The sequence below is a fragment of the Pseudopodoces humilis genome, chromosome 7 (genome assembly GCF_049639895.1).
Source record: "Pseudopodoces humilis isolate 2021_Gansu_Grassland_sample_001 chromosome 7, ASM4963989v1, whole genome shotgun sequence".
Lineage (NCBI taxonomy): Eukaryota > Metazoa > Chordata > Aves > Passeriformes > Paridae > Pseudopodoces > Pseudopodoces humilis.
Genome location: NC_142206.1, coordinates 55847852 through 56127738, shown reverse-complemented (window position 1 = coordinate 56127738; position 279887 = coordinate 55847852). Strand labels below are relative to the sequence as shown.

General features: G+C 42.6%; 5 protein-coding genes across 16 annotated transcripts; 3 read left to right on the top strand and 2 right to left on the bottom strand.

The window, feature by feature from the left end:
* Positions 1–1038: 1038 nt before the first annotated feature.
* Positions 1039–6073, bottom strand: ZBTB25 (zinc finger and BTB domain containing 25). 6 transcript variants are annotated; one of them, XM_014250076.2, is made up of 4 exons: positions 5582–6073; positions 5125–5502; positions 3791–3970; positions 1039–2643 (listed from the first exon to the last, which is right to left on the bottom strand). In XM_014250076.2, the coding sequence occupies exons 2-4, from the start codon at positions 5421–5423 to the stop codon at positions 1506–1508; spliced, it is 1617 nt and encodes a 538-aa protein (XP_014105551.2). In that variant the 5' UTR covers positions 5424–5502; positions 5582–6073; the 3' UTR covers positions 1039–1505. The 6 variants fall into 6 exon arrangements, with proteins under 6 accessions (XP_014105551.2, XP_014105550.2, XP_014105552.2 ...); XM_014250075.2 differs by having other exon boundaries at positions 5125–6073; XM_014250077.2 differs by lacking the exon at positions 5125–5502.
* A 1680-nt stretch (positions 6074–7753) lies between these two features.
* Positions 7754–31847, top strand: ZBTB1 (zinc finger and BTB domain containing 1). Of its 6 annotated transcripts, XM_088057446.1 has the most exons (4): positions 8242–8342; positions 17649–19560; positions 26363–29105; positions 30037–31847. In XM_088057446.1, the coding sequence occupies exons 2-3, from the start codon at positions 17669–17671 to the stop codon at positions 26364–26366; spliced, it is 1896 nt and encodes a 631-aa protein (XP_087913572.1). In that variant the 5' UTR covers positions 8242–8342; positions 17649–17668; the 3' UTR covers positions 26367–29105; positions 30037–31847. The 6 variants fall into 6 exon arrangements, with proteins under 6 accessions (XP_087913571.1, XP_087913572.1, XP_014105347.1 ...); XM_014249872.2 differs by lacking the exon at positions 26363–29105; XM_088057445.1 differs by lacking the exons at positions 8242–8342; positions 26363–29105; positions 30037–31847 and adding an exon at positions 7754–7868 and having other exon boundaries at positions 17649–26334.
* A 5807-nt stretch (positions 31848–37654) lies between these two features.
* HSPA2 (heat shock protein family A (Hsp70) member 2) lies at positions 37655–40015 on the top strand. Its single transcript, XM_005520065.2, has one exon. It carries the CDS (start codon positions 37730–37732, stop codon positions 39632–39634), a length of 1905 nt encoding a protein of 634 aa, XP_005520122.1. The 5' UTR covers positions 37655–37729; the 3' UTR covers positions 39635–40015.
* Positions 40016–83058: 43043 nt separating this feature from the next.
* BRF1 (BRF1 general transcription factor IIIB subunit) lies at positions 83059–255288 on the top strand. The gene is made up of 18 exons (XM_005520067.3): positions 83059–83274; positions 97138–97218; positions 126264–126437; positions 152085–152116; positions 160817–160889; positions 169951–170100; positions 171682–171775; positions 181244–181370; positions 182317–182356; positions 182446–182538; positions 183219–183497; positions 207321–207382; positions 209486–209567; positions 209666–209721; positions 211549–211805; positions 246221–246272; positions 249284–249452; positions 251617–255288. The coding sequence occupies exons 1-18, from the start codon at positions 83088–83090 to the stop codon at positions 251652–251654; spliced, it is 2046 nt and encodes a 681-aa protein (XP_005520124.1). The 5' UTR covers positions 83059–83087; the 3' UTR covers positions 251655–255288.
* On the bottom strand, positions 161838–166194 carry BTBD6 (BTB domain containing 6). 2 transcript variants are annotated; one of them, XM_014249882.2, is made up of 5 exons: positions 165651–166184; positions 165099–165396; positions 164802–164892; positions 164409–164527; positions 161840–164174 (listed from the first exon to the last, which is right to left on the bottom strand). In XM_014249882.2, the coding sequence occupies exons 2-5, from the start codon at positions 165305–165307 to the stop codon at positions 163142–163144; spliced, it is 1452 nt and encodes a 483-aa protein (XP_014105357.1). In that variant the 5' UTR covers positions 165308–165396; positions 165651–166184; the 3' UTR covers positions 161840–163141. The 2 variants fall into 2 exon arrangements, with proteins under 2 accessions (XP_005520123.1, XP_014105357.1); XM_005520066.3 differs by having other exon boundaries at positions 161838–164174; positions 165099–166194.
* Positions 255289–279887: the final 24599 nt, after the last annotated feature.

The window sequence follows — 279887 nt, the reverse complement described above, 5'->3', positions numbered from 1 at the left end:
AGCAGGCGTTCTGACAGCAAACTGTTCTCACCATTGTTCAGGCTCCCCCTTTCCAAAGGCAATGATTCAGCTCCACCAGGACGGGCAGGAAGCCTCCAGTTTCTCAAAAACTGGGTAATGAGATTAGGGGAGCGGCTCAGGAGGCTTTTGCTCTGCTCTGTGGAAGAGACCTCTGCTCTCTAAGAACCTCGTGTGCCTCCTCGGGGCCTTCTGATTAACATCTCTGAGGGGAGGGCTGCAGCCCATCTGGTGGGAAGCCTGGAATATTTCAGTTGAAAAACTAGAGAGGGACAAACTATGAATTCAAGAGGCATACACATAATTTTAACCCTTCCTTGGGTATTACCCTTTGGATAACAGGTAATGATAAATGAAAAGCTGGATGGGGCTTTGAGCAACCTGGTCTAGTGGAAGGCGTCCCTGTCCATGGTAGGGGGGCTGCAACTAGATCACCTTTTAATGTCCCTTCCAGCCCAAACCATTCTATGATTATATGAAAGGCAAAAAACTTGCATGCTACCATTTCACAGTGGCTCTGCAAACAAGAGAAAAAAATAACACTCTGCGTATTTGCTCTGAGCAAATATACAGATTGTAATATTTAATAATGTGTTTACTCCAAGCTGTTTATAAAGTCAGAAATAATTTTTGCGCAGAAAATACGTGTGGCATTTAGTCCTGTAAAGACTTAAGCTAGGGTATGTCTCCTCTCAAAGAAGAGAGGACACTCCTTTGCAGCTTTCCTTCCTCCCTGCAGAGAAGACAGTCCAATAATGGAACATAGTCCTAGAGGGGCATCAAAATCTGTCCTTGCTTATGCAGTAGCAGTGAACGAGGGAGGAGTAGGAAGGAGGAAAAACACATGCAAATCCCTAGAGTTTAAAAGTAAATTTAGAAGACAGATGAGGACTCCAGGGCTTGTCAAAATGAAGGTTGCCACCCCTACATCAACACTGCCAATTCCCTTGAAAAGAGCAGCCTTATGGCTCCTGCAAATATTTATGCAGAGATTTATTAACTGCAGTTACATGAACAACATGAACTTCAGGATTCATCTCCTTGAGATATTTATTTTCATAAAAACAAACTGTTTGGGAAACACAATACGTATTTCCCTCTACACTTCCATCCATCTGGTTTCAGAGGAGCAATTCTATGGAATACAAACAGTCCTAGGCACCACACAAAGTACTAGACAATGTTTAAACCTCACACCCAGCAATACAGCCTTTACTCCAGTAAAGCAGAGTAGGAGCAAGTTCACATTCAGGAAAAACATAACTGAGATGCACAGAGGCTTCCAAGAAGGACTTAGATGGGAATTAGCTCAGGTTTAAAAGTTAGAGAAGTAAAAAAAAGCAAGTACACAAATCGAAGTACACAGTCCTTCACAGTTATCTCAGCGGTGAGGGGAATGGTGGTTCAAGAAAATCAGCTGCACAGAACAGCCGCTCCCTAGGTGGAGAGTGCCAAAACATGCAGTTTCAGCATCTGAAGGGGGAGAATTACTCTACCAGGATCGTATCAACGCTTTCTTGGATGAGATCTGGCTCCAGTATACATTCATCTAAGTGGCCTTGGGACAAGCTGGAGCTCTTGCCCACACTCTCGCTGTCACAGTAAGGGTGAAACCTGGGGGTGGCTGGGCTCTCCAGCCGCTGGCAGCGGCTGTACTTGTGCTGCTTCCCTCTGTGCGTGTACATGTGCTCCAGCAGCTGGCTCTTCCGGAAAAACGTGCGGCCGCAGACGGTGCAGCTGATCTTTCTCTTTCTTGAGAAAGAAAAGTTACAGTTCAACTCCACCGGTTCGTGGTCCTTGGAGATGAGGGAGAGCTGCCCGATCTGCAGAGGCTCCAGGTCGCTGCAACTCGGATGCTCCAGCTGATGCTCGTCCTCCTTGAGGAGGAAGGCCCCGAGGCGATGGCCATCCCCAGGCTCCCTGTCCTCAGCCAGAGGCTGCACTTCACCCAGGTCGCTGCTCTCCAGGATGGAGGCCGGGACGCCGAAGGGCAGCGAGCCCGAGACGTGGCCATGCAGGTGGTGCCGCAGCCCCTCCCGCGAGTCAAAGCGCTCCCCGCAGTAGTGGCACAAGTGCACCTTGAGGCTGCCCTTGGCAAAGATGGGGCTCGTTACCTCCGGAGAAGGAGGGGTGCAGCTCTGGGACACCACGGGCTCCGAGTCGCACCTCTCCTGCTTTATGGAAACCGAGAGCTTCGGGCGCTCCTCTGCCGGCTTGGCGAGAGCCGCGGGCTGGGCCGAGGGGCGAGCGACCTGCTGCTCCAGGGGGCCGTCGTCCAGGCCGATGGCCAGGGACAGCTGCAGCTGGGGGTGATCGCCCTGGGCCGCGGACCTGACGCCCGCCTTGGGCAGGCTTTCCTTCGCTCCCAGGCGCTCCTTCGCCAGCTTGTGTGCTGTAGAGATCTGGATCCCGTACAGGTTGGAGGACTGGACCGGCTCTGGGGAGAAGGCCTGGTTCATCTCGATGGCGATGTGGGAGAGGTGGTCTGCGTGCAGAAAGCGGATGCCCTCCTCCAGTCGGCTCTGGCTGACAGTCTGCTTTGGCCCTTTCCCAGTGTACATGATGTGTAACAAGTAACTAAATATGTCAGGCTGGATGTCTGTAGGCTGAATTTTTATGCACTCGCTGAAACAAAACAGATGATTAAGTACATACAGGAATCCAAATCCCGATCCATTACCTGCCCATTTGCTGTGAGAGCGCTTTTACAAGCAGCACTCCCTGCCAAGCCCTGCAGAAGTGCAGAAGCTCTGTTTGCAAAGCCAAGTGCCCGAGTCTGCATTTATCCCTGTGATTCTGAAGACCATGTGCACAACTGCAGCTAAGGCTGGTGCAGGTGACCAGCCCTGGCCACCCCATCCCTCCCATGCAGAGCCAGCTGCAGCTGCAGGCACCGCACCGATGCCATGCAAGCTGTGCATCACCAGTGTGTGCCATTCCATTTATTTGAGTAGGGAGTTCAGCTGCCAGTACTATGTAATCTTTATGAGTATTGCACTTAAGTGTCAGCAAACAACATCCACAGGGAAGGGCAGTTATCTCACTTCCAGACAAGGGGCGATGCAGTTGATCCTAAAGATTATCTCGCAGAGATGCTGGAGGCCACGACCATCAGGAAGGAAGGGGAATGAAGAACAGTTTAATACATTACAAGCAGCCAGCCCCAGGTCAGAGGCCAGACCTTGGCACTGCTGTTGTTATACCTGCAGAACCACTCCTGACCTGGCCAGGTGAAGCATGTGAACAACAGCTTGAAATTAATTGATGATCTCAGTCTCGGCTCTTATCTCCAAGAGTCTGAAGCACAGAACTGTGATAAGGCCACAGCTTCTGGATTGTTTCAAGCCTGTGGATCCTGCCAGAAAGGACAGTCTCACCCAGCAAGCTTGACTACAACCTAAAGCAAAGTACTGGACATATTGCACATGGGCAAGGAGGTACCAGGATATCCCTGGATTCCAAGTCTGCATGGTTCTTACTGCAGGAAGATGGTGGTACTTACATGCTTTGTTTATCTGGTCACGCAAATGTCTCATCTCCAAAACGCAGGGTCTGATTTTGCCATATGCTGACTAAGAAAGTGGTTTAAAAGGGCAATGTGTTCTGGACTGGGATTGTTTAGAGAGCCAAGGCCTATGCTGGGTTAGGAAAATAATCTCAGGTCACCTAATATCCCCATTTATACTCATTTAGACTTTTATACCTTTAGAACCAAGAAAAAGCAGAACACTGAGAGTGGTAAAAGGATAGGAAGAGAGCTGTGTGTTCTTACCTCGTCTGGTGAATAAATATCATCTTAAAATAGTTTGAAAAAGCAGCGAGCACCGCTCTGTGGGCTTTGAAGTAAACATCTCCAATGGCAACTGTGCAGTCACACAGAAAGCCAAACTCCCGCTGCATGTTCAGCTGCTGGAGGAGGAGGACGCTGTGGCCGGTGGTATCCATGGTGTGCCTGGGAGCAAGGGAACAAGATGTTCATCTCATTAAGAAATCAGAGAGCTCCCAAAGGCTCAAATGTTGACTTCTCAGCACCAAAACGAGATGGACGCCTGGCATGGAATCTCTTCCCCTCCTCCAGATGGTCCCTGCACCCCAATGTAACAGTTTCTCCTTCCGATACCACCGCTGGTGCTCAAAGCCACGACCAACGAGCTCAAAACCTCTCGGGGACTTTTCCATCTGCCAGCTACACTCAGAGATGCTTCTCCCGCTGATTAACTAAGCTCCGTGGGGTGTCAGCACTAACTTTAAACCTGGCTCGCGTTTTCTCTCTGATCTGATGGTGCTTTCTCCTGCTCCGGAGCCGCAGCGGGGGCACGGGGGAGCGGGGCTGAGCCCGGCGGCTCCGGCACAGAGGAGCCCTGTGCGCCCAACAAAGCCCCCATTGTGCGGGCTGAGCCGCCCTCGCCCCGCCCCGCCAGCGGCCCCTGCGCAAATAAACGCCGATATTTGCTATTGTCTGGGCAGAATATTGTTGGGGGGGAGGCACGACCCGCAGCGGGAGGCGGCGAGCGCAGCCTCCCCGTGGCGCGGGACCAGCACCCTCCCTCCCTCCCTCAGCGCCGGCCCCGCTCCCCGCGCAGCCGCTTACCCGCACGGAAGCGCCGCCACCGCCCGCCCCCGCTGCCCGCCCGGGGGATGGGGTGGGCGCTGCCCCCCCGCGCTTCCTGCCGGGCGGGCTGGGCCTCGCCGGGCCGGCCAGGGATGGCCAGGGATGGGCTTCTCCCGGGAAAGGCGAGCGCGGCCCTCAGCGCGGCCCTCAGCGCGGCCCCCGCGGGCGGCACTGCCCGCGCTGCTCCCGTGCGAGGGAGGGAAAGAGCCTGTGTACCCCCGCGGGGGATTTTTTTGGGAGGGTGCGCGTTTTGCCGTGCCGAAGGCATCACCCTGGGCTGGGGACCTTGCCTTCTTACCACCCGGTGGCGGAGTGTCGTCTGCTCTCGGCATGAAGTGGGTGGGGGGGTGGGGGGGGGTGTTTGTTGGTTTGGGATCCTTGTTTTACAGAAAAAAAAAAAAAAAAAAAAAAAAGAAAAAAAAAATGGTAAAAGGAGTTTCCCCGGTCTGGCCGCTCGTGAGAATGGATGAGAAGATACGATCTGGCTTCCTCACCAATGTCTGCGGCCTCTGTGCTGCTTTAACCACCACGAATCCTGAAGACGCACCATTTCTCTGTCAGGCCTCCTCCAATCGCTCGCTGATGTTAAACCAGGGGTTATTTTGAGAGAGCAGCTCTGGCGGCTGAGAGAGGAGCCAGGCAGAGGAGGAGGCACAGGCGGCGCTCCCACCCTCACCGCGGTTGCCCGGCCACCAGCAGCCCCTCCCGAGGGTCCCCCTGAGCGCCACCCCTCCGCTCCGGCACTCGGTACAACCTCTGAGCTGCCTCTCCGATTAATGCTACCAAACTGCATCCTGAACCTGTTCAAACGTCCAGTCCGTGCAGTCCTGCTGCCACCAGGTTAATTTCAAGTTCACACCTTGTTTTTCCAGCTGGAAAATGCAGTGAAAAATCACCGTTTGTGCGCTTTTTCATTATTTTGGTGCAGTTTCCAAGATCTATCACACCCACCTCCTCCATGTCATCCCTGCTGACTCAGGGCCTCTGCAGGAGACACTCAGTGCCTCGGATCATCCCTCTTGGTTTCCTCTCGGCATTTGATAGTTTGTAGTCCATTTTCTTATTGCATCCCCATAACTGCAACTCTTGAATATTTAAGGCAAATAATGCCCCTGGTCACCAGAATACATCAGCTTATGGGGCTGTTTCCAGGCAGCCTGAGCCTGGGTGGATGATGAAGATGGGCTGAGAGATGACAGAGCATAGTCTCCAAAGCATTTTCATCCATGTATTTCCTGCTTATCCCACTGACCAGCACAGCTTTATCTTTTCCATTGCCTTATGTTCTATTTCTTCAGTTTTAAATATAAAGCTCACAGGACTCAGGGACCATCTTTCCCTCTTGTGTCTGCACAGCAGCAGAATTGAGAGATCATGGAGCTATAATCCTGCTGCTCCTATAAATATCAGTTGCCACTTTTCTTCCCCAAAGAGGGTTGGCAGTAGGTGGCTCAAGGTTTTGTACTCTGTTTTGGGTTATTTAACATATTTATTAACCTATGTACAGAGCGAGTCGCTATTTGCAGATGGCATGTTATTTATTTAAATGATTAATTATTTACATGTTATTTAGGTTGACTCTGGTCCAAAGAGGACTTTGAAGAGCTTCAGAGAAACCAGAGCCAAGCTGATGAAAGCAGTGGTGGGGAATGAAATTTGGTGTTATGCTGTAAAACACAGGCGATGATATCACTGACCTCAGCTAATACAAAGTGACACAGCCTATGCTGGTGGGACAGAAAGACATCAGGACATAATCACAACTCACTCCATGTGTGTTTCTGCTCCCTCCTCCGCTGTGGCCAGAAAAGAATAATTTGAAAAAAGTAAATTGGAAAGGAAAGTGTGGTGGGAGGGCAGTGAGGGAACGGGGGTGGTGAGAAAGGGCGACTGCCTTGTGCCCCACCTTACCAGAGGTGGCAGAAGCTCCTGCTGTGACACACATGGGACAGAGCAAGACGCTGCACAAGCCCCTCACGGGCGCTCTTGGCTTGTGCTGCCCTGAGGTGTGTAAAGAGAAGGGAAGAAAAAGACTCTTGAACCGTAAGAGCTGCAACTTTTCAGTGCGATTTGAAAACCACGACTCTGTTGGCTTAAGGAGGCCGTTTATTTAACTTCCTATAAAACAGGAAAACCTACAAAGTAGCTGTAATGTGGGGGTCCCTCCATCTTCTGTGGGAGCTGGTGTTTTAACAGCCACAGAAGTTTTTTTTCTCCTTTGACACTGCTACACGCCCCTGGGGCAAGGCTGAAGCAGAGTGAGAGGGGAAATGGGGATTTTTTAGACACATTCTGAAAGACATATTTATTTTGAAAGCTCCACTTTTATTCTGTAGTAGTTGGAAAATCCCCAGAGAGACTCAGAAGGAAGAGCTGATCTTCCATTTGGAAACTAGGATTGTGTTAATTTGGTTTGTCCTGTTTGCTTACACGGAGGAGGGACGCTTCAGGAAAACCTCTGGTGTCACTGAATCCATGCCAGGGATGGATACTGGGACATTTTAACATTCTGGCATTTTATTTTGTTGCCTTTTTTGTTACTTTTGCCATTTTCAAATTTGAAAATAAATCTCTTAGTTTTGCTATGATTAAGTTTGCCCTTTTGGCTTGTCAGATTCTTAGAGGGATCTCAGTGGCAGCAACACAAAAACAATGGTATCTCCAGAAATTGAATGATGGAGCTGTGCGGATTAAACACTTACAATGCTTGTGCTGAATGACAAATGCCACTTTAGGGATGGAAAAGTCAAGTGGCAAGACCTGGAGGAAAGCCTGACCTGGCTTATGTTTTCTCTCAGATTTGCGGCAGATAGTAGGGGGGCCGGAAATCCCACTTACTCACATGGGATAGTTCCGGAGGAGCTGGATGTTGTCAGACAGGAGAGGTCCAGACACTGGTGGGAAGAGGGTCTGGGACAGCTCCTGGAAGGATGAAAAAAAGCGCTGTCCTCGGGATCTGTGACAGAGCGTGGCGGTGGCTGCCAGCCCTGTGCTCCTGCATCACCGCGAAGCTCCAGGAGGGAGGGCGGAGGTATTAACGTGTGAAATTGCAGCGAGAAGGAAACACTTTCTCACGCAGCTTGCAGTGGTTTTCTCGCAGTTGAACCGTCCCACGCGGGGGCCGTGGGGCACTCCATCGCCGGACACCCACACGGGTGACCGGAGCCTCCCCGTTAGCACCGGCCACGGCTGGTTCGGGCGGAAAGCAGAGACTCCCCGTTCCCTGCGGCGAGCCCGGGTGCGCGGGGAAGGGGCGGACTGCGGGGGCCGGGAGAGAGCAGCGAGGCGGGACAGCCCGGCCGCGGGGTCCCGGTGGGCGCCCGCCGGCGGACGCTGCCCCGCCGCGGGTCCGGGGGGCTCCGCCGGAGGACGGGGAGGGGCCGGGCTGAGGGGGCTCCGGCAGCGCCAGCCCGCGCCGCGCCGCGTCCCCGGCGGCATGGGAGGAGAGCGGAGCGCGGCAGGGAGCCGCCCGCCGGGCCCCGGCATTGGCGGCGGCGCAGCAGCGCTGGCAGCGGCGGCGCCGGGAGCCGCGGCCGCCGAGGGGAGGGGTCCGGCTCCGTGCGGTCGCGGCGGAGCCGGCGCTGCGGCAGCGGCAGCGCGGCGGGGCGGAAGTCCTTTGTTGCAGCCGCGGCGGCAGCGGCAGCAGCAGCAGCGGCGGGAGCGGCGCGGACACAGCTCCCCGTCGGCGGCCGCCGCCTCTCCCCGCGCCGCGGTAGGGGGGCCCCGGGGGCCGCCGCCGGGACCCGGGGAGGAGGAGGGGGGAGGCGGCCGCAGCTCCGCCGGCGGCGGGAGGTGGGAAGTGCCGAGCGGCGGCGTGGCCCGGCGCGGCCCGCCATAGTGGCGGCGGCGCTGCCAGGTAGGGGCTTTCCAGCCGCGGCCGGTCCGTGGCGGGCGCGGTGACCTTGCGCCCGGCGGCCGGGCAGGGCACGGCGCGGAGCGGAGCGGCGCCGCTGGGGCCGAGCGGGGGGGCCGCGGTGGCGGCTCCGGCTCGCTCTTTCCCTCCCTCCTGCCCTCCCTCCTTCTCTCCGGGGGTCGCGGTGTGCGCGCTCCACCTGCGGGGCGGGGGTCGGGGGATGCCGCGCCGGGGAGCGAGAAGCGGCCTAGGGAGGTGCAGGGGCGAGAGGCGGGGAAGGGAAGGGCACCGCGCCGCCCGCGTGGCTCCGGGGCTCGAAGTCGCGGTAAACATCTCGAGTGCCGCTATCGCGCCTGGCCCCGGCCCCCGCGGTGGGTCCCGCCGCTTCTCTTCCTTTTGTCGTCTCAAAATAAACGCCCTAAAACTTTGAGCGAGTTGCGGTAGTTTAGCGAAAACCGGAGCGGAGCTGCAGCCCGGAGGGAATGCTCCACCCTGCCAGGCGGGAGACTTGGGTTTCACTCGGGGCTGGCAGTGCGCTGGATCGCCGTGGAGGCGACTGGAAAGGAAGGGGAATACTTTTGTCACATAAAAAACAAGCCCTGTGCCGCTCTGGGAGGGGTGTCGAAAGTCTCGGTCTTCAAAGGACTCCTCTTTTCTGCTCGGATAGAGAGGTAGTTGAAGAGAGTAGAGGAAATGGGACTGAAAACGCTGTGAGTTTGAGGCTGGGGTTTTATTCCTCTCTATTTTCCAGGATTTTTTTGCAACTCAGTTTCTCAAGTTTACCCTGTTTCAGCTGATACAGGAGTGCCGGTTCCCCTTGACACGTAGGCGTTGGTAAACGGGTGGCATGGCTTGGATGCTGCTTAATATTTGGGTGTTTACTGCTAGGTTGTCATTTGCTTGCATTATTTCCCTCACGCTTGAGTATCGCAAGGTACAGCACGCACTGCAAAACTAGCCGGGGTTGCAACAGTGCGGTATTCCTTAGGCATTTAATTACACTAAACAAACATTCCTTTAATTAAAGGTGTTTGTTTAACATTCCTCATTACAGCTCTTGGAAAAACCCACAGAGCAGCCGTGAGCAGGGGGATGCGGGCTTCTCGTTTATGCCGAATTACAAGTTAAGCTTTCATGGCGAGCGGGGGAGAGGCGTTGGGACCATATGGCCGTGGGGAAAACCGGCCAAACGCGAGCGGTTGCAGAGATTTTCCTCGGCAGCAGCAGCACAACGAGTTGACAAGATTGTGGAGAGATTTTTGGATGACTGGCCAGAAAACCTGAGGGGCAACAAGTAGTATTAGTTGCACTCTGCTGATGTTTGAGGTTGCAGGGAACCAGCAGGCACCCACTGTTGGGGGGTGGATGCAGGTAATGAAGATGTGGGTTGGTGCTGCGTGGGAAGCTCAGAGAAGTAATAGAAGCCACTTCTTCCTAGTAGCCAGAAAGTTTTGTGTGGAATAAGATCACAGACTTAACAGATGCTTCAGCTCTGCTTGCACAAGTCTTTCCCTTCATCAGACTCAACCACTGTTGTCACTGGCACAGGAATTAGCAGTGATTACATTGAGAGTGCTCATGCCAACCAGGGATTTGGGTTTTTAGATGCTTTCTTACTAGAATGTGAGCGGCTGTTTCTTTCACAGATTTCTGTTCTCGCTGACAGTGGAAAGCCCTGAAAATCCAGGATGGAAAAGCCGCAATAGCTATTTACCTGCTGGATAGAAATAGAATAGCTGCTCAGAACTGAGATAGCGAAAGTTTCCTGATAAAAGCCCGGTGTCCTTTCTCTTATTTGTTACAGCTGGGCCTCTTACTAGAGTTGTTCTGGACCTTACACACATGTAGAGTGAGAAGCCATGTGTTCATTTTTCAGTTTGGGCAGTGGCTCTCCAGCAGTTGGGTTATTCAGCCCTGCCTTTGATTGGGAATGGTAAACACCCTCACCCAAGAGTTCTGCTGCGGACACAGTGTGTGGGCACAACAGCTGACATAATTTGCATGAGGACCGTTTATATCCTCAAGTTGGTCTGGTAAGTTACTGCAGAACTTCAGAATTCACTGGCTGTTGCATTTTCTCCCCCATATTAGACCTATTTAATTGGATGGAGACCTTAGTATCTTTATAATTATTTTTAGTATGCTGAAAGTAAAATGCAAAACATGTAAGACCAAGAAGAGTCAAGAAAACCCATAGCTTGATCTGTGTGTCACAAGTTACTGTGCTTCATGCATGTGCATCCAGCAACTTGTTACACCAAAATGCAACCTGTACTTAGCCAAGGATCTTTTCCTGGCAGGCACCTGGGACTTCATCTGAGGGTCTCAAGATGTAATTTAACCACCAAGATGCCTCCAGAAGTTGAAAGGTGGTGTAACTCGGAGAGCTGAGATGAAAAAGCTCATCTTTCTGCTGTAAAATAAATTGGGTGTCATAGTTTTTTTCCCCACTAATTGTTTCTTTTAAACATATCATTACCGTGTTGCCTGACAACTGCCAGATAAAAGATAACTGTGACTTTCTAGAGTCAACCTTTGTGGCTAGCAAGTTACTTTAAAGAACTGTATAAAGTCTCTCTAGGACTTCTACTCTCTAGATCTCATCTAAAGTTGTTTGAAGTTGAGAAGGGGCTTTAGCACAAACTCAGTTTTCTTATTTTTTTTCCTGTCAAGCTGTATTCCTTGTCTTTCAAAGAGTGTTCTTGACCTAAGACCACGTAATATATCTTAACTAATTTTCAGTTAGCAGTTGAGAAGCATAACTTGCTAAAATTTGACGTCTGTTTCTCATTTGTGGGCTTGGATGCTGAATCAGCAGAGATCTGCTGGCTGAGCAGTGGAGAACAGAGCATCCAGGAGCTCTGACAGCTCATACTGGAGGCTTTGGAGCATCTTCCCTTCCCCTGGTTCAAATCTAGCCCAAGTGCCATGAAACTTATTCCTGTGCATTGTCCAGGAGTCTGTTTAAAATGAGTTGATTCAGCCATCGGGATGTGTCTGAAGATTAGTATCTGCATCATTGGAATCATCTTCCCAACTGGCGTGCCTGAAAGGCAGGCAATCGGAAGGACTGTGAGAGGAGGATAAATTATACCTTTAGTCCTTCATAGCCTGAATAATGGAGCTTAATTACATTTTCCCTGGCAGTACATGGAATTCCCATAGCTGTTTTAATTTATGATCAAGGCTATGCTTGCAATGCAGACTGATCCATACTTGCTGTTGAGGTGGACAATTGTCACCAAGTTCTTTGCTGCTTTTTCAGTGTTTGTGTAAACTGAGGCACCAGAGCAATCTGTGGCTTCCTATTGAGTATATCTAGGTAAAAGATGTAGCCTGTCAACAGCTCTGCGGTCAGTGCAGTAGCCAAACACATAAACTTCTTGGCCATTGTGTGAAGAATTTATACATGTTCTGTAGGATTTTCTGCAGCATGTCTATGCTGTCATTTAGGAATCCAGGCTTTTTGGTAGATCTGACCCACAATGGCAAAATTAGGGGGAAGAGTTCTTGGGAACCCACACCAGGGTGGGGTTTGGAGACAGATGGCGATGGGGGATTTGCTTTCTGATCCTCGTGTTCTTGTTCTTTGGATAACTGGGCGTTGTTTGCTTGAGGTTTTCCAGTCTCATTTTCTATTAGCACCAAATTCTCCACTCATTTATTACACTTTTGTCCAGCGTGTTCTTGGTTTCCAAAGAAAAGCAGCCAGTAACTAAGCATGTAAGCGCTATGTTTTTGCCTGCTCAGCAGTGGAAATGCTGGGTTTTGAAAACCACCTACTAATTTTAGGAGCCGAAAGGCTCCTGAATTCTGAACCTTGTGGTATGTTTGTTTTAAAGACAGAGAAGTTAGCAAAAGAACTTCACTACTTCTTTGCTTGAGGACTTTTTTTATTTCTTTTGTTTTAAAATATCTCAGAAAACTTTGAGTGTGAGGAAATGAAGGTATGGAGCTGTAGTAAATACCTGTTTTTTCTTGTTAGCAGACTTAAAAACAACATCATTAGTTAGTGTAGTAGTACAGCTTAACCTTGTTCATGGTCACATCTTAACAGTATCTAAGTGGTACCTCAAAAGAAAAGTCTGGTGGCAGACAAGCAGCTTGAATCAAAGCATGGCTGTGTAAAAGTAAATATTTACTAGGAGAATAAAATGCATATGGAGACTTGGAGTTTGAAAATCAGAGTGAAAATAGCCAAGTCAAATAGTTTCAATTTTCATTTTCATATCAGATGCTTTTCTAGCACATTTTTCCAGAACACCTCTGCATCATTTAGTATTACTTATAATGTCACCTGTGGTGCCTTTACCACACAAATCAGTCACTGCTGGAGTGACTTGGGTTCTTTGTGGACTTGTGAGGTTGGTGCCTCCAGGATTTGGATGCTTCACAATATACTAGTCCACTGGGTAAGTGGCTGGTGCTTCTCTGTTTGAAAAAGAGGATCAGAAACAATTAAGAGCTTTGGAATGACAAACTCACCTCCACGGAGCTTTAATTTTCCAAGATACTCGGTTTTTAATAGAGGATAGCTCCCACTGGCCTCAGTTGCCACCAGTGATGTTTACCTGTGTGAATAAATTTGACATCCAAAAAATGCAAGCCAGGCTTATTGAAAAAAAACAAAACAGAAAGGTTGAAGTTGCTTGTCCTGGCATTGACAGCAATGGGATGATGTTCTCCAAGCAGTGTTCATTGCTGTGAGACCCTCCTTGTCCTCCACCTCTCATTCACTTCACATCCTCCAAATGCTTGGCCACATGAGCAGGGATCATGTCCTGTACTACTCAGATCTAGAGGATGTGCTGAGTAAGAGAAATTTTGGTAAGAGGGGTGGAAGAATATACAATGATACATACATAATATATGTATATACCTTGAATTTTCTGTAAAAAAAATGTTTTCATTCTAATACCTGCTCTTTTTTCTAAAGCAACTTCAAAAATAGTTTGCAGTACTGATCCACCCACATGAGTGATAAATGCAGACTGCTGCCATTTTAGCAATTAAAGTAACAAAATAATGACAAATTATCATTTTCTGAGAGCTTGCTCTTGTTGGGAAGGAGTTTGTCAGCAAGCCTGTCACGCTTGTTGATAGCAAAGGGATGGCAGGATTGGGAATTTGGGGTGCAGTTCCTGCTCTGAAGGCATGAATGCTGTAATTGTTTTCCACCCATCCCCCAGAAAGAGCTTGTCTGTGTTTTTTACCCCTTCTGCCCTAGGCCATGCAGCCTGGCTCTTCCCAGCCCCTTGTCCAAATGGCTTCTTCCCTCCACCATTTAGACCCTCATTGCACCCATTTTTAATTCCCACTGCTGCTTCCTAATCCCAGTGCCCTTCTCTTGGCTCAGCACTGTGCTCCCAGCCAGCCCTTTTCTTCTCTCCAGATTTCCAGAGGGTTTCCATCACATCCTTTTTACATTTCCCAGTCTCCCTGTGTTTTCCCTCCATCTCCTCTTGGCTCTGGCTCTCCCTCAGCCAGAACTGGGCATCTTCTCCATCAGCTACCACAGGGGAAGCCGAGACCCCCGTGGTGACTCATGCTGTGGAGCAGTCTCCAGGAGGCTTTGCTGTCAGCTGTGACATTGTGGAGGTGGCACATAGAATCATGGAATGGTTTGGGTTGGAAAGGATCTTTAAATGCCATCTAGTCCAACCCCCCTGCAAAGAGCAGGGATATCAACAAAGGCTGCTCAGAGCCCAATCCAGCCTGGCCTTGAATTTTCCAGGGATGGGGGCATCCACCACCTCTCTGGGCAACCTCTGCCAGTGTCTCAACACCCTCATAATAAAAAAAAATTCTTCCCTCTATCTGAATCAACCCTTTTGTAGTTTAAAACCATGGCAGAATTCTTTGCAAAAGGGGATTTCACTGTGGATGGCTCAGGCAGACCACTGTGTACTAAGCAGCTGCAAGAGGATGAAATGTTCTCAGCAAGGCTGTAATCTGAAGTTTTAATAACTAACAAAAGTCTTAAGTGTGAATAAACTGATAATTTGTATCTTCTCCCCCTGGAGCATATAGCCTGGCCAAATTCAGGCAGATTTTTATATTGTGACAACATATCTAAGACATAAGGCTTTCTCCCACATGTGTCTCCTCAAAGATTTTGGAAGAGAAACTTTTATATGAAAAAATAATAATCTGCATACATGAAAGCTTTTTCTTAGCCTCATTTTTGGAACCGTTTTGGCTGAGCTTTTCTGTGGAAGAGGTTAAAAAAGTAATCAGTCCAAGGTTTCAGAAGAAAGTTTTGCCATTGCTGGTTGAAATGTGTCAAAGTTTGAAATAGCCTGACACACTCTCATGGTGGGAAGTTACATCCAGCAGGTTAATACAGCATCCGGAGGGAGGATGCCAAGGCTTTCATTAACATGAATAACCTTATACACTCTGTTTTAATACCAGCATGTAGGACTACTGTGGTAGAGACCACGGACATGTCAAATCCAAAACCTTGCCACCCTGCTCAAGCAGCCTCATGCTCCACCCTTTTTTCCTTGGGTGGTGGCATTGCCAGTAGGTCCTTGTTGCATGTCAGGATCCACGTGCTGAAAGCTTTGCAGTTCATCTGTCACGAGGAATACCTTTTACCATTTTCAAAGAAGAAGACTTGAAAAAGACGAGTTTGTGTGCTGTCACTCATTGTTCCCACCATCTGTAAATGACCCCATCTGCAGGTGCCTGCAGATAGTTTGTGATCACCTGTTTTGTACAGGCTTGCTGCTTGTATTGCTGTTTTTCTGTAGGAGGATACAATGGAGTATATATCTAGTGTAAAAAAACCACAGTTAAATAAAACATTTATAACTTGCCACTTTATGAGGATGGGGAAGTTAACATGAGCTGTCCTGAGCCTTTTCTTGTCATGTTGGCAGCTCATACCAAGAGACCAGTGGTGCCTTAGATGGCATCATCTCATTTTCTCGTTGGTTTTCACTCTTAGAATGTGGAAGTTGAAGTTAATTCTTTATCATTATGCAGCTGCCATTCTTAATACAATAGATTGAGTTACATTTAAGCACCTAATGAATTGCCTCAAATCCAAAACACGTTACCACTTGGAAGAATATGAAGTGCACTTTCATTATTACTTGATGTCAAGAGCTTTGCTGTTTTTCACAGAAACATCTGAAATCACCCAGTGACACAGACAATAATCAGTTTCTGTAAAAAGATGTGGAGTTGTTTCAGAGGTTCTCTACTTTCAAAGCCAGTGCCTTGCAAGTTAGTAAAAAGAGAGATGAATTCCGTGCAATGAGTTGCATTTCTGCAGTGGACATCACTGGGCCAAACCAATCTGAGAATTATTATGGCAGGGTGCTAGCCTGGAGTTCTGGGTGTGGAGGGTTGGGTTGAGAGGAGAGGAGCAGCTGCTGTTCAGATGCTCGTCATCAGTGTAGTTCAACCCAAATCTCAAGGTTCCTGTTGCCAGACAAGATCTGGTGCTGTTGGTGATCCATAGGAACTGTGTGAGTTGGCAGTAGGGAATATTGCTGGGTGGGGTGAGCATGTTCTTTTCTTGAGAGCTTGGGAGCTTTTCCACCGTGGCAGTCCTTTGTGGAATGAAGAACGGGGACTTAATGCTAGGTTTGCTGCTTAACAAGCCAGGCAATGCCTATGACTTGCGAATTCAACACTAATTGTGGAATTTAATTTCTCTACCCATTTTTCCCCCTAGGAGATGTAAGCTGTTAGGAAAATAAGAAGAAAAATGGAGCATTTGTGTGTGTATTGTGTTTAAATTTTGGACATTTGAAAGAGTGGTTGCAAATCAATCCATGCATTTCATGGAGTCATAAAATGCCCTTTAGTGTATATTATTTGCTAGCCTGTACTTTTTTTGTACAAACCTCTTACAGTTATTTGCATTGTTTGCAATAACCTTTCAAAATGTTAAGAATCCTCATTACTCCTTTATGTTTTTCATTTCAATTAGGGTGTTCTCTATACCCTCTTCTGGTTCCTCACCCCCTCAGCCTGTGCAGTTAGAACAGATTATGTGTATCAGTAAAGGTTTTCCAAAGTGAGTCGTGACTCGGTGTTGGCCACACTTGGTGAAGTTTGTCTTTAATCAAACGCACACCTCCTGTATGCACTGCATTTCTTCTGGATATTTTTTGTTAACATAAACCATGATGTTTTCTTTCTCTTTTCTCTTGAGGACGAGTTAGTCCTTTCACATAGAGCACCCCTCAGCATGGCAGACCTTTCTCTCCAGTCTTTTCCAAGGCTTCATTTCACCGTGGCTCCACCTCTGGCTTGCTGGCTCTCTCAGTTCTCCATTGCTGAGTTTTTCTTTGTCCGGTTTCCCATCTACGTGTTTTGGTTACATTTCAGTGCTCTGAACGAGTGGTTTTGAGAGCAGTTGGAGGCACGGCGTGCACCACTTCCTGCCTCTGCAGTCCCTGTGGCTGTCACGCAGCTCGCCTGGTCACCATCTGCAGCAGGCTCGAACGTGGGACGTGCCACCACAGCCGGGCTGTCCTCTGCTTCTGAGAAGGCGTTTGAGTTTGCAGTTCCTGGTTTGCAGGACCCCTTGCAGAGAAGGTTGAGATGGTCCCTCAGCTGCCACAAAGAGCAAAATGTATGGAGTAGCTTTGTGTGGGTGCTCTGTTGTCTCTTTATTTCCTTTAATGGGGAGGGAAAGACCAGTTTGAGCCTGGCCTGGTTTCCAGTGTGCGTTGCATCATGTGCCCGTTGGACTGACAGGTAAAAAGGCAAGTTGAGACTGAAGAGTGGTTTCTGACAGACAGTTTACCTTGTATAGATGTTGACCTGGGGCCATTGTACAGAAGTCTACCCTGTGAAGTTTTTGAAGTTCTGCATTCAGAATTCATATCTGAAAACCTTGGCTGTAGGACTTTGAGATACATGTGCTAATTTATATTCTAGCAGCTCTGATTGACATGTGTGCTGGTTATGTTTATTAGTTTACTAGTCTTGTAAGTCTAGTGGTGAGCACATGGAATTATGGATGTTTTCACTGTTTCAATATTCATAAGTAGTTACCAGCAGAGATCCCCAGACAGGAAGCTGTACCGCAGACTGGCAGAATAGGAAGATCTAGAGAGAAAAGAGATGGCAGTTCCTCCCTACATTTAAGTAGGCTTTGGGTTTTGTGCTCATGATTTAACAGATACCTTTTTCTTTATGCAGGGCTGTAATCGAAGTACAAGATGGCAAAAACCAGCCATAGCAACTATGTCCTTCAGCAGCTAAACAAGCAAAGAGAGTGGGGCTTTCTGTGCGACTGCTGCATCGCTATCGATGATATTTATTTTCAAGCACATAAAGCAGTCCTTGCTGCCTGCAGTGCCTATTTTAGGATGTTTTTTATGAACCATCAAAACACTACAGCCCAGCTGAATCTAAGCAACATGAAGATTAGCGCTGAATGCTTTGATCTTATTTTACAGTTCATGTATTTAGGAAAAATTATGACAGCCCCTGCCAATTTTGAGCAATTCAAAGTGGCCATGAACTATTTACAGCTGTATAACGTACCTGAGTGTCTAGAAGATATACAGGATACAGACTCATCTAGTTTAAAATGTTCATCTCCTGCTTCTAGCACCCAGACTAGTAAAATGATATTTGGTGTGAGAATGTATGAAGACGCACTTGCTAGAAATGGCAGCGAAGCAAACAGGTGGGGCATGGAGCCGCCAAGTTCAACGGTAAATACATCCCATAACAAAGAGCCTGAGGAAGAAACCTTGCAGCTCAACAGCTTCCCCGAGCAACTGTTTGATGTCTGCAAAAAAAGCACCACGTCCAAATTCTCTCACACGAAAGAGCGCGTGTCACACTCGCGCCGGTTTGGAAGGAGCTTCACCTGCGACAGCTGCGGGTTTAGTTTTAGCTGTGAAAAGCTACTGGATGAGCACGTGTTAACGTGCACTAACAGGCATTCCTACCAAAGTGCCAGGTACTACAGTGCTGAGAAAATAGACTTTAGTGAAAAGAACTCTACTGCTAAAATGATCTCCACACAAACAGAAAAATACAAGGGGGACTCGAATCATGCTGCGGACGATTCATCATCTCCCGTGTCAAACATCACAAGCAGAAAAAGCAGCATGGTTGCCTCTGAGACATCAGGTGAAGAAGGAAGTAGAGCCTCTGAGAGGAAGAGGATTATCATCAAGGTGGAGCCAGAGGACAATCCTACAGATGAGCTGAAGGATTTTAATATTATCAAGGTGGCAGATAAAGACTGCAATGAGTCTTCTGACAATGACGACCTAGATGATGAACAGGAAGAGCCGCTTTACAGATACTACGTTGAGGAAGAGATGAGAGAGAAGAGGAATGCTCGGAAGACTCTAAAGCCTCGTTTGTCCATGGATGAGGATGAAAGAAAGTGTTTGAAAAGTCCACGGCACCTTAACAGCAAGGCTCCTTCAGTGCAGGAAGATGCGGAGAATGCTCCCTGTGAACTTTGTGGGCTAACAATCACTGAGGAAGATTTGTCCTCTCATTATTTATCCAAACACATAGAAAATATATGTGCTTGTGGCAAGTGTGGTCAAATACTGGTCAAAGGCAAGCAGCTACAGGATCATGCACAGACCTGTGGAGAACCCCAGGATCTGACCATGAACGGGATCAGAAATTCTGAGGAGAAAATGGACTTGGAAGAAAACCCCGAGGAGCAGTCAGAAATAAGGGACATGATGTTTGCAGAGATGCTAGAGGACTTCAGGGACAGTCACTTCCCAATTAACAGCCTTCAAAAAAACCAGTTATACAAGCATTCTTCCTGTCCTTTCCGATGCCCTAATTGTGGCCAGCGTTTTGATACTGAAAACCTAGTGGTTGAACATATGTCAAACTGCCTGGAGCAAGATCTGTTCAAGAACTCCATGTTGGAAGAGAACGAGAGGGATCACAGACGTAAGCATTTCTGCAACCTTTGCGGGAAAGGATTTTATCAGCGTTGCCACTTGCGGGAACACTATACCGTTCATACCAAGGAAAAACAGTTTGTTTGTCAGACATGTGGGAAGCAGTTCTTAAGAGAGCGCCAGTTGCGGCTCCACAATGATATGCACAAAGGCATGGCCAGGTATGTCTGTTCCATTTGTGATCAAGGAAACTTCCGAAAACATGACCATGTACGGCATATGATATCTCACTTATCAGCTGGAGAGACTATATGCCAGGTCTGCTTTCAGATATTCCCAAATAATGAGCAACTGGAGCAGCACAGGGATGTTCATCTGTATACATGTGGAGTATGTGGAGCAAAATTTAATTTGAGGAAGGATATGAGATCTCACTATAATGCCAAGCATTTGAAAAGAACATAAGCATAAACATACTGTAAAGCATTAAGTTGGCAGCAGAGAGAACACCAAAGCAAAGCATAAGTATAGTAAAAAAATTTGAAAAGGAAAAAAAATTTGAAAATAAGTCTCTTTTTTATTATTTTTTTAAGACCCTCCTAACCATAGGTGTCTATTTAGGCTCATTAAGTATAAAGCTTTGAAAAGCATCATGTGTTTAATTATTACATTTTCACTGTTTCCTAATACCAGTTTCTGTTCTTAATTTTATTGTTTTACTACGTAGATATACAAATCATTATTTTTAAACTGTAGATTAAAAGCACAATGTTACCCCTTCACTGACTGCTATTAAACAGTTCTCGGATCCATGTCCGTAAGATGAGTGCTTTAATATTTCCATGTGTTGTTTCTTCATGTGAAAATTTTAGATCCCAGCGATTAATGTGCAAAGGCATAATTGTTCATAATCCCCAAATTAATTTTCAAAATGAAAAAAACCCAAACAAACCCAAACCAACAATGCCAAGAAATAATCCTTTCCGCTCTGACTCTGCTGTAGGGGCAGAGCTGTCTGTCCTGGTCCCCTGCTTCTTGGCTTTGTTGGGAGGTGCTTCCCAGGGGTGAGAGCACATAGGCTCAGTTAACCCTCGCAGGCTCGGGCTGCTGTGCACAAGGGGGAAGGGAGTTAATGACTGGCGGGATAACCGAGGGGTTCCAGCACAGTGGTTGTTTTCCAGACGAGAAGTCCTAGCAGAACTGTTCAACAGATGTTGGCCTTTCTTTCACTGTCTGTACCTCTGTGGATATATTTAACCTGCTTATCCTAACACACAAGGGAGGAGTGGCTGTGGTGGGTTGCTAGGAATGCGGTATGGCCATGTGCACTGAAGACTGCATTTTCAGCCTAGCTGTGAACTGTGCCTTGCTGCTTGCGTTGGAAAGTTAAAAGTGGGGTGGGTGTGGAGATAGTCCCATTGCTTGGGACCTTAAAGTTTTTTTGCATCTTGTTTTCATGATACTTTCTGAATGTTCTGTTTTTCAACAAGAATATAACAAGAAAAGACTGCAGAGTTTGCTTAATAAATGTATAGATATTTTATGCCTTTTAAGATTCCTTTCTGATTCTAGCAGAGCCCTAATCTATGCAGCTTGTCTCTTAATTTAATTGAATTTTAAAAAACTACTAAGTACCAGCTGACACCAATTCAGTGAGGCACTTTGGCCTTTGAGAGAGCAACTGGCTTTGACTCTTAGGCACTAATTGTCTAAATGTTTGTTAAGTGTGTGATTTGCGATGGGGTGGAGGAAAGGATCCCAATACGTAATTGTGGAGAAAACAGTTAAAACCTAGTTGTACTTTCTCCCAGCAGATCTCACTTTATCAGAGAGGGTGGTTATGCTATTTCCTGCTGAGCTATGGAGGGAGAAAATTTAGATCAGCAGTTAAGGCAGTTGGATTAGATGATCATTGCAGGTCCCTTCCAACTGAAATGTTCTATCACCTCATGTGCCAGTGGTGGGGTTGAGAATAGGAGCCAGGAGCTGACGGTCTAGTCCAGGGTTTTCATATGCTTGTTTCTGTCAGAGTTGAGTTTCATTCCTAATTTCTTGGGGATTATGAGGTGTATTGAGTTTTAATTTCAGACTATTCAGAGGAGTGAATAAATTTCAGAATCTCCACTTTAACTGTTAAAAGCAGTGTGAGTTGCCTTGCATTTATTCAGTTTTAAATGTGCATTAGGATTTCTCTTGGTTGGCAGACATGTGCAGTTCTGCAGTGATGGAGAAAGCTCCCCCACTGGCCCTTGGTCCTGAGAGCAGCTGTTCAGAGGCACCAGCTGCTTTGGGTGCAGTTTAGTGGGCTTTTAGTGTTTTGCTTTAACTGATCAGTCCTTTGTTTTCTTATATGATGCTGAAGTCAACTGAGTCCTCGATAGCACTGGGGCCAAAAGAGCACAGGCATGAATACACTCCAGCACCCCATAGCTGGGGGATTCACACACTGCACAGTGATTCTCTGACATGCAGGTTATCCCTCACAGCATCAGCTGGATTGGGAAAAGCAGTCAAGGGAAGTGAAAGAGAACTGGAGAGCACTGGGGGAGCTGGCAGGAGGGTCTCCTGGCACCAGAGGAGTGGGAAGAGTGAGTGGGAGAAGAGATCCTGAGTGGGAGGGAGTGGCAAAGGCGGGCAGGCAGGATTAGAACTGTGCAGTGGGAAGCAAATCCCAAAGGTGGCATGGAGGGGGTGGCTGGAGGAGTGGATAAAATGTCCCGGCTGTGAGACCGGAGTGAGGATGACTCAGCTTGGCTGGGGAGCTGTGGGCCTGAGCCATGAGCTCACGGACGCGGGTTGCGTACCAAGCACGGCCAGCCCCGCTGCCCACAGCGCTGTGGGGACACAGCACAGCCCAGATTAATGACCTTGTTGAAAAGCAGGAGGTGACCTTTGCCATGTAAGGGATCAGTCCTGAATTCGGTGAAGGGCTAAGGGTGATTTATAGAGCTTCCTGCTCAGGATCAGGAGCCCTTGTTTACAGCCTATTGGTATGAACTTGACCCAAAAATGTTTCTTAAAAAATGTGACTTCCTAGTGTAAGTAGACCTGCCAACTACAGAAGTTAAATGGAGAAGCTGGGAATGATGGTATTTACGTGTACTATCTAACTTTATAAACACCCTGAGTACCTCTGTTTTTCACTTACAAGCTGTGTTGTAGTAGGCTTTCAAAGTAAAGTTTGTTAAACCTTTCCAACTGAACTTGAATTGATGTTTTTTCCTGTTCTAGTGAAACAAAACCCAGTGCCTTGGAGTTCACATGTATGAAAGTCTGTGCTAAGGCTCACAAAGAGCATGAATTGCACTGCAGGGGAGCTTAAAAGTGGATCTACTTACATGTAGGCAGAAAAAATCAGAATGACTGAAGTAGTCTGAGAAGTGATCAAGGGGAGTATAGGAGAACATAAACAAGTCAGCCTGGCTTGCAAGTAGATGGGTATTTAAATAGATGAGTATTTAAGATGACATGTAAAAGCCTGCAGGGTAACAGCATGGGACTGTTAGAGAAAAGGTCTGGAGTGACAGGAGAAATTTGGCTGCTATGAAAGAGGAGAAGGTCTGGGTGCTGAGGCAGCCTGGGGCTGGCCACTCCTGAATGTTCTCCCCAGAATGGGACAACATCTGCAGGAGAATGAAATGATGGTGTTTCAGTGCTCCTACCATGACAAAAATGATTTAATGATTTAGTGGAGACAGAACAAAAGCAGACATGCAAAAAAATCAACAGCAGTTATCCTAGAAGTTTTGCTGTTACTTGAAAGATTGTGAAGGGGAAGCGAAAATACTGTATTTGTGAGTTATTTTCCTCTAATTTGTACTTTTCTGTTGCCATAACATTGTTCTTTTGCATCTCCTTAGTGAATGTTAGCATGTAAAAGCACTTAAGGATCTTTAAAACTGGAGGGGTAAGCATTGTGCAAGGCGTAGCCAGAAAGAAAAAGGTTTTCTGGATGCCATAAGTTATATTTTTAAGTGATTTGCTATTATTATTTTTGGAGGACCTCTCTGTGTTCTGTTGTTTTTCTCATTTTGGCAGTGCTATGGGCTGCAATCCTGAGAATTTATAAGTGGCCAGCCTAGCTCTTAGCTTCCAAGATTTACTGAAAGTTAAAAAGAGGGAATTCATGAAGACCTGGTATGAGCTTTAAAATATCACAAAAGCTGTTGAGCTTCTTTTTCAGTTTCAGAGGAGATGTTTGTTTCAGAGGAGATGTTTAAAATGTTAATATATATACTTGTAAATGCTTCCTGCTGACTTGTTAGTTCAAAGAGTATTTACATTTGTGTATAATGATATTTGTAGCAAACAGGTCTGTGGAGAAATCTTGATTTCAATAAATAGAGTATCATGGTATTCTAAGAATTTATGCTTTAATTAGGGGACTTCTCAATGTAATATTTTCGGCTGATGTAAAACATATAATTCAGCATATTTTTAATTCAAAGCTGAAGACAGAAAATATATTGCCCTGGAGGATGTATTAAAAATACATTGTCATAAAAGAGAATAGTTTGACTACACGATTGTATTTGAATACTCTAGTGCCAAACCATCAAGAGTCTCAGAGCTGTTGGTGAGGACACAAATTTGCTCCTGGAGGCTGTGCCACCTTGAGCCCTGGCAGCCCTTTACTTCTCCCTGTTAGATTCAGCCCTCCTCTCCCCTGTGTGCCACCCTCTCCATTGTCAAAAAGCATGGATCTATGTAGCTTCACAATGAACTGAACCAAACAACGAGCTTTTTCTATTCCCTGTGGGGCTGGCTTTTGGCTGGATCAGTTCCCCACTGTGCTTCCCTCTCCATCTCTGTGTCAGACCTTGTGCAAGCACAATAGAAGGGGTGGCATGAGAGGAGGAATGAGTGGCTGGGAGGGGGCTCGTTTGCTTAAATGAGCTGTACCAGAACTCAGAGCATGTCCCAAATTTAACTCGGTCTCTGTCTCCCCCAAGCATCCTCATGGAAGCTGAACTCTTACATTCATCTCCTATTTCCTGATAAGGAAAAAGGCAGCCCAACCTCTTACAAATGAAACACATCTCTGCTATCTGCCCTCTTTGTGAGAACTGGAAACCTTCCTGCATTCAGCTCATCCCACAAAAATGCTCTGGAGCTTTCTTAGTGTTTCTTGAAGCAGACTGGGTAGTGCTCCGTGCCACTGGGTTTGTGTGGTTGGCCTGGCTGGAGGCCAGGAATGAGCTGGGCCCCTTGTCTGGCCAAACACCAGGAATGGCTCCCACCTTCCTCTGGCCTTCCTGCCCTCCAGCTGTGGACCCAGATGCAGCTGTGGATCTCCTCTGCTGCCCTGTGCCCCTCACTTTTCACAGTCAGGGGAGACAGTTGTCTCGTTTTTGGTCTAATGCTGAAAGTTTGGGGTAATTCCATGTGTAAGTTAAGCTGATGCTGGCAGTATCTATTACTATCCCTGTGTGCTTCTACCTTTTAAGTGTTCATCAGTCTCAGAGGGTTAAAAATCAAATCTTCTGACTTCCCTAATTCTCAGCTGGTTTGATGCTACAAGATGAAGCATGACTAATTTGACTTTATAAAGTCTGCTGAAGGCTAGAAATTAGGAACATGTTTTCAAAAGCTGACATTTCTGTAGTTCTCAGCTATAAACCAGTTTTGTGTATTTTCTTCCAACTTCCAAAAAACTCCTAAAATATTGCTGTGCAGTGTATTCTTGCAGTGTGAGTAGGCTGAGATTTTGTAGGGGAAAGATGCCAAAAATCAGGACACATTTTATAAATTGTCTTTTGCTACTTTTACAGTCACTTCCACAATTCAGGAATTAATTGTGATCTTATTTTCTTAATGCAGAAAGACAAATCTTACAAATCTCAATTTGTAACAGGGCAGTAGAGCTCATGACTCAGGAATCACTTCATCATGACTATAAATATTCAGCCCTGAAACAAATAGCCCATGTTCCTTTTCATGTACTTGAATGGCCAGTGTCAGCTTCACAGGAGAAATGCTGTCAGATCTTTATTTGGGTTATTTTTGCCCTCAAATATCTTGTAGGGTGGGGATTTTTTTATTAATTTAAGACATAAGAAAACTATGTTGTGTGTCATGCTTTTAGAAAAATGGTTTTCAATAACTCATGCAGATTCCCTGTGTAATAGTGGTTAGAAATAGATTTTAAAGTTCCATATTGATATATTAAAGGAAACATAACAGAACTGTGAAATGAGAAATCCTCAGATGGCCAGGCTTTGACCCTCTCTTTTGTGTAGCCAGCATGGCACACCTCACCCCAGCAACCTTGAGGTTCAGACATGGTCAGGATCTTTGATTCTCCTGCAAGAAAATGAAAAGGTTTAATCCTTTCCTGTGCCTTCTGGCATACTGAAAACCATAGTAAATCTTCCTGCAGCTACAACCACAAAAGCAATGCTGCATCTAGAATTTCCGGTGGGAGGAAAAAAAAAAGAAATGGTTCAAGAACTTCTCCCTCTGACCAAGTTCTGCTGCATTTATTGCTTTCACTCAAACTCATGTGTGATTTGCATCAGTGAGATTTTGGGGTGTACTTCTTTTTGTCTGCAAGTAAGACATGACTTCAGATAAATATCTTGTAGTTCTGTAGACATCCCAAGACTCCTGACAGGAAATGAGAGCATCTCTTATAGGCCTCAAAATCCTGGAAGCTTTGTAGATTGTAGGAAATCCACTGGAAATCAGGACAGTTGTAAATCCTTAGTTTCTCAACTTGTCTGTCAGGCAAAGTGCCACCAGTGTCAGCAATTGCCAAGATCTCTGCAGCAGCCGTGTTGCCAACACAAAAGATGCAAAAATCAGTCTTTCCCCTTCTCTTTTCCCTCTCCCCTGATGACAAGGTTGCTATTTTAAAAACACATCCTTTTGGCTCTTTTATTTGCCTTCTGTTTTGTGAAAGGAAGATTTGCTTTCTTTCTGTTTTAAAGCAATGACTAGGGCTAAGAAGTTGCCTTTTTTAATAGTTCTCACATGTTCAGTTGAACCTACACAACTCAGTAATACCTGTTCTCTCCTTTTTAGGTAACCATCCCACTACATTGCGGGTGGTCACCAGAGGGACTTCTGCTTCTGACTCCCCAGAAAATGAAAGGGAAAAATAACATACTGTCCTTCTCTCCATGGCAAAAGCCCCAAAGACCATGAAAGTTTGTGGAAATGCAGATAAGCTGACTAAAAATAGAGTTTGCTGAATACCATAAATTGCTTCTGGTTTTGGCAGCAGATACACCAGACTTCTGGTATTGGTTACGCTCCTCTTACACAAGTTGTTGTTAGGGCTTTTATTTAGGATGCTAAAGATGGTGCCCTGGTTTCTTCCCTGCCTGTGGGTTTTCTACTGGTACCTACTGGTACAGAGTCACAGCTTCCAAACTACTGAGATTCTGGTTTCTAGCCATTGGTTATTGAATTACTTATACAAATCAGAAACATTTTAAGAGACAAAATCTAAAGTATCCCTCCTTTGGGAAAAGGATAGATACAGTAATATTGTAGGAAGAGGAAATACAGGGTGGGATCCTTTGGAACTGATGAAGAAATTGTCTTAGTATGTCCCACAGCCCAGGAGAGAGCTCAGATGTCTGAGCTACATTGTTATCAGGTGAATTAAATAGAAGTTGTGTACACTTACATATGCTGTAAAATATGACACTTAATGCTCTGCATGCCTGGAACTCTGAGGGTTAGCCCCACCTAGTCAGCTTTCAGATGGATTGTGTTTCACTTAGATTTTACTGACACAGTCAGTTCTGCCAGAAAACAGAGGTCCTGATGTACAGTAACTTAAAAACTGGAAAATAACTCAGTCAAGACACAAGAGATTTTACAGTAATTGTTACAGTTCTTTCAGCTTTAGTTTGTTGTTCAAAGAGTTAAGTAGTTCAAAGGCAGTTTCCTTTGGAGAATGTTTATTTGATCAAGTTCAGTGTGGCTTAGACCCCAAATAGAAATACCAACTTCAAACAGAGCACTACTATGAGAGAAGGAATAGTCTGTGGCCTTCCAGACCTCACAAGCTATGTTGGTTTGTTACACAGAGTAAAAAAATGTCCTTTAGAACAGATATACATTAACTCAGTGTATTTCACACACCACATCTTTTATCTCCCATCTGCTTCTCTCCCTGGTCCTTTGAGCCATTACAAAGTGACTGAGATCCTGAATGAACTACAGACTCCTCAGTGAGAAGCATATACAGTGTGGTTGGACCATCCAAGCTATTTAGGTTATTAGAGAATGTTCGAGGAGCTGCTGCTCCTGTTTACTAAGTCTGAAATAACTACCTCCTTTGGATTTTGGAACAGTGCTTATCTTTGCTTCTTGGTTCCCTTTACATTTCAGGAAGCAGGGTGGGGAAGAGCCCAGTGGGTGCTTCTCTTAGATGGAGCCTGGAAAATCTTGACTGAGGCGCATTGTTTTGTTTCTTCAGGTCCTTAGCTGGCTGAATCTTCAGATTTCTAATAAATGTACTAAGCCTTAAAAAAGCATTATTAATGCATGATGAGGTACACCAAGTTCAGCCACTGAACATGAGAGTGGAACCCATGCAAATGCTGTTAGTGCAGGAGCCTGATATCGGGCCAAATCTGGAAAGTCATCTTTGATCTGTCTCCAGATCCTCCTTTTATTTGTAAACATCCAGCTAATCACAGACTTCCTCTGACTTTGATGAAGTGGAAGGAGCCGCATCCTCTGCGAACTCTGGGCAGGGCTGGAATTCTGCAGAGGCTCAGGATGCGGGGATGGGGGTTCCAGCGCCATCTCGTGGCTCGCTGGGAACGCGCCTGTCCCTATTCCCGGGGCTGGAATGCTCCAGTGTGCTGGGAGGAGGGTGAAGCAGATCCTCCCGCAGCTGTGCATCCCCAAACAGCTTCTGTGCTTAGGGCAGCTGGGCGATTTTAGAGTCTGCGAGGAGGGCACAACGTTTTATCTCTGATCTCCCTTCCTGTGGGCTGCAGGCGCTCGGCAGTGCCGGCAGCTCTGTGTGTGCTACACCCCACCACAGTTGGCACTGATTAGCAGTGTTTCTGCTGTCTCATCGGAAAAATGTGATTTAATATTCACAGGCAGCCCACCTTCCCGCACTCAGAGGTGGTCCCACGCAGCACAGCCGATGTATTTGAGGGGGGTGGTGGAATGAAGCTCAGTCGTGTGTGTGAGTTGTCTATGATTTGCAAATGACAGAGATTTTGGATTGCAAAGTGCAGGCCGGCATGGTAATGAACAGCCATGGTAAACATCGATGTTGCTTGGGGAAAAGCAGTGCTCACATGCATACTGTAGTTGGAACACTCTTTTTTGTTAGTTTACCAAAAAAAAAAAAAAAAAAGAAAGAAAGAAAGAAAAAAAAATGATACGTCCTGACTTCTGAGCTTCTAGCATGTAAGAGTTACTTTGCAATAACAGCACCAGTATAGTGAATTCCCCTCCAGGATTTTAAGAATGTGGTAGGCAGACACATGGCCTGTCAGAACCAGCAGCACTTTGAAGGTAGCAGTTTGCCCAAGACCTGTTTCCCCTGTTCACATCACCCTCATGGCACAAAACAAAAATCTTTTGTCCCAGCTGGCCTTTTTGTCCACCTTAAGTATGTGACATGGCATAGAGGGCAGATGAGGTACCAGACAAGCCTGAACCTGGCACATGCAGTGAGTGAGGGCCTGGCCACGGTGCACACCGAGGTGTGGAGCATCACTTGAGGCTTTCCTCTCAAAGGTGTGCCAGGAAATTCAGCCCTGAGCTGGCCTTGAGGATGCTTTGGCAGGTAAGTAATACAAAGAGCTGCTAAACCTGGCTTCATGTGCCGCCTCTGCAGTGTAGACACAACCACTTGGGCCAGGGCTGTCACAGCCTCATAGAAACACCAAGTTTACCCAGAAGTGGCTATACTTTGTACAATGTGATTCACATATCCAGAGAAAGAAGTCATTGTGCAAAAAAAATTCCCAACAACCCTGAGGATTGTCCTCCAAACTTACATCCATGCATTTCCAGTTTCTTGATTGTTGCTGTCGGACACAAAGGTGCTCATATTTGTCATGAACTAGTGTGGTTGAAAGAGACTTAAAGAAATTGTAAATAAATATAATTTATCTGCATTTAACCTAAAATAAGAATTTGGGGTGTGTGTGGAGGTGTGTGTGTTGAGTAAATGCATAACAGTTACCTCTGAGTTGGGCAAGATAAAAAAGCCCACAACCAAAAGTACAGTCAAATATGAAGCAGTGAGAAGTATTCCAGGGTGGGGGTGTTCCAAGCTATGAGTGGCTGAAGGGAAATAATACTTGTGCGATTTTTTGAGCATCCAGTAAGCCAAGTCATAAACCACTGCTGGAAAGTAACACATACAGTATGAAAAATATTTCTGGGAGGCTTGGGAAGTGAAGTTTTTCTTCAGCAAATCTGTAGCTGTTTTGAAAAAGAAGGCAAAGGAAAAAGAAGCAAAAGTTTCTGAAACAAGATGACAACATTGTTTAAGGTCCTGTTCTGGTGGGGTAAGGGTTCAAGGAAATGTATGGCTTTTTAAAAGAGTTCCTGACTCTGGTGGGTGCTCTGAATATAACTGAAGGATGGGTATTTAGAGCAAAACCACACATGGTGAGGTGGGAGGGACCACATCGTGCTAGCAAATACAGTACTGCAGTGCGGGCTTCTGACTTTTAATATTTTTCTTGCATTTCTTTTCTGCATGGCAGTAGTGAAATAGGGACTTCTAAGCTTCTGAACAACTGAGAGAACCAGATTTGGAGAAGACATGAGGAAGAACTGGTCGACAAAAGATTTCATAAAAACTCAGAACCTCGTGTGCCAGATCTGAATTGGCACCACCTTTGCTTTTTTGACATACTGCAGCAGTCGCAAAAGGCACCAAAGCAGTCAAATTAGAGCATGCAGTAAAAGTTGTTTTGGACTCTTCTATGTATTATAAATCCTACTTCCTTGTGACTATTACTTACAGCTGTAAAAAACAAATTCCAAGTCTTTCATGGAGCAGACAGCCAAAAGAGGCAGATGCCAGGTGTTAAGGGCTGCACTGAGATGAATTTGCAAAATTTCTATTCACATGCTGGAGTGCTCCTTTCTTGAAATGAGGCTTCTTAGAGTTGCTGTCAAAAACTCTGTAGATTTTTTAGTTCAAACATTACAAGTGTATACTCACGCACAATGCTAAACTATCAATTGTTTAAAAAATAAATAAAAAAAAAGAGTAAGAGGTGAAAACAAAAAAAATCTTAAAAACTGAGGACTGAGGGTCCCTGAGGAAGGACAGGATGGTGAGAGATCCAGCTGACTTGATTTCCCCTGCTGCCATGATCATCATTTGCAAGCTGAAGAGGACCTTCCACGGAGCACTGTGCTTGTATGTGGAGAGTAAAGAAATGGTGCTCTGGTCTTTTAAAAAGAATGGTGAAAATTTTTTACCAACAAGGAGATGAGTAAATGTGAAATAATCTTCACAGGGCACAGGGTGCACCTTGTTCTGGAGCTAAGCCTTGCAAAAGCTGGCTTGAAGAAGAGAATCAGGCATTCATGTTCAGATTTGAGCATTTTAGGAATGCTAATGTTTCCAGCTAAATTAATGGAGGGGAGGCGGAAAACCTTAACCAAAAAAGCAATAAGGCAGTAAATTTTCCAAATTAGGGCAAGCATGAATTATAAAAATATCAATTTCTTCTGCTTCCCCTCAGACAACAGTGGATCAAATTAAGACATGTAAACAGACTAAACATGCTGATTATATTCTGCTGTAGTTACTAATTCTACTCATGATTATAAAAGGATGTTTCATTGTTCACTATAACTGTTATCTCAAGAAGAGTCTGTCTATAATTTTATTTATAATTGGCATCATTTTCATTACTGTTGTTACAAAGTGTGTACAATATTGTCTGTATTGCAGCTTGTATAGGGCATGTGTCTGTGCTTGCTTTACTCTTTTTGAGTTTATAAAGTTACTATACAAATGCAAGAAAAGATGTTCAGATATCTTTGAATGTGGTTGCTCAATCTAATTAAGTAGCCCCCAGTGTTTCAGCATATAGATGTTGAAGGTGTCAGCCCTATTAACACATAACACCTTAAACATAAATGTAGGTATTTGAAAAGCCTCCAGTGCAGCACTGGAATGCTGACACTTCAGTCCCAGTGGCTGTATGGAGCGAAGGGGAGGATGGTGAATATCAAAGCTGGATACCACTGGGGACTCTTCAGGGAGAAGGCACAAGATATCTGAGAGCAAATGAGATGTCCTTTCTATAGAAAACATGAAGGACCTTAAGAGTAGGACCACCACAAAGCAGAGGAGAGAAGGGAATACATTTATAGCATCGCCTTCAACAGTATACAAAGCGTAGGACATCTAGAACAGGCTGCAACTGTTCTGTAACTTAGCTATTCCAGTCTATGCAGAGTATCAGTAAAGACATTCCAGGTTAGTTATCATCATCTTTAAAGCTTATTCTGTGCTTTGCAACAGTATCTTTAATAAAATACTCTTACAAATCTGCTTATTATTCTCATTTAATTCCATTTTATACCTGAGTTGTTAACAGTCCTGGCAACAGGGTGAAGTTACCACCTGCTTCATCAGCTCCTGTGTTTTTCCCATTCACCTGCTAATGACGAGGGAAAACAGAGATGAATAATTATCAAATATTCATAGAAATGAGAAAACAAGGAATAATAGCATGCTACCATTCAGTTATTATAAAAATTGTTCACACTAAGCACATCAGTAAATCTGAGACATTAATCACATACTGATCTCAGAGTAAGAAGTATTGGTCTTTGGCTGTGTTTACAGTACACCATTTATCTTGTTTAAGACTTAGCATAATTTTCCAGCTTTACAGTTACTGCCAATAATTGCAGTATGTTGTTTAACCCCATCACAGCAGTTCTAGATAAAATTCTGTTTTCATTTATTTACTCCCTGAACCATATAGAGTATCCTTTTAATATCTTCAAACAAGACCAAGCAGAATTCAGGTACATTAACAGATAAGATTAGAATTCAGAATAATTCTGGCAAGGTGCAGATGGAATCTGAAAACATATTTAATAGGAAAAAGTGCAAGCTGGAACCATTAGCTGTGCAAGTAAAGGAACAGCTGCTTAATTTCATAGAATCCTAGAATGGTTTGGGTTGGAAAGGACCTTAAAGATCATCTCATTCCAGCACCCCTGCTATGGGCAGGGACACCTTTCACTATCCCAGGTTGCTCAGAGCCCCATCCAGCCTGCCCTTGAACACTCTCTACCACAGCTGCTCTGGGAAACCTAAGCCAGGGCCTCAGTAGCATCACAGTCAAGGATTTCTTCCTAATATCTAAACTAAATCTACCCTTTCAATTTCAATTGAAAATAATCAATGCATTATTTTGGATCATACTCTAAAAATTAATCTGCAACATCATGATGTTGCAAATAAAGGTAAAAACTGAAATGTAGATTCTGGAGTATCATCTGCTCCTTCAGAACCACTAAGGCAAGAGCTGGTAATGTCTCCAGTTTTCAGCATAGCACTTGAAAGCTAAGATACAAGGTGCATGCACAGAATGCAGGAGAAAGCAGTGAATGTCTGGAAACCAAGAAGATTTTGCTTCTAAGCACAGGTTGAGTGATTTTAAGTCATTTTACAGAAGAGATGATGGAGGGAAAACAGTGATTTTCATATACAAAATCTGTTTGCAAAGAAAAATGGCACAACTGTTTCTCATATCCACAGTCAATATGAATAAAAATAATTGCCTTAAATTGAAAGAAAGGAATCTTGGTTAAACACGAAATGGGACAAAATGACCTGTTGAGGTCCTTTTTTGATCTGATTCTGTGATTACTGGAAAACATTTTGCTTTAAAGTCACTTTCTTAGGACTGTCAGTAGAGCTGGTACTGGCTGCAAGAAAAGGAGGCTGCAGTTAAAGGATTAAAGAACTCATTGCCTAAAATGTGCAGCACACCAGTTTATCTAGTCAGCACTAGTGATACTGACTTCAGCTTTTAATCATGCCTCAGCAAACTGTCATAAGTCTATGTAAATAAATGTGCTTAAAAACCACTTAATTATAAAATAATTATTCCTTGAAGCATCACACATTAGTTTAATCAGTGTTGACAACTTCCATGATTTTATTGAGTCTAATCAATCTGAGGCAGCCTGGTTTCAATTGCATGATAATGTAATGAGCTATTTTATTTATTAAAAAAAAAATTAGACCTGTGAATTACATGGAAAATCCTAAAAGTGTAATCTGAAAATATAGTAAAGATGAAAAAGTCAGAAGGTGAATAAAGCCACTAGGTTTATAATTTTAGGAGATCTTACTCACGAGTTTTGAACTTCTGATTTGGCAGTATGGAATTACAGTGCCCTATATTCTGCTGTTCTGAATATTTTCAGAGTACTGATCACGCATTTGTTTAATTTGCCCAAAAACATGTTATACAGATTTGCAGAAACTTTGTTTGTTATTCACAAACACAAAGGAACACTTATTTAAGTAAGATGATGTCTTGTGGCTGCCCTTTAAATTAACAAGGAGCAGCTGTGCACAAAACCTGGAGGTATATAAATACAAAATAAGTTACATAGTTTCCCCCACATACACTATGATTTTTAATGCAACACCTTGTTAGAAGAATCTTGGCATTTTATACACTGGTAGTTCTTGTTTGAATTCCAAGTACCAGACATCTGTTCACAAATATAAACAAGATGAAGAATTTCAGTAATGAAAAGGTATTGTGACAGAGTATTACTTGATCTTAGAATGGCAGTGGCTTAGACTTTTCTGAACTGATTGCTGTATTATAAAATAATCCATTCTCACCAGTACAATCTGATTATGCAATTTTTGGGATAGTTTTACAAGGGAAATGGGTATTAGGGAAATGAATATGAGGGAAATTGATACCAGAATTGAAGGTCTAAGGTCTTATGACTGCCAAACCTGAAAAAATTATTCATTGCATTTCAACTTTATGATCCAAGTGGCTTATTGAACTGTAACTTGGGTTCAGTCCTATTTTTATACTACATTGCCTTATGAAACCTGTGGGAGGAAAAAAAAATCTTCCTTTTATCAAGATAAAGATAAGGGTTGAGTTCTTAGTTCTGCTCCAGATACTGAGCTCTTGCTTCACTGAAGAAATCTAAATATCATCTTCATTTCTGGTTGGGTGGTGTAATGGAGAATAGCCTACAGCATTTTACATAATGCTGCCAAACAGGAGACATGGGTGCATAATCGATCCTAAACACAAATAAATGGATCAGAAAGAGGCCTGGCACTGCCAGAGGTGCTGAATTGCTTCTCTGGAAGTTGCTGTGAAAATATGGCTTACAGATTCAAGATGAGGGAATAACAGAATGTTTTGTTAAAAGGAAAATCAGACTTGTGCTGAAAGTCCTCCCCATAAAGCTCACTCTTTAATTTCTGAACCAGTTGGTTTGGCTCACCTATACCATGATTGCATATGAAGCAACATTAAAGGGAATCATGTGGCTCTTCCCGTATGAGAGGATGACTGCATGGATGAGTTGGTTCACAAACTGCTGACAAAAAGCAGGCTGGTAATAGCTCTGCTGAGAAGAGAGAATACGTCTAATGAGGTTTTAGAGGTTACTCCCTCTCGTTAGACTGGACTTTCTCTAAAGACATCAGTAAGAGGTGATGGCAAGAACATCACGTGAACTTCTGACTGAGTAGGAATGAAAGCTTAAAAAGCAGCTGGGACCTAGACATATCATTGTACAGAAGAAAACAGCACCTGTGTGCCCAGCTGGAAAAGAAATATTTCTGCAACAGGCTAAACAGCCTCAGTCCAGAGACCTTTGGATTTTTCCTTAGGATGTCTCTTTACACCAGTAACATTAAAATGGTGTGCTCATGTTTTCCTCCAAGATCTTTTCCCCAGGTTTACTACAGCAAAACAACTCAAATGATGAAATAAATAAGACTGAGGGAATATTCTCAGGGTGAGCAGTAATCCAGCCAATGCAAACACCTCTTTAGCAGGTTGCCAGCACATGTGGGTATCAGCACAAGCGTATCAGGGCCACACTGTTTATTGGGCCAAGGAAAACCCAAACAAGTTTTGTCTGGAGCTGTAGTATATATTTTTTGCCTGGGCTGATAAAATATATTTAAAAGCTTTGGGCCAAATAAACGAAATGTCACTTCTAAATTGGATAAACCTTATTCAGTTACAGCTATAGTTAAATGAGACATCAGATTAATTTTGCTGCAAAGTCTGTTTATTGTGTTAATCTATACTGTGTTATTTCCCTCTCGTTCTCTCCATCTATTGTTTCTATACATATGTTTTTGAGGCAGGAGTCTTCTTTTTACTCTGGAATAACAGGGTCTGAGTTTGTACCGCAGCTATTAAAACAGGGTTCTTGTGCATTATTAGTGTTCCTAAGGGACAGTTCTCACAAGGATACAAATAATAAACAACATCAACTTTTCTGCTGAAACAGAATTTATTATCCACCTCTCTTTGTATTGCTCTGGCATTTCTCCCTGTTCCACATAATACAATCAACTGAATGAAGTGGCAGTGAATTACAGGAAGAGATGGTTCAGTGATGAATCAGTCACTGGTCTAACTACAAGAGGAACCGACACCCTTCCCATCAAAGAAATATGCTCACAGGATATACAGAACAGCTCCTGTAGGCAGGGACAGCTGATGGTTCCCATTTTCCAGTGACTTCTTTTGGAATGCTCCAAGGTCAGAACCTGTGTGAAAAAAAAAAAAAAAAAAAAAAAAAAAAGACCAGGATCTGTGGAAGAATAATATTTAAGCATGTACAATATGTATGGTCAGAAATCTAGGCTCTTCCATCTTAAAATGACACACATAATGCAGAGAAGAGGTGGAACTCTCTCAAGTCTCATAAAAAAGGCTTTGAAAAAGACACTAATGGAAACAAGGATGTTTTGAACACTGCCTAATAACTGTGTGAATACAAATCACTCTGGGAAAAGCTGTAACACGTTTTCTATGAGGCCAGGTGTGAAGGATGAGGACAAAACTAATGAAAGAGAATTTAAGTATACAGCGACATTAATCCTTCTCTCGCCTAACTCCTTAAGTCTATGGATAGCAAACTTTCAGCAACACTTTTAAAGGAGCTGAAAAGGAGCTACTCACTAAAACTCCTTGTATAAAAAAAAAATAAATCTCAGGACGGTGTTTTGCCCTCCTTACTAGAACTGGAATATTTTGAAGTGTTTGTCTCAGAGTAAGGAGGCATAATTTGGAGGAACCACAGCGGATTTTCATGTTTAATATATTTTCATCAAAGCACTTTCCTAACTCCGAGTTAATAGCTCCATAGCTTTTGCTAAACGTAGGCGTGACGGCATCTCACATTAGCACAACAGACAAGAATTTGGAGGCGGTTCAAGAATGGTCACCACGCAGGAACACGCCGCAACAGGGCCCCCAGAGCCCCGCCGGTGCCATTCCCCGAGTTCTGGTGGAGGGGAGAACCCGGTGTCACTCTGAGTTTGGGTACCGGGACAGACACGGGGCGGGGGTGCTGTCAGCCCGCCAAGTTCGGGGAAAATAAGGCTAAACACGGACTCGGCGGGACTTTCCCTCAGGCACTTTCCCTCAGCGGGAGGCGCGGAGCTCTGAGGAGAGGCGTTCCGCCATGACAGTTCGGGGGTCGCCTCGGCGGAGGAGGGATGGCGGCCGTTCCGTCCCGACAGTCGTGGGGGAGGTTGAAGGGAGGTGTGTGTCTGTATCAGGGAGGGAGGGCGAAATTTCTGCCGCTCTGCGACCAAATAAGGGCAAATTCCCCAGTGCCGGGCTGAGCGCTCAGGAATTACAAACACCGCTCGGCGCGAGCGGCCCCGAACCCACAACCCCCCACACCCAGCGGGTCCGAGCGGGCGGAGCGCGGGGGCGTCCCGTAGCGACCGCGCAGCCCCACCCCGCCGGCCCGCCGCCGCCTGCTATTGGACAACGCTGCTGTCAATCCCCGACATAACGTCATCTCAGCTGGAACTTTCTAGCTGAAGTTCGTGGCGGGGGCGGGGCGAGGGGACAGAAGGAGCGCGGATTGGCTGAGCGCGATGGCGCACGAGAAAAACCCGGAAGAATCGCGGCCCCCGGGAGGGGCGGGTAGGCGCTCGCGGTTTTGATTGGCCAGAGTGTTGAGGGCGGGCACTCCCCGGCGGCTCGCGGGGGCGATTGGCCGAACGACTGCTCGCGGTGCGTCGGGATTGGCCGTCAGGGTTCTGGCAGGTTCCAGAAGCGGCGGCGGCGGGTATAAAACGGGCAGCGGCGGCGCGAGCAAGGCATATCGCGCCGCGGCGGCAGCGAGAACGGGCGGGGTGGACACGGGCGAACAGCAGCACAGATAGCCGACACCATGTCTGCCAAAGGGCCGGCGATCGGCATCGACCTGGGCACCACGTACTCCTGCGTGGGTGTTTTCCAGCACGGCAAAGTGGAGATCATCGCCAACGACCAGGGTAACCGCACCACACCCAGCTATGTGGCGTTCACCGATACAGAGCGCCTCATCGGGGATGCTGCTAAGAACCAGGTAGCAATGAACCCCACCAACACCATCTTTGATGCCAAGCGCCTCATCGGCCGCAAGTATGATGACCCCACGGTGCAGTCAGACATGAAGCATTGGCCTTTCCGTGTGGTGAACGAGAGCGGCAAGCCCAAGGTGCAGGTGGAGTACAAGGGGGAGATGAAGACCTTCTTCCCAGAGGAGATCAGCTCCATGGTGCTCACCAAGATGAAGGAGATTGCTGAGGCCTATCTAGGGTGCAAGGTGCAGAACGCTGTCATCACAGTGCCGGCGTACTTCAATGATTCCCAGCGCCAGGCCACCAAGGATGCCGGCACCATCACTGGCCTCAATGTGATGCGTATCATCAATGAGCCCACTGCAGCTGCTATTGCTTACGGCCTGGACAAGAAAGGAACCCGGGCTGGAGAGAAGAATGTGCTCATCTTTGACCTGGGAGGGGGCACTTTCGATGTCTCAATCCTTACCATTGAGGATGGGATTTTTGAGGTAAAGTCCACGGCCGGTGACACCCATTTGGGTGGAGAGGACTTTGACAACCGCATGGTGAACCACTTTGTGGAAGAATTCAAGCGCAAGCACAAGCGCGACATCGCTGGCAACAAGCGAGCGGTGAGGCGGCTGCGCACGGCTTGTGAGAGAGCGAAGCGGACCCTCAGCTCCTCCACACAGGCCAGCATTGAGATTGACTCTCTCTTTGAGGGTATTGACTTCTACACCTCTATTACTCGTGCCCGTTTTGAGGAGCTCAATGCTGACCTCTTCCGTGGCACCCTGGAGCCGGTGGAGAAGGCTCTGCGTGATGCCAAGCTCGACAAGGGCCAGATCCAGGAGATCGTGCTGGTGGGTGGCTCTACCCGGATCCCCAAGATCCAGAAGCTGCTACAGGATTTCTTCAATGGTAAGGAGCTCAACAAGAGCATCAACCCTGATGAGGCTGTGGCTTATGGTGCTGCTGTACAAGCAGCTATCCTCATGGGAGACAAGTCTGAGAATGTGCAGGATCTGCTGCTGTTGGATGTCACCCCTCTGTCCCTGGGCATCGAGACGGCTGGAGGAGTGATGACCGCTCTCATCAAGCGCAACACCACCATCCCCACCAAACAAACTCAGACCTTCACCACCTACTCAGACAACCAGAGCAGCGTCCTGGTCCAGGTGTATGAGGGTGAGAGGGCTATGACAAGGGATAACAATTTGCTGGGCAAGTTTGACCTAACAGGCATCCCCCCAGCACCCAGGGGAGTCCCCCAGATCGAGGTCACTTTTGACATCGATGCCAATGGTATCCTGAACGTCAGTGCCGTGGACAAGAGCACAGGTAAGGAGAACAAGATCACCATCACCAACGACAAGGGTCGCCTCAGCAAGGATGACATTGACCGTATGGTGCAAGAAGCAGAGAAGTACAAAGCAGAGGATGAAGCTAACCGGGATCGGGTGGCAGCCAAGAACTCCCTCGAGTCCTACACTTACAACATGAAGCAGACAGTGGAGGATGATAAACTGAAGGGAAAGATCAGTGACCAGGACAAGCAGAGAGTGCTCGACAAGTGCAAGGAGGTGGTTTCTTGGCTTGACCGCAACCAGATGGCTGAGAAGGAAGAGTATGAGCACAAGCAGAAAGAGCTGGAGAAACTCTGCAACCCGATCGTCACAAAATTGTACCGGGGAGATGGAGGGGCCGGGGCGGGTGGCTCTGGCGGCCCCACCATCGAAGAAGTAGATTAAAGAGGACTGAAGTATAGACTGGTTTATGGACAGTCACTCCATTCTTTGCTTTGTTTTTTTTCTAACGTTTAAGGAAAACGTCCTTGCCGATAACAGAGTTTATTCTGTTGGGTGTGTATAAAGGCAGATCTGTCAGCTTGGTTTTGATAAGAGGGAAGGCACGTCCTGCTTTATAAGGTTAGTAATAGACAAATGTTGTTAATTCAGATACAGCTGTTTGTATTCTGGATGTTTGTCTCTGTCTCTTTCAAAGTTACCACTTTATTGTTGCAGTTGACAAGTTTCAAGTTATGCATGAAAACCTTTACAGAAGATGAAAAAAAATTAGCCAAATTTGGCTTCTGGAAATTTTGTTAATAAATAAAATGTATTAAAAGCATACATCTATCCTCTTTCTCATCTCTGTGAAGGGGCAGTAGTGGGGTGGGGTGGGGGTGGGGTGAGGAAGACCTTTCTGGTGGTGTCTGTGGCTCTGGGTGGTGACAGCAGTGGGGCAGGGCTGTGTTGGGCTCCGGAGGGGTGGCTGATGCCCCTGGAATGGCAGGGGGAGAGAGCACGGGGACTTCCTGAGGGGAGCCCAGTTTGGGATGGACACTGGGGAGGAGATATCCTGGTGTTGCAGCCCCCCAGCCTCGTGGCAGGGGCAGCATGGCTCCCGGGATTTTCACAGCAGGGAAAAATTCCCTGGAGTTGTGTGCAGGTGCTGTTTTGGGGCAGGACCCGCTCTTATCCACAACCGGTGTCCAGAGCTGCAGTTCCCAGTGTGGGAATGCATCCTGTGCGTCTGGCTGGGAGAGAACAGCGGGGAAACGAGGACGACAGAAATAGTCCTGCTTGGCAGGTGGTGGGGCTTGATAAAATAGGGACCGGTCTGTGGGCAGCTGTAAAGTGCTGAGTTATTCTTGGGTTGCTTGTGTGCGTGCTGAGCTTCCAATACTTTACTGTTTTTTCTCCTCTTCAGACAATCAAAAGTAGAGCTGTCAAGGACACCCCCAGAGCTGGGAGTGCTGAGTAAGGAGCTGGTATGTTGAAGTTAATAGAATAGGCAAAATCTAGTAGTTAAACTTGTTTGGCTTTGCTGCAAACTGTCTGCAGAGCTCCTCATTTGTATAAGAGCAAAAAACCTGGCAGGCAGCGTTGGGAGTCCGAGGCGCTGCGAGTTAATGAGCTCTCCTGCAGCAGCCTGATGGCACGTACATTTCGGACTGGCTTGTCCTTTAAGGGAAAAAACTGCAGAGCAGTGGGCAGCTGAAGGCAATCGGCTGCTGTGTTCTGCTTTGTTGCTTCTTGGTGTCCTGGGAACCGTGGTGGGTGCTGCCCTGCCAGCTCTGCCCGCTGCAAACAACTTTTAGGACTCTGCTTCCTTAAGCTTGTAGGTGATGTGTATTTAAAAAAAAAAAAAATCTACAAAAAGTTTTTTGTGTCAAGAAGGAAGACAGCAATAAGGCTGTTCAGTATTTAATAACCAGCAGAGATGTAACACTCTGGTTTACTATAAGGATTTCTCTCAGCTTTCCAGGGCACTCGCTCACTGTGGGTTTTTCTCTTCACTGGCTACAGAAAAGGGTTAACAGTCATCACGGGGGGAATGTGAGGCTTGTAAAAAGCTTATTTGATAGCTGTTGTTGCAAATGACTCTAAACCACTTCAGGTTTATTGAGTGGTTTGCAGGTAAATGTCAGTGCCATCACAGTGAGATTGGAGAAGTCGATTGCAGCAACTTCAGCACCTGCTGAGGGCTTCAGTGAGATCTCCAAATGCAGCAATCAGGCTCTTGCTGTTCAGGTACACGGCACTTTCCTGGCTGTTTCCAGGTACACTGCCTCTTGATTTCCAGGCTGTAACATAGAGAGGGCCCCTGGGAATGAGAAGATACTGTGACTTTTCATTTTCCCTTAGGAACTAATGGATAGATATGTTTATAAATGGCACTAGATTATCTGTAAGTGAAAAGCTGTTGCTGCAAACTGTAATAGTTTGCCAGATAAACTCTTCCTAACCAAAATCTCACTACTATGGGATTACAATAAGGATGACCCATTTTCACTGTAAATGCAGGTTGAACTATTTTTTTTTTCTATTAACCAAGTGGTAATTGCCCTTGCCACATAGTTTCCTTTACTTTTCAGCCCTTGGTTTGCATTCCTCAGCGTCGCTTCCCAGTTATTAAACACAATTTTTTGTTATTTAAGTGTCTTGCAGAGCTAATGTAGCTAAATGCACACAGCAGACAGTTTGTCACACTGTGCTGTTGTCTGTCCTTCCCCTCACCTCGGCCACTGTTGCTCTGTGCCTGTTCCAGCATGGGCAGTCAGGGAAAAGAGACCAGAGATGTGGAGTCCCCATCTAGATGGTGAAAGTGGCTGAGGACAACAACAGGTTAACACTGGGAGAGTTGTATTTTTTTTTTTTTTTCTACAAAAGAGGTGTTTTTTGTTGTGACACACCTAAGGCTGTGTGTGGGGTATGTAAAGGATTGGAAACTTGTGCCAGCTTACACGCTTGGGAAAAGATTTGTAGTGTGAACAAGCCCCCAGAACGCAAGAGGCAGAAAACTTGTAGAGCTCAGAGCTAGATTCCTTGCATTCATTCACTTAGTTTACAAAGTCAGTTTTCAGTATGTTGTACTAAGTGCAGAGTGAACTCTGATCCTGTTAGTGGAAGCTTCCCACTGATTCCAGTGGGTCTGTATTCCCCCCCTCCCCATACCACCTTCTTAAAGAAATAAAGCCAGTTTCCCAAATGCTGCTCCTCATTTGCAAACAGGTTCATTTGGTGTGTACATGTCCTTCTGGGGACCAGTTGTGCATTTCAAATTAATTTGGCAAAGCCAGGCAAGAAATCTTCCCTAAAATCTGCAGTTTCATTGTGCTCAGCGTCTCTCACGCTGTACACTGTCCTGACTCGCAGGAATACCAGCTGCTCCTGTCAAAATCCTGGGCCTGGGTCTCTGAACTTTGCCATGCTGCAACAAGGCTGTGCAAGAAAAACAAAGCCCATAAGGGAGAATGTAAAGTGCCTGTAAGTTCCTAGCACTCGTGCAACTCCTGTATTAACTTCTGATGGCTCTGTGTATTTTCTGATTGAGTTTGGATGGTATTATTTCAAAGAGAGGAACACCCGCAACACTAATACTGGAGAATTTAATCACCCAAATGAAACCCCTAAAGCACAGCTATGCCGCCCTGCAATTCCCCACCATCTTTACAGGGGAGAGAGAAGGGCCAAAAAAAGACAAAGCCGAAAGCATTACTATAAAATCCCGTGCCGTGTGAGAGCCCTCGGAGGGAGCTGAGGACAAGAGAGGTGTCTGAGGGCAAGGCAGTGGTGAGGAGAGGTGCTGGGACCGGCTGTGTCCGGCCAGCCGGGCGGGTGAGTCAGCCCGGCCCCGCCGCCTCCGGAGCGTCTGTTTGAAGTTGTGCGCACAGGACTTGCAGACAGGCTGCAGCCCTGCTCAGCCCTTGTGATACCATCTTAAAGGCAGGAATGAATACATCCCAGCAGCCTGCCTTTTAACTCTCGGGAGGCACTGCCTGGAGCCCTGCAGTCTGGGTAGCATTTTTCTTGGGAGCTGCCTGTCATTTAGGTTCTCCTTGAAGGTTTGGGGCTCTGTGGGGTGCAGCCAAGGTAGGAGATGAAGGACCTCAGGACTGCGCCATAAATTTGTCTTTCCTATTGTGAGCCACTCCTGCAGACACATATGAGGAACAGGAAGAAAGAGAAAAACTGTTCAGGAAATTCATATTTCCAGTCTTGGCACTCACATTAAATGCAAGGCATCACATTAAAAAACATGGGCTTACACCCAGCACCCATACTTAAAGTTTCTTTTTTTCAGTCTTGTCAGTGCAATGCAAGGTAATAGCATTTCAAACTCGACTTATCTCAAAGCTGTTCCTTGTTTCTCTTCCTTGGCCCTGTGCCTGGCATGAATTTCCCTGACTGTGTCCCTTCAGAAGGCACGCGGTGGTCTAATCTCTGCTACGTCAGGTACGCCGCACCTTGGCACACCAGAGTCCTGGGATGTTAAACCAGCAAAGCATGTGGATGCTCTTACAGCAGCAAAATTACCTTCTGTAGTTGTTCATCACAGGAAAGTTATCACCCCTCCCTACCCCACAGTGAAACAAGTTATGCTAGTAAAGCTTCTTTAGCACACCTATGTGGGTCAGGTATCACATCTCTCCGCTGCTCTCTTTCATATATTTATGCAGGCAGAAGCCTATAGCACAGACCTGCCTCTAGAGCAGATTTTGCTTGCAGCAGCATGGTGATTATAGAGTTGGGCAGGCCAGCATTTCCAGATGCAACAACATATTTCACTTCCACATATGAAACAGCAGTATTAAAACCCCCTGATCCACCCTTGCATGACCCATTTGCCTTTACTCTCTCCTGCATCAAGAGGGTGGAGACAGAGACAAGCTGGTTCCCTTTGTCATCCCAATAACAGCACCAGCCAGGAATTTCAGAGAGAGGAGAAATTTCCCTCTAAGAGCCAACACATTTTTTTTTTATAGTCTTAAAGAAAATCAAGAGTACAGGAATTTTTTGCCCCTTTTCCACTGCTGAAGATATTCTCTCCCACCATTCAGGAATTGTTTTTATGTGTTGGTCTCTGCGAAAGCTGACAGATTTCTGTTGCATCCTGGACCAAGCAGTGTGAGGTTGTTCTTGCCCATGCTTAGGTAGAAGTTAGCAGCACCTGTACCTTACCTGCTGGAGCAGTTAAAAATGTCACTGCTCCAAATCATTTGCAGGTCAGCAGTTAAAAATCTATTTTGAATGGGATTCAGGAGACAAAGCCACTTCCAGCAGTGACAATGCTAGTACTTTGGCAGCACTCTGTAGAAACCTCTATGGGTTTAGGAGGTCTTGGTTGCCTTTCTATATTCACTGCCAAGCATCATGAAATACTTTCTGTCAATCCTTGTAAGAGCTGCTGCACAGTTGCACTGACAGTCTAGCAATCACATGTCATGGATAAAAGCAGAATTTGTTTTTGCCAGGCTGTATCTAAAAATGTACACGTATTTCTTTCAAAACCACATTTATTTATCTATTGGAAGACTCCTTATTTCCCTGCTGAAGACTTCATTCATTTGCATTTGTGTTTGCAAATGTTCCATCACAGTTTGGTTAAAGACATTTGATGGTAGCTAGTTCTTAGTCCTATCCCCAGCACTACAGGTAGGAGATAACTAATTTAAAAATTCTGATTATGTAAAAACTCTTTGTAATGCACTAAAAACTAGAGGCCGGGTTCTCTGCTGTAATTTCCTTCAAATTTCCTTCAAAGCTCATAGAATTGAATAGAGAAGATCTTGTCTATAGCACTTCTATATTAAATTTTCACCTTTCCCCCCCTATTTCTGTAGCAGGGCGATGATTATTACATCCTGAGAAGAACTAGAAATTAGGCCATGAAATTTTTTTGTGAAGTTCATATATTTCTGAGCACCTCAGAGTGCAGAAACAAAATCAAAATTTCGAAAATACCTCTTGAGTGTGAGGTACCTTTTAATATGTCTTCTTTTCTGTCAGAGGCGCTTTAATAACAAAAGGTTGATTGTTGGGGGCACAAGGCTGTGTGAAAAGGGCTGACAACTGCTCCTGTTCAGTAACCTCATCTGATAAAACCATGCAGAGGGAGTAATGGCACGAGGAGTTCAGTAAAAGAACGTGTAGCTGGTTTTTGTGGCTTTCCAAAATCCGACTGTGTGCCCCTAACTGGTGCCAGGCAGTCACTGCCTCCTGAGTTCCCTTAGACCTTTGGTGTGGACTCAGGACCTGATTCTGCCTTTGCTTGTCAACACTTTCAGCCAGTCTGGAGCTGAGGATGAGGCAGTGAGGCCACAGGGCTCTGGTTCTGGGGCAGGGCTGTGCTGGATGTGAGCTGGACACGGAATCTCTCCAGAAGTTACAGTGCAGCTACCAAACTGCCCTTTGCTTTGGATTACCCAAGGAATGCACTGTTCAAATTGCTGAAAAAAGGGAATTAGGAGCTTCCAGCACAAAACTGAAGGGAACACCTGCACCAATGTTCATAGTATTTTGCCCAAGGACAGTAGTTATTCCATTCACACAGCATGATCCTGTTCTTAATGAGCAGGCAGAGCACTTGGCAGGTAAATGGCATAGTCATGGGCAGTATTAGCTACTGTGGAATTGAAATCTGTGCTTGTGTGTCCAACACAAACAGTAACACACACACAGAGTCTAATATTCCCAGAGAAACCAGGGCTGACATTTAACAGCCCCTGGGAAAAGAGGAGGAAATTAATACGGTGGGGATGGGAGACAGAGGCTTGACACAGCAAGAAGAAACAAGAGGCAGAGAAGAGGTGGATGACTGGATGGTGAGTCAGTGATATTTTTGTTGAGTTTATGCATTTGTTTACTTTCTGGGTGTGATATCCAAATTAAACATTAGATATACCTAAAGAATGAGTACATATACATATTGTTGAATGCTCTCAGCTGCTGGGATGCTCATGGACACACAAACACCACAAGAAACAACACTAAAAGAAGCCTATTAAGGGTTCAAGGTCAGTTGTTCAGAATTATGACAATTGGAGCAAGCCTATTTCTTGCTTTCTTTGTGCTTATGCCTCATAACCCAGTTTTTAATTATGCACTAACAGGTTTTTTAATTCTTTTTTTCTTCTGCAGAACACCTGCCTCAGTCAGTGCACACAATGGGCAGTGTAAGCTCTAAGAAGGTAATAGTTTCTGATTCAACATACACCATATTTACTGTGTGTTGTTCAGCCCCAGCTCTGAAGAAGAATTATTGCTTAGGATGCTACCTGTGGAACTTGTCACCATCACATCCTGATTGCTTCAGATTATCTGTTTACTTTTTACCCCTCAGATGTATGTAATTCTCACAAGAAAGAAGTTGGTAAATCAGCAAAAGCCAAATGCCATGTGTCTATTATGGCATCTTCCACTGGAAATGCCAAAGAGCTGTTTTTTCAGAGAACTTAGTGTTACACTTTTCTTGGACTGTTCAAAGCAGATTTCCCTTACAGAGGAAGGTTTGTCTCCCCTGCCTCCTGCACCCCAAACACTAACACAGGTAGCCCTGGGTATCTGCAACACATCCCTTACTTTTGACAATACTTTTAGCACAACTTTTACTGGAGTCAGGATGGGCCAGTGGTCTCCTGAGGCTGATGACAGCTCTGCTCTCTAAAAATGAGCCAATGAGCCATCAGTTCCATACATTCTCTTCTCCCCTGAGCCTGTTTCTAAAGTGCTGCCTGGCTGCCACAGATGAGATCTGAGGTTGTTCCCAAACCTGCTCCTCTCATCCTCTTAAATATGTAACTTGGCTGCCAAGTCATAGATACCGACTTGGCAGCCGAGAATAGCAACTGGAAACACAACATACACAATGCAATTGTATAAAAAAAAGGAAAGAGATGGCTGCAGAGAGCAGAGCTAGAGAGGAATTTTCAGGCTGTTTTGAGATCCTTGCTTACTATTCATGGACTGATTCTGTTTGCATGGATACGCCTCTAAATAGTACCCACAAGAGAAAAGAAGCAGTGTTTGGAAGGCTTTGGAAATAAGGGAAGTTAGGGACAGGTTGCTCTATGGAAATTTTCTTTCCCCACATTGTGTTGTCCATTTGTTCTTTCATGTGGTCATGAACACCTGTGTTACTTTCAGGACTATTTTCCTTAGTTAGCAGCCATTGCAAAAATGATTGATACCATTTTTAAGAGGTGGAAACACAGGAAATGCTCCTTCTGTCTTACTGACCTGATCTGTCTAAAAGTCTTAGATCAGGTATTTTCATCCTTAGAAAGTATACAATAGTGCAGCAACATTTTCTTAGGTTGTAGTGGGCCTGGTCTGTTGCAAGGTGTGGTCCTTCCCTTGTCCCCTTATATTTATCTGTATCTCCACTGGCCCTTGTCTGACTCCACCATGAACTGATACAAAATGCTAACTAAACAGAAAACCTCTCATTTATTTTTGCTGGATGACTACTTCTGACAGTTTAAGGAGCTGCCTTGCTTAGGGGTCAGAGATAAAGAATCATCACACAGGTAAATGATGGGAAAATTTTGATGGGGTCAAAAATGCTTCTTCCATTAACAACTGGCTCTTAGGCTGGTTTAGCTGTAATGTGAAACCTCACCCTTGATGGAGACTTGACTTCTATTGGCAAAAAGTGCTTTTGTTAGCATAACTTGAAACAATTTTGGGTGTGAACTAAGCAATAGCAGTTATACACAACACTGACCTGCTGTGAATGATGTGTGAGAGATTCTCTGCTTGAAAACCCAAATGTTTCACAATATCCCAAAGATTCTAAACCTCAAAATCATGCCCTGAAGTGACCTGCCGTAGTATATGGGAATTATTTCCAGGTGAAGCTTCCAAATCTTGATCTGACTGCTCATGTAAGGACCTAGGTCACGTGCTTGTGACCTGATAGGTATACTTTGAAATCTTGTAAAGCCCAAAGCTAAAAGTTTGTTTAACATTTAGAGTGTTGTCACTGCCCATAACAGAAGGACTGAGACCAGTTGCCCTCACTGCTGCCAGTCCTGGGAAAACCAGGAAAATCTCTGCAGCTTCTGACCAACAATGCCACAATAAGCATAAATAAGTGGCTGTGGAGATGTTGGCACATGTAAAAAAATGATTTCCCTGTTTGGACCAAAATGTCACCCAGGGAAGCTGCTTAGCAGAGCTGGGAGGAGCAGAGCACATTGGCCATGAGTCCCAGCACCCAGAGCAGGCTGCAGTGGAGGGCACGTGCTGGGATCTGCACATCCTAGGGGACAGCAGATGGTCACCGCTGCAAGCAGTGTCACCCTAGCCCCTTCCTTCCTGACAGTGTCCTGGCAGCACTGTGCCATCTGTGAGCCTCCCCACCTTTCCCAGCTCCATCCTGGTGCTCCTGTTCATGTTTGCCTCTGCAGCAGATCCCAGGAGGCCCCACGGGTGGGCAGGGACCTGCCCTGCTGCCCCAGCACAGTGGCTGGGACGGCCACTCAGCCATTTGCATTAGTGAGAAGCAGCTAGGATGTATTTTTAAGATACAGGGGTGGAATTTTCTCCTTCCTGTGGTGTGCTGGTTGGTCTTGCTATGCTGGATTACCACCTTTCCTATTTGTCTTTCATGGCTCATAATCCCTTGTGTGTAACATAAAGGTACAGCATTTGCGTGGGCCTTTTCATCCCAGAGTGGCAAAACACTATTAGAAAGCTGGAACTGAAGAGTAGAACGGGCAAGCTGAAATAACCACTTTTTGTCAAAGGATTAGAGCCATGATTTCCTCATACTCATCTCTGCGGTCTAACCACCGCATGAGCTGCGGGCTGCTGACTTGAAATTATTCTGTTGTCCCATATCCAGCCTCTACTACCAAACTAGATTGAGTAAGAATCTGTGAGAGCCTTGTGGCTGCCTGGCTGAATAGTACCTGGCAAAAAGTCACAGGAAAACTTAAAGTTTCACCTGGTTTAAATTTGTAGGCAGAAGGATTTCAGCAATAAGAGTAATTTTGCTTTAAAGGTGACCTGCAAATAATAGTTAAAGGTTTGCAAGTCTCTCTTGATAATTAAGAAAGGAGTAATAGACCACAGTTATATCCAGGGGATATTTTTGTTTGGAATTCTTAAAAATTTATAGATGATGTAAAATGCTGTTACTAGTATTTTTTTCCAGTGTCCCCTGAACAGTCTATCTGGCATTTATTTAAAGTTCTCAGAATATCAGGAACATGCATAATATATTCCATCTTTTAGCAAAGGTTTATTTTCTCCTGATACTTAGATTCTACAATTACATAAATATTATTAAAAAACAAAAAGCAATGTATTGTTTAATGCCTGGTTATTACATTCGATTCCTCAGTCTTTTCAGATTCACTGGCAATCAAAGAACTGTTTCCTTTAGCAAATTTCCCATTAGTTATTCATAACCTGAAAGACAAAAAGGAACAAATACACATTTTTCTTTCTTATACTGGCAACCTTTGAGAACTTCTGTTGAAATAACTCACACACAAGCAATATCTGGGGGAAAAGCAGGGTTAAGAGTGATGGAAAGTACCCAAAATGCACAGAATTTGCATTATAAATACTTTGTTGGCCTGAGAACTTGAGCATAGATTTATGACATGCACTCTATACACTGCCTCCTTGCAGAGGGTAAAACTTACTTGAGGCGTGTGGTGCTGGAAAGCTGATACTAACACCTTTGAATCTGCAAGGTAAATTAATGATGTTCGGTTTCAAATTACGCAGCTTTAGGCCTTGATAAATACAGCAGTTCCAAGTAAATTCAGTTTAGTATTTTTTTTACACAAGCATCAACTGCAGGACAAATTCTTACATCATGATGGTGGAGTAAAGGAGAAATACACATTTACTCCATACTTCTCTCAAGCTGAACTACAGAAGGACAGCTAAAATTGTGTGTCATGTATCAGAAATGTGCCCCACACCCTGGGGCAGCTGTGCTGAATGCCAGGGCCAAATGCCACCCCAGGTGTCCACAGGTGGAGGTCCATGGAGTGATGTTCCCTGGTGATGTGTGTGTGTGCCTCTCAATGGTGGGCAGTGGGGGATGGCAGACCTCTAGGGAAACCACAACTCCGCAGGGGAAAAAGTGCACCTAACTCTGCTTTGAATGTCTGTGGCAGGTGTGGATTAGGACATTATCAGGCCTTTTAAACCATTCTGGGAAAAAAATCCCCCAAAACCTAAAAACACCCCACCTATCCCCCCTGCTCTTTGCTCAGGGGCTGGGAGCCAGAGGAGTCACTCACGCTGCTGTCTCCTGCCCTGCTGGGCATTTTCCAAGCTTTTGTCCGGCTGGAGCCAGGCTGCTCACCCCTGTCCTGGTCACACAGCTACAGCAGACACGTTTCATGGTCTGTGTCTCAGCAGCTTCAGCCACCTTCTCCACTGGGCTTGGGAACGCTGCTGACTCTGCCCGGCAGCTCTCCAGGGAGAGGTGTGCGCTCTGTGGTGACCTCTGCCTGATCTTCCCTCAGTGATCCCAAAGAAGAGCTCTGGAATGGGACAGTTTGCATCTGAAATCTTCCTAAAGCCACCTGAGACACTGCTGGAAGGGTTTACATGTCACAGGGCATATGAGGCAAGAGGCAGAGCAAGAGGACCCTCAGAAGCCACTTTGTTCTTTGCTTCTGTATTCTTGAAATCAACATCTCACAATGGCCTCACCACAACCCAAATATTTTCTTAGAGTCAGCTAGAGGTCAAAATGGATATATCTTCATGTTCTGGGATGTTGATCTCTTTCTACTGCTGCTAGTAATTTAAAATCATACTGCTGCATGCTCATACTCTGTATTTCAGCTCCAATCCAGCAGCTGAGGAAAACCTCAGGGAAAGAAAAAATGCTTTCTTTCAGGAAGTGTGTGTTAAGACATTAAAGAGGTATTTCAATTTGACTAGCCTAGCTCAAAAAGAAACAAAATCATTTGGGTGGGAATATTTTCACCCATTGTCTGAGGATCATGTCTGAACAAAGCACATGAAGCAGGAAGCCAGCTGTCATTTCAACAGGGTGGATGAGTGGTCTGAACACAGAAACAGAGCCAGACATGCCTGCTGTTGAATGCTAGCTCAGACTCAGCCTGGTCTGACTTTGGTAAAGTCATTCAACATCTTTGTTGCTGTTTCCAGATCGCTCACAAGGAGGTAATAATTCTCATCTACTCCAAAGAGTATTGTGAGGTAATTAATTCATCTGTGTAAGGCACTTCAAAGATTAAATTATTATTATTATTATTAATTTTATAAATTCACAACATGGTATAGCTGACTTTCATCCATTACTTAAAACCTCTTTGATCTAAATAATACAGTTGCAATTTATTATATTAGCAACTAAAAGAGCAACTTCAGACACAAGCTTAGAGGTGAAATGTCCTGTTTCTCTCAACATCCCCAGCCTGGTTTGTAGTTCTAACAGTTGAAAGTTAGTTCAGGATACCTGCCAAGCACATTTCACTGCCTGTCCCTTTGAAACTGAATGCAATGAGAGCATGTACCAGGCAGACAATATTCTCAGACTGGAATGAGCACTGTGTCCTTGAATATTATATATTGGTCAACCAGCAGTGTCTTCCAAGAGGATTGCAGTGCCATGCTCCCTGGCTGACAAAGGAGGAAAATTGCATAGGCTGTCCAAGTGGGTACAACATGATTATGTGATGTTGGATGATGTAAAATGTGAGTAACTGCTGGCATTTCACATCAGCAAGGCATTGTCTCTACAATTTAGAAAGCTAACAAGTCTTCTGCTGACACTAGCAATTTTTTTAAGAAATACTGTTTTTCTCCTCTGGATGCTTTCAGATGCTGCTTACTCACATCACATTACCTTTTGTATCTGGTATGAGGTATGTCATGTAGTTTGTTTTGGGAATTTTATGTGTAGCTGGATGTGGAGGGACCTCTCTTCTCATGGACAATGGGAAATATTAGAGGTTTAAAATCTCTCAGCTATGAGGTTCAGTGGGAAACCATACTGAATTCATGTTGTCTTGAGCACATTTAAAGAAAAAATTCTATCACCTGTTTGAAAGCTTTCTATGCTGTTACCTAAAGGAAAGTGAAGTGCAGAAAATATAGAAATACCTCTGGTAATGCCCAGTTCAATCCATTCTTCAGTATGTTTATTGGACTGTCAGTAATTCTCTAAAAACCTTCAAAGTCTTAGTGTGGGGTGGAGTGCTTGCTACAAGTAGGTCTCAGCCATTTTGCTAATATTTGGTATAATGCAGCCCTTGAGCAGAGACTTTGTTCTTTCTCATAATGGTCTGGTGGTGTCTCTATCTGCAAATCTGGGAACTTCATAGTGACCATTCCACCTTCTACTTAGAAATGAGAATCTAGATGAGTTCCACATAGCCCTGCTCTTCTACCTACCTTTTCACCTGGGAAAAAATGCCCTGGAACTACCCAGGAAAGGAATGCAGATCCTTGATTTTATGAGTACATTAGGGGTATAAGAGAAGCAGTTTTTCTGGCAGGTGTTGAACCCTGCTTTGCCCCAGCCCTTTCCTGAGTGGTGAATGCTGTTGTCCATGTGCCACGGCATCACCACAGTCTCCTGTTCAGGATGGTGGCAGGGCCCAGTCCTACTGCAATGGGGCCACCAAATAATCTGGGTCCACAAGGTGATTTGAATAAATAATTTCTACTTCCACTGATGTTAAATCTGTGTGAGTCCCCTGGACCAAATGACCATACTGCCCTTTCTCAGGACTGACATTAGCATCCAGCTATTTCTGCCTGCAAAACAGAGCAGCAAATAGTCACAACTGAGTCTCTGAGTGTGAATTTGTGCTGTGGGTGACATTGCTTTAAGACTTCATTTCTAAATACTTTGCAAAGCAGGTTCTGATGACTCTTAGGTGCTAGAAACATGTTACAGCATGAGAAATAAGTGCTAGGAAAGCAGTTCCCAAGTCAGGGTGTGTGACCACATTTGCTGCCTTGCAGAGTGGAAGTGGGGATGCCAGGGGAACAGATCAGGAGCTGCTGTGTTAGAGGGTTATGTGCCTTGGGAGAAAGCACTGCAGAATTACAAGCTGTGATTGAAACAAACTTCTGTGATTTTTTGGAGTCTGTAATAGTTTCTGGAAATGGTTCACCATTTCTTAAAACACTTAATGATTACTTGCTTCACAATTCATGAAGACTTGATATAAAGGCTTTACTTATCTTAAAGGGCAGATTTATCTGAAGAATAGAGTGTTGGAGGATTGGTGCCCCTAAGGATATGATTTACTCTACATCCATAGATTTACAGGTGTTTCTTTCATTGCTCAAGGAAGAATTTATAAATAAAGAAAACCATCAGCATAGCTCAGTACACAAAGGTGGTAGACTGAGCTGAGGTGCTCTGGGATGCATTTTACAAAATGATTCCCTTGCTCTTGGCTGGTAAAGGACTAGGAGGCCACACCATGGGTCAGGACACCTCACTCTGTCATTGACTGGTGTGGCAAACACAGCAACAGACTGAAACAAAGGGGAGCTCAGACCTGTTGCAATATAGGGTTATGTTTCCTGGATCAAGGGACCTCTGGTTAGTAGGGATCAGCTATAAACTACTGGATAAACCCTGCCAGCTGAGACTTTTCAGTGCATTGTGCCATGCAGTGCTCTCAAAGTGAGTCCTGCCTATTGGTGGGAAACATATACTGAGTACTGCTCTTTTCTACAATAGGGCTTTATTTAGATTCATTGCCATCCCTGAAGGGAAGTGCTTGCTTGTCAGGATTATCTGAGTGGAGTGTTAGAAGACTAAAGAATAGGCATTTACCACGAAGCAGGAATTCAGGATATTGGTTTACTGAGGTATAAATACAAGTAAGGAAAATAAAATTACAAAAGGCAGTTTAAGGTCCTATTTAATGTTGAAGTTCAACCTTAATTGTTTTAGTTTCTTAGGTGAATTGGAGAGGCAGGGGATGTTAGTCATGTTGTGAAGAGCTTTCTGGTATTGAATCTTCTTTCCCTATTCAAGATCTCCCACTTCTTGTTGTCCACATGGTCTAATTATAAACTAATATAATACTTATATGTGCTATATTTCAAATCAATGGTCTTTCACTAGGAAGTAGTGGGGGTAGGCAAGAAAAGTACTGTGTTTCTGAAGGTGGAGTTCTGAGAGCTTGTGAAAGGGATTTCGTAACTACAGAAGAGAATCAGAACAACGTAAAATTACATTTGTGATAAGGATCCTTGGGTTTGTGATATGCTGATGTATTTGGGCAAATGTGAAAGAAGATTGCGTAGTCATTTGTTTTCCTGTATCTATCCCACATATATCCCATGCTCAGGGTTGTTGCTAGTGCCCTGTTTAGGAAGAAAACTCCTCCCCCTTCCTCCAAGATATAATTTAATTTCAGAGGCTCTTTTGCTTCCCTGCGTAGCGCTGGCAATGTGCCACAAGGAGAGACAGACTGGAGGCAGGGCATGCCAGTACCACTTCAAGTTCCTTGTTAGTGGTGCCTGTAATTTGCTCCCAGTTAAACTGACAGACAGATTACTTGGAGACAGGGCTTGGTGACCCACCTAGTCCTTTATCAGACCCATGCTCACATATGACAGGCACATCCAACGCTGTGCAGTCCTCCAGCAGCTCTTCTTACAGGCCCAGTGTGATAACCTAACAACACAGAAAACCAAGCTGGTTATTCCTGCTCCTTGTTGCTGTGTTTGGGGGTTCCTGCCATTTGGGCTGCCTATTTGATAGGCTTAACTCATCTGTTGGGTCCAATTTGGTCCATAATGAGCCAGACCTGATGGTCTGAACAGCTCATCAGCTGTCTTGAACCGAAACCACTGATACTTGTAGAAGTATCAGAGTCCACGGTCCCTCAAGGGAATATCTAAGACCATACAGATTGCAGAATTCATTGCTTCTGTGCATTAAACTGTCTTTGGAAAATAAAGTATTGAAAGAAGGTCCTGTCAGAGAAAGTCAGGGTGAATCTGGACATCTTTTGCTTCTTGTGACTTTGTCCTTTGTTGATGCCCTGCTGATTCTTTGGAAATCCAAGCCTGAGGCTTCCATAATTTTTTCTAGATTCAGGAAGATCTTATAAAATAACCTTAAAAACAACTAACCAGTTTTCCAAAGCAGTGAGCATGAGGCATTTCCCCACTGGAGACAGCATGGGAGGATTCATGTCTGAAATATGTGACTCTAAGAACAAAAACTCACCAGCGGTGGATAAGACATGAATGGAACAAAGGCTATTATTTCTGTCCTGCATTTTCTTTCTCCTTTAGTTTCTGGTTCTGCTTCCAACCCTTTCATGTGTTTTGGGGGAAATCTGCTGAATTTTATTAGCAATTATCCTTGAGAAGCCCAGAGTAATTGTTCCAATTCATTAAGGAAGGGTTGGGCAGCTTTAGAGCTGGAGCCCATCAGGGAAGGGCAGATAAAACCAACTCTCCTGTGTGAGAAGAGGCTGGGAGCTTTTAGGCCAGCAGCACTCCCAGGAACCTGCAGACAGCCGGGTGGATTAGAGGGGAAGCAGAGGAAATAGAAAGCTCTTTGGTTTGGAATTTCCTTAGTGTTTGATCTGAATTGGTTTAAAATACAGGCTTGCAGTGTCAGCCAGTCCTGTTTAGAGGCGGTCCCAAAAGCGCTTCCTGGGCCTTTTTGAAGAGCAGTAAGTGGTGACTCTGGGAGAGCCAGACCCACAGCTCCAGGCTGCCGGTGACAAAGGCAGCCCTGGGGATCCCTACCCCCAGGACTTTCATGCCGGCTTCAGGAAGGGCTCATAAACTATGCAGGATCAAAGACAGCAGCCTGACAGGCTGTGGGCATGAAGCTTATACATTGTGTGGGGCAAGAAAGACTGTCTGGGCCCAAGCCTCAGCCCCTGTGGCCCCACCAGCACTGCCCAGCTGCTCTGGAAGCATCTGAATCCAGCCATGCTCCAGAGGGATTCCTTCATGGTGGTGTCAGCCAGCATGTTGGTTTGGGTCCCTGAAATCCACATTAACTCCTCAGGGGCAGTCACTCTTTCTGCATCCCTACTGTCCAAAGCCTCTTTCCTGAAAACACTGTTGCCTTTTTGTTTTAAAAATAACTTAAAAAAGATATTTTTGTTGGGGAAGTTAGGGGTGCCTACCTTGCCAAGGCATATTGTGTCCTCATCCTCAGACAAGGCATGGCAAAGCAGCACCACATGGCCAGTGCAAACCAAGCCAGTCCCTTCTGGGGACTCTGTCAGGGGCCTCAGTAGCCCTGGGTCAAGGTCTCTGTTGCACGACACAAGTGAATACCCAGGACAATAAATGTCTTGTGAGCCAAGGAGTCACAGAGACCTATGGGACCATGAGCTAGAGAAGTGTTCTGATCTTCCTGCAGCTCTGTCTCATCTCATAACCAATTCCAAAAGTGTTTCTGGTGAGCTGCTGACAACTGATCTGGCCACAATGGATTGCAGCAGAGCTCTGGATACCAGAATGGAAAGCTGTAGCCCTGGTATAGAGAATTGTTGCTGAGTACATGGAGCAGAAAACTTTAATGAGCTCGACATGAAAGTCAGCAGGGCAAAAATCAGTGCAGCCCTCAATCTTACCCCTGCCACCTCCACTTAACTCAAACTTGAAAGTGAAACACTGTGTGCCTGCTGGTTGCCATTTATGCCTGCATAAATCTCCCCTTATGCCAAGTCTGAGATAACATAAAGACAAGTCTAGCAAGGGAGGGAGACAATGTACCTGAAGGGCAGCAAGTGCAGGGAGCAGAGGTAAGAAGGGGCTGTTCTTGGGCATTAGAAGTGCAGAATCCCACCTCTGAGTGGGGAAGGTGGTGCATGGCTATTTCAGAGTGGTGGAGACTAGCCAGGCTTCAGCAGTGATGGTCCCAGCCATGGGCTGAAATGGAAGACAAACTGATTCAAAAAAGAACCTGAAGAAGTGTGGTGGATGAGGAGAGGAAGAGAGGGCGTTTAAAAAGGGAGAGAAACTAAGGGAATGATGAGGACAAGAAAAAGGGGATTTTTAACAGGTGATGAGGATGATGTGGTTTAACCCTGGCCAGCAACTAAGCACCACCAAAAATGGTTAATGGAAGGAAAATGTAATGACAGAGAAATCATACACTGTGTTAGTGTTAGGGACTCTTTCCTCAGCCATGCATGTTCTCACACAATGTTTCCTTCCCCTGGCAGTACAAAGGAGCAGTCCCCACATGGCACTCCAGCCCCTTGGCATCCTCTCAGAGCAGTGTCATGAGAACTTTCAGTCAGTTGGTGTGAAACTGCTGCTGGTCCCCCAGAGGAGTCACAAACATGCACCTGCCTTCCTGCAATGCTGCTCCAGGCAGCCTTGCTCCTGGCTGGGGTAGGGGAACCTGGGTTTCTTGGTAATCAAGAGGAGAAGGTAACCCAGGAAACGATGGAGGCTGAAACTGCTGTCCCAACAGGACTTCCATTATAGTGTGTCCCACACCACCAAGTGCTGGACACAGAATGTTTCCCCTGGATCCTGACACATCAGCTCTTCACCAGGCATTGTGGGAGCAGCCTTCTCTGCCAAATTCTTGCTCCCAAATCCTGATGGGCAGAGTCAGCCTTCTCTCTGGTTGGACAGGGAGGGTCATGACAGCATTGCATTACCTATTGGGTGGTCCTAATGTCTGTGCTTATCAGAATTTGTTGGAGGAGTTTACTGCAATAACTTGGATTCAAGAGCTGGATGCAGCTGGGTTAACAGCTGGGTTAACTGTGTTAAAACATCCAGTTAGCTCTGCTGCCTCCTCAGCCACTCCTATTCCTGGTGAGAGGGAATGATTGAGACAAGCAAGAGTGGTGAAAAACCAGCAGCATGAAACAGTGTTCTTAAATATTTCCATCACAGTGGGGGTTGGAGGCTGGGCTGTTGGTGTCCAGGCTGTGGAAAGACACAGGCTGTAAAAGAGCTGTGTTTTTAAAGTCCTCATGGTGTGAGGAGAGGGCTCACTGAGTTACTCATAGCAGGGTGGCTGACTACAGCTGCCTTCAGAGTTAGGCTAATGCTGAGCCTGTTATAATATAGGGCACTTCCCATACCATGCTGCAATTATATAAACATAATCTTTTCCAGGCTGACTCATTCCAGCCTTAAATGTTATCTGGATCCTCCCAGACCATTATGAACAGCCAAGTACAAGAGCTAAAGGACAGAACTGGTTAACACTCTTAATTATAAGATGGTTAGGAATTTTTTGGACACACATGGATTTGGATGAAATGGAAACTGTGGGGAAGGTTACTTTTGATGAGTTATTTTTTAACATAAAAATGTTTAGGTTAAAAAGACTCTTGACAGTGTATCACCCCCAGTTTTGCTGTATTTCTTTATAACCCAGCTGTGGGTTCATGGTGGTGTTGAAGCTGCTACTTTTAATTCCAATTTACCATAGCAACATTTCACTGAAATCTTATACTATGTTGGTCAAGTGCTTTCCCTGCCAGATCTGCCAAATGTCTATGTGTTCACGTGAAATTATTGATATTTCACTGAAGTGTTTTCCCTGAAATTGTAAAAAGGGATGCTTAGGTGGAGATCATCTTCAGCTTAAACACTTAGATTGTTTGTAAAATGCAGCATTAAAATCCTATCATGACACTATTCCAGACTGGAATTTGAGAGTTCCTGCAGACCTGTTATTTGTATGTGTTAGCATTAGTCCTTTTGTGCCTCCAATGCTAAGGAAGGAATAGGTGTGTCTGGCTTTCTCCTTTTAAGTTATGAGGATTGTGCAACCTTTCTGTAATGCCAGTTTCCTTATGGGTATTTGTCACGATGGGAAGAATACAGAGTGTTCCCACAGCTGCATCAATGGGGCAAACAGGGTTGTGCTGGCCTCCTTTCTTTTATGCATGTACTCACCCCAGCCCCTTCTCAGCTCTGAGAAATCAATATTTCTATGTCAATTCTAGAATAAATATTGTTATGTTACTAGAAGCCATGATGCTTTTTGCTCACTCTTTCAAACTTCTTAAAAGTCCTGTCCTGAAGCTTGTTGCTCCAGGATGTTTTCCTGACCCTTTTCTGTATTTTCCTAATTAGCAACTGTGCCCTAGACATGGGAGGTGCCTTCTAGTTCAATACTTATTTTAGGAAACTTTACTTCACTCAGGTCTTTTGGCTTAGTGCCTCACCTCAGGGAAGAAAGCACTGGGAGAAAGAAGGGTGAAGACCCCTGGCCTTCTTTGTCTCTAATTATTAGTGTTGTTTTCTGTTCTTGGCTTCTACATAGGTTTCTCTGCTAAACTAGGACCTTAGTTCCCAGACACCACATGAGCTGTATAATGTTACAAGAAGAATCTGAGTTTCAGATTTAGGTTTAAGAACCTGGGGTCACTTTGGGTTTCTCTTCTCCAGTACTCTGAAGACAGAGTGTTGTGCTTTACCAGAATCCATAAGGAACCCAAGTCACTGGAGTTGTTTTGGGAGTTTTCTTTGGCAAAAGGCCATGCTGTGCGTGCAGAGTCAGGCCTCTTTTCCCTTGTATATATGTGAAGTATCAGCAGGATTGTGGCTGGTGGGAGCCAGGTATGGAGATACGTGATTTTTTTGATCAAAAAATCAGTAGATTGATGTCCAGGGATGCTAAACAGAGCTAAAGGGCTGAAAGGTATTGTCTTCATGGACAGCTCTGCATTGATATTTCTGGCAGCTGGGGACCAAGGTCTGGACCACTTGAAGCTATCAGGAAGGTAAGGGACACACCAGGAGCTGGTGAGCTGATGTGGAGACAGCTCCTGTGCATCTGGCAGGACCAAGCCAGAGCTCTGGGGATCTGTAGGTTAGCAGGGAAAACGTGCTTGCATTCCCAAGAGGGTGAGTTGTGCCATCTCCAGGAGAACTGAATGGGATGTGTGCATCACCCTCTGCTTAATGGCCACCTCCACGATGGTCATTTGGCTTTGTGTGACCGTCTGGGGCTCAAGTGGGTGGCGACAGCATCTCTTTGGCTTCCACTGGGCAAATTGCTGCTTCTTTAACAAAGGCCCTTTGTTGTTCTTGGGCATGTTTTGTATTTCTTCTTGGAGATACATCAGGCACCTCCTTCGTGATTTTCAAGTTTATTGTCTCAGTATTGTCCTGGCTTTGTGCCCCCAATAACTCTGCTTGTTGCTCTTCCAGTGATGTTAGGAAGAGTTTTTTTTATTGACTTCAGTGGTAACTGGGTTAGATCAGCACTGACCACTTTTGAGGGGCCCATGCAGAGACCTCAGTCTAGATAGCATAGCAGGGGAGCCTTGCCTGCTCATCACAACCAGCTTTGTTCTCTGTCAGATTTAATTAACTCAGCCATACAATATTTTGCATTTTCTTCTTCTGAGGCAATGCAGAAGTCCCCTCTTTCTCTTGGACAGTGGGTCTCCGCGTGCTGTTAATGAGGATCTACCAGCAATGACTTTATTGCCCTGGTGGAATGCCAGCTTGGCATAGCCCCATGAGTCATATTCAATGCTCTGTTCAGAGAACTGAAAGGACGACTGCTGCTATTAATTTTGTGCTCTTGTTTGCTGCCTTAGGAGAAAAACATCATTGCACAAAGATCTGAGCTTCTTTGAGGTAAAAAAGTCACAAAGATAAACAGAGAGTGTGACTGAATGTCAGCCCAGAGCATGTCCCTCCCTTGCACATACACCTAAATGCTCCTTTGTTTTTGCTTCCCCCAGTAGTTTATTTGTAGGGCAGATTGCATAGAATAACATTTTACCTCCAGAGCCTAGATGTCTCTGTAAAATACCATCTCTTTGCCCTTCAGGTCAAATATTTTCCCCTTGGAGCCCTAAGCTAGGGAGTTTCAGTCCCTTGGTGGCTCTTGGACTCCAGACAGTTCCCACCACAGCCTGAGGTCCCTCTGGGAAGTCTGCTCTACACATTTCTTCTCATCGTTTCATCTCAGTAGGTAAAAAATTTTACAGTCTTTCATTTTCATTGCCTTTGGTGACATTTCTAGATGTCAATGAGCTCTTCTGGCCTGCCACATACAGCTCCATCAGCCATTTGTGAGACTCGCCATGTAGCAGGCTTCAGCAGAATCAATGCAGAATATCTGGGCCTAAATGATACCTTGTACTTCATAAACTTGGAAGCTTTTCCTTGAAAGAGTGGAACTGTAGATTCAATTCCAAGGATACCCAGTAGTCCCAGGGATGCCATCTTTTCAAGAACAGACTTGGTAGAGATCAGATATATAGGGAGTTAATTCAGTTTATACCAGGGATGACAAACATCACATAGGAGTGAAAAGCCAGATTTTGTTTTTTAAATTGGCAAGCAGACACTTGGAGGAGAGATGCAACGAGTTGGTGTTGGGGAGTGATATTTTCTGTGATAATAATGCTGTCATCCAGGGTGGGGATCATCTTGTCTGCCTGCAGCTGCCTAAACACTCTCTGTCTGTCCAGTCAGACCATGTCTTCAGCTGCCTCAACAGCCACTGTGGGATAAAGAAGCCAGAGGGTGAATTGTTGCCTCTTGAGATAGATGTGTGTGATAGGAACCCCCAGAGAGTCACTTGTCCCATCAGTCTCTTTCCATTGATTATTGAGGGAAACTGGGTGGTGATCTCAGGTTAGACTAGCCAAGATTAAGCCAAACTGTTCAGAGTTGAGCAAGATGGAATCCATCTGAGCTCACTCTGTTTCTAGCTTCATCTATCTGCATATCTTTAAAACAAACAGTGCTTTCAAATCTTCACTGGTCCATGCATGGATTTGGTAGTGCTATGAGGAAGGATAAAACCTAAACCTTTCTCACTGGGAGAGGGACCACTAGACTGAGAATTTGGTCTGCACATGAGGAACAGGAGTGTGGGTTCTGAGAGGCGTGAGAGAGCCTGAAGCTTGCAGGGACAGTTCTTTTGGCTTTCCAATGGCAAAACACCTACCACCAATTGTAGTGCTTGTTTAAAAATCATAAGTTTTCTGTGGAAAGGAAATATGCCTTAACATAAGCTTGAGAAGAAGTTAGTCAAAACTTCTGAGAGTCAAAATGGGGTTTGTTTCTTTGCTTATGATTCATTCCAACTTCTTCAGTCTTCCTGACTTTTAGTTTTTAATAATGTTCTGATCTGAAATTACTGATGTACTTTATTCCAAAAAAGTAATTTTGTTACTACATTGTACATTAAATATGCAGTTTTGATGGTAATAGAAATAGAATCTTTTCTCCTGATTAATGATAAACACAAAATGTTTCAAGCCTGTGTATGCCATAGGAGAGGAATCCCATTTCCCATGCAGCTGTGGTTAACAGCAGTATTGCTGCAGTACTTTTAAATGCAATAACTCAGGACTACTACAGTAAATCAGTTTTGCTCTGTTAAAGTGTATGGAAAGCTCCTTTTAAGATTTAAGTCTTCCTTTGAATGGAAATGAGAAATTCAGAATTGCCTTCGTGAACGCTACAGCACTGCACATGCAAAATCTCTGGATATTCTCCAGCACATGACCAGTGAGTCTGGTATTTCTTGAGAGCATGAAATTTGCTACAAACGCTCCTGTAATTGTTCTGTGCATGTTCTGGGATCATCGTGTGCATCCTGAGCATCTTGGCTTTATGCATTATGCACAGAGTCATGTAATTGGTATGCAAAGGAAGCAAACTCTCAGGGAGCTCCACTGGGATGTCTGCAATCTCTGCTGTGTGCATGCTCACTCCAGACACAAACACAATGGGTTTTCAAGGTGCTGAGAGCACAAGCACGTTTATTTGTTTTCCCCTGGGGCAGAGCAGGCATTCTCTGCTAAAGGAGGCAAGGTTCATTGTAGGTTTGCCCAGGAAACATTCCAAACCTGTACCCCTCTCTCCTGTTTTTTTTTTTTCCTTCGTTGTGTCAGGCAGATGAACATGATGTTTTCTAACAGGGTGGGCATCACTGGAGCTCATTGTAGTGAGTTAAAATCTTGGATGAGCACACCCCATGGACCAATGGAGGAGAAGAGGAAGAGGAAGAACAAGAACAAGGACGAGTGGTTCCTCTATCCTGATGGATGACTTCAGTTTGCCACCCTGAGAAGCCCTCAGAGGAAGGCAGAGCAGTGGCAGCACTGTGCTCCAAGGAGCAATGGAGAAGGTGACTGTAATCATCAGTGGCTCTGTGTGACAGCATGGTTTCACTTTGCTCAGTAAATCACTTTGAAATTGCAGCTTAACTCATTTGTCAAAGTTGGGGGACTTTGACACACAAGAGACTGGAGATCTAAGCTGTAGTTCCTGGTCCATCTTAATACCTTAATTGGGCTATTTCTGAGATTATTTTCCTGGCTGATTTTGAGAACTGCTTTGACACCTGCAGATTAATATGATTATTGATTTCAATGTCAACCCTGTTTTTCTAAAGAGTTTGAAAAACAACCAGGACACATGACTTAGTGGAGCCAAAAAATTGTTGACATTTTGCTTCTGAAGGAAGCTATTCCAAAATCTCAAATAAATTGTGTTCACTTTTTTTTTTCCTATTTTTTTTTTCTTGGATAGAATTAACCTTAATTGTGACTATTTTACCTGTAAAACTATCTGTACTTGCCAAATATTAAAGTGTTAGCATGGAAATTTTAGCAAGGAAAATTTAGGATGAAATCTAAATGGATGAAAACTAAAACTTGGTCATAGCTGATAAAAATAAATGGAAAAATAATGGATGATTAAACACTGGAAGAAAACCACAGGTATAATATTTCATCATTGCTAAAGAGAGAAATTTGACACATTAGTGCCAGGTTGGAAATTTTTCAGTAAAATATATGAATTCTGGATAAAAAGAATACTTTTACCCTTGCAATATGTGGTTTGGTTTTTAAAAGAACAAAAATCTGCAGCGTAATTATGATGAGAAATGTACTTCTTTTGGAGTAACCAATAGTCCAGGGACTGGATCACTTCTGTGGGATGGCCCTGCACTGCCTTATTGAGACAGACACCTGGAGTGCAGGTTCACAGCTAATACTTAGTCTTCTCACTTAGACTGGCACATGTGGTATTAAATGCCTAAGTGGCATTGTGGCTCAGGCTTATTTTCCATGTGTCAGGTAAGTCCTTTTACCATTGGATGAGGCTGTTGTGGCCTGCAGCTTCTCTTCAAGCTTTTCATTAGACATCCGTTCTGGTACACAGCAAAAATATTTAAAATAACCTCTTCGAAATTTTAGATGATGCAAACCTCCCAGAGGAGAATAAATATAAAAGATATATTTAGAACTGTGTGTGGCTTCTGTATCTTCCTCATATAAACGATGGTACACTCTTTATTCTCTGAGCAACCTGGTCTAGTGCAAGGTGTCCTTGCGCTTGGCAGGGGAGTTGGAACTAGATGATCTTTAAGGTCTGTTCCAACCCAAACCATTCTGTGATTCTATTCAAAATTAACATTTCTAGGTTATACCTTCATTTTGGGCAGACAGGTTAGATATAATATGGTCTGAAAAATGGTGGTGAGACCTTAAGATGGGGCTTTAGCTGCAGTTTTTCAAGGTCAAAGCACATGCAAGTGGCTTTCCCAGCTGCATGGGTGACTCCTGGACGGTGCACGCCTGGCGGAACATGCAGGAGGCAGCTGAGGTATCACTGCCCTGTGGCAGCATGGTTTCTCTACATGATGCAGCAAGATGTTGGCCAATACCTGGAGCTGAGGAAGGCTGTGGAACATCTTCCCCTCTTAGTCTTGGGAGAAACCAGTCAGTTCCTGCATTAGGAGTCCTCTGTGTGCTAAAGGACAGGTGTAGCTGTGTCCCTCTAGCTGCAGCACAGGGCCCTCCGGGACCTGTGGGTTTGACATCCCAGCATGCTCATCCTTGTGAAAGCACCTTGCTTTGTCACGGCTCGGCAACAGACAGTGCAAGGAGCCTTTGAAAGAGTACAAGGGCAAGGTGTCCTTTGCCACCTGTCTTCAGGGCAATGCAGACTGTGGTATGTGCTAATAACTGGGATTTGTTATTAGTGCCTGCGGCAGAGATTTCACAGAGTTACGCACTTGGCCGGTGGTGGGCCTGGGATGACAGGAGAAGACCAAAGGGTGGAGCACACACTCACGTAGGCAGCAAGGCTCCTGGGTGCAAACAAGCTTTTTTGTGCATGGCCACTGACCTGCAAGGTCCTTGTCACTGCAGAGAGGAGGGAGTGCTGAGCAGCTGCTGGTGCTGCTCAGGAACAGTCAACACTCACACTCAGAGATGATGTTCAACGTGATTTGTTTGTCCCTCTACAGATTTGAGGCAGGCTCCTCACAGGCTCCTTGAGGGAGCAGCCTCATGAAATAGTGAGCAACAGGGGATCACTTTTTTCATGCCATTTTCCTTGGACAAAAGGCAGCTCTAGACCAGGCAGGGTCTCGGTTACTTCTATCTGCACCTAGAACATGCTGGCTGGCTCACCCCATAGGAGTTACCTGGGTAAACCCTCATGTCCATAAGCCGTGGTTTAAAACACTGCACTCACCAGCCAAGTCCTCAACCATGGCTTTGCATCTAAGTTTTCTGTGGTAATCTGACAACAACCTTGAACTTTTCAGAAAGGGTTGAGAAATACCTTGAAGTTCAGGTCCTTTAGTCAGCAGAATCCTTTCTAGGGCTGTCTTCTCAGCAGCAAGCATCTGCTTTTTCTGAGGTTATATGTGTCTAATACAGAGAACCCATGCTTGTTTCAGCATGTAAGCAAGACCTGGCAGCCTTTCACAAATGACAGTGAGTCACCCTTGAGCAGGAGAGAGTGAGTCAGAAAGGGCAGTTGACAAGCTTTATTTATCACTCTCCTGTTATTTGGCCCAGGAGAATTTTACCCTGAAAAACTCACCCTTGCTAATGATAGGCAGAGCTCAGACATATCATATGACTACTGGCTTTTTTCCCCCATAGGTTTTACATGCAGTTTCATATCAGGAAATCACGACAGTTGGCTATTGCCGAGAATTTTTATTTTTCAAGGGGTTCTGAATGTACCAGCTATATTGGAATAACTTGCCTGAGCTAGGGTCACCGTAAAGAGAAGAAACTGAAATGCCTCTGAGTGATGAAAAGAGCCTGGGGGCGTTTACAAAGTTCCCATTTACTTTCTTCTCTTAGGGCTGCTTTGCTCAGAGCTTAATTGAATGCTGTTAGCACAGCCTAGTGCCTTGACTCTCTTTTGATTATGGTTCTGCCACTCACATGCTCCATATAGGGTGTGTCAGGCTTTCCAGTGTAAGTATCTATTTTCAGAAGTTATACGGCTCTGTTGTAGAAATTCATTCCAAGCAGAACATTGGCAGGAAACGTCGCAACTCAGAAATGGAAAAAGAGACAGAGAAAAGAAAAAAAAGTCTGCCTGATGATTAATTAAGGAAAGCCTGTCCTTGGGAGATTCAGGCATTGCAGCTTGAGAAAGGGGGCAGTGTAGCAAGGGGAGGCAGCTGGATATGGAGTGACCATGTGTAGCTGGGTGTCTTGAGGTATGGAAAAAAGTGAAGTGAGCTCAAGTCCATTTTACTTGTATTGCAGGTGTGTTTGGAGCAGCAGCCTATGAATCAGCAGGCTCTCTGTGAGCCAGCATGGCAGGACCTGGAGGGTCCTGCAGGTTCCCTGTCTCCAATCTGTCTGGTTCAGACTGTTCTTCTTGTCCTGTTAGGGGCCAGTACCTGATATACATTGAATACCAAAGCAGTCCAAACAGCGCATTTTTCTGTGCAGGCCAAAACCAGCATTTCATCAGCAAAATAACAGTATTTGTCTGTTTTTGTTTGGAATCATAGAGACATTTTAGTAGTGCTAAGCTCTAATGAGACCAGTGTTAGTTCACTGGTTAGTGCAGCAGTTAGAGATGCCATCGTGTTTCCTGATCCCACCAGTGTTTCCTCTCTGCCTGGGGAAAAACAATTTTTTAGCTCATCCATTTAATTCCCCTCGCAGATAGCCAAAGCACTCTCTGAAAGAACTCTAAAGATGCTTCTTATTGCTTCTGTTTATTCTATGGTTTGTCTCCCTTACCCTGTCAAAGCCAAACCAACCAACCGACCAACCATCCTCCACTCAAAGAGAACCATTAGCAGCTCCTTTGTACAGACACAGCTGCACCATCGACTCACTTGCTCCTCACCTGGGAATGGGTGTGTTGCTTGTATTGCTTTTTTACCTGCAGGTGTACTGCAGAAAACAGAGCAGCAGTCAAACTGGAAACTGGATCAGGCAGTGATTTGCTGCAGGAAGAGAGGTTGTCAGTCTGGATTTCCTTAAAATCTGGATTTCCTTTCTGGATTATCCTGCTTCCAAGTGTTGGTGATATGTGCTCCTGTGCTGGCTGGGACTAAGATCTTCATCCTTTAAAGAGGCTGCACTGGAAGGACCACAAACTAGTTACAGCTCCTGTTGCTTAAACTGAACTGTAAATATCTGCAGTGAGATTTTTACAGCTTGAAGGAAAGAAACGAAACTGCAGTTTGAGGAATTTCAAGATGTTCTTACCCTACTTCTTCTTCCATGTGAAAGAGATCATACTAAGGCTCAAGGAACAGGCTGTAAGTATGCTGTCACCTGTCACAGCCTTTCTATTTGGAAGAGACAAAGCTCATATAAATGTAATGTATTTTTCCCTGTGATCTTGTTTATTTACAGAAGAATAAACAGTTTTTTCCCCCCTTTCCTTGAATACAGCAGAAACAAACACAAACAAGTCACATCTGGACACAAATTCCCAAGTCTGCTGGTCCTGATGAGGTTTGACCTCAAATGGGCTCCCTTCTGTGTGGCTCCTCCCTTTTTTCTCTCCTATATGAAGCCAACAAAAGCACATGAACCGTGACCTTATGTGGACAAGCAGGGAAGTCCTTGACTTTCTGAATGAAAAGGAAGCCAGATCTCTGAGAGGACTTCCATTGTTCATCTGTCTTTACAACGTTGGAGAAGAATAGTTATTCTTCCTACTGAACCTGACAGAGTATGCATAACGTGTTTGTAACTATAATGGGATGTGTGGGGATTGTGGATTAAAGCCTTGCCCCAAGGCTATTATTATCATTTTTCAGAGTAATAATCAAGAGATGAAGCTGCACCATCTAATTTAGGTGTTTCAGCAAGTCATCTTGAGACGATGCCTGGATCTCCATATTGATTGGATTGGGAGACACAGTATTCACAGGATGTTGGAGCTGGATAGGCAGGGTACTGATCCACCCATTGCTCCTTCTTACTTATGCGCCGTAAGAGCTCTAACAGCTGTGATGAGTGGAAATGTGCATTTTAGAAGGAGGAGGGTGAGATGTGAAGGACAGTTATGCTCTGCACAGGCAGGAGCAGCCCAGATGCATGGAATTCTGATGGCCAGGTGCAGAGGGAAGGCCAACACAGGGTAAGCATTTGCTACAGCTCACCTGGCCAAAAATACAAAAAAGATGAAGCCTTATCTCACTCGTGGAAAAAGTGTCACTGCCTCAAGCTCTGATTTTGTTAAGATTTACTGCCTGATCTAAAATCTGCTGAGCAGGAAACAAAGTAGGGCAAGAAATGCAGATTTCTGGAGTCAGGGTCCAGGATGATTTCTCAACGCAGGTGCTGGCCATGCTGGGTAGGGGAGTGCTCTGATTGATTAGCTACTCACAAACAAGGGAGAAATGGTTGGGGTTGTGATGGTCAATGGAAGCCTTGGAGAGAACAAGAAGTGGTAGAATTTAAGACCATGAGAAAGCAGAGATAGGTGAGCAGCAGAAAAAGGATCCTGGGCTCAGAACACCAAACTTTGGCTTGCTGAGGAAACTAGCAAGTAGCTTGTCATGGGATATTGCTGTGAAGAGTGAAGGGACGTTTAGGGTGGATGATCTTCAAGGGCCGTCTCCTCAAAGCCCAGGCATGATCCAGGCATGATCCCTACTGTCATGCAGGAGGTTAAGAAGGCAGTTCATGAAGCCAGGGTGTACAGAGAACTACTGACTAACTCACACATAAAAAAACACATAACAGGGGGAAGCGGGGACAGGAAATCAAGGAGCAGTGCAGAGCTACACAGGATGGGATTAAGAAAGCCAAAACTGGGTGTGAGCTGATAGCTGGTGATGATGGGAAGATCAACAGGATGGGCTTCTACAGGTACATTAGTAGTGAAAGGAAGACCAAGAAAATTCCACTGCTTAATTCCCCAGAAATACGCCTTAAATTGTGCAACATTGAATGTAGCATATCCTAAATGCCACAGAGCCCCCAGAATCACCCATGTGACTGGAATCTAAATGAGAGGGTGGTAGTAGTAGTTGTCCAGGATCCAGAGCTGCCAGGAAGGTCTCTAACCTGTGGTTGTGAGGATTACAGGGTTTAAGCATCACTCTGCTGTTCCACTCTAATCTGCCACCCTTCAGGTGTGCTGTAGTTACCGCAGGACTTCCTGTCCTGAGTCAAGGTGTTGCTAAAGGACTTCATGAGTTCCTAACAGATCTAATAAGAGTCCCAGGTGGGCTGACACCTTTCTGAAATGGAATTTACATCAACATGATCAACCATGGCAGCTGATAGTGGATCTGTTATTGTCTCTCTGAGCTGGCAGAGGCTACAATGGCAGCAGAGTGCAGTGAAGGACTTGCCACTTAGGAGTTAGCAGCAGAAATGCTCTCTGAAACATGCCCAAGCAGACCTTGGATTTCTTGGTATGCTCTTACTTTGTCCCTGAATGGCTGCTGCTTCAGATATTGCACAGTTGCTGGTTCAGCAGAGTCATATGCACAGAAGGGCTGCCATAACTGCTTCAGGATTAATTTGGGTTTAATCAATTTTTTGGACATGTTAACATTTTTTATTTCAACGCTACTGCAGAAGAGTTTTGCTGGAGGCTACTTAAGGCTCTGGAGACTTCTGGCTAGAAGCACAAACAGATTTTCCAGACCTGAAGCAGCAGATGTGTATCTGGACAAGCAAGACACTGCATCCCCTGCTGACAGAGAACATGGAGCCATGAATGTCCTGGAGCAGAACTCACAGTATTTCTGAACCATCTCTCTGGATGATGAAATCTGGTGGAGCAAAACCCAATAAGAACTGAGCTTAACTTTGTAGTGAGGATGTAACTTTAAGCAGGACAAAACTGCATGTACCTATTAGAAATGAAACAGACAATTTAGATAATTTCTTTGAAGAGTAGTACTTCTTTTTAATGTTAAGTCTGAGCTACTGGTTGACGACAGTCCAAATGTCCCAGGTATAATCTTTCAGCAGAAGTTGTGTGACTACATAAAGTTGAGAAACCTTGCTGAGAGCATATCTGCATTAAAATAATTGCCTTCTGTGCTATTCTAATTTAATTTCCAAACAGGGCTTGATTGCTGTGTTACTATCCTCTTGGCATGAGCAGAACTATATTATTTTTTAGTTTTTGACCTTCCCTTCACAGTCTGAAATACCTGACTGTTATGACTAGAATATCACTCAAGAGGGGACATTCTCTTCAAAGGGAAAACTGATGTACTACACTGAGGAGAAGGCTGGTAGCAAAGCCAAGTCGCATAAAAATCCAGGAATATAGTTTTAATATCATGAGTAATTTACTGCTTAAAAGGGCTTACATGTAATACAATAACTAATACAGGATAAGAATTGTCTTTCTTTCATTATTTTATAATTGGAAAAGATCATTAAAAGATTCCTTTTGAAATAAACATCTCTGTACCCTGGAAAGCAAAACAGTGAATTGGCTTTGAGCTCTGGATTGCTCCATAATGTTCTACTTTAAAATAGAACAAAGAAAAAATGAATCAGTGGAATAGTAACTTGTAGAGTAAAATAACACAATTCAAGTGCTAAGAGGACATTTACAAATGCCATTATAAATGCCAAAACATTGTTTTAGCTTTCCAGTGAGTTCTAAATGTGAATCTTTGTCAGTTCCATTGAAGATCAGGAACTTGTTTATTTATTGTATTTTGACAACATACTTCTCTGTGGTTCTTATCTGAGGTATCATCCAAGCCAAGCTCATCCTTGATGAATTAATATCTATGGAGTCACATGCCAGGAGTGTGGCTCTTTCAACACCCATTTGTCTAGGTTCAAATTGGTATTTAATTGGTCCAGTTTGCAGAACGGACCCCTGACTCTCACTCAAGCTCCCCACTGCATCAAGACATGGACATTATGGACCTGTTGCATCCTTCTCTCCCCTCACAGTTCCAAACATCCACAGACCTGCTCACCCAAATTGGTGAGATGCATTGAGGGGACATAGACCAATTGACTTAGCCCAAATCTTTCTGTCGTGCTTCTGCCTCTCAACGAGATAATTTGTATGTTTTAGTTCCCTAGTGACACCCATAAGCTTCCTCTGGGGGTACAGAGCATGGGTGAAACCCCCAAACTGGTCCCTGTCACAGGGGGCTGCTGAAGAGACCCTGTGACTGCAAGAGAGGGAGTCCATACAGGTGCTGGTAATTTTACCTGGGATCTTCACAGCTCTGAAAATGCTGGCAGATGTTGGATACTGAGCACTGCTACTCACAGTGTACTTGTAAGTGGGTCCCAGCTTCTCAGTGTCACCATCTTGAGGGGACAGAGAGGAGCCCCATGGCTTCTGAAGCCACACATGCTTTTTGCCTTTCAGGAGAAGACAAGGGCCCTGGCTGGAAATAGCCAGTACATGACAGCCAGCAGAAGATACTGTCAGTGAACAGCATGGAGTTATTTTGGTCCCACACAATGCACTACCTTTGCTATTTATCCTTGAGTGCCTTTTCCTAGCACTGTGCTTATTTATACTCACACAGCTATAGCCCCCTCGGTGGCAATGTCAATAATTCTCAATGCAATGGCACTTGTAGTGGTGAGCAAAATGCAGGAGCTGGTCCATGTCAGTGGCAAAGTGTCCAGGGACGACACTTTTATTAATTGCACAGAACTCTGTAATTCTTGGCTTGCTCTTACCTGGAAAAGAAACAGAAGGAGGGAGATGGATCTCAAAAGGACAAGTCACAAAGGCATCCCCATAAAGGCTTAGTGGTTTTGCCAAGAGAATTAAAATGTTTTACAAGGAATCAAGTAAGTTTATAGGAAATTCTGAGATCTATGTATGTCTCATCCTTACAAGGCAAAACTTTTGATACTGCACTTTTTAAAGGTGCTTCCTGAGCTACCCCAGATCAATTCTCTTAATGCTCCAGTGATGGCATTCCAGTTTGGCAAAAGGGAAATTCATTGTGTCTGACAACATATCATTTTACTCTCATTGGGAAAGAAGTGATTCTGTGAGAGAGCAGATTCAACAGACTCAGACATCATTAGATCAGACTCATTACATCAAAGAAATGAGCCGTTCCTTTTACTGACCTCTGAAAAATGAAGCTGGATTTGTCTGAACAGGGCATTTTAAAGGTTTAAAAAAAATCTGGTTGATAATATTATGCAATAATCAAGGCACACACAGCATCTGGATCTGTATGCTCTGTTGGTAAGTATGTCTGCCTGTTTAGAGGGGCACAAATTTCCTGGCACCAATGAGAGTGATACCTCAGGGCTTTTTGAGGATTAAGCCTTGGTTCCCTGTGCCTACATTCTCCATAAAGGTCAGTTAGCTTTTCCCATGTTCCCTGTCAAACTCTCTGACACTGAACCCCTCTCCTTTGCTAAAGATGATCCAAGTCCTGGAACGTGCCCTTGACTAAGGAGCTATTTTGGTTTCAGAACCAGCTGTTTTTCTGGTGCAAATCATTGTAGCTCTGATTTAAGTCAAAGAAGATGAATTTGGCTTTGATAGTAAAACCTACACCCTCCTCCCAGGTGGGTCTGTTGTCCCTACAGTGCTAATTCTTCCAACAGCAATCCCTGTCCCCCGGCTCCAACTCCACACCACCTGCATGGATGAAGCCTCTCCTTCAGCCCCCAGGCTTGCTAGAGCTGTGCTTTGCTTGTTTCTTGGATCAAATCACATTCATCTCTGAAAGGATTCTCACACCCCATCCCTCCTTTCCTTCCTGGTCAAAGAAATCTCCCTCTTGGTCCATGTCTCTGCATAACAATATAGGAGAACCAACCAAAATAGAGTGGAGGGGCTTTAATTAAACACATCTTCTTTGTATAGCTGGATAACTTGGGGTTGGCAGTATCTGATGAATAGTCCAAGGTCATAAAGAAAGTCTGTCAGAGCCTTCAATTATATCCAGTTTTCCTGAATCTTAGACCCTTATCTTAGTCATCAGAGCACCTATAACAGCTCTTTTCTACACTTCTCCCTGTGTGTACTAATGAATAGTGCATATTTATCAGTTTCAGTCATGAACTCTTTATTTTGTACTCAGATGCTGCCAGAAAAATTCATATTTTCCCTTTACTAATGCAATGGAAGCATATACATCTGATGAAATTTGGCTTCTTCAGCCAATGGACCAGCAAAACTTTTTCTGTTGCTGCATTTTCCTTAGCTCTTGAAATCAGTGCTGAGACAATTCCATTTGTGTGACATGTGCTTATAAATTGGGATCATGAATATAAAATCCAGACTTCTTAGATCAGTCTGAACATACCAGACATTCTCTAGGTCAGTATTTGGAAAAAGCTGTCAGAGGCAGCTTATAGCACAGGAGTAGATTTCATACATATGACTTATAACCTAGTTTTAGCATAGGAATATCTGAAGCATGTATCAGTGACTCATTTGTTCAAATATTGAGACTTGGAGCAAGAAAGTGGTCTTGCTGATTGTGTTTCTGTGCTCTCTAGTACATGTCATGGAAAAAAAAAGACTGTCATGCCAAACTTTGCCTCCAAAAAGGTTGTATTCCTTTAGCACCTGTTGATTAACACAATACCTGAAACTCCCTTCCTTACTGTTGTTGTATTAGTAAGCATGATTGAAACCTATCTGTGTATTTCTAATAGTTGCTGGAATGCTGAGATAGTAGATATTTACTTGTTCCGGCCTGCTGGGCTGGAAGAATCCAGAAGTAGTCATTTGTTTACATTCAGATTCCCATTCTGATCAAGTTTTCCCAGAAGACTCAACAGTATTATATTGGTGAATGTCCTGATCAGCACAGACCTCCTCAGGGCTGGTTAGTTTTTGTCATTTCGGTCTCTCAGGACCTTTTCTAGTACAAAACCTCTAATATCCAGGAGGAAATGTCACCTAGGGGGGATTATGTGACAGTGACAGGCTGAAGTGGCAGCGTTGTGAATTGTGGACATGATTTTCTGAGCCTGAGAGAGTTTCAGGCTCTCAGTGGCTGATCTGTTTCCCAAGGGAAAGTCTTTTGAGAAGCTTTTCTCTCTCAAAGACTGTTGTGTAAATAAGATTTTAGTTCTCAAAACAATGACACAGATGTTCTGAGAGTTTTTTCTCTTGTCCCACCAATGGGATGAGAGAGGTGTTGTTCCTTGTACCAGTCAGGTTAACCTGTATAGGAACACCTTATAAAAAGGGTTAAAAACCCTGAAATAAAAGCTTTTCGCCTCCTGAGAAATAAAACCTCAGCTGCTGTAATATGAACCCTTGCTTCCTACTTTGTGTCCTCTAACAACAGTGGATGGTGAAAAACTCTGATGGGTTGTGACCCTCTGGCAAATCAGAGGTAGAAAACATTGCTCCATGACACCCTGGCTTTCCCTCCAAGACCCCAAATGCAGAGGTAGCTGTCCATGGATGGTGGTGCAGGAGGGCAGAGGTACAGATGGAAAGAGGCAATGGTACCACAGAATTTGTGCTGTGAGCTCTTCTGCAGAGGAGTCTGGCTGAAAAAGTCTCACCTTCAATCACAGAAACTGCTGCATTGGATTGGGTGGATGAAGACACGCAGGGGCCACAGGGCAAGCCGTTCCCTCATCGGTGCTGCATGCCAGCATCCCCCACGTCAGGACAGGAAAGCAAAGCTCTGATGACATGGAGGGTCTGTGTCTGGGTCCAGTTACATCGGCTTTCTCCAGGCTGCTAGGCTTGTTATGGCAGAAATGCAGGATTTCAGCAATGCTGTTCAAGGTTCATGGGCTTTTCAAAAGAATTGTCAATGCAGGCCAGTGTTGTTTTAACTAAGTGGAAAATGGTGTGGAAGGAACATAAATCAGCAGGTTAGGATGTTATTTCCAAACTGGAAAATGACCATTTGCCTTGCGATTTCCCAACTTAAACTTTATGTGCACATTGCTCAATTTTTTTTTTCATTATTGCCATAATTTAATTGTGGGATTTACTTTTACTCTTTGAAAAAAATCAAACCAAACCAAAAACAAAACACCACATCAACCTTTCAGTTCTATTATTCAAAAGAAAATTTGTTAGCAGGATATGTACACTTATTAAATTAGAATGTTTATTAGTTGCTCATTTGCTCCTTCAACTATGAGAGGAAGTTTTCTTTATCTCTTCTTTCTCAGTCTGGTTCTGTCTGGGAAAGCTGATAAAATCTCACTTTTAAACTGCAATTTCTCCTCCTGTTTTTAGCAGACTTGATGATTGCAAATGAAAGGTGACCACAGAGGGAGTGGCTGAAGTGTCATTGTTGTACAGGCTGATGATCATTAGTCATGGTATATATTGGGAAAGGCTCCTCATAATTTTATATGCCATAAAAATAGTTAGGTTTTGCTCTGAGTCCACTAAATTGCTGTTTCAGCTGGATATTTGTTGCAGGTTGCTGCATTACAAAATCTTTGGTCATCTGGATAGTATTTCTGTAGCATGGGTGAGAAGTCATGGTAGTAACTTTTAAGCTTTATTAGGAAGAAAGTTCTACAGTTACTGTTTAGAATGGGATAAACTAGGAAGGGAAGATAGTTTATTTGTTAGAAATGCCAACGCTGTAATTTTATTCTTTTTTTGGACATCCTTTCTACTAACATCATATATAAAGGCCCTTTCAGTAGGGGCTTTCTATATGTAAAATATCATAGGTAGAAAATGTATGGGAACATCCTTCTCTAGCTTTCTCTTCCAAAGGAAAGCATACAGTAGCTAAGCTTTACATTTTCTGAAATGTTTCTGAAATGTTGCATGCATGTGGATGTGGAATTGAACATGCTAAGAGCTGTCTGAACTACCTCTCATATAAATATACACACTTTACTAACAACTTGCATTATTGACAACATTGTTGCCAATTCAAAAATAATGGTTTTGTGTAATTCTCAGCAATATGTTACAAACATAACCCCTGTAATGAAAACCGGTTCAAAAAGGGACTGAAGACCTCATTGTTTGGTCGAATACATAATCTGCTGACTGCTCTGTTCAATTTGGGCTTCAGACTGTAAACTCCTGGGTCAGGTTTTTTATAATCTTGGTGTGAGCTGACTGATTGAAGCACAAACAATGGAAGGGCAAGCCAAAGGCTCCAGATCTTACTGGCATATTGTTATATCAGATTCCCACTTTTAATTTACAGAAAAAAATACATGTTTAACTCATGAGATGGGGAAGAAGAGCACAAAACTGTGATTTTAATGGGGACAGGTGGTAGTCTGAATCTGCAGCACCTGGAAACAGAGGCCAAGACATGTGATCCAACAGATCCTCCCAGGGAAGTGTTAATTTCCAGACCTGTCCCTCACTCACACCATCAGTTCTATGGCTCCCAATTCCCAACTAAGTAAGGTGAACTGTAAAATATAGATGAGAGAGGTTACATTTTTCTGAATAAAGCAGAGATTGGCACAGCTGTGGTGACAGCATTCCCCCTTTGTGCTACTGATGTGATCTTTTTTCTGAAGAAATGGCAAGATGGCCTCTTTGGGGATGGATCCTGTTTAAGAAACTTCCTACCTTGGGGTAAGAGTGGGGAAGAAAGCATGTGGCTTGCACAGCATTTTTCTCTTAAACTATTTTATAATTAAAACAAAAATGCACTCACTGAGACCTAGGCTGATGATAAATGTCTCATTTTGAAAACTGGCAGATTTTCCCTTTGATAACTCCACACTTAAAGAAAATATAAGTGATTTTTTCTTTTTTTTCTTTCTTTTTTTTTTTTTTTGGTAATTTAGGCTGACTCAAATTATTGGTATGAAACAGCTTGATTTACTCAAGGCATTTTTATGTCTGCCCTCTGAAAAATGTTACTTGTCTAATTTATTCAACTAATTCAAACTAGGAAATCTGCCAAATTCTTGAAAATTCTCCAGTGACAGCAAAATTATTATACTGTGACTTCTCTAAGTCTAATGGTGGTTTTATTTAGCCTGCTCATAGCTTTACACAGAAGACAGCAACTTGCAGTTTTGACCGATGGTTTCTTTGGCACTTGAGTAACTTTGGCATATTTGAGGCACTGGGACTCTCCTGTGAGAAAAGCAGGCAATGACACACGGCTCATTCAAAGGACAATTCTTTGATGTCTTCTATGACCCAAACCAGCAAGAAGTGGCCTCACCCACAGGCCTGCCTGTACTTACCAAAGCTGCTTGCTCTATCATAACTTTCCCTGGTCCTAATGGGCTGTGTGAAGGAGGACACTGTGTTCCTTACCCTGCTTCCAGCCTCAATTCCAGGCTGGCAAAAGCAGAGGCTTGAGTGTGGCTGCAGCAATGTTCTCTCTTATTGCTGCAGGTTTAAGTCTGAAGGGAGTCCCTGATGGCCAAATGGTTCATGACATTAAAAAACACACACGTTTGAGTCTATGTTGACACACAAGCATTTCATGATCCTAAATAACTTGACTGGCACACTCTTCTTTGATGGCAGCACACTCATTCTGGTTACGGCAGACTTCTGAAAGAAATGCCAATAGAGAGAGTTTATTTATCAATACTGTCTGGTGACATCAGGGTTTTTAATGTCCTGATCCAACGCTAGTGAACTTCTGTTTAAGTGGCTGTCTTTTCTCCTAATCCTATTTGAAACTTGCTGGGTATAATTTATAAATGGTCAGCATTATCTCAGGTACTTTTCAGAATTTATAGTATATATATTTTTTAACTGCACTGAATTTACTGCATTGAATTTACCTTGATGCTAAAGCAGATAATGAACCACTGCACAGCTACTTTTTAAAATTTATTCTTCAGAACTAAAGGAGGCTCATATTTACTTTTAGATGCTTCCAACTCATTTAGTCTTAATTTCTGGCTTTCTGTTCCAAATTTGGGAAAACAATTGGAACTCTCTGTGAGATCTGTGGTTTGCTTCTGTGTTTGAGTATGCAGAACCATTCAGTGTCAAGTCCCTGTTTTTTTACCCCTGCTCATAAGTATCAATATTTAGAGAAGGCCTCATTTTTAGACTATATAGAAGTTGTACTTGCATCAAAGTATCAAGTGTGCACACAAAAATGAGACCTGTAATCAGGAATTTCCTCATTTCAGTTCAATTTCCATATGCAGACAGTTGCTTAAACAGGCAGTTGGAATGGAGTTGGAAACAGGCAGGCTGATTGGAATGGTTCTCTGATGGTGAGTGAGGAACCCATTAATGTTTTAATAAATAAATTTCAGAATACAAGAGCTGCAGACAATCAGTATTGCAATTTTTACAGGAATATTTGCCTGTGCTTATATCCCCAAGTGATGGAGGTCTGCAGTTATTCAGTGCAGAACATAACCAATGTTTCACTAAAAAGGTATCCTATTAAATGACAGGAACAGATTATTTTGTGTTAGGATTGTCTGATCAGCATTGCACTACTTATCTGGAGAAAGAGATGCTCTTGTGAATTGATCATGGTTGAGGGAAGCTATAAAACAGGAGTAAAAAATCCCAACTGACATGAAAGAGGTGTGCTGAGAGTAGCTCTTCACCACTGACTATAGCACAAGAACTCAGGATTGCCAATTGAAATGTTTGGGCCATTTTAAACTTTTTAATTTGCTACCCAATTATACTGTGATCCACCTCAAAGTGCCAGATGTTGTAGTTACTGAAAGCATACACAGACAAAAAATTGATTAAAGAGATAAAAAGTTTGCTAGTGGATATGAGCTTTCAGCTGGTGAATCCTTAAGTTTCAGATTGCTAGAAACCAGGAGGACACATCTATTTTTAACTTGCTTACATCCTTCTTAAAAGCATCCACTGACAAATCATGCATCTTCAAGTGGTGTGTTGGCAGGGGCAAATATTCAGAGCAAAATAGCTCTGAGTTTATGAGAGACTTCCTCAGGTGATGGTAGCTTCTGGATCTTTGTGCTCAATATCTTTGGACTTTTCCTCTGCTAATTTCTCAGCAGATTTTCTAAGCGACAGAATTTGTGCTTTCTGCTGTCCTCACTTACTAAGAATTGTACCAGGCACAGATCCTGGGAAAGTAACTGGGAGAGCCACGGGGTCTCTGCCACATACTCAGGAATCAAGCTGAGCCATCAAGTTTTATCTCTGGACAGCAATGATGTGATTTAGCAGATGTCAAAATCTTTTCTTCTAAGAATGTTTCCCCCAAAGCTTTTTCAATTACCATTCATTGATGAGCGTCATGAAAACAACGTGAGGAAATAATTACAGAAGATGCAGACCCCCCAAAAAAAGGAAAACAGACGGAAAATTTGCCTGAACTTTGGGAGTACTGCAGCTCCTCGACGATTTCATTTCCTTGGGTGCCCCCTCGTGTCCATCACCAGTGTAGCCGAATGCTGCAGTTTGAATTGACACAGGCAAAAAAAAAAAGGAAGCATTCACTTACTATCACCTTATAAGGTTAATTCATTTCGAAATCCTTTTTTCCACTCCTCTGCCTTGTAACCCTATGACTTCATCTTCAAAGTGTAAATTTTCAGGTTGAGTGCGTAGTTTATGCCTTATCTTGGACTGTCCAAAACCAAAAAAGGCTTCCTCTGCTTGTCTTTTGCCTCAAGTTTTGTGCATTTTCAAACTTCTTGAGTGACTTCATCAATGCTCTTAGGCATGATTTTAAGAGGAAAAATTCCAGCTGAAATGCCAGAAATCTGGGGATGCTAACATAAAATGACCAAATTAAGGGATTAAGCTTTGTTCACCTCAAACATGAAAATATTTCCCATGCAGGCTGGTGTGTTGGGCAACTCAGTGCCCAGAAAGTTGAGTTATGATGAAAAAGCCAAAAAGGCTCAGTTTTTTTCTGCCATATGACACTGAAGTATCTGCTTCCAGTCTTTATGCTCACAGAGGAGGATCCATCTCTTGTGGAAATACAGTAACACGTCATCAGCTTGCCCTGGTATATTTCCTGTTGTGCTGCACATTTGCAGGAGCAGAGTAGGATTCCCTCAAACTCCAGGCTGGATTTGTACAGCCCTTTTGCATTCTTCCTGATGTTGTAAGAGCAGTAGGGAAAAAATATATAATTTTCAAGCAAATGAGAACAGTTCCTCTCTTTGAAACCTCAACAACTGAATGTCAAAACCATACACCCACAGGTGGATTGTATTTGATGTTTTTGGAGGCACAGCAGGAAGGAAATTGGTCGGTCTGGGCTAACAGACATCCTGATCAACACTTTTTTCACACTTAGAAGTGAAAATGAAAGATATTAAATATGAGTAGGTGAAATGGAAAACAGGTCCTTTCCTCCTCTTAACTAAAAGGGAAAAATAATGCAGGGAAAGGAGCTATGTCAATACAAGTTTTTAAATGACCAGCTCTGACTCTCAGGCTTAGGACAATTTACTAAAAGGTTATTTTTTTAGCCTAAATGAACTGACCTAGGTGTTATTCATTCAGCAGGCTCAATGCTATTGGTCAAAAGAAGTTTAGTTAATCCTCTAGCAAGCAGAAAGGGCAAAGAACATACAGAGGTGATAAATTACTTATATTTTGGCTTATATTATAATTACTTATATTTTGGGAATGTTTGAAATATTTAAGGGGTATTGTACATGAAAGCTTTCATGAATGGGAGGCAAAGACTGAAGTCTTCTGGACTGGAAACCCATTTTATTTCATCATCATTAACCTCACCTTATAAGAAGATAAAAATTAAAACAGACATCCTTCTTCAGTATGATGTTAAATGAGATTCTTTCTTTGGACAGCAGCGGTAACTTAGGCTTTCACAAGGGCCCTCAGCTGCTCACATTCAAAGTGAAACACTCTGAACTTGTTTGGGACTCACAGAAAAGTCTTGCCACACTTAATTGAAGCATCAGCAATTTTCAAAGGTAAAACCTAAGACCTCATGGGACAGGACTACATAAGTCTCTGCCTAAGTGAAGTAAGAAGAAACTTTTTAATGGAAAGGTATTTCAAAAGTGCTCACTGCAGGATTTCTTGTGTTCATGCTGGCCTTCGTCAGAGCCTACCAGGGATTGCTTATCAGGAATAAAATTTTCCCCTGATATTATCTACACAGTGTATAATTTTGTGAGATCATGCTTGGCTACTGTGGCACTCATTACCTCATCATCAGCAGGAGGAACTTCAGGAAGGAAATAACCTCCAGAAGCAGAAGGAATCTGGCGAGAGCCAATGTTCTTATTTTAACAAATACACCTCTGTGAATAGAATAAAAAGAAAGAAGACCAACTGTGTACATAGTGGTACAATCTCCATTATGATATTGCTATTTTTCTTTTCAAAAGCACAGAACCTTAATATTTTTTGGCAAATGATATAATTTGAGGCCTGTAAGACACTCAGCTTTCTGGATGGAAAGATATTGCTTTAGTGCATACCCCAGTGTGCCTCTAAATGAACAAGTCATTTTGTACCATGTACCTGGTCAGTTCATGGAGGTCTACACCTGATACCTGGAAGCATGAGACTTTTGGTGGAAGACAGACACTGACAGTATTGAGTTTTAAAACGTGAAAATATATGCTTCTGAATTAATTGTGCATTTCAAAAACCGACAGATGGAAGTCTATACAAACATCCAGCTACAGAATCTATTCTGCTCAGCTTCCTTCCCATCTGTGTTATGGTGCTGATTTGCTACATGTGGGTTGAGTGCTAAAGTGAGCAATGACTTGGATGAAAACTGAGTTCTTTGATTCAGTGATTCTATGAATCATTGAGGACATCGACCCCTTGGAGCAAGTCCAGAGCAGGCTACCAAGATGATCAGAGGCATGGAGTACCTCTCCTGTGTGGAAAGCCTGGGACAATGGGGATTGTTCTGCCTGGAAAAGAGAAGGCTTTGGGGTGACCTAATTGTAGCCTTACAGTACCTGAAAGGAACCTACAAGAAAGATGAAGAGAGACTATTTACAAGGGCATGTAGTGACAGGACAAGGAGGAATGGAATCAAAGTGAGACACAGCAAGTTTAGATTAAATACTAGCAAAAAATTCTTTCCTGTGGCCAAGCTAAGGCTCTGGCACAGTTTGCCCAGAGCATCTGTGGCTGCCCCATCCCTGGCAGTGTTCAAGGCCAGACTGGACAGGGCTTTGAGCAACCCGGGATACTGGAAAGTGTCCTTGTCCAAGACAGAGGGATTGGAACAAGATGATCTCTAAGGTACCTTCCAACCCAAACCATTCTGTAATTCTACAATAATAAACAAGAGCTTCAAAGCACTAGACTTCAACTTTATGCTGCCTTTGTCAGGCAGGGCTCAAAGTGGTGTAATGAAATAAATTCATTAGGCCTCAACAACTTTCATCTCAGCACTACAGAACGATTAAACAGATCTGAGTAATGAATTTGATTGATGAATTTGATTGATGCCCAGGGGGTGCTGAGGCCCTGGCACAGGTTGCCCGGAAAAGATGTGGATGCCGCATCCCTGGGAATGTTCAGGGCCAGGCTGGATGGGGCTCTGAGCAACCTGGCTTGCCGGAAAGCATCCGTGCCCGTGTCAGACGGCTGGAAGCAGGTGCGGGGAGCGAGCAGCAGCCGCAGAGGAGCCGATGGATGCCCCGGCAATGCGGGGCCGGGCGGGCGCTGAGGGAGGAGCGCTCCGGGCGGGCGGGAGCGGCGGGCGAAGCCTCGCGAGAGCGGGCGGGGCGCGGCGGCGGCGGCGGCCGCGCTCCTCCCCGTGCCGGTGCCGGAGAGCGAGCGAGGCCTGCGGCGGGCCCGGGCCGCGCTGTGCCGGGCAGTGCCGAGCGGCGGGGGCGGCGGCCGGGCCCGTCCCGGTGCAGCGGGCAGGATGCCGGGCGGGCGGGTGTGCGGCGCCTGCGGGTGCGCGGAGATCGAGGTGGACGCGGCTCGCGGGGACGCGGTGTGCACGGGCTGCGGGTCGGTGCTGGAGGACAACATCATCGTGTCCGAGGTGCAGTTCGTGGAGAACAGCGGCGGCGGCTCCTCCGCCGTGGGGCAGTTCGTGTCGCTGGACGGTGAGTGAGGCCGGGCCGGGGCAGGGCGGGGCAGGGGCGATGTGCGGAGAGGGGGCCCGGGGGCACGGGGAGCGAACGGGGTGTGGGGAATAGCGGGCGGTGTACCAAGAGAGGGTGTTGCGGGGATGGGGCACAGGGCAGAGGGGAAAGGATGCGGACACCTTTCCCCGAGAGAAAGGCATGGACATGGACAGGGTGAAGGGGCTGAGAGAGGCGTGGGATCAGAAACAGAGCACAGGGATGAGCGACCCAGCGGAAAAGGACCTGGGGGTGCTGATCGACAGCCGCGGAACATGAGCCCAAGGCGTGCCCAGGTGGGTAAGAAGACCAGCGGCATCCTGGCCTCCGTCAGGAATAGTGTGGCCAGCAGGGCCAGAGGACTGGTCTGCCCCCTGTACTGGGCACTGGTGAGACCACACTTGGAGTGCTGTGCCCAGCTTCCCTCAGTTCGGGAAGGACATTGAGGGGCTGGAGCACATCCAGAGAAGGGCAGCGGTGCTGGGGAAGGCTCTGGAGCGCAAGTGTGCTGTTGTTTAGCCTGGAGCAAAGGAGGCTCGGGGGGGACCTTACCACTCTACAACTCCCTGCCAGGAGGGTGGAGCCAGGTGGGGGTCGGGCTCTGCTCCCAGGGAACAGGTGACAGGAGGAGGGCACATAGGCTCCTGCTGCACCGGGGCAGGTTTAGTTGGACATTAGAAAGAATTTCCTCATGGAAAGGGTGATTAGACATTGGAATGGACAGGTCAGGGCTGTGGTAGAGTCCCTGTTCCTGGAGGTGTTCAAGGAAAGGCGGGCCATGGCACTCAGTGCCATGGGCTGGTTGACAGTGTTCAGTCACAGGTGGGATTCAGGGACCTTAGAGGTCTTTTCCAACCTAACTGTGTGATTCTGTGAATTTAGGGACAGGTCATGGGAGTGAGGGAGCAGTGGGCAGTGTGGGGAAAGGGGCGGGGAGATGCTGTGCCAGAGGGTGGGGTTATGGGGATGCTGCATGGGGGAGAGAGGACAGTGTATAGGGGAGATAAGGACACAGTGCTGGGAGATAAGGACAATGTATAGGGAAAAGGGTGCTGTGCAAAGGGGTGTGAGGGACAGACTGTGGGAAACCAGGCTGCGCAAGGAAGGGATATGGATGGTGCACGTGGGAGCTAGTGCTGCACAGAGTGGAAATGGGAGAGGCAGTGCATGGGGAGAAGGAGAGCTGTGCAAGGTGAGACAGAAGTGAAGGATGAATAAGAGCTGTGCAGGATGAGAGAAATGCTCTGAGTGTGATGGAGTAAATGTGTGAGGGACTGGGGCAGGTGTGTGAGAAGATTTGGGGCTCTGCTGAAGGGCTATGTGCACAGGAAGTGGGGAGGTAGATGAAATTATTTGGGATGGAGGACGGGAAAGGTTGGGTTGGGTGTTTAATGGATAGAGGGAACGTGTAGGGGCACAAGGAGGAGAAACAGGCTGGACGTAAAGGGTCAAGAGTCTCCTGTCAGTAGTTGGGTTGGGGTGATTGTGTGAATACTCTGGAGGGTAAAACATGGAAAAAGACGATGTCAAGAAGATACAGTGTTTAGAAGGGGTGAGAAGGAAAATGGGTGTGGGGAGGAAGTAGTGTTTGAAAGGGAAGAGATGGAAAATCTCTATGGGGAATGTATATAAGGAGAAAAAAACATAAGCAAAAGCATGGGAAAGAGCTTAGCGGTGAAACAAGCGGCTCTGAAGGATTGTATAGCTGTGGGGAAGAAAGAGGAATTCTTTCTGTGGTGGAGAATGCAGCACTGCAAATTGGAGTTTGGGAGTTTACTGTAGGCTAGGAGTTGTCTGATGCCATTCCTGTCTTCCAACTCAGGGTGCTGGCATTACTTTTTTTATAGCTTATGAGCAGCTCTTGTATCCTTCACTTTTTCCTGTTGTGATGTGGAGACTACATTTTTAAGGGCTTGTTCTGCTTTTTCCCTCCCACCCAAAATTATGCAGGACAGATGGCATGCAAGCTAAAGCGCATTTTGGGATGCCTTTATCTGTAAAAAAAATCAAAAGGAAAAGACAGAAATGCACCATACCGAGGCTTTTTTACCCTTCTGGGTACTGAATTGCACAGTACTTTACAAAATTTCTTTAAGGTATAGCCTTTTTTTTTTTTCTTTTTTTTCTTTTTTTTTTTTGTGTAAGTCCTGGGATGCTGCTCATGGCTAATCTTTTTTTCCTGGATAATACATTAATTCTTTGCTCTTGTATAGCTAATTAGCTACTTGTTATATGTTACCCTGAAAGAACAAAGCCTGGTACCCACAATGACAGATAGGCACCCTAAAGGTGGTAGCTGTGTAAAAATGAAAATGTGATTGCAGCACATTCTAACGTGCTTATGGTGGCTTTGTCTGGCTGGCACAAGGTGTGGTTGCAGGGGCTTCACTGTGTGTTCTTACTGTGGTCTTCTAGCAAGTCCCCATGTGCACTGATGTATGAACTTGGGGGAAGTGTTTGTGGAAATGACAGAAGAGAACTTTAAAAACAATGCTCTTTGTAGGTTTGTTAAGTTGCTGCAGAGATGAGTGAGGGTGAGGCCCTGGAATAAGTTGTTTGGAGAAGCTGCAGATGCCCCATCCCTGGAGGTGTTCAAGGCCAGGTTGGGTGGGGTTTAGAGCAACCTGGTCTGGTGGAAAGTGTCCCTGTCTGGGGTAGGGGGATTGGAACTAGATAATCTTTAAAGTCCCTTCCAATCCAAATCATTCTGTGATTCTGAGTGCAGGCCCTGTTTCACACCAGAAATATTTTAAGGAAAGTAGGATATGGGTGACTTATGTTGGTATGATTCTTTATGTTCCAAAAGAGGTGCTTCTGTTGTGAATAATTTTTTTTTTCCTCAGCATAAATTGAGTGATGCAAGCTAATCTGAAAAGATGTATTTGTGCTGCAATAACAGTGTCTTCATCATGTGGGCTTGTCTATTAATGTGTTTATGACTGATTAAAATCCTCTGGAATGGGGAGAAAAGTAATTTATTTTGTAAGAAGGACTTTGTATCTCTCCAAAGGGTGGATAATTTTCAAAGGAATGGATATTTATTTTGTATATGTCAGAAACCATGTAGTTGCTGAAAGCAATATTTTCTGCTAAGGTATGCCTTTCAGTGACTTCTGATTCTATTGGTAAATTTCCATCAAAACTGAATGAAGTGCCTTGGTCTGAGGCTCCTTGGACTGTAGTCTGATGAACTCCGAGAGTGTGGAACATTTGCAGTGTCAGAGGTGCCTGGGGTGCTGTTTTTGTGTCCCTGGCTCATGTTTAGTAGGGCTGGGTGTCTTGGAGAACGTTGTCTAAGGTTTGCAAAGGATGAGGGATGTCAGGTTCTTTAGTGCAGGGCTGGGAATTGAATGGGGCTTTTGGTGTTTGTGGAGTTCAGAGCTACTGGTTGTGCAACAATATTCCTCAAATCTTTTCAAGATCCACAGCAGCTTCTATTTGTGTGTTATTACATGTTGAATACAGATGCATTTATTAATAATGTATTTTCACCTTCATGATAAAAAAGCAAAAGGGAGTGGAAAGTATTTTCACCTTCATGATAAAAAAGCAAAAGGGAGTGGAAAGCACTGAGACACTGATTTTTCTTTTCTAAAAACCTTTTATTTTTCCAAGCTACAAGTTAAGATTTCAGAATTTTGCATCTGTTTACTGAAGAAGTGAATCCTGCACTTCTCTATATTAACACAAAGTGGCCAAGTCCTTGCTAAGTCATGTAGAATCCCTATAAAACATCAGAAATCCCTTCTTTTATTCTCTCGGTTGGAGGAAGGTGTGAGATCACAGTTAAGTTTTCTCTGGCAGTATTTACATTGAGCTACTTGTGTGCCTGGTGTAGGAAGCCTCAACACTGATGTCTTTTACAGAGAAATTTGGTGTAGCCGGTGTTCTCCAGTGCAGGTGTGTGAGTCTGTTCCTTTCCATTGTTTTGATGTTTTTGCAACTGAGCTTTTCGTGTGCTGAGGAAGCGTGGGCTTGTGCTTGGCCATGAATGAGGGGTTTTGCTTTGCTCTCCATGAAGTCTTGGGAAAATGCAGGCTAGTTAAGTGTGTTGGACAAAAGGGAAGAATCACAGAATCATTTATGTTGTAGGAGAACTTTTAAGATTATCAAGTTCAGCTGTTAACCCAGCACTGCCAAGTCCATTACTGAACCATGTTCCTGAGTGCCACATCTACATGCACAGGTTGAGCCAAGTAGTGAAGGATAAAATATGTGTTCTGAACAAGTAAATAAAGGGTAACAGTGCTTTTTGGCAAAGTGGCTTGCCTTGAAGATCCTTTGGAGCTTTCTAAGGAAGTTGGTAAGTGGGTGAAGCAGATGGTTGGATTTTCAAGGTAAGGTCAGCAAGGTCTTTCACCAGACGCTTTTTTGGTAAGTGGACAAAGCAGAAAGTTGGATTTTCAAAGGAAGGTCAGCAAGTTCCTTCATGAAAAACTTTTATAGAATCTGAGCTGTCATTGGTAAGGAAGTCTTTACTGAGCAGAGTAGCTCTTCAAATGATAACAAATATAGTCTGGAGAGTACAGAAGGAGGTGCCAGTGAAATTTCATAGAATCTGGACTGATGATATGGAAAACAGGTGACTGGTGAGTTAATGAGCTTTGTGGGCAATACTAAATTATTTGCAGTAGTAAAGACTGTAGAAGGACCTGTTGCTTTTAGTGGATGAGTGGTAGGATATCAGATGGGATCAAAAGTTGTGAGTTAGTAAACTGTTCCTTTCTTCCAAATGTGGGATGGTTTCTTCTACATCCAGACTAGCTAAGGTAATATTGGAAGGAGATCCCTAGGTCGTAATGGGTGGCTTTATAAAAAAAAAATTGCTCAATGTTCATTCATGGTACAAAAACACCTGAGTGGGGAGAGGAATGTTAGAAGTTAAAAGAGCATGTACAGCATTTCTGTACACTGTTATATATCCACAGTGTTACCTCCAACTGAAGTGCTGTGTGCAGTTCTGGTGGGTTTCTTTCCTTCCCCCTCTTCAGGAAAACCTCTAATAGAACTAGAAAAGCCACAGAGAGGATGATGGAGTGATTAAGAGGAGAGCTTCCTGAAGAGCTTCTCAGTTAGAATCACTGAATAGACTCAGCCTCTTCAGACTGGAAAGGAGATAATTGAATGGGGCCATAGTAGAGATCTGTAAATGCAGTAAAATAACACAGCAGTGGCTGCTGAGGGTCACGTAATGCAAAATCTAGGGAGTGCTAAGAAATCTTGCATCTAGCTGATTGCAAAGGTAGTGGGGAGGAGGTTCAGAAGCATTAGGAGGTTTTGTTTGGTTGGTTTTGCTTTTTACAGAAACCCCCTTGTGTGAATCTGAAGTTGTGGATGTTAAAAGATTACATGAGTTTAAAGTGATTGGGCAGACAGAATAAAAAGGTGTCATGGCCATTAAAGAAATTCATTGTTTCTGATTCAGGAAATCCTTGAGCCACAGATCTCTAGACATTGGGAGATTATATGAGAGAACTATCACAACAAGCTTTCCTCCTGTGTTTTGTGTTACCCTTGTAGGCATATATATTAATGGACTTTCTCATTCAGAGGTAGGATACTGGACTAGGCTTTCAGTCTGATTTGGCACAGCTGTTCTTTTGAGTTTTCACAGGAAGAGCATGTTCTTTGGGCTTTACAGAGCTAATCCCACCTTTCCTTTAAATGCTGTCTGAAAGACTGGCAGGTCAGCTCTTCCTGTAAGGTACCTGTCACTTCCTGGGTTGTGAGCTGGTAAGTTATTTCACTAGCAGGGGAATAACCCCTTCATGCTCTAGAAGGGGGCTGCTGTGTACTGTTTTGTATTCTTTTGAGAGGAAAGTCCTCTGAAAGCTTTGATATGCCCCTTACTGGTCTAGTTAGTTGTAATTCTTAATTCTGTTGTGAGTGGTCACAGTCGGGAAAGAATCCAGCCTCACCACTTCACTCTAGCTATATTACTGTCTTGAAGCTTGTGAAGACCCTGCCTTGATAATGGGTTCATGAACCTGACTAATTTGACCCTGTATAAGTCGGGTATTAGTGGAGAAGGGTTAACATGCCTACTTTAGCTCCAGGGAACTCTGCTGATTGCACAGAAAGTGTTTGAGGCATGTACTTTTCCTAGATGAGTCTAGTTTTGAACAATAACTATTCACTTTAGAGCTGATAACCAGTTCAGACTGGCCAAAGAGATTGTTTGCTCTGACATCTTAACAGATTTAGAGAGCTTTTGAATCCTGCTAATTGGAATGAATGTGTCTTGCTTTTTGTTTTTCTTCACACCCAAGTTCTTAACAGTTCTGCCTATAGGTTGCTACATGTGAACACACACTAGCAGGAAGTACAGCAGTACAGGGTCTAAGAGTGAGCTACATTTCTCCCTCTCCTTTATGCTATGATTGCATCCTGGAAGATGGAGTTACACTGAGCCCTTTGCCAGTTTGCACTGGTTGGATGTCTGCTGCTTTTGTAGAAAGGCAAGTTAAGAGTTGTGTGCCATGGCTGAAGGTTTGGAGTTCTCTGATTGCTCTGTCAGTGTGTCTGGGTGGGAGTTGTTGGGATGAACTGTTTTCACAAATATTTTTTTTGAAGCTGACAGGAGAAAAACTGAAGCTGAAGAGAGTAAGAGAAAGTTGTGCTTGGAGCAAACCTGACAGCTCAGATCCCTCTTCAGTTTTTGTTTAAAGAAGCTGAGGAGGGTGAAGTCTGGGACTTCTGGCACTAATCAAAGGAGAAGAAAAGTCCCACATGGGAAGGTTGATGTGCAGGCAGCACAGCAGCAAGCTGGACGATGTAACTGAGAAATACAGCACAAAGAAATGATGCTGCAAGGTGTACTGAGCTTGTGATCCTCAAGCAAACTGTCTGGGGAGACTCTGCTTCTTTTGTTTCAGAAATTCACTTTAAATGCTTGGTAGTACATTGAGAAAAATAGATCTGATAAGCTTCTTTGTCACAAGCCAGGTACTGCTGGTTCTTGTTGTCCCAGACCAGCTTTTCTCTGGGGTTCTCCCAAGGCTGTCCATGGCCCAGGACCCCATCCCAATCCTCAGGGATGTCAGCCCCTGCCCCAGGGACTGCACAGCAGGGCTGGTCTCCAGCTCCTCACTGCCTTGCCCTGCCCACGCATGGACCCTGTAGGCTCCTGTCCTGTCTGGCCTCAGCCCATCCCTGGACCCATGGAGGTGCCCAGTGCCCTCAGCTCTGCCTGTCCCTGCCCTGCTATAGAATTCAGGGTCACATCTCTAGTACAAATTTAAATGAGAATTATTAGTATTTTTACTTACTTTTACTTAGTGACTAAGCCTGGAGGTTTTAGGGCAGTGACAAATATACAGACACAGTCACAGAAACGGGATTCTGCAGTGGGCACTGACAGCATCATTTCTTCTTCAGCACTGAGTCAGAATCTCTGGCTCTGGTACAGCAAACATGCATTAAGACTCTGCATCTCCAAATGTACATGAGTTTGCAGTGCACTAATTTCAGGCTGGTGGGAGGTTATCTTCTTGCTTTTGCTCATAAGGGGAAAGGGAAGTTATGAACTAGTAATCCTTAACACACCAACAAGTGTTTGTTAAAGTTTTTGGTGTAGGAGGTTCCACAACATTTGTAAGTAGCCTGCTTCAAATTTTAGAACATCGAAGAAGAGTTTATTTCTACTATAACAGGTTTTTTTTGCAAGTAAATTATAATGAAGTTACTACAGAGACCCATTAGCACTGCCAGAAATGCTGAATGTGTACTCTCACTCTGCAGTGTCCCATGACAGATTTAATGAATCTTCAGCTCTTCAGTGAAGCTGTGGTATGCCCAGTGTTTTAGGGTATACCTGTGGAAGCTTCTTGAAGTATTTTCTATACTATTTTATCCATAAAATCTTTGTTTTTACATTGAGGCATGTGAGCTACATTGACCTCACATGCAGAACTTGACAAGAGTTTGCCTTGATCTAAGTACTTGTCTTTTGGGGATTGTGGAAATGAAAAGTTATGGTCAGAAAACTGGAAAGAAGAGAGGGATAGACTACATGGAGGAAAAACCTTAAAATTTAAGCTGAGCTTACTAGTCATTCATCTTCTGTACCTTTTTGTCCTCTTGAGTGTTTTAATATGGACAATTACTGTCACAGTGATTGGTACCGAGACAGTGCGAAAGGGGATGAACTCTTTTGTTGTATCAGATTCTTTGCTTTTGTCTAATTGGTTCCTATGTACAATAAAGGATTCTTGTGTATTTTTGAAAATTAAAGAGGTGGAAGGAGGAAGAGTTTTGTTTTTAATTCGTAGTTGTTAATCGGTTTCTATGTAAGGTATTGAAAGACCAAGTCCTGGCATTAAATGTTTCTTAGAGTGCAGTCTCAAATAGTCCTGAAGTGGGCTCTGCCAATAATACACATGCTAAACTTTAAATGAAAACACAGGGTACTGAAAAATTAAAATAATATTAATACCAGCAAGTTTCCTCATATTTGTGGCTCAGCTTTTTAGAGATGACTAAATGTTTAATAATAACCATAATAATAAATAACGTGGTTGATATTAAGTTATGCAAAGTGGTCATGATGTCAAATTGCAATACAGAGAAAGGAAGTATGTTGGGTTTGCAGACCCTTTGATGGAAATCCTGAAGAGTATTTACCTGTTTTACTCTGTGCCAGATTTTCTCATTACTAGTTCATAATCATGCTATGTTGGGAAGGAAGAGGGGGAACTTCCATCTAAAATAATCATCTGTTATGTGTTTTAGTGAGATGAATCAATTTTGCTTCTCTCCCCAAATCCTCCAGGTGGCAGTCGTGCACCAAAGTTAATATGAAGCTTTTTCTGGCATTGAGTCTTTTCCATACTGTCCTTTGGAGGGGACCAACAGAGGGTGCTGCTGTCAGCTGTGCAGAATAGTGCACGTAACTTGGATGCAGACTGATTTCAGACCTAAGCTGGGTTGTGGTGGATGCAACTATATTTATCTCTACAGCTTGTGGTTGGGAAAATAAGTTATGATGGAATAGATTTAAAGTTTGTCTATGGAAGTTTATGTGGCAGTACTGTTTCAGCAGACTGGTGCCTGCAGACCTGTTCATTTCCCTGGAAAAATGGGTGGGGAAAGATTTGTTTCAGTTGCAAACTTGAACTCCAATCACATAATTTTGCTATGGTATGAATTGTATAGTTTTGAATACAGTTTGTATCTATATTCTAAAGGTATGAATTGTAGTGGGAGGTTTACTTACCCTCCTTTTTACTTTTATGGTCTAACTTCAGTAGGAAGCTCTTTTTTTTTTTTTATGTTAGATTATCTTGTCTTCCCCTATTATGAAGCCATTGGTGTGATGCAGTCTGCATTCTTTACCAAACTTTACCAGATTTTATGCTGGCTCTGTAAATACATGTATTTGAAATAGAAAGTTTGCCTCTACCTTGTCCTGAAGAAAGGACTGGTGGCTTTTGGGTTTAATTTTACAGGGAAGGATTTTGCTAGGATTGGTCATATCAGATAGCAGGTGCACTTCAGTTCAGGCCACAGGCAGCCTCATTCCCTGTCTTCACTTGCTCATTTATATAGAGGAAGCAAAATCTGTAATGCTGGGGTTGAACCTGTTTCTCCTTCAGGTGTTGAGTCTGAAACTCATCATGTCACTATTTGACAGAAAAGTTGCCCTTTAAGCTGCAAATGCCCAAGTAGCTGCTCTTTGCTTCCACTGTGTGGAGTGATTTGATAAGTGCTGTTCCTGTTACCTGTTGTTTTTTGTTGTTGTTCAAGATTACCACAAACTTCAAGCTTTACTTGCACCTTTTACAGCTTGAGGAGCATTTTTATAGAGAAGCAGGGTGATGTGACTGTTTGTTAGGGAGTTGGTGGAGCAAAACAGAAACTGCTGAGTTGCTTGTGCTGTGAGCAGCAGACTGGGGATGGCAGCTTTTGGCTGATGGAGGGATAGTCACGGTAGAATCATATAATTGTTTAGTTGAAAAAGGCCTTTAAGACTGTAGAGTCAGATGTTAATGCATCTCTGACAAGAAGTTTAGCACTCAGATGATGAAGGGTTATAGTTTGGGTCTGGACCTGTGTGAGCTTTGACTGAGTATCATCAGGTTTCCAGACATGATCCCCTGTATCCTCAGTTCTGTTGTGTTAAAGCAGTGTAGCCTACTGTCACCCCAGGACCCCAGGTCCTACCAAGAGGACCACACAAAAACTGGAGTAGCTGTATTTCTGAGCTGCCTAACACATCTCTCCACACCTTCTGTTGTCCAAAATTTCATGTAAATGCCAAAGCAAACTTGAAGGGAAAAGGAAGATTCAGTTATGCAAAGCTGCAAATCTGGGTGAGTTTCTAAAAGTAATCATAGTCATAGAATATCCTGTGTTGGAAGAGGACCCACAAGGATCATGAAAGTCCCACTCCTGGCTCAGCACAGGACACAGCAAATGTCTGAGAACATTGTCCAAATGCCTCTTGAATTCTGCCAGTCTTGCTGCTGTGACCACTTCCCTAGGGAGCCTATTCCAGTTCCCAGCCATCGTCTGGGTGAAAAACTTTTTCCTAGATGCCAACTTAATGCTCTCCTGATACACCTTTATGGCATTCCCTCAGGTCCTGTGATGGATCACCAGAGAGAACAGCTGGGTGTGTGCCCCCCCTCTTCCCCCAGGAGGAAGTTGCAGCTGCAGTGGTCTCCCCTCAGTCTCCTCCAAGCTGAGCAGACCAAGTGCCCTCAGCTGCTGCTCATACGGCTTCACCTCTGGGCTCTTCACTCTCTTCATGGCCCTGCCTTGCACACTCTAATGGCTTTATGTCATCTTTTTAATATTGTGCCCAAAGCTGCCCCCAGGACTGGAGGTGAGGCTGCCTCAGTGCAGGGCAGAGCGGGACAGTCCCCTCCTCACCCGGCTGGCGATGCTGTGCCTGCTGCCCCTCAGGACACGGCTGGCCCTCCTCAGCAGATGGCATGAGTTGATGGCAGTGTACCTTCAGCACCTCATGGAGAAGTGCATTGGAGCTGCCTTAGGGAAATGGTAGTGTTAATGTGGAAGATTTGGCAGGCAGTACTTGAAGACACCAAATACTTCTCGGATATATTTTTGTATGTCTTGAAAGCTGAATGTGAAAAACCAAAAGCCTGCTTAATTCACTTTTGAAGTTGTGGGGGAAGAATGGAAAAGGTCAAGAAATGTAAAAATTGCAGTTACGCTGGGATGTTAATTTGGTTGTGCCTGGCAATTGCTGTTCCTTTCCTTTGTACTTTTTAAATTGCTAGCTTTGTAGGGATTTTTGTCTTTAAATGAATTTGATGATTTCAGTTTTCTTTTTTTAAGAGTTTATCTTTTTATTACCCAGCTGAACAGTTATGTTAATGAATTTGGTTTGCATTTTGCTTGTAAGATTAAAGCTGAGGGTGAGACTACATAGTCAATGGCAAGATTAGTTTGTAGTTCTGAGAGTGTAAGTGCTCAACAGACTAGTTTTCTATCAGTTTTCAAAGACAAATACTAAGTAGAGATGTTGAGCCTTTCCAGTTAACTTGCTGAAGAATGGGTACATCAATTCTGATAGCAGAATCTGTCATTTAGCTCTGCTGGTATCTGCTGCACTCTCTGTAGCTTGGAAACAAATTACTTTTATGTATGATGTTATAACTTGATGTCTAATGAAAAAGAGTCTTAAAGAACAAAATCACTAAAGTCTCAATTTAATTTAATTTTGTTTATATTATTCTGCTTTTTCACTCCTGAGTAAGTTTAATTATTTAGTTATTAGTACTGTTTATCACCAATGTAAGATTGTTTTGTGCAGGCTTTTTAGTAGTAACAGGGAAACATTTAAAAGTGCTGTTTTGCCAATGACAGTCCAAAGCAGTTCAGTATTTTGGTATGTTCAAGGATAGAGGAGACTGGGAAGTGGAGCCTTTGTGTTCAGGAGAGGGCAACCATGGCTTTGACAAAAGTGCTGGGGAGCCTCCTGTCTCCAGCCTGCTTGCTCCTGCCTTGTAGTTGGTGTCCTCCTCCCATGTACTGATGCTCCTATGTACTGATGGGCTCTCCTGCTGCAAATCAGACTAATGAGGAAGCCTGTGGTAAGGCAAACCTTAAAACAACCAAAAAAAAGGCAAATGGGAGGCAAAATTTCTGTTTTGATTTGTTTACTGAAGAAAAGGAATGCAAAACTATTGCCATCATTGATATGTTTTTTGCCAGGTAAACGATTCTTATAAATGTACACAAAAAATGTTATGTCTTCTTTTCTAGCTTGGTAACCTCTCTCCGGTTTGCTGCATTGGTTTGTTTTCAAGTGTTTGTGGAAATACAAGGCTGTACCTGTAAGAATGGCAAGGAGACATTGCTGTCTCTAGCAGTCAAACACGGAGCTGGGAGAGTTACCTCTGTATCCAGGGAGGAGATCATTATTGAATGTTTCTCACTTCCTATTAGGATGAAGTACTTAATCTGTGGGGGCATTTACATGAGACCTGGTTATTGTTTGTTAAAGGATCTGTTAATGAAATGGAGTTGGTTTCTGTTGTGGATAGCATTGGAAACCTAATTTAAAGGTTATATGGAAAAATAACCTTTGAAGGCTGATAGTAATTCTGCAGGGATATTAGCTTATTAGCTTCTCTGGCCCTCCAAAAACCAAAACCATGGGTTTTGGTTTTGTTGTTTTTTTTCTCAGTATAGATGTACATTAAGTGCAACTGAGAGGAGACTAGAGCTAAAAAGTCAGGTAAGATGAATAGTTTAGGTCACAGTTTCTCATCAGTTGTACCTGCCATGGAAGTGTCTCATTCAGATATGTACAGGAAATTCCCTGAACTGCTTTAAAGAGTCACTTCATTCCCCTCTCTGTGTCTATCCCAAAGCCTTTCTAGTTTGTTCTGAAGAGCTAGTCTAAGAGGAGAAAACAGCCACAAGAACTTAAGGAAAAGCTGTAGGCATCATAGACAACAAGATGGCTTTTTTCCCTATCCTGAAGACCAGACAACTTAAATTAAGTAGAAGTCCAATTACTAACAAATTGCTTTTTTTCAATCCTGTGAAATTTAGCTTTTTGGTCTCACTTGCTGTTAAGCTGATAGATTCAGATATCCTGCTTGAGGTACCCTGATTATTTTTTAAAAAACCTTCCTGCTTTAGTGGGAGACTGTTTTTGTCCTTGGTAGTTTAATTCCCTGTTCTGCAAGATTGGTTTGCATGCGTAGTTCCACTGACTCCCAGCGATCTCTGCATTGGCATGGATGCCCAAACCAGCCTCTAGTTCATGCTGATTTACAACTCAGACTTCTTTTAAGTCTCTAACCTTTCAGGGTGTAAAAGTAGGAGTTCCAGACTTGCAGTTTTTATAGCCTAAGTGTTGCTGTGTTTACCTAATGACAAACTGAAGTTATTTTAAAATAACTGTTACGCCTGTAGTAGCCAACATAGTCATTATTGAATTCTAAACATGTTTTATGTTCTATAATGCCAATAATTACGTATTAAAATTCTGCAGATTCTTCATTGAATATTCTTCAGACAAAAATACTAACTAAGCAATTTTTTCCTCCTTTATTTTGAGAAATATTTTACCATACTGATTTTCATGTTCTGCATGAAAGAGATATTGAGAGATATTTCTGTAGTTTCTTTGGAACTGAGATTGGGAGGGCTTATGGAGCCATGTAATTCTTATGGTACACCAAGAAAGAAGTAATTTGCAGTATTGGTACTTGATGTCTTAAGTACTTTAAGACCTTCTTAATGTAGTTTGGCATATTGTAGATTATACAGATACTGAATATATTGGCACGGTGAGTTTTATTTTAATATTTTAATTAATGTATTCTCTTTGACATGTCTGGTGTTTGTTTTTTTTTCCTCTAATAGGTGCAGGGAAAACACCGACTTTAGGAGGAGGATTCCATGCCAATCTGGGAAAGGAGTCACGAGCACAAACTCTGCAGAATGGTACTAGCAAATTTTAGTCTTGCTGATATGAATTCTTTTTATTAATATGGTTGATACAATTAATTTTTTGTTTTGAATGTGACCTCAAAACCTTGGCAGGCCCCTCATTATTCAATGGACAAGTCTGCCTAGTGCTGATTTTTCATTGTGCTCTCATTTGGCTGCTACACCTGATTTATGAGTTCATGTAGCTGACTGACAAAGGTTAATGGCACCTTACAGTATTACTGTGGTTTAAAAGGGCTTTTTCAAGGTTGACATACCCATTGCACCTTCTGATTATCTCTTAAACCTATGGTGGCTTTTTATTTAGTCCATTTTTGGGGTTCTTGAAATGCTTTATTCGTGTCTGTTTTTAAGTATAATTCTTCAAATATTGTTGGTCTTAAGCAATACAAGTGTGAGATAATGCATATAAGTAATCGTGCTTAATATGGGATCATTGAATAGAGAGAGGTAAAATGGAAAAAAAGGTTTTAGCGCACAGGTGACATTAAAATAAATATTCTCATTACATGCTTTACATTTTAATTGAGATCTCCATATTCTACACTCTTTAAAGAGGGTGAATAATACCAGCTTTTATTCCAGGAGTAGAATGGTCTTCCAGCTTGCTGTTGCTCATACCAAGGGACACGAGTTGTCATTTTTTGGCTAATTAATACTCCTGTCTCATGACTCTTGGAGATGACAGCTGATGGACTGTCATAGCAAAGTCTCAGAAGCTGACATGTAATTAACCAGAGATGTAAATGGGTTTTACTGATAAGATGCTCATTTGGGGGAGATATTTTAGAGAAAAGTATTTTCCTAAATTAGTCTTACATTTGCAACTCAACACAGAAAAATCTTGCCTATATTATGCCTCCATAGGTATATGAAGATTCATCTGATATTATATCTTCATAGATATAGACAGGTTAAGATTGATCTGTGCCATTGAAATACAGTCAGATTACTCTACCCAGCATTACTTAGCTGATGTATATACAGATTGTTTTATATGCAGAATCTTTTCTTCAGCTGTTTTTACTTAAGAGTATTAAGCCCTGTTTGTTTGGCAAAGTAAAGCTTGTTCTTTAGGTGAGCTAGTGTCAGTGTCAGGTCTGAAGTTACTATCTTAGGAAGTTTAAATTTCCTGTCTAACATGTAGCCTATATAAGCAGTGGGATAAAGCCACTAACCTTAATGAAGTCTGGTTTTGGATTAAGGCACTTTAATCAAAACTGTAATTTTGAACAGGCATTTTAAAAATAAATTGGCTTTTTGTGCATAAGAACTTCACAGTTGTCTGTAATTGTAGAAAAGTAAAGTGCTGATGGAAGGAAATCTGTCTTGTTGCTTCGTGGAGTGTTTGAATCCTTCAAAAGCCCTTTTGGTTCTGCCAAAAGGTAATCACAAGTAAAGACAGTGTAGGCGTTTTTCTAGAATCTAAACACAGCTTTTTTCTTGGATGAGTGTTTGTTGGGGAATATGTCTGAGCATCTTCCTTCCCCACAGCTTTTGTGTGGGGGGCCTCCCTGATCAAAAACAATGATTGTGACTTGGCTTAACTATATCAGCATTGTATACAAGAAATTTTAGTTGCTTTAAATGAACTTATCTCCCAAACAGTCTTGAAACAGGAAAATAATTTGTCTTTTCTAGTTACACCTCTCTGAAGCTCTTTGCAGGTTTTCTTCTATTTTTTTTCCTGTCTATCCTTTATATAAGGAACAAGTATTTGGTCTTTGATTTCTGTAGCCAAACTACATTTGTCATGCTGCCAATCTGTCTCTGGGAAAGTTCTTTTCAGTGAGCTAAGTGATGTTCTTGCTCAGTCCCAGGCATGACAACAGCAGCTGATATTTCAGGTAGAGCAATTGGTGTTTGAAAGGCTTTTCTTTTCTGCCTCTTTATAATGAGGCGGTTGTCTGCTGCTTTTAATCACACTTCTGGCTTTACATAGTTTTTAATTGCAAATTGAGCTATGGCAATGAGCTTACAAAATCTCACCCTGTCACTGTGGGCCCATGATCATGGCTTTTTTTTTTGGGGGTGAAATTATGTTAAATATCCATCATGGTTAGACTTGAAAGTGTAGCAATGTAAATGAACTTACCGTACGTATTTTAGAGGAGAGGGATGGAGTTGTTCATTGGGCGAAACTGAAGTGCACTGCTAGTTGGCTGTATGAAAAATGAACAGTTATAAAAAGTGTCGAGCTACTTATTTATTTGCTAGTGCCACTATGTTGGCATTTCCAAAGTTACCTGTTCTGCAGATGAAGTGCTGGAACTCGCTCCCGTGGGGATGCTGGTGCAGGACAGCCCATGAGGGAGGCCTGGGCTGCTGCTGCCCTCGGTGCTGTGAGAGCACGGATCTCTCCTGTACTGCTGGTGCTCCATGCAGGCTCTTGGTGGAGGGAAGAGCCAGGCCCTGAGAAGCAGGGATGGGCTGTGGATGGAAGTCCCCAGTGTGCTGGAGAGCAGCTGAGAGCCTGTGTGTGGTCTGAGAGCGCTGGCAGGTCTTGCTGTGTGCCTGCTCTGCTTGCCAGCAACCTGCGGGTCTGACGTGGTGCGGGGAAGAGTCCAGCCATGGAGCAGGGACTGGCTGGGTTTTAAAAAACAACCACCTCCCTCTGCTATCCCTCCATTCCCCCACTCCTTCCTCATGAAGTGTGGGCCAAATTCCTCCTTACTGTAAAGTCTGTTTTTCCAGGGGAGGTGGGAAGGAGGTCTGGACTCACTGTCTCTTAATTACCAGCAAAGCAGCTGGGCTTGGCTGAATGTATGATGCTGCTGGTTTTTGAGGCTTTTAATGAAAGGATATTTAGAATTAGATGAAAAACAGTTTTGCATTAGAATGCATAAGGTAATAAGTTTTTTTTTTTCATGCATTCTAAAGTGAAGAAATGCAAAAGTAAAATCTCTCAGCAGCTGCTCATCAGTTCTGGACTCTTCTACAAAATCATGATGTGCATTGGTGTTTTTATAAATATGTATATTTATGATCTTAACAAAAGCCACAGGCAAACCTTGAACATTTTGTCATTTTCAGGTTTGTGTAGGAATGTCCATTACACAGAACTAGTCTCCCTTACCACACCTGTACCTTTCCTCCCTATTTATAATGCAGTAGGGCATGGCCATTCAATTTCTCCCTTTCTTTGCTGAAGCAGCTGATGTTTGTGTGTGTTTGTTTGGGAATTGGCTGCTTACAGAAACTGGAGTCTTGTTTACACTTGCTAAAATATTTATGCAGGGAAGATTTAATACTGTTGTATTTGTTCATAATCACTTTGATTTTCAGAGTGCAGTACTGTGCTAATTGAGTGTACGAAGCTCCACAAGTTCAACAAGCTCAGACCCACAAAATACTTTGTATCTGTACATACAGACTTAATTTTTGTAGTAAAAACCTTCACACATGAGATGATGTGGTGTTTCAGCTTCAATTTTGTTTTAAGGGATATTGCAAAATATCTAAATACTGCTGATCTTCTGAAAAAGAAGAATTATGAATAAAATACCAGCTCAGAGTGGGGACTGTTTTACAAGATATCTTTCTCTGTTCCTGATCCTCTTCAAATTTCTACAGTACTGGTCAACACTTACTTCCAGGACTAAAATGCAGAGTGATGTCTCTTTAAATCCCATTTTACAGTTCCGTGTTGCATTACATAATCTCTCTAAATAGCCAGTTTATTCTTGTTTCCTTGCAGACAATCTGCTCTCATTATATCTGTGTCAGAGTCGTTGTTAAAAGGTAGTTGTTCTTGACTTGGAGCTCTGATACTTTCAATAGGCTTCAGTGACCAGAGAAAAAAAGGAAGAGGGAAAGGAGGGTCAATGGTATGATTATAACTTGAAAGCTTCAGTTGCAGGTATTCAAATTTGGTTTAAACTGAGTTTGAAGGTTGCAGCTGCATCTAGCTTAATCCAATTTCTGAACTGTTGTGCTGCGTTTTTAATTATTTCTTTAAATGAATATGTGTTTTCCCTCAGTCCTCTTAAATACCAAAACATGGCTAACAGTATTTTAATGTTAAATGGGAAAGTGTTTCTGAAGATGTTCTGTAATGCATTTTTTGCTGTTTACATTTACACTATTTGCTTAATTCTTTAATGTTTGTTGTCATCACTCATTTCATAGCTGGTTTGTTACAAGTGATTATGGAGGGTTCTGCTTCCTCCCAGAACTATTCATTGTGAATTAGACCAAGACATTATATTACACATTTGAAGAACAGAAGTATCCAAAGGAGAGGAACAGAGAACACTGTTTAACAAAACTAAAACAGCAAGGGAAGGGAGAGTAGTGGAATCCTAGAATAACTGAGATTGGAAGAGACCTCTGGAGTCTGAAAAAACAGTGGCTTTGAAGTTGTATTAAGCTGCTGAGGGCCTAGGGTAGCTGAGCTCCAGTTGTTACCAAGGAAAGATATGACAGAGTTTCCCTGCACACTCTGTTCTCCAATGGTTGGGTACCCCTCACTGTGAGGAATTTTTTCCTTGTGTTGAGTCAGAACTTATTTTGATGAAATAGAGGCTCTTGCCTCTTGCCCTTTTGCTGGACATCTCTGGTAATGCTGCTCTGGCTCCATCTTTATAACCTCCTACTGCAAAGCTGAAAGCACCAAAGAAAATTCTCCCTCATCTTTCTTAAGACTCAGCAAATTCATCTGTTGGCCTTACCCATGTGCTGCAGTCTCCAAATCATCATAGGGACTCTGCTGGACTTGCTCCAATATGCCAATGCCTCTTCTGCAGAGGAGTCCTGAGCTGGACAAAGTATTCTAAATATAGTCTCACAGGTGCTCAACAGGAGATGATAATCACTTCTCTGGATCTGCTGGCTGCCGTCTAAATAACGTGGCTCTGGGATGAAGTTAACCTTCACCACTGCGATTGGGTGCTGCTGAGCTATGTTCAGCTTTTTGTCCATGAGGAACCTAGACCCTTTTCTGCAAAAAAATCAAACAGTCCTCAGCCTGTGTTTTTGCCCTGCAGTTCTTCTGTCCCAGGTGCAGAAGATTGCATTTGGCTCATGAGGCTTCTGTCAGCTCATTTCTGCCGCATCTTAAGATTCCTCTGAATAGCGCTCTGCCCATCAGCATATTGGCCACTGTTCCAATCCATGGGATGTCATCTGTAGGCTGGCAAAGGAAACCTCCTGGCCTATTGTTCATGTTGTTAATGAAGGCATTAAACAGTATTGACCCCAGTATCAATCACAGTTGTAAGTCTATGGTGAAAGTGCTGAGCACTACTCTTTGAACCAGGCCAGCCTTTCACCCAAGTTGCTTTTCCCTGGCCTAGTCCAGATCTCTGCAGTTTGCCTGCCAGGGAGAATGATGAAATGGGATGAGGGAAGGGCTGTAGTTAGAATTTATTTGGCTGCATTCTGGCTGTTGCAGTTGGGCATGATCTACCCTCATTGAATCTGTGCTGGCAAATCCTGGTAACCTTCATGGGTTTTGTGTGTCTGGAAATGGTTTCCAGGTAGATTTGTAGCCTTCCAAGAGGCTGAGAGGACCCTGACTCATCTCTGGCGTCTTCTCCATCTGCAAGAGAAGCCTGATGCTTGCTGCCTTCTAGTCTAGAGAGAACCTTTTCAAATTCCTACAACCTTTTACAGATGGCAGAGAGTACTCTTTTTACTGTTTCCCTTTGCATCTTCAGATGTATCCCATCAAATCAAATTAACTTGTGTGTGCAGATTATGATTAAGGGAGCCCTCATGCAGTGTTTCTTTACCATGGATAGTTGCCTACGTCTTCTCTGAACCAACTGAAGCCCTCTGAAGTCCAGTGTTGTAATTATGCTACCCATTTTCCTCACACCCCTCAAGATCTGTATATCTTAGGTTGCTGTAACCAAGACTGCCATCAGACTTTACATCCTCCACCACTTCTTCCTTTCCAAATAGTAGTCAGTGTATCACAGCTTCTACTTGACCTGTTCCTGATGTGCTCTGGAATTCCACTGGATTACCTGTGAGCCACTGTGGTTCCTGTGCAGCTGTGGGGTAGATGCAGTTCACCATGAGAATCTGGAGGTCTTCCTGCTTTCTAAAGAAGGCTTCATCTTCAGGATCAGGTGGTTTATGGCATGTGCTCGTGGCTGTTTCCTTTGGTCTCACCTGTCATCCAGACCTGTTTATTCTTTATTAGCCTGTCAGTCATTTTTCAGCAGAGCTTCACACTTTCAGGTTGTTCCTTTGTATAGAATGAATCCCTGTCACCTTCCCAGTCTGTCCTTCTGTGGAGCCTGTAACCATCCATCTCATTACTCCAGGCACATGAGCTGTTCCACAATGTGTCTGTAACTCCCCAGTGAATTTGTAGTTTGCAGCATAGGCTTTGAAGTCTTCCAGACTCTTTCCTTTGTTAGATACAATCTTTTCTTTGACTCTTCCTCCTGTATCAATTCCTGTCCCTGGCTTTGATTTCAATAATGAAATTTATAGTCTAAGCTCTCTGCCGTTATCTTGCCCTTCTTTGCCGTCATTTCTGTTGCAATAGAAGGCTAATCCTAATCCTCTCATCTCTGTGTTTATTAGCACCACATCAAGTTTTCTCTTGTCTTTTAAACTAATCATTGCTTAAAGTCCTCCTGTTCTGGTTTTGCCTCATATCTTCCTAAATTTCTTTACTCACTAAGGCTTTGAAAGACTTCCTCTTCTAGCCAGACCATTGCTTCAGTTTTATCCTTTGATCTATATACTGCTTTGTCCCTTACGAGTCCTCTGTTATCATTTTATCATTAGCAATTTCTCTGTCATCCATTTCCTTCATCTTCACATTACATGTGTTAACTTCCCCCATCTCTCTTTGAAGGAGGAGAAGGGGGCATCTTCTCCTTTTCATTTGGGATGATATTACATGTTTTTTGTGTGGGGGTGTGTTTTGTTGGGTGGTGGATTTTTTGTTGTTTGGTGGTTTTGTTTTGTTTGGTGGATTTCTTTTGTTTTGTTTGGTGGTTAATGTTTCAAGTACAACATTTTTCCCTTGGTAAACGTCTTCAACCTGAACATAACTCTTACATCTCCACCACCCATGTCATGGCTGGACATGGGTGGCAAAATTTAGATGTCTGTATGAGCTCCTGTTTCTCTTCTCCTTTCAGAGGCTCTGCATAGAGGCAGGCAGATTTCGGGTGTGATTAATTTAATCCGAAAGGAAGTCAATGACTCATTCTCTGAAGCGTCTGTTTCTCTTCACTCACTGAAAGGAAGTCTATATTGACTAAGCCCAGTCACTCATCTCTGAAGATAAGGGTGATGAATTGTAGGCTTTGGTGTCTGCTGAATCTGTCTGTATTTGTGTATCTCCTTATTGACATAGAGTTAACATGGCCAAAACTGAACTACAAATTGCAGAACAGTCATCCAACTGTTCTGCCCTTCTGCATGTTAACAAGTTCAAACTTCTTCCCACTGAGGCCACTCACAGCTTGCTTTCCTCCTGTCTTGTAGATCCATCCTCTCCAGCATCTGCTAAACCGTGGATGTGTCCTAGCCATAACACTCACATATTTGTTTCTTGAATAAGTGTTTCTTGACTTTCATTACTCTTTCTCTCTCATCAGAACATGCTCCAGAGCCAGGAATGCAGAAAATTGTGACCTGGAATGCTAATTCTTTGGTTACTAACTTCTTCATCAAACGATTTTTAAAGGAATGTTGTTTTCCCCGATTGTTTGCCCTTTCACATTTGTGATTGCTGTTACTGATCACAACAATTCAGCAGGAATTTTCCTCGTGTTACTGGGCTGTTGTGTTTGACTTCAGCTTGCTGGACCTCTGTGCTTCTGAGGCTTGCTTGGATGTCAGTAAGTGTGGGCTTTCCTGGTCCTCTGCTTTGATGCAGGCTCTGGTAAGTTCTAGCAGCACAAACCAAAGCTTGATGCTGGACTTCCTGGTGGCTGAGTCTTCAGGGCATCTCAGTATCTTGCACACTTTTCTCAGAGCTTCATCTTCAGGGTTTGCAGGTAACTGTGTTTGCAGGTAATCAGCAAAGACTTGAAGAGATGGGAAAAAACTTAATTAAGGAAAACAAACAAAAAACCTCAGGGGCAGAAAACTTACTCTTTAGCCAGCATGAGTTACTCCAAGAATTTGGGTAAAAGCAGCAAACTGTATTTCCCTGCCTGTTTCCCTATTACTCTAGAGTTTGATTCAGAGACCTCTGAGGAAGCTGGGATCCTTCTGGTACTCTGACTTCTCCTTAAGCACGTGGAGAATCTCTTCAATCTCATTTTGCTAATGAGACCCTGTACTTCATCATCTCCAGTTACCTTTGTTAAAAGACCAGTTGAGTTAATCAGCTGATCTGGGACAACCTTTTGTACAACCTTTTATACATTGATTAATTAGTTTCTACTTGAGTTGAAGTTTGAAAATTTTTATTGTCATAAATCTTAGCCATTTTTGTGTTTCACTGGGGAATGAAGAATAAAGTACCTGTCTTGGAGATGCTTTTGATGTGCTCTTTATCCTTATAGGGACAGTTTAATAGAGAAGAATCCATATGTCCTTTAATGAGATTTGTTATGTTTCTAAGAAGATATGGGATCCTTTACAAGTAGAGGATCTGCTGGAGATAATGCCCAGAGGATGACTGACAACTTAAAACTTTGAGTACAGCATTCCACTGGGTTGAAATATGTGAGTCAAACTTTGCTGGTCTTCCCAACTCTGTTCCTGTGTTTGCTTAGCCAGAAAAGGGAAAAATTAGAAAAGGCATTTCTAAAATTCCTCAGAGGTGTTGGTTCAGTCTGTATGTGACTGAGTAAACAGAGAGATTGTCCTGTCACTGAGGACAGTCTATGTTACTTTTTCTTTTAAATTTCAAGGTTGTCTTTGAAGTTGAAAAAAAATAAAATTAGTCTTAATCAAATGAGTTAACATGACTTGTGTTGTCTTAACTAATAACTAGAAATATTTGCATGTTCAGCTGCTTTGAACTGGCCTGTTTGTGTCTCTGGAGTTAAAAGCATCTTTCATGATTCCTTTGCTCTGTCTCCTCTCCAGTCTCTGCTCTGTCTCTTGGTTTATTAGCTAGCTGTGGGCAAGAGAACTCTTGTGGCAGGGAAGCACAAAACTCTCCTTCATTTTATCAAACAAGAGAAGAAATGCCCTCTAAAGTTCTGCACACTTGTGAAACTTCTTGCTTGGATATTAAATTTTTGGCCTTCTGTATCTCCAAATTTCTCCCTGCTAAATTTGACAGTTTCTCTGTGGCACAGAGTAGTACGATACTGATCCCATTTGTGGAATTCACTGGTGGAGATTTATCTCCCTGCAGCCTTTTGTAGGTAATTGAAACCTGTCATTTCTCTTGAGAGCAATCCTGTACTTAAGGATAGTTTACTTAGTAGGCTAATGTTTTTTAAAACATTTGCTTTTTATAGGACTATTCACAAGGAAATGAACTTGGGTATTAATAGGTTTATCTTCCCTCTTGTACAGTGTGGCAGAAAATAGGCAACTGTCTCTCTCTTTCCTCCCCCTCTAGTAATATCTATAAATTTCAGTGCTAGTAATGTGTCTCTTCTAACAAGCATCTGAATTAAGCCATTTTGGCTTTGCAATGTTGTTAGACAAGCTTAAAATATACTCCAGGTAATATAGTTTTGCTTTAAGTTCCATGTAACTGCTGCTTTTTTTTTTTGATAATGAAGGAATGTGTATGTCACTTTTGTGGCATAAGACTGTTCTAAACATTGAAACGTGAGTTTTGAAGTGTTTGTGTCATTTTATAGGCACTGTGGCTCAAAACTTGAGAGGAGGAAGGTTGTTGTTGCTTTTTAATGCTGTGTTCTCTGATAGTGCTGAGTTCTTGTCATGTGTTGAAAGTGCTTCTTGTTTTGCTCTGTGGAATAAATTGGAGCGCTGGTGATGTGACAGTACAGGAAAGCATTCCTTAAGCCCGAGGGTCTGCAAGCGTGATTTGCTTTTGGAGCTAGTGCATTTTTTTTGAAGATCGTTTTTCTGAAATAATGGCCACAGCATTAAACTTCTGGACCTCTGTAGAAATAACAACAGAAAAAATTCAGAAACTACTGGGGTCTGTATCAGGTGTGAAATGTGTGTCAGCAGGAGCTTCCTGTGTCCAGTACAGCCAGACCAGCAAATTTATTAGCAGAATGACCTATGTCAGCCCCCTGCTCAAAAGAAGAAACCACTAAAAATGTCAAAACCAAAGTCTGGTCCTAGCCTGAACAACAACTCTGCACACACAGGCAAGTTATCTTTGGTCTGGGGTTTGCTGCCCTCCCTGCAGTTGTGTGCAGCGCAGAGGGCTGGGCTGGTGTGGTGTGTGGCTGGGAAGGAGCTGTTGTGTAAAGTGTTGGGAACTCCTCTGAGTGGCACTGCCATCACAGTCCTGCAGCTCTGGGGTCCAGGTCCACGATAGGCACCTTGTAACAGCAAAGCCAGTTCAATCCCAGCCTTTCCCATCCCTTGACTGCCCCTTCCCACCCCCTTCATCCAAATATGCTGGGCCTTAGCTTGGGCAATGCACCTCTTTATTGGGACAGTGAAAGCATCTGGGTTTCACAAGCAAAATAAAAACCAAAAAAGAACCAACACTTTTTTTTTTCCTTTTCTTGTTTTCCTTTTATCATTTCACTCTTCCACATGCCACCACAGACTGGAGGAGGGAATGGGTGACGTAGAGATGAGCAGGAGCCTCTTAAACCTGTTCTGCAGCCGGAGAGGCTAAACACAGAGCTGCGTAGTGAGCTCCTCTCTTTCTTTTTTCTCTTAGTGTTTTTTTAAACATTTATATATAACCCACTGTCATGTTACGTTCAGTCCTGCACAGTCAGAGTGAAGGAAGGTGTTTTTTGTTCTTTTGGCTTGACTTAATATGAGTGGGAAGGTTTTTAGAAATGTTCTGTTCATTGACTGCTGCTGGCAGATGGATGCTCTCTGCTTGAAGTGCCTCAGGCCTTGATATCTTCCGTTTTCTCCCCCTCCCTCCTCCCAGCACACACCCCAGAGTGTGCAGGCTGTGCTAATTTAGTCACATCTTAAAAAGGAGTGATGAAGAAGAAATGCTTAGCTCTAACAGAATTCTTGTCGCTCGTGACATCTTTGGGGAGTATATTTTCGTTTCAGGATCCCTAAGGATTTTTTCCAGCAATGTGTATTAGATGTTCTGCGATGCTTCAGTGGAGCAGCAGTAAAATTTGTAATGCCTTTTAGGACCCAAATGCTAATTCTGTTTATATATTAATCAGTTTAGAAAATACAGCATACATGACATCCAGTTTGATATTTTTCAAGTATTTTAGTAACCCAGACTTGACTGTTTCTGGTTCTGAGGTGGCTTTTCCATGTGTCTGAACTAAAAAGCAAACCATTAAAAAATCATTTGGTTAACCTAGTATGTTAAAACATTTGAACCAGTTACTGTATTTTACTAAACTGAATGTTCCTATGTCGAAAGTTTTCCTTACTTACTATCAGAAGTCAGCTGATACTAGGTCTGAGGAGTTTGAATAATTTTTTAAAAGAATCACAAAAGTTTACCATTTGCTGGTAAAAATTACATGTATTTTTAATGGGAAATAAATGCCAAATTATACACAACCAGACTTGCAAGCTCTTCTTCTGTGCTGATGACTATGCCTAAACTTAGTGGATGTGTTCAGAATCCTTTACAGCCTCAATCACCAGGTGGTGCTGTTACACACAGCTCAAAACATGCCTGGAAAATAAGTTTCAATTCTGCCTTTGCCATACTTATTCAAGTGTAATTACATGGGAGGAGTGGTGAGAAAGAGAACTTCATTCTTTAACCATGTCTTTAAAGTAGAGCCTTTTCTGAAAATCTTGGGTTTGCTCTTGTGAGAGCTGCTCAGAGAGGAATTTTCTCTCACACGGTTTATGACCATGTGAAAATGTTACGTGGGATAATTCAGGAGGTTGGATGCTGTGTGTGTGGGACCATGTCTGGGTTGTAGACAGTGTGATTCCTTTTTGGGTGCTGAGGTTATGAAGGCTTGCAATAAGGAATAAAGGAGCGTAATACGCAAGTATTGAATGTTTTAGCAAAGGTGAAAGGCTGAAGAGTGATGTCTCTTCATAAGCTGGGCATAACCTGTTTCATGAATGAGATGTAATTGAACCTGGTGAATTTGGAAGGGCAGGAACTCCAGTCTGCTCTGGAAAGACTCTCTTAAAAAAAAGAAATCCAGGCTCCTAATGCACAATTTCTTTTCAATATCTTCAGTAAATGTAATGCTTTTTCTCTTATTTAGAAAAAAATCTTGCAACATATATATAAAATGTAGCAATTTTTTTCTCCTCAGCCGTTGTGAAGTAATTAGAGGTGTAAAGAAAGTTGCTTTTTTCCTAAGGCTTTGCAGAACTGTTTTTTTATGGTTAAATGTGGAATGGGAAATCATGAGTTTAAAGTTGCAAACTATTCCTTTAGATGAAGATGTTTTCCCCTCTTTGTACTCAAATAATTAAATTGTTTTGGACAATAAAAACAGCTAAGTACTAGGCTGCTTAGACTAAACCTAAGTAGTGCTAAACGTAGATAGAAATGAAGGAAGTTTAAGTAATTGCAGGAGGGGGAGCAAAATTCTAAAATGCATACCCCTCCTGAAGGCATTATTACTGCTGTAATTTTAGATGTAATTTCCTACATTAAGAATGCAACACTTGAAAAATGAATGTTATTATTTCCTACACAGAGATTTTTCTTTTGACTTTGTTTTCTAATAGAAATTATAACCAAATGACACTTAAAGAGCAGAGAGAGAAATACAGCGTGGTCTCCTCAAACACAGGCTCCAGTGTGGCAAGCTGGGTTTAGCATACTTAAGCCTGGTTTTGATCCATGCTGTGTAGACCTACCCTGGATGTCAGCAGGAGCTGTATTTGCTTGGCATTTCTGTTTGGGACACCAAGTATGTACCTAGAAGATGGCTTTAATCACCAAGATTTAAAGCCTTCATGCTGTTACAACAAAGCTGTCCCAAACAAACACAGCGAAAATTAATTGGAAAGGCCATTGATTGCTTAGGTGTTTAAAGTCAGTTCAGAGGATTCCTGCGTTTTCTACCCAAAGAGGCTTCTCCTAAGTTTGAACAATAGAGAAATCAAACATGGATCTTTCTTCAAGGAAAGGTCATTAGCACTGAATGCTGCAAAACAAGTGGCTAATTATATTCAAATGTGTGACTCCCTAAGAAGTTATATTATGCAAATGAGCATATAAATGAATTTTTAATAAAATCAATTAGGAATGGGATTTTTAGAAGAAAGCTGTATATTCTGCCTTTATGTGCCCTAGTACCACTCAGTCGATGATTTGTACTTTTGGGTAGTATAATATGAAATGCATATTATTAAGAAAGCAGATTAGAATCAGTTCCAGTTTCTGAGGTAGACACAGAGCTGGGTTTGTGGAATCACTTAGGATGTACAGGAATTACACCCACACCTTCTCCTGTATGGTTGTCATTCCTTAGAAAGAATGTATTGATTAGTGTTTCCATTGTAGCTTAGATATGCTATTTGATGGCTCTTCTAAATCAGTATTCAGAAAAAGCACTCTGTACATTTTTACGGTAGGAATTTGCTACTTTGTTTTGTAGTCCATCCACTTAGGATGAACTTCTGAGAATAGGTTGCTCTGCAGACACTGATCATTAGGTCTGGTCTGAGGCTTAAGGGTTTCTTTGATAACAATATAGAGCTAAGGAACCTGAGGTTGCTTGTTTCTTGTCCTTACAAAATTGATATATAAGACAAAGCCGCCTTCTGTGTCCTTCTTTTTTAGAAAGCATCACATTATCTTGTCTAAAAGGGAGACATAAATATTGTGTTTTCCAGCCACACTCTCACAAGTTAACACAGGTGCTAAAGCATGGGTGATCATCCTTAAAAGTCATCTTGGTACTATTTCCAGAGTCTGTCAGAGCCAGGTGATGCATTTCTGGTTCCGTTGGACATGTGTGCATATGCGTGCAAGCTCAGATTCATAGAAATACTTCTATATGGGAAAAGACAATTTGTAAATTAGATTAGGAGGTGGATATCTTTTCTCATGGCATATACTGACAGGACAAGGGGGAATGGCTTTAAGCTGAAGGGGAGGGCAGGTTTAGTTTACATATTAGGAAGAAATTCTTCCCTTTAAGGGTGGTGAGACACTGGCTGATGCTGCTTGGAGAAGTTGTGGTTGCCCCATCCCTGGAAGTGTTCAAGGCCAGGTTGGAGGGTGCTTGGAGCAACCTGGTCTGGTGTCCCTGCCCATGGCAGGGGGGCTGGAGCTTGATGATTTTTAAGGTCCCTTCCAGCCCAAACCATTCTGTGATCTGATGATGTTCCTATAATCTTAGACAAAGCATAGAAGGTGTGTGTTACTGATGAGCTTCACTCAAGGCTTGTGGCTGCCGTTCTTGCCAAGGCTTGTGTCACCTCTCTTTCTTGCTCTGGCTGATGCCTGTAAAAAACTACTGTTTGTCTTTTTCCCTTGTGTCTCAGCACAAAGACTTAAGAGCACTGGGAGCTGGTGCAAGGGGTGGTGGTGGGATGGGTGGGGGGGGAATGCTGGATTTCCCCTTTCAACTGTCACTGGCAACTTCATCCTCTGCTATTTTACTGATTTATTATGAAAGAAAAAAGCAGATTTCTTGTAATCCAAGAAGGATAGGGAAAATACTCTTACAAAAAGTCAAAATGATGAAAAGTACAGACGCAGCTGGTCCAGTTGAATTAGTCTTCAGGCTGAGGTTTTTGTGTGTCCTCTCCTGCTTTTTACCCTACATTTGCTGTGAAGAGAGGAAACAGACTTTATATGAAAATGCAGTAAATCACTAATAGCTCTTAATTTATTATTCACTCCTCTCTAATTACCAGCCTCCATTTTAAATGTGAGATGAATCCTCACAATTTGCTAATCCAAATTCATATTAATTTTCAAAGGTGAGGATGAAGCTGTCCTCCTATTGCCAGCAAATCAGCATCTATAAATTAGGAGATTTTAGAGGGGTTGCCTTATTATCCTGAGCCCTCTGCAGCTTGCCAAATCCAAGCAGGTGTTATGTTTGCTTGTTCCCTCATTGTGAAGGCTCAGGGAGAATAGCTAGAAATAAAATTATTGAATGTCAGCAGAAATCTTGTAAGTGATTTCATAGCAGTGCTAATGTACGTGAATAGCTGTGCAAATACTGTTTCTTTTCACCTTAAAAAATATATTGCTGTATCTAAAGTTTCTTCTTTTTAGAAGGTAGGTGGGGAAGTAATCTGACATATTTAGCTACATGAAATCTTGTTTTTAAACTTAAATTCAAGGAAAATAATTTACAAGGTTGCTTAGTGATACTGTGGGAAAACGTGTATCTTGAGACTATTCAAAGGCATCTCAAAGTAGATTTAGAAACTATGGTTCCTAACAAGCACAAAAAAACCCACAAAAAACTGCTTCTGGTGCAAGCTGAATCAGTCCTTGAGCGTGTCAAGAAAGAATACCACTTTTCAAGTGATTTTTGGAACAAATCCAGGGTGCTTGTGAGGTGACGTTTGTTGTCTGAGTGGTCTGTGTTATTCCAGCTGGCCCTATACTAAAAGTTAACTCTTGCTTGCTGCCAGCTTCTTTCTTGAGAGCAAATGAGTATCTGTAGCTTTGGTCAAAATAAAGTTGTTAGACATCCTGTGGATCATAAACATACTTCTGTCTCTTTGTGTTCTCTGTCCATGGTGTGTCCACCATGCATTGATGGCAGATGGTCTCCTCAAGGGAAGTTTGCAGCCTATTATAGATCTGGGGGAACTAGGCATAGAAAAAATGTTCATTTTGCAGAATTACAGCGGTGCTCAGATGTTCTTTTTGCCATCAGCTACACAGTCTTCCTACTGCATGTGTGGGTAATTTGTTTCCCCCAGCATTGCTCTTTACTTTCTGATCTGACATGTATGATAAATTTCATTCTGAGATCATTGCAGTGTTTGATTCCACCTTTAAGAAGAAGAGGAAACTTGATGTTGATCAAGGTTTTTGACATAGAGGAAAAAAAAAGCTTTGAGATTGTTTTGGATTTCTGAGAAACACTGATTTGTCGTGCCAGCAAAGTCAAGTTGTGGGATTACGGTGACACTGAGTATTAAATACCAAATTCAATATCCTAGGAAAACAGAAGATAAAGGAGAGCATAAGGGAGTGTAAGCAGTTGCATGGAAATGAAAATTGAGTTCTTAAAAAGTAAATTTGGAATTTGGAATTGTCTCCTCTGGATTTTGCAGCAGAAGTCAAGGGCTGTCACCTGCCTCCATGGCTCAGCATAGAGAATTGTGTGTGGCTTTCCATCTCCTGAAGCACTCGCTCCCTGTTAAGCTAAGAAGGATTCTAGTGTCGGATATCCATTCCTGATTCAGTATGTAGAAAGCATAAAAGGGAAACGACATAATAACAACCACTTGCAACAAGATGTTAGAGTGCTGTGATTTCAAAACGGTAACAGTCACTGTTGCTAGAGGGTAAAACCACAGCTGATTTGAGGCCCTCAGAAATGTTTGGTTGTGCCAAGTTCAGCTTCCCATCCATAGGGGAACGGCTTTTAGTAGGAGTGGAGTGCTTAAGATAATAAAAGCTGGATTAAACAAAGCATCACCTATGCTTCTGGTTGTAGGACAGTGCAGTAGGATGGCATTTGACCACAGGGAAATGTGAACTTTGGTGTGTCCTGTTGCTGTGGTAGCTGCCAGGGACACGGATATGTGGATGTAAGGTTATCTTGCACAAAGCTAGGCAGAATTCCATCAGCCTCTCTGGTTTTCATAACACTTGAGTGAAATACAAAAGGTAGGAAGGGCCAGATTATAATTGTTTTGCAGAGGGGAAACATGGTCCTTGAGGCTGATGAATGTAGCAATAGAACTTCTGAGGCCTTCAGTGAGGAGCTGCTCAGGTCTGAGGCAGGCAGTTGATTGAAGTATCTGTTTATTTTTGTGGATCTTGAAATAGGTCAGTAAATAGAATTTACTCTGTGGACTGTATTGAAGCAATATGTTAGTTAGGTTCAAGATGATGCTGATGTTAGGTGATTCCTTAGGGCAGCTTCTTTGATTACAGCTCCACAAAGTCAAAGAAAAAGATCATTTTGGTGTTCACAGCACCTGCCTGATTGAAACTCTCAGGCAGGTTGTGTTTTATAGTCAGCTTATTTTAAAAAAAAAAATTCTAAACACTGTCACCAATCAGAAAAGTCTGTGAAATTTGGACCTGTCAGTTGTCAGACCCAAGCAATGTTAAATTCAGATAGATCATTCTCTGAGCTTGTCTCAGAACTATTTTGTGGGTTTGTTGCAATCAATACTCTTTCTTGTGTTGAGCATCCTGTAGGACCAGTGGCAGTATCAGGGGAGAAGAATCCACGTCTCATTTAATGAGATCTGTTAGGGTGCTGCATAGCAATCATCACATAAATCCACTGATTTCTGTTTAAGTCTTTAGTAGTCAGTATGTTCTCTGGTAGCTATTTTTCACTATGCCATATTACCTAGAGGAAAAGGAATTAATAATGCATCTAGTCTTGCATACGTATAGTCTTGCATATGTTTAATGGATGATCTCACATCCTATCTTGGAGTCAGGCTGCACAGAAAAAGCCCTGTTGTAATTGATCTTTGAGGTTCAGCACATAAAGAACAGAAAAATGTAATTGTGCTTACCTAAAATTTTCTTTAACTACTAAGGACTGGTACACAGGAGGTAAGTGGATCGTCGAGAAGACCAAAGGAAGTTGGTATCTGAAGATTTGGTTATGGAGAGAATTTCTCAGATGTTATTGCATGAACAATTGTTGAGATTTTTTTTTTTTTGCTTTTTTATGGGATGTGCTGTTAATACAATATTTAATAAATAATTAATGCAGTTTCATATTTAATAAATATTTAATTTAGGAAAACTAGAATGGAGTGGTGACTGGAAAAAAAAAATTTAAGAGGCAGAAACTTGAGTAGGTGGATCTTTGCTGTCCAGGTCAGGCTGTTCTGTGTGACTGACAGTGGGTCTGTGTTGTTCTGTGTCAAACTGAGCAGGCTGGAGGCTGTTGTACAAGTCAGCAGTGGTGGCTATTTGGGGAAATAGGGTGGAGGGATTTTTTTCCTTTGTTCTGTACACTCAGAATACAGAATGATTCTGTCATGCAAAGCAGCCTCTCTCTGAAGGTTATAGTTTTGCAAAAGCATAAGAACTTCCTTTAACCTAGTAAATCATCTTAGCCCATTTTTCTTTTATAGAATCATTCCATATCATGAATTTTTCTTGTGTTTTGCCCTTACTGGATTCATATGTTCCGAGCAGTGGGAGTTTCCACCAGTTCCCTTGGGAAACTATTATGAGGTCCAGTGAGTTTTGTTGTAAGGTCCTGTTAACATAGTGCTTACATTTCCCTTTAATTTCATGATACTAGCCCTTAGGCATGAACTCATGCTTATATCTATTTATGGCTTAAACTTCCCTCATCTCCCAGAAGTCTAGTGATCTCTTGCTTTTCTCTTAACAAATCATATCTGATAATTAGGTGAAGGCTCTAAGTTCAATTTCTTGGTCTATGAATATCCACCCCTTATTTCCCAGCCATGCTCTCAATCTTTTATTCTAGGGTGATCAGGGCTCCAGAGGAGAGGAACAAAGTCTAGAGAGAATTTCCTCATCCCGAACAGTTGTTGATGTAGGACATCCCATACATAAATAGTAGCCTCATATAAATGGAAGGCATCACAAACATATGGATAAATATTATTCAGATATGCCAAATACTTTCTAAGAGGGCCACACTGGCTCTCTAGAAATATGTAGATGGCATTATAGTTTTTATTCTTTACTGAAACAGTCTGTACGTCTGACTTGCATAAATGTTATTGTTTAAAGAAATACAAAGCTGTTCCTGAAATATGTGCATTCTCTCTTTGAACATAAATCTCTTTCCAACTCCAGGCTGAAGTAGATACCACTAGAGACTGACTTGATAAATGGCATCACTGATTCACTACATGGTTTAGCTGAGATTTGTGGCAACCTTCAGTTATGCTTAGTTTAAAAAGGAAGGAAATGCAAAGTTGAGGCTGAAGCTCTGTCCATAATGTCTTCTGTCATCTCTGGGCAGGACAGAGGTGCAATTACCAAGGGCAGCTGTAGCTTTGATCTAAATAGGCTGTTTATGGTGCTAAAGGAGAGCAGCCCCTGCAGAATCACACTGCTTGCATGAATGCTGTAGCTGATGGACTCAGCTGCCAGGGACAAGCTAAGGGCGGAATTTAATTCTTTAGCTGCAGCCTGGATAAAGATTGATGCTGTCTTACCTAACTGCCAGGTTTCTTATCCCTTCCATATAAAGGAATAAGTATTTGACCACTCGTCAGCTTCATATAAAAATACCTTAAATAAGTATTAACCTAGTACAGTCTTTTTTGCTTTTGTAACAGCTCTGTGCCTTTCCCTGCTTGATTTCAGTCCTCTCTGCTTCCATTTTTAGATCATGTTTTATCTCTTATCCCTTTGATATCTCTAATAACTCCCTCTTTTTCTTCACCTCCTCAACTACTTCTCTATCCATCCTTTTACCTTGATGCCTTCTCACTGTATTTTCAAGTTTTTTGATGATTTAAGAAGCTTGCCAATTAGTTGATATTTATGAATTTTTTTCTTTGGAAATGTCTGTGTCATCTTCTTTGACTACCAATTGGGTAGGGTCTGGATGTGAAGAGACTGCCCATTGTTAAGATTTGTATGTGGAATTATAGGGGTAGAGAAAGGAAAGAAAACCCCAAAGCCCAAAAAACAAACCCCCACAACAAGAGCCTGAAAGTAGCTTTGGGCTCACAGGCCTTTTTCAGTCCTGAGGAAGCAGCAGCAACCTTAAGTAGAGGCTGAGAGCAGAGTGGGTATTAGTGTCCGTCTCTATGGTCCTTCTTGCCTGCACAGTTGGATGATGGAGGGTGGGAATAACTTATCACTAACAGTTGTATTTTGACAGAACAACTGGTGTGCAGAGGAGCAGGGCTGAGCTCTAGGAGAGGAAAATTGTTCTGCACATGTCTGAGAACAAGTAAATTCTCAGACATGTTATAAAAGGTGAGTGTTAAAGGTGAACAAGGAAAGTAGGGAAGGTTTACAGGGATAAACAGGGGCCTCTTGGCAGGAAGAGGGAAAGGCTGGACTGGCTTTTACAGCAGGGAGTATGGATTAAACAGGAAGATTGTTTTGGGGGGCTTTTTTAAACAATCTTAGTATGTGTGACCTTATCTAATGGCTGCTGCAGTGCAGCTGGGAAGTGGTAATTGTTCAGCTGTGGTAACTCAATTACTTCTGCTCCTGTCCCTCGGTCTCAGTGGCAGTTCTGGCAGGGGTTACCATCAGCTCCTGCATCCTCCTCATCCATGAGCTGCACTGTGACTCCCGGGGCTCCTGTTGGCTTCCATGGTGTTTGCAAGGCTGAAAAATGGCTCCTGTCAGCTTTCACTCTTGTGTGCCTCGCGAAAGCCCCGATCTGCAGGGAAGGCAGGAGAGCTGGCTGTCAGCGAGCAGATAACACTGCGCTGATTTATATGCTGCTCGCATCTGCAAAGTTTTCCACTGCAGCAATGGATCCCTTTGTGTTTGGTCTTCATTTTTGTTTTGTTTTAAAGATACTGATAACTTTTACCGATAGGTAGTGGATTCTTTTTTCTATATTGTGCTGTATTAATGAATTTTTCTAGCTGTGTAGATTGATGATGGTTGCTTGTTAGTTAAATGCTTTCTACATTGTAAAATTATGAGATAGGTTCTATCATTCTCATAATGCTAGAATTCCAGGTTTTTAAAACTTTTAAAAAGTGATCGTTTCAAAACTACCAGATTATGCCATGAGCAAATATTTTTCTTTTTTTTTCCTTGCAGTGATGTAAGAATGATTTTGGGTGGTTGAAGGTAGTGCTTGGATCAGCAGTATTGCTGTGTGACAGTAGAAATGTTCCGTTTCTTGTTGTGACAAGAGTAACAACTGGTAATTGATAAGTGTAAGGGAAAAGGTTTGTATGTGTATAGACAGAGAAAAATCTCTAAGAATAACTGTCCTTTAAAATGTAATTTAAAAAAGAAATTGCTGTCCAAACAATACAGAGGAAGATTAAAGCAAGGCCTAACTGGTGGTGCTTTCAGAAGGAAATCTTGCATGATGAAAACCCACCACTATCTAAAAGCTTTTGGTATTTTAATTTTTTCTTTCCAATTCCCTTAATGTGAGACAGGTATGGGTTATGCTACATTAATCTTACGTGTGCTCAAAGTTCTTGCCAGTAGTGCAGCTTTCCAGCTGTTTCAACTTTGAAACAGCTGCAAATCTTCTGCAAGTAAAAAAATTCAGTTAGCTAAACTTTTGGATATAAAAAAACCCCGTATTTTCTTTCTTCCAAAATGAATCTGAAACTACCTGAATCATTCTAATAGACAAATAACTAATGAGCATGATAGCAATTGTTTAAACTGTGGTAAGCCAGACTTTAGTGTAAGCTTCCTTGTACAGCAGGAGCAGCGAGGGCTGGGAGCAGTAGCAGCAAAGCAGGAGGAAACGTAGGGATAGCGTGTACTTTTCTCTTTGACCCATTTAGGCTTCAGTCTCACATTTGCTTTAACTTGATCCACGTGTGTGTGGCTGCTGACAGCATTTCTCCTCGCCCCTGCCACATTCTGCCGCCGTTAGGGCATGGGTGGCTGCTTGTTGAGTTACGTGAGGGAACTGGTCCAAATGAAAATACAGCTTTTTTTGTTGTTTGGGTTGATTTTCAGCACAGCAAATTCCCTCATCTGTATCAGTGTGTGGCCATGTAAATGTCATGTTGGAGGTGGGAACGCTGTCTGCAGGAACAGCTTGGACTTTAGCTTCACTTGAAACAGTTGTGATCCAATTCCTTCAATGCTGGTGAATCAACAGATAAGGGTTTTGCTGGGGTGTTTTTGCTTTTGTTTTCTTTTAATGTCAGCATTGACATTGGTTTCCCAACCTGACACCATAAGTGAAGTTCAGTAAGGACTTCAGGAGCAAGTGGTTCTTTAACCGTGCTGAAAAGAATAATTAAGCAGGGTTAAGAAATGAGCAAGCTGCTGTCTTGAGGATGATGGGCAAGATTAGCAATAGGTTAAGTGCAGCCTCTGCGTCAACCGTATGGGTTGCTGAAGTGTGGGTAGCAGTTAGATGGTTAATGGGAATGAAATGGCAGTAGTAGAAATGCCACCTGTGATGGAAGCAGAATTCCAGAAACTGCATGCAGAAAATCAGAGGAACCAGATGCGATGCCAGATTTTTCAGAGTGGTTAAAACAAATTAATTGAAATGGTCAGTTGCTATGTATGCAAAGAAGCTCTCCATGTGGGAGTGGTATCATAGGATCAGGGAATGGAAAATGTGCTTCAGGAGGGGGGTGGGAGAAGTTATGTATGTGCTTTGCAGGCCTGTTTTGGCATTAATGGAATACAAGGGCCAATTTTGAGGGAATGAATACTTAAAGAGGTATGGGTAAATGCTGAGAGGAGCTGTTAACGGCAAATTTTCTAGGTGAAAAGAAAGCTAGCTTAGTATCAAATATTTAAAAAGTGGTTGCAGCAGTGACCACCATCTGAATTTTTAAGCCATTAATCTTAAAGATGCATGGTTGTTCTCTTTAGCTGAATGAGTGAATGAGCCTTTGAGGTGCTCTGGAAGGGCTTTACCAGAACAGGGGGGACCTGCACCTGGTAGACAGGGTGCTCTCATGGGAGGCAAAATGGATGGGTTGGATTGTTGTCAGCGGGCAGAGAAATTGAATACAGGTCTCTGCACTCAGATAGTCTGGGTCTGGCCCTACAGAGATAAAGAGGAAGCATCAATCCTTCAGTAAACAGGTCTGGATTAAGTCTTTTTTATTTCACAAGGTTATTTTTAACACAGGTCAGTTTACTGGTTTGGTTTTCTGTTCATTGCCACAAACAGTTTTGCTGGCACAGTTGGTGAAATACCGTAGTGAAAGGGCCAGGAACTGTTTTATTCTGCTGAGATAAGAGGAACAGAGTGTACCCTTGGACAGTCCCTGGAGCAGGTCTGCCAGGTGACACAAGCACTGGGGATGCATCAGTCGGAGCGGGGCCAAGTGTTCCCGGGCTCCAGGGTGCACAGCCTGGGGACTGACACATCCCATAGAGGAACTGGGAAGTTCTTGTGTGGAACAGCTTTGGGGATGTGGGGTGCACCCACAACCAGATGGCAAGATAGGGATTTGGAGCTAGGCTCGAGTCAGGCCGAGTGTGGGCATGAGGCCAGCATGGTCATCACTTTCCTCACGGGCAATTAGGTGTTACTGGGAATAACTCTTAGCTAACCTTGATAAAATTAAACTTGTTACTGTGCTGGGTCAGCACTGCTGCAATGTCCTGCTGTGCTGCTACTTTTACTGCTCATTGGCCTTTTTCCTTACAGGCTCACAGGGATAAATCTGTTCCTCACTCCCAGTATTGCGTCTGTGGCTGGAAGTGCTCGGTGTGAACGCTGCAGCCATCACCTCGCTTCCCTCCCTTTAAATGATTTCTTGTCTTTGATCACAGGCCTCCCCCCTTGATTAGGCTGCTGGGACCAGCCTTCATGAGTGTAGTAGCCTCACTGGACTGTCCCTGTTGTGCCTTTGTTTGTTTGTTTTACTGATTTGTAATACAAATAACATAGAAGCCTGGCATAGAGCAAAGAGCAGGAAATTCATTCAGGCTTTGAGCTGGGAATTGCTGAAATTGAAAGATGTGACAAAGCATGCAGGGATGCTCACACATAAAAACTGCTCTTTTTTCCCCTTTTTTTTTGGAGTTCTTTAGGGGAGCCTTTTCAAAGAAAGAGAAGGAATGAAAACCCAAATGCAGAACAAAATCTGCACATAAAATTCAGTCGGTAAAGGAGTTCAAATTCTGTAAATGAACACTGAAGCAAAAACCATCCAAAATGTTTCTTTTAATAGAATCTAGTGTTTGTTACCATAATAATCCTTTTTGCAAAAGAAGGATTAGTGCTGTTAACATGACGCTGTTCCCTGCTTCAGGTGGCACTAGTTTCCAGGGCCCCTTGAGCAAATTGCAGAAAGGGGGGAAATTCATATGCCTGGATTTTGATGATGCACTTTAGTATCGTAATAACAATTCATTTAGGTTCTGGCTTTGTACTGCCTGTTATTTCCCGAGGAACTTATGCTTTGTCCTGACAAGTACTATGAAATAGCAGTGTCACAGCCTCTGTCAGACTGAAGGAAAGGCTGCACATGAGCGGGCAGAAGCCAGATAAGGGTAATGTAGAGCTGTAGCTGCTTGACATTATTGACTTTTAAGGGGTCCAAAAAAAGGTATGATTCCTCTCGCATAGGGGAAGAGAACAAGATGTTTCTGTAGTAATGAGATCATAAAAGAAAGAAAATTGCTTGCAAAGAATATGTCTGATTTTCCCTCTTTTTCTACTTTGCTTCTATTATAACTTAAGCTGCAGTTTTGCTTTCAACTGCCTCTTGTGTAAGCATTTAATAGAACCAAGATATTCTGCAAATCTATTTTTTTTGACAGTGATTTCTAGCCTACACATTTTATTTTGTAATAACCACTGTTTCCTCTGTCAAAAGAATGGAAATTATCTGAAATAAAAGGATAGTAGTGTTCAGGGGTCTTATATGAACTTGTCCCTTCAGGTCTGTTGTGCCTGTTCAAAGCATTGAGGTTGGCATTGGATGAGAAGATGATGGTGTTTCTTTCAGCATGCTCAGAGTAGATGGGTAGAAACACTTTTTTTTTTAGTTGGCTTGGAACTAAAAGCTGAAAAGGGCCTTTTGTTTTTTGCTGCAGATTCAGGAGCGTGATAAACTTTACTACTTGGTAGCCTGGGAACTTGATTTTGTGTGTTGATTACAGAAGTGCAAACTTCTCTCTTTCTCTCACTTCTCCCCCTGCCTCCCCCTCCACCCCGATGGTATGATGAGCCTTTGGAAATAAATGGGAATTGCGTGGTGTGTGCTCTGTGGATTGCAGAATTTCTGTAGTTTCTAGACTTTTATTCTTTTGCTCTTTAAAATAAAATTTATTACTTTTTACTGGTGAGGAAAGGGGGAGGATTTTTGAAACCTTGCTCTTGGGCTTGTCCTGCCTTTTTAAAAAGACACTGTTCCCTGCCCTTCTCCCAAAGGTACTTAGATGCCAATTTTCTTGCCATCACTAAATTGCAAAGGCAGCATGAAGTGTAAGCTTTGACCTCAAAGGTGCTATTTCTTGGGGTTTAAAAAAAGAATCCCAGCATTTGTCAAAAACCTGTAAGGCCCAAAAGGGACAATGCTTATTGCAAGTTACTAATAAAAGATGTACCTACTTAAAGACTTGTTTTACCTCTGTATATTTTGTATTATAACTTGTGCTTCTACATAGCAATTTGAAAAAAAAAATGCAATACTTAATTCTGGCTCTTCCATGTGAATGTACTGAGATAGTAGCTGCAGCTTTTTGGAGCCAGGGTCACATTGAAACTTTTTAAAAAGCTGTTCTGCAGGATAAAATGGATTTGAAAGTCAGGAAGGTGTTGTAAGTGTTCTATAACCCAGAGCATGACAGGTGTATCAGTTCTTTTCCATCCAGTAGAGAATTCATTGGGGTTTGTAACACTGTGATGGAATGGGGTGAACACTGAGTGGAGCAGATTGCTAATAAACCGAGTTGTATTGTTGGATATTCCCACTGTTTTGGCTGAGATCCTCAATCCCCAGGCTTGTTGCGTCCTTGCAGCTGGCGGGAGCAGCTCGCTGGGACCGTATGGCGAGAGCAGTGCGAGGGCTGGCTGGAGCCACACTGGGAGTCACAGCAAAGATGGACACAGGAGGGAATCAGCAAATGCAAGGTTATAAATGCCACCCAGCTAGCGAGGAGCAGTGGGAGTGGGAGGATGTTCAAGGGCTGATGGCCATAATGCAGTGCTGTAGGTCTGCTGGAGGGAATTGCTCATCTTCCCAGCCCTGGAGCTTGCAGCTGCTCAGCAGCTCCTCCCTGCACTGACCCTGCTGCTGGGGGAGCAGTATCCCAGGGCTCAGAAAGGTTTGTGGCTGCCACTGCTCAGTTTTGAGGACTTCTCATGTTGAGGACTGGCAGTATGAATGAATGAATATTTGGACTCTTTTCTTGTTTGTCAGCAGTAACTGGAGCATTGGATAGAGGGTTTATTTTGAACAGTTGTTATCTTAAGTCAAATTTCTCTATGTATGAACATCTGCTCTTCAGATACCAACACATTAAATCACTGTATTTATAGTTAAATAAAATGTTGTGGAGACAAATTTTTCACTCTGGAAATACCAGATTGGCCAGCTATGAAGAAAAGGTTGGAAGTCACAAAATGATATACATTTGGTTGTCATCTGACTAGGGTGAGGGCACTCTACAGTGGCTTGGTTGTGTACTGCAGTACTGAGGTGACAGCATCTAGCTGATACCTGCCTTTTCTTGGACTCTCTGAAGTGCATTCTTGAATCTGGGAAGGAACCAGAAGGAGTAAAGGATATCTTCAAGTCTCCTGTGGAGAAATCTAGAAGCCTGATTACTAATGCAAACTTATCCAGCTATTTTTTTTTTAGTGTTACATAAGATACCAGAAAAATAGAATTTTGTTGTCATGTTAAATTCAAGGGGCGGAGGTGGTGATGGGGAAACAACAATGCTTTTGATCTTTCTTTAGTAAATAGGAGACTGGTTACAGAATGTAAATGTTTATCTTAGATGATGCTGTAAGCAGTACATTTCTTTCTCTCTTCTCACAAATAAGGACAAAACTAAATTAGTCATCAAGATACACATAATTTCTAGGATGATTCTTGTCCTGAATTAAGTTGTTCATTTTGGGGATAAGCAATAGTGTAACAGTTGTCTTGTTTTTCCACAAACTGTATGACTGATATAATACCACAGAGCAGCTTGAGGGAGTCCTAACACACAAAATTAAAGCCTTCTCTGGTCTGCAGAAGGCTGAGTAAAACATTCAGAGAAATAGCATTTCCTAAATAGACAAGTACCTTTCTTTTACATCTCTTTGGTATTTTTTCAGTAGACAATTCTCCCTAAAGTAATTCTTCTTTAAAATATTGATGGTGGATGAAGAGCTCAGCTGAAAATGCATATATTGCTCAAACAAACATACTGTTTTCTTAGGATGGATTATGATGAATTAATTATATTTCAACATTTGAAATCAAGAAAAGGTTAAATTCGCAGAATATTAATGGTAGCTTGGGGATGGGAGCAGCTCAGTGGTGAAAATAGCTTATGAAAGAAATTAATTTCAAGTATCTTCCTCTATGTTATTCTTTATTCCTCTTTTGGTATGTTCTTTGTTTTTGAAGGGAAGCTGCTTTGCTGCCACTGCAAAATAAGTTTTTAGTGCACTCAAGTGCATTTTTTTCTCCCCTAATGAGTATAAACTGATTCTTTCTTAGGGCCACAAGAAGTAGCATACAGACTATAGATTGTGAAATTCTGGAAAGACCAGGTGCTAGTTAGTACCGTAATTTTAGGAAGTTGTGGTATTTGTGTTTGAGGCTGGTGAGTGCCAGTCCAGGGCCTGCTGATGGCAGTGGAAAAACTGTTCACCTAATAGAGTTTAGGATTACCCTTGAGTAGCTTATCGTGCTCACACCTCCCATGGAGGGTGATGGATGCTCTGCTTTTACTTCTTTGTCCAAACATGTTACACCTGGTTGACCAATGTGCCTTAAAGGATATCTTTCTTGGTGGTGAGTGCAATAATTCCCACGTGTGCAGGAAGGAGAAGCTGCTGCTTTGTGGCAGCTCCTGTTTGGCCAGAATCCTGCTGACCCCAGCTGCCTGGCTGGAGTCACTTATTGTTAAAACCAGCATCTTTGGCAAAAGGTTGTTCACAGGTGAAACATTTTTACCATGTTATTAGTGATGATGGTGTAGGGATTTGTGTAAAATTCAGATGTGTGGTCTCTGCAAGAGCTAATGGTGTTCTGGGAAGCATCATGTAGTTGCCATTGCTTCCTGTGAGCAGTGGTGGGCAGGGCAGGCACCTTTGTGCCCCTTCCACAAGCTGCTCCTGACATCTCTGAAGGGAACAGATGAGAGTTTCCTGTAAATACGTGTGCTGGAAACATCTGCCCGGCACATTGAATTAAAGGATTTTTCTTGATGTGCTGCCTGACCCTGCCTGCTGAGGAACTTGAGTACTCTGCTTTCCTCGTGACTTCCCCATCTTTTTCTTAAGCTGTCTTTTCGGCACATTCTTCTGAAGCAGGAGCTGTGGGGACGGATTGGACCTTGCTTCCCGCATCTGTCCCAGCAGCTGCATCACTTCCTGCCATGAATCATCTGAAACACACTTTTTTCTTTTTATTGTTTTATTTAAGGGTGAAGGCACATTTGTTTCCTGAAGCCACAAGCTAACCTAAGTAATCAGGCAGACAAGCCTCAAATGAAGGCCAGGATGCAAACGTGTTAGGAGGAAGGAAATGTCTCCCATCATTGGGATCATGGGCAAGCCAGGAGCAGAGCTCTTTCCTTGTGGACTTCATTTGTGGTCAGAGGAACAGCAAACTCCATCACTTCTTGGAGAGCTGCTGCAAAATGTCTTCTCTGTTTGCACATCAGTGTCAAACACATCATGACCTCTGGTTTTTGGCTACACCTAATCAAGTGCTAATTAGCAAATGATGTTAAGGGAGAGGGGCATAATCTTTTGTCTGAGAAGTCTTGGCTATGGCTTGGGTCCTCTGTGGGACTGTCATTTTTTTTTGTGTTTGTGGCTTAGTTTTCCAGAGCTCATTGATTGCATGTGTTTCAATTTTAGCAGTCCAAAATAAGGCGCTTTTTTTTTGTCCTAAGAAGCTGAGGCTAAATAGTTCCTGAAACTTGAGAGATCATTGTATTTCAAAAACAGATGAAATCCAAAGTCTGCCTCCTCAATTTTGTCTTAAAAAACTCCCCCAACACTAAAAGACTCCAACCTAAAAGCACATTAACTGCATAGTTGTTAAGCTTTTCTTTTCTTTCTTAATTTTTCTAGGGAAGCGTCAGATTCACCACTTGGGAAACCAGCTTCAACTCAATCAACATTGTCTGGATACTGCCTTTAATTTTTTCAAGATGGCAGTGAGCAAACATCTAACTCGGGGCAGAAAGACAACCCACGTCATTGCTGCCTGTCTCTACCTGGTGTGTAGGACAGAAGGAACTCCTCGTATCCTTTCACAGTTATAAAATGTAAATAAATAGAAGACTCAATTTTAGCGAGTCAACTATCCCAATTAGACCTTGTTTCAAAATGTGAAAAGGTAGGTGTTTAAGAGCTAACTTGGTCATTGCTGGTTTTATACATTGAAGTGAACTGGGAGTGTTTCCTGTGGTTCAAGTAAATTTTTTCCCTTTCTAAATGTACAATACTTAGTGTTTAATGCTATAAATGTCACTCTGCCTCTATCACTAACTCTGAATTTCTTCTTTCCCAACATTTGCTTCAAGTATAAAATTGTACTTCTCCTGTGCTTTGCTAGGGTTTATTATTTGTGGAGTATTTTTTTGTTTATTTTGTTTTTCTCTTTTAAAGTAAATGACAGTTAACCCCAAAGCTCCTGCAGTGTCGGCATCAAAGAACAGATTAGAATTTCAGTGGGTTTTCCATCAACATATTTGGATATCCTTCTTCTGATACTTTCAGGAAGGACAGTATTACTCTTTTTTTTAGTTTTTGAAGAAAAAAAAAAAAAGATGCTTGATAAATTCTGAAATTTGCTCAAAAATCATACAGGAAATCAGTGGCTGGAGCTGCACACAGGACAGATTTCCAAGTGAGTACTCCCTGCTTTACCGTCCCTATTTTTGTCTCCAATCCACATAAGCTTTAAATACTGATGACCATCCAAATTAATTTGTTTTATATATTTTTATTTATTTTATGATGTGTTTTAGTTGCTGGAATTCAGAGTTTAGTATCAAACAATTGCTTCTGTTTCTCTGGCTCTGAGCAACCTGGTCTAGTGAAAGGTGGATTAGAACTGGATGTATTTTAAGACCCCTTCCAACCCCCAAACCATTCTATCATTTTATTATTCTACAATTCTGTGTTTAGATCGTTTCTACTTTAAAATAGTATATCCCTATCTTCAGTATTCTGATTTGATGCTTTTTCTAGATAGCTGCTCATTCTATATTTTTGCAGTTGAACAGTTTAGCTTTCCATTTAAGACTGAGATGACTTGTTTTGTAATTTCAGAAACTATATTCAGTATTCTAAATGTAGTACTTTCTGATCTTGTAGTAGTGTTGTGGTCATTGTATTTGCATGTTTAAAAAAATGTGGTTTTGCAGGAATAATGGTATTTGAAGGTAGGCTTGCCTGGTCATTTCTACAGTGAAGTCTCCATATGAACTTTGAACAGCAGCAGTCTATCATTGACATAAAGGCAGTGTTGATTTTAAGGTGTTATTGATATTTTGATAACATATCTTCCAGGTAACTATCTGAAAGAAGGTAGGATTAGATTAGCTATTAAAAAATTCTTTACAGTGAGGGAACTGAGGGTTTGGCACAGGTTACCCAGAGCAGCTGTGGCTGCCCCATTCCTGGGGGTGTTCAAGGACACGTTGGATTGGGCTCTAAACAACCTAGTCTGGTGGAGGGTGTCACTGCCCATGGCAGGGGTGTTGAAAGTAAATTATCTCTAAAATCCCTCTTATGATTCCGTGTTATATTTATGCTCGTGTCATATTTAAAGTAATTTATTTATGGTTGTTATTTGATACTTCTGAATGATAACCCAGCTGTAATATGCAAATCCATTTTTCCCCACTGATAGTGATAAAAAGCATTTGAAGAAATGTGGGCTGTAAGAGGCAGATAGGTGCCCTGCAATGTACAGCCATCTGTGCAGCAAGTGTAGCTAACATGTAGCAAACAAATAAAGCAAAAATAATTTACTTGTTTTTTAACCTTTTTTTCAGTATTACAGCATGTATCTCATTTATGTGCAAGGTGTACTGGTCTGGTTGACACTTACTAAATCCCTGAATGAATTTACCAGCTTTTTTTGTTAGATGGAGATAATGTCCTGTGTGATACTTCACATAAAATACTAGGATTAAATGAATAAAACTGCAAAGATGTGTTTTGTCTTTCTATATCAATAATACTCCCTCATTTGCATAGTTACTGTGCTACCTGGGAATGAAAAGGTTGTTGTGCATGCCCATACAGCTCAATATTTTTAGTGTTTATTTTTTTAAAAATCCATTAGATAAACTTAATTTTGTAGTTGATATTAAGAATTTAACCTTTGTCACTTTGGGAGAGGGAATTCATTCAGTTTCAGCCTGTGTTCCACTGTGGTTTTGTTTGTTTTGTTTTGTTTTCTTTTCTATTACTATTTAAAATCCAGTGTAGTTTAAAAAACAAACCCCAAATAAATTATGGACTCTCAACACTGAAATACAAAATCCTTATATGGTATCTTTTCCTTTCATGAGAAACTTGAAAACCCAAGGGCTATGGGTGCAAATTGCTGACCTTTGAAATTTGAATTCGTTCAAGACTCCGTACATTAATTATGATGATCATTATCAGCATGTTATACTTGTTCCCAGCTTAAATCTGGCAATACAGACCTGGGCCATGGGAGGCAGGGGTGTTCCCAGGGCCTTTGGAGCAAGGGGGCCAAGAGCAGGTGTAGAGAGGATGGCCATGTGACAGAGTGCTTTAACAAGAATTAAAATCCATATTCAGGGTAATAAACTTGCCATTGGTTTTGGTCTTCTGGAGAAGGTGCCTAGGAGGGCTTGGGAAGGGAAGCAGTACAGTGAATAATTCTTTACAAAGGACATGCAGTATTTTTAACACTTCAACATTTAAATGCACTGCTCAGCTGAGATCCTGAGTTTAAAGTGTTCACTGTCACTGTGTTCACTTTATAATTCTAACAAAGAAATGTGGAAGAAATTCAGGAAAGGAAATGAAAGGCTGGAGTTTATTGAAAGTATTTTAAAGGAAAGAGGTGATGTGGAAGAAGTAGCGAAGGGCAACAGCATCCTCAGAACTGAGAGACAGCTTGTTAATTTTGGGTGGCCCAGATGAGTTTTCCGAGTGACTTGGGAGTTGTGGAGGTAAGAGATGTCACCTGGTACCAGAATACTGTTAGCAGTAGAAGACATCACGTTTCTTAAAAAGCTGTGTGGTAGAAGGAGCAAAAATGCCTGGGGAGGTACAGGGAAATGTAGTAAGGGACTGAAGTGACAAGAAATGTTGTGTTCTTGTGGCAAAACCACAGGAGTGGGAAGCATTTGGAGAGGGAAAAGAGAATTTAATTGTGTCTGCAAGTTCAGTTTGAGGGAGTGGAATGTATTTATCTGACATGGTTATCTGCTTATTCTTCTTTTTTTCATAATGTACATGTCGCCAGCCAGCCTCTGTGAAAATGTGAAGCATACTGTAGCCAAGTTTACTAGTGCAGTCTGAATAATGCCTGAATAAACCTCAGCCTGAAATAGGAAAACATTATGTTCTCCTTGGTTCTTACGCGTTATTTAATTAATGCAAAAATGCAAAATATTCTGCTAACTGAATTTTTTTGATCTGAAAAAATAAGTTCCAGAACTTAAGGAGAAAATACAGATTTATTTATCTGAAGAGCAGCTTTTATTTGTTATCCTTTAGAAAGTTTTGTATATATTATTTGAGATGTGAATTGATTTTACATCATTTTATGGTTTTTATGAGGTTATGTGACAAACCCCCACAATGCAGCCACTTTGGCATAGCTTTTCATTTGCCTTCCTTTATTGCTTGTCAGTGTTAATATTTTCCAGGGAAAACAGCTTGCTAACTGTTAGCTGGATCTGGGAGGTGTTTCATCCTTCTGATGAGTTGCCTATAAAAACTTCAATTTATTTTTCTCTTTACAGAACATGTCAATGTGTCTGTGTATTATCAGTGTCAGAAGTAAAGATATAATGCAAAATTTACAGCTGAATGAGACAGTGGCTTTTAAACCCTCAGGTGATGGAACCTGTTGTCCCCCTCCCAGGGACTGTGCGATGCTGAGCGTTTCCAGTGACGTCTGACTTTGTCTGGCACTGTCAGCGCTCCGGGCAGTTCAGACTCTGCCTTTTAATTTGTTTCTTGGAATAGTAACAGCCCTCAGTTGTTTCTCTTTAATGTTTTGAACAGCTTTTCCACCCCTACACATGTTAGAATGGAAACAAAGGTTGTTTTAGCTGTTCCTGAGAGAGGGAACTTGGGAAGAGTCAGGCAGGGTGTTTGAGTGACGGATGGGCTCAGCTGTAACCTGTGCCTGCCCCAGGGTCACTCGGGAACAATGACAGCCTGGCCAGGATTTTCCAGGTGGGATATCAGCTTGTTTTAATCGAGGAACATTTCATTCTCTTTGTAATCCTGTTACTGTACACAACGGTTAGAACTGTACAACTGTCCATTCTTTTGTGTAATATTTTCCAGTGCTATCACCTGGGGTCTTTTATAGCAACATTTTACATGGTAAATGTCTTTTATCCCTCACACATGCACCTTTTGTATACTATTTATTTATTCTTTTCCTTTGAAGCTCTCTGAAAAATACACCATTATTTGTAAACCAAATCCTGTCTTGTCAGAGCATAGTAAATAAAACGTTTTCCACATGAGAAGAGTCCCTGCAAAGTTCCCTCACCAGCTATCTTGTGTAAATATCCCTCTGTTTGCCTCTGAAGGTAAATTCAGGGCAGGTTTTTCTCCCTTCAGTAAAGCTGATCAGTTTTGATGATGGGGGGCTCTGAGCTGGGAAGCCTCTGAGACTGGGGCTGAGTTATTCAGGGGGTCTTTGGTGGCTTTTTTTTGTCAGAGGACAGAGGTGGGATCCTCCTGGGGTCAGACCAAGGCAACCAAGTGAGGTCTCTCTCCCGAGCTGTTTGCAAAAGAACATTTCTGATAAATGTATAAGAAAAATAACCTCTTCAATTTGGGCGTTGGGAGCAGAAGGCTGTCAGGAGAATGTGTGGTGCCTTGAAGTCTTTCAGATGTAAACTTGAGCTGGGTGGGAAAGCATAAGGAGTTTTTCCTCCCAGGCTTCCTCTGCCCTGTGAACCTCCCTTTTGTTTGAGGGAGGATCACAAAGTCATTGCCGGATCCCAGCAGGCAAGAAGGGTTTGGGAAAAAGCTGGGCAGCTGAATGGGGCAGCACTTTGTTATTTCCTATGTCTGCAGTACTTGTACTTTATTGCCAAGCTATTTGAAAGTCTCTTGGTTTAATGTGTTTATTTTCATGTCACAGAGAGGGAAGTTGCGAGTATTTATCTTCATTTCCAGGTGCAGAACTAAGGCTAAGTGACACATTCAGAGTTACCCAGAAAATCTGTGATGGAATAAGGAACTGGTCTCTTCAATCCTTGGTTAGGCAGCAGCTACTGGGCTTTTCTGCCATGTTGGTGTTTGCACGAGGAGTTCAGCTAATTTCCTCCCAAGCATTAGCAGCTCTGTCAGCTCCATGCTGTCTTGGGAAGCCTTGTACAGCCTCGCCATGAGAGTCTTTGGTGGATACATTCGTTGTTTCTCTACTAACACTTCAAGGTCTGTCTTTGCAATGAAAAGGGCAAGACTTCCTTTTTTATTAGAAATGAAAAATTAGATCTCCAGCAATCTTTTGACCTCTACTAAAACTTCCTGGAGCCAGCAGGCCCTAGTGTTCCTGATTAAAAAGTTAACTTTTAAAATTAGGCTTTAATCAAGAAAATTTTAAAGCTGTGGTTAGGGAGGTTAATAAAACCAGTTTCTATTTCTCTCTGGTTAAGGACTTTCTTTTTAGTAACCGACCTTTTACTTTTTTTTAATTAACTGCTGTTGCATTGAAAATGTGTGTTGTTCAAGTGTGGAGTGTGACAAGGACATAAGAGAATAAAACTGGATTTTAAATTGCACAGTTAAAATACATATAATATTTACTGAGGCAAATTACTTCATTTCACTGTGTGGTAAAAGATGCCAAGATCTTACTTCATAGTAAGTTGAATTGGAACTGATCTACTGTGATTATCCACCTTGACCAATTCAGAGCTGACCAAAAGTTATACCATGATGTTAAGGGTATTTTCCAAATGCTTCTTAAGCACAGACAGGCCAAGGGCTTCGACCACCTCTCTAGGAAGATTGTTCCAGTGTTTGACCACATTGTTGGTAAAGAAATGTTTCCTAATGAAGCATTTGCTTGGACTTGAAGGCTTGCAAAAGCCTTGTTCACTTAATTTCAAAATGAAGTTCTAAAATTATTGTGTTTTTAAGTGGATGGACTTTAGCTGGAAGAGTTTCATCTATTAAGAAAAAATTGCTGCCTTAAATAGGGTGTAACTGTTGTTGCCCCATGTCATTTGCATAGATTTCCAAAGAGTTAGGTGTTTGGTAATGCTTGGCTTTTGTGATCATTCCTATTTAGTACCACACAAGAAAATGCTGGAGATGTAGGGAAGAGGGCAGCCAGGGACAGCAACAGAAGTTTAATTTCTGCACCTTAATTTCTCCCCATCACCCTCTCCTCCAGCCAGGGCTGGACCTGTTGAAATTCAACAGCAGGGCTCATGACCTGAAGCCTGCATATCCAGTCTGCTTTTCCATGGAATGAAGAAGACTCATATCTTTCACTTGCAGTGCTGCTTCACACATTTTTTCCCTATAAAGAGGTACGTATAAAGCAAGTGTGGTGCTGAGAGAATGACATGTTTTGTGTTTCCAGTTGGTGAGAAACTAAAATTTTCCTTTCCATGTGCTCATTGAGATTGTGTATTTCACTGTGTGGCTCTGTCCTCTTCCCTGCTGCATCCCCTTACTGCCAGGGCTGCTCATGGGGGGGGGCAGCAGTGGGACAGAGAGGCAGAAGGAGCCTCTCAGGTATCTCACCTGGCCTCCAGCTGTGTTGCAGGAGAGCCCGTGTTTCCTTAGGTCCTCTGGATGTCTTTGTACCATCTGAAGTGGTGCTGGGTACTTGAATTGCTCCACCTGTGTCTGGTGGTTTGCAGTGTTTTTTAAAGAGAATTCCTTCTTGAGAAAACAACCTGAAGCCTTTCAAACTGGTTGTGTGGCCCTTTACCCTGGGGGACAGGGCTGGGCACATCGTTAGTGGCCCTCAGGTTCTCCTCTTGTCCCTTGGAGGGGGAAGCCATAATCCTTACTTGTGCCTGACTCAGATGTGGCAGGAAAACAGTGAGTGTGATTGCTGACTGGAATTATCCTGCAGGGTGCCCTGTTCTGGAAGTCATCGAAGCTTTCTGCTGGGAGACTGCCATTTTAATGTGGAGATTCTGTACTTGGGTGATTTCCTTTGTTCCTTTAAGATTCTGAAAATATAAAAGGGGAAGGGAACTTTACATTGTGGTGTGTGTCAACTCAACATCTGACTGTTTAAATCCTTGTGCTCAGTGCCCATTACGGATGCTGCAGGGAGGGAGGGGAAAAGCTGCTGTAAGTGCAGTAGTGATAATTGACCCACTTAAGAGAGCTGCTCTAATTTTGCATGTTACAGCATCCTGGAAATTCAGATAAGAATGTTGATCTCTCCAGCTAATAGGATTTCTAAATATATCATCCAGAAGAAGCAGGAGGACTGCAATTTTGCATGCATATGTGTGTGCTCAGGCTAATGTTTTGTTTAAGAACTGCACACTCTGAAAATTTGCTTTTCTGTTCACTTGTTACTAACTCTGGATAAAATAGAGCTTGACCTTTGGTCCTGCCAAGGGGAGACCTGATCATGCCCCATTAAATTCACTGATGAAATTCTCACCAGCTTTTGTGTGGAGGGGTGACCATCTTTTTTCCTTTCAGGATGTTGGTACACAGCAGGTGGCTCAAATTGTCAGCTTTTCCATAATGCAGCATTAAACAAACCATCTGCAGAGGTGGAGAGGGGGACAGGGTCACAAGATGGCTTATCAAGATTATGTATTTTGGCTGGTGTTGATAGTTTTGTTTTCCTCATTTAAGGGAAATTTTGAATAGTAAAGGTCAAAATATTACTCTTTTGAAATTGTCTGCAGAAATACTTTTATTGCTTTACAGAGCAGAGTGTTTCAAGTCTCTCTCTGGGCAGTTTTTTCTCAAAGCACAGCACTGGGGTGGCCTCAGCTCCAAACCTGGGTGCAGTTTTGGTCACCACAATATAAAAAATACATTAAGTTGTTGAGTGTCCAAAGGAGGGCCACGAGGATGGTGAAGGGCTGTGAGGGGAAGCCATAAAAAGGGCAGCTGAGATCTTGTGGGTTGTTCGGTCTGGAAAAGAGGAGACTGAGGGGAGACCTCATTGCAGCCTATAACTTCCTTGTGGGGGAAGAGAAGGGGCAGACACTGATGTCTTTTCTGTGGTGACCAGTGCCAGGAGCCAAGGGAATGGCCTGAAGCTGTGCCAGGGGAGGTTTGGGTTGGGTATCAGGAAAAGGTTCTTCACCCAGAGAGTGACTCGGCACTGGAACAGCTCCCCAGAGGAGTGATCACAGCACAAAGCCTGACAGAGCTCATGAAATATTTGGACAATGCTCTTGGACATATGGTGTGATTCTTGAGGGGTCCTGTGCAGGATCAGGAGCTGGACTTTGATGATTCTTGTGGGTCCTTTTGAACTCAGGGTGTTCTACGACTGCTGAAAACCTTGGGGTTTACAGTCAGTAGAGCTGCTGCACCTACACTGTTTTAATTGTGGAGGTCCTTTGCCCTTGTCCATCATACCTTCCTGTGCTGGGACAATCAAGAATCACTGTTGCCTTTTGAAATGAAGGGACAGGCTTCTGGAGTAGGTTCACTGAAGCCTTTGTCACTGTGGGCTTGAATTACATGATGTGTGGGTAGGAGATGTGTTTGGCAACCCTGTGCCCCATCACCATGTCAGGCCTTGTGTAACCCAGAAATACTTACAGCAGAAGCATCTGAGCCAGATTTTTAATGTGTGCAATCCTGGTCTGTTACTGCATGCATAAAAACAATAATTAATGTAAAGGAATTGCATGATCTGTCCTCTTAGTAATTATTCTCCAGTTTGGGGTGTCTGAACTGACGAGATATTCTCATGGTAAAGGTGAAACAAGGAAAGAATCAGAAGCTGGGAGCAGGAGAGATAGAAAGGCATCAGTAATTCCATGGTAGAAATACAAGGGACAGCCCTCACTGGCAGCACTGAGAGGGAGTGAAGCTGAAAGGTGGTGGCAGAGGCATGGGAGATAACCACGGGAACAACATCAGGGTGGGTTCTGGGTGATGGATGAGGGGAGGGAAGTGTGATGGCAGGAGGCCTCCTTCCAGGGAAATAAATACAAAGGAGGGATGATAAGGAACGGATCACACCTCTGATGTCTTTGACCTTCAGCAATCCTTGCATGCTTGTGAAAATAAATATTTAACAATCTTCTTAAAGCTTGTTTAAAAGAGGAAATAATTAGATTGGCTTTCTGCTTAATACGGTTTATCTCTGCATCTGAATTTTGGGGCTTATGTCAGCAAAACCAGAATTATAAGTGGGTGGTGTTTTGACCTGATGGGAGCTAATATGTTGCTAACACCAGCTAAATAAAAACAGTGGGGTACAGCTGGTCATTGTGCAGCCTGTTCTTGCTTTTGTCAGAGGATGTGCTGGATATGGTGTGGCATGAGGAGGAGAGCTTCCCCTTCCTTCCCTTCATGGCCACGCCCCTCTTAATGAAAAAAAAAATTAAAAAAAGAAAAAAGAAAAAGTGTTACCTGATGCTTTGTTTAAACAAATCCTCATAGCAAACATGATCAATTATGATTGATATTTTTGATTCGGTCACTGAAAAATGTTTCTGGTTGTAGCCATCACTAATATTTTATGCATTTTAAGAGTTTAAAAGTCAATTAGAAAATTAAATGCTCTTTTTCATTAAAATAGAAGATTGTGTATTTGAATTTTAATGCACTAAGAATGCTGCCTCAGAACACAAATTCATTTTATTAGATTAATTAAGATCAGTAATGCAAAATAGAGTGAACAAAAGCCAGTGCATTGAGATATAAGCCCTTCTGTGCTTGCTATCTGCAAATATTTTAGCTTGAGGTTTTCTCAAACTCTGTCCACTTTCATCCTATTGTTTAGTCTTACGCAGATTTTTCAGTCTTGCAGTTTTTGATGTCTTAAGAATAAAGTGAAGATATATCAGAGAAACAATATTACCTGTCAAATTTGTTTTGTAAAAATAGGATTCATTCTCACACCTGACCTGGCCTTATATCTTGAAAGTGATCTTGATAATGATTGCTTACATCCTAGTAAAGTATAAGCCTTTTAAAAATGGGTAAAGGTCCTTCTCAAGAGCTATCTTCTTTCCTTCAGATGTTTGTCACTAGGATTTTGTGTGCATGATGTAGTTTTCATACGCAAATTCTCATACTGGAATTGCTTCTCAATGAAACATTTTTAGCATTTTGTAATTCATGCCAAGTACAATGGTGAGCTGAGCCTTTTCTAACTTTTCCCTGTGTTTATGGCAAGTCCATGTCCTTCCTTGAAGGCAAAAGAAAATGTCTTTTCAGTTCAACTGCCAGACTGGCTCAGTATTGTTGTAAGTATGAATGATGTAATACTCAATCACATGATGGTATGTCTGCTATTTTCCCCTCTTTGAGAGAGAATAATCTTTCCATCTTATGCAGTTTCGAGAGTCTGGGAAAATAACAGCCTTAAATGAGGCCCAAAAGAACCAAAATCTTGATTTCTTCCAGAGCTTTTCTTTTGAAGCCAGATGTTCCCCATGTCTTCTTTATTTTGACTTGCTAATTGGAAATAAGATGTTAAAGATAACGTGTGCTTTGAAGCTTGTGTATTGTGTATTTTATTTAGATTTAATGCTTTAAACATTTGACAATAAAACATAAATTGTGGAGCTCTCATCTTTAGATCAGCTGTAAGTGAATCATTTAAGTTTTCAACATCCTTCCAGTTTGGGAGAAATGCAGTAGTCTCAGTGATGTTTTGACTGCATGTGTTAGTAAAGTGCTATGAGAGTTGCTAATCAGTATTTTTTTAAATGGAGATATATTGCTGTTTCTTCAATGAAGGAGCAGTTTGGCTCCCAAAAATAAAGTCTCAGCTTATGCTTTGGCAGGGAGTAGAAATCTGAGTGCTCTTCAGATTCCTTTTGTGTTGATAAGCAAGGAGGAATAGTGAACAATATATTTTATGTTGTCATATGTCATAATGGAAAGCGAATTTTGAAAGAGGGGAGATATATAGACTGAAAAAAAAGAAGTCTGTTTCTGTGGACAAAAAATAGCATGTAACTTCTACTAGGCTATAATATTTTTAATATGGAGAGAAAACTATGCAGTGTAAATTCATATTCAGCAATGTGACATGTACTAACCAAAATGGAAAAGTCCTTATTATATAAAAAACAGAACTCCAAACATTGCCTCTGTCTTATTGTCAGGAGAATTTCTCACTTTATCCATTTTACAGTATTTTTCCTTATGCAATTGTTCTTTTAAACTTTTGATTGTGCCTGTAGTGGCCTTGCAGCTTTCAGGGAAAACAAAGTTGGATTTGTCATTTCAGGGCTGTAATGTGTGGCACAACTCTAGGGCAAGCAAGGAGCTGGTGTTTCAAGTTAGACTGCAGAAAATTTGAGAGGTTACTGAACCTGCTCATTTCTGAAAAAGCACCACCGTGCCCTTGCTATGCAAGGATTTTGCCCTGTTCTAGTTCACTTGCATTAAAAATACACTTTTTTCCTTTCCTTAATGAATCCATGGCTTCAAAGTAATGCAGTTCTGCCTATCCTGCTCTGAAGGCTTGGAGCTTAAAGAGCTGTAATATATATTATAGCTCTATAAGAGCTATATAGTTATGTGAGATTATAGATGCTTTTCTGTGACTCTTGCTTTTGGGCAAAAGAGCTGGGCTGTCTAAATTGAGACTATTTCTTTTGAAATTTGCCATTGAAATCACCAGCGGACCATCCTTTATCTCCGGGGAAAGGAGGAAAGAAATGCAAAATAATTTTTAGTCATTACTGAGGAAGTCTTATTTTAAAGAGACATCGGGAGGTTTCAGCTGCTGCCTCTCACTTGGTACCTGGGATCAGAGAACATTCAGTTCGTACTTATGTGGAGTTCAAAGTTTGGTTTTCCCACGTGAGTGCTTTTAAGTTCTGCAGAATCTAAGCTGAACTTTCTTTTCCATTTGGAAACTTCTGATCCTTAAAGGATCAGTGTTCTAGAGGATGCACCAGATGGACTGCATGTGTGCTGCTGTCCCTGAGGGACTCCAGATCACTGCATTCTTGTCACATCTGGAGGACCCAGTTCATTGCCAATAATTATTTCCAGTGCATATTCAGTTATAGTTTTTCAGCTGAAAAATATTTTTTGTCAATGTTCAGTTTAATATTTATTATCATTCACCTTGACTCTAAACTCTCCCTCTGGCAGAGGAAAGCAACTCAAGTATTGACTGCTGCTGTACTCATTCCTCTGACTTTGAATGGGTGGCTTCAGTGTCTCAGCTGTTTCTCAGAGTCATTCAATGGTGAAACAAGAGAATTATCCAGTCCTTGATTTCTGCTGATAATGTTGGCAGCCCTCCCAGCAGAGCTGTGAACTGGTCACTTTCCTTCTGCTCCAGCTGGAGAATTTGGAACACCATCAGGAGCTGAGAACATTGGCTGAGAGGTAGTATCCACAACATGAGGGCAGCATCAATAAAAGAAGCTTCAAAGTGTAGCTTGACAGAAGTGTTTCATTACAACAGTCCTTCCTACTGACAGGCTCTTGGATAGGATGAAAGACAATACAATGTATTTTCCACTGTTTCTTCAGCAGTCAGCAGTGTGATACAGGGAAATGTTTGTATAGGTAATGTATCTGAAGGTGATGAAATATGTAGAAAAGCCTGTGTCCTATGCAGAAATGTAGAATAATTTAGATTAGAAGGGGCCTGTATAAGTAATTTCTCCATTCCCTGCTTACATCCTCAGTTGATTCCTAAGGAATGTTGAACGTCTTTAGCAGTGGACACGTCATATTCTCTGTGGGCTTTGCTACTGTCACTCCAAATGTTTTTTTCCAAATGTGTAAACAGATTTTTTCTTGTTACAGTTTGCTTCTGAGAAGAATTTTGCTCCTTCTTCTCTGTACCCTCTCATTAGCCAGTGTTAGGTGTCTCCTAAAGCCAGGCTGACAAGCCTGGCTCTCTCAGCTTTTCCTTGTAAATCACATGTTCCAGCCCCTCAACCATATCAGCGTCACTCTGCTGTTGTACTTGAGAACCCAGATCTGACCAAGGCTCTCTAGGTGCAGCCTCACTGGTGGTCAGTAGAGCGGAATATCCACTTCCCTGGACTGCTGGCTGCACTTTGGCTAACACAGCTCAGTACCTGTTTGGCCTTTCTCAGTGCAAGAGCCCGCTGCTGGCTGCTGCTCAGCTTTTCTGTGAGGACATCCAGCTCTTTTGTGCCAGCTGTTTTCCCTGGTCAGCCCCAGCCCGTACTGTAGCAAAGGGTTACTCGGTCTTTGCGTGTGAGGCTTTTTAGGAAGCTGAAAGAGAGATGCAGCTCCTGTCAGCCGAGTTCTCCAGTTCTCTCCTCTGCTGTAGGACGGCTGGCCCAGCTTGGTGCCATCTGCATACCTGCCTGGGGTGCCTCTGCTTCCCTGTCTCCCTGCTAATGGAGACAGCATTGTCCCCGAGGGATGCCTGCAGCACCTGTCTGCTAATTGCACTTTGTACCATTAATCACAGCCCTTCAAACCTGGCAGTGCAGCCAATTTAATGCTTGCCTAGGCCAGCAAGCCAGGCCATGATGTCTCAACAACTTGGCTTTAAGAACACGTTGGCAGAACACGTGTTCAGCTTTGCTGAAGTCACAGTGAGCCACTTCCATTGCAGTGCCAGTGTCCCTGAGCTGGTGTTGGTTGGGGGCCATGTGAAACTGGTGGGTAGGTGACACTTTGCACAGGGGTGCAGCTGAGCTTTGTCTGTGCACAGAGCAGATTTTTTGGCTGGTGCTCTGCATGGAGAATTTCTCTTCGCTCGGGGTCTGGAGCTATCTGTCTTCTGATGAGCAGCATTGAAGCTAAAATCAAAGCTCATTGATTTAATTTCAGAGTGACTAAACCTGCTCCTGGCTTGCACCAGATTTACTTCTGTAAGGGGAGTTAAAAGCTGAGAGGGGTGTCAGGGTTGAACACTGCCCATTCTCCTTTTGAAGCTGTTGTTGCTGTGCAATCTGAAACACAAGAATTGTGAGGCCAGGAGAAAGGCAGACAAGTGGAATCTTTTGTAGGTGAATGGCCAAGCTTAGAGAGGGAGTATATGTAGTTCAGCTTCCTTCTGTAAGGTTACTCCTGTGTGTTTCTTTTCTTACAAATTTATTAATTATATATTATTCTCTTGACCTAATGCCTAAACAGTTGTGGCAGTAGGACTGTAATTCCAGTTTGCCTCCTTCTAGCTGAGGATCCTGTTGGTGGAGGTGTAGAATTTGTAGTGTTTTATGGAGAAGGTCAGTATTCTCATCTTCTGATTGGAGAAACTGAGGCACAGAAGGGAAGCAAAGTGGCTTGTTCATCAAGATGTAAATAATTTTGTGTCCTCTGTGCATCTATACCTCTTACTACTGCCTCCCGTAATGTAGGAACCCTGTTGTACGTATTGCTTTATATTTAATTTTTCTAAGACACTAGACTATACTTTTCCAAGTATATTGGCTAAATACATTGGAATTTTTAGCTAAAATTTCCAAGAGGAGCAAATTCTGCACTAGCTCTGGTGTTGCACTGAGCTTGTTAGTAAAATTCTAGGCTGAATTTATAAATCTCAGTGGTGAGAAAAAAGTGATCATTTTTCTTGAAAGCTTTGCAAATATGACACAATCAGTGAGCAGCTGTAAACATGAGGCTCACAATAGCATTCTCAGTTGTTGTTCAGAGCAGAGCTGTATTTTAGGAGTTTGCCGTCAGCGTGCTGGATAATGTTATTTGAAATCACACTGCTGGGTTACAATAAAACTACTGCAAGACGCTGTGAAAGGTGTCTAAGGAGATCTTTCCCAGCATATCACTGGCAGTTTTTATTTTCCCAGAGGCACATGATATGTACATCATTACTGACTTTTTTTTTTTGCTTTCTCTCATGAAGAATTCCAGCCGCTGAGATAAGTTTACAGCTTCTTAAAAACTGATAATGACAGAGCAGTCTCTGTGCTGTAAGCGAGACATGAGATAAGTGCTTGCCATTGCTACAGCATTCAAAAGAAGATAATAAAAGGATAAAAGTTTAAAATGACACTTCGGAAAATACCTTATTTTCCAGCTTGATTAAAGCTATTTAATGAAAGTTGTTAACTTTTAAGAATATGAGAAATACCATTTGCAAGTAAATTAACTTCAGTATGTTCACTAACTGATGCTATGCAACATTGTCGTGAGATGCTTTGAGAGTTCCTACCTAAGTGAAGGAAATATTGACAGTAATGCCAGCAGAATTCCAGTATCTTTGACAAGTGAATTGTACCAGATTGCTTACTGAATACCTGAGTTTTCAGTAGGATATCAGTGTGGGTGTTCTGTCTCCTTCCTACCCTCTGTTCTCCCTGCACACCTTGCCCCAATAAATGGTTTTCCTTCATCCTTAATCATCCCTTCATAAAGATGTGTAACCAATAACAAAGGAGTTTGCACTCACTTTTTTTTTCTTGACACTGAAAATTGATATCTGTGCTTACAAAGTGATTTTAGAGCAAATTGGTGCAAAATTGAATTAAATATTAAACTAAATAAAGTATTTTAAAGTTATTGTAGGAGGTGGTATGTGTGTTGGATAATAAAAGCATGAAAATTAGGACTGTCATACTTGAAAGGAGGGACTGAATCTGTGATTTCTCTTGCATCTCTTTATTGTAAGAAGTTCAGGATATCTCTTAGCTGTTAAACCCTTTTGCATGTTTTGCACAGGGAGACAAATTTCTTTCTTGATTTGTGTAGAAAGGATGTAGCTTGGGTCTTTCAAAGGCAGGGAGCTGGTCTGAAAAAGAATTGTTGCCCATAAAGTTAGTCTCCTGCCAGGGTATTATAGCTGCAATACATTTGAAAGCTTGTTTCTTTGGCCTTCTGGGGAAACTCGGGAACCCCAGAGCCAAAATGTGTATTATAGTAGTAAGATAATCAGAATATTTCAGAGCATTTTACCAATGAAGGGGAAACTGTTATCTTCATTATAAAAACATGATAAAGGATGGAATGTTTTTTGTTGGGCAGTGGCAAAAATGGAAACAGAAATCCAGAGTCCTGAGGCACAGCCAAGATTCCCTCTGGGTTATGCCTTTCAATTTCTTGGGAAAGATAGATTCCCAAAGGGAAGCATTTGTTTCCCATCCTTTTGTGTAGATAAAATACAAAGTGTATCAAATGCCTGTGACTGTATTTTCCCTGCTTAATAGAACACCTCAAAGATTTATTCTTGTAATTGAACTCCCTGAAAAGTTAGATGCCTTTAAAATCTCAGATATGCAAACTTGTCTCTCCACCTGCTCTATTATGCTTGTTCAAGGACCAAATTTAATCGTGTTCTAGAGACAACATTTTGAGACATAAATTTGTTTTAACGTTAAAATCCAGTATATTAGGTCCTTGAAGAGAATGTCATGTTGAGAATTGTATTCATTTCAAGTTATGATGCATCACTTGTACCTAGCCCTGAAAGGTATTTTAAATTGGTATTTGGTATTTTGAAAGTTAGAAAAGCTGTTGCAGTTCTTTTTTGGTTTTATTCAGTTCTTACTGAGCTCTGCTCAGTTGGGCTGAACAGAAAGTATCAGCGTATCTTCTTACCCTGCCAGTGACAGCTAAAGGCAATCTCTCACTTGTGAATTGCTGGGAAGTAGAAGTGAGGACATGTTTGCATATTGCATCTTGTCCACAGGTTGGTAAATTCAGACGTGCTAACTCAGTGCTTCTGTCTGTTATCATATCCCAAGATACCTGGGTAGCTGTCCAAGGAGGTAATTTGAGTTTTCTACTTTCCTATTGCCAAATAAACCTCCCATGAACACTCCTCCAGTCGTACTTTAAAGTGCAAGTTGCATTATTATATAATTCAGTAAAATGCTTTATTAGTAACTCATTTGGGATATGCTTCTATTTATGAACCATAAAGCAACTCTGTAATAAAAACCAAATTCATCATACCTCAGTGCTGTTATGACTTACGTAGTTTTCTGCTACAGTGAGCATGCAGGAATCTTTTTTTAGGTTTGGTGTAGGCATTTCTTAAGTAGAAAGCATAGGCTGAGATTTATTAACCCACCAATGCAGTGCATCAGTTTAGCTTCATGCATTTGTATTAATTTTATTGATAATACCTAAACCAGGCTGCTTTGAGGAGTTCAGTCTCTGTAAAAGTGGAGTGTTGTCCTGACTTCCAAGCAGCGCTGGTGAGCTGAGTTCAGGTTCTGTAAGAAACACAGGTGATTTGGGATGTTGCTGTGAGTTACTGTAATGCCTTTAATTGAACTTTGATTACTGCAAGAATAGTAATTAACAGTTTGGTAGCATCTGTGGAAGCATTGCTCCACCCATGCCCCAAGAGAGATCCAGCCATCCATAGAGCCATTACACCTGACATTTTCCCAGTGGAGTGCTGTGGGTATGAGGGAGGGTGAGAACCCAGAGAGCTCTTCCGCCTGCCCAGGTAAAGTTTTCTGATCAGCAGGAATCCAGCATTAGGAGGAAAGGTATTCCTGCAGTGCCCACTTGCAGAACACAAGGGCTCCCTTTGGTGCAGTTCAGGTAATGAAAGGTTTCTGCAGGTGTGTGCCTGTGGGCATCTGGTAGAAAAGGGTTTGTCATTGTGTTATGTGATGTATGCAGGGATGGTTCTCTTAAAGACCTTTGAGAGTGGGAAATGTAACACATCCCATTGTGTTCCCACCAAAGGCCATTAAGGAGCTGGCAGCCTTGGAAAGGCAAGGATACAATTCATTCCTTTTGGAGCCATATTTTCTCTTAAAACAAAGGCTCTAGTGTCAGAAATGTTTTTTGCTAAATGAGTGACAGTGTTTTATGTGTATGATATTAGATCATGCCTATGCCTGGATAAATCAAGTCCACTGATCCTGGCAGGAAAGCAGCATCTGAGTTTGTGTGCATGTCCCAGTGCAGGGACAGCAGCTGCCATGCTCCCATCCCAGCAAAGGTCTGCTGAGATAATTCACCCAGGAGCACTTAATACCAGAGCATTTGCCTCAGTATGGGTATGAAAGCTAAGATGTAACACTTGGCTTCTGGCATGGGAAATGTAAAACATTCTGTGTCCACAGAATTTGGTTTTACTCTGATCTAATTGAGCACTATAATGCTACTTTTTTTTAAAGAAGTATAGATGAGTGCTTACTGTGGGTAAAACCAGAGCAGTAATGTGACAACTCTGACACAGGAACTGTGTTTCTACTTAAAACAAGGGAGGTGTTACCAGTTTTATAACGTTTTGGGTTGCTATAAAGCAGTTACTCTGCAGTAACTGCTTACTTGTTTTTTCTCCATACTTTCTTTAAGGCTTCTCTTTCAGATAAGGCAGGTCTTTGTGTTTTGGAACAAGCTTGGGAAAACTGTGCAAGCTTTAAAGAGAAATTTGAGAAGGTGGGATGGGTGATGGACAGATTTTCTCAAGCTCTAGTTTTGGAGAATGCTTTAAGCCACTGTGAGCTGGTGCAGCTTCAGAAAGAAGTTATCTTGCTTTGGCCTTGCTTTCTCAGTCCTCCCTCAGTCCATCCCCTGCCTTCTATCAGGCCAGGTGTTTATGCAGTTACATGTGAAGTGGGGAGTTAATCCAGCTGAAAACAGTCAAAAAAAAAAAAAAAAAAAAAGAAAAGCAAAGAAAGAAACTGTTAATTTCAGACATTTCCTTTGGCTGGTTTGCCATGTTGCTGTACAGATAGCCATGGGGAGGGGGTGATAATGAACTGCAATCAAGCTAATTACTGCAGATTGTTTTTTTCTCTTTTTCATATTTTTACATATTTCCAAACTCCTGCATTTGGAATTTTCTGAAAAAGCAGTATCAGGCTAATGACTCTGCTGGTTTTCCTCTGCTACCTCTGGGCAGGCAGTGATTTTCCTTTGCTGCTTCTTTCAGCCAGCTGCTTCACATTTCCAAATGTGTGCATTGCTGCTGTGCTGAATACTTGAGAGGCATCTCAGAATAGTTCTTCTAAGTGTGCACCTCTGACTTCTTTGGAACTTTTCTTTCACTGTTGGTACAAGAGTCGTAACCTTTATAGACTTTGTACACACAGAAAAGAGAGAGAACTGAACTTTACATTTACTTAAATCTTTACTATCAATGTCCTCCTTCTCAGCTTCTTTGTAAAAGCCCACTTTATTATCAGATTGTCACTCTGTGCAGATATTTGGATGTACACTTTCATACCTGCTTGTGTTTTTTGCAGTGATTTTACAATTTATTCTGGTTTCTTTTTCCCCTTGCAGCTTGAGCTTTGCTCCTTTCCTGCTGCCTCTCTCCCATTCTCATCTGCCAGCCCTGCTCTTCTTTTAAGTTCTTCCTTAAACCTTGCTTCTCCTAGCAACCTCTCTTGTTTTCCCTCACCAGTGCTTGTTCAATTTACTGTTCAGGAGACGGGGTCTCTCTGTCTTGTTTGGAGACTTTTTGTTGTTTGAATATAGCCAACTGTTATTTATACATGGCCACATCATTCAAGTTGAAGATTAACCTCATGTCTCTCAGAACTTTTAAATTAATATTTACATTTTCATTCTATGCCTAAATTTTCTTTTCCCTAAGCAAATATACTAACTAGATTATCTTTCAGGGGCTTAGTATGGATATTCTTTGCATATTTTATCCCTTTGATACCCTGTATAATTGCGAGTTGACTGTGTACAAGCATTCTGAGACAGGAAATTTATTTTTTACTTTTTTTTTCTGTTGTGTTGCATTGTGTTGTAAATTTACATGTGACTGTTAGAAATTTACATGTGACTATATAAATACTTGGCACAACCCCACAAAGTAGGTTTTTTACTTGAAGTCAGTAACACTGGGAGCACAGCTTAGCCCCAGTTCTTTGAAGACCATGCTCTCCAAGGGCAGCATTTTCACAAGTGCTGAACACTCACTGCGTTTTCAGCCAGCCTGGGTGCTTTGGAAAATGTTCCTCTAAATGGCAGTGATTCTGAAGACAATTATTGAGAAAAGCTGGAGAAGTAATTTAGGAAAGAGTGAACTGTACGTGCGTTGGAGTCTGAAGGTTGATGTATCTCGCAGGCCTTGGATTGCTCCTGTCTGCAGCAGGCCACGTTTGTCTGCAGCTGCTGGAGATGCAGGTGGGGAGAACTGGTGTCAAAGGCTGTTCAGGTCTTAGGTGAACCAGAAAGCCCCACTTGTAACCCTTCCAGTTAATGCCAGGGAATCAGGCAGACTGAATGCAGCCCCAAACACTTGTATGCTCCTTGATCTGCCTGGTGCTTGCGCGATGCTGAATTACTGCTGCTGACTTTGCCTTAGCTATGGAGGTAGTGAGGCTGCACGTGCTGAAAGAGAACTGCTGCAGAAACATCCTGAAAGACCTGGGGAAGGAGTGGGGCACTGCTTCTTGTGTTCAAATTGGGGATTTTAGAATACAGAATTTAGAGCAATACACTTTTATGAAACAGTCATACAGCTGTGTGCAAAGAACGAAAAACCCCAGCAGACCAAAATGCAATTCTTTATTCATCATGCATTAATCTACACAGAAATAAGGATTGCTTTTTATAAAAATGGCATTTGTGCTTAGCAGTTTCATTTGTTAAGTGTTTTTATTTGTGTACTCAAGTGCAGCCTGTGCTACGTGGACTTCTTTGCAGAGGCAAAATTGGAGACTGAAGAAATTTTGGAAGCTGGGTCTGTGGGGATTTAGCCTCTAGGCAAAGCTTTCATTAGAGTTGTCAGAAATGAGTTTTCTACAAAAGAATTGAGTTTGGGTATTACTTTCTAATAGTTTCAGTTCAGTGTCATTGGAAAGAGAAATGTTTACTTAAAACAATTAGTGTTGTTAGTCAGTCTCAATGGCTAATTAAAATGGTGAAAGTTTGTAAAGCAGCAGAGGTACAACTTTGATAAGTCATAATCAGAAATCATATGGTGTAGGAAATGATGGAAGGAGAAGGTTGTGAATTGGGTGTTGATCTGAAAGGCTGGAAACTGGGTTCTGGGCTAGCCAAATGCTATCGCTAGTTTTGCGCCCTGGCATCACCCCACTTCTGTGCTCACCCTCCCTTTTGTCTTATCTCCATGTGTTTGTTAAAGAAAGTGCTTCTGGGAAGTTCCCATTTGTTATTTAGTTTATCCAGAACCCTGACACTGAAATTGCAAATATTTCTTTTCGTTAAGAACTTGAGGAAATTTTGTTTTAATATTCAGATTTTTTTTTACTTTGCTTTTCAGACATGTTTCTTATTAAGCTTTGCTATTTTATTTGCAACCAGCTGAATTGCTGCTGAGTACAGAAAGTGAGATTATGTTTAAATATTTTATATATTTAATGGATCTGGTTTTAGTTTTTGTAAGAATCAGAAAGCATTTTAGCTTAAGCTGAATAAAGGTGACACTTCATTATGGTCAGCAGGACTTTTATGGCTGTCAAATTTCTGCTGAGTGGCTTGCAGTCACAGTTCCTTGGCACCAGTCCTCCTTCCATGGTATGGCTGCTTTTGTAGTAAGCTTGTAAAAATAAGTAAAAAATTTTCCAAGGGTAACTTAAGAAAACTAACTAATTAAATAAAATAAATGCTAGACCCTTTGTATTCTCCCTGCTTCTTAATATGGGCCTGTGTCTCACAGATATGACACCCTACACAGTGGAAGAGTTTTGAAATGGTAGCATGAAATAATCTGAAGGTTTCATGATTATTGTAGATTTTCAGACACTAAAGATTTTAATTTTTTAAATATTTTTTAGGAGGGGTAACAACTTTATTGCAAATGATAGTTGTTATTTTAAGAGCATCTTGCACAATTTAGTCCTGCAAATGGCATGTTTGCCTCCTGCTAGATGATGTTGAAAATCAGGGGGATTTTGCTGCATAAGTACTTTAGGATTGCTGGAATATGTTAAATGTAGGTCTCTCTGAAGTACAAATGCCTGCTTGTTTTGGAATTTTGGGTTTTAGGTTTCCGGTACTATTCATTTCTTCATGAACTTTTGTTTCCTCTGGTGCTGAGAATGAGATCATTATTTCTGTGAATCATGGAGCTCTCATATTATCCACAGATTTTTGGATTATAAAGGCAGAAAAGGAACATTTTGGCCACTCGATCTGACCTTTTGCATCATGTTGGCCAAAGTATTCCCTTGAATTTAATTGTTTTGAAATAATGACTTTAGACTTATCTCATCTTGAGTTAGACATATAGACATTTCTAGTGATGAACAGTCAGTTGCATACCTTGGTGAAACTTGCTTAAAGAATTAACAGCAAAAGAAAAACAGTTAAAATTGTTAATGCTTTTTCTTCTCCTTTTTTTTTTTTTTTTAATTTGGGCACATTTATAACCTAAGTCCTCTTGTGCCCTGTTATTTGCATGGGTATATCTACAGTACTCAGTAGCTTTCCATCCCTTTAGGGGCTTTTCCATGTGGGCAGCAGTCTCCATATGTAAAACGATCATTGTTTTCTTCCAGCCTCAAAGAAAACATTTATCTTACGATTGTATAATTTTTGAATACATATTAAGTATTATCTGCTGTTTTCAGCTGTTGTTCTATGTTCCCCTGAACTGTTCCAGCTCTGAAAAGGAGTTTGAAAACAACAGCCTGTTTTTACAACCACTTCCTGCTGATAATCATGCCCACAATATTCATAGTAAAGGCCAACCCAGTGCTACTGCATGACTCAAGTTTCCCCTTTTGCTTTGCTGTAGTAGCTGCACATCTAATCAGGGAGAGGGATTGCTGGAGGCTACCTTAAATGAAATCCAGAAGCACCACAGTTTTACTGTGACCTTTGCTTACCATTTTGGTGGACATTTGAACTAACTTCTCTAAGGAGCAAGGGAACTGTATGTTAAAGCATCTGTGGTGTAGCTCTAAACTGATTCAAAGTTGTCTGAACCCTGCTAGCGAATTTCCCGGCTCCTTAGCTCTGATCCTGTGTCCCTATAAATGCATCCCACGCTCTCTGTTTCTTCTTGGACAAAAAGGTGGAGTTGTTTTCCTTCCAGTAATAAAGCCTAAGCATTTGCAATGTGTTAGTAAGTTTGGATTTTCCATCAAAGTGTATTTAACAGTTTGAGGAGCTTGAAGAATACTCTGGTGTACAGATTTCATGACTGAAAAAACTTAGAAAAGCACCTCTCTGGCTCACCTAAAATCTGAATTAGCATTTGGCACTGATACTCATTCTGATTTCTCCTGTCTCCAGGCACAGCAGCCAGGCTCTAGGACCTCTCAGTTACTCACTTTGGTGCCTCAATAACCGATGAGATGCTTTTCTTTTGGTGTTTCATGGGTTTTTTTCCTCCTAAATTGTGGTGGGATCTATCAGATACAAGTGATAATTTTACTTTGTCTCGTTGGGGATGGTGTCTTAGGGTGGGCATAGAATAATCAGGCACTTCAAATCAATAATGAGCTGGGAACGTTTTCAGGCTTAGAATATTTCTTGAGCACAAAATTGGCATAGTGATTTCTTGCTAGATCTGTTTGATGAGCTGACAATTATTATGGTTCCTTGGCAATTGCATTACTAAAGTCTTTCCATTTTCTCTTTTTTCATTTTTACAAAAAATTTGCACTGAATTCAGTATTACTCTGTGTAGATTTCTAAGCTGTGTATTTTACAGATGGTTTTTGTTAGCAGTTTCCTTACTGTGTTAAAATTTCAGATTACCGTAATGTCTTGCATAATACTACCTATTACGGATTTCTGATTTTTTTTCAGAGCCATACTGAATTTTCAGCTAATTAACTACCCAGCTATGCTGTGGTTTTTAATGTGGAAATTAATTTCCACCAAATAATATTAACATAATGTATTACATTTTGTAACAAATTTGGAGTATATTCATACAATTTCATATGCAAACTAAGAGTAGAAATGCTCAAGGATAAAAGTTCCTAACAAGGAAAATGTTTATGTATAAACTGATTGTGTTATCTGAATGACTCTCCTTCCACAGCTGATAATGTTATTAGAAATGTGCACTGTATTACTCTGACTTACATGAAGAACATTCACTAACACTTAACGTTACCACAGTATGCACCAAACTACACTGAAGTCTCTGCATTTTATTTAATGCTGGATTTCTTAACACATTGCTGCATACTAAAATTCACATACAGCCCTGCATACATGTTTTCTTCACCTGCCTCATTCTCTCACTCTCTCCCCCTCTCCCCCTTCTTTCACACTTTACCTTGACACTCCTTTTAATAATAAAACCAGAACCTTTTTACAGCATGTAAGCCACACCTGAGTAGCTGATAGGAGATCTGGCATGTGCTCATTAACAGCAGCAAAAGGGCTACCTTTGCACTTTGGGTTATGATGCCTTTTTCTTTTTTTTTCTTTTCTCTCTCTCTCTATTTTGGATGCTGTTTAGACAATGCATTCATAAGTGTGCTTGCTTTCAGTTAAATCTAATGGAAACTTGTAGTGGTTTGGCTTGTTTTTAACTATTATGTTTTCCAAGTGTGCCCATAATGAGTAGATGGTGACCTAATACTTTGCAGCAGCATAGGGTATCGTGAAGGGAGTGAAAACTGAAAGGTAACAGCTGATTTGCTTGGCTGGGGAAGGGAGTAGCCGAAGCAGCTTTCCCTTCCCAGATCTTTGATTGGTCCTCATAGAAGAGGAGGACTTACTTCAGTTTCATTAATTTGCTCTTCCATCTGTGTTTCTGGATTCCTAAGCTGGCATGGGAGACTGATGATGCTTTATATTCTCAAGTGTAATAAGAGTATTCTGTCTTGATGCTATTGCTGGTTTTAGTTACCACAGATAAGATAATAATAGAATGGCTGAGTTGGAAGGGACCTTGAAGATCATCACGTTCCACCCCCTGCCATGGGCAGGGACACCTTCCACTAGTCCAGGTTGCTCCAAGCCCCATCCAGCCTGGCCTTGAACACATCTAGGGATGGAGCATCCACAGCTTCTCTGGGCAACCTGTGCCAGGGCCTCACCACCCCCACACTAACAAATTTCTTCCCAATATCCAGTCTAACCCTATGCTGAGTTTGAAGCCATTCCCTCCTGTCCTGTCACTAGAAGCTCTTCTCCATCTTTCTTGCAGGCTCCCTTCAGGTACCAGAAGGCAATTAGGTCATCCCAAAGCCTTCTCTTTTCCAGGTTGAACAATCACAATTACTGCAGCCTTTTCTCATAGCAGAGCTGCTCCATCACTCTGATCATCTTGGTGGCCTCCTCTGGACTCTCTCCAACAGTTCAGTGTCCTTCCTGCGCTGGAATCTGCACTGATCCCAGTGCTGGATGCAGCATTGCAGGTGGAGTCTGAGCAGAGCAGAGGACCCCCTTACCACTGGGTCTTTCTTAGGCTGCAGGATATGGTGGGTATTGCAGGTCACACAAGTGGTTGGCTTGTTCTTTGAGACCATCATTTCACAGAGACAAGCTGAGCAGTAAATTCAGGAGGTGCTGGCAGGATGTTTTGGGCAGCTGACCAATTAACTGGATGTTGGCTGTTAGCATAAGTAGTGAATTGACCTAACCTATATTTGGTTTCTTTGACAGTTAACCTGGGTTTATTTCTTCCCTTTCTTTGGCTTGCTAATGAAATGAAATTAAGATATACTGTCACATGCAAGAAGCATGTATATTCCTTGACTTCTTTCACAGACATGCTACTTGACCTCAGCGACCTTCTTCAGGTATTGTACTCTTTTTTAATTTGACTTTTTTTTTTTTTTTTTTTTTTTTAATTGTTTAAGATGTTTTAGTTTTTCTCTAAAAATTTTGAGTGGAAAATCACTGGGTTTTGAAATCTGAATAATTTTTCAGTAAAATTAAATGTCAAAAAAAATTTTTGCTTTTAATGCTGCAGACAACATAGCAAGAGTTAGTATGATTCTTTCATCAGGATTCAGAGTCACTGCAGTGGCACAGGGTCAGATGCTGCATATTTTTAAAACAACAGTTGTTTAAGACAGAAATAACCTTTTTGGTAGGTAATGTTGTGTAAATGTATTCGTGCACTTCAGAACTGTGTTTTATAAAATGTATTTTGAGAGAAATACGAACTTGCTCTGTCTGTGGAAATAGAAAGCTCTACTGACATATGTTGTCTTACCCTCATTCTCTCTGTTACAACTGTTTTACATACAATGCGAGTAGGTTACTTGCATCTATTTTTGTCCTCCCAGCTGTCTTAGTAAATGGCATCCCTCTGAAGGCTATTTATTGCTTAAAGCAATCTGCTGGAATTGCAATAATCAAATTAATCTTTAATTCTTAAATTTAGTAACTTTTTTCTCTTTTCTAACTCTGAATTATTTTGATTGCTTACAACCAAACAGTACATGTGTAGAATGGGAGGTTTGTTTCCTTCTTAACACAGGTAATTTTTCATGGTGACAGTTTTGAATTAGAATGATCACAGTAATGTGAAGAATAGTCACAATGTGAACTAGAAGAAGAGGTATTGTATCTGTAAGAGGAAAAGGAAAAGATGTGTTGTCAGCAGAAACACACAAGGAAGATTGAATGATTTGTCTTTTCCCCTCTGTACATTCCATCCAGGAAAGATGCTGAGATGGGACTTACGAGGACCAAGAGGTTAAAGAGGGGTAACTGAGGAGATGGGAGGGACAGAAATACATTAGTGGTAGGGAAATAATCAGCCTCTGAAAGAGAAAAATCCAAGATTTCAGTATCTTGATCTGCATTTAACTGTGTCTTCTGATGAGCTCTATGGCTTCTTTAAGGTGAATCTGAGCAAATAGGAATGGTGAATGTTATTGTTAACTCTACCCATCCAGAAAGTCCTGTTTAAGAATACGTAAATGAGTTTTTCAGGTTCTGGCTTGATAGTTTTTTCCTCCCACCCCAAGTCTGTTAAAAAAAAAAATCAAACAAACCCCCACAAACAAAACCACAAACCAAACAGAAAACCACAACTACAAACCAAGCCAAAAAATTAAATAAATAAACCATACCACCTTGGAAGCAAAACATTTGTGGTCCAGCCATAACATTTCAGTACATTCCGCTTTAGGTCAGTCTTTGCTTACAAAACCTGCAAAAAAAGAACTAGTTTATTAAAAATAGTTCATTAGTTGGTACTATTTTACCTTGAAGTGCCTCTTTTTTTCAAGGACTGCTCTCCCATCCTGAAGTTGGGATATAAATGTCCTTAAGGACGAAGAGTTGAGAGCAGTACTAGTAGTGGCAGTGGTGTTATCTTTCCAAACTATTTAACTTGTTCATACTAATCTGTACAAGATTACCATAGTGGTCCAGATAACCAATTTTCTTGGCAAAATGAAAAGATGTTGATTTTATAACCAAAAAAAATTGCATCTGAAGTCTGAAAAACAAGCTACTGCTAACCTGCACCAATTCCTGCTTAGAAACTAATAGTGAATGTTGAGATTACTCTTCAGAATCTTCTTGATGCAGCTCAGTTGCAGTGGGAAGTGAGGTACCTGCAGGGCTCTTTGCCATCTGGCTGCAGGAATTTTCTAAGAAAGTTACCACATGAAACATCCTTTACAGCTTGTCTTCATGGAGGCTACTGGCTGAATTACTGAACACCCTGAAATAAGTTTCAGTGCATTTAAGGGTGGAAAAGACCCCCAAGATTACTAAATCCAGCTAGGAACCATCACCATGTTCACCACTAAACCATGTCCTGAATCTTCTATTACCTGCAACTCAGTGTTTGTTTAAAGACCTGTCTTATATTCTTTCACTCTTGATGATCTGTTGAGTCTTTAATTTATTTTTTAAAGGGATAGAGGAAGCCGAAGCATGACCTCTTAGCTCTGGTTTGTACTTTTACAACCTCTCTTCCTGTTTTTCTTGAGTTACTTTGGGACTTAAAAATATTAAAAAAATGAAAAGCTGTCCCCTACAGTGTAATGTGCTTTTAGGATAGTATTGTGCTGCTAAAACTTAGCAATAGAGGAGACTAATTTTCACTGTTAATGGCAGTCTGTGTAAAAAGTCATATCAGTTTTCCTCTTATGCTGATGACTGAGATGTGGGAGTTTGTCTTGTTCCACTGGGGAACTGCTGCATTTTCATAATAACTTTTGGAGCTTCAAAATTGCTGCCATCTTGGGAAAAGACAAAAAGTCTTTTTTTTTTTTTTTAATTTGAAAGGCAGTTTCCTTGGTTTTTTATCTTCATGTGAAATACATCTAATGTCTTAAAAATCTCCTGTTGAAAGTGTTGTTGGATCCAGAATGCCTCTGATACATTTGGACTTCAAAGCATGATCTGTAATGAACTGAAAATGTCCAGAGCACTGGTACAAATCAGGCGCCTTCCTTGTGCCGAGCAGTTGTGCTGCTTGTTGATTGAGTTAGAAGGACGACCAATCATCAGTCTCTGACAGTGAAAGTGCTTGCTTATATTTTCAGATCCTGCATTTTACTTGCAAATATAGTCCTTAGAGAGGTCTGCAATCAAGCCTTTTGTTTGCTTTTTTGTTAGTCCAATCTAAGCGACAGGCCCAGCTTGTTTAGGAGAGCTGCAAAGCCTGTCTAGCCTTGGCCAAGTTTTGAACAGTTTAGGTTTTCTCCCATCTTTCCAAGCATCCCATTCCTTGCACCTGAGGAACTATTTGGCTGAAGTTTCATCTTGGTGTGGTGAAAGGCTGCCTTTCTCATCCTCAGGAATGGCTGGGGTTTTTTTTAGTCTCTTATCATCTCTAATGACATGGCCTTTGCAATGGGGTCATAAAAGACTTTGGAGAGAGGGATCGGCAGTGCTCTGATCCCCAGTTTAAGACTAGTAGAATATAATTTTTATAGTGCCTTGTGATGTGTCCTGCTGTTAAACAAGGCTGATGTTCACTGAAGAGATCTTAGGCATCTGAAGAGCCAGGCTCTTTATAAGAGAGTGCAGCAGGAAAATTAACAGCAATGGATGTAATTAATTAAAATGGGATGTCTCTACTTGATATCAAGAAAAGGTTTTTCACTATGAGGACAGCCAAGTGTGGAAACAGGTTGCTTAGGGCAGTTCTGAAGTTTTTATCCATCAAGGCTCTCAAGATCCAGAGCAACCTGGTCTATTCTTGTGGCTGAGCCTGCTTGGAGCAGGAGATTGGGCTGGAGACTGATGAGATCCATTCCAACCTGAACTACACTGTGGTCCTAGGTAAGGGAAGAGGATGCACAAGTGAAAATCAGTAACTAGTACTTGACTGGTCTCTCTTCCACTTCAAAACACAGCTCTCACTCCTATTTCTTCATCTGCAGTTTGTCTAGTCAAGTAACAGTACTTGCATGTCTAGAAGGATTTTTATTGTGAGTTACTTTTGAACACTTGTTTTCATTTATTTAATCTAAAGGCAGCATTGGGTTCCCTGACTCCTCTATGATTGTTGTAAATTATTATTCTTTAACTTTCTTGCATAGATGGTTTGATAATGGCTTATTGTGCTGCTGTGGTATTGGAGGAAGAACTCCAGGGCTGCCATGGATGTGATAAGCAGGAGAGTCTCCTTTGGAGTCCCCAGACTGAAGCAGTGCTTTAAAGCCCAGTATGAGAGGGAAGCTGCTCAATTTTGATTTGTGTCTCTTTTGAATGACAGCCTGACAAGCTGAGTTTGTACTTGTTTGTATTTTTGTGTTACCTTTTGACTGCTCTAAATGCAGTATGGATAAAAAAAAATAAAAATACGAAGTTTCATTTTATTGCATTGAGAAAGGTAAAATTGAGTATTCTTTTAAAGACTGTACTGGTTTGTTTCAGTTTTTAATACCCTTTGTTCATTTAAAGTTATTAACATGTTGACTGTATTTGCCTTTATTGCCCCTATGCAAATTGCTGTTGATTGAGTTAATTTAAACAACCTGGTTGGGACCTTCAGGCATTACTACACTAGAAATGTTAATAATGAATCAAATAACCACAGGTGCCTCTTTCCCCAGCAACAGACACTCTCCTTAAAAACTCATTTGCTTTTCATGCTTGCTTAATTATTTAGGCAAGCAGCCATGGATGTTTCACAGTGTGAATTCCCATCGTGTTCCAACTGCCCAGTCTTTGTCTTTCTAGAGGAATATCTTAACCACTGTCTCACCATTTGTGGTACTTTGCCAGAATGCCACACTATGCTCTTGAAAAGCCTTTTTGGAAATTGCTTGTGGAAGGGTTATTGATTTAAAACTTTATGGAGCCTACGGTCAAACAAAACCTTCCATTCAATGGTGGCAGCTTTATTCTTTTGCTACTGTCCAGAAGTTAGCGTAACCTGGTAACTGTATGAATGGGAGATACCCTGTTTCCCAAGAGAGTTTAAAATTCTGGAAGGTCTTAGGCTGATAAATTCCTGTGTTACTGGAAATGAGGTGTTTGTTGTTATTTCTGAAAGTGGAAGTATATTGGTATTTGTGAACAGATCAGGCATGATGTGAAAGCAAGAGGAAATTATGAAAGGATAAGAGTCTCTCTGGAAGTGTCCCTTTTAAATCAGTGTCTGATGACTGACAGATGTGAAATGAAAAGACTGTCTCCAAAAAATACTGTGAAGGGCAAAGAGCATAACAAGTAGAAGGATCCTGTTGTGAAGATGTAACTGAATAATTGGAAGCCATTCCTTTACTAAATGCCCCTTTTAATTAACATAATGTGTTTGATAATGAGAACAGAAATTAACTACTGGTAAAGGACAACATCTTAGAGAATCTTAAGGTCTCCTTTAAAAATAGTGTTTTGCAGTGCCTTGGTGAGCACATCTTTGTCTGAAAAATGTCTTCCTGCTAAAGAAGTCACTTGGGTTTTTTTGTTTTGCCTTTTTTTAAAAAAATAAAATAATCCGTGATGGGTCCACATTGTTGTAAACTTACTCTGTTAAATATGAGTTGAATGTATGAGAATATGGTGAAAGCTATCAGGGTATGCAGATATTTTAAGTCTCCCAACAGAGGTTGACACCCCTCTTTTGCATTAGATGTTGATGCTTAAACCTAGTGATTGTATCAGGTTTAGGAAATTTTAGTGTCTGGTGAAAATCTGCAAAAAAAGAGCACAAGTCATATAGTGGTATAGTGGAAGTGTACAAAACAATTGTCTCACTTCAACAGTTTTGATTGGGGAGAGTTTGGAGAAATACTGTTTTTCAGTATGATCCTTTTAAATTAAGGAGAAAAGAGGCTGAAGTTGATGTGGTAAGCTTTAAAGCTGCACCAATTCAAGCTTAAGCCAGATACATCCTTTTAGAAGGGCATTTTTGTTTATTCACCATTCTAAGAACTCATATAAAATTAGGTTTTATAAATGCAAATGTCATATGATTCTAAATTTGGAACGTTAAGCTTTTGATGGATTGGAGTATATGAATTTTTATAAGAAGTTCTTAATGAAGAAAGAACTAGAAATTAAAGTAGGCCTCTAAATTAATTCTCTTAATTTCCTAAGCTTAATGGAGTACAGAAAAACCAAATGACAAGAGTAAAGAAAGACCCTTTCTAAATGCTTATTTTATATCATATCTCTTCTATCACGGGATATGCGTGTGTGTATGTGTGTGACTAGAAATCAGTGATAGTGGAATAAAATCTTAGTGAAAGGGCCATCTTGCACTAAACCCAGGAAATCTTAAATATCATGTTTCAGGAGTTCAGTTGAATTACAGATTTCTGGGTGAAGTCTACGCCGTCTTTTTCATTTATGAGAAGTGCCCCAGAACCTGTGAATATTTAACTTTTGAAGTTGAGAACCATATTGTTTGAGAGGGCCTGAAGTCTTTTTTTTGTACTAATTTGCCAGAAAAACTGGAAGCAATTAAATGTTCCTGATTCTTTTTGTGACCCTGGCATTAAAAATGTGTGAGCTTCATGAGGAAAACAATACAAAACATGGACTATACTGTACATTTTGCTTTCTTTCTAAATTGTTAGTAACCAGAAACTACAAAGAAATGTGGTTGTGAGCAAAAGAAATTCCCTCATTTATAATTTCTGTTTTAATTTATTATTTTGTGCAAATGCATTGCCTGCACCTTGAAGTCAGTCATAAAACACTGATGATGTGGGTGAAGTAGAAAAGCAGGTTAGATTTAAGTGCATTACTTCTCAAATAAACCGTAGGTCAGGAGACTTTCATTTAGGCCAAGGAAATAAGGATATATTGTCATTGAGCACATTTATTATTCATTTGTCTTTGCTTTAGATTTAATTTGACAATCACTTTGATTGTTAGAACTTCACTAGAAGAAAATACCTGCTTCTTTATGCCTCTTCATATTTATTTGCTCTTTATTATTGCATTTATGGAAAGTTTGCTTAGGAGGAGTTTCTTAGGTAGTGACGTGGTTTGATGGTGACAAACATCAAGTATTTGGATGTCGTGACAAGGAAAAAAGCTAGAAGGAAAAATACTTGTTTGGATTAGAGTTTTATGGGTTTTTTTCTAGACTAATATAAGAGAACTAGATGAGTTTGTGAAGCCTCTAACAGAAACATCATATGTACTTTGCTCCACTGAAGTAACTTTATTGATTTGTGTGGTGAATTGTCCTTGCAGAACAAGATCTAAGTGATGAGGTTTAAGATTTATAGTAACTTGGTCGGCCAGCTTAGAAGGCTGAAATTACAGCCAAACACTCATTCTTTATGTTAATATTTTTTAGACAAAAGGTAAAAACAACCCATTTTGAGCTTGCAGTGAATCTAAAGCCAACTGAGATGCTGCAGACATTTTGCTTTAGTGATACCTGTTCTGTCTCAGTGCTCGTGGAAAGTCACAAGCTCTCAGATTCCAGTATGAATTGCCAGATTCAGTAGGTACATATTTTTTTCTGTATAAAATTTGGTGACTTACTTCCTAGAAAACAGACTGCTCATTCAGAGAGTATGTTTTGCTCTTTTCCTTCCCCTAGAATTGTGCTTCTATGTTGTGCCCTATTTCAGGAAGAAAAAAGGCAGTAAAATTTAAGGCTGTATTTTTGCATCTTCTTGGCCAGTTCAACTATTGGTCAGACACAGCATGGAATACACTCACTTTTCACTAAATATGGAATGAATTACCATCATATCATGTATAATTGATTGCACAGTCATTTTCAGGATATGTGATCATTCTGAAGATTTCTTTGAAGTTCTAATTTATGATTTTTTATATATATATATTTGAGAAAAATACACATTAAAAACATTTTCATGTAAATATTTTGAAGGGCTAGGTGAAAATATGTCAGTTGTTTGGGGGTTTGGTTGTTTTTGTTGAGATACATATATTACAGAACCGTCTATACTCTCGGGAGGAAAGCCTGCTTTTAAACTAAGGTTGGCGAAGCTCTTTGATGAAATGCAAAGAGCAATAATTTTCTAATTCCATAGGCTTGTACCATAATTATCACTCAGTTGTGTAATTGACTGCTAAGTAAACACCTTCACTATCCTGGTGTAGGAAAGAGAGGAGCAGTTTTGTTCCTTAAAAGCAATAGAGTATATACCATTGTTCAAAACAAACCAGAAACCTACTTGCTTGGAGTGTAGGAGGATGGAGATTTTTATACTAACCTTGACCTTTACATATGCCTTGGGGGAAGCAAGGTGTTCATGGAGCTCCGTGGGAATGTTTGAGACTGATTGGGAATTGGAGTATATCCTGCCTTTCTTGCTGACCACAAAAACACACCTTAAGATAGAGAAAGAAAACTTCCTCAGACTTGTAAAATACAAATATGGTTTGTCTGTGCTATAAATTGCAAATCAAGAGTATGAAGGGTAACTCCTTCCCTCCATTTACATCTTCCTGGGTGCAGCAGTGAAAGAGGGGAAGGGAGCAGAGCTCTGTCCCTGGTGCCTGAGCTTTTTTGATGATTTTTTTTTTTCCTAATGTTTTTAATGTGATCTGAGGCAATGTCCAAACAGCAAGATATGACAAATAACCCTTGGGGCATGTAGCACCACTCCTTGATTTGGTGAAAAGTTTGGTGTGTACTTGTGCAATACTTAATTATGCAACTACAGATGATCATGCAGAACCAAAATTTGCACTGACTTGTATTTGCTCAGGTTTTGTAATGGTACAAGATAAATGACACTCTATATATACTGATATTACATTGAAGTCTACTTAATGCCTTATGATGTAATGTGACAACTGAAAAACTGTACTACAGAGCAGCACAGAGCCCACTGGAGAGCATGATGAAAAACTTCTTAGAATTTTTTCAATATAAACTTATGCTTTGATTTACAATGCTAATTTGTGCAGATTTTGACAAGCACTGAGTATTATCCTGTACATATGAATAGTGCTTGTATAACTTGATTTTTTTTTAAGCTGGTTAAGATTTCAGAAGTTGGGTTTTTCTCCTTTCCACATAAATGTTCTATTAAAAACATTTGTGGTTTTAAGATTTACATAATGCTTCTTTTGTCTTTTAATAGGTGAATGTCTATGTTCTGGGAAGAACTTTCCTTCTGTTGGCCAGAGAACTCTGCATAAATGCTCCAGCCATAGGTATTTTTTTAATGATTTGACTTTTGACTACTTGAGTATTTTTTTTTTTCCTATGGTTACTTGAAAAAAATATGTATGTATGCATGTATATATACATAGTATTGTATGTTGGTACCCAAGGAGTAACTTTATAGTGAAGCTGGAATCAATCCAGGCAGAGGAGCATTGCTGACTCTAAGAGCCTGTTCTCCTTTATGTAAGAACTTTTTTGGAACTAGATGTTGTTTTCTTTTGCAAATAGTTTTGTTGCTTTTTCCAAGAGTAATTTGGGCTATACTAAGACAATGGACTGATGTGTAACAAATTTCTGTGTATCAGCAAGCTCCTACAGGCCTGTCATGCTTCAATTCCACAGATGTAACATTTGATAAGTATTTGCAAATTTACTATCTGTCCATCACCTGTAGCTGAGCTGTTCAGTGCTTGAAATACAAACAGCTTGGCGGAAAATGAGGAGCAGCTTTTTCCAAACACGTGAATAACTTCTAATAAGTCAACACTGAAATCATGACTATGATAGGAAGGTGGGTTTTAACCTGTTGAAAGGGTACAGAAGCCATTCTCTAAGTTGTGGGTTTAAGCTAAGGGAATTTGCTATTTCCAGTTAGAAGAGTGCATTTCTGGTGAGGTCTTGTGACTGTTATCCACCTCAGTGTAGGAATTATCTGCCTGCATCTTTACCCACTCTCACTCCCACTCTCCTTAATCTCTACTGAGAGAATCAGATGGCTGTGTTGCAGAACGACAACACAGGCACACCCCTTCAGCTGTACTGGGCTGGCACAGGACTGCTGCCTTTGCAGCAAGGGGAGCAGCGCCCGGGCAGTGCGGCACAGCGCGGCTGCAGCAGCACAGCTCCAGCTCTGCTAGAGAGGTCCTGCTCTCAGCAATTCACTTCCCTTCTTATTTTTCATTACTTTTTTTCATTTTTTTTTTTTTTTTTTAGAGAGAGAAAACAGGCAGGATTTGCATTGCAGCTTAGTTTCACGGTGAAAATTAATGCAGCTTGGGAAAAGGCAAACATGTTAGATGTAGAGGTACTTGCTATACATGGAAAAAATACTGGTTTAGACTGCTGTTTGAGTACTCTCTTCCGAGCTCATCTTAACATTTATAAAACCCAGTAAATATTTCTAATTGGCTCAGCTATATGATCATGAGACCTTAGAGAAAACAGAAGTACTTTCATCACTTTCTGAGAAAAGTACTAGCATATAATGATTGCTGATAATGCTGGAGACTGTTTTCCCAAAAAGATAAAGCAGGAGGAAAGATCCAACAGCCTTTTTTTTTTTAAGGTGGCTTACTTCTAATTAGCAAACTTAAATGAACCTAAGCACCATCTTGCAAGTATTTTTCTAATGCCTGCTGCTCTGTACAAGGCAGGGATGTAAATTCAGATAGTGTCTGCCAGTAATACAGCCCTGGGCTAAATTTGTGACGCAGCCCTGTCACTGAATTAATTAACTTCATCTGTGTGTCTTGACTCTGGCCAGTCGAAGGGGGGTGTAGTTTGACAGGTGCAAGTGGCAGTGCTGCTGTTTGGTGGGCAGGCTGCAGGTTAACAGAGATGCTGAATGTTCAGGGGCATTAGGAGTTTTCAAATATACCCACAGGATGATTCTGATGAGCTTTGAGTACACTGATGGTTTGTCTATCTTCAGCTTGGGCAACACACAAAAAACCCTGAGCTTCCTCAAGTGTCAGCTCCTTTTCTCATGAAGGGAAAATAAAGGCTGCTGATGGATCGTTTCAGTTACCAAGAGAGGGAACTTTCCTATTTGCTGGGTGTGGATGCACAGAGGGACCAGACTACAGTGTTATCACCCCTGTTAGCTGTACCTGAATTAACACACACGAGCCATAAGGTCAGCAAAGATCAAGTACACAGGATTTAGGGCAAGTAAAAATGTTTTATATTTCACAGATTCATAAACTGCTCTAGTTTAGAACATTCTGTTTGAGTCAGCTGCAGTCTGCAAGTTAGTTATCTATATACAAAATAAATGCACAGTACGTGCAAAATTTAACATTTTTCTGCATGTTGCAGTCTTAATAATTAAGTCAAATAGCTTATGAATAAATAAAATAAGATTAAATTCAAGAGCATTCCTTCACTTATTTGTATAGCCTGATGTAGCAGATAGGTAAGTAGCGTAACATTCCATACTGCTGCAGAGTTCGTAGTAAAACCGAAAAAATCCCTTAATGTGCATCATTGCAGCACTGGAATACAATCAAGGTGAAATGCATCATGCGTAGAAAATGAGCTCAGGTATTTGTCCTCCCTGTACTCCGGTTCCATTAGTACTGTCCGAGGAGCACTGGAACTGGAACGTCACTTTCCCGCACTGCACTTCAGTCATTCCCTCTTGTCCAAAGTAACTGAGTTCGTTACCATCAAGAATAGCACTTACATTGTAAAAGGTGTCTTGCTCAACCTGCACAGGGTGTTCAAACCACACAGAGAAGGTGTTACTGGAGCCGTCGGAGGTAAACTTTGTCAGATTTTGAGCAAGGACAACACCTAAGCGCTTCAGTTCGATTTTGACACTGTATTCAGCTTTGCCACAGCTTGACCCATACAATCCCAGTCCTGCTATAAATATCCGTTTGTCTACAGCAAACTGAATACTGTCACATCGCCCCCGGTACCTCCACTGATTGCTGCGATACGCAGATGACTGAAACCGATGGCAGCGCTGAGGCACGAGTCCTTTTCTTTTTGTCAGGGGGAACTCTAATTTGGGTTTATTTGCGGCTGTGTACCATAGGAATATGTTGTGAGTCTCCTCAAGGGTGAGGATGTCAGACTGGGCAGCTCCGTTGGCAAACTCTTCCAAAGTCATGGTTGGAATCCGCACCAAGTACAAAGCTTTCCCTAATACATTCCTCTTGTTGCGTGGCGTAACCGGCAGCCCTTGCCTTTTGCATTCAGCCTCTGCCCAGTTGAGAACAGCCTCGAAAACTACCACTTCCTTGGTGTTGAGTGCTTCCCGGGTTACAATGATCTCTAGTGTTTGTTGATCTATCTCACAGAAGCCCTCTGACTTCAGTGCCATTTCTGCCTGAGCATCAATCACTTCCCAGCAGCGCTGCGTCAGCTCTGGCTCCTCGAAGAGCCTGCTCTGAGACAGCAGGACACAAGCGTTCTTTGCTTCTAAGCTGGTCTCCAAAAAATTGACGCAAGCCTTTGCTAGGGCCGGCACGATGTACTTCTTGGCAGCATAGAGTGTAGCCAGAACTGTGTCAGCTTCCAGGTCTATTTCATCACTATACATGTATCTAGAGGGGGAGGTGGGTGAAAAAAAAATTAGTTTCTCAGGGAAAAAAAAAAAGTAGGCCATGAAAATAATCTATAGTCGTCTTTGCTGGCAGTAAATCTGACATTCAATATTTGTCAGTACATTAAGTAAACAGCAGTAAGTGCATATTGCACAATGTCAATTAGGAGATGTATATTTTATAAGCTACTTTGATTCTGTCCATGTAATTAGCAGACTTGTAGTGGCCACTTACTTTAATAGGATTAGAAAGGCTGCAGGTTCCACATCTGGTATATGGATTTCAGATTTGACCTCTGCGAGATCGCCATAAAACATAGCATAGAAGACAGAGCTACCAACTGCCAAAACATACTGGAAAATAAAGAGAGAGGAGCCTCAGTAACATGGATCAGGAACAGCTGAGCGTGCTGGCTTTCCTAAAAGCTACATTTAGCAAAAGTTACAAGCTGCAGTGGAAGCAGAACACTGCCTTCGACTGCTCCCTTTAATTGCAGCATATGGGAATTACTTCTGGGATTAAACAAGAGCTATAATTAGGAAAAAAAAAGTGGAACCTAGTTGTAAGGCAGGGGAAGAAGGCGACCTGCTCAGCAGCATTAAAAAGCCAAAAATTATCTGCACAAACCTTATGGGCAGGAACTTTCTTGGATGCCCCTGGCGGGCCCACGATGAAGTGAACGTCAGCCATGAGTTCGTTATTGAACATCAGCGCGTTCCTGCAAGCAGGGGAGGGGGGAGAAGGCCCGTTAGCCGCGGGCTGCCCCTCGCCCGGTGCCCCAGCCTCCCGCCGGCGGCCCCCGGGGCTCCAGCCCATCCCTGCGCTCACGCCTGGCCGGGGCGCAGGTGCACAAGGCGGGCACCTCTCTCTTTCTCTCTCTGTCTCCCGCCCGCCCGGGGAGAGTCCGGCGGGCCTGGCCCTTACCTCTCCCGCAGCGTGGGATGGAAAGATTGCCAGTTGGCGCTCTCCAAGTTGTTGTTGTTGAGGTTTTGGAGCTGGGGCGGCGGGGGCGGCTGGGCGCTCTGCTGGAGCTGCAAGGCGTTCTTCTTGCTGTTGGCAGCGGTGGCGGCGGCGGCGGCGTTGCTGTTTGCAATGTTAGTGTTGGTGCTGGCAGGGTAAAGTTCTGCAGCCATCTTCTTCTTCAGGGACAGGGGCACTATTTCATAGCATCCTGGCACCTTGCCGTTTGACCTCACACTCTTTTTGGACTTCTTTAAGGTCTCTGGAAGCAGAAGAAAAAAAGTCAAACACTTCATGATCCTGCCATTGAGGCAACCAGGGGGCAGTGGCATGAGCGAGAGAACTAACAGATCCCAAATGCGAGTCCCACTATCAGGATATTTTGTACGCTTCTAGATGCAGGGTGGCCTTTGGTTTTTTTTTTTTTGAGTGTGTGCCCGCTCTTTGGTTACCGGCCCGACGCACCTTTCCGGGAGGAAAGGGGTGATGCCGTGTCGGATCAGTGCCAGCGCTCACCTTGGCTTGTAGGGGGGTCCCAGCCTCCACGGCACTGCCACGACTGCAGCGGGGAGCCCGAGTGGGGCCGGCAGGCAGCTCCTTCCCCGAGGAACGGGGAGAGAAAAATTAATAATAAAAAAAAAAAAAAGGAAAAAAAAAAAAAAAAGCCAAAATCCAGCAACAAAACCCCAGGAATCCGGCAGAGGCGGTGGGTCAGGAGCGAGAGTCAATCCACAAATCCTCCGAGTGCAGCAGCCCGGCGAGGGTGAAGCGCAGCCAGCCGCCCGATCCCCGCTGCCAGCGCTCCGCTCCGTCCTTCCCGGCCCGGCGGGGGCACATCCGCGGCAGCCGGGCCGAGCCGAGGCGGCGGCTCCCTGCAGCCCCGCCCCGGGGCGGCCCCGCCGCCGCCCGCACCAACTTTGCTCCGGTCCCCGCGGCGGCCGCCACCGCTGCCTCTGCTGCTGCTGCTCCTCCGCGCTCCTCCCGCCCGCGCCAGGGGCGCTGCTGCCCGCGGGGCGTCCCGGCTCCTCCGCGGCGGGCGGGAGCGATGCGGCGCTGCCCTGGGCGCTCCCTTGGCGGCGGGACGCAGCGCTGCGCGGCCGTGCTCGGCGCGGCTCTGCCGGGCCCCGCCCCCGCCCCCCGCACTAAGAGGCAGCGCCCGCTCCGCGCGTCACGGCCGCCCGCGCCAATGGCGAGCGCCGGGGCGCGGCGGGGAAAGGGCCGCCCCCCGCCCGGCGCCCGCCCGTCATGCGCCCCCCCGCGCCTACGTGCGCAGCGCCGGGCGCCGCCGGCAGCGAGCCCCGCCGTCCCCCCGCCATCGGTTCCCCCGCGCGGCCCGGTGTCACCGCCCCGGCCGCGGCGGGACAGGCGCGGAGGGACGCGGGGCAGCGCGGAGGGACCGCGGCGGGGCGGAGACGGCGGCCCCGAGCGCTCAGCGCCGTTCCCGGGCGGCCCGGGCGGGGGCGCCGCCGCTCCGCGCTGCGCTGCGCGGGGGAGCCGCGCTGCCCAACGGGGCCGCCGCTCGGGGCGCGGGGGCACGGGCACGGCCGCGGCCGGGCTGCTCCAGCCGCGGGACGCTGCTGCGGTTCTTCCCCTTTCCCCGCAGCCGCCGTGCCCCGCCTGTGCGCGGCCGTCCCGTCCCGCCCATCCTCCGGCATCGCTCGGCGAGGAATGTCCCCCACGCTGTGCCCGTTCCCTGGGGGCGACCTGCAGCGCGGAGCGGCTCTCGCTTTCTGCGGGCCCTGCCCTTTTCGGTCTGGAGCACTGTTTCGAGCACATCTCGAAATTGTTCTTACATCCCTCTTAGTGACTGTGTGGCATCAAAGTTCTTCCAAAAGTCCAAGTTCCAAGTCAGAATTGGGATCAGGACAGAAGGGAAAGTCTTCTGCAAAACACATACTACTTTCTCACAACATGAAATAATGTTTTTCTTGTGATCTGCTTCATGGACCCCAGCATCCCCTTTGTGGAAAACCAACGGGGTTTTGCCCGACTGTAACTTGCTCGCGGGTGCAGGGGTTGCAGCCCCAGAGATGACCCAAAGGCAAAGGGGACCCTCCTGCGAGCAGGGCACCCTCGTTGCACCCGTGCTGGTTTGGTGCTTCTGGAATGAAGCAATTTGTTTGGGGTTTGCACCTCCTAGCGTTTCTTGTTTATTTTCAAATGTTTGTATCCATGCAGGACTTGTCCATGCTAACCTGGGCTCTGCCTCTGATTTATATATTCACTGTCTTACTTTTTTTGGGTTTTTTAAGGCTTGCTATTTAAAACCCACCCACGTATTCATTTTCTGACTGTTTGGTAGCTTCAGAATTCAAATTAACGATGTGCAATGTTTTGTCAAATGACCTGTGGGCATGAATGCCAGCAGAAATGTCTGAATAGCTACAATGCAAATGTGTAAATGCTTCCGAAATTCAACTCAGCTCCAGAGAGAGCGCTGACAGTTGCTCTTTGCAATCTGGTGAGGTATGTGTTGAATTTACATGATATCTTTCATAGAAATTCTGGTCCAATTGGCAGTATTATTAAACTGAAGTTTGGTCCTGTAAAGTTTGACTCCACATAAATAACAGATTGATTGATGAGTGATAACTGAAAAAGGGGTTTTCCTAAAGGTAAGCCTATTTGCTTGCATTGTGTACTACTATTATTAATTCAGTCCAGTTGCTAGAGGGTTCCCCTAACAATGGTAAGTGTAATTGGTGTGCCTCTCCAAAGTAAGCTATTGAAGGTACTTGATTTGTGCTAAAGTCAGTAACAGGGTTACAAAGAAAATTGCCAGGGGAGGGAGGCCTTGGGCTGTAGGACCCTTCCAAAGATGCCAGGTGAATTTTACCAAATTGCCTCGAGTGGCAGAGTTTAAATATCTTCTGGTAATAGTATGTCAGCTAACAGGGTGGCCAAAAACGTTTCCAATTGTTTTAGGAACTACAGGATTAAAGTATTTTTGGAACAAATAATTCCAAGATACGGGATTGTGGAACCAATAGATTCAGATAGGGGAACTCATTTTACAGGAAAGTTCCTTTAAGGAGTTATGGCTGCTTTGAAATACAATGGAGCCTTCTTATCCCATGGCACCCGCAGAGCTCAGGCCAGGTTGAAAGAATGAATGGAGAAATAAAGAAACACCTTTTGAAGCTGGTGATAGAAATGAAGGTACCATGGGTATGGCTCTTGCCACTGGCTTTGGCAAGACCCAGAGGAGATACTCAAATGTCTCCCTTTGAATTGTTATTGCAATTCCTTACCTTTGTAATTCTCAACCTGGGGGGGGGTGGGGGGGGTGGGGTGGAAATAAGTGATGTATATTTAAAACAATACGTGTCCAGGATACTGTCTGCTCCATTCTGGCAGCTGCAGGACCTGAAGCTGGGCACTCTCTGGATAAGAAGAGATAGAAAAGCAAAGTAGTTATTGCTTTGTAACATTGCACATGTTCCTGTAGTGCCAAGAGCAAAGCTTAAATGTACAGCCAGGCTATGGCTTCTGAAAGATTGGGTTTTCATTGTTGAATTTGGAATATGTCATTTCTCCAGAGCAGAGCTTCATAAAGTCATATTTGGAAGTGCAGAACACCTGTCCTTAGAATCATGGGGATTGGTAAAGTTCTCCTAAACCTTTGATTTTTTCGGATCGTGTTTGGGAGGGGACTGCAGCCTCAGTTTTGAGGGAGTTTGAGGTTGAAAGTTCTTGCTTTATAAGTGCTTTCATTTAAATGCTTCTGCGGGGCTGACAGGCATTATCACCTATGGTGTGATCTTGGTAATTATGGATAGCAACAGGGCATCATTGTTAGAACTTGGTGCTAAATGAAACTGCTTTGATTAGTTGTAAATCCCTAAGATTTTTCCAGTGTTTTGAGCTGAATTTTCTTCTTTATTGGTTTAAGTGCCCACATAGGGGATCAGCAGAGGAAATTGAGTTGAGACTAATAGTTAACAATTTACCGTACATCATGGATTTTCGGTCAAGTGATAAAAGGCTGGCAGGAAATGAGAAATTGATATCTCAACTAAGAGTAAACATGTGTTAAGTGTAGCTTTAACAAGATTGTTTGATAAATTATAAATTGGTTTAGGCAGAGCACAGTCTGTACTGACATATTTTGGTTAGTTTGAAGCTGATAACACCAACGCTTGAAATAAGTTTATACATCTGGAGGAAGATCTGTGGCCAATGTAAATTGTCATAGTGCTAATGATGTTAATTGGGTTTCAGCACTTTATGCTGATGGAAGTCTGCCTTAGTGTCTGTAATAAACAGTGTTTTGTATTCTTGGAATATGAGTCTGAGATACAGCTGGAATCAACTTTAAAGGTAACTAGATTTTTGTTAGGGAGGATTTTAAGCAAATGAATTTTTTTCAAACTTAGTTTTTAGTTAGGTTTAAGATAAAACATGCAAGTTACCTTGTTATTTTTCTAGAGGTGTTATAAGAGAGACGTTAGAAGTTTTGGGCCTAAATCATGTCCTCATTCTGCAAAAGCTTTTGTAAATGCTTCACTATGGACATGCTTTCCCTGATACCAGTAACACTGCTCACATGTCACAGTCAGTGTGTGCAGCCTTGGATGCTGAAAAGCATGTAAGAATATTTGTGCAGTGCTTTAAAGATCTCATGTCTATAGAGCAAGAAGTTATTTGGTTTTAGGTTATCTAAAAAAGTCCTTCTAAAGCTTAGTGGTAGAGAATCTGCCCAGCAGTACAGTCTGTGTTTGCTGAGGTGAAGCCAGACGAGCACAGCAGCCTCGCTGCGCTGCATTTCCTAAATCGATGTTAGGGTTAGACATAATTGTGTTACTTTCTGTTGCAGATCCGTGCTTGTATATCCCCCGATTTGCACACATGCTGGAGTTTGGGGATAAGAACCACGAGGTGTCCATGACAGCTCTGAGGCTGCTGCAGAGGATGAAGCGGGACTGGATGCACACCGGCCGCCGGCCCTCGGGGCTCTGCGGAGCGGGTATGTCAGTGCCTGGCTGTGTCCCTTCCCCACAGCCGGTGGGATGGGGAAGCCTGGAACAAATGAGGACTTTACCTTTTCATTGGTGGTATCCACATTCTAGGGGTTTTGTTCTGTTGGGTGTCTACAGATTATATAGGTCTTCATCAAAATAATTTCTGAAACTATAACTTCATTTTTGCCCTTGCTCCTACAGTACTTGCTCGGACCCTTTGTAGCTTACAATTTGAATTATTTTTAAGCTCTTTCCTGGTGCTTTTCTTGCCCCTACTCTGCAGGCTCTAGCTGCTAAAAGGTTTTTTGTCAGCTAAAATGACACCATTAGTGCAAACACTTTGATTTGTGTCTTTACACAGAGTCTTATGCAAGAAGTGCCCTCTTTGACCTGTTTTGTGAAATTATTTTTCTCTCTTTCTTCATCTTTTTCCAAGATCCATTGCTGTCATGATGCTTGCTTAAAACCTATGGGTTTGGGAGGTCCAGGTTGAAAGATAGTAGCCACTGGGGTGAGAGTAACAAAGAGTGTAGGTAGTCACAGAGTTCATGTATGTGCTTTATTTTATTTGAAAGATCTTACATTGGTATGCATGAATAAGAAGAAGTGCTCAAACCTTTGAGAGCCCAGGACTATGCAATTTTTTTGACATTTCTACCCCTTTTTGTTAATAGTACTTGATTGTTGCACATTGCTAGAAATTTGAGTATAGACTATGGGAGAGCAGTCTGCTCTTTGATGCGCTACATGGGCTGTATCCACACGAGCAAGTAATTTAATTCAACAGACATGGATCAATAGATGGAGGCAGGTGGTGCTGAGCCCCTTCCATCCATCCATGCAATATGCAGCTCACGTGCTGGATTGTGGACTGGGTTTAGTTTGGCTCCCTGGCTCAAACGTCTGTGCCACACGTAGCTCGAATAACCAGTGGTTAGTTCAGCCCTGATGTTCCTGTTAAGAGCACTTCAAACACATACCAGAAGTGGAGCTTTGGTTTAGTTTCCTCTAAAAAAAGCACTTTTTTATTCTTAAAACTGCTCTGTGCAGTCAGCTACTGTATGACTGGAGGGTGGTGCTTCAAAAAAGAGCTGGTGCTCTGAATCCATACCCCATGTAAATGCAACTGGTTACCTGGCTGTGTAGAGGGTCTGGCAGGAAAGCATTTGGACACCAGCAAGACGGGGATAGCAGTGGCAGCAGTGAGGAGACCAGCTTAGGCACATTCTCTGTTTCTCTGGAGATTTTTTTATTTGGGACAGAATTCAGTGAGTTCTGCTAAAAAGATGGTAACTGAAATAAGTAATCATTGAAATGTTATTGTGCTGTAGATAACCATAGTTTCCCAAATGTTAAAGCACAGAATTTTTCAGGGTGCAACATGCACTTGGCTTAGTGGGTAGAAAGCAAAGTTTGTGAAGTCAAGTCCATCACCAATATTCGGGGACACAGCTGAGCATAGACATTTACAGCTCTTTGGCTGAAGGCAGGGAGAAGGGAGAGGGTATAGGTACCTGACTGTTTTTCTGCTTGTCTTCAGGAAATTTCCCTCTTTTTGATAGTAACTTTCCCTGTTTGTTCTCTAGCTTTGCTAGTGGCAGCAAGAATGCATGACTTCCGACGGACTGTTAAAGAGGTCATCAGGGTGGTGAAGGTTTGTGAGTCTACATTAAGGAAAAGGTCAGTGCAGTCTTACTGCTTTTATCTTTCATTTACAGTACTGAACAGTGATATAGTCTAAAATAAATGTATATTGGAGAAAACCAGGTTATTTTTGTAAGTGCCATGAGTCAAATAAGTATATATTTTGGCTGGTCATTTTAAAGTATTAACACCTTGCCTCTTATGTAAGGCCTCAAATGCTTAGCAAAGATGGTAAGGAACGCTGTGCCTATTTAACAAGTGAAGATTTAAAGGCAAAATAATGCTATGTCAGTAATACTAACAATATTGTTATGTCCTCAGAAAAAATAATTTATTGATTCTTAAAGCTGACAGTCTACTGCGAGATTTTTTCATTAATCCAGAAGCCAGGTGATGAAAAGTCTTGTCTTTAAGCTGTTATTGAACAGAAGTTTTCAAAATATTTTGCTGAAATGTTTGTTTTTGGTAGTGTTGCAGTGCTGATAGAGGACAGCACAGTGAATCTAATGGTAAGTTCAGTGAAGGACCCCTGAAAAGTTGGAATTTTCCAAGTACCTTCTGTGTGTTTATTTTTTTAAAGATCAAGTGGTATTTCCATAGTTTAATGATGTAAGCAGATACCCAGTATACGTCATTTTACTTTTGAAAAGTTGTAACATACTCTTTCCCCATAGGCTGATTTAAAAATGACCTAACTGAAATTCCATGATTTCTGTTGCCCACAGCTGGAAATTTTTCTATCACCAGTATATTCTGATGTTTGTTCCCCAAAGGTCTGTCTTTAGAAATCTTCCTTAGTGTCTCTCTCCACCTTGCTGTGATCAGCTTCAGCACATCCAACTGAGCCCAATACTTGTTAAAAATATTCACTTATTAATTGCAGAAAATGTTTCTGCCCCGGATCTTCATTGGTGAAACAGGAATGATGCCATTTTCCAACTATGCATGGGTGGTATAGGGATAAATTTGAAGTGTTGTAAATGCTTCAAGGTACTGCAGCTATAAGGATGGAGCAATACCAATGCCACTTCTTTTTCTCTGGCCAAAAGGTGATGTGTTTTAGTTGTGCATTTTGTATGATTAATGAGTTGTGCACCGCAGTATACTCCAAGATGCTTTGGTTAAATAGCTGAAGAGTTTATACTTACTAAGAAAATAAGCATAATAAATTAGAGTTGGAAGGAAAATTAATTTGAGCAATTGTTTCAAGCGAGAAAATCTTCAAAATTCATGCTTTGAAATGTTTACTCAAGTCACACACATCAACTAAAATGACAGCCTTATTTACTTTGACAGGGTAAACGTGACAGCTGAATTATTTTCAGGCAGCTATAATTACAACTATTTATCATGAATCTATAAATTTGATTGATGTTTTTCAAATAAGAGCACGTTATATAGTATTTAACGAAGGCAAATAAAAAAAATACCTTTGAATAACTCTTTCTGCACTCCGTTTTTTTTCCTCTTTTTTCAAGAATTCCTTTCAAAATGCCATCAAATAGAAATTGTCTAAATGAATAAGAACTTATTTCACATTCTTAAAAATTCCTTTGCTTCTCAGTTTGATGTGCAGTTTTATTTCCTTTTAATTATAGTTGCTCTGGTTGGTAAAGAGTAGCTGCTGCTGTGTTTTATGAAGGTGTTGTATGCTGTGCTCACTGCTGATGGCTTCTCCCTGACAGCTCTGGAAGTGAAACCCAACATGAGTCCAGATAATGCCGACACTTCCAGCCTGCAGGTTCTGCTTTGTGGTTTGATTTAGCTCCCAGTTGGCTTCCTGGGGAAGCACAGACCATTGGAATCTGGGTTTGTTTTTGGTGGCAGAAGTCTGCAAGGGAAGGCCCCACATGATGTGCGTCTGCCTTGGGGGGGACAGGAATGTGTAGATGAGGATGCAGGAATGATGCTCTTTAAGAAATCCTGGTTGGGAATTCCTGGGAATGTTTGGGGAGGACGCTCAGCAAGGGGTGGCAGCCCTTCCCTGAGAAGGGCACTATTTCTGGTCCTGGCAGTGCATGGATTAGTTCACCCTGTTGTGCATCAGCTGGAGAGAAGCAAGCCCATGTACCTGGAGGCTGTGTCCTCTTTCCCTGCTCTGAGCTGGAGGAGGAGCTCTTAGGAGGAGGCTCACGAAATTGTGAAGTATCTCCAGGTCATAAAAATTCATGATTTGGTCGTACAGGGAATCTGTTTCAGACGGAAGAAGCGACAAAGCATGGCCCATGTGTGCTGTCACTCATCTTCCAATCAAGAGTTCTTAATTTGGGCATCAGTTTGGTTAAAAAGCAATGCTTGTTTATTTTTAATGTGAGTGGGTTTTTGGAATATTGCTAGAGAAAACTTTGTAATCACTTCTCAGGGCCTTCTAGCTTTATGTTTTGAAGCACACAATTAAAATGTAAAGCTTGTTGCTGTTGTTGAAAGCGAACTTATTAAATATTAATAAATGCACTGATAATTCTATCTCATTTCCAGTCTAATTGAAATTATATTAACTTATATATCACTTTATATATTCAAAGTACTGTACAAATATTAGCTAATTAGTCAAATTGTTATTTTCTATGTAATCATCCGTGGAGGTAGCAAAAATTAACTTTTAATAAACCCGGTCCTTTTATTTAGTTCGGTCCTCATATTGGTGCCTGTGTTCAATGCACCTGTCTTCGCCTCTGTCTTTTTAACCTTTAAATACTCTGCCCCTTCATCTTTTTATTCACCTCTTGCACGCTTTCTCTGCATTCTGCATTTTGTGTTATCTTCAGTAGGAATAATTCTTGTGATACTTGTCCATTGTGAATTATCTAATACTGTGCGGCCCTTACTCCTGGTTGAAGATCTCAGGCACTTCCTGCATAGAAATTAAAAAAAAAAAAAAAAATTAAAAAAAACAGCTTATCTTTCTTAACATTTGCATTTTGCTGCTTTGACTTGCTCACTTTATCTTTAAATTGAACTGCTTTTTGCATAAAAAATACTTCTTCTCAGTTCCATAAAATACTGTCTGCTAAAAAACTTATTTGTGATGAACTTCAGAAGCAGTAAAGCTTCATTTAGAGGAAATTGGAACGAAAGGCCAGAATGGGTTTAAATAGCTCATTTTTGAGGTGAATGTTTTTGTCTCACAACCTCATAGTGTTTTGGGAAGGAAGACAAGACTTGACATGAAGGGGCTTCATTTACCAGTTGTGGATGTTGCAGGAACTCTCATAAGGGGGTGCTTTTGCTTATATCCTGGGGACCATGCTACAGCTCTTTCAGTGACCGAGGTTGTAATTTCCTTGAAAAATTAAAGATTTATGCGTAGAGATAAATGTCCTGAATGTGCTGCCTGCAGCTTTTCTTTTTTTTTCATTTTTCTTTAAAATTTCTGTAATGTTTGGCTGGCATAAACCTCGTGTCCAAGCTCTCAGTGCTGTCTCAAGCTGGACAGATGCCTGTGAGAGCAGGCAAAGACAGGAGCCAGTCTGTACATAGTCTGGAGTCAGGATGAGAAGGGAAGGTAGCAGGGACATGGGTAGCTGTGAAATTGCTGTTATTCAAAACACCAAAGCCCTCTCAAGGCCAGGACTGAAAGGAAAGGCGTGTAGAAGTCAGTGTTGGGCTGTGATCCACGTACAGCCATGCTAAAATTCTGTGGAGGGTATCCAGTGAATCAGTGAGAGCTGGACACCTGAGGTGCTTGAGCATGGAGGGGCTGAGGGTGCTCAGAATGTCAGAGTCATGTAAGGGCTCTTGCTTGAAGTGTGATGTGGAGAGAAGCATGTAGAACGCCAGGACATTTATTTCATGTAAAGGACCTTGTGGAGGTGTCTGCTCTGATCCCAGCTCAGCAACCAAGCAGCCCCTTCACTGGCTGCTGCTGCCATAAGCTAAATTGAGCAATACCTCATGTCTCCAGTTAAATCAATTCAAGTGGCTTACAGATGATTTCTAGAAACCTTTCTAGTATGGTAAGTAAAATACAGCTTGATCCACGTGGGCTGATGCTGTGTACCTTTGTAAGTTGGATTGTCTGGTTTAATAAAAAAAGGTTTTATTTCTGAGGAATCAAATTTCACAGGCAATGTTCTTTTTATAAAAGTCCAGCTTCTATACAGTTAGCAAGTTAATACATTAATTAGATTCCTAATATATTTTAGTACATCATACTTAAAAATATAATTTCAAAATTACTTGGTGACTCTTACTTTTGAAACAATCAGTAACTTATTCGCACTAACTCAGGCCTAGATCTTGTAAATAGTTTTTCCTGTATTTGACTTTCCTCATCTGAGTGGCTGTTAAGAAGTTAAACAGCTCTATTTTTCTTTTCCGGGAGATCATAGAGTGCTTTTGACAGACCACAGCAGAGGAGCTGCATTAATGAAGCAGAATTTTAAGGAATGCTAACACATTTTATTTCATTAGCGTGGTGTGAGCATTTGAATCAGGGGGAAAAAGAAGAAAATTTTTCAGGTGGTTTAGACTGACAGAGTTCTGGGATGGCCAGGGATGTGCTGTTAGGATTGTCCAGGAGCTGACAGTGGACCACAAGTGTTAATGCAAGTTAACTCTTTGTGCAAGCATTTGTAGAATAATAGCTTTAAATTGTCTCCAAATGAACTTGTGACAGTTTTAAATCTGTGTTGGTGTGAGCAAGTTCCTAACTAATTCTAAAGGGTGCTTTATTTGGTACAATTTTTAGAGGTACGTGTTCCAATACTTAGAGAAACATCAGAGAGTTGCCAGCAAATGAGCCCCATAAATTATCAGTCACCTATTAATTTGAAGTAAATGACTTTGTGTGTATACTCTATGTCTATTGCAAAAAGAGTTAATATGTATTGATGCTGGAAGTTGTGTAAAGGTGAAAATATTTCTCTTTAACAGTTACATTTGTCCAGTAACAGACAGACTAATTTAGCACAGCTTGGGTGATAAGTTGTAAGTTGTAAAACTACAGCAACTGGATCACCTCTGATTTTGTCCTTACCTTTAGTAATGAGATACTCTTTCACACAGGCTTAAAACGACCTTTTATATTACTGCAAGTACATGTAAAATTATATATATGTACAATGTTTACATATCAGAAAATTACTCTTCCATTTATTTACTTACTGGTGACTACTGGAAAACTTTTTGTTACGTTAGGTAGGAAGCATTTAATAACTATTTCAGTTATGTGTTCTATAATAAGTATCACTTTTAGGGTATGTGTTTACATACTCCTATAAATAGTTCATGTGTAAACATTGTATGGCTTGGAAAAAAATAAGGAGAGAAAGATGATGCAACAGACTGTTAGATTTGTGGTATAGAAATAGTGATGGTTTGAACCCCAGTGTGAATTCTGAGCTTCTCTGCTGTCAGTGCACAGGTTTGGAGTGGCAGGAACCAATGGTGAGGGTTAAATTAAAGCAGTGGGGATGTTCTGCAGTATTGTGGTTCTTCACTAAGGCACAAAAGTAAATAGCTTACTTTTCCAGAGTTTGGAATTGTCTGAGGTGTCAAATCAGCTGATCTATTGCTAGAATATTTGTAATTGATACAACAGTTAAGATTATGTAGATGACCATGTAAATTATTACTTAGAGTTTTTATATTGTTAATTTGGGAAAACTCTGAGGAGTTTAATTACTAGCACCAGTTTATCTTGCAATAAAGGTTCTTTTTCATATATTTCTGCTAACAGTGTGGCATATCAGCTTTTTTTTTTCTAATCCATTGATAAAACACTTTAAGTACTTTAAAAAGACCTCTCCCAACAGGTAACTTAAAGGCTGATGGCTCAGGCTAAACCCCACATTCCCTCTTTAAAAAAAATATCTTTCTCTGAAGTTGTAATTTGTTTGTCCTTCTGTATGGAGATACCTCTGCTCATTTCTAGATTTCTAGAGCTCGATGCTGATTGTGTATAGGTAGAAAGACACTGTGGCTGTTCCTGAATGGTCAAGTTCCTCTTGGGATTTAAACTTGGACTCCTGAAGCATTTGTGAGTTGGACTCCAGAAGTCCTTGTACTTTTGTGTGTTTTGTTGTACCCAGTGCTGCAGAATCTCAATTAAACATTAAAACCAAGCCCTTAACTGCACACGAGTCTGTTTTTTCTGTCACTGTAGACTGGATTCAGGAGTCTCCACTGAAGTGTATCCTTGGAACAAAATGAAGTAAAAAGGACATTGCATATAACTTCAAAATGATTGACCCATTTTCCCTTATTGGGAGTTAAATTAAGTGTGAACAGAATCGGTTTACTAGTTTGTGCACAAAAGTGCTTTATCAGAAACAGAGGTGTGGTCTTGTCTGTAAATGGACGAAACAACAACTGTGGAAATTTTTCTTTATGAAGAAGGGTTGGAGTTAGAGGCAGATGACACCAAGCTCTGGAAAAACTTTTCTCCCAGAGGAATTTTCTTGAAAGAATTTGCTGTGAGAAACTGTAATAGGATGGTTTATACTGGAAGTTGAATCTTAGCCTGAGCTTTTGTGGTTGCCTCTGCTTTGACTATAAATAGAAAAACCTTGTCTGTAAAATTTCAATTTTTAGAGCCTTTTTGAATTTGTGCCAAGGAAATAATATTTTAATTTGTATATCTGTTTATTTTCTCTCTGTCTGTGCATAACTTAAAGTGGCAACTCTTATTAGATTTTTTTAGGTTAACAAAAGTGGAAAATGAACTTGGATAGCATTTTTATGTGGGACTTCAAAAATAGCCTGTAGCTATTTTTTTTTTTTTCATGAAGCCACTCCCTTGCCCCTGAAATTATTGTGTTTATAATTAAGGTTGTTTCAGTTTTTCTTAACTGCCAAACTAATGTTGCTTTGTTTCATGTGGTGCAGACTGCTGCAACATCAGTTTGTTGCCTTGGTGGCATGTGTCCAAACAGTGGATAAAATTAAAGAAATGTTTAAAAATATGTAGACAGGATATCAGCCAATGTAAAATGTTGAGGCAGGCGAGTGGTTGGCAAATGCAGGTATTTATTTATATCAAGTTAAAGGAGAAAATGTTGAGTGTGCAGCTCGCTCTCCCACGGAGATGGTGCTCAAGATGGGATCCTGACCATCAGGATGATTCCTCATTTTGGGAGAAGAGTTAAACATGATGTAGCTCTGCCCTGTCCTGGTGCAGATACACTGAGGGTGGTGGGAGGGACCCATCCTTCCATTCTGGCTTGAGGTGGAAGCTGTGCTTGAGCTGGAGCTCGTGCCAGCTCCGGCACATTGGCTCACCCCAGGGCTGGCGTCTGATGGGTGCAGGGTACGTGACGTGAGTCAGATGACGCTGTGGGCAGGAGAGGGACAGACAGAGCCTGAGGTGTCTGCAGGGGTTGGGTGCTCACACCCAGGCATGGTCATCTTGTCCCCAGCCTGGTTTCATGGGGGTTGCTCCTGGTGTTTTCCTGGCTGCTTGGCACACACAGAGGTGGTGCTGCTTGGTGGGGCTCTGGCAGCTCATCTCAGAGCAAGTGTTGGATAAACAAACTGTGTGTCTTTGCCAAAGTGCACTTTGGCTTTTAACACTGGGAGGAGAGTAATATTTTAACAAGGTGAGGCTAGTTGGGAGGAAGAGTCTTGCTGTGGAAGTGGGGCTGCCTGTGAGTACATGATTCATTCGTGGAGAGATGGATGGCTGTTCTTTAATGACTGTGACTGGGAAGATCCATGCTCGTCAAATGATACATGGGTTTGGCATTAAGTGAATCCTGAATTAAAATAATAATAATAATAGTGGCCTAGCCAGGTTTTCCTTCTAACCTGATAGATGTGGCTCCCTCCTGGAAGGTGGGTAATGCATGCTGGGTGAAACCCGTTAACGCCAAGAAAGATTTCTAGTCTTTTAATTAAAAGCTGGGTGCTGCTGCTGCCAACAGCATCCTCCTCTCCTTTCCAATTTGATCTGAAAGAGAGGAGGAGTGAGCTGGTCCCTGGTACTCTGAGGGAAGGGTTTGGGCTGTCAGTCACTCTTAAGTACATGGCCAATTTGAGGCTTTGTGGAGATGCTTGAATTCCAAAAGCAAGTCTAGTTTTTGGAGGCTTTCTTCTCCTCAGCAGCACTAATTCTGGCTGTTCACATAGCCATGCATGGGCTTAGTGTGCTGCTTGTTCTTGGAGTCGAATGGAGGTGTCTGTCTCTCTCTGTGTGGTTCATGACATGAGGTGCTGCCTGTGGCCTCTGGCCCCTGCTCTAGGAGTGGGATGTCTCTGGGCAAAGTGTCCTGCTCTTGCAGCCTGCCTACTCCCCTCCATATGGGCTGTCTTTTCTTGCTCCTCAATTTATAAAGGAAGAAACACAAAGACTGATGAGGGTGCAGCAGGAGAATGTGGCCCTGTGCTCTTGGCTTTGACCCTAGTGTTGGCTGAAAACGGAATTTCTGTCCTAGGGAAAATTCCTTCAGAAGGAGTTACCAGAGGTAGAGGAGAGAACTGGGGAGAAAACAGCAACTTTTTGGGGGGAGAGAGAAATGCAGAAAGGTCTTCTGCTGAGAGCACCGAATCACCATTTTTAGTTCCCTAGCTTTGCAGATGGAAGCTGTTGTCAGCTCTGCTTCCTCTGAAAGATGAGAATATTCCAGCGAAGCAGCTGCAGACCCATCATTGCCATTTTCCCATGGAAAATGTTGATATTATTAAAAGGGCACTTTCTGTCAGAGAAGCATTCTGCCAGACGTTTCCTGACCTGGCTTTGTACTTAACCTTTTGTCTCATTTTCTCCATCTGTAAAATGGATGTGCTTATTCTCAGCCACCTGTATAAAATGCTGGTATTTGTGGATTAAGTTATGACCACGTGGTCTTATTTAAGATTGAATTCCTCTGAGGTACTCATCTGCTTTCATGGCAGTTCCCCATGGAGCCAGTCCTCTCTCTCACATAGGTAGGAACTTCAAAAATGCAAACATTAAACAAATCTAAAGTTTATTATTGTCAAATTACGTTCATCCATCTATTTCATCTGTGTATTGTGCAAATGATCAATTTATTTTACCACTGCTTCTGTGCGTCCTTGGAACATTATTTCTTGTCCCTCTTCCAGCCTGCTGAAGAGATATTACTTTAACTTTTGCTTTGTGTAGATTAATCATGCTGACATATCAGGAAGATTTTTGAACAAACTCCTAGACTAGGATGACAGATATTTTATTTGGTGAATCCGTTTTGTTGTTGCCAGTGATAACAAAAGCAATGAGAGGGGAGGATTGAGCTGTGTTTCTTGTCTAAGTTTTGTCTATACTTAATTGACTGTAGGGGCTGCAGTACTTCTGTTCAGTCTTTGTTCATAAAAAAAAAGTATGTTACACACTCTAATAAATCAAAAGCTAATTTGGGATATGAAAAGATACTTTCTTTGCAGCAGATGAAACAATTAGTAGTACTTCAGTTTTAATGTAGTCTGTGTTTGAGCCAGAGTTGCTAAGGCTGACATGTTTATTCCACAGCTTGGCAGTTTGCAAATGTTGTTACTTTCAAAGGAGTTCTTGGAGATGTTTTGGTCATGTGCTGTATGCTTTGGTAGGTTGACAGAGTTTGAAGATACACCAACCAGTCAGCTAACCATAGATGAGTTTATGAAGATTGACTTGGAAGAAGAATGTGATCCTCCTTCGTTTACAGCTGGTCAAAAAAAATTGAAGATACAGCAGGTAAATTCTGAATTGGATCTCTCTGTGGTTCTTTCCTCTCTCCTCCCTCTGTGCATTCCCATTTGAGTCAGTTAATGCTAAATTCTAACTGGCCAGCCCTTGTTAGGGCTGTACAGTAGGATTCAGTACTTTTATTTTGAGGTTCTTGAGAGAGGGATGAGCATTAGTGCATATGGTGCCCATTAACGAAAGATATGTTTTGGTTTATTGGCAAAGGGATAGTTTCCCGGTTAAAAATGGCAAGGGATCAGAAACCATGCACTGTTTTTTAAGTGATATCTGTGGTTAGGAGAAGTGCCATTACAGAGAACGTTTTTAATAGGTATGAAAACAATAACCCATTTACTTTAATGAGGTTGCTGGTGGTTTTGTGTGGTACAACACCTGATTCCACAGAGATCAGTTCCCATGTGGCTTAATTTCTTTACAAATCATGAACTAAAGCTGTCAGCAGAGGAGAAGATTTTATTGCTGCCATAGTCAATTCTTACATTATTGGTTTGTTAGGGTTTTTGCTTGTTCTAACTGTGCTATCATTTAAAGGTCTGTAAGGGTGTTATTGATGTTCTCAAGCACCAGCCAGGCGCTGTAGGTCAGAGCTTCACTCTGCCATCACTGTGTGTTCTGTCTGGTGTGGGCAGTCCAGTCTCAGCACTGTCCTTGCACTTCTCACATCTACAGGCACAAGCACAGAGTCTGACTGCTGGAGAGTGGAGGCTCCTTTTGAAGTATAGAGATGGGGGAGATAACATTCAAAATTGGTCAGTGTTTTGAGACCTGTCTGTCATGCCTGACACTACAAAGTCATTTCAGTGATGATTCAAAACCTGCTTATGCTTTTGAAATACCCTGCCATTCTCTGTCTCTATGTACAGCTCACAAACAGCTTAAAATTGTGCATACTTCTTTAGTAATTTCATGTTTATTTTGTTTATTGTCATTTCAGCTTGAAAAGGCATTATCAAAAAAGCTGGAAGATTTTGAAGGTATAAGTTGTATTTAGTGTAACATATCTCTCATTTCTTCAGTATTACATCAATGATTGCTGAGTTTTATTTTTATTTCAACACCACAGGAGAAATATCGAGTTACCAAGATGAAATAGAGATTGAATTAGAAAACAGTAGACCGAAAGCAAAAGGCGTATTTGCAAATTTCACTAAAGATGGTAAGTCTATAAAGCCTTATGATTCCTTAAATAGTATTGAGCTCAGATCTGGCAGTCTGAAGTGTATGAATGTTATAGTGATAAATGTGATCATATATATGCTTGCATAGTACAGGATCTCTTGCATTGGGGTTCTCTCTCCCAGGCAGGTGGTTCATAGATCAGTCTTCAAAACAAGCACATTGTTCATTGCAGGGATAATTCATTAATGGTTTCAGTTGTTTTTCTTTCCTGGTGCAGTATAAGCTTGGCACTGGCATCTGAGAATGTTTCTTTTTATCACTGAAAGTGCAGTGGACCAGGATCTAGACCCTTCTGTCGCCAAATTCCCCAGTTGACTTCCCATATGGAAGGGCTTTGTGCAGGTTGAACTGGCTATTTTTAATTTGTAATTTTACCAGGAAATAGCTGACTTCTCTCACAAAGCCCTTTTACCTAATGTGATGACGCTTCTATTTTAAATGGTGATTGTAGTCACAAAAATACATTTTAATAGTCAAGGTAATGAATTTGAAGAGCATCTGGAAACTCCATGTATTCATACACTGAACTAATATATTGTGTATCTCTTTTACAAATTTCCTCTAAAGATTTTTTTTCTTTAAGTGAGTGCCTCTCTATTTATTTAGTTTCTGTAGCAGATGGTATGCAATGATCTGTTGGGTTTTTTCCCTTTACAGATTCTATAGAAGATAATGCCTCTAGCATCCTTGGAGAGGAGGAGGCAGAAGATGAGGAGCTAGAAGCAGCTGCTAATCACTTAAACAAGGACTTTTATGATGAACTTAATGAGAAGGATAGAGTTAAAAGAAATGAAGATGGGGAATGTAGAAATGGAAATGAGACTCTTGTAAGACCCCCTGCACTGGAATCCTTGCTTGGCCCACTGCCCACCGCTGCTAGTCTTGGCATAACAGAGTCCATCAAAGAGTGCATATCCACGAAGGACCAAGAGCCTGGTGAGTAGGAGCTCAGCTCAGAGCAGAAACTGGACACAGGCAGCCAGTTGTGGGTTTGTTGTGTCATTTCTGTGTATCTTGTTGGTTACTGCGGTAGCAATTCACAGAATTGCGCTGAGATGTCAGGGTACAGGAGCAGCAAGGCTGGAGGGCACCAGTGGTCTTGGTTGTTGATGTGGTTGTTAACATCTGCTCTTCTGGAAGCTGCAGGAAAATCTGGGGTGCCTGATTATTTTCTGAAGCCTGAGAATGTGTATCTCTTGGTTAAGCTGATAGTTGATGTTCAGTCATATGATAGCTGATGGGCATATTTCAAGCCATGCACTCTCAATTAGGAAATTGGAGGAAGCAGATTCCTGTAAATATGACTGGGAATTAAAACCCAAGTATGAGAAGCTTCGATCAAGGCAGACTTTCTCTGGAGACATTTTGCTGGAGTCAAACATGGTGCAGGCTATCTCTGATTGAGAATCTCTGCCAATGGCAAACATTTAAAATGCTTGCAAGAGGAAATAACTGGTGTTATGCTTTTTTCTTTGATACGAACTTCAGTGTGTCTTGTGCTGGTTTTGCTCCATTTTTCTTAAAACCCCCAGATCTGTCTGCATCATTCAGCTCTGTGTAGCAAAGTGGGAACAGGACTGATCAACTAAAGAAGCCAGTTTTTCCAGAGCCAGTAGTGCAAGCAGTCAGTTTTCCAGGCAGGTTTGTTTGCTTTTTCATACATGTGCTTGAACTTTCTGGAGATGGCATTTTTTAAAAAATCCTTTTGCATTTTAATGACTCTGAAAACAACATATCTAAGGGGTATTTTTTTCTTTATCACAGTTAATTTTTCCATTATAAGACACACCCATCTGAATCTGTTTTGTCAGCTTACTTGGAGGTCTGTGCAGCAGAACATTTTGTTATCCAAACTGCTGTGATGCTGATTTCTGTTCAACAGTAGATGAACTGAGTGCATTCAGATTCTTATTACGTTAGTGTTCTTTCTCCAGAAACGTAGCAGGATGACTGCAGGTTTTTATTTTATACAAACAAATTCCTATAGAAACAGCTGCATGGTTTTGGTTTTCTTTTAATTACAATTAAGAAAATGGATGGCTTGTCTTTCTCCTGGAAATCAGCGTTTTGTGTCGCAGAGAGGTCAGTCGTGGCTAGAAGCTGTTGTTGTCTGGTTGGCCAGTGACCTGTAAAAAGGAGTTCCCAGTGATGGACATTTCTCAGCTGGCATTGCTATTGACCATTTTAATGGGCAGGCTGAGGACTGAGTGTAAAGATGAAGCTAATCTGGTGTAGCCAGGGAGGTTCCTCTGAGTTGGGCCTCAGGCAGGTGGGCAGGAGAGTGCAGGGCGGCTCATGCCATGGCTTGTCTGCCTTTGCTGTTTGTTTTCTTGCAAAAGTGGAAGATGTGCCAAATGAACTGAATTTCGAAACCAAGCAGGTTTCAGTATGTTCACTCTCCTCTCCTGCATCTGAGAAATCATTGCAGGTGTTTGAACAAGTACTTATTTTCTTAACATGTTATGAAGCACGTATGGAAAATTACTGTTTTGGTTTTATTTTGATTACAGATCCTGCCCCAATCTTTGTTGGATTTGGAGGTTTTCTTTGGGTGGTGAGGAGGGTGTTTGACGGGATTTTGGGTGGATTTCTTTGTTGTTTTGTTTAGTTTTGGTTTTGTGACTCTGCTAATTTATTTTAACAATTTAGAAATTTTGTGTTAGGTCTGATTCACTTTGGTTATGCCTGTACTGCAGTGTAGTCAATGTGGGTGCAGTTCCCAGCCTCCAGGCCCTTGCCATGCGGTGCCTGCGTGGTGTGGATGCATCCCAGCGATATGTGCATCATCCCCCTGAGGACCTGGTTTCCTTCGGGAAGTCATCTGTGCTCAGGAGCAGTAATGGAACCTTGATGTGTTTTGGGTGAGTGGGAACCAGCAGACAGCTTGGGAAGTACAGCTGGCTTGCAGTTGGCATGTTATTATGCAGAATAAAGAAAACCTCTTGTTAAGATGCCTCACGTTGGTTACCTCTGTGTCGTAGCTCTGAACCTGATGAAAACCAGTGCAGATGATTCTGGCACCTCAGGCAATGTTGTTGAGTCCTGCCTCATAGCTCTGGGAAGTCTGGGAAGGTAGTATTTTCTTCTGTCAGAACAACTGGTACAGTTGTAAAACTTAGACATTTTCCAGGTTTGTGGGCCCTTCTTCAGGACTGAAAAATAAATGACAGTTTTCAGAACTAAATACAGGATGAGAGTAGTTGCTCAGAGTTTAATTTGAGATAGCACTGTTATAGATTGTCTTGAAACAAAAGTAGTTGGTAAATGTGGAGGGAGGAGGAAAATCTCACAAAATTTCCTGCATTTGTCCTGTGTATTTTAATTTGCTTTAGTGCAGTTTATATTGTGACTCTCAGCTGGCCGTTGCTTTGCTGTGGTAGTTCATGTTCCAAGATCTAAGTCCACTGAAGGAGGGAGAGTGCTGTCATAACACTGAAGACTGAAGGTAATGTTTTGGTCCTTCTCCACAGCTGTTTAAGTCATAAATCAGGAGCCTTTCCTTCCCTCAGCCCTCTCCAGCTCTGAGTCATCTCTCACTGTGTGGGTCAAGCTGGGCTGGAGACCTTATGGAGATGATTTTGTATCTCCTGCTGGGCTCCCCATGTGGTTGGATGGGTGTATCATGTCCAGCCAGTTCAGCTGTCGGAAGCAGCATGCCTGGTGCTGCATGGTGAGGTTTGCCCAGCAAACTCTTGTGGTGATGTGCTGCAGACAGGGCAGGTGGCTCCTAAATGCGAGCTCAGCAAACAGGTGCCGTACGTGCAACGTTTGGCCTCCTTAAGTGCAGGGTATCTCTCCTCCTTTCTGTAATGATCCCTCTCCCTCAAAAAACCTCTGCTGCAGGTACCTTCTACAAAGTCTTTTCATTTGGCTTTGGTATGTGGTAATTCAGTTTATAATTGCCTACATCAGCTGCTTTGGGAAATCTTCCACCTTTTTGCTACAGTGGCAGCAGCAGCAGATTTCTCACAAACTGCTTATGCAGATAAGACTTAGGTGCAGAGCCGAAATATTAGGAAAAGGTAAGTGTATTTTTGCTGCGATTACACTTGGTATTTGAGCAGTGTGAGCTTGTCTGTATAAATGTTTTATGAAAAGCACAGTATTTTAACAAATTTGCATTACAAAGACAGCATGTAAGGTACCGGGTTAATGAGTCTGAGGCAGTAAAGTGCTTAGAGTAAACACTACATTTGGCTGTTTTTTCCTGCAAAGTGTATTGATTTGCACAGACTTTAAGCTGAAAACTGTCTGAGTCTTTGCAAACTATTTCTCTATAATTCTTCATGATAAAAGTGCCTTATGGTGAGATCTGAGTTTCAGAGATGGAGACCAGGTACATCGGTCTGTCCATTTTCCTGGCCATGCAGCATCCCAGCATCCTCTCCACACTCTACGTGCTCTTTCTGATTCTCAGTTCCTCAAAAAAAAGTACACCATTTCTTTTAGGAGACTGTCACAGTCAACTATCATGGAGTTTGTTCTCAAGAAATAACATACTTTGGTGTGAAATTTCTCTCTGCAATTTATTTTTATGTCCCTTTTATACCATTTCAAATATTTTATCATCTTTCTTAGTGTTTCTGTCATTTTGCTGTTCACTGGCTGTCGCCTTGTCCTTCCCACACTGGGCTGTACACTCCCAGTTCATCTCTTGCCACATGAGGAAAAAATGGGAAAGGTCTGATAATAGCAGAGATAAAAGTAAAATACAGGGTGTAAATTACAGAATGACTTTATATAACTTCCTCTTCATAATCTAGGTAAGGTTTTGAGACCTGATTTAGGTTTTGTTTTGAGTCTAAATTCACATGCAGTCGTTCAGGGCCGTAATTTCAAGTAGTGCGTGTGCGGTGGGTGGTAACTTGCTCCTGCACGTCCCCATGAAAGCAGCGGCTTTAGCAGTGAGCAATCGCTGAGCAAGTACCATCTTGTGCCTGGTTAGGCACCCAGCGAACTGCACTCGCTGCTAATTTCACAGAGAATACATGGGAAAGCTTCACAATTAGCAGTTTGCTCATTTATTGCTCCTCGTATTTACGCCTCCATTACTGCTGCGAGCATAATCTGACAGGGGCTGAGGTTGAAAGATATTGCCATTGATTTTTGTGGGTGTTAAAGACCCCGTGCAGGCAGTGTTCATTGATCGTGGTCCTTGTCCCTGTGTACCAGCACTGTTCAGCTTCTTATTCAAGGGGGATGTGACAAATGGCTGAAGGTGATCTGATGGGAGGTGGGGATGGGCTCATCCTCCTGGGTCTTACTCTTGTCTTCTGCATTTCATCCCCATCAGCTGCCAGCTCCCACCTCATACTTCATCCTGCCCTTGGGGCTTTGCTAATCCTTCTGTGAGCAGATTCAGCTCCCTCACCCAACAAGGAAAAATACATGTTCTGTCCTCCTCCTTTTTTGACAGCAGCAGATGACCAGTGCCAGCAGCACTGTGGGCAGGGGAGATTGCAGGAATGTGACATTTCTGGCAGGGTCTGAGCTGCCATGGAAGGATGCTTGAGGGTGTGCAGGCATGTGCCAAGGAAGGTAGTTGACCCCACCCAGGATCCCAGCATGGACTGCAGGATGGTGAGCATCAGGCTCACTGCTGGTTGCTCCATCAATGGTTGGGTGTTGGATCCCTCTTTGTACTGATTTCTTCTTCCAGTGTCCTTCCTTGGGTTTTGTCTGAACACATCACTGCCAACTGTTTGGAAATATATAAACGTATCTGTTACATACAGAAATATATGTGTTTGTTCAATCTTGAGAAGAGATGTGTTAGGGGAGCCTTATCACCATGTTCCAGTATTTAAATGGTGGCTACAGAGACGATGGAGATGCATTTTTTGCAAGGAGTCACATGGAAAAGACAAGGGGTAGTGGGTGAGATTTTTGTTGGACGGAAGAGAAAATTTTTTCACAGTGAGATCATCCTTTGGATTAATCTCCCCAGAGAAGTGATGGATACCCCAAAATAGGACACTGATAAGATTTGCCCAGACAGAATGCTGGGCCATCTTATGTAGACTATGAAAGGTTGGACCAGATGATCCTCAATGTCTCTTCCAGCCTGTTATTCTTTGATTCTGTGATATAATTAGTAGAGAGAACATTATGAAGCCCTACTACAAATAATTGCTGCATACATGAGAAATAAAGCTGCTGAGTTTAGTGCTAATTGTGTTACATATTGAAGGGATGCTTGGTCATCAGTGCAAGCATGCATGTCCCCATCCTGATTGCTCTTCTGGCCTCTGGCTTCAGCATCCCCATTGCTTCAGTGGTTTTACGCCCCACCTGTGGAAATGAGCCCTGTGCATGACCTGCTTGGTGCCCCTTTCCTTGTGCAAAGCCTTCCAAGCACTTCGAGGGTTTGATCTTTGTCTCCGTGTGCCATTTGCTCACTGGAAAATATTTTCTGTGGCAGGACTAGCTCTTTCCCAGTTCCGAGATCTAAACAATAAAAACCTTGGTACAAGCTGATCTTTCTCCTCTGGCCTCAGTGTGCCTGTGCTTGGCAGTCTTGATAAGCTGTATCCCTGATTGAGCCTTCATTATGCCGTTAATGAGATGTGAAGAGCTTGCTGCAGCCAGCACGGCAATACAAGACCACCAGCTGCTTTGAGTGCAGTTTTTTGATACCTGAAGTCTTGGGTGTGAATTACAGATGACGGGATTTTCTTACTTGGCTATGTGTGTCACTCACACACAAGTACTGCGTGTGCACGTCTCACTCCAAAATCTTTGTGCGTGTTTTTTCATGCAGGATCTTTGCATTTCATTAAGGGATAGGAATGCCATAAATTCATTCCATATTCATGCCTTGAGTAACTAGAAAAGTTAAGGGATGAAAACTAATCATAGAGTTTGGCTGAAGGATTTCTAAACAAATTTAGAGAGGGGTTTTGGAGAGAAACCTGCAGTTTGTTAGAGCCATCAAGGGGATAAATTTGAGTTGAAAGCATAAGCTGAATCATGTGAATACATTTTTATAGCATTTCTGGCTGTTTCAGGAATTTTCCAAAGGATTGGGTTGTCAATACAGACACTCACTATAGGAAAATTTGTGTCATTTTTGTCAGAAGTCTTGATCAAAAAGAAGTGTCCCCGAGTAATGGGTGCTGGGGTTAGGAAGAGATACTCTAAATTTGGGTCCAGGTTCTTAAGTGAAGAAGACCCATCTGTTAAACCTTACTTGGCTATGTTGCCTGTGAATGAGGGCCCTTAGCACCTGGCTGACCAGCCTGGCTGTCCTGTCCTACCCCAACTGTTTTAGAGGAGAAGGTCTCTTTATGTCCTTCTCTGTCTCTTTCTTTATTTTATTTTATTTTTTTTGGTTTTTTGTTGTTTTTGTTTTGTTTTGTTTGTTTGTTTGCTAAAATTCTGGTCTGGAATGGGGAATGTTAAAATCCTGAAAACTTTTCCAAGTGGGATTTTTTTGGATTTTTTTTGCCTGCTGTGTTGTGACTGCAGTGGGCAATGTGTCTTTTCTGTCTTGAATTTCTCCATTAAAAGCATGGTGGAAAATGAGCTTCATTTTCAGTTTGAGTAGCGTAAAAGCCTCACATTGCTCTTTGATGGGTCTAACCAGCCGCTTGAGGCCTCATCCTCCCTTGCTTGAGGAATAAAAGGGCAAAAAGCTGCTTTTTCCTCTGGCTGCTTCAGCTGGCTGCTGGCCACGGGCCCTTTGGAGAAGGAGGTGGCAGCAGAGCTGTGTCTGGCTTGGAGAGGTTGGACATGTGGAACAAGGGCTCTGCTGCCTCATTCCGTGTGAGATAATTAACATGTGTGTGCTGTGGCATAAATCCTGTTTTTTTAGTGCAGCAAGGAGAAGCAGTCAGCCCCAGCAGGTTTTTTTATCCATTGTTTTTCCATTGTGTTGATGGGAAGTCCAGGTCTGCTGTCACCTGCTCCGTGTTTAGGGTTAAGGAGCACAGAGCTGGGCAAGCAGGGAGGAGAAGCTCAGCTGGGGCTTTAGAAATGGATGTTTTTCTGTACCTAAATAACAGAATTGCACAAACAGTTGTTCCCCAGATACTAAGGGAGGGTTGTGTTTCGTGGTTGACTTACATGCCTCAGCATTTGTAGGTGCCAGTCTAAGATTTTCCTTCATGTAGGGCTTCTTTTCAAGGTTCTTTCCTCTCTGCACTCCCAAGCATCTGAAAAGATGCATGGGAGATACTTTCAGGGGCATTTATAATTTCTCCTGTCTTTCTGGGGGTCAGTTCTCAAGGAACCTGTGGAAGGGTAACCATCTAAAGAATCACTACCCTGCCCTTAAACTTTGGCTGAAATAGTCATAGAGTTACAGAATGGTTTGGGTTGGAGGGGCTCTTTAAAGGCCATCTAGTCCAACCCCCCTGCAGTGAGCTGGGACATCTTCAACAAGGTCAGGTTGCTCAGAGTCCCATCCAACCTGACCTTGGATGTTTCCAGGCATGGGACATCCACCACCCTTCCTAGGGTAACCACCAGTGTATTGCCACCCTCAGCCCCATAGACTGCAGACTAAAACAACACTGGGGAGGTGATGTTTGGTGGTGATGACTCAGACATCTGCAGGCACTCAGAAAACCTGGCTAAAAGGAACTCACTGCTGGTATAAGAATTATTTGATCCTTTTCTGTACCTGCCAGAACTGGAGCCCAGTAATGCTCACAGTTATTTGGGTGGGTGGTTTCTTTGCAGAAGAGACAGACATTTCTGCCCTGCCCTTCTGCCAGAAAGAAAGAAAAGTCACCAAAAAACTGAAGTGAAAACTGAAATTTTTCTTTAGAGAACTGTGGAAGGTTAAATGTGCGGAGGCTACAGAAAGGACACTAAGTTTGCAGGGAAAGCTGACTGCTGAGGGGGATATTAACCAAGCAATTCATCATGGTATCTGAAATGTCAGGAGTGGAGACCTGGGTTCAGTTCAGGGAATCTCCATGGTCCCAGTTGTTATTGAGAATAAAGACTTATTAACCCAGGTCAAGGAGCCACAAAACGTGCCCTTGGAAGAAGGAAATACAGCAATGAGAGATTTGCAAGGCTTAGCTACTTTGGGTTTAACACGGTGGGTAATAAATCTGTGTGGAGTTCTGTGGTGGATCCCAACCACTTGGGTTTGTCTGGAAAAGCTAAAATAATCCTCCGTTTAGTACTTTATTTTCTTGTGGTACAGGTTCAGCTGGTAAAGGCAGTACCTGGAAACTGAAAATCCACCGAAGTAAACCCTTTAAATGGAGTGCTGTTTCTGCAAGGATTTAATGTTTTTCTGCAGCAGTTTTGCTTTTATTTGGTAGCTTTGAATTTAGTTTGAAAAACTAATTCCTATATCCTCTTAAGGATTAACTTCATCACACCCCTAAACACTTCATCTGTTTTGTTTATTGGTCTTAAGTCTGTGGGACTGTCACAGCAGGAGAGATGCATGGGCTGGACTGTGACTTGTGTAGATGACCCTTGTAATTAGGGATTTCAGCTGTGGCACTGTGGACTGGGGATGAAAACAGCACTGAGTTCAGCTTTGTATAATTGTAGTTTGACATTTTTAGTTTGCTAAATGCTTTCATAACCAAAAGGGATGTATTATCCAATAGAGGAAGAATATTAGTGTTGACACTGTTGGCAATTAGGAACAATCTTGGAAACTGAATTTTACTTCTCCTGATTGCTTTTGAAATAATTTGTTTTCAATGTTACTTTAGGATTGGTTCATTTATTAGGTCTTCTTTCTTGTGTGACAATGAGATAATTGCTATTTATTTTTTATCCTGCAAGCAATTATAATCAAAACAGCCAAATATAGAGTCTGCTTTGACCTGGAATCAGAGTGACCTGTCAACATGAGGCTACTGTAGTCTTCAGCTTTTCAATTTAATTTTATTTCATAGGCACTCACCAGAATGCATTCAGCAAGGCTGAAAAAATTGTGGGTAGAGTTTTCAGTGTTCATTAATTACAGTGGTGCAGAGTCGAAGAAGTGGGCAGATAAGAACAACTTTGGGTTGGTTATTAATAGCAAAAATTGTAATCTTTTATCTAGGGTTGGGTGGACTGTGTTGGGCCAGTGTCCCAAGCGGTCAGAGGAGGAGATGTTGGCAGGCTGCCAAGGGAGGGGTAGCTGCAAATTTAGGGAAAATTGCAAACAATTGCCTCCAGGGAGTTTCTGCAGCCAAGTTTTGCTAAAAGGAAGCAGAAGATACTTTATTTTTGAAGTTAGCAGTTTGAAGGTAAGGCTCAGCTCTCATATTGAAACACACATGTAGGCATAATACTGTAGAAGTTGTTTTCTGTTATGAAAGGCCTGGACATTTACAACTGTATAGCAGGAAGAAGGAAATGAATGTGAAATATGAGTGAGTAAATAATGCTGTTAAGTAGTACCTAGAAAGAAATTGGGTGCAAGGAACAGGGCTCTTGAGACAGGTACAAGCACAGAAGCCAGAAGTAAACTGCTGTGCAGGGGGTGGAAGGGTACCATTTTTCAGCAAGTTCACTACTTAGGTGCCATGTTTGATTTAGTCATGGTAGGGAAGCCACTGTGTGCTCACAGATGGGAAGGAAGATAGTGCTCTGTGACCAAATCCTTAACACTAGCATGGGATCAGGGCAAATGGCTGATTTGGGAAGTTATGCTTAATGGTTCTTACTAATTCCTGGCTAAAAGTAAAAAATGCAAATCCACAATACCATGGAAATCATGTCTTGAAATGCAGCAGCATCTTATCAACACTGGTGGCAGTATTATATTCTGGCAGTGGTTTCCATTAAATAAAAACATACTTTGGTGAGAAGTTGCTTTACTATGAAGTCTCTCTTTTCACTTTAAGCCAGAGATTTTTGCACTTAGTGGGACCGTTCCTTTGTGTCTCATGGCTTGGTAGCTGCTGCAAGACTACCACAAAGCTTCTGTCCCAAGTTCTTTCCCTGTTTTATACTGCACTGTTTGGATTTGGCTCTAGTTTAAGGCAGAGTAGACGTGTTGGGATGTTGTGGGTGCTCTTGGTTGAGGTTAAGAAGTGCCTTGCCTTACTGGCTCATCCCTCTCCTATCTGCTGGCATCAGTGCACGAGTAGTTGCCTCCCTCACCCAGCTCTGTCAAAAATGTCACAGGCTTCTGCAGGCTTTTTATAGCAGGGTTATTTTGATGGATGCATGTTAGGGAGTGACACCTTGGCAGGTGCAGTGGAAGGTGGGGGGAAGCAGAAGGAAGGTGAACAGGGCTGAGTCAGGGGGGAAGGAACCAGCTCCCCCAGTTCAGCTGGGGCTGGAGGAGCACTTCAGAGCGTGTCTTTGCAGCAGCAAAGAATGTGTATTTTGGAGGCTGAGTGGCAGTTGTGCTTGTGCTGAGGTTCCAGTGCTGGAAAAGTTTTACAGTCCATCAGTGACTTGGAATTGGCAATTTCAGATACACTCTTGCCCAAGGTCACTTTACAATGCAGGGTCTTTTTAGAGAGTAAGGTTGATGCTCGGAAGTTCAGCTCCTGAAATGCAACATTTAGAAATCTGGGAGCAATGAAGGAGTTTGGTTTAACAAGGTGGGGAGGGAATTCAAAAATTCTCTCCTGAAAAAGCCTCCTTTTAAATTTAAAGTTTATTGCTTTATCTTGACTTTCAGAAAACCTGCATGAAACTTCTTTGCCTTTGAAAACTTGATAGAAACTCTTGAAGTACTTTGACTGAAACAGAAAATTTAATAGTGAGGCATTTTGAACGCCGAAAGATGTTTGTGGGCAGGTAATTTAAACAGGTACTAATATGAAACAGTGTTGTACTTGAAAGGCTACAACTGGTGTACACACATAAATGGGGTGGAATATCACTGGGAGCAATAAAATCTAGGGATGCTTCATACTTCTTTCATTGCAAACAATTTTTATGGTATGGCCTGTGAAGCAATTGAAATGCAGAGAGCTGGCACAGCACTAGATTGATAATTCCTCCTGCTACTTACAGCTTATTCTCAGTACAGATGTCCCCAATTCTTTCTTTCTATCACATTAAAGTTTCTTGTCTGCTTCAATTTCATGCCTGCCTCAAACGTAGCATTTTTCAAAATTGTCCCTCCAATTTATTTTTTTTTTTCCTCTTTAAAAGTTTATATCAGATGAAACATAACTGCTAGTTTCTATCCCAAGGTTTACACTTAAATTTTTAACAAGCTCCTTTTTAAGATTGGTCTTCCTTGAGAGAGCACTTGGCTGATCCATCAATAATTATGTAGTAATAAAGCAACTGTGTAAAAATGGCACCTTCGTGCTGAACAGATTGGTTTGCAGAGCCATTGACAAAGATGAATGTTTATTACTATTTACTACTTTTGGTTCTGCAGATGCAATAGAGCTATTTTCTTTTTGGCTTAAGTGTCACGAAAAGTAATTTCCAATTGTGGAATCTTTATGATAATAAGGATATATAACTAGGAGAGCCCAGACTGACTTTCAAACACCAGCATGAGTTTGCAATGTTGGTAATTTCGAAAAAAAATAAACAGAACATTTTTTACTTCATTTCATTGCTAAATTTTTTTTTTAAGCAATCACTGGGACAGAGTACACAGGGAACCCTACAGTATCATGTAGTTACCCTTCTGAGTTAATTGCTATAATATTAATTGTTGATTCTTCAAAAATTGGCAAGTTTCCTCATTCTCTTTGCTGCATCCAAAGATTTCTAATGTTGATTTTCCTACAATGTGAAGGAAAATGCAATGTCTAAAATTAGCACAAAAGCCTAAAATCGTTGGTTTTTGTTTTTTCTTTTTTTTTTTAAGTACCAGCACAATTAAGGCTGTGATTTAGATAACTTGTATTGTTCAAAACTGCCCTCTCCTTTTGGGCAAAATGCAGAGAAACGTATTCTGTAAGTTTTTATGGCTGGCAGATGCATCACTTTGGTCAGCCAAGCTGTTTGATTGCAGTGTCACTGCAGTGATGAAATTGTCTCTTGGTAGCAGCTGAGAAACACCTTGAGAATTAAACTTTTGTGGATGCAGATGTTGGGGTCTGTTCCTCCACAGCCTCTGGTGCTCCTTGGCTGGATTTCCCCCGGCTGATGCCGAGGCAGGGATGTCTTGGCACAGCCACGCCGGTGCCTGTCAGTGGTGTCAGAACGATAAGGTGCTTTCATCGACCTGCAAACCTCTTCTGGCCAAAGGCCAGAATCCCTGGCTTATTTCCCACTGCTTCCAGAAATAGTGACTTGGCCTGATGTTGGGTCTGTTGCTCCTGGTTTGGAGGGAGGGGTGCAGGTGGTCCTGCTCCCAAAAGGCCCTTGAGTGGCAAAGCTCCAGCTTCATCCCCTCGGTCCCTGGGGGCGATGGCAGAGCCGAGCTCCACCAGCCTGGCTTGAGCTGTTCCACAGACCAGTTTGCTGCCACAGCCCTCAAGCCTTTGTGGCAACTTGTAGCTACGTCAGCAAACGCTTTCAACCCAGGTCATTCATTTCAGATGGCAGCTGCTGACAGTAATGTTCCTTTGCTTGGCTTTATTTTAGCATTTAATGATTTTTATGTTGGTTTTGATGGCGTGAAGGGAATTGCATGGGAATGTTTTGTCTGGACTTCAGTATTCTCTGCTTTATCTTGCTAGCAAGATTTAAAGTCTTACTCCTTCAGAGACAGGGCTTTTGTCTGTGCATCTTGCAAGCTCTTCCCTCACCAGTCCCTTCATGATGTCAGCTCATTATGCTGGGCTTATTTCACTGCACAGTTCATGATGCTGAAGTTTGCTGTGGAAAGAGTTTGCCTAGTTAAAACTAGGATAAGGAACAATCCATCTATTCTTACCTAAAGAAGTAAAATAAATATAATACAAATAAATGTATATTCCACAGAAGAGTACAGTAGAGCTGAATTTGTAATCATGATCTGGTGTGACTTTGTAATGAAATAGTAAAATGCTATCCAGAATTTATTTCCAGAAGACAACTCTGATTACGTTAATTCAAAATAAATTTTCCCGATTTCAGAGAAATGATTATTACCTGTGGTGCTGAATGTGTTTAAATTAACTGGTGTGATAAAAGTACATCGCTCTCTCCTAGTGGACTGTGGACATGTAGTCATGTTCCTGAGAATGGGTGGATAATACTGTTTGTTGTGGAGAACCTGGATTGAGCTCCACAGAAATACCATTTTTCACTTAATTAAAGAACAACTCTGATACTATGCAATATGCTGTACAATAAAATGTCTGCACAGCAGAAAGAGACATGAATCCTTTCAGTGTACCTGAGACTGAGACATGATTTGTGACTTTCTGCTTCTGCAACACTGTGTTAAGTAGAGGCCTAATAAATTTAAATACAGAATTAATTACATTTGGATATGGGACCTTATCTTTTCCAGTGAGCCCTTTGAAATGCTTACCGGGTTTTTGAGACTTAGTAAAATCTTCCCAAAGTCTTTGCTTTGCTCTGCATCTAATCAGCATTTAAGCAGGGTCCTTTGAGTGCCTGTAACTTGGAGAGGTTGAGGAGAACCTGGCCAGATTGAGGAGAAACTGTAAAATCAGCAATGCAGAACAAAGCTAAAATGACATATGAAGCATAGTCCTGTTAGAACATAAACTTTATATACAAGTCAGATGTTGAGATTAATGATAAGGACAGGTTGCACAAGCAGATGGCTGGCCTTTCTGCTAGCCATTGGCTTGAAAGACTGCCTTTGAAACCGGCTCCGTGCTTCACAGGTGAATCATGCTGCTGAGCTTTGTTGGGAAAAGGTTATTTCCCCAGCTCCATCAAAACCTCCTGTGCATGGAAGTGCCTTGTTCCACTGTTCTTGGAGGATAAGACAAATTATTCTCCCGGAACTTCTCTGCAACTTTCTTCTTTTGGAGAATTGCTGTGTCAGAGGGCATTCCAATGCTGTAATGGATGGATCTCAAGCATATGGAGTACACATGCTAACTGTGCTGTGCTTATGGATCAGTCTGTCCAAATGCCAAGGCCTCAGAGCTGCTGCAGGCAAAATGTTAAAATCCTTCTCCTCTGTCTACTGTGCACCTGGGAAAAGGATCATTGCAGTCACTGAAACAGAGGGGAGAGGAGGAGGAGGTGAGGGACGGAGCCTTGCCTGTCCTCCCGAGGAGTTTCTGCAGCAGCTGTGCTATCTGCAGCAGGGTGTGCTGCAGTGTGGCCAGGTGACCCAGGGAGCTTGCTGTGCTCCAGGGGCACCTGGAGCCACCCAGGCAATGCCTAAACTTTGTATTGCAGACATCTTTATATGCTTCATTTATACTTGCCTTAATGGACACAAAACTACCTTGGTCCCTGGGGCAGGGCTCCTACAAGGGCTCTGTTTGGTCCAGAGTGAGATAGAGAAGTACTCTATCACTTATATGTTTCTCAGCCACCTAGGCATGGTCAGAGACAAAAAGAGAGCACTTCATCTAACAAGAAACAGTGCAACTGCTGTAATTTTTACTTTAAAATATGGTCTCTGCTGGCTGGAGGTCTCTGCTGCATAAATGACTGATGCTCTCACCACAGATCTGCATTTTTGTAGCTTTTAAGCTATTCAAACGCCTTTTAAGAATTCAAACCAAGTATCTCCTACTTCCATGTTTGTAAACCCCAACTGGTGATCCTGATCTTATGATCAGTTAGGATCTTATGTGTCCTTTGTCTCTGCTCCATGTCTCTGATGCTTCTGGCAACATGAAGCTCTGCCTGTTCCTTGCTCTTGAGTCCAGCCCCCATCCACCTCAGAGAATTTCCTTTGGGCCAGGTTCCCACCTTGCATTTGATGGGGGAGCTTCTGCTCTTGCCTGTTGTTCTATTTAATAAGAAGGGTAATTTTTTATCTTCTCTTCCCTCTCCCCATCTCTGTAATTCCCTGCTTGCTATTTCTCATTAGCAATGAAGGAAGGAAGAAGCTGGGTAACAAAATGAGAAATTTCTTACCTAATAATTTTCTTTCAGTTAACAGCTTCTCACCATTCAGCCTGCCCAGACAGTGTGTTAAATGGCCAGGACACAAATTGATTTTTTTCTCTAAATAAAGACTTGGGTATATAATTCCATACTCTATATTTTGATGTTGTCTTAATGCTAATAATTTTCTGCTGAAGCATTTCTGCCATTTAGGTGGCTTCTGGTGGCTGGTGCTGAGCTTGTCACCAGATCTACCATAGATAAGCTCTGAACCTCAAAGGAGAGGGTAGAAATTAGCCCACCTTTGCTGAGAGGTGGTAAGGGTGACTAGATGCGAGTTATAAGTGGAAAATTCAACTCGCCTCACTTTCTTGCTCAGCTGAGTTAAGTTATTTTGGTAGGCTGTTTTTGACCTGGAGCAGCTCTTTGGTGCAGTTTGTGTTGGAAGGGACCTTAGAGATCATCCATTTCAACCTCCCTGCCATGGGCTAGGATGCCACCACCTAGATCAATTTGTGTATGTTGGATACTTACATGGCTGTATAAATTTAAATTCTTTTTGTGGTGGAACAGAAATTGATTCACAATTAAAAAACAAAAAAACCAACTATAATAGTCCCAGCAAAATTCCAAGATTTGCTTTTAAGTTCTCTGTAGTGCAGAGCTCACCATGGTATTTTATTTGGTGTGGGGGTTACAGGTGGAGATTTACTTCTCAATAAAACATACGCTGGGCTGGCAGAGTGCTGGCCAGTCAAGGATCCTGGGCTTGCAGGGACAGACAGCAGCACATTTAGCGCCTGCAGCAAGACCTGGCGAGTTGCAGAAATGATGCTTCAGCACTTAAACATGATGCCAGCTGTTCCCTTTGTGGCTGGCTCGGGTGTAAAGTGCTCTTGCTGTTTTACACAGTGGTGTGTCAGTATGGGGAAAGCGAGCTGGAGTGGGCTCTGAGCCCGGCTGCTCTTGCTGTCGGCTCTCCAGGGTGTTGGACTGCCCTCGCCCTCTGCCAGAGATAACGGCAGCGCTCTGCCCTTGTGGGGTTTGGAGAGGGGAGCTGATTGAGATGCTGATCAGTTCTTCTCCTTGGTCTCTCCCTTTGTATAAACTGTTACTCTTGGATCCCCCTGCACAGATTTTAAAAAATGCAGAAAATACAGGCCAGAAGGCACCAAAAAGAACGAAGGCAGGGGGAAGGGAAAGGGGAGAAAAGATGCCAAGAACAGCATAAAAGGCAAAGGAGGAAAATACTGCAGGGAATTGGTGATCGGCTGGAAAAGCATAATAAGCAGGGGAAATCAGTCTTTATAGTTTTCATTTTAAAAAGTTTTAAGTCCATAACTGCTCAGGCAGGAGGGGGTGAATGTATGAATGTAGGCTGAGGTGTGAGTGTGTGGCACTTTCGGAACTAGCACCGTGGTCTTGGCATTGCTGGGTGCAGAAATCACAGGCTGGAGAAGACTTGTGTCTATGCATGGGAGCTCTTGCAATTTCCAGAGTTTGGCACTGAAAAATGTCATTTGTGGTAGTTAGGTAGTATGTTTCTGGGTAGAGTATTGGTTAGATTGATTATTGGTTATTGGTTGCATCAGCAAAAGAGAACTTTTTTGATAGTGTTGAAAGCAGGCGTTCTCTGAGTCCTCAGTCATGGCAGCGGGGTTGTGAGCTTGGAAAAGAACGACAGGTTGGAACAAGTAGGTTGCATAAACCATGCTTTTTATCATTGTTTTCCAAAGGTGTTGGGGGAACATGAACATTATTTCAGAAGAAGAACATCTGCTGCTGGTTTTGAGGACAGTGTCAAGATGTTCTTCTGTTCAAAAGCCTAATTTTCAGCTGTATTTATTTTAGGAGGTTGAAAGGGGCTTTTTCTTAAGGGCTTTTTATGTTGCTGTGTAGTTCAATGAACAGGAGCTTACCTTTTCAAAGAAAATTCTTCAGAATCAGAAGGGTTTTGTTTATTCCTGGGCTGGTTTTGTACTACCTGCTTTGAAAAAAATATATATTGCAGGGCAAATTTCTGGAAAGAATGGAGAGATTAACTGTTTCTCTGAAGTATTAAGTATAAGTTAACAAGTTTCCATGTCTGTTAGACGAGTGGTATAACCTCTAACTGGATGTAAAGTATGAGGATGTGGTTTGGTTAAACCCTCCATGGACTATGAGGTTAAACAATAGCATTTGTTTCAGTATGGATGTGCTCTCAGGAAAGCAGCAGGGTTGGTTGTTAGGTGCTTTTTTTTTTTCCAAAACTGAAATTTAATTTATAAAAAATATATTCACTAACAAAAGTTCCGTGAGAGGGATTGACTGCAGGAAAAGCTTTTCTCTTAATTTATTTCCTTATATCATTAAGCACCACAGATCTGAAATTCCGTTCCTGTGAACGGGTAATGGTTCTGAGACCACCATAGGAAGGTGGCTGCTGGGGGAAGGCTGTCGGATGTCACTCAGCTGTGCAGGACAGAGCATCTGGACCTTGAGTCTCAGTGTGGGGAAATGGACACAGACACTTAATAAAGATGGGATTCTAGTGCTGCACTGCATTCAGGCCCAGTGCTGTAGGAAAAATCTTCTGCCTACAGCAGATGAGCCCAGTGGAGTGCCTGCAAACCATCCAGGGCTGGCCCTGGCTGTTACTCTGCTTTGCTTGGTGAGAAAGTCCTATTTTCAGTAGGCAGGAGTGAGGAAATAGCTGATGAGCTTGTACATCCCAGCTTTTCTACAGGCTGACCTTGCAATAGTAGAGTATGTGGACTTCCTTTTTTTTATTAAATTGACCCTCTTTGCCCTTCATTTGCACCATTTTTGGCTCTGCCTCTACACTTGTTAGAGTCCCAGTGTGAGGAGCTGGCCAGTGGGCACTCTGCAGAGGCAGGGCTGTGTGCTCTGGCTGTGCTGGGCAGCCCGGCGCTGGCCGGCAGCGCTTCCCACCATCCCTCATCAGCAGGAATGAATGTTTCTGGGAAGACGGGGCCTCACTCTGTGGTGTGATGTGTTTGCTTTCTCCGAGGAACTAGCAGGCTGGAAACTTGGCTTTGGCTGGAGAGGACCCCTTAACCTTGCCTTGGCAGAAGGAAATAATAAAGTGACAGACTTCATTTATCTTTATGTTGTGTGCATGGCCTCGTGTGCTCTGTACGCCACCAGACCTAAATCGTGGTGTCGATTTGGCACTGTGAAGGAGTAGGCTGTAATTTTCAAGGTGGCTCCAGGTACAATAAATTAAAAAACATTTTCTCTTAAATATGAGCATACACGTCATGTGTTTTGTGACCTTATTTCATCAGCAAGTGCAATTAATTTTGTTCTGCCCTTCCGTTTTGTTTTTGGGGAATGCTTCTTCTATGACAGCACATGATGATGCTGCTGAAGGTGAGCTGGGGGAACTGGAGCCCTTGGCAGCTGCAGGGTGATGCTGTGGGATGGGAGCATGGCAGGGCGGGCTGGGATTGCCTTACCTGGAGCAATGGGGTTGGCAACAGCTTAAACAGCCAGGATTACCTCCCAGCCTGCTCTGGAGGGAGGCTCCTGCCCTGTGTTAGTGAAAATTGCAGTGTTCTCCACTCATATGGCCCTGCAGACTCTGCTCATGCCTTCATGTGTGGTGTGTTCCTTTGCACACCCATCGATCCTTGTACTTCATCCTGTGCTGCTGCTGCTCCTGCAGCATTTTCCCATCCATTTCTCTTCCCTGCCTGGTCCCTACAGCATGATCACCACGGCACATTGTCTGCCCGGCTCCTCTCCCCTCCCGGTTACCCACCCTAAATGACTGTCCCTTTCACACCCCTCAGTAAATCAGTTATCTCCCCCTCCAGATGGGTTTGTGTCCCCTCTGATCAGCCAATCAATTATATCCTGGCGTGGTTGTGCAGTGCCTTTTTTGATGCTAAGCCACCAACTTCCCTTCGCACTCCCCAAAGTTGCAGTTCCCCAAAGTGGCACTGGCCTCAATCATCAATTTGAGATGTTAAAGCCTTTCTGCCCATTGGGTCCCTCTGATGATCTGCAGGAGCTTTCTGTGGCTCCCATTGGATTTAATCCCTCCCTGGAGAGCAGCAATCAATCCCAGTGTTTCTGCTGCCCTGGGCTCAGGTTGTTTGGTTTGTTGCTTAAGGATTTTTGTAGCTGAAAATGTATCTCTCAACTGTTTTCAGATTTTGTTGTGCTGGAAGTGCTTGGTGTCTGGTGTTGTGCCAAATAGGTGGAAAGGTTCTTTGTTTAAACTCTTTGCTACGAAACGGTGTGATGAAAGATGTATTTGCTGCATAGGACCAGAGGACCAAGTGCCTTTCTATTATATCTGCTCTAGAGGATTTCCTGGGAAGTGTTCAGCCTCCATTTCTGTCTGCAAGGAAATCCTCTTATCTGGGCAGAGCAATAAATAGTGCTGCCTCCTGTAATAGAAACAGAAAAACATATTCTTCATGTGGCTGTTTTTAAAAATGTGGGGTTTAAAATATATTGGGTGGAATGATTCTTCTGTAATAAATCCCCATAATAGTGCACTATGTATACGTTTAACTAGCTGCACAGAGGCAGGGAGAGGGGAGAGGGTGTGTTAAAAGACAGTTTAGTTTGTATTTAGTAATGACAAGAACAGTTAATAATCCTACAGGTTTACAAACCTAATCCCCAGTGTCTGATTGTAGCCCTCATGTCTACTGGAATTGGTTGGAGAGACGTTAAAAGGCTGTAAAGGGAGGGCTTTGGGGGGAGTTTATTTTTAAATTTTTAGGGAGGTGGCTGGATGATTGATGGTTTTAGGTAGTATGAATGTAGCTGATTCAGTACCTTGATGGAAAGCTCTAGAAGTGCCCATCCTCCTCCTCTTGCTACAGAGATGTTGGGTGAGGATGGAAAAGAGCTGGTCTTTGCTCTAAGCTCTTTGTGGTGATCCTTTTGTTGAACAACTGGATTTGGAGGGAAGGGGAGGAGTGTTGTTGTTTTTAATGCCCAACCTATTTTTTGCCTGTGCCCTGCAGTAAAGTGGTTGTTTTTCTTGACAGAAGAAATCCATGATGTCTCAGAGCTGTGCCACGTGATGCTACTGCTTTTAAATAAGCTCTTAAGAGGCTGGACCAGATGTTGGCCACATCTGTGTTTTTATTTCATCGAACATTTCATTTCGACCCTTTTATTAAAAGAGAAAATGATAATTTAGAAATCGATTTGAAAAGTTTAGCAGCTGGGAAGATCTTTCTGGTACATAAAAAAGCAATGGGTTTGCTTTCCATGCCCTGCAGTGAACCGTGTAGCATCAAGCAGACAGATATTTGTGGCTGGTAGGGTCTACTCCTGTTGGAAATGATTGCCACGGAAATTTTCATGCCAAAATGGATGTGTTTTATTTTGAATTGGCATTCTGTAATGAAACATGTTGTTTTTTTTCTCAGTGAAAGCATTAAACTCGGAATTTGAAGGCACCTTCACTTCTGACAAACCCATTTAATGAATGCCTATTGCCATGGCAGGAAAAAGGAAGATTTGCAGGCAGAGGGATATCCTGCAATTACTCCCTCCGCTGCTGTTATGGGGGTCTAAGATACGCTTATTACGTGTAACTTGCTTCTGGATTCTTCTCTGCAATTTAACAGTTGGAGAATGAGTTTTCTGTCCCTGTTGCTAATTGATCCAATGAGAAAAACTGGCACCTAATTCAGTAACAAGTTATATTTAAAATGACAAGTAAAATTGTTCATGGTGCCTGAAATTGCATCATTTTCAGTCTGGCATGTTAAGGCTGTATAAGAGAACAGGCACCTACTGTACTGTGACATACTAAATTTTAAACCTCTGATCCAAAAATATAGTGGGGTATAGGAGGAGCAAGGTGTATAATGATGAAAAACAGTGGCAGCTTGATTTCAGTGGGATACTTTTATTGTTTTTAAGATGCTTTGGCAGTTTTTACTACCATAAATATCGGAATCAATTTTATGTAAAGTTGAACAGTAGGTGTGTTCATCACCACTTCCAAGTTTCGGTTTCCCAGCCTATGATTTTAAGAATTTACTAGTGATTTTCAAGGTTGGCTCAGTTTTATTCTGTCCATAATTCCAAGCCTGTGTTGACAGTGGACACTTTAGTTTATCTGGTACAATGAACAGTGAAGAGAAATAAATCCTTTATTCATGCAGGTAAACCAAATTGAAAATTTGGGGGTTTTCTCCCCATAAAACCCTTGAGGAAACAAGGGGTAGACAATGCAATGAAGGTGGAGGCCATACCCCCTTCTGTCCTTCAGTTTGGTGGTTAAAGTGCTACCGAGCCTATGGGAGACCCAGTTCAAGTTCCATTTTTGTATGAACTGCTTCCAACCTAGGAACCGGGTTATCCTGGTCAGGACTTCCCTTGCACTCTGCTGTTGAGCTGTTTCATTTTATGTGATGGAACATTTCTTGGACCCAGGTGGACCATCTCCTGGGAGGGTGTCTCAGAGAGTGGACTCAGTATTTACTCATTTCCTTGGTGAAAATTCAGCCATTTTGCTCACTGGAAGTTTCTGTCTCGGTTCCAGCAGGAGAGATGTACAGTACTCCCTTGCGGAATACCCTGCGCTCCCCTGGCTGATTCCCCTCCACGCTTTGAATGATTATGCTGTGCTAAAAAAAATTCAGTCAGTTGCATTAAAAAGGCAGCAAACCACAGGGATGTATTTTGTCACCTTGCTTTTCCTCCCCATCCTCAAGCCAGGGGGTGCTGGGCCATGTCCTGGGGGTGCATCCCTGCCTGCCTGGCTGGTAGCAGAGTGCCTGCGTGAGGAGCTGCTGGCACTGGTGCAGAAAGTTCTGCTCTTAGTGCACTGTGCAGAGATCAGATCAGAAGAAAAGCATATGTACTGATCAATTATGGAGTTATTATAAAATCTTCTGCACTTCTAAAGTATTTTGGGGAAAAAGGGTTGTAAAGTAAATCTGGTGCCTGGGACTAGTGTGTGATTAATTTTTAAATATAACGGCAGTGAGAAATGTTCTTTAAAGTCTTTTTGGTGCTAAAGTCTTTAGCACCAGATTATCTGAACTGGTAAACTTGTTATTATTTCTGTTAGACAATCTCAGGAAAAAAACCCTAATGTTACGGAGGGCTGGAGCACCTCTGCTATGAGGAGGGGCTGAGAAAACTGAAATTGTTGAGCCTGGAGAAGAGAAGGCTTCAGGGTGACCAATCTCCAGCCTTTCAGTACCTTAATGAGCTACAAAAGAGGTGGAGAGGAACCTTTTACAAGGGCATGAAGTGACTGGACAAAGGGAAATGGTTTCAAACTGATAGAAGGTTTAGATTGGATACTGAAAAGAAATCTTTCACTGTGAAGATGGTGAGACACTGGAATATGTTGTCTGGAGAAACTGGATGCCCCATGCTTGGAAGTGTCCAGGGCCAGGCTTGATGGAGCAACCTGGTCTGGTGGAAGGTGTCCCTGCCCATGGCTGGAAGTTGGAACAGGATGATCTTTAAGGTCTCTTCCAACTCAAACCATTGTGTGATTCTGTGCTGTTCCTTGTGATGGGACATTTTGTGGGGGGCTAAAACCCATTTTGCTTGTGGCTTGGGTAGAAAGTATAAAACTTTCTGTTGATTGTTTCAGGTGGATTTTGAAAAGACCTGAGTCCTCAGTGAGTGCTCAGTGGCTGATCCCAGGGAATGTCTGTTGAGTTGAGCAGCCATAGCCTTTGCACCACCTCAGCAAACTCAGACTTCATTCCTAACCTGGCTTTATCTTGGATTCCCAGCCCTGTGATTTCACATACTTCAGGCAACTGGTTTAAACCCCTGACTTTTGTCAAGCAGATAATTTTTTATCTTCTGGGAGTGCTCTTTACTGCAAGCTTTGCTTGACTTGACCATTTGGTTGCCATGACCTGTCGCTGGATCCTAGAGCTGCTGCTGGCACCACCCTCTGCTGGTCCAGTGCTGTGCAGGAGCACCAGGCTGGGGAATCAATCCGTTCAAAGATCTTGGTTTGTGGGGAGACACATCCCCAGTACTGGGGAGTGGGAACTGTGAATATGCCAAGCTGTTCTGCACCACTTTGGTTTTAATTTGTTATTGCAGATTGTTGAAATGTAATTTGTGTATATTTTTCTGCAAGTGAACTGGTGAGGTCACTTCTTGTTTGATCTTTATTAGATGTAATGGAGATGACCAAGAAGGTTGCTTCATTCCCCAGCATAAGGCTTTGTTAAATAATTTGTTTTCTTCTCTACCTGGACTACGTTAATAGTGTATTGCTATAGTTCTTTAATGTGATGTGGAAAATCAGGTTTTGCAGCTGTATGCTGTTCTAGTCACAAATTAAGCCTCAGTTCTGTGCTGTTACGCTTTTCAATGGATGGAATATTTGAAAATTTGTTTTCAGAAGTCTTAATAACTTACCAAACTAGCAAAATTGTAGTGAAATTGTAATTATGGAAAGTCAAGAAGAAAGCCATGGTGTAACTGTCAGCAGTGGTCTGTGCTGCTTCCCTGAAAATAGAAAATATTTTCTAAGTCATAATTTAGAGATAAATTACTGACCTATATGCTCTGACAGAGAAGTTTTTGTTATGATGAAAGAAAAGTTGTCATCTTTTTGAAATGGTTTCACCAGCTTCCTGCTGAACATTTGTGTTTGTAAATTAAAATGGGTGAAAAAAAATGTGACTGGAAGTCTCTGGCAGATTTTTAGTACTGAAGAAGACTGTGCTGGTTCCTGAGTTTTAAATTAATCCAATGTGATGAATTTGTGTGCGTGAAGTTCTGTATTGAAAATACTCAGCAACACATTAAACCTCGTGGATGAAGGCAGAAGGTTGCAAATCTCTGAAGGACAGTCCTGAAGTGTTACATTACTGCAGAACTTAAGTTGCAATAGACTTTGGACAAACATATAGGCTGATCAAAATGTGTTCTTTTCTGTAGGTGAGAATACAGGAGATGGCGAATTAGATCTGAGTGGAATCGATGACAGTGAAATAGATCGGGTAAGCTGCCCTGTTGTCCTAGGTGTCTTTTATGCTGGTTGTCTGGATGTCTGAGAAAGACAAGATGGTTCTTACCTGGTTTATCCTCTCTTTGCAACTGCCTCTTCTCTCCAATCTGTAGAGAGGTTTGAGCAATTTCAGTGATCTGAAATCTAATGTTCATGCAAACCTGTGAATTTGGTGTTCCATGACCAAGTTATATATATTTATGAGCCTGCTGCTTGCTTTTAACATGCTGGAATAATTATGTTTTAGAATGTCTTTTATTCCAAAGGAGAACTTTAAAAAGTTTGGTGGAGCTCTACATTCATTATTTAATTAAGACAGATTCAACATAGGAGGCTGCCATGGAAACCAAACTGTAAAACCAGCATGTGTGGCTCCTATCTACTTCCAAAGATTTCTGTGATGTTTTCTGGATTCATTTTTATTTGTGTGGCAGCAAAAAATACCATTTAACATATAGACTCAGTGGGACAGATGCATGGATGTGGAAAAGGGCTTGTTGGAGGCCACACAACTGGTCAGTGCCTGGACACGTGGCAGTCCAGCTCTCTGAGCCTGATGCCCTCTCCAGCTGATTTACAGTGTCATTTGAACAGATAATGCCAGTGCTAAAAATTTATTTTGGGGTGCAGAATCACTGAGACTGATGAGGTTGCAGAGGAATTGCTGATCTCCAAAGCATACCTGTGAGCTGGGATTTGCTAGGCTGGGCATTAGGGTCTCACGATCTGAGCAGACATTGAATGGAGGGAGCAGGAAGGCTGCTTTCACCATACTTTTCACCATAGCCAGTCCATAATTTAAACAATCACAGGGGAGGAACACATCTTCTGCTCTTCCTAGGCTATATGATGAAGTCATAACTCTGCTTTTATGACTTTATGTTCATTTCTGTGGCAATAGACTGTAATATTGGAAGCCCACAATTATGAAATCTCTGAAAGCCTAAGAGGGATGAATAACTGAGCTAGGAAAAAGTGGATTTTACTGTTATGACCCACTTTTAATAGAAGCAGATGAAAGAGTAAAAATATTGGTCTGATAAACCAGGGCCTGCACAGCCATTTGCTTGCATGCTTAGCCCTTGGAGGAAGGACTCTTCCCTGCATTAGTTTCATTTGACTGGAATTACTTTTCTTATGAAATCCTAGATGTACATCTTACTATGGAGAAAATCTTCAATGTTCAGATCCAAAAGATGGAGAAACCTCTGCTTGCTTTTCTTGCACTTAAACATAGTTTTACAAGTCTCAGGTGCACTGCTTAAAATTAAAGTGTCTTGTTCATGATGGATGACCTAATTTGTCTTCTCTATTCTGCTGTTCTTCACTCCCAAACAGCATCGTCTGTAGAGAACTTTTGTTTCATTGATAATTGTGCTAAATAATGGGCTTCATTTTACATTTAGGTCATCTACAATTAAGTAATTGCTACCTGTCTATTTATTTCTGTGATTCATCTGGATAGTCCTAGATGTATTTTACAGCTCCATTCCCACTAAAGATATTACAGAGATTAGGTAGAGTTAACTGCAAAATGTCTACATGTGGTTACTGAACCCAGCTGTCTGAAATCTAGAGGACTAAAGCTCCAGCAATCTGAGCTGGTTTCTTTCACACAGATGTGGCCATTGAACTAATAATCTCAGTAACTGTGTAAAGCTTCACCGAAACCTACCCAGAAAACACGTGTTTTTGTTTTGGTTGCACAGGGCAATGGTTCCTATCCCGTTTTGAATTACAGACCACCATCAACACACAGAATTACTTGCAGACAACCACATTGTCATGATAGCCTCTTGTATCATATGAAAAAAGATGATAAACCCAGGATAATTTTTTTTTTAATTAACAGACCATGTATAATGAGTCCTAGATGGTTTTTGGTCACTTCATCATAGTTTGGAAACCAAGCACTGTTTTTTGAAAACAGGTTGTTGCTTGTGCCAGCTTCAGATGTTACTAGAAATGCTCTCTGATTGTCTTATATCACTCATGTTTTCTTTTAATGTATTTTTAAAAATGGGATATGGATTGACCTTGCCAGTGGTTTTTCAGTTTGATTTCTGAAAGTAGATAAATTTGTTTTCTCTCTTAGTATATACTTAATGAAGCTGAAGCTCAGATAAAAGCAGAGCTGTGGATGAAAGAGAATGCAGATTATTTGAAGGAGCAAAAAGGTAAGTATGTAGGACTGAAATTTACCTTTTGGCTGGTGTTGCTGAAATACATAGTCTTGTGTAATCTTCATGCTGGTTACCCTTTTGTCATCTTTCAGAAAAAGAAGCAAGAATAGCAAAAGAGAAGGAGCTTGGGATTTATAAGGAACACAAGGTATTAAATTGTGTGTTAACTGTGTCTGTTTGAAAATGTCCTGGAAATTCATTGTATCTGCTGATCAGCTCCCTGTAGATGTATGGGCATAATGGTACAGGTCACCACTAAAGGAACAAAAGCTCCAGTACGTCTAGCTGTTACTGAGTTGCAAGGCTGTATTTTTTTTTAGGTGGTGAGTAAAACACTTTCTTGCCCAAACTTTTATTTTAAATTGCTATTATGAGAAAATTCTGTGCATGTCAAAGTCATAGCTGGCTCTTTGCATTTATGATTGCTGTTTTAATTGCTTGCTTATTAAAATACAGCTTTTAAGACATGTCTGATTTTTTTTTTTTTAACGTGTGCATGGGGAATTTGTTTGTACTTGCCATAACTTCAGTGGCTTTCTTTGCTCTTACAATAATGATTTCTTTATGGAGAACTGAACAGATCCTTGTTACAGTCACTTGAAGGGGTATTTTGTTCTACCTTTCATAAAGAATGCAACGGTTATGTTAACAAATGGCATGTCCTGTCTCCATGTTTAGCAGTTTAAAGCAGCTTAATTGGCCGTATATTCACGATTTACAACATTAGTATTTTGTGTAATTGAGCAAGTGACAAGTCAAATCTTCCACATGCAACTAAAACCCATGTTAGTTTTTAGTGTGTATATCCTCTATCTTTTTTTCCGACTAATGTGAAAGGCAGCGTTTCCTGCTTCCCCTAGGTATTTCAACAATAAAAACAAAACCAGACAATGAAACACTGTTTTATACTTCAGAGTTTCTCATTCATCCTGCATTTATGCAGACGTGGCAGTCTACCAGCAATTTTCAAAACTGTATAACTCGTTGGCAGTGCCACGTAGCCCAAACACCCCCTTTTTTGTTCGGACAACACAGGAGTTTTTCTCTAACCTTTTATTGTTTCTGACAGCTCAAGTAGAACTTGATTAATATGGTGCTTTCCAATTTCAAGGTAGCACTTGACCCATGTAGGTAAACAGAGGGGCTATTATCCATTAAAAAATAAATCTCCTGCAGAGCTTGGTGTTAAAACCTTCCTTTGAATAGGAAAATGCCAAATGAGAAACAGAGATTCTGGGTTGTAGTTTTTTTTCGTACCCACCCAGGCATGGGACATGGCTGGAAATGTTCTCCAGTGTCGTTCCTGGTTGCCTGGCTCTGCACAGCATCAGCCAGGCTCCCAGCCTGTGCCTGGGAGAGGCAGCTGCAGGTGACAGTGCTCCCAAGTCTGCAGCCTCCTGCTCCCTGTCCCTTGGTGCTGGTGCCAGCCCGTGCTTGAGAAGCTGCTGCTGCTTGTGCTCTTGGCCTTTTCAGTGTGGAGGAGGAGTTGGGTAGAGCCTTTCCCACACTGTGTTCAGATTTGGTATGAATCACAGTTGGAGTTCTGATAGGGAGTTCTCAGTGCTTTGGGGAGTCGTGACCCAGCTTCACTCTTGCTTTAAAGGAGTTTTAGCAGGGGAGATGCTTTATTTCCATGCTGGGTGATGCTTTGAGGTCCCTATTGCTATAACAGGAGTTCCCTCCCCCTTTTTTTTCATAAGTGAAAAATGGCCCATCCTTCTCTCTCTCTATTAAGTAAAGAATTTCTAATAAATTCTGGGCATTTGGCAAAAAAGCAAACAAACATCTCTTGGAGAAAAGAGACCCTTTGATCCCATCGAGTGGCAGGTGATGGAGCACTGGCTTAGCCTGGGCACATCACCTGCATCCCCCACATCAGCAGCACCTGAGCCAGGACTGCTGCACTCCAACTTGCCCCTCTGCTTCGTGAAAACTTTGTTTATATCTACATCACTAATTTTATATTTTAATTAAGCCAAAGAAATCTGCAAAGAAGCGGGAGCCAATTCAAGCCAGCACAGCAGGAGAGGCAATTGAAAAGATGTTAGAACAGAAGAAAATCTCGAGTAAAATTAATTATAATGTGCTAAGGGACCTGAACAGCAAAGGAAGTAACACACCAAAGAAAGAGGATGACAGCACTGATGACAGCACCAACACCAAGAAGCTGTCAAGAAGAAAATCTATTGCCAGTAGGAATATAGCCAACCCTGTAAACAGTGTGGGAAAAAGGTACTGCAATTGTTCATTTATATCTCTGTCTGTGAGACTGTCTATGTATCTTTCTGAGCCAGACAATGTAGGGACTGAAGCGTTTGTTTGAGGCTAAAATAATGTCAGGGCTCTGTTTTTATTTATTTTGCCTGCACTGTCATGGCGACACCTTATTTACAGTTCACGTTTCAGAGGTCTGCTTTGGTGTGAGTTAATCATCCTGAAGCAAAAAGACCCACAAAATTAATGGAGATTCATAAATGTGGATCTATCAGCCAGGGACACCTTTTCTTCATAAAATCCCAACATTTGTTGTCCTTCCTTTAAGTTGTCTGTATGAGCTGACATGACACTAAATGTTTGAAAGCTTTGCCTTCTTGCTTGATTTGAAAACTATAGTTCCCATCTGTTTTGACAGCTAGCTGCTTTGATTAGCTTTAATTTTAGTTTTATTCCAAACTTTCGTTGTTAATTGATGACACAAATACAAAGCTTTACAGTAAATATGCTCATTGGTTTTCTGGTCTGCATTTGAAAATGTTTTATAGTGTGGTGAAAGCTCCTGCTTTAATGAGAGAAATACTCAACTTGCTGGGCAGATTTGTAGTGTGCTGTAAAATGTATAAGGAGATTGGTGTGTCCAATCTGCAACATTCAACTGTTTTATCTGTCTTTGGTTTATGAAGCCACATTGGATCATCATTTGAATCATTTTGATGTAAAGTAATTTCTTACTTAGATGTTATTTATTTATTGCCTATTTATTTACTGCCAGAATTATAGACCAAATGCCAAAAGGAAGTCTTGGTATTTGATTTTGAAATATTAAATGATGTCTTTGCACTGTTGTTCAGATTTAGGCATGTGTTGAAACTGGGTAAGGGACCTGGGGAGGGCAAGAGGGCAGCCACTTACAAGGTGTGAGAAAACATCTGTTGGTGAAAGAACAGGATACATGGGGTACCTGAAAACTGGGAATGCTGGGAAGGACAGTAAGTGCAAATTGCTCAGAAGCTGAGGAAAATAAGGATGGGAAAACCTAAACACTTATTTTAACGTCATTTGAGAGTGAGGCCAGAGGCGTGGGCTTCAGTTTGGGCTGAGAAGCCAAATGCTAAAGTCACTGCTCCCACTGTCACCAGATACAGGTTTTTACAGTATATCAGACTTTCTTCTTTATTCTGTACTTTTGGCTTCATCCTCGTTCAACTTCTTGTTCTCAGTATCAAAAGCTTTGCTTTCCAGCTGTTGACTCACTGGGGATTTTAGGCTCCCCTGTAAGTTGCACATAAGTTTCCCACTGGTAAAGGATGGCGAATATGCATTGGGGATTAATTTAACAGCATTTATCTTATGCTTTAGTTGTAGTTAACAGGTATTAAAGAGTCATATTTCTGGTATTTCCAGTAAAGTAGGACCAATTCAGTTGTCTGAAGTGCAATGCTGGGTGGTAAGTAGGGGCTGGGCACAATCCTGGTTGCATTTCAGAGCTCAGCAGTAACATCCAAGCTCAAACCCTTCACCACATCCCAGCCTTGTCACTTCTGAGGTTTGCAGAAATGTTGGGCCCTTGGAACTCCTGATGAAGTCAGCATGTAAAACTCTTAACAGGTATTAAACTCTTTGGAAAATCATGCCATAAATATTTAATTTAACAGTGGTGCAACTTGAAAAGGTTTCTAAATAAATATAAATCAGTATTTTCCAAAAGCAGCTAATAAAACATATTTATTTTTCCTCTCAAGAGCTTAAAGTACATCCTTAAGATGCATAACAGAGTTTCCTGATGATGATTAGCAGATCTTGGATACAATGAATTTTGCAGCAGAACACTTCAGAGGAGGTTGAGGATACATGCAGATAAGTGAGCTAAGAAGATTTTGCACTCCTGAAGTAGGCAGTGCTCTTACTTAAATATTATCAAGGACTTGACAAACATTAGTTGGGCTTTTTTTTTTTCCCTTATAATTAAAGATTTATGACATACTTTTGATTTTTTTAAAATGCCATGCCTTTTAAATGACATGCATAAATTTCTGTGTTCTGCATTGTTCTTATATGCCTTGCATTCAATGCCTTTGTTCAGTATTGTTCCTCTGAGAGGTGAATGGCTAAATACTTTCCCAGGGATACAAAAATCATGATAATTTATATGCAATTAATAATAATAAAACTCCTGAACATTGCTCATTAGAAAATGAATGAAGCATATAATATGTCTTTTTCCAGGAGGCATTTGCAGAAATGGGATCATAGCTTGGGTTGGAAGGGACCTTAAAAATAATCTATTGTTTTGGTTTGTAGTGATTTATAGGCCTGAATATTTATCTTTATGTATTTTAAATATTTAGTAAGCTGCATCTGACTCCAGTAGCACCATGAATAACCAGGCTTTGATCCAGTCCTTTAGCTGACTGGAGTTGTAGTCAGATTTCAAGGAGCTATTTCTTTAGTTCTGATCCCAATTAGGAGATGCCAGTACAGGGAGTACCAAGTTACAGGATGGGAAAAGAGTATCCATTCTTGGTGATTAAAGCAGTGCTCTTCTAATGGTATAAAAATGGAAATTTTTTAATATATATAGATAAATATCTTTCTTGATTTCCTTTTGCAAGTCATTTTACTTACCACACCAGATTTAGACAGATGATGTAGCCAAGTTTGTCATGTGTCTTAGAAGTCGTCTTCGTATACAGTCTGAAGCACTCTGGAAATAGGAAATTGATCTTCATTTCCATCTTTCTAATTGCCTTTTGCTCTAAAATAGTCTGTGCTGTTATTTCCATACAGAGGACTTCAGATTATCCCTAAAAAAATGGTTACCCCAACCAGACAGTGTGCAATCTCTGGGTGGTTTTTCTTTTTTTAATATCACATGAGGTAGCAGTTACAGCATTAATAAGTTAAAATACAGAGAAGCTTTTGTTTCCTGATGTGTTCCTGATAGGCAAATTTTACAGTCTTGTAAAAAGTTGTTGATTTGGAAGAAATTTATAAAGAGCTGAAATGCTAGACAGGTCCCAGGAATATGCTTAAACTGGATAGTCTTTCAGTTGGTGGCTATTTTATTAGAGCTTTGTTGATACTATAATTACTTAATGATTACTTGGATTTCAAGGACAATATAGTTTTATCTACATCTTATTTTATAAAAAAATCCTAATTTTGAAATCTCAGAAATGTTTGGTAATTTCTGCAATTTTGTGAGGAAGTTACTTTCAAAGAATTCTTCCAAAGATTGTGCAGGTTTCTTTTTGTTAGGTGGGTAGATATTATGTACATCAGTATTTTCAGAGGCAAACTGATGTTTTAAACAGCTTTCTTCAGTGTGAACTTCTCGAGCCTTAGAAGAAGCTGTGCTTTCCTCAGACACATCTCCCAGAATTATACTGTGGGCTAACTTATTTTATCTGTCAGGATGGTAGAAGACTAGTAATGACAATATAAGTAATTTTAGGCAACTTTATGTTGTGTGAATGTATTTAATTCCATTTCTTATTGCATTTTTTTTCCAGTGAGCATCACAACTGGTGCTTCATATGCAAAAGCCTTTTCATTCCTAGTGTGTTTAAGATGTGGCACAGTGATGCTACCATAATAGATGTTGCAACTCTAATTTCAATTACCAGTTGAACAGTTTATCTTCACTAATGTCTTCTGTGCGTATGAAACATAAGAATAATATGTTGAACTCCAATAAAAGAACAATTGCTGCTTCAAGCTGCTTAAAAGCTGAACTCCAGTTAGAGCTGTGCCGAGCGCTGGAGCACTTCAAGTTCAATAAAGAGGGGTTTTAGGACTGGAAGTACTTGGTTAGAAGCTTAATAATTTATTTTATATTTACTTGAGCTGAATTTTACAACATTACATGTAAAGTGAAATGTGTTGTACCAAGAAAATGTGGGAAGAAGAAAGCTTTCAAGTCACTACTTTTAAAAAATTTTAAGCCTATTTCTTGCTATGTGCTTGAAATTGGTAATGATATCAGAAAAGACAGGATCTATTATCAGGGGAGTAAATGTGTCAGGTTAATCTCCTGAAGAATTTGCCTTGGAAGAAATGAAGCAGGACTGTGAAGCACAGTGGAATCTCTTGTAATGAAACAAGGTTGTTCTGAATGGAACCATATGAATATATAATAGCAAAGCAAATCATGCCTGCTATGAGTATGACAAAAACCCTTACTAGTGATCTCAGATCTGATTAGATTTGAAAATTCACCTCCAAATTCTCTCTATGGTCTCACCTGTATTTGCTGTCTATCTGTATTGCCAGTACAGCTTGGTGTATGGCTCCACTTGTGCTTTAGAGCCATGGGATTTGGGTATTGGGAATTTTGCCCTTTCAGTACCAGGGACTTGTTCTGCTGCTCAAGTTCCTGCTCTAGGATGCACATTTTCAGTTAGCATCTGCTCCAGCTACATTTTTGTTAGCTTTTCAGTCGGTGTCAGAACTCCAGAAAAATCCTCTTTATTAGGGACAACGTATGTGATGCTTTTCTGCGGCCTAGCATGCGACATCTGCTTTACCCTGATAAATTGCACGGTGCTTTCTTGTCTCTAATTGGAATCATATTTCCCTGGAGAGTAAAATATGGGCAAAAGCCTCATTTTGATGCTTTTGAGGAGCCTGGGGAAGCAATGAGAGGCCCTCAGCTGGCTCCCCCAGCTTCCACCCTTGTTTGCAGTTGTCCCTTTCTGGTGTCCGGGATGGAGTTATTGCTCTGTAAGGCTGGGTGCTCCAAACTCAGCTGCAAGTCTGAATGTTGCCCAGAGAAGCTGTGGGTGCCCCATCCCTGGAAATGTTCAAGGCCAGGTTGGATGGGGCTTTGAACAACCTGGTCTAGTGAAAGCTGTCCCTTGGGCTGGACCAGCTGACCTTGGACAGTCCCTTCCAAGCCAAACTATTCTATGATTTTATGCTAGAATCTATGATTCTATGAATGCTTATTCTGCATTGGCCTTGGCTTGTCACTGATTTTTATAAAACCAAAGGAAACTGTTTTTTCAATGTATGATAATTTCAGTTCTACATTATGAGACTGGTATTTGTGGAGGGGAGGAGGATCAGCTCATGTTTTCCAAATGACTGAGGCCAATCCAAACCAGTAAGAAACAAAGCTTAGCTTGAATAATCTAAGGGATTTCTGAGCATCTTAAAACCTTTGTATTAGTTAAACCAGGTGATTATAAAAGTTAGAGCATTTTTGATTCAGTGTCAAGAAGAGAGTTTTGGTTCAGAACCTTCTTTGTTAAGAAAAATGACATTGCAGTAATAGTTTAAAATTTTGGGAATGAGTATCTTAAAAGTTCCTTGTCTGCAAGTTGTGTAGTGGATTCTGGGGGGCTGGTGGGTGTCTGCAGCTAGTCCTACAGGGTGACAATTGGTGCTGAAGGAGAACTCCTGAAGAGGGACAGATTCCTATATTTGGTGAATATGAAGCTTTTGAGAGTCTTTTCTGTGCTGGCTTTGGTGGACATTCTCTCTACAAATGGGCCCTTTCAGATGAGATCTTAATATGCTTTAATTTTCTGCCATGTATTTTTATTTTTCAGAATTTCCTCCAGCTCTTTGTCTAATTTACTTTTGATATCCTGTTTTTTCTCTCTGCTTTGAATTCTGTTAGAGGGTTTGGAATAAATGTGTATTTACTCAAAGTGGGATACTAAATTTTATTTCTTTTCTTGTGCTACGTTAGGCCGCCTTTTTATATGTGACTAGAGGGGTTACACTGATTTCCCACCTGGAATAAAATTCCTTACAGAAGATACTGGGAGTCCTTGCTGAGATGGTAGTTAGGAGTTTATTCAATAGCTTAGTTGTTATTTGGTATTATTTAATGTTTTGTATGGAAGCAGTCTCATGTTGGCTGCAGGATTCAGGCTAGACTGTGATTCTTGGGTACACGTGGTGGGGGTGTGTGGAGTCAGCTTTTGGTTTGAATATTGTGTACATGGTGAATAAATTCTCTAACCACTTGGACATAACTCTTATGTAATCTGCAATTTGAGAGTTTCTTTGGAGTATAATTTCATGTGTGTTTCTGCTTTGCTGTGGTATATAATCATTTGAATCAAAGGTTAATCAAAATAATTACTCATTTTGAACAGGAAAATGGTGACATTTGATAAGTACTCCTACCAGTGTTTTCCAGTCTTGTAACTGTTAGAGGTACAAGTTTATACCAATTATGTTTAGTATTTTATTTACAAAAAGCTAAGCTAAGGAAAAAAAATGAATTCAAGGCTTCCAAGGTTTTGCCTTTTAAGTCATGCATCTCCTTATTAAAGTTATCTCTTCGGGGGAGAGCCTCCCAAATGACCTTGAAAGGAGCTGACACTTGGTTTGCTTGTTCACAGTTGATTTGAGGAGTGGATCTGCTCAAGCCTGTAGTTTTGTAACCTGGCTAATGCTGCGGGTTACTGCTGTTCCTGTGAGCTAAGCAGCCTTTTGTAATAAAGAGATAAAGCAGAGGCAGGAATGGGAGAGAAATGGATCTGACCCAACACGTTTTAAAAGGAGCGTGTGTGGTTTTAACATCTGAACGCTGAAATGTGATGACCAGCACTCTTTCCTCCTTCAGTAAGTGAGCACAGGTGAGGAAAAAGGCATTGTCTTCTGCATGGAATACAACTCTGAAGGACACAGGGTTAAGGAAATGTCACTGAGAAACTGGGAGGCAGGAACCAGCTTGGGGTCCAGGCAATGATGCAGCAGGTTATTACTTTATCCTGAAATTCAGTTCTCTGGACACCGAGTTAGGACAGAAAGATGGAGAAAGAATATTTTCTTAAAAAATAAAAATCCCCAAAACAAAACCAAAAAATGCCTCAACAAAACAACAGCCCCCCCCAGCTGTTCCTAAACCTGTCCTTACACAAGCTGTAAGGTGTTTGTCAGGAATTGATGTTTATTGTGATTACTTAGACTGTTTTATTATAAGATCAATACCCCTGATACAATAGCATTTTTATTTCACATCTGTCAGGCTCAGTACCTCCCAAAATACAGCTGCATTAAATTCTTAAACATGTATGGGTAGTGTTTCACTGGCTGTGCTCTGCACCCCTAGGAAGGGAGCTCCCACCCAGCCATTGCCTGGCACGGCTTGTGTCCCCATCCTGCTGCAGGAGCTGCTGCTGACAGTCATTCCCTGCTCATTGCAGCATCTCTGAACTTTTTGTTGTGTTTCTTAGGGCAAGGTTAGCAAAAAACTCATTCCTTCATCCCTTAGTTCTTTCCTTCCTTCTGTAGGAGGTGAATAATTTTCCCTTTCGTGCCTGTTCTGCCAGTGAGTCAAGAGAAACTAACTTAAAAGATTTTCTAGCCTGTTCTATTAGTAAAACGAGTATTCTTGTTAAAGATCTCAGTTTGAAGTTTATTAGTTTCTGAATACTGGAATAAAATGCCAGAATTTCAGTATGGCAATTAACCCACCTGTATCCTCACTCTGTAAAAGACAGTTGGAGAAAAAATAGCTTAGTGATAGGGGAAATAATGTAAAGAAGCCTCCTTGATGTGACCCATACCAATTTATTTAAGTTCAGTGATGCTGCAAATCATCCATCCCTAGTTGTACATCATTTATTAAGAGCCTTCAAATTTTATAGTACAGACTTTTAATGCTGTCAGAATGTGGTTTAGTGTAAGGATAAGGGAGCATTGTGTACTGGGACTGCAGAGGAGTGTTCCTGAGCTGTCATTTACTGGGAGTTAGGAGAACCTTTGAGAAATACACATATATAAACCCTTCAAGACTGGGTGAGGACACATCTAGACTTGTGTGAGTGTTTCAGGAATAACAAGAATCTGCCAAATCCAGCGCTCTGTTCTATTTACCCCAAATTATTAGAATGCCTTCAATTTAAAACTAAAAAGGCATTGATCCGGCTCGACCTTGTGGCCCAGACCCAGGTCAAGCCTCCTTATTTTTACAACAGCCTTTTTGTTTGTTTAATATAAATTGGATATTTCTTTTCTGCCTCCCACTCAAGAAAGTCATCCCCGTGTTGGATTCCAGGGGAGGGTGGCTGGGCAGCACAAAAATGTGGAGGGGTTTTTGGTGACTGTCTGTAATAATTTCTTCTTGCGTTTTGAAACCAAATAGGAGCAATTTCAGCCCAGAAGATAATTTTGTGTGACAGTTGGATTGCGAGTGCCTTGTTTATCTATGTTCTCATTTTCAGGTTGGTTATAAGAAAAGACTCTGTGAGCTTTTTTCTTCCAAATTACACTCAGTGGGTCTAATGGGAGACAATATAAATATGTATGTGCAGTCTCTTGAACTTTATAGCATGTTAGCACAAATAGTTATATGTGGTGCTGGGATGAGGAGAGTGGGAAGAAACAAAAGCTGGAAGTGTTATGTGTCTTGTTATCAAACCCTGGAGGTGCATGTCCTGTGGCTGAGAGGGCTTCAGCACTGTGAAATGTTTGTTCTCAGTCTGTGGATTTTTCTGATTTCTTTTTTCTTTTTTTTTTTTCCCATGGGTAGAAAATGGTTGGTTTCTGAATTGATTTTTTTTTTTTGACCCCTTTTCCAGCAGGGTCTTCTTGTTGATGTGTCTGCTCATTTTTCCAGTTTAAACCACGGGAAGTGTATGTCTGATGTGTTTTAGATGTGTCAATGAAGTTGAGTCTTCAAGTGAGTATTTGCAAAATGTTGAAGGGAAAGGAGCCAACCAAACAAAAAGTTAACTTTCCCTGACTGCAATATGGCATACATTATTTTACCAAGACCAATACCAAGCTTGGGGAGCAGTCACACAAAGGTTCTTTTTTGTGTGCAGGCATTTCCAGATGGGATGGCTGGCAGCCATTCTGTGGTTAGGAGCACAGTTCTTTCACCATGGCAGGGCAAAGGGTTGGAAAGTTGCAGCACTTCGTTACAACACTTGAAGTACTGTTTGCTCACGTAATATTTAACATCATCCACATAATTAGTCTTAAATCAGCCAGTGTGCTGTAGCTCAGTCATTTATGTAAGTGCTGTTCCATTACCCAGTGATGCTGCTGGTGCACTTGCTGAGTTCAATTTTACCTTGCTGCAGTTGTTGTTAAATATAGCATGAAACATTCTGAGATAACTTCTATATGTGGTCTTGGAAGATACATGCAGCAAATTTAACTTTTTCTTCTGGTGCTGGATTTGCAATTTATTGTGAGTCAGAAATCTCTGCCCAGCATTTCCCACTTCCTCCAGTGCTGCAAGACCATGGATTAAACAAACCCATTGCTGTGTTTAGGATATTCAGAACCGAGGACACTTCCTGACCTGCTCTAGAGCAGTTCATCTCCTGCTCTCTCATACAGGCCCTTTCCTCGTGACCTACAAAGTATGATGGAAGCAAACCACCAACTTTTATATGTATTTTGCTCTCCTCCAGAGTTTTGCCCATGAACAGAACACTTGTGCTGCCACAGAGGTCAGATGGGAAGACAGAGTAGAGTACAGCACGTGTGGACCTCAGGACCTGCTGTCTGTCTGCAGTGGAGAGCCTCTGGTCCTGAGCACTCTTCCCAGGCATTGCTTGGCTCAACAGCTGTCAAAACCCAGACAATTTAAAGGATACAGCAAGGCTGTAACAGCCCACAGTGTGACATGGTGCGATAGATTTTAAATCTTTATTTATACTCAGAGCTGAGTGTAATCTTCCTGCTGAATTGGAGCACTGGAAGATGTTGGACATTGAGAGCACTCTCAGGCCACATGCAGAATAGAAGTGTCAGATATATATTCAATAGTCTGTCACCTCTTTATTCTGAAATGGTTTTAGATGTGATACTTATGTGAAAGAAATATATACTGTTACAACATAGTGTTCTTTTAAGAAGTTGTCAACATATTTAATCTGAGTGGTTTGAGATACTTAATCTAAAGTATGAAGGACACGCATACAGATTTAGAAGTGGAATGAAGTGGCTGGCATATTTATTTTGTAAGGTTATCTTTGCCTGTCTACAGGGGTAACATAGTAGTTTTAAGAGAAAAATGGCTTTGCACACTTCTACATGGATTTTATCATGGAGCTATAAAGAAACAAAATAATTTGGAATCCTAACTAAAGCTATTGCTAAAGTTGAGTGAGATAATCATCAGATTAAAACTGTAGTTGAATCAATCAGTCATCTGATGAATTAATAATGGAGATGAAAGTCAACAATGAATCAAATTATTAGATGAAGAGGAGCAAGACAGAAATCAGGGTAGTTTAAAACATTGCAGCAGGTTATTACAAGGCAGTGTCACTCTCCTGCCTTGGTCCTGGAGGCAGAGGTCAGACCATCCAGTCTGGGCTTTAGTAAGTCAGTGTAAGGGTTAATTCTGTGCTTGAAGGTGCTACTTAATTGAAGGTGGTTTAGAAGCTTGTTCTTTTTCCTGACAGATAAACTGTGTGCGAGCAATATTGGCTTAAAATTTGATATGTAAATACAGCACGTCTTAGACATGTTTGCACTTTATTCATACCTACTGAAATATTACAGAGAAAAATGGTGGGAACAGAGCAGCAGAACAGTGAACTCCTTTCTGTGATTCTTTGTGGAACAAGGTGGTTGGGAGAGCAGCTTGGGTTGCTTGTGTCACTGATGGTGCCTATTGTGGGCTTTGTCTGGGTGTTCCCATGTCAGGCTGTACCTTCTGAGCTGTCTCCTCTACCTCTGGACAGTGTCCAGGAGATTGGGATCCTCAATGGCTTTCAGTGATGTGGCAGTGCAAAAAAATTGTTGTTTGCCAGCAAGTTCATTTGTTACCCCACCTCTGAAACCATCTAAAGGCAGTGGTGAGTTAAGAGCTTGCTTTACCTACAACCTGCTCCAGGCCAAATGTGATTTCCACCCTTGGGAAATCTGAAATATAAAAAATTATTGGGTCTTACTATCAGATTACATGTAACTTATTTTTCAAGTCAGAACATAAATACTCCGGAAGTACAAGAGAGAAGCTTGCTGAGAAAGCTTTAGTCTCATCGTGGGAAAAGTCCAGAGTATATATACCTTAAATTTCCATAAATCCCTGTAGGACTAGAGATACTTTTTATCCATTCTTATTTTCATTTTCCTGTTATCTCTTGAAATATTCTTGTTCCTTTCCAATAGCAAACCATTGGGGTAATGAAAGAATTTGGTTTGACTTGATTTCATACAATGATCTTGTATGGTGCAGATAGACTGTGTCATACATTTCATAGAAATAAACCTAATACCATACCAATTCAGCAAATCTAAAAGCATGAGATGACAATAGTTGCTTCTGTTCCATTAAAAAAAAAAAAAAAGAGGGTGGGAGGGTGGGGAAGCCATGAAAGCCAGAAAAACAAAGAAAAAGGGCTAATTAAGGATTTAAAGCCACTGAGGTTTGCAACCAGCAAACTGAGTCGAATGTAAAGTGTGGTGTGTGTAAGCTGTAAGGAATCATAAATTCTGTATAATGCAAAATAACTTCATAGCAAATGACTGAGCAGCTCAAGAGATCTTGGATGGAAGGGAAAGATTTCTGTAAAAATAAACCTCATCTCACTGACCTTTGCCGACCCTGGCTGCCTCTCTCTTAATCTAACCTGAAGAGATTAGGAAAAGTCCAAGCATCAAAAGGAGCCGTAGACACTATTGTCTCCCAGAGCCCCATTGTGCTCAGGAGTGATTTCTCAGGAAGCAGCAGCCTGCTCCTGCTGCGGAGCCTTCCCCCGCTGGCACCAACAATGCAGCCCTGGCTGTAGGTCAGCCTGGCCATCCTTGGAAAAACAACCCACCACTCCTGACGTGATGGATGGGAAACCTGACTCTGGGGTTCATTTGCCCAAACTTGTTTGGAAGATTTGCTGAGTTTACTGAGCCAACATTTTTCAGGTGCTTCCTGTGTTTTATCCAGGAGTGGATAAATAACTCCTATGTTCAGCGGCAGAAAATACGAATGTAATTGCATCACATTGAAAGTTTGCCTTCCAACACAGTAATCCTCAGAGTCTGGATTTTTTTTATAAATTATATATATATATTCTTATGCATGATGACACACACACACACACACACACACAAGTTTTACAGAAAAATTTCTTCAGATAGCTGTTGGAGAAAAATGCAGGTTTCATGCATTTATTTCTATCTCATGGGGACAATTGACAATACTTCTGAGATCTGATGATTACTAGGCTGTAGTTTTCTGTTAGCTTTGGGTCACAATTTAAAATTACTCCTTAAAGCTTAAGGAAGTCTTAAATTATGAAGCAGTAGGAAATCCTGAGATCCAAGGCACTGGGTGAGCTTGCAGTATAGTATATATTCATTATTTTGTTGCTACTTCAGTAGCTCACAGGTATTAAGCAGTGTTATATTAACTTTTTGGTGAAGTCCAGACACTAGAAAACTCAAGTTTATGGTTCAGCATTTGCTGATAGGATTTGCAACTGAGGGAAGTCCAGATTCCAGATGGCTTTTGCAGAGTGCTTTAAGAGGCCAGCCACAGGAACAGACGCATTTTTGTCTAAATTACCTTCCTTCTCTTTTCAATTTCAGTATCTGCTGATTTCATTTTAAAACCCATTTTAAAGCAAATGAAATAGCTAAGGGCTTTTCTAGCAGAGTAATCAAGACCTTTAATACCCTACCTCTCTACAGACCACAGTTTTAGGAGCTGATGTTTGCTGCTGTGCTGGGCAGGGTGTTGGCATATGCTCTGGGAGACACAGTGGAGCAGAGGGGACCCATTTCAGGCTCTACTTCCAAGTAATTTTAAAAGTTGATGAAGATTTTCAGGCTTTTGTTGGAAGACTTATCTTTTCCTAAAGTACTCTGAGCAGCAGAGCTCCTCTCGCCCGTGCACTCTGCTCCACATCACTGCTCCAGCGATATCTGGCCAGCTTCCAGTTTAAATTCACTTAATAAGGTAAATTTGAAACGATTTAAACACTCTCAATTTACCACCATAACCATAGGGTCGAAGCCAGGAGCTGCAGAAGCACTGATATTCAAGAGAATTTTTGAAGAGGAATTTAGATGTAGTTTCTTTAAAATGTCATTAAGATGAGATAAGGAATGAATGATTCCAATCTCCCAAATCTTCTGTTAATGGATCACCCGAAGATTTTCTGTACTTACCTGGGCCTGGAGTTTGTCCCACTGACCTTGGTGGACTTCGGTTTATGCTCTCAAGCCTGAGTGATGTGTATCTTGATGTGTATATGGTATATTTTGGTTTGTGTACAGGCACCACACAAAATGGTGAGGCTGTGTCCCTAATGAGGCAGGCCTTTGTCTGAAGGGATGTACTCAGGCATTGTGCATGCTTTTGGGATGAAGTGGTGAAACAATCTGCTTAAAAACAATTGAAGTTTTGCCAATTTATGCTGCAACTTCCTCAGGTAAGTTACTGCAGATGCTGTCTTTTCTATTGTATAGATGCTGTCTATTCTTTGATGCAAATATTTTCCTTTCTTATTTTGTGAGACATTTTAGGATGGGCATCACCCTTTAATGATCTTCCTTCAGCTGTTACCAAGTATATCTCAATGTTATTCATTGTCTGTCTGTCTAACTTAGGCTTCTAAGCATGGTTTTGACTGCAGTTGTCTCAAAATCTAGAAAAAGAACCTTTCATTTTGCATGAAGAGGAGAAAATAGCTGTGTTTTTCTTTTCCTCAGAACTTCAAAGGCACAAAAAAATTAAATAAGAAAATGGAGAGAAATAATTCAGAAACACTGAAAGGGGCTCACTGATTAAACTGTAGGGAACATTCACGTATCTGCCGTTTTGGTCTCCTGAGAATCAATACTGTGAAACTAATCTATGATGCTGCAGCAGTCTATAATAACTCCAACATATTATCTTTCAGAGTATTATTACTGGAATAAAAATTGTTGGATTTAAATTTTGAAGATATCGGGATACTCTTCCTGGCATTCATTATTTCATAAAATGGATCCACAGTGCTCTCTGTATGCAGACACAGTTCGATATTCTTTCAAAATTATACTGAAGGATGATCATGCTGTTCCAGTGATCCTGTCCAGCACAGTTACTCTTGGATGGGGATGTAAAAAAACCCAAGAAACCCAAGCAAACTGTGACTGCTTCATTTCTGCTGCTCATCATTGCAAAGGTGTCATCTCTCAGTTGGCCGATGAAGGGAAGGCAAAGGAGTGTCTGTGTCAGCTTGCTTTTCCCAGTGAGAGCTGCAAATCCACCTTGGAAATTTTTTGTGTTGACTTCTGGTCTTTGTTTGTTAGATACTGTGAGTTTATAATTGGATGAGGAGGGAGAAGAAGCATCTTTAGTGATGTATTTATTGCTGTACCGATAGACAAGTTATGAAGTTTGGGCTAATTATAATTTCCTGTGTCTCTGTAAATGGATTTGAAATTATTTGTTTGCTCTTGTGCTGTAGTAACTTTGGTCATTTATTATTTTTTCTTTCAAGCAACTGAATCCCATATTGCCTCTAATCTGGGAAAAGATTAGATTTCCTTCACCTAATCATAGAGTCTTGGTTTTGCAATTACATTTTGAAGCAGCAATGGACAATTGTCAGTGGAAGCAAAAAGACACGATTCGTACTGAGGCTGAATTTGGAAGTCTCTGTTAAAAATATGTTTGCAAAGCAGCCAGTAAGCAATGAAAGTAGCAAAGTCTAATTTTCTGCTGGTTGCCATCTTTTTTCCCTTGGTCATTCTCTTCCTTTCCTGAAGCAAGATCCCCAGTTCTACAGCTGATGGCTGTGTGGGATGTGGTTGATTCCTTCCCCTTTGATGGGGGAACTCTTTGAAGCTCCTCTTCCTATTTTCAGTTTTCACAAAGGAACTTGTTTATCTTGGTGACTTCTGCTTCTGTGTTTTTTTTGTGGTCACCAGATGTTTGGAGGGGTTGGAGTGGAGTGTAAGAGACATAGATGGAGTGTCAGGATATTGCATAGTTATCTTTTCATAATTATCTTTTCTAAACAGTAGAGAGTGCACCCTGTTTGTGTGGGCAAAGACTTGGAAATAAGGAGTGCATTTCTTTTAGGTAGTAGCTTATTTTTGGGGTTTGGTCTAGATGACCATTGCAAGTCAGTTCCAACTCGAATTGTTCTATGACTCTATAAATTAGTGGGACTTTCTGAGCTTGTAGTGGCATGGGGTTTGGTTTTGTTGGTTTTTGTTTGGCTTTTTTTCCCCAACTGATTGGGAAAAATTAAACAGTTACTTACCACTTAGGAACTGTTGTTTTTTCAGGATGAATCCAAAATCACTGCATTGCTAGGGAAGCGATAACCTCAAAAATAACCTTTAACCCTCAAAACCACTATATTAAACTAACTATATTAAAGATGCACAATATTGTTAATGAATACATAGGTGTGATGCATTTTATCAGCTTTCCTTGTAGAGAACCAGAGAGAGTTTGTCGTAACAGGAGTCCTTTATTGATGACACGGTTGTCTGTGATTGATTAAAAGTGGCAGATTTATTTCAGCTTCAACTCTTTCCATTAGCATTCCTATCGACCATCTGGCAGTGGAAAACCTCACTTGTGAGATAGACTAGGATCTTGTTAAAAAAATTACAAGATTTCTTGGGGCCTTTTCTTTGCCAGTGTCCTGATGAGCCAGAATGTTGTCACTTCTGTAGTGACAGCTCTCCTTGCCTGAAAGGGTTGAGACTGATGTTGGGTCAGCCTGTGGCTTGTTTTTAATGGCTTTTAATTACTGCCTTGATCACAGCAAACATTTAGTTAATGGTTATGCAAGTATAATTTTGTGGGCTTTGTTGCTCTTCCATAGCCTTCAGTTGTTGGTTAGAATAAGAAGGATCAACTTGCTGTTTAAGTGGGAGGAACAGAGTGAAGAACTTCTTTCAAAATGGCGCCTACATAAAACTAGGACTTTCCCTGAATTACTCAATTATGAGAACATGATATTGTAATCAGAATATTTTGACTGTACTTGAGATGCCCTAATAAAAATAATTTACGGATTATGTACAGGGAGGGATGCTTAAGGGGCAAAAAATGAATTCTAAATGGAATATGATGTTGCAAAGTGTGGAGTGGTCTATATGTCCATTAAATGGTAGGAGCATGCACTGATACGAGAGAAATGTGGAGCTGGCATGGTCTGGAGATGACACCTCAGGGCATTCAGTGGGGCTTCTGCAACAATAAAGTGAGTTACATCACAACCTGAAATGCAGCAGCTGCCCCACTGCCCCCTGATGAGTAATAGAGTAACAGGGCAGTCTTTGATAAACAGCTTTATGGGGCTTTTCTGCTGCGGTGTTTGGCACTTGGAATTGTAATGCTGGCTCTGGCTTCTCACCTGCAGCATCCCCTGCTCCCCAGAAATACAGTCACTCAAAATAAAGGCATGAAATCTTGTGGTTAGGACCACTTCCTTCTAAGTTTTATAGGGGGCATTCTAAAGATTAATGTTATCTGTGTGTTGCAGAGAGGTGAGTTATGAGAAAAAACATAAGTGAGTTTCCTTGTATCTGCAGGGTTTGCTTAAAACAATTCTTTGACATTGTTGTTAACCGTACTTTTTTCAGGGAGGGAGGTTTGGCAGAAATGTTTCCATTTCTCAGAGTGTGATAGATTTCTGTCCAGGCTCTCCAGAGCTTGACCTTGGGGGCTGTAAATATTTTAAATGGTTCCATGGGTATTTCAAGGTTGTGGCTTGCTGAGGCATAATGCACAGGGGACTGCTCCCTAAATGGGCTCTTCATTGCACTTAGACTCACACAAACATTGCAGCAAGTGAAGGTGTTAAAAAATATGCATGAAGGTCAAAGTGACAGGTCTTATTAGGAGTTTACTGGCAATAGTTTTCTTGAAGAGTAATCTCCTAACAATTTATTCTCAATTTTGTATTATATTTTGGAAATTGTGTTGATGTAGCATTAAGATTACAAAGATGGTAGTTACTTGTGCAATATTTAGCATTAGAAAGGAGATGGATCCCTTTTGTTTCTATTTTGCATCATTAGAAATGTTTATGCTGGGGGAGTATGCAATTTCTGAAAATGAAATGCTTTTGGAGTTAGCAGGGATTATCTGAAAACCATACATAATGTATAGTGTAATTATTTTGAAGGTCTCCTATGTTATCCTTTTTTTGGTCTGAAGTAAGGTAATATTGGATTAAAAATGGGGAGGAAATTTATTCAGCCACTTGAAGGCATTTGGTGGAGCATTAAGATTTGTTTGATTTTAAGTGTTTCTCAAAAAGTGCTTCTCTTGTCCGCTATTTTAATTGTGCCATCACATCTGTGGAAGATCATTATCATATTCTTTTATCCAGGCACGTGTCAAAGCATTACTCACTTCCAACCATCTGTAGACTATTTGATACAAATTCAAAAATTGAGCTAATAGCCAAGGCACCATCCTTGTATCAGAAAGTTTCTTAAATTTCGTCACCTACAGGGTTTTTTTGTCCTACTTACTACATTTTCTTTCCAAAACAATGCCTTTTGGCAGCTCCTGTTGTATTCATACCCTTGTTTTGGATAATGGGCCAGACTTTGATGCACCACCATCTCAGTGCACTCTTCTGGATCCTTTGCCAGTTGTCTGCTTGAACACCATCTGTTCCTGGCAAGGAGTTACCTTCAAATACCTAACAAAACAGGTCATGGGAAAAACCAAAGTCTTCCAGGAGCTAATGGTGATAACACACCCGGATTCTCTGTTAGCATTTTCCTCCTAGCACTTTAGGAAACTTTTGCTGTTTAGGCAGATTCTCTTACCCCAAGATCTTTCCTTTTGAGGAGCAGTTCCACAACTGCCAAAGTGAACAGCAAGGAGGGTGCTAACTTGCAAGAAGATGTTTTGTGGAAAGCTTGAACAATGCATGAAATTCAGTTCTACCCCATAATGAGTTGGAGAACTGCACTAATGAAATCTGCAGGAGACAATACAGTGAGTCATACAGCAAAGTCAACTGAAAATGGCTGTGCAAAGTAGTGCTGCTAAGGAAAAAAAATATATAACCGAGAGTAGGAAATAAAAAAGAGCATCTTGGAAAACATCCAGGCTAATGCATCCAAAGAAATACAATCTGAAATGCAGACTAACATGGGAGCAGAGGCTGTAAAAGCCATAAGGCTGAAAAAGATAAAGAGATAGTGGACTGCAAATTAGATATGAGGCTCTACAAAAAGACCAATTTGGGCCACTCTTTGGAGGAGCAGCATGTGACAGATTAAGGAGGCATTAGGGGCCTGTCTTGGAGAACCATTTTCCTCTGCAGATGAGAGGATGGGAGTCATTAGTGTGGTTTCAGCAGGAGAGAACACAGTGATGTTGTTCTGGAAGAAGTGCTGAAGCCCCATCCAGAGTGTGGTGTGAGGAGCCCGTGAACAGGGAAGTGTGCAAGCCTTTGCAGTGTAGATGATAGAAACAGCATATGGCATGGCAGAGCTGGAATGCAGCTGAGGAAAAGGCTGATTTCAGTGGGACAGCAGGAATCTCAGGGGTGGTACAGCTGGGTGATGTGTTGGAAGACAGTGTAGTCAAAATACAGGTTCAAGGCCAAATACTGAAGTGAATCAAGATCTGTGTCTCCTTTTGGAGCTGTATCTGATTAGATGAAGTCTGAATTTCTTCCTTAGGGCACTCATGAACTGGAAGAAAGAGACAAATGGTGATGGTGAAGCATTTACTCACTTCCAAGGATCCTTTGTAGCTGGAGGTGATCCATAGCTGTGTGCAAGCAGAGGGTGCTGCGTGTCACTGCTGGGTGAGAGGGGAGGATGAGGATGCCAGGGTGGGCCAGTTTCATCTCCCTTCATTGAAGTCAGAACCTGCAAAGTTTCCTTTTTCTGTCTACTCACACAAGTAGAAGTGCAAAAGGGTTTGAGAACATCTTAAAAGGAGTTTGTAAATCACCAGGGCTGGTTTGTTTCTCCTGCAGGAGTGGGGCTGTCACACGCTCTGTGGAACGGGGGCAGCTGAAAGCTCCTGCCTGCAACCCAGGCTGTGCTGGTGTGGAGCTGTCTTGACCTCTCTCCACCATTGCTCCTGTTGACCCTGTGAAAGTGGGTTTAGTCCTAAAGAAACAAATCATCAGCTAATTATTTCCTCACTCTGGTGGCCATTCTCACAGATGTTTTGCCACTTCAAGTAGGAGCAGTTGCTTTAAGATTTTTTGTTTGTTTGTTTGGGTTTTTTAGTGTGGCAAACAGAAGGGGAAACTAAAATCCGATGCTGGCTGCAGGTCAGTTGTTCGTGTTGAAAGGTTTGTATGAAAACAGGTTACGTAGTAGCTTTGAAAATGCTCCAGCTTGCTGCTTAGTAGGCCTGCATTTTGCAGAGCCTGATTATTCAAATTTGCATTTCTAATATTAGCATTAATTCCCTTACAGCAGTGTTATGAAGTTGCTTATTTCACAGTCCTCTCAAACGTGGGAGCCTGGCTGTGAGCAGAGCAGACAGCTTATCAGCTCAGCAGCCGCTCGCCAGCAGCGTGTGTTCAGTAAATGCTGGGAGTCAGCCTCGAGACTTTCCGGACACTGGCTCGCCTTTCCTTTGCTCTCTATTTCACTGCACTCTTTAAATCAGGAGTTTTAAACCCAGGCTAAATTTAGAGAGAAGAGAGGATCTGGAAATGCACCAGGCCTGCCTCCTCCCACAGCAAATGCATCTCCTGGCCAGCGAGAGCCAGGGGGCGAGGGGGCTGGGGCTAGGGAGGGCTCTGCAGACAAACCCCAGCAGCAGCTCTGTGGTGTGAAGTGAGCCCAGGGGTAGTTCATGATTTGTCAGAGAAGTGGAGAGGGAGGAAAAGAGCCTCCAAACCAGCACTTTTCATTGCTCCGGGTGGGTTTTGGGTTTTTTTCTCCTTTCAAATGGTTTTATTTTACTATATCTGACACCAGTCAAGGAGCGAGGAAACACTTTAACCTTAATGCAAATAAAACAGTAGTGTTTTAGGAAAAAAATCTGCTAGCTTTATACCTCTAGGCCGATGGCTGTGACAGATCAGAGAATTTAACAATAAAATTACTCATTAGTTGGGGTTTTTTTTCTTAATCTGTCTAGCTGTAACAATCCATTGGAAGCCTGATTTTTGCTTAGGAGGAATAAAAAATTACCTGTAGCAATAAATTCTTCTGTCTGTCATGCTGTTTATCTGTCTATCTATCTATCCCCTAAAGACTTGAAAACGTTGTTTTTTATTTCTATACCCTTGCTGAAAATCAATTGTGACATTTTCTGTTTAGGCTGCTAAAGGTTTTGGCAGATAGAACATGGATTTTGTCTTTTGATGGTGAATTCAATTCAACATTTATTGCAGAGACCTCAAGTGTTTAAATGTGTGGTGATAGACAACTAAACCTCCCGCTCTGCTAAACTCCACCAGGTCTCTTCAGTAGTTTTGCTATTCAAAAAGAATTGGGACTTGTTTCATCTGTTTTTAATAAATATGAGGCTTGCATGCTGTTCATGTCAGAACTAAAGCCAACTTTGAGTTGCAGTTTTACATGTAGAGTCTTAACTTTTTAGCTCTTGCTGCTAAAGACACCTACTCAGGGTGTTGTTATCCTTTAAAAAATGTAAGGGGCTTTCACATCATCTTATCTGAACTGTGATGCTGAAATGTGTGATGGAAAGTAAAGCAAAAGCCAGGCTGCAAAAATGCTGGTTGTGTAAGAGGGCACACACCTGGACTTGCTTTCTGGCCAAGGTGGATACCAGCATTTGGGAGCAGTCGGGTTTGGTTGGGTCTGAGATGCTGTTGCTGCTGCGGGGGTGAGTCTGACGGAGTCCTCCTCTGAAAACTGGGGAATGGGAGGAGGGCAGAGCCGGGTTTGGTGGGTCAGGCATCAGCATCAGCCTGGCCTCTCCTGCATCATCCTGGGGGATTTGTTCAGGTGATGTCTACAGAAGAGTGGTTGGTGATGCCAAGCTCCAGAGCCTGTGCCCTGAGCTTCCTGGGAGCTGGAACATCCCATGGATTTTGTGTCTGAACTGAAGTGCATTAAACACCGACAGGTGTTAATGGGGGCCGCGGGGGGATCGCAGGGATCGGCGCATGGCAGGCAAGGGGGGGCTGTTCCAGTGTGGTTTTGCCAAACACACTCCTTGTGCTGCCAGGAGGGCTGGTGGGCCAGGAGCCCAGGGCATGACTGCAGGGACAGCACTCGCTCAGTGGCCTCCCCAGGCTGCTTTTGTTGAGAGATGAGAGAAATCTGCTCCGGGGCTCTCTGTGTGGTGCTGCCATTTGGTGCAAACACCACATCACTCATGTGCTGTCTCTGAAGTGTATTTTTTCATATTTATCCAGTGAGATGGATGTGGAATTTGAATGCTTGCACGGGCATCAGAATTCAGTGGGACGACGTAGAGGCAGTAAATGAATTCAATATTGGATTGACCGACTTTTACCAGAGTTGGCAATTGGTTTTAGCACCTTTGTGTGAAGTGTGTTCATAGTAGAAACATGTATTTTGTTTAAGAGGTTTAGACTGCTTTCTTGTATTAAGATTCTCAAATTATTGATATTCAGAAGCCCAGAGGTAACAAGACCCTTAGAGCTGTAATTTCCCCATTGTGGCCAGGCAAAATGTAACACTTCAGAACTTATACATTCTTGCTGTAAGAATGACTGTGAAAATTCACACCAAAGTATCATAAATTGCTACTGAATTAATTTCTAATGTAAGTCTGTTGTGCATGTATTTAAATCTGATTCAGTTTCTTTAAAGCAGTTCACTCTGTAAAACTTTTTCTACAAAAACATTCACAATAAAAAGTGTTTATGTTGCAATATAGCACTTAAATTGCATTTAAAAAAAAAAGCCACAAAACAAAAAGCCCTCTTTAATACAGCTATTTATTTACTGTAACATTTTACTAACCAACAGAGCAAAGTAACCCAGAGATCTGTGATGTCATGCTAAAAGCCCAAGTGTTAGCTTGCCAAGTATTGATGTTCTCACGATACTTTGTAGACACAAAAAACTAAGGCAAAGTGGAGCTATGCTGATAAAGGAAATACAGTGTATGGAGATTAAACAGCTGAAAGGCGGATGAGTGTTACAAGTGAGTCTGTGCAGGCTGTTGTCTCCCTGGGGCCAAGCACTTCTTAGGCATTTGCTGCATATTTTGACCGAGTACAGAATGTAGAAGATATAAACTTTATGTGTTAAAGTTTCTTTAAAAAGCAGGGGAGGGTGTCACTGTTTTGTTTATTTTTAATCAAGTTTTTTCTGAAACTGATGCTTCAGAAATGCATTTAGAGAGCAAAAGAAGTGTGGTGATGAAAAAAAACCAAAACAAAACATAAGCAACTCGCTCATTAGGCTCAGCTAAAGCTAAGTTGATCATTGATACAAATTTGCATTATTTTCCCAGCGTGGCGTTTGGTAACAACTTTTCCTCGGTGTGCTTTTGTTTCAGTTGACATTTGCTTGAATGGCCAAGCAAGTTGGCAAATTCTGTGCTGCTGGTCTTTGAAGTTGTGACTTCAGCCCAAACAGCCTCGTCTTTGTGTGCAGCAGGGAGCCCCTTCCCTTTGGAGAGGAGGGTGCATGCGGCACAAAGCCGGGAAAGGGGCTGTGCATACCCAGCCTCACAATGCTGCTGAGCACTTGTTGTAGCTCAGGTCTTGCAGGAATATCGCTGTCTTTGCTGTGAATTTTTAATGTGAGGAGTTGAAGTTCAAAATAAATAAAAAAAAGAAAAGAGGCAGAAGATTAACCTGAAAGTACATTTTTTTTTTTTTTTAATTGATCTTCAAACATAGGTTAGTATTTAGAGGGATTTGAACTACAGTGGGAATTTGCTGCCTTCTCTGTTCAATACAATTATTTCATGATGGGGTTGGAGAGCAAGCTCTGCTAAGTACAGAGGAAAAAGCAGGGATTTACTTGAGATGGATAGCATTTGTTTCAGATTTTACACATTGTCACTAGAGCTGTACTAAAATCTGTTATATGCCTAAAATTGTCTGAAAAACTAGACACAATACGGTGACAAAATATGAATAATAGGATGGGAAGGAGGAATTCTGTATAAATAAGACAGTGTATAAATATCTATTTATTGTAGTATTTGCACATTTCATGGTCAGTTGAACTTCTTTTACTGTTCACAGCCCATATCTTAGTCATTCTGGTAGGAGTGTAGCTTACACAGCATTTATGTGACTCTCTCAGATGGAGTAGCACAGTGCTGAAGGACAACTCCAGCCCCTCAGTATTTCTGTGTACACAGAGTTGAGGATATGCACGAGTAGTTTTTGAATGGAGCCTTGTAGCTGCAGTAATTTTCTTTTTAATGCATCTTCCATAGCTACAGTGAAGTGGAGGAGGAGATGTTCAGCAAGAGGAATTGCTTGCCTGGCTTTTACACTGGCCCTTCTTAGAAGCTGGATTTTTTTTGGCTGAAGAACTACACAGCAGGGGCCACAATTTCTTGGAAGGGTTGAGTAAAAAACTGAGGTGGAGTAAGGATTTTTAAAGAGATCTTGTCACATGTGTTTTGCCGTGTTTTGCTTTGATGGGGAGTGGCTGTTTCGCAGTTACAGAAGTTTTGGCCATCTGAATGTTGGAGATTGGTGTCAGCCTTCCACCAGTCCAGGTGAGGGCTTGGTGCAGGGGAGGTGTTGGGAGCCTTGGCTTTAAGCCAAGGTCAGGAGAACATCTTCCCAGCTGAACTTGGTTTCTCTGTGCTCAGATCTACTGCCTGACCTGCTTGTGCAAGTGCCCTTCTACTGACTGTGTAAACTCCAGCAATTTCAAAGGTAATAGTTAACAGAGGTCTCCTTAGGCTGGCCTGGCTTGTTTTGACTGAGCGAGATTAGGGACTGGTGGCCTAGAGCTGCTGCCCCCTGTTCACCAGCCACGTGCAGCTGGCTGTGGGCAGTACAGTCTTCACCTGGACAGGTTTTCCAATTGATCCAGTTAAACCAGCATGAGGCTGTGAGAGGCATCTCCCCTGCAGTTAGAGTGAGATTTCTATTGGATAATTCTATCTATTAACACTAGTATTAAGCTGTATTAAAACAAAGCACTATCAAGTAAATCTGCTTTGCACATAGGATCCCCTGCAAAGCTCACCTAACTTCACTACAGATGCCACAGATGTGCAACCTTACACACACTGGAGGAGATGGTGCTGTCTGCTCCCCACATCAGCAGCAGTGTTCTCACCTCTCAAAAGCAGTTGCAAGTATTGTACACAGATTTTAAAACAGCAATTAGTATTGTTTTCCTTCATAACATTTCCATTCTGAATTTTCTTTCTGTAAAATAATGTGGCTGCATTTTTATATTCATCTTTTTATCTGTACCAGATGCATTGTGATGGAGACAGAACTTCTAGATCATGAAGGGCTTCTGTGACCCAGTTCAGCGATTCATTGGTACATAACAGAGTGTATGAGCAAGCACCCACAGTGTGTAGCAATGCATATTTTAAGCTTGTGTCATATTCAATGGTAAATAGCCATTTCCCCAGTGATTTGTATTGGTTTTGCACTTCATTATCCATGCATACTTATACCCAAGTAGAGATTGCTTGGCAAGCAGTTTCTGAGTTTGGAATAAAGTACAGTCTGCTTTCTGGTTCTTTCTTACGCCAGTAAAGGTTGGATCCGAAATTGTGAGAGAGCTGTGTGAACTTGCAGGAATTTTGTATTGGAGGTATATTCTTCCTGTAGGGTATCCTGTTGGATTTTTGGGATGGGATGTGGGATCAACCTCATATTAACTTTGAAAAAAGCTGTACGGGTTAATGGGTATGTATTCACAATGTATGCTGATACCTGACCAATTCATGCACTGGGTGCAGGCTGTTCTTACCTGATGCTGAAATAGTGCAGTTTCATCTCTCTGTGTCAGGTTCCCTGGTTCCTTTTACACAGCATCTCCAGCTGAGGTGAGAACAGGTATCCCACAGCATTCCTGTAAGGAGCAGGGAGGCCAGATGCAGGCACTGAGGACATCTCAGCACTGCTGCCAGCAAAGCTTGGCTTAGCCTGTATGGCAGAGCAGGGGGAAGGCCTGACAGACCGGTCCTGCTCCTTCATTAGGGAGCCCAGTTTACACAGGACAGAAAGTGCTCAGGTGGGGTTACATGGCAGTCGCATGCTGGCCTGACCTCAGCCATCAAAAGAGCATCGCTGTGGTTATTAGCTAAGTATTTCCATAATGTGTGCCTCTTCAAGCTGTAATTAAAGCCAAGCCTGCCCCTAGCTAATTACAAGCTTGCTTAGAAGTATAGTTTATATAAAGCTTTTAAAACTTTGTATCGGGAAGATACACATCCACAGGCATAATAAGAATGACGCCTTATTTTCAAAATGAAATTTATAGGCTTTGGTGTCTGTTTCTCCTTCCCTTTAGTTTTCTACAGGCTGTTTTTTGCACCCTTGTTCAAAGTTTTTGCCAGAAATATTGCCCAAGTTTCGCCGACATCAAGCCAGTGATTTTTTAGTGTTCTTCAGAGTGTTTTTGTTCTCACTGCTGAGAGAGTAAACCAGATGTTAAAATGCCTTTGAGCTTTGTGTTTGGAGGAGACTAATAAATAATACTTAGATCTCTCATAAAAAGAAGATAAGGAATCTTGAAAGTGGTGAAACTTTTTGTTGAACACATCACTACAGGGTCTCTGTAAATAATCATCCATCTGTGGAGAGTTGCTGTGTGTTGCTTAGGTGGTGCTGCACCTGTACATCTTCAGCTCTGTCTCAGCAATAAAGCAGTGTAACCTCCTGAGACCCTGAGGCAGCGACACGGGCAGGGCTTGGTGACAGGGCAGGTTGTGACTCTGACATGTGGCTGTAGGATGGGCTGGCATGGCCATGGGTGTAACAAAACATTTCCTGGTGATTGATGCTGTACCACACCAGCCAAGGCCACCCTCTGGGGTGACTGTGGCAAAGACACAGCCAGATGGTACTGACATGGTCACCACTGCCCTTCCACAGCATTCTCTTTGGATTTTCTTATTCACTTGCTATCTTCCATTCCCCACTTCCAGGTGCTTAGATTGTAGTGCAGCCTGGCAGGGAGGAATGCACCACCGCTTTCTCTCATGAGTGAATGGTATCTCAAAAGGAAAGGGAACATGGTGGAACCTGCAGCACTGGTGCATTTGTCTTTGACACCTTTGGAACAAGGGGATGTTCACACAGCCTCCATCACCATGGCTGTTTGGGAAAAGAGGGGTGCCTAACCCAATGTATGGCCGAGGAGAGCATAACTCCTGCAGCTGAAGAATTCCCTCTCTTCTGTCTAGCCATTTTTGAATTTGGTATTCAGGTTGATTATTCAGGTCAGATCAGATTTAGGTCAGTTGTGATGGATTTTTTCCAAATCCAGTTCCCTAGATTCCTACTGTAAACGCTTACCAGATGACACGATGTGAATCTGGAACAGACTCGAGCTGTGTGATGACCGAATAAAATCTCAGTGGGAACCACTTCCACGTTCCTGAGATCAGTTTCTCATGTAATAAATTCTGTATCCAAAATTGTATCAAATACTTTTATGACAAGAGTGAGGTTTTTTCCTAACGGACAAATCCCAGCAGAGCTATTTATAAGAAGCCTCTCTCTTGTGTTTGCACTCACATGCCTGTTACTCAGACCTACACTGAAGAACAAATATAACTAAAAATTTTTCTGTGTCCTTGCCTGTGCTTTTGGACTGACCCTGTTTGGTCTTATCTGACATCCTCCACTACATTTCTTTGCTGGTGTTCTGTTGGTAAGGGTTGCCATAGCAAGCCACCATTAAAGGCTTCTCCCCAAAGGAAGAGTCAGGATTTATCTGGTGACAGTTTTTCTCTGCTGACTCTTTCATTGCTTTGTTCTGCCTGATCCTCTCCTGGCTGGGAGGGATGGGGAAAGGTGATCTGAATGAATGCCTTGCTTGTACTCTATGCTAACACCTACAAAACCCCTCTCACAGGGAGTAGGTGTGATGTTGAGCATCTGGGCAGTGCATGGGGGAGTCCTTTGGCTTGGAGGGAGGAGGCCAGCCCATTTCAAACACAAATCCAGACATGGGAAAAACTACTTGAGTTGTTTTTTAAATACTAAATTTAGAGCCGTGCTCTTTCACTGTTAGTTCCTGAAATGAAACTAGACATTGCCCAGAAGTTCTTAACCAACCTACAGCTTCTTCTGCCACAGCCTCTTTATTCATTTCCTGCCACAGGAAAGGGAATCCTTGACACCAGCCTTCCCTGAGTTATGTCCTGGCGTATGTATTGCTGCACGTAAATCTCTTCTAACTCAAGTCAGGCAGATGAAACCTGTGCTTTCAGTTTTGAAAAGTTCTGGTGTGTACAGGTCACAGGGGAGGGTGGATTCTTCCACTTGTGTTTTCTTGGTGGCCGCAAAACCCACGTTAAATCACCATTCTACCATTTGGCTTCCTGATTAGATGTTCTGTGCATACCTCAAAATATGTGATGTTTTACAGTGAGATTTGCTATTTAAATAAGAGGTTTGCCATAATTGGCTGTTATAAATTACAAGCAAGAAGGAATGATTTATTGCTTATAATTAGAAATGAGTTACGAAGGGGAATGTTGGTAATCATAAAATAAAGCTTGGAATACATTGATTTCCAGATGGCTGCCAGTGAAATTGCTCTTTAATGTATAATAGACCAGACACAAGGAAAAAAAAAATATCAGTCATCCATGTTTATTCCTTGATGGATTACTTGTATGAATCTATAGTTGCCTGAATTCTAAAATATAAGTTTTGCCTGCATAATTAGATGAGAGAAACTGAATTTGCCTGGTGGTACAGGCTGCTAGAGGTATGGAAGAAATGAGTTACTCTTTTGTCTGGCACAATTTTTGTCCTTGTAATGTCAACAGGGAAGATCCAGCAATCGATCTGGCATCACCTTTGGGTATAACAACCTCAATGAATTGTTCCCAGAGACTGCAGGTTACCAAGGTGTTTTCTTTTTATCTTTTACCTCATTTGAAGCTTTCATGAAGTTAAGATTGATCAAAACACTTGTCCAAAAGCAAATATCTGTAATCCTCCTTGCTTGAGTCTAGAAAAATATGTTTGCACCAGAAACAGACGGCAGTGCTACTGCTGAGAATTTTTTCAATAGCATAATCCTTCTGTTGAGATGATAATGTGTTCATTTAACTTTTAAAATTTCACTTCTCGTTACTATAGTTTCAAGCACCATTTTAAAATTATTTTTATTTGCCTTATCTGCTAATAATGGTTCTCTCTGCCATAGCAGTTGCATTCTCTGTTGTTGCCATTTGAAAGTCGGTGCTACACGATGGTTAAGACATATGGATTGTCACCACATGAGTTATCTCACACCCATGTCTTAAAAGTGACACTGCCATTAGACTTGCTTAACTGAGACCATTATGATTACTCATTTACCTTCATTAAAATGCTTCATAGCTTCCTTATTTTAAGTAGCTTTTCTCAGCAAGGTGCAGATTTGCCTTGCTGCCATCATTTCATCTGGAAAAATTTCCATGGTGAAAGGAATAGCATGTTTTCAACTAATACTTTTCTGACCTGTGGAGAGATGAGCTCATCAGTATCTTTATTGACAAATGCAGGAAGAAGGTGTGTCAACCAGAAATATTAGATCAGTCAGCCTGTCTTGTCCTGAAGCAATTGTAATTTCCCATGGTCTGCAGCAATTTCCTTTAGAAGCAGATATGTGCAGATACTGTTTGGGATCTGCTGCAGGAGCATAATTTCATTTGGACCCAATGAGGTGGCATTAGATGTCATTCTTTTCATTTTTACTGTTGAAAATCTGTTGGTTTGGACAGTTGGAAGAACAGCAAGTTGCTATTTTCCAGCATCTAACTGATGAAAAAGTGCTGCAGAAATGCAGAAGAATACTGCCCTCTCTGAGTTGGGTTATTGAAGACAGATGTCATAGCCCCTGAAAACCTTGAAATAGTTGTTTAACTCGTGACACACTAGCAAAGTTCCTGCTTTTCAAAAGCCTGTTGGTGAGTGGTGTAGGTGCTTAGTTCCTCAGTGGTAAATCTATTCCTTAGTGAATGATGGAGATTCTTACTTTTGTCCAGTTTCCTCTGGTGTTTTTTGGTCCCTCAGTGCTCAGTTCCAGGTGTTTGCTGGGAGAGACTGCTCTCATTAGCACTGAAGATGTTCTGTGCTGTGTTGTCTGGCACTGCACTGATGAAAGCCAAACTCCTCTGATCCATCATGAAAGAGGACTGAGTGGAAATCAGTAGTGGTAACAATTCCTCATTTCACTTCAGTTTTTGTTGTCAACTTCAGTTTGCTTTTTTCCTGCTTGAAATGGCTCTTTCCATAGTGTTGCTTGCTCAGAAACAGGACAAAAGCACTGACTGTTGGTGGAGTTGGAGTTCAGGCAGGGATGTTGGAGCAGAGTTAGCAGGAACTGGCTTAGTTGTCTTTTAGTATCCAGGAGGGTTCAGACCCTGCCTGCTGCTCCATCAGTCGTGTCTGTGCAGCTGGCAGCACTGAGCCGTCTGCACAGGGACCTCGCTGTGTGGGAGCTCAGCTCATTGCAGTTTGGACATGCTCTCAGTTGGGATCTTTCTGCCATTAGTTGGGGTCTCGACAGCTCTGGCACTTGGGGGAGTGATTCAGACAAACTCCTTGGGGCTTTCACAGTGATGGTGAGCTGGACAGGGTGAAGAGCCTGGTCTTGAGGAAGCCAAAACCACCAGCCAAAAACACACAGTTTCAAGGTGAGAGCATCACAGGTGCTTTGTCATTCTGCAGAGCACAATGGTGTCTGTGGTTGTATCTGGACTTCTGAGGTGGTGCAGTGCACCCTGACCCCCAGCCCGTCTTCAGGGCATCATGCTGCTGTTCATGGGTGTCAGGGCCAGCCATGGCCTTGGCTGCGTGCCTCTGCTTCCTCTTGAGCAGGGGGAACGGCTCCTGTGAGCATCTAGCTCTCAGGCAGAAGCAGATGTGGAAGATGGGATCCACAGCTGGATGTGCAAACCCCGAAGTGCTCCAGGGTTACAGTGGTCATTGCAGCCTTTGTTTTGCCCTCTGGAAAACAGCAGTCATCCAAGTCCAGGAGGGTCACCCCTTTGTCCTGACCCCATGGCAGGACAGTGGGTCAGTATCTCCTGATGCTGTTGTCTTTCCAAGAAGAGCTTTAAATCCTTGCAGAGAGGTAATTCCCAGCTTTCTGGTAAGGATAACATTGACAGCACCTAATTAAAGGGCACTCTTAGCCTGTACAAACATTTATATTAATTTCCTTCTCACACAGATGTCTAGTAAACTGACCTCCTGAGGCAAAACCATCTGGCCTCAGGTGGGAGGAGGATTTCGGCCAGCATGAAGAACCTGACCTGTCTCTTGTTGAGTCATTTCTCAATAGTTTTTTCTGTCCCTGCACATGAAAGGCCTGTGTATGGATATATAGGTTTCATGGGCAGTTGTCTTGGATGGCCTGCATAATTACACTGCAGGCTTGTGGCTGTGGCCTCTGTTCAATCTCTGCTTCCCATTGTGTATTCTGGGACCATCCGTGTATAAAATTAGTATGGGTGGTAAGCAGCAATAAGATGTTCCCTACATGGGTGGATTAAATTAAAATTCAGTAACAATCAGAGCTTTGGGTGAGTTTCCAAATTACTTGCAGAATTGCACTGAGGAGATTGTTACGGTATTGTCAAACTTTTTGGTGGATGAACAGTCTGATGCAGGTGGGTTTATTACCTCTCAATGTTCTTTCTCTTTTATGTATGTACTGTGCTGTGTAATCTTTTGTTATTAAATAATAAGCAAAATAAAAACAGTTGTTTGTCACAGCCAGCTTGTTTTTCAGAGAAAAACACTTTGAAAGTTCAGTCTGTGTGATCTCCAGCCCTGTCAGGAGCTATTATATTGAATCTTCTTGTAAATTGTTAAGCTGGAGGACAAACCCAGACATTATCGTGCACATCTCAGCTGAGAGCGGAGCAGATTCGGCAGGGAGCAGCCTCTGATGCCTTGTACCATGCCATTAGTTTTTGTCGCAAACATGTCAAGATAATCTGCTTCCAGTGTTATGTGTGTTGGCTGACATGAGCATTAGTAGATCTGCATAATTTTTGAAGTAGTTTGAAGTGTGGATGTAACACACTTGGGGCTGTGTGAAATCTTTTTTATCCCCTTTTATGGATCACACTGCTGTTCAGAAAGTTTATTGTTCTGTTATTCCCTCCCACAAGGTACTGTGTTAATTTACAAAGTTCATAAAGAAAATTCCCCAAACCAGAAGTCATCATAAATAGTGAACAACAACTGACAGACTTTGGAAGACCAAGACCCCTATTATTTCCCAGTCACAACATGGCATTTTAAAAGGATGCTTTTGTCACTTCAGTATATATGGAATTGTACCTCAGTGTAGGATGTTATTATTTATGGAGCTTGTGAACCTCTAATTCAGTCTAGACTTTGATGGACGGGCTCTTTCTTCTGTAGTGTTTGTGCATGTGTGTCCCTTGGTAGCCTTTTACAGATGAGACTGAGTCATGCCCAGTGAAAGTTGGATAGGATACTTCAATTACTTATTTTTTCAAGGTGCTATTTGATCATTAACACTCAGACCTGTCCCAGCCTCAAAAGCAGTCATGCTTTTCCATGAGGACACTTTTTTCCACCCTCTGAGATGCAGCCAGACAGCAGAAGGGGCCCGTAACTGTAGCCATGGCAGCCAGTAATTTATTGCTCCATATGGCTGGGGTGGCAGCAGCTGCTCTGGTCTAAGGAGGTCAGGACATTGGGGCATTTAAGAAACAAAACAACACCTCAACTATAAAACCTTAAACTGTTTTGTACAGTAGTAATAGTAGGGCTCTCTGTAAGCATAAGGAGAGCCAAGGGGGTTATATATTTATAACTTCTATGGCTGTAGTTTGAATCAAATCCCTTATTTCAGAGGGGAAATAAGTTTTTGTCTCTCTTTGCAATGTTTTTAGCTTTTTCCACTGTCCTGGCTAGTGTTTTAGGAAGCAGATAGTATGGAAGGGCAGCAGGCTGGGCCGTTCCACCCAGGTGATGAGTGACCCCCTTGGATCTGGCCTGCAGCAGGTGCCAGCCATCCATGGCAGGAGCAGGATCCACCCCACTGCTTTTGGATGCATTTTATACTGTGCTGAGAGAGAAACTGTATTGCCCAAATCAGATGGCAGTGCTGTATTTGTAGTAAGGAAGCGAAGACATGCGCGTTGTGAGCGGCTCTCGTGGAACAGAAATATAGCTTTAATTTCAGTTTGGGTGTGAGAGTCCCTTGCTGCTGAGAAATGATATAGAAGGGCTCTTGGATGCTGCACTAAAGTTTTTGCAAATAGGCTTTTCATAAACGTGAATCTTTTTATTTTCATTAGGGGACCATTTTAATTAAAATGAAACTGGAATGTTTACTCTCTGCTTCCTGTAGCTGTGATTGTTTTCTTCACTGTGTGAGCACATGTATAATTTGCTCTAAAAGAAATGTCAGCAGTTTCTGATTACCTTGTGAGTCTTACTCAACAGCTTGATTTTAATTGGGGGGAGGAAATATTTTCTGGGTGCTCCAGGGAGGTCTGATGTCTTTGGGTAGCAGGAGGGAAAAGGTGCTATCTTTGGTACAGTGTTAATTGCAATAATCATGACTACGGGTTTAAAATAAAATTCCTTAATTTCTTACCAGTGTTGGGTGTTTTTCAGTCATGTCAATGAAACACAACCTGTTTGGTAATTAGAATCCTTCAGCTATGCAGCCTTTTGGCTTTGCTGCATCTTTATGTTTATAAGCATCTAAACAGGATGATGTTTTGGAAAACAGTGATTGAAAGTAGGTAGATACTCTCAAATCTCAGGAATTAAGGAAGAATTTTTTTTGTTATGAGGTTGGTGAGGCACTGGCACAGGCCCAGAGAGGTGGTGGATTCCCTGTCCCTGGAAACATTCAGGGTCAGGCTGGACAAGGCTCTGAGCAACCTGACAAGGTTGAAGGTGTCCCTGCTCCTTGAGGGGGGTTGGAATAGACAACGTTTAAAGGTGAAAACTGTACAACTGGGGTTAGATAATGGAAATAGAAGGGTGAGCACATAGGGAGGAGTGTGTCCATGCCTTCAAATCTATTCTCTCTGAGCCCAGAAGTCAACCGGGATTTGTAAGTAATAGATATTTATGTAGGTCAAGAAAATCTCTTTCCTGAAATTTTTTTGTAATTATATAATATGACAAGAAGTATCTGTAGCAAAAAAATGTGTTCTGGATTCTTCAGCAGCACAGCTCCTGAAACATTGCCTTAGCTTCTTTTTGTTTTGATCTGCTGGGAGGAGGCACCTTCAATTACTTGAGTTGCTGAAATTCCTTTTGGGTCCTGCAAAGCGTTTCAGAGATGACCAGTTTTTGAACCTTTTTGAAGCTTAGCCAATATCTTGTATTTTAATATTGTCTCCACCATCAGAGATAATAATCTGAGTCTCCCCTGCTCATCCTCTGGGGTTTTGTTTCCTCCTGCTGAGTATTTGAAATAAATAAATAAGTAGGAAAACAACGAGTTTCTGTGTGTTAACAAGGAGGAATGACTAAGAGAAAAATGAGGGTAAAATACTGCTTATCATAAAAGACTGTATCTCTGGAGGCATAAATTGGTATTCATTAAGTTGTTTGCCTAGACTTTGTTAAAAGACATGCTTGAGGAGCTGTCTGAGCAGTTTTTCTGTGGAAAGCAAGTCATCCTCTTTGTGACTAGATACATCTAGATGAGCAGGAGAGACCAGAAAGTAACACTAAATGATGGATTGAGAGCAGCCTTCTTGGCAGTAAGGAAACAACAGACTATGAAATGCTTTTCAGAAGTAATAATATTTAACACTTAGCTGTAAAGTTATACTGATCCAGCTCTTCTCCCGAATATGCAGTTCTCTTTCACATCTGATGCAGGGTTTAAAAAAATATTTTATGTTCAATTTCTCATTCAAGGTATTCAGGGTCCCTGTTGTTTTGTTTTTTTTATGATTTCTGTAGCTGGAGGTTAAAATCTTGCCTGTGATGATTATGGTATCCTGCATGCGTAATCTTACTGGTATCCTCTATGTCTCATCAGATACAGGGAAGCAGTTGCAGACCAGTGCTAGGTAATCAGAGTGTGGCCCAGTCTTGCCATGTCTGCATTCTTCCAAAAATCAGTTTTCTTTTGATTTTTGTAAAATGTAACAAATGCAGCTATTTCAAAGACTGTGGGGAGAAGCTGGGGCTGCAGACTGAGATGAGGTTTTGCTACTGTGCTGGCATCTTTTACTATTACCTTGATCTGGGACAGATGCTTCCAAGGGAATGTGTGTGTTAATTATCATGGCATTTGTGGCTCTCTGCTCTTTATCTTAAATCATTAAAAAAGTAATTGCACAACATAACACTAGCAAAGTGCTTTCACTGTTTGGAGAATGAATACTCTGTGTCAAACTCTTGTGCAATTTTTCTGATGTTCAGCATTTTTTCTTTCTTTCTTTGCAGATTAAGACCCTTGATTTCAACCCAGTTTGCTAAGAAGGCTGCCACTGAAGAGGTATGAAAAGTCCAGCACTTCTCCTGGTGCAACAGGTTGAGTTAGGAAATTCCCACAAGCTGTTTTCAGCCTGGCTCTGGTCATGTGGTAGATAAGGGTAAAAGAAATCAGTCTTGTCTGTCTGATCAGGCCAGGAGTTGGTTACTGTGAATGCTGCAAAGCTGACATTGGCTGTTTTCTAACCCAGGCTTGCTCTTACTAATCCATTAGGAACATCAGCACAGTCTTGTGATGCCTCATTGGACAGCAAAATAGAGAATGCAGGCATCTGAAAAGGTCCATATCAAATAAATGGTCAGGAGGGGTAGGAGAGGGCAGAGCTTGTGCCTGTTTCTTAGCACTTGGGCTGTCCTCACAGAGAAGAAGGACTTTGCAAATTTCACTTTTGTGCAGACAGAGCTGACCCCAGGGATGGGCTGGGCTTCTGTCAGAGAGCAGTGTGGAAAGAGCTTACCCTGTACAGCCTGGCTTACTCTTTGCTTTGTTTAGTTTGAAAATGTAATAGTGCCACAGAAAAGTTAGTGCTGGTAACTGGCCACTGCCAGAAGCCCTCCTTGGGTGGCTTTGTGCACCTCAGAGGGGTCATGATTGCTATCAGATAGTGAAAACAGATAACAGTGATTGCTACTTTCTTTCACTGTTATTTTCACACTGTACAGACTATTCACAGGCATTTTGTGTACAACAAATTGTCTACTGCTTATCCAAAAATTCAGGATACCAAAGGTATTTGTCGCTCTTGTCCATGAATGTGTGACACTGACACCCTTCTGAAAGTGAACCAGTTCCCTTGGGTAGTTTAACACCTCTGACAAGTGCCCATCCATACATAAAGCTAAGTGCCAAACTCCAGTCCAGGACATCTGGAAGTGAATTCAGGAAGTTCTATTTAAAGGTGTTGTTTGACTGCCTTATTTTTAAAATTACTAAAAGTCATTGATTTTCAGAAACAGTTTGATATCCTGCCTAGGGAAATACATTTTCACTTCTTATTCTATGCTCATTAGAAAACTCTGCACATTTTTAGAAGTACAGCAGTCTGGAAGTGGACGTGATAATTAGAAGAAGGTCACATTTTAATTAGCATGGTGCAGTTTTAAAAAATAATGACTGAATCGTATCTCCTTTATATTCACCCACTTTTTCAGAGCAGATGGATACTTCTAAACATATAAATTGATGTATATTATGATGCTGATTTGTCTCAGACTGTTATGTCTCCTTCTGCTTATACCGAGATGGACTCAATTTGATCACTCTAAAGGCAAAAGCAGTGATAGGAAATATAAACTGGAGGGAAGTTCCTCTAAATAATATGATTAATTTGAGCATTAAAAAATAATGAAAACCTGTCTTTGACTGATCTGAATATCTAAATACCTGATTTTCTATTAAAATTAATGGGTGTCTTTTGCCCTATTAATGAGCTATTGGAGCAAACCCTGAGGTGACTTTGAAAAACTCAGGCAGATTCCTTAGGTTGACTGTCATGGTATATGACAAGTTCAGGAACAGCTTTGATGTTTGAATAATTAGACTATCAACTTTCTGGTACAGGGATTTTCTCTTATGGTGTATCTCTGAAGTGCCTGGAGTTACAGGGATTCTGGGAGCTACTGCATCCCAAGTAAATACATTTATAGAGAAATAGATAAATAAAAATAAACTGCAGCATTTAATCAGAGCTCTGCCAATGGAATTGGAGAACATGCAGCAGTACATAGCTGTGTACTGTAATTTAAAACCTAGAGCACTGTGGCACTTTTCTCATGGTACGGGCTGGAGGATTTGGGGTTTTTTGTTCTCTGGACCATTCATTTTTAGAAGCACCTCACCACTGTCCTTCCAAGGAAGTGGTCCCAGTCTTTTGCGTCTTTCTTACTAGAGAAGATGGCTTGGTGCTGTTAACAGCTGACTCGTGACAGGTACTGTCAGTACTCCCTTCTCAGAATTATTCACATGACAACACAGCATTCATAGTTAATCTTTAAGGTCCTTCAAATTGATACTAATTGGCTGGTTTTGTGCGCCATGGGTTCTAGTGTACAAACCCCAAACAGTCCAAGTACAGAGTGGGTGTGGAAAGTTCCTTATTACAGAGCTGATGGAGGTAAAGCTCCTGTGATGTTTCTTCTCTGGATGAGAGAAGGAGGTGGAGCTCCAGACTCAGCACACCATGAAAATTAGAAGAAAGATCAGAAAGACCAGAGCCTGGGCTGTGCTGGCACAGTCTGTGTTGCTGCTTCCTGCCCTGTTCCCAGATCTCTTAGTGAACCAAAGACAATATTACCTACTCCAAATTCACCTCTGTTTCCTTGTGGTGTTGCCCTTTCTCTCCCTCCATGCTGTGCCTAACCTTGGAGCAGCTGGGGAGGAACACGTACGGAACAGGTCCCATCAATGATTGATTCCCAAATTAGTGTTTGGAGATCATTTTTCTGATGAATTCCGTAGGTAATGTTACAGGTGCCAGTGTGCATTATCAACTGAGTGCTCTGCCATCACATTAAGTGCTGTCTACAGAGTGCTATTTGTTCCACAGCTCATTGCGCCTCCAAATAAATCCAACCAGAGCTGTCAAAACTAATACATGTTGGGCTTTTTCTGATTTGAAGGGTACATTTTTGCTATCATTAAATTGTCAATAACGTTGTTATTTTGTAATAGGCCTGATGTGAGTTGAGCACACCGTGGGAGAGGTTTGTAAGTTTTCCCACAGAGCTCTGCTGAGGAGCCTTCGCTCCCAAATTTCTCCTCCCCTTGTGCTAGCCAGAGAATCCTTCTTCTGCTGTTGCCGTTACTGGATATTTCAGTTGCCTGGTTCTGGACTCAGTGAAATCTGGGTGATTTTGCCTGACTTTCATTCAGACTTTCATTACAACAGTTGAACCTGTAGCACTGGATATGAGTTTCCGTCTCTCCTGTCCCTATTGTTTGGAAGCTGCTGAAGTTCTGTGCAAATGCTGGACCAAAGAAAGGGCTGCTCTACTCTTCTCTCTTCTTTTATGCAGGTTACCTTCCCAAATGCACAGGCTGAAGCCTCTAATGTAGAAAAACCAGCAGCTGTGCTTGTGGAGAGTGGCCCAGTAGCTTACAACCCTGATGAAGAGGTGGAAGAGGAAGAGGTAGAAGAAGAAGAAGATCACTGCATGAGTGCCTTGCAGTTAATGGGAGGAAATGGTGAGTTGGAGTTACCATCTCCTGGTGCTATGGGCTTTGTTCTTGCAGGGGTGGGGACACACAGGGTTCCCCTGCTTGTCCCTCTCCTGGAGCTCCTGCTGCATTTTCAGCATTGCCCATTCCTGTGGGAAACCTGGAGTCACCCTTGTCTGAAACCTGACCTTAGAGACTCCTCCTGGGAAAACTTTTGCATCTTGAGCTTTAAGCTAAGAGGGCTTCTTAAGAACAAACAGAAGTGTGAGGTGTTTTCCAGAATTAGGTTTATTAAGGTGGATCTGAGGAGTTTGGGGATCAGTAACAGCTCCATTAGCAGTGCCTGAGGCCCCCTGAGCCTACCCTCCCCACTCCTTGTGCCTCCTCAGTGGAGGCTGCAGTGATGTACAGGCTGTCCATGAGCCCTGGGGACGTGTGTGACCAGCTCAAAACAGAACAAATCATCCCACTCTGTTTCTGGGGAAGGTGTTAGGAGGGAGCAGTTATTCCCCAAGTGCAGGAATGGCATTGGTGGTGCATGTATGGTTCACAGATGTGTGCTAATTTCTTTGGGTTACCCAGCAAAGCCACTGCTTTAATTAGATTTCTTTGCTGGCAGGAAAAGGCAGTCTCCTCTTCGCTGTGGTTTTTCCTAGCTGGACACATCCACATTTATCCTTTATTAAAAACTTCCCTTTAGAAGTTAAGCTTTGAAAATACACAGAATTATTTTTAAAATGAGCTGCTAATTATGGGTTGCAAAGACTCAAGATGGGAATAAGTTTCCTACTGAAATGCTATTTACTGCAAAAAACTTTGCATCAGTACTCATTTAGCTTTCATGGGCAATATGTATACATTTCACAAAAGTGTCTGTTGCTTTTGAATTGATTCCTCTGCTGGAAAATAATTGCTGAACTGTAGGAAAAACAGTTTGTTGCCTGCATTTATTATTAGAATAACGTTCCCAAGTAAAGGCACCCATGTGGGGGAGGGTGGGTCTATGTTTATTAATAAACCCCCCACAAAAATAGAATAAAGGTCACTGAGGTTTTTTTCTTTGTAAATGTTACTAATTTTGAACCATTCTGAGAACATTCCACTACTCCCTGTCTGGTCTGGACAACAGCTGAAAAATTGGAGTTAAAAAATAAAAATAAAAAGGAGAAGGAAAGGAGTATTCCCAGAATTCAAATGCAGGTGTGCAGAGCTGCTCAGCACAACAAATAACTCTTTCCTAGCTGCTTTCTCCATGGATTTTAAGCTTGTCTGCCTGGAATAACTACATGCATTACAGATGGTGAACTTCACCCATTCTACAAATCATTATAGATTACATTTAATTCTGCTTCTGAGCATTTGCTTGTCTCTTTGGGTGAGATGTTGCCCTGTATTGGATTTGGAATATAAAGTTTAACTTTCCTCAGTGCTCATGTGTAATAATTATCTATAAGTTCATCTACACAACAGAAAGTATCTGTGTCAGTGCATTTAGAAGCACACAGAAGAGAATCAGAAACATACAGACTTGCCTTCTGACACACAGCACACAGTCTTTGCACTCAGCATTGTTTAAGAAAACAAAACTGGGTTAAAAATCTGGGCAAGAATTTTAAGTCTAGAAGTAAGAAGATAAGGAAGGTCTGAGTTAGATGCATTGGTCAGGATTTGTTCCATGACTCTTTTGATGTTGATGGGAACTCTGAGCTATCTCTGAACCCTTGCAATTTCAGCTCATAAATCCAGGAATAATATAAACAAACCAACTTTTTCCTTGGTGCCTATGTCTAGTGAAAAACGTGCCTACTTGTAAATGTAATGCTGCTGCTTATCAGCCACTGTGTGCCAAGTCACTTGTGACAATCAGGCTTGATCACCTTAGCCTCTAAATTAAACCAAGTATTTAATATATACATGTGCCAAGTATTCCTAAATGAGGGTCTAGTGACAAGTGAGAAGAGATACTTACACATACATGCTTAAAAATAATTTTATTTCATTGAGGGAAGTACATGCAAGAACTTATTTAGGCCTAAGAAAATAGATGATTTTTAAAATGCTTGCCTAAGGCAAAAATTATGATGTAGTTACATAGCAAGAAAACAACCTTAAAGAAGCACTACTTCTTTTGTGTCTTCTGTCTGCCCAGAATATTTGCATTTTTATATTCCCTTGTCTTTGTGTGTTTCAGATTATGGCTGTGATATGGATGAAGATGATGGCTATTAGCTCCATTTACTTCCAGGGGACATGGACTATGTCTTGTTCTCAGCAAATCTTATGTCTTCAAACTGTATGAATAGTGAAAGAAGCTGTCTATGGTCAGCAAATGTAATCAAGCAATCCTTACTTTTGTAAAGTGAATTCGAGGTTGGCATTGGGTCTGGTCAGTTTACATTGACCCATAACCCAGCAATAACCAGTTTGGATTCCTACTTGAATTTATTTTTATTTTGGTGGATCATAGTTGGAGAATTAAATTAATGAGAGTAATGTTTCCAGAGAACAAAAGAAAAGAGACAAAACAGACTGTGCATGATGCTTGTGTGGCTGAAAGCAGCACTTCCCTTATTTATGTGACTGTTTTTAGGCATAGTGCTGAAAGGGAGCAGGCTGAAGGACAGGGCCTGTTGATTGTTTGAGTACAGGAGCATTAGTTGTCTCATCATGCTACAACTGACAGAAACAAATGTTTGCAAACTGGATTGTGAATGCAACCGTGTTACTGTATATGAACTCCCTTACCTAGCCCTATCAAAAGTTATATATTTGCAGAGCAGTTCTGGTTTTCTGAAGCAGAGTAAATACTTCTTTATATTAATCAATTCATAGATTCCTTAAAATATCTGACAGTAGAAGGCAATGTTGGCAGTGAAGAATTGTCTTCCACTGTGAGTCTGGAGTAGTTTTTGTGGAAGGAGGGAGAAAACCTGGGTTGGGTAGGAAGTGTAGGGAGCAAGGAGGCAAAGATGCTGTGCTCATGTGCTGTTGCTGGGCATTCTTAGGGACAGCCAGGTCTTCTTTAGGCTGGTGTTGCCGTGGGAGAGTCACTCTGGCCATGTCTGTGGGGCTGCTCTTGCCTAAGTTAGAGTGGAGGTCTGCTCCCAGGAGCTGCTGGTCTCTAAAACCAGTTGAAAGAAAGAGAAAGCTGAGCTTTTTAATAAATAAGCTAGCATCTGCTTTGACTGAATTGAATTTAATTTAATGTAATTTGCTTAACATTCACTGGGTAAATTAAAGGTCACCATGCAGCAGCCTGACTTTCATGGCTCAAATCCCACCCTTGAACAGTCGTTGCTATGTGAATAAAGCTGGAGCTCCAGCCCTGTGTGCCCTGAAATGTCAGCAGGCAGGTCCTCTCTTACAGATAGATCAGTTCTGGCAGTGCCATGAGAGCAGGGGTCAGGAGTGGAGCCCCTGTGGGCAGATCCCACCCTGGATCTCTGACCTGCCTTCCCCTGGCACTGCTGGGCCCGAGGCTCTCGGCTCCGTGGGAAATGAGCTGCACTCTGGATCACACTCCTGATGTCTGCAGCTGATGTTTCCATCTCTCTCCCTTATCTGGTGACAATCATGAAAACTGTAGTGCTGCAGGCTTGTTTTAACACCAGGGAAAGATGGATATTTATCTTACCAGTATGGTTTCTGTTCAGCTGTGTCTCCTGGTCAGGTCTTCCTTCTTACCTTTTTTGTGGAGCACTTGTTACTAAAGCACCATCCATCCTCCTGCTCCAGAGAATGCATTTTGGCAGGAAGAGAAGCTGCTTCAGGATGCTCTGCCAGACAGGGTGATGATGCTGCTCACATCTGAGGTCATCACCAAAGAGGGGAAGGGCCACACAGCGTTCCATACTTCCATTCTCTTTTCCTCTTGGTAGCTTGCATAAGATGGATCATGCAAGTCAATCAGGAGTGAGTGCTTTTTTTAGGAGCAGACTTGATACTATTTGGCTGTTAAATATGGTTTGGTGGGTTGTATCTGTGAGGAATTTTTGAGCATTAAGAGTATTTCTGTAATGACTTCTTACAAGCAGAACTTGGTAACAAAATTGGTGTGGTAAGGCTACTAGAAAGAATAGCTCTTCTGAACCAAATTCAAATTACTTAGTTTGCAGCACTTAAGTGGAAAGAAGAGATTCCTTATAATTCTTAGGAGAAAAGCTGGCATTTTCACCAAAAAGCTATAGATTTTTTTTCTGATACTTTATAAATACTGCACAGAAACTGATACTGAGGAGATAAACCTTTCTACCTCTCTTTTATCTATAAAATAAAAGTATGCTATAGCAGACAGTTTTTTAAAAAGTGGATTGTTTTATCAAAGTTTGTGCTCTGCAAGTCTTTGAGACTGTTGAGTTTGATTGTTTGGGTTTGAATTAATCTTCCATAGCACTGCTACAAATACACTCTCAGTATATTCTCAAGGCTTGGGTTTTATTCCAAGGTACACAGTATTCTCTATGCAGGAAATAAACATGCATAAATAAACATGTCTATGACTCATGTAGGTCGAGTGCTTTTCTCAAATGCAAGATGTTGGCTCTTAAAGAAACTGCTAAGATGAATATTGCCGAGGGTCTTTCCTCCAGTCTCCTGGTTTGTTCCCCCAAAGGATACCAAACCTGCTGCCAGGGCAGTGATGTGGGTGGGAACTGAGAGCCCACCCAAATAACTGCAGCTAGGAAATTTGGATTTCAGTAGTACATTGTGTTGCTGAGAACATTGTTTTGTGCACTGCAAGTAGAGGGTTGCAGTTTTTGAATGCTCTCATACGATTTGATTAGGAAAGGCCATCAGGCAATCTGCTGGAAGAGCAAGAAACAATAAAAAGACCTACAATTCCATAGCATCTCAGTATTGCTGGTGAAGTTAATGGCATGGTTTCTGTACAGGACTCCTAAAGAAAGGGTACTGGATAGGCAGACTTCACTCTGAGCTTCTTAAGCTATAGTGGTTATGTACATTTTTAATTTATTGGTGACTTACTGGGATTTTTATAATGTTCATTCCTTCTTCATTTAACTAAGCTCAGGAAATGTAAACAGATTTGAACATGCTAGTTTCTGTTTTTATAGCTAGTCATTAAAATGTAAAAAGATTAACACTGCATTAACTCTGTTTACTACTGTTGATGTATCTGGACAATTTTGTTGTGTATAAGTAAGCCCGAATTCACTTGGAGTAATTAGGATCCTGCTTTTCTCAGGATTCTGATTATGATGTAAAGAGCTTATAAGGCTTCAACATTTGTTGTTCTTAGATCATCTTCCTTGAAGCCACACAAGCTGTGTATCATTGGGTTTGTTGCAGAAAGCACATCTCTTGCTGCAAGTCACTTTGCTTGACAGGCAAAACCCTCCAGCTGTTGCATCCAGCCTGTCTGCCATGCAGCCTTTTAACACTCTGGTATTGTGGCAGTAAAAAAAGAAATACAGAAAATAATGGGCTTCTTCACTGTGCTGAGTGCATTTTCAGTCTTAATCATCTATGACATTTCTTTAAAATCAGTGTGTTCAGTACAGCAACTTTTAAATGGTGCCAGACAGCCTTGTCTTGAGGGTTAAGCATGTTCGCTGAAAAAGTCCTTGCCATCCTGATGACTTGTTTGTGTTCTTTGGATTGCATTGAAACCCCAGTTGCAGATGTGTACAGTTAGAGTTCGCCTAATAAATGTTCTGTTTCTTATTTTTGTGTTGAATCCTCGTATTTGGTTCAGTTAGTGCCAAGGAAATGAAACCCTTTTGATGTAAGCATACGTACCATCCTTCCACAACCACGAGTCATGTTAACCTTTTTTACTGTAATATATTTGCTGTAAATAAAACATAAAACCTTTACATAGCCCATTTGTTACTGTGATGCTCTCCTGATAATTTCTGATTTTTGTCTTTGTTCTTAAAAAGTGTTCGGTTTTGATTGCTGCGTGATTGTTGGTCGTGGCCAAAATTTATCATTCAGAGCTTTCTTTTGTCTCTAAAAGGGAAGACACAGCTAATCAGGCAAGTGTTTTTTACAAGATACTGTTCCACTGATAGATAGAGATACTTTCTGTAAAGTGCATAACATTAACGAGGCTTTTCCACTAGGTTGTATAATTAACTGACTGTAGGAACAATATATGGTGTGTGTGTATTTAGTGGAACTGTTCCAGTGCTTGTTTCTGAAAGTTGTATCTTGATAAATAAGGTGTGTGCTGAGTTAAAAATCATGTTATTTTATCAACATCTGGCTGCCACGGTTTGGAGACAAAAATCCACATCTGCCCTTTGTACAGATGGGTGTGTTTGCTCCTTTTAGTTTTTGCTGGAAAAAGGGGTACCACTGGATCCTCAGGAGTGTCTCCTGCAAAGTTTTAGCCCATGAAAGGATGATCAACAGTAGATTTGATAAGGCAGTATGTGTCATTCCAGCATTTCACTTCGTTCCCATAGTGGAATCAAGGCACACTTCTGCTCTCATTGACATTGGGATGTTTTTATCTGAATTTCTCTTCAGCTGTTCCAGCCATCTCCATTGGGAGTTGGGAACTTCTCCAGCAATGTCCATCACGGATGCCCTCTCCCTGGTAACATCTGAGCTGTTTAAAAGTACTGACTGCCTTGGCCTCATATTTTCTGCTCTTCCCAAGCTGTACAGCTCTTGGCTTTGTCCTGTAATTTTTCTCTTCTGTGCCACACTAGGCTTTTATAACAAAAAACATTCTATCCCCACAGCTGCATTCATCAAATATGCCTCCTTTAATGGTCTCAGAAGTTAAATAACGCTAATAAAGCTGAAATCTTACAAGGCTTTATATTACCTTCATTTGTCACCAGTAGGTCATAGCACATTTGTTCTTATGTTCGTGTTTTGTAATGCAGAAGAGGCTGTTACAATTTTCTACTCCTGTCTCATCTATAAGAAGAGTTACAGCACATTCAGTATTTTTTTTGCCCACCCTGATACCTGGTAGTGATTTTGGTGAGTGGTGGTTGTTTAACAAAAGGGGTTAAGTACATGAGAAAGGAGGCTCAGTGAGAATTCAGGACTTAGGGCATAACAAATTTACTTTGTGAGTTGCTTCATTGTAATTATTTTTTTCTTACAGGACCTGTTGTGCATTCTCATGGAAATTAGGGAGGCACATACAGTTCATAAAATTGCAAAATGAAATTCCCTTCTTGCTGTGGGACTCCAGGAGCACAGGATTTAATGACTTGTAGCCTGAACTGTACATTTGTTATTGTGTGGGAGGGCAGTAAGTGGCACAGTACTGGGCACGGGGATGGCAATTACTGTGTTATCCATTTCTATTGCCAAATTGTAGCAAGAATGCTTTCTCACTGCTCTCAGTGCTCCTAGTAAAGTTTCTCAATTCTTTAAAAGCAGAAAAAATGCAGCAAATTAAAGGAATTTGAACAGAACAATGAAAAGAAACAGCACCAACACTCTGATTCCCAGGTAATTTTTCTTCAGTGCTCTTCTGTGGGAAAAGTAAAAGGAATTTGTATGCAGAGACTAAGAGAGGCAAAAGCTGCATCTTGGCAGCAGCAGAGGTGAGGCAGTGTTGTCCATTTTCCACACAAGAGTTCCAGACTCTTCTGTTTCATGGTATATCCTGCATGATATTAATCATTTATAGCCTGAGCAGTCCAGTGGAGGGTACTGAAAGAGGTAGGACACCAAGCCAGATGAGGGAGAAGAGATGGTGGGGTATCATTGTTTCTCAAGTGAAAAAAAAGAGATTAATTATTTAGAGAGTTTAAGGGTTGCAGTTTGAAATTAAGGAGAAAAGCTGCATCAAAACCAGAAAGATCAGGGAATATTCTTTGTAATGATGTGCACTGGACTGTTCAATAGGCAGTGAGCATCAGGCAGAGCTTTGCTGGTTGACATCACTCAAGGATCTGTGCTGTTAGCAGCAGTCTCTAGAAGTGGTAGCAGTAGGGAAGGAAGGGATAGAAGTGCTCTGGGGTAAAACCAGAGTACTGTGGGTAAAACCAGCCCTGGAGTAAAACCAGATACTGTGCTAAGTCCAAAACCCCTTCTTACTATGTCAAGCCTTGCCTAATTAAACAGCAAAGAGGAGTTATCTGTTCTGCTGCTTTTAATATAAATGGGGATGTCTGAGGTTGTCAGAACTTTCTAGGTGATCACAGACTTACTCTGATTTGGATGTGGTGTAATTGAATAATGGTTCTTCAGCACAGCATCGTGTCTGGGAAACAGATTAATCCTTGTATCAGCCGTGATTCCTGCCCATGCTCTGGGAGCTCAGCAGAGTACAACACACACCAGCACCATTCAGGTAAGATTCATGGCTTGGCATGGCATAAAATACAGCTAAAGCAAATGTTTTCAAAACTCTACTCACTGCTTTCAAGCAAACTCTTACGCCAGGCCACTGAGAAATTGTTAGTTACTGCTGCATGCTGCATTAAATCAGTGGGACCTACCAAAAGCTCTGAGGTCTCCAACAGCAAATCAGCACGATGTGAATCATTGTGTTTTCTTTCTGGACCATCAGGCACCACAAGGAAGAGTCTGAGTGTATTTTCTGCATGTGGTAAGATGAATGATCTTTCATCTTGTTCATCTTCCCAGTATAATTTACGTTGGTTCAGAGTTGCTGGCTGCACTGCATTCATAAAATGCCATCTGAAACACTTTTGGCCAGTGCTCTTGGCACACGTGCAAGTGTGGACTTTCTGATCTCCCCTGGCCTCTTGGTGGGCAGAAGGCCTCTGTCAGCAGGGGTAGTGCCAGCCCTGTAAAGCTGCCCAGCACAGAGCCCAGGTATCATCACTGCCTGTGGATGCAGCACAGAGTGAAGGGGGCTGCACCAAAGGTGAGACGTGACAGTACATCAGGTAGAAGATCACGAATTTTATGTGAGTGGGGAGAAGCCATTGCACTAATCACTGTGCAGAGAGGTAGTTCAGGGGTCTCAAGGGCTGCATTCAGCCCATTGATCAGTCCCATCTGTTAATCTACCACAGCAGGTATGAAGCTCAGAAGGAGATAAGCAATTAAGGCCATCTGTGACACCTCAAGTGAAGATCAGCAGAAGGCAGGATGAAGACACAGCCATTACAGGACTTAGCACAGCTTTGGAAGGCAGGCTGTAGCTCTGTCAGTGTAATTTCAAGCCTACTTTCACAGTCAGGCTTAGCTGTCATTAAATTCTTGGTTATATCTTAGGTTGATAGGACCATAGGGTGGCTTGCTGTCCAAGAAAGCGTTTTGGGGCGTTTTGGGGCAGGATGTATGTGTTTTTTTAGGTTACTCCCTCTATTGCCATAATTTGCAAGGATGGTGCTTAGGATTGCAGATTTCCTTCTGAGCAGAGTCCCCAGTGCTCAGCAGCAGTAGCCAGTCACTACTGAGGAGCAGAGATGTTAAATAAGAAAAAGGGGAAAGCAGCACAGAGAGTTATGGTGAAACTTGGAAAAGTTTGAAAGTATCAGTTGGTCCAGGTATCAGAGCCAGGGATGTCCCACATCAGAGGTGAAGAAGCATGCAGTGAGTGAAGGAGACCTGGTCTGGTAAGCTGTGACCTGAAATTCCTCATTTCAGCTCTGAGATGGGCTCTCTGTTCCCTAATACTGCTGAGCTGGGGGTGGAACCATCTCAGATGGCTTCCCATGACTTTTTGCCATTAATTGCTCACAGGGGCATGAACCCAGCTTGTTCTCCTCCTGGTGGTGATTACAGAGAGACCACAACCAGATCCTGCCCAGCTCTGTGGCTCCACAGGAAAAGGGACTGGGCTGTAATGGCAACAGCTCCTTTTCCTGGAAGGAGCAGTGCTGTCCCTTGGGGTTTCACCCATGCCTTTGCTCAAGTCTGGCTGATCACTGTCCTTGATGATCTCACTAAAATTTCTCATGTCTTGTTCAATTTCTGGCTAGCTCAAGGAAGTGAACGTGAGGGCTGAGGGAATCTAGAACCACCAAGGGATTTTGGCAAGTGCACGGAGACCCTTACATAAATGTTGTCTTCCCTTCTCTGTAATGGACCAGTCTCTGGTATTTTTAGAAGAGAAGGATGCTGAGAAATAGTTACTGGAAGTGCTGCCTTCAGTTATTGTGTGTTAGGCAAATACAGTGAGAATAGGAATTGCATTATTTGTACAAGGAATATTCAAGGGGCTGAAGTGTTCAGTCACTTTAATTAGCCATGGAAGTGAACATCATCAGCTTTCTGTGGAAGAACAGCAGATTGTTGCCATTGTCTTTCTAAATACCTGTCCTGTTTTTCCTTTGTATATTTCATTATAAAATAAAATATTAAAGCTTTAAAAACTCTTCATTAGCTAGCAGATGGTTTTGCAAGTCATTTTAATGAGATGAAGGAAACTCTAATGGCAGACATTTAAAGTTGTGTTTAGACAGGCTATTGCCACTGGAAAAATCTAGTGAATGTTTTCTCCATGTTTTTGGCAGAACCTGGCACCAGATTATGTACTAGGAAATAGAAGGGGATGATTTACACCAACCAGTTCCTTCCCAAGAGTGGTTCTACATCAGTGTAACATTGTTGAGTTCCACAGTCAGGCATTGATTTACAGAGGTGCAAAGGGGGGAGGAAAATATCATTAACTTGATGCAGTTCAGGAGAAATAGTACATTTCTCATATATTCACCTCATTCCCTTGCTGCAGTCAAGACATTTTTTTGGGAAGCTTAGAGGCTGACAGGCAGGACAGCAATGTGCCAGCTCCTTCTGGACATCTCTGCATGTCAGCATCAGCAGCATGTGGGGATAAGATAAATGAGGTTGGAGAGCACTGAGACCCTGTCCATGAGGGAAAGCCCTGTGAAAACCTGGCTTTCTTATCCCACCCTTGCTAAATTTCCTGAGGCATAAGATGCTTGTGCTGAAAGCAGGTAGGAACATGGTTGACAAAAACCCTTTCAAGGCCTTGATGGTTCTTCCAGTTCTATATTTCCCTCTTGGGCAACCAGTGCCACGTTCTTAGGAAGTGTGAGCTGCCTTACAGGAATATGTTCACATCCACAACACCCAGTCCATGACAAGAGGGATTTATATCCCTTTAAACTTGTGAATCCTTGTTTGTGGGGTTTTTTTTGTTTTGTTTTGTTTTGTTTTTTATGTGAGCAGTTTCTGACTCTCAGACCTGCTTCCTCCAAGGGTTGGTTTTGGCTGTGCAGGGTCTCAACCTCATGGGAGCAGGGAGAGGGAACGTGTGCTGATTCATCTGTACAGCCAGAGGATCGACTGTCCATGCACATATTAAGAGATGAATCATGCTTCACAAAAGCAATAAAAAATGCCTCTTAAATGAGTAATTGCCTGGATACCTCCTTAGGCTGTCCAACCCTTTGTTCCTCCCCTGGACTGCTGACCATGTTATATCTGGCCAAGCTTCAGTGTCAGCTTTTTGCGCTGTTGGGGACCTTTGTCCTTCAGGTTTTTCTAGATCTGGCTGATCTGATCTCAAAAGCTTTTTTTTTGGATTTGGAAGAGCCTCACAGCTGAGCAAGGTCCTCAAGGAAAGTTGTCCCCTTTCTCTCCAGATACAGAGTGTAGGCTCAACTGCACACCAGCAAGAAATAACATCTCTAATGTGTGTAGGAGCTCTAGTGATTGACTTGTTAGAAATGCCCTGGCCAATGCATAGAAGGGAAAACAGGACAGTTTGCTGGGATATTAACACTCGGCAGAGGAGAATTTCTCTACTTACAAGCTCTGAGGAAACTAACAGTTGCTCTGAGAAGCCCTGTGAGCTTCAAAGACTTGACATGAACTTTCCTTCCTCAAAAAGCAGTGTTTCCCTGCCAGCTGCTCAGGAGGAGGTTGGGAAGTGGAGATCAGGGTAAACTGTCCTTCAGGATCCCAGGAGTAAAGGGATGTATCAAGGGAAGCACCAGCTCTTCATCTTCTCCCCTGCTTTGTGATATTAATATCAAATAGGAAGCATCATCTGTCATTTTGTCACCATCCCACTAGCTCCTGAGCATCTCTTTGGTAGCAGAGACCCATGTCATGTTCTGCTGCTTTCTCTGTCCAGCAGTGGGTATTTCTGTGGAGCCCTGTCCTGAAAGAAGGGTCACTTTGCAGGAGAAACACAATCCCTCCCTTTGTCAGGGACAGACAAGAAGCATCTCTGCCCCCTGCAACAGATGCCCTACATGATGTGGGCTTCTCTCAGCACTGGCACACAGCCTTCAAGTGGCTGATGAGCAGCAAATTGCCACCCACAGTGCTGTGATTCCTGCAGAATTCCAGTCAACCCACTGCTGACAGCTCTGCCAGGCTTGGCACTGCAGAGGTTGCAGTTTCCAGCTCTCAGATTGCAGTGCTGGTTTGTGTGGTGGCCAATGGGACAAAGGGGCAAGAAGGAGCCCTGCATTTCAGCTGGGTGAGGAAACACCTTTGCAGTTGGGAAGGTTTCCATGCCAGGGTGTTCTGGGAAGAAGCAGACCCATGTCTCCATGGTCACAGGAAAACATACAGGGACTCACATTCTTGCTCTTTTCTGACTGTGCACATTTGATGTGGCCTGTTTATCTCATTGACTTCCAAATTCACCGTTCCATGCTCTCAGGTGTGGCAGCACTAGCCACACCCACAGGTATACATATGGCAGTCTACTCTCTAGGAACATTTTCCTCCATTTAAATTCATTTAATTTCATTTCCATCGTCTGAGCTTGGTGACTCCCTGGACTGCCTGTTGCTCTCCACTGAATATAAAGGAACTGCTGGTAAGATGTTGGGACATGGTGTCAATCTTGTAGGTACCAGGAATGAGGTGAGGAAATCCCATTCCCATCTGTCTCATCTTTCCTTTATAGTCCTAATTGTTCTGAGGAAAGGAAAGGCTGGAGTGCCTCCCTTCTGCTATTAACTAGTGGTCATGTGCCACAAAACAGAATAAAAGAGCTTTTTAATGTATAATGTATATGTAATATATAGAGCTTTTAATGACTGACTAATCATCATAAAACGGTGCACCATAAATATCGCAGATTAATAATTTGTTTATTTTCCCCTTCACAATAGGCAGGGGGAGCATTCATGAGGCTGCTAAGCAATGCTCAGTGCAGCTAAATTTGGCATTTAGAACATGCTCATGCGACAGGCATCACAAAAACTTGGTGAGGAATGAAGACAATGTGAAATGTCTGAAGCACATGCAGAATAAATTGCAGCTGGCCTGTTTGCCCTGCACTTTTATTGATGCTGCTGCTAACTTCCTTCTCTGGCAGTTCTCACACTGAAGCTTTATTACTAAAGTTGTGTCACATCCTGGTGCCTGTGCTTGTTTAATGTGGGCTCTGTCAATGAAATCTGAAGTTCATGTGTGCCAAGTTAAGCCACATCCTGAATGCTGTGGGTCTCCTGTCCCTTGGCTCACTGCTGTGGTGCCTGTGTCCATGTACTGTGGCTTGGACTCACCAGAAGCCCTCCAGGGATCTTCCCAGGATGCTCTGATCCCTCCAGAAGTGGCTGCTCCATCTGCCTCTGGAACTCCTTTGTAAATGATGCTTCACCTGAAAGTTCTCATTTCAGGCACACCAGTGTGATGGGGAAGGGAAAGGGGAGTTAATGCCCTTCCCTGGGGCAGGGGGTCACTACAGGGCAGGGCAGGCACGTGAGGCTCCAGGAAACACTTGCATCCCAAGGAGAACAAGCTGTCCTCATTTCAGTTGAGTAAAACAACAGGATATCTCCTAGCAGCAGGAATGCACTGAGTTTCTGAGTAAAAGATAAAGTTTTGAAGCCTGGAAGGCTTCGAAGCTCTGCTGTGGGCACATGTGGAGGGTTCTCTGTGAAAACAGTGAGGTGTGTTATGGGGTCAGCCGACAGGGGTGGCTTAAGGCACAGAGTAACTGTGACCGGGAATGTGGGAGATGGTTCTCATGGCAAGCTAGGGCTGCTAGATGCCAATATTTTTTTATTTAATTGCTCCCTGGATTTTACAAATATTTGTGATGTTGCTGTTTGAGTAAATAAGTGTTACATTGACATTTTGCTTCACCTGGCTTGTGTGAGCCAAGCATGTTTGAAGGCACCTGTGTAATCCTATATCTGATCTCTCCCTGGAGCTGGGCACACCTGTGAGCACAAATCCCAGTGCAACACCTTCCAGGGTAATGGGGAATCCCTGTGGGCAGAGCTCTGACTGCAGGTTTGTGAGAGGCCATCAGCAAGGTCATGGAAAACAAAAGAAATTCATTTCCTCCCACAGCAGCTCTCAGGAAGGATCTGTGCCTGTGATGGTGAGGATGAGTTGCCTGGCACAAACTTTGTGCCGGTGGAGCAGAGGAACGTGGCAGCTGCACCTCAGGAGCCCTGGCTGGGTGAGCAGCATCCAAATTAACCAAGGGCATGAAAAGCTGTGGGGAGACACATCCCAGGCTTTGTAGCACATGGAAGATCTCATCTTCTTGTACTTTGTTTTTTTACATGGCTGTTGGGCTTAGAGATTTTTCCCTGCTGTTTATGACTGCTCACTTATATGGGGAAAACAGGACTCAGTTCTCTCAGGAAGGACAACTGGTCCCATCTAAGTTCTACAGCATGTTAATATTTCTTTTAAAATTCATGTCTTGTTTATGAAGTGAACACATTAGAGCCTTGTCAAGGCTGTCATCTGGGTCTCCCTTAACACACAGCCCCCAACTTTGCCCCTGCAGCCAATGACCCTCATTCCAATATCCCCTCTCCTCCTTCCTCTCCTCCCCACACTTCCACACATGGAGAATATTTCCTCCTTTGCTTGCCTCTGGCTATTTCAAATAGAGTATCAGCATGCCTGGATTGACCCTGGGGCTCTTCACTGGTGCTGCAGAACTGGGGCCATGGATGTGCTGCTGAGGGAGAAGAGTCCCAGTTTTCCAGTGCAGCTCCTGTCCTGGAGAGTCGGGATAGGGAGGTGGCCAGAGAGAGATGCAGAAGTCCCAGGATGTTTCCTGCTGCTGGAGCATTCTCTTTTGTGCAGAAAGACAGCTGCTGTGTTTGCTGCCCTCAGCTAAAGCTGTTTGGATAGATACAGACTGCATTTCTAAATGGGCAGTTTTTATCCACTTTTTAACACTAAACTCAGGCCCAGGGCAAAGCTGCTGCAGAAATTCCCATGGGAATTAGTGCAGAGTCAGAATGGGAGAGTCTTAAAGCTCCTTACAGTGTTTTCTAAAGCAGCACTGGAAGGGGATGGTATGTCAGCCTTAAACTGAGTTTTCCTGTAATTTGTCAGTTTTCACAATTATACAATTATTAAAATGAGAATTTTCTCCGTTTTTTTTCCTTTGCATTTGCTGGATGCCATGAATCAGAAAGTGGCTGGAACAGTTATCTTGCTCCAATGTAATTTGATTCTCTTCCCCCAACCCCCTTAGTATTTGATGAGAAACCTTTGTATTTTCATGCTTTAATACAATCTGGCACATAATTACAAATGACTCATAGATAATCTTGGTCATGGAGCTCTCTGAAATTAGATGATAATTTAGCCTGGAATTTCTGTAGAAAGAACGAAGGAAAAGACAATTATAATTATTCTAATCAAGATATCTTTTTCTTTGCCTGGGGTATTGCTCTGTGAACTGCCAGAAGCCTGAAAGTATTTAGACCATTTCTGCTGCTTGCTGTTTGCCAGGCAAACACTGCTGAGCGCCGTGGAGCTGCCTTGCTGTGAAATCCCCAAAAATGCTCATGACAGAGAGGAGATGAGATGTGCAGGGACAGGACCACAGAGCTGAGAGCTGCTGGGGTGTGAGCGGGGCAGCCACTAAAAAGTTCTGGGTCAGGAGCTTTGTGCAAACCCTGGGGCATCCTGCTGAGAGGGACTGGATCCTGAGTGGCAGCAAGAGGGCATTTTGTGGCATCCACCACTGATTCTGCGTGGATAGAGGCACAGCAGCTGGCAGAAAGGAGGGCTGGGTGTTCCTGTTCACTGGATCTTGTGCATCTTCCTCAGCTTCGGTGTTGGTTTAGGAGCTCCCAGTCACCTGCTGGGCTGTGGGGACAGTTCAGCAAGGCAAAGTGCCAGGTCCTGCACGTGGGCCAGGACAATCCCAGGGACAAACTCAGTCTGGGCAGAGAGTGGAGAGAGAGCAGCCCTGAGTAGAAGGACTCGGGGTCTTGGTTGACAAGAAGCTCCCTGTGACCCAGCAATGTGTGCTCCCAGCCCAAAGGACAAACACAAACGGGGCTGGATCGAGAGCAGGGTGAGGGGGGTGATTGTGCCCCTCTGCTCTGCTCTGGTGAGCAGAGACCCCACCTGGAGCACTGAGTCCAGCTCTGGAGTCCCCCAACACAAGCAGGACATGGAGCTGTTGGAACAAGTCCAGAGGAGGACACGAAGATGCTCAGAGGGCTGAGGAATCTCTGCTGATGGAGACAGGCTGGGAGAGCTGGGACTGTTCAGCCTGCAGGAGGGAAGGCACCAAGCTGGCCTTACAGCACCCTAAAGGGGCTACAAGAGAACTGGAGAGGGACCTTTTATAAGGGCAACTGGATGGGGCAAGAGGGAATGGATTTAAACTGAAAGAGGACAGATTCAGACCAGATATTGGGAAGAAATTCCTTACTGTGAGGGTGGTGAGGCCTTGGTACAGGGTGCCCAGAGAAGCTGTGGATGCTCCATTCCTGGAGGTGTCCTTGGCCAGGCTGGATGGGACTTGGAGCCACCTGGACAGGTGGAAGGTGTCTCTGCCCATGGCAGGGGGTTTGGAATTAAATGATCTTTCTTGTCCCAGTCCAAGCCATGCTATGACTGTGACAGGACCACTTTGCACAGCAGAAATCGTGCCCTTATCCTCACTCCAGTGCCTGGGACCCATTTGCAGAAGGGATATCTGGCCCACAGGATGCTGAGCAAGCGAGAGTCACCATGAAGTGCAGCCCCAAAGGGGAAGGTGAGACTGACCCTGTGCTATTAGATCTCATGTCTTGGTCACTCCTTTGATGTGGCTTTAAATGAGAGCAGATTGGTAGGAAAATAGACCATTTATCTTAGGACAGACTCAGAAGAGTGTGTCTTGTCTCATCCAGCAAAGGCAAAGAGGGGATCTGAGTTCAATCTAAAAATACTTCAAAGGGGAAGGCACCAGGGAAAATAGAAAGCAAAAAAACCCAAGGTTGCATAAGAATAAATAAGAATAAATTAACCATGAAGTAATCTAGGCTGAAAACTGGAAGGTTTGTTGGTATTCTGGGGAGTTTCTCTTGGTTTTATGTTCTGTTTATTTAGGAGAGGGAGATAAAGACTGCTCCCTCTGCATCCCAGAGGATGAGTATGGAATGTAATGACCAACATGTTCATGCCAACAACTCTGACTGTCCTGCTGATCATTTCTGGCAGCAACATAAAATCATTGTGCTTATGAACAATCCCAAGCCCTGCCCTGCACCCCTAGTAGGCATCACCATCCTTCCATCCCACCTCCAGGGCTGCCTGGGGCTGGCTCTTTGAAGTGTCTTCAGTAGGGTCAAGCACTGGTGATTCAAAACCTCAACTGCTTAGAAACCAAGAGATGTTGGGGCAACAGAGAAGCCAGTTAAAGTGAATGCAGTAATGTCACAGAAAGAGGGATGCACTGATTTTCATGATCATTCTTGGCATTAATTAGCTCAAATCCTGTTTTTGATCTGTGGTGGGTACAGGTTTCTCAGCCAGCTGTCCTCCTGTGGAGCAGCAGCCAGTCCCCACAGGGCCCCTACACCAGGTGAGTGGGAGCCCAGGTGTCTCCAGCCCCTGGGAGATGGAGGTTTCTGGCACACAGATCCCCTGCAGCACCCTCTCCATGGCTTGTACATGAGCTTTGCCTTGTTTGTGGGCCCAGTGGAGGGGTGGGGGCTGGCGGGGTGACCTGTGAAAGCAATGAGCACATCTCCCTCCCCTCTCACTGTGGCTGCCAAGTGCTGCTTGCACACATGAAACTGTGTGTTAACAGCTGAAATCTCACCTCCTTTTTTTCCCCCTGCACCTTTATAGCTCTTGGCTTTTTCCCTGCCAGCTCTTTTCCCACCTACCACTTCCTAGCACACATCATACTGCAGTGCCACACCAACCACTTGGCGAAAGAACCCACTGGTGGGGACTGGGCAAAAATCTCCCTAAAAAGAACTTGACCTATTTTGCATTTATTTCTTTCTCAAGCAAAAACTTTGTCTTTCTTCCTCAGTTATGATGGCATTTCCAGGTGTGTGCCAGGGTGCCATGGCAGCAGAGCTGGCTAACAAAGGCAAGTGAGATGCTGTGGATGGGCAAGGATAAAGCTCAGGAATGCTGAAGCACTGTGGAAGCCACTCTGAGGCCAGGAAGGTGATAACACTCAGTTAATGCTAACTTTGCCAAGCCACCATCTGATTTTGCAGCTGTGTCCCCAGCTTTGGTTCAAACCCTGCCAGCAGTGATATCCCAGCCAGCCTCTCCCTCCCTGTGCTGCCACAGGCTCTGCAAGGGGTGAGGGCAAAGGGGCTTTGCTGGAATGAATTACACTGGAGTTTCCCAGATTGCATTAAGGCACTCCACCCTAAATGGGGTTATCTTCCTTTTGTAGAAGCTCAGGTTTTTGGGGATAAGCCCTGCCACCCCCAGTCTTGATGCACTGGGGTAGCATCTTCCTGCTGTGCCAGCTCAGTTTGTGCCTGCAAAACAGTTAAGCCTGAATGTTTACTCCTGCTGTAGGATTATGCAGGCACCACTGTTATTCTGATGGAGCTCATCCCTTTGCCCCCAGGAAAGCAGCCAGAGGAGGCTCAGATGGCTGGGGGAAGCATTTTATCCTTATTTTGCTATGACGCCATGCTGCCAGCAAGTGGGGTGGGAATGGCCTGGGGCTGGGCCAGCACAGAGGCTTGAGAAAACAAAACAGTGGTAGATTTCATGTTTTCCCCTGTATTTATTAACTGCACACTCAGGGCAGGCTGTGAAATGGGGGGCTGTTGGCTCTGCCATGTGGATGAGGTATGGATGAGCAGGGATCCCCTCAGGACACTGCTCTGCTGGAGCACCATTCCTGTGAGGAAAGGCTGAGAGAGCTGGAATTGTTCAGCCTGGAGAAGGCTTTGGAGAGACCTTTTAGCACCTTTCAGTACCTAAATGAGGAGAGCTGCAGAGGGACTTTTTACAAAGGCATGGAGTGACAGAACACGGGGGAATGGCATCAAACTGAGAGAGGATAGGTTTAGATTGCGTAATAGAAAGAAGTTCTTTACTGGGAGGGTGATGAGACTGTGGAACAGGTTGTGCAGAAAAGCTGTGGATGCTGCACCTCTGGCAGTGTTCAGGGCCAGGCTGGATGTGACCCTGGGCAAGCTGGTCTGGTGGAAGATGGCCCTGCACACAGCAGGGGGGTTGGCACTAGAAGAGTCTTTAAGTTCCCTTCCAATACAAACCAATCTGTGATTCTCTGATTCTATGATGCACTTTTTTTTTTTTTATGTGCCTGCAAACCCTCATTAACTCAGCAACAGCACGAACAAAGTGGAAAGCAGCTTGTGAGAGGAGGGCCTGCTCTGCCAGGGGTTTCTCAGGGCTGTCCTGCTTCCTGAAGCCTGTCAGAGTCAGCTTTAAGATCCTGTAGAAGTAACAGGAGACTAAAGTGTCTGATAGATGCAAAAATAGCAAGATCAGAGAAAAATGCGATTGGATTCGGAGCAGCTGCTGGGAAACAGATTTTTTGCAATAAACTGAAATGCTCTTAGCACTTGATGTTTGTGCACTACGGTGAAAACATCCCTGGTGCAGTAGGTTTATTTTAACTACAGAGGACACAGCCTGTCAAACGAATGCACAGCTCCTGATTTGATCTAGTTCATTTCCATGTGTGAATTTTTTCTGCTCCTCAGCAGCTCTTGTGGGGCTTGTTGAGGCTGATTTACTTGTGCTTTTGGAAGGTGGGCTTTATGGGAAGCCACAGCTTCTGATCCCCATGTGGAGATACATCATCAGACAGGACAGAAGAATAAGCAGGGTGATGATGGATGTTCAAATTTGCCAGCTGAACTAAAACACTGAAGGGGGAAGAAAAAAAAAGCTGTAAAAGCTGTTCTAAACATTTTGTTTGATCTCAATCCAGATATCTGATTTCACTTCAGAGAAGCTGTGTATTTTTTAATATTTATTACACATACACACACACCTGAAATGTAAGTTACATTTAATGCACACTTGTTCTAGTATTTATAGTAAGGGATCATGTGTAAACTTTTGAAACACTGCTTCACAAAGAAAAGTTAATTTGAAAAAAAATGTTAATACTGTAGTCAATCTTCCCTTTGTCAGACAGCCCTTTGAGCTCCCTTTTGCTTTAACCAGCCTGACATGCATCTGTGAACTCTTTGGGTCCTTCTGAATCTGCATTTTCAATTGCATAAGCTCTGAACAAAGAGTTTCCTTCCTGCATTGGAGAAGGCTGCTCTGCATCCTCTGCCCCCAACATCACCAGATGCCCCTGCTCCTCTCCTGCCTTTTGTTCTTGTCTGGGAAGTTTTTGCATCACACCTTTGGTACAGCAGCAATATCAGAGTGTAAAATAAGAAATTACTGTTCTGTATTGAAGCACTTGGTATTTTTGGGGTGCAGTTGGGGCCTAACAGTGAGCTCACATCTCTGCAGGGATAACTTCTGCCTGTCCTCCTGCTGATTTCTGAAGGAGAAAATTAATAGGCAGGAAGCCAACAGCTTTAAAGAGGTGGGATTTTGTGACAGAAAGGGACTTTGGCGGTGCTGTGAAAGGAAAATTATTTCTATACAATTTAACACGAATCAATGTCTTTTGAAGATGAAAAAATAAATCCACCACAACAAAACACCACCACCTGAGGACCAAAAAAAGAAAATGTGTTTGCTTTTAGCATGGTGGTGGTACTGCTGTTCAGTAGTGGATGCTGGAGACTGATGTTTTCTCTGCCCAGGCTGGAAGTGACCCACATCTCTGGTGGAGGGATCTGAGCAGAGGCAGGGCTAGGGGGGCTCTGTAGGCATGGCTGAGCTAGCTGTAAGGCTCACTTGGCCCCAGACTGGCTGCCCTGTACTTTCATGCTTTGGTTTGGAATGCTTTCTAAAGTGCTGGCACAGAGGTGCGGAAAAGGGGGGTGGGCAGGTGGTCATCTCTTTCCTCTTTGTCTGAACGCAGCACCACCTCTTCTTCAGGAAACCTCCTCCACGTGGAACTCTTCCCTCTGTGGGAAATGACTGGGGATGGGCATGTGCTCAGCCCACCACACACAGATTTGGGAGTGAACTTCAGCAGCCTGTCAGCAGGGAAAACACTTTGCCACTCTGTGGACCCAGCTCCATTACGAGCAGAGGACAAACCCACCTGGTGTCCATCTTGCTCAGCCCTTCTGTTACCCTCAAATTCCTGTGATTAATCAGCTTTTCCTATGAAAATCCTACCCAGAACATGGCAAGCCAGGAAGGAGGAAGTGACTGCTCACAGATATGTATCTAAATTGCTGAACTGGTACCAACCCAATAGCAAAGGTGATTTTGACAAATGTTCCTACTGCAGGCAGAAGCTCCAGCGCTTTGAGGATCAGAATAGCTCAGCCAGCAGGTACCCAACTGCAAAATTAATGATTGATTCTCAGGTCTATATTTATTTTAAGGGGTCACCTTCGTTTTGCTTTCCCCTCTACCTACCAGCTCAGGGATAACTGGGTACAGGGGAGGTGACTCTCACTCAGGGAACAAAACCATTCCAGGCTCTTGCAGCACCGTTCCAGACCTTGGGAAGCAGAGGGGAGGCTCGTGGTCCTCAGGCCCCAGGAGCAGACACTGAGGGATGAGTTTCAGAGCGAAGAGATCATGGCTGGGCAGATGCAGTATGTGCACAGGCAGAGAAAGATTTTCTTTTAAATTTGATTTATGATAAGTGGAGAAAGGGTGGGACTTCCCAAAGCAGCTAAGGGAATTAGGTGCCTGATTCCCATTGATTTCCCTCTGACAGAGATTAATGCACTGTTTTCCACTTTGTGATGTACCCAGATGCGTTGGCAGGGCAGGATAATATATCAATCAGTGAGTCATCTGTCTGCTTGCTAACTCCTATGAATGGCAGGAGGATATTTCACATTAGGCTCTGGATCAGGCTTTTGTCTGCTAATCATATTTTGCGTTGTGTTGTGTTGGTTGTTTCTCTTTTTGGTGACTGCAGGGTGTGTTTGCAGGGGCTCCTGGGGCACTGCACCAACAGTGGGCAAGGCTGATCTGTGGAGTGGCTTTTTTCATGGGGTGAGACAGCAGCAGGTTTTAGAGAGAGGAACATCTCCAGTTCATTTTCATTTCCCCAAATTCACAAGAATCGCAGGAAGCATAACTGGACTAAATGATATTTTCCAACCACCTTAGGCACTTTGCTGAGGCTGCATTTGCATGACAGAGCTTTTTATTTTCCACCTTCTGATACTCAGCAGGAGAGGGACATTATTGTCACTTGAATATTCCCGGTGCAGTGAAATTTGAGTGGGCTAATTAAATAATGTAAAAACCTTGCCAAAGCCCAACACTTTTGTGTGAAAGGAAATGGCATGGCATCCCCTCTCTTTATTTCAATGGGAGGAGAGGAAATATGTGAGTCTAATGAACTCTGTAAGTTCCTGTGGCCTATTCTGAGCAAAGCAACCTTTAGCACTATTTGCATTATTGATATCCCAGATGTGCAAACTGGCTGATACTTGACACCAAATAAAAATCACATGGAAAAACTTTATTAACTTCTTCCTGTTGTCTTGGTGAGATTTCTCCTCAATCTCAGGGAGTGAACACTGCTCCTTGGAAACGTGCTGGAAATGGTGAGCTCTTCCTGTCTGTGTTACTTTCATATTCTGTTTAAGGACTGGAAGTTTTGGCCTTGGAAGTTAATACCCAGCTCCCATTCACGACAGTTGGCTTTGGGTGAGGCTCATGTTGCTCCAGGTCTTTCTAGAGAGGGATGTGAACTTCCATCTTGGCAGAAGGAAGCAACCAAACCTCCGTTCTCACCACAGCACCACAGTTTTTTGCTTTTTAGGGAAATCCAAAATATTTGAACACTCCTCAGTGTCTCTGCTACCTCTGCAAACCCTTTCTGCTGCCCAGGTGCCTTTCTGGGACCAAAGCTTTCTCCAGGGTCCCTGGGGGCTCAGCTGACCAGATTTAGATGTGACAGAAACAGGGACATGTCAGGGTCAGATCACAGTGCCCTGCTCTGCCCTGAGCTGACTGAGCACTGAATCTCTGATGTGATCCAGGTTAAAGACACCCTTTTTGGATACATGTTCTTTTAACCCTAGGTTAAAACCAGATCAAACCCAGGGTAATTTCAGTGGTCCTGTTTGCAACTGGAGCTGTGGAATCCGATGGGAAGGAGGAATTTTGGAAACTGGATTTTCTGCCAAAACTGGGGGCTTCTTAATCTTCACCCCTGCAGCTGTAGCAGAGTTGCCTCCTCATCAGAGCAGGCACAGGAGGCCCAAAACATAACTTGTCTGAAGGGCCACACTTTGGTCTGCAACCTGAGGATGCTGCAGTTTTCCTCACCCCTCCTTTATCTGTCTGGCTGATGGAGACTGTAAAGCCAGGGGACTGGATGTGGGATCACAGGAGGTGCCTGAGGACTTGTGTGGAGCATCTAGAAACACTGCTATGTCCAGGCAGGAACTAGAAGAGAAACCTCAAGTACAAATTTACAAATAGCTAATGGGAACCCAGATTTCCCAGAGGGTAGATGTGGGATCATCCCACCCGTGGTGTATTAAACAACCCCATGGAGAAATGCTGTCCCTTGCTATCCAGAGCTCTGGATTAGGAGCCTGGCAGGTTAGATTTGCACTAAGAAGATGTCTCATGGTTTGGTGGTTTGGTTTTTTTTCCCTGTACAACATGTGAGATGTGGTGAGAAGAAATGCCCAGACTGCTGTTAGAAGCGAGTGCCTGAGGCTGAATATTTCTGAGTGATTTCACTGTCCAGTCAGGACTGTTGATTCTGCTCCATCAGGTGCTGGCAGCTTGCTGGATGTGCTAAGAATTGCTGAGCTTTTAATAGGCCCTTAATATATAGTCTGTCCTTTCCAGTGCTCTGAGAAACTTTGTGAGGTTCCCAGAAGGTCAGGCAGAGCTTGGAAATGTCCTGAAATATTTGTACCAAAATCTTTGCTGGAATCAGAGCTGCTCTTCTGGTTTCAGGCCCTGTCCAAGAAGGTGCTGTAGCTGCCTGCCAGCCCCTCCTGGTCCTTGGCTGAAAAGTGTGTGTGTGCTTGCTTTTAAATGAATGAATAACATTGTTAAAGCCAATAAGGACATCCATGTGCCTGGCACTGGGTTTGTTTTATGCTCTGTTTTCAGTTAGGGTTTGGTGTTTTATCAGCCTCCCTTTGTGCTTCTGCAGCCTCGTCCCTGCTCCTGTGTCCTCCACATCCTGTGGTGGGCTCTGCATCCCTCCCTGCACCAGCAGCACGCTCCCCCTCTGCCTTCCTTGCTGCAGGACATTTTGTGCACTGCAAGGGAAGAGGGAGCATCACCCCTGCTGCTCCCCAGCTCCAGTCAGTGACCACACAATTCAGAGACTGGAGCAGGGATGATGGTGCAAATGCAATCAGATGGGGGGTGATGAACTGAGGAGGAGCATTATTAAAACTGCAGAAGCTGCAGGTTGAGCTGTGCATAAAAGTTTGCAGGGATCCTGCTTCTGGCCTCTTCCTGAACCCAGCAGTCATCTTGAGGAGTCACATAATACCTTGCCATAGGTTACAGAAACTTCTGGACACCCTGTATCCCCCAGGACTCTTTTTTTTTTAATTATTATTATTTTTTTACGACTAAGAGTAAATGCATCAGAAAAGATGCAGAGGAGACTGAGCAAATCAGCAATGTTGAAGTCCCTGCAACAGTAATTTATTGTGTAAGCCACCCAGGGAAGCTGCCTGTGCTACAGAGGGGGCAGAAAGTCCTTGCAGTCCCTGCCAGTCTGATCACTTGACTCTGGAGACAAGTTTAACTCCAGCAGACTTGGAGGCTGAAGGAAAACTTTGTGCCCTAAAGCTGCCTTCTCTGCTGGGCTGGTTCTCATCCTCCCCTTTTATGTGCTTTCTGCTATTTTTATCTGGCACACAGGTTTACTGAGTAAGAGTGCCCTCAGTCACTACTAATCAGCAGCCTCCCCAGTCATGTCTGGATAAATAGAAGTGTAGCATATGCCCCAAATGGCAGAAGAACTGGAAAACTTCAGTGACTAATCACTGTGAGAGGGTGCATCACAGCCACCAGAGCCATTTCTGCTAAGCTCAGGCTAAAAATCCCAGGGTAGATGCTATTTATGTTGTACAGCACTTCAGAGGCAGCCCTGCAAGAAAGCAGATAGAGATGAAGGTCAGACCAGGCCTTTTAAACACTACATTACTTAAATGGCTTTTCCTGCCTCAGCTGTCTTGCTCTGAGATTAGCCCAACTCCAAATGAGGAGGTTTTTTTCCCTGTCACAGTAAATCCCATGCATATTTCTCTGCTGGTTCTGAGGCTGGGAGATGCAGAGCTATCCTGTACATTTCTGAACAATTCCTAAAGCTGAGCACTTGGCTGGGAGATCCCTTCTGAAATAGTTAATGATTACAACATCTCCCCAAATTGCATCAATCCTTTGATCTCCCTGGTGTTTGAAAAAACCCAGGAACTCATTTTCTAAATTGCTGTCAAGTCTTTAATTTTTTAGATACCTAAAGCTGACATGTGAACACACCCATGTCTATAGCATAACCTTGGCTTCTCTGAATTTATGAGAAGCTTGGCGAAATTTGAATGATTGAATTACTAAAATAACTTTCAGTGTAATTACCATGCATTGCCTTTCCAGGTACCAGGGAAATTGGATAATTGAAGTTCAGGTGATGGAGGTTGCATGGCTCTTTTTAAAAACACCGAGTGTCCACTGCAGCTCTTTGAAGAAACCCCTTTAAAATCAACCATATGAAAACACCGAGTGGTTCATGGTTTGGGAATTCTTCTGTGGCCATTTTTTCTGATAGGCTGGCTGGAAAACTGGCTGGGTCCTCATGAACAAGGGTTGGGTTGCAGAGGATGCTGCATTCAGTGCGGTCCAGGGATGCTGCAGTGACTGTCTCGAGTGTTTGCACCTCCTGACACTCTGCAGGGGCACAGACCAGACTCTGCATTTTCAAAGCAAGTGTAAACCCAGATTTAGCACCCTATGGGTTACAGATTTAATCCGGCATAACAGAGAGCAGCATGTGGCCCATACTTCAGAGCTATCACTGGATCTCATGTAATAAAGCAGTGGCACAGACATGAATGCCTCAGAAACCATCTTTTCCTGACTCTGACCCCACCCTGACAACTGTGTGCCACAAGAATGCCTGCACCCTGAGTTAAAATTGCACTTACCAGCAGATAGGTTAACTCAGCATTTTCGCGGCGTTCGTAATTTGAGTGCTTTGTAAAGAAATCCTTGTACCAAAACGAGCATGTCCTTGACCTATTGCTATTTAGGTAGACTGCCAGATTATACATTTAGTTATTTTTTCCTATGCTGCCTTGAAGAGCTGTAGAAAGAACCATCTCTCCATCAGCTGAGCGAGGCACCCCGTAGATCTTTGTCCCAGGCTCTCAGCAAACTCAAGGAAATGTCTCTGCGTCACCTGTGTTTGTTCCACACTTTTAACTTTTCTTTGGAAACAGGATTTCTAGAGGCTTTTTAAGACATTTGAGACACTTGCCTGTGCTCAGCTTCCACATCCTGAGCAGAGCAAGGTGGGAGGCAGCGGTGCTCCCTTTCACCAAGTATCAGAGGACTGAAAGATCTTTTTTGGGTCAGGACAAAATAGCCCACATGAACACAAGGGAACTGTGCAAATGCTGGATTTCTATTTTTTTGTTCTTTGGCCAGACTGTGAAGGAAGCTCAGGTTAGATCAATTCAAAGTAGATTTTTAAAAGTATTTTTGCAAGGTGAAATATTAAACAAAATATTTTGTTTTAGTGAGAACATAAAGTCTGACTGCTCTGGTACTTGACTTTGTTATTTTTTCATTATGAAGCTTGAAACAAAGCCATGTATTTCATGCCTGAATTTCCAAGAATTCCACTCCCCTCATTTTTTTAAATTTTTTTTTTTTTGGAACATACCCAAGAAGTTCAGTCCAAGCTAATAAAATCTGGCCATCTTGAGGACTTAATTTTTTTAAAAAAATTCTTTTTGCACCTTAATATTTCTGGCTGGTTTTCCTACATGGAGTCCCCAGTCTTACACCCCCAAGTCTTGCCTCTGGCACCACGCCCCGTGTGAAAGCTGTGGGTGAACTGACATTTGTGTTGTCCAGCATGACTTTGGCTTGAAGAGCATCAGGTCCTTCAGGATGGTCTCCTGCGACAACTCAGGGCAGCTTCCCAGAGACCAGGAATTTTCTGAACAACAGAAGGACTAAAAAGTGTTGGGAGGTACAAACTTTTAGGCTCTGATCTACATAACCATCACTGTGACAAGCCTGTGTCATGCTGTAGGACTGCATCTTATTTTGCCAGCCAAGTGTGATATCAGAGCCAACTGGAAAAAATAAAAATAAAAATAAAAATAGAAGAGCTCAAGTCCCAGCTCAGATAACAGTTATGAAGTTGAATTAACTCAGCCCCCCGATCTAGGACAGCACTTAAACATGTTCCCAGCTTTAGGAATGTACTTAAACTGATCTAAGCATGGCCCTGAAAATGCTCATGTGTTTTCCAGAGCTCAGTTTGTTGCTGTCCCAAAGCTTCCCATGAAAGCTGTCTCCTCCATGGGTAAAGAGAATGAGCCCAGTACACAGTTCCCAGAAATGAAAAACTATAGTTAAATAAAATGGCAATAATTGGATTTATGTCATCTAAATACTCTTTGGTGTGAAATCTCCCATCTGTACGTGGGTGAAACGATTTCTTTCATCTTTGCATAAAACCAAGAAGTTATAAAAACGAGAAGGTATAAACATATCCTTCAGCAGCAAGTGTTGTACTGAATTGGCAATTCTTCTGCAGCTGAAGGGAAAAAGATGTTGAATATTACTACATTGTGGTGTACACATTAGTAGAATATTATACAAAAACAGCACTCACTGTTCTGCATTAAATAGAGGTATATATGCATTTAAATAGGCACATCATGACTTGGGTTTATTGCGCCAATATTTTATTTATCTATCACAAGCTTATTTTTACTGCTGACAAATATTTTCTGTGTAGTTTGAAATTCAAAAGAAATAGTCACACACAGTCATTAATGTTTAAAGTCACAGGATATTATTTAGTGTAGTGCTAGTTGTATTATATTATACATTATGCATTAAATACTTTTTGGTGGTACACTTATTAAATACAAATTGAGGCAAACCAATCCCTCAGTGGAAACAGACCTGCCAAATAACTATTTTCTTTTTACTTTCAATCTGACATACAAATGAAGATCTTTTGGATTTCAAAGCTGGTGCTGCTTTTACCCCCATCTCTCAGTTTTCAGTGTGGATTTCCAGGGCTGTGGGGACTTGTTAAGGAAAGATCAAACATAATATATATATGTATTAATGCATGAAACAGATATATTTACCTCACTGGGGCATTGAGAATTAATTAGTTGCTGATTAGAAAGTGGTGGAAAGTGAAAACCACTATCTAAGCACTCGGTGCTGTTATTCCTTTGAACGTGCAGCTGGAGATGGAGGCAGCCAGAGCCATGGGATGTGTCTGCCTGTGGGTGCAGCCCCAGCCCAGCCTGGCAGCTGTGGCTCTGCACACCCACCTGGTGGGTTCTGGGGTGGCTTTCCTGGACTGCTTAGGTGTGGACACTCCTGATGAACCAGCCTGTGTCCACAGCCTGGCCTGGAGGGGCTGCTCCCTGCTCAGTCCATGGCTGTGAGCTCAGGAGCAGCCCCAGGACCCCACAGGCTGCCGGAGTGCCTGGATCCTGGTCACACTGGGAGAAGGGTAAGAGCAGAGTAAATGGGAGAGAATGGCTCCCATCAACAACCCCCAGCCCCACCAGGCACTTCCCAAGCCTGATTAACCACCCCCAGATTTATTTTCTGTGGACATGTTCATTCTTTCATTCTCCCCTTGAAGCCAGGTAAACCCTCAGCGTCCCCAGGGCAGTGCTGCAAGGAGCTCACAGAGATGTTTGGTTTTTTAAATTCCATTTTTTTGGTTTACTTGTTTCTTTGTGGTGGTTGGTTGGGGTTTTTTGTTTTGTTTTGTTCTTTTTTTGGTGTTTTGATTTGTTTGATTTTTTTTTGGAAAACCCTCTTTTTTTTGTTTGTTTTTAACCTGTCATCCACTGGTTTGATGCCATCTTGTTTCTGTGCTGTGGAAGGCAATGAGACACCAGTCCCTGCTCACCCTCTCCATATGATTCCTGAGCTTACAGTCCCTTATCACATCTGCCCTATCAAATCCCAACATGAGAGGCAAGACAAATCCTGCTCAGCTGTCTCCTGTGTGGCTTAATTTCCCTGAACTTTCCACTAAGGACAAAGCCCAGTGAGCTGAGGGATGGAGAGCTTGGTCAAAATGAACTTGCACACTGTGAGTTTTTCTGCAAAGCCTCTGGGAAGGTGAGAGCTCTCATCCCATGGGAGGGGAAGGGGAGGCACCAGGAGATGAGTTTGGAAAGGAGATTTTTGTAGCTAGCTCAGATTGTTGAATTACTGCTCCTGTGTGAATTTTTGTTTCTAAATGCAGTGGCAGGTATTAGGATATTGGGATTGCAATTAGGAGGCAGGATAACCAGGGGTTTTATGTATGTGTCTTTTGTTATTTAAATCTTCTACATACAGTCATAGCTCTGGAGCTGCCTGTGCTGGCTTTGCAGCTCTTGTCTAACCAGTGAAACCCATTTAAATCACGGAGACTCTTGGGTCTTCCAGCTGTCACAGCCCCTGCTACAGCAAGAGAACCAGAAAAACCACTCTACCACCTCTGGCTCAGTTTAGCAAACGTGATTTGGGTTTTCATGTGGGCTGGAGGATGGTGTTGTGTTGGGTGGGGTATCCACATATCCAGTGCATCCCCAGCCATACAAGCAGCAAGTCTCAGACCGTGTCTAGAGAGAAGAGAATGCTGCAAAAATCTAGGAAAAAAAAATCAAAAAACATCAAAGAAATTAAGTAAAACATTAAACTAAAGAAAAATAATAGATCATTATGGCTTTGTGGGATTAGAAACACTTCTTAGGCAGCCTTTAACCCCTTAATTCACTGCCAGTGAGTTAATTTAGTTCGCTCAGACCTTGCACATGAACAGAAAGCAAGAATTTGAGAACCATGGCACAAGGGTGTGGGGTGCTGGGGTGGTGCCATCAGCCCCTCAGAGCAGCTGCAGCTGAGCAGGGCTTTCAGCCCTTGCAGGAGCAGCCGAGCCCTGGGGCGATGGTCAGCCCTGGCCACAACCCAGCCTCGTCTTGCCCATGTGCTGAAAACATAAAAGTAAAATGCCACTCTAGAGAGCCATGCTGAGGCCTGCCCTGAACTCTACTGGAGGTCCTTGACATT

What these genes read in the sequence shown, in the direction of transcription:
- ZBTB1 (XM_088057445.1), top strand. Translation starts at nt 17,669, where the DNA reads ATGGCAAAAACCAGCCATAGCAACTATGTCCTTCAGCAGCTAAACAAG.
- HSPA2 (XM_005520065.2), top strand. Translation starts at nt 37,730, where the DNA reads ATGTCTGCCAAAGGGCCGGCGATCGGCATCGACCTGGGCACCACGTAC.
- BTBD6 (XM_005520066.3), bottom strand. Translation starts at nt 165,466, where the DNA reads ATGCCACTGCCCCCTGGTTGCCTCAATGGCAGGATCATGAAGTGTTTG. An exon ending in CATCCCACGCTGCGGGAGAG is followed by an intron (nt 164,893 to 165,098) that starts GTAAGGGCCAGG and finishes CCCTGCTTGCAG; the next exon opens with GAACGCGCTGATGTTCAATA. An exon ending in GCCTTTCTAATCCTATTAAA is followed by an intron (nt 164,175 to 164,408) that starts GTAAGTGGCCAC and finishes CTCCCCCTCTAG; the next exon opens with ATACATGTATAGTGATGAAA.
- ZBTB25 (XM_014250075.2), bottom strand. Translation starts at nt 5,423, where the DNA reads ATGCAGTTTGGTAGCATTAATCGGAGAGGCAGCTCAGAGGTTGTACCG. An exon ending in CACAGAGGCCGCAGACATTG is followed by an intron (nt 3,971 to 5,124) that starts GTGAGGAAGCCA and finishes CCTTGCTCCCAG; the next exon opens with GCACACCATGGATACCACCG. An exon ending in ATATTTATTCACCAGACGAG is followed by an intron (nt 2,644 to 3,790) that starts GTAAGAACACAC and finishes GTTTTGTTTCAG; the next exon opens with CGAGTGCATAAAAATTCAGC.
- BRF1 (XM_005520067.3), top strand. Translation starts at nt 83,088, where the DNA reads ATGCCGGGCGGGCGGGTGTGCGGCGCCTGCGGGTGCGCGGAGATCGAG. An exon ending in AGCACAAACTCTGCAGAATG is followed by an intron (nt 97,219 to 126,263) that starts GTACTAGCAAAT and finishes TAATTTTTCTAG; the next exon opens with GGAAGCGTCAGATTCACCAC. An exon ending in GGATTTATAAGGAACACAAG is followed by an intron (nt 209,722 to 211,548) that starts GTATTAAATTGT and finishes ATTTTAATTAAG; the next exon opens with CCAAAGAAATCTGCAAAGAA.